The sequence below is a fragment of the Ptychodera flava genome, chromosome 14, assembly GCF_041260155.1.
Source record: "Ptychodera flava strain L36383 chromosome 14, AS_Pfla_20210202, whole genome shotgun sequence".
In the NCBI taxonomy this organism is placed as follows: Eukaryota; Metazoa; Hemichordata; class Enteropneusta; family Ptychoderidae; genus Ptychodera; species Ptychodera flava.
Genome location: NC_091941.1, coordinates 22,577,941 through 22,808,246, shown reverse-complemented (window position 1 = coordinate 22,808,246; position 230,306 = coordinate 22,577,941). Strand labels below are relative to the sequence as shown.

Sequence of the window (230,306 nt, the reverse complement as noted above, 5' to 3'; positions counted from 1 at the left end):
TCGAGCTTACTTTACAATCGTGGAAGAACTTTGTGTTTACATAAGTGTAGCGGTTTCGAGCCACGATTTCCAAGTACTTGAATATTCGAGTGTAAAATTATGTGAGAATGGCACAGATAATGAGTTTTGGCACAGACAAGGAGACTTTTGGCTGTGGTTTTGGTCATGATCACTCAAATTCCCTTGAGGCCAACAATTTTCCCTGCCGAGCTGTACCCTCTCCTCGGCTTGTCCACATGGACGAGTCCTATCCTGCTGAATCCTATCAGACAAACATGTCAGAAAGCGAAGCAAAAGTGTGCTCGGACTGTTTGACTAGGGTTTCACCATTTGATGATGGGGTGGGGACTTGAAGTATTTTACACAAAATTTAGTCAAGCTATGCAAGAAAAACTATGATACCCGCAATCATCAAAAGGGAAAAAATGTATGCCAATATGTCATTTAATAAAAATAATTGTGAAAAAAGTATAACTTTGTGCGTTTTCGACGCATCCTTCAGATGTTAGTGACATCCAATTTCATTTGCCTAAGAACACGATTGGAACTAATTGGGGATAATTGGATGGTGAAGTAATGTCTTTAAAATCTGCAAATTTAAGCTCATCTACTTTTCTTTTTACGTTACACACTTGTTTTATGAGTACTTTGTAATATTTGTAATATTGAGACATTCAGCTATAGGGCACCTTACATTTTTGAGAAATTTGAAAAATATGAAGATACAATTATCCCAAATTAGTTTCAATCGTGTTTAAGTGTGATGCGAGCAATGTCAACTAATAAAGTAATACTCTCGTTGTGTACCTCTTGTTTGACTGCCACTAGTATATCTTTGGCACACAAAAACGGAAGACGGCGTTACATGGTAGGCAATCATATGTTTTCATGCGAAACAGATAGTGCGATATTGTTCTGTATACGACTGTCATGTCCTTTGAAGCTGGAGAGCAAGCATAACCGACCGCCTTCGCAAATTTGCGCGGGTACGTTTACATAGCACTGTTTTGAAAATATGGAAATATCATGTATACAAATTTAATTTCAGGAACGAATTTGTGCGTATATTGTCAAAAGTTAGCCTCTTTCCGATCACTTTAAGCTATACATGGCATTAAAATCCCATTCCAATATATGTGTGATGTAATTAAGCAATAAAGGACACCCAGCGACGGTATACCACGAGATTTTGGCCAGTTCACGACACATCTGCACGAGCGAAAGCGAGTGCATATATGAAGTGAAATGGTCAAAATCGAGTGGTATACCGTCGCTGTGTGTGATTTATTGCTATTATATCATAACAGTATATTGAAATTCTGGCGTGGAACGTTAAAAAGGGATTTTTGCTCAAGCTGAGAGCTCGCGCGTATGCCAGCCGTGGTATATCGCCAATATACCACGGGTCTTTTCGCGTCCCGACCAATCAGATCGCTGTATTTGCGCCATCAATATACTGGTATGGAATAATTGTAGATTATATCATACCAGATTATTGATGGCGCAAATACAGCGACCTGATTGATCGAGATGCGAAAAGAACAGTGGTATATTGGCGATATACCACGGCTGGCATGCATCTGTTTTTGACGTTCCACGCCAGAATTTCAATATACTGTTATGATATAATAACAATAAATCACAACCAGCGACGGTATACCACTCGATTTTGACCAGTTCACTTCATATATGCGCTCGCGATCGCTCGTGCATATATATGTCGTGAACTTGTCAAAATCGAGTGGTATTCGGCGTCGCTGGGTGTGCTTTATTGCTTAGGTATAAAATGAAGGTTACAAAAGCTATGCTTTTCGTCGGCTAACCCTTTTTCATTTCGGTACGTGTGAACTTTACCGAATCATTTGGAGTGAAAAAAACATTCATCTTTCCACCTTCAAAACCCAATGCCAGACAAAGATGATGCTCAAAGAACAACGATATGTTCAAATTGAATTGACATTCGCCAACTACAAAAAATCGATAAGACTCTGTGCAGATCAGCCTTTTCCCATTAGCCAGTTTTTGTCATTACTCTGGATCAATGCAGCCCTGGATGAGAAACTAACTCATACCATTATCTGAATAAGGCATTTTGCCTTTGGTCCACTTTTGTTTTGACAGAGGTCATTCAAAGTCAGAAATGCTGACCATTATGCACGGGTTTCGTACCAAAATTACAGTATTTACATGTGGCCATTGATTACATACGACAGGTAGCTGTGCTGCTGAGGGTCTTTTCAATGAAAAGTTCGTCTGGCTGCCGCAAAGTGACCCCTATTAAGAGGTGTGTGTTCTGCCGGGGTCACCACTCAGAAAGGTTTGGGTAAATGTGCTTGACTAATTCACAGTATATGGTGAAATCCCGCTTTCAGATAGCTTTACGTTATCAAAATGATGTTATTTTTTACCTAAACATACTGGTAAATTGTCAAAACGTTGATTAAGTACCAAAAGTTGATAACATTATTTTTTCGATGACGACACATTGATAATGTCAATGAAAAGTTTTTGAAACTTGTTCTTGTTTACGGAGCTACTCAATGCTGACACACTTGTCATTGATTTTGCTGAAAAGCTAGATTTATTTTGAAAATTCCTTTGGTACAGATTTAGAGATAATGTGGCTAAACTTAACTCTAGTGTCACTCACAAGGTGAGGGATAGCATACCTAACTTTGACGTGATTAAGTGAATTATTAGCAACTGTATTACTCACAAGTCCTGACACGTGTGGTATGTACCCTTGTCCATTCTTGTCACCTTGTAACATCACTGACTATATCATGAAAGATTCAGGATGCTTCTACTTCGAATTGTAGATGATAAATCTCTCACCTGGTATATTTTACATTCAATGGAAATGATCATTGTACCCGTTTAAATGTACTTTAAGAAGATCGCAAGCTCAAAACAACCTAAACGTTTAACCGTACTATCACTGAGAAAAAGCTGCAAAGTAGAGCATAAATATCCCCTTCAAAATCAGAAGTTTCTCTTATTTTAAGTACCATCGTCCGTTTGCCCCGATCGTTAGTTCGACTACAGTTTCCCACTAACTAACCAATGATTTCGGGGAGCATCGACAAGAGACCATGGCAAGCGAAGATCTTTTAGTGACCTGCAATTATATTGTTGTTGGATTGGAATCTGACTTTGGCGTACATGCGAAAAATGCAGCTGAAGCATAATAATTATTTATTTTGCAATTGCATGAAAATATGATGCAAACTCAAAGTATTAGTTCTGATTAGAACTAGGAACAAATGTGAAGTGACGAAATCTCTTGACATTGTATATATGCTGCTACTCCACTATATGAACATAAAGTCAATCAATTTGTTGTTAAATTCAATGCAGGCCCTGATAAACTTATGAGATATTTTTTCTGATTAATTGCAATAGAGATAATTTCGCCAACGAGGATTGCTTGACTCAATTATGCGTGAAAACTATTTTGAGAAGAATCCTCTTCAATCCCAAGAATTATGAATATCGCTCTCTTGTAGATATTGATTTTTGTTTTGGTGACCCTCCTTTCTCTCCCCACCACAAAATAATGAAAGCTTAGGGACCGTCTCAGATTGTCGCATAAGTTCAAAAAACGAAATTCCTTCGTTTAGATCAAAACCCCCTCCACCAAACAAAAGTTCAAAAGTGCGAAATGTTGATGTGTGCCCGAGAGAACAATGTACTGAGAATTATGCGTCTCGTGAAGACTGCAGTATTCAGTGCTGTTTCGTTAACAAAGTGAGAGTGAAATGACCAGGTGTAGTTAGAGCAGGCAAACGCTTACAGCACATTGAAAAAATAATACTTTTATCTTTATTTTCAATGAATGAATGTTTAGGATACAATATTACTGTCAGTAAATTGTATTTGGGACACGAACGAGCTAGAAACGGTTACTTTAAAATTGTTGGCACGAGTGTGCATTTTTTTTTTTCATTTTTACACACAAAGAACTTGTGATCACAAAATAAAGTGCGAAAGTGCACTTCACCAATTAAATGGAGGTCAAAACCCCTCCCTCTGTAAACGAATTAATTTCGCTTTTTGAACTTATGCGACAATCTCAGACGGGTCCCTTACTGAAGTTCGTGAATTTCTAAGGTATGCCTTGTTCACCTCTCCGTTGCTATGTACTTTTGCCAGCGAATCAAACAAAACGTTCGATCCTTAAGATGTAGATATTTTTAGTTGTTTGACCTACTATGGATTGAAGGTTGTTTGACGTCAACTTTCCTATTATTACGTAATACCACAGTCCCTCTATCCATGGATAGAGGGACTGTGGTAGTACCTACACTTGTTAACTTTCGCCTAATGACCAATAAGTAAAGAAATCATTTTAAAAAAACATCAAATGATAATGATATTGACGTAGCAGCGTGATAGGGGTTTAATATCGCGTTATACCCACGGGTATACAGAAGATGATACGACGAGTTTACATTTCAATTGTATGCGAATAACCACTGCACAGATTGTATATAGGAGCTATAGGTGTCTTAATGAACGCAAGCACAGAAGGCAGGGGAGGGTACGTAGAATGAAGAAAGGACAACACCTGGCAATATGTAACACCCATGTTTAAGAAATAAACTGTGTTTTCTTTGAACACTTTGAGCCAGTGCTCTGTTTCTGTATGCCGACGTCCTCTCACTTATAGCTATCCCCCGAATAGACGGCGAACAGTAATAGGGCATGTTTTCATGTCATACTTTAGTATTTCACTGATTATTACTGTGATGTTTGTTAAACTTTGTACTCTCTTGCAATGTTAGGCGAGATGCAGATTGTTCACTTGTCTTAGCATAAGTGAGTAAACTTAAGAAACGTTCTTGTCGGCGTGTCTGTATTGAATATTTCATTGTAAATAAATTGGGTTATGCTGTACGACTTACTACTCTAGAATCCTTGAAAGCATGCGCCGCAAACTTGCGCCGTCGCGCATTGCCCGCCTACATTTTGCTCAATACTATCTTATTTTTGGGAAAACAAGTCAAGGTATATTTATTTCAGTTATTTCCATACTTGAATTTTGAGGTGCAATGGACTGGTTAAGTTTCAGAAACAATCGTTTTTCTTTTCTTTTTTCATCATAACAGCCGTAAGACAGGAGGGCAATGAATGTCATACTTTGATCTCATCTGCAAGTTGCTGCTTGATGGCGCTGTTGACCACCAAGTAATAATAAACAAACGAAATACGCATCCGTAAATCGAACATTCGTCGAATAGGCCTGTCATTTGCTCGGGTAAGTACCACTAACATATTTCATCGTGGCGATGGGGCACCTTTAAGGTCTCCATATGTGTGCAATTTGAAGCATAACGGTAGTTCTATTATGGACAAATATAATTACTGTCTTGCTGTCAAAACTTTTCACTACATGTACAGAAATTCTAAAAATCGGCAGAAAAATAGCGATGACAACAAAGCAAAACAAAAAAAACAAACGAGCGAATTTTGTATCGACGCAATCATCGTTGTGGCTCAATCAGTCAGAACTGTGTAGGCTACCATGTTTCCGACTGTGAGACTGTGCTGATAACAACCCAACACCGATTCGTGGACTTCATAAACTATGCAATAAGATCTGCCATTCATCGATATGCGCCTATTTCTTAACCATTTCTTGACATTTTACTAGGTTTGGAAGCCATCCCAGTCTTACCAGGTTTGGAAGCCATCCTAGTCTTGAAGGTAATGGATGCACCTTGAACGCATTCCTGCAATGATACTAATTTTATTGTTATTTCTTTTCTCATCTTTCAAGTTAAATAGCCACTTTTCTGACCTGTCCTTTGTGCTCCCATTTATTTCTTTAACATACAGTTATGTAAATTTAACTTTCTTTGTAATAAATGTCGGAATAAATTATTATCTGGAGAAAAAAAGCAAGTTGTGGATTGACTCAGACGGACTGACAGATCCAAAAAAGGCAGTTTATGCATTTGCAATGACAGTAAAATAGATGAAAGCTCAGCAGAAAAAAATATCAATTTAAGAACTTGCCTGAGTATTTACGGCTCTCCGACATCTTAAATTTATATCCAATGCAGAATGTTACATACGCGTCTGAAAACGTCAATCATTTTCTGGGCGTTCATAGTAATAATGATAATAGATCAACTTTAGAAGAGCTAATGCCTCCCGAGCAGAAAAAATGCTCAACAGCGTCCCTGGACCCCATTTTCTATACTATTACTCAAGTTCAGAGAGAACGCCTCGCTTGAAGGGTTTGTCGAGTGTATATCAGATATCACTACAAATCTTGGGACGTGAGAATACAGAGTTACCCTCTGACAGCGTGAGGGAGCTCTAGCACGGCCATGAGCCGAAGTAATTCATTTTTAGCTCACGTCACGCGTTAACACACGTGAGTTAATGTCGCAGCAATTTCTGTCGTATGTCTGTCTGTCTATCTGTTGTCTGTTGGCGCGATATCTCAAGAACGGCTTTTCGGATCAAAAACAAATATGGTACATAGATTCGGATTACAAATTGCAAGAACTGAATAGTTTTAGGTGGGCGTGACTTGCATATTTTAAGCTAATTTGCATAATTAATGATTGTAGAAAATGATATATTGACAAACGATGCATATAAGGTGATGAGCATTGCCACAAATGTTCATTACACTTTATATCGGTGAAAGATACTAGGGGATGACATGTAAGTTAATTACTAATTTGCATATGAAATTAATTTAAAGTTTACGAAGCTTGCTATGTAATTGAAGATACTATGATATAACATTTTTGAAAGTCATTTAGCATTTTTACTTCAACTAATTATTAATTTGCATATTTAACGAACTTTCCTAATTAGGGATAATTTAGGAATATGTCTGAATTGACTTGATCAAAGTTGACGAAACTTGCAATGTACATTGAGGATACTGTGATATAACATTATTGAAAGTCATTTAGCACCAGCTAATTACTAATTTTCATATTTAACGAACTTTCCTAATTAGAGATATATATATGGATTGACTCCATAAATGTTGATGAAAATTCTTACGTACATTGGAGATAATATAATATAGCATTATTGAAAGTCAGTTAGCATTTTTACTTCAGTTAATCACTAATTTTCATATTTAACGAACTTTTCTAATTAAGGATATATATCTGAATGTCATTCATCAAAGTTGATGAAACTTGGAATATACAATGAAGATACTATGATATAACAATAATAAGTTGTTCAGCATTTTGAGATCAGCTAATTACTAATTTGCGAATTTAACAACGAACTTTCCTGATTAAGAATATATATCTAAATTGACTTGAACAAAGTTGATGAAACTTGCTATGTACATTGAAGATACTATGATGTAACACTCTTGAAAGTCATTTATCATTTTTACTACAGCTAATTACTAATTTCAGCTATTACTAATTTGCATATTGAATGAATTTTTCTGATTAGAAAAATATCTGGATTGACTTGATCAAAAGTGACGAAACTTGCTGTGTATATTGGAGATACTATGATATAACATTCATGACCGTTGTATTAGTATGTTCAGATAGACTAATAATTAGGGATAAATATCTGAATAGACTTGACCAAAGTTGACAAAACATGCTATGTTCATCGAAGATACTATGATAAAATATTACTGAAAGTCGCTTAGCATTTTTACATTAGCTAGTTACTAATTTGCATATTGAACTAACTTTCGAAATTAGGGACATAAGACTGGAAGGACACCACGAAAGTTTATGAAACTTGCTATGTATATTGATGAGACAATTATATTGTATTAGTGAAAGACATTTTGCATTTTCATGTCGGCTAATTTATAATTTACATATCCAATGAACTTTTACAGTTTAGCATGTAAAGCTTGAACGACTTGAGCAAAGGCAATTACTCTTGCTATATAAAGTGGTGATACAATGATAGCAGTCAAAGAAATCTAGTATTTTTATTTCGGCTAATTACATATTTGTATACTAAAATGACCTTTGAAATTATCTGTTGTGAATATTGTTCATGATGTTGACCATAGCAATTTCAATGAAGTTGCAAACCTGTACTGTTGCTAAAGTTTCAATCTACAGACAACTGCAATATATACTTAAACACGTGCGCATTTAACAAGTTAATGGACAAGAAAATGTACACATGTAAAGTTTAATGTGAATATTCTACCCTCTTTCCCGTAAGAATTTTGGGCAAATGTGCAGTACCTCGAAACCTGTTATCCAGTTGGATGGCTGAATTTTAAGCTTACCATTATAATGGAACAATAAAAATAGACTCCCTAAGTTGCTGTGAACAGTGACAATCGACCAATCAGATATAACCTTCCGAGGGTAGAGAATTTCGAGTGGACGCATAACGTTGCATTTTTGTTGGTAGCGGCTCCATGTAACTTGTAACAAGATGGCGTATTCATTAATATTAATAAGTAGTACAAATATTCATAAGCTCATTAATATTAATCATTTGTTTATTACTGTTTTTATCAGTGATAATATGTTACATGGAGCCATTACCTTTATGTTACATTAGCTAGCAGCCATAATCCCCATCCACTGTGCTCTAGCCTTATGTAATATTATATAGTCCCTTGATGGACTGTGGACTTTGATTACGCCAACGACCGGAAGTGAACGGTAACCTTGTTGTAAGTGCACTTGCGTTCACAACTGGACGAAATGGCGTCAAACACGGAGTTTATTGCACCTGTCGACATCACCGCAGAGAAAGTGACTAGGTCGATATTTACGCTGTTCAGGAAGCACGGTTGTTCGTCTTACATAGGGGAAGCCGTGACACAACAGGAGCATGCCATACAGTGTGCTATGTTGGCCCGAAAACAGGGTTATTCGGAAGAGGTAGGTACTGCTGTACCGGCTGTAATAACTGCAGTCCCAAGTCGGGTGTCGGGGTCTATGGGGTGCAATTACGCCTACAAATAGTACGGTTATTCCAGCTATCAAGGGTAGTACGGTAGGTATAGAATGTAAGCCGCCGAGGGGGGGAGGGTGAAAGGGTATCACCCATGTACTGCGGTTTTGACCCCGCCCCTTTTCGCGTCATGCACATTTAATGTTGATAAAATTTAGACTTTTGACCCCTGCATTTGGCTCAATCACAATCTGACCCATCTTTCTGTAGACAATGTAGGGTTTTGACTGCAACATTTTGGACAAAAATGTATACTTTTTATCCCGGTTCAAGGAAAATTGTAGAGTTTTGATAGGGAAAAATCTTACGAAATATCCAGATTTTGCAGTTCCCCGGAAATGCCGGAATCCCAAGTAATTCCATGAGATCTTTTAACTCCGGAATCGACCCGTAGCATGGCGTTAAAGATCGGTTGATACTTTATAGTTGGTCAAATGGCACCATCACGTCATAATTAACCGTAACTTACAGAAACATCAACATTCGACCTAGTGACCAAGACCGGGTTAATGCTTTTCAATTTGAAAAAGTTCGGATCGCGAATTTTATCTGCGTGCACTAAATGATCGGTGTTTTTTACTGTTGGTTGATCATTTACAAACACTTGGAAAGTGTTAATCTTTTAATTTTGGTGCTAGCTCATTCCGGAGTTGTCATTTACCACAGAATTACGTGGAATTGTGCATTTCCTGTATTTCCAGGGGTATTTATGCACATTGGCTTTGCGCGATCAGAACATATTTGCAATATTTCCTACCTTATGTTTTGAAGCCGACACATATCTTTATTACTGTGAATTTTATATGCCTTTGTTATGTTATAATTAAGAAGTGAACGTAGTAAACTTCATTATCGGGATGTGAAACACCTGCAGTATTGAACGGAATTATTATTTTTTGGTTTTTTTGGACCAAACAAGCGTGCGATGAGAGAATAACACTTGAAACTTCCCACTCTGTGTGGATCACAGACGAACTGAAAGTAAATAGTCTAAGAAATACGACATTAATATCATAATTATGAAATATTTATATTATCAATAAAACAGTTTTGGTATTGCATCAGGGTACGGCTTCTTTTCTGTCTAGCAATACTTGATAAAATCTCTGAACGTGTATGAATTATATTTGATATCGTAATCTGAGGCCAGTCTACGGCGCATCATAATAGACTTTTGGCGAGAGATCTTTCTCTTACATTGGCCCTGCATTATGGAACAAACTTCCTTCTGACCTTCGCCACTCCAACTCTACCCTTTCCTTCCGCCGTTCCCTCAAGACTTTTCTCTTTAAACAGTAGTTTAACCTTTTTCGTTTACGTAGTCTCCAGTCCCGGTGGTTCAACATTTCCTCTGTTATATTGTATTGTCACTATTGCGCCTAGAGCTCTGTTCAGAGATTAGGCGCACTACAAATGTACTTTATTATTATTATTATTATTATTATTATTATTATTATAACTATATAACAAGGGAAGACAGCTATCTTCCATGGCTAGTCGTACATGACCGTGAAAACCTTCCGTTTCTACGAACTTATTCGCCGTATCTAACGAGGGACAGTAAGACTCAAAGTTAACAATTTTACAGCAAGAGTATCTTCAGCAAATTGCAGTCTTGCTACTAGATTTGCATTTTTACGAGTCATTAATTTGCCATTTGGTTGCTCGTTAAATTTTTGCATTTTGCCTAATATTTAAACTGGTTGAGAGGGGCACAATTCAATATTCTTTTAAGTTTACAAGTTGTCAATTTTCCTGACATGCTAGCACTTGTTAATTTTCCAGGTCATTCTCGGAGCCTTCCTGCATGACATTGGACATATGGTAGGTATTGACCAAGGTTTTGAGCGGATGGTGACCGGTGATATTGTCCTAGGATCCGCGGACCATGAAAAAGTGGGAGAACAGTTCTTAAAGGAGCTTGGATTCCCAGAGAGTGTCACGTCAATTGTACGAGGACACGTCACGGCAAAGCGATATTTGGTCTTCAAATACCAAGACTACTATAATCGTAAGTGTCACACTTGACTCGTTACTTTTTTGTTCTCATCAAAAAGTGGTTGTCCTGTGTTTTCACTACAGCTGTTATACATAGTCTGCATGACATGGGGTAAGACAGTCATACTGTCTTCTATCATGAATATGGATGTGTGAAATGATAACTCCCAGATAAATCTTGGCAAAATAACGAGGAAGGCTCCTCAGGTGCCCATTCCATGGGGTTTTTTTATAAACTGAATGTGAATTTTGTCGTTTTGGAAACACACAGTGTTATTTCCCCTGACAACAAAAAACAACTGTCTCGTATTTACAGCTGTCCTGTCATGTCATATACGACAGCCTCCTATCCTACCCGCTATACTTACTTTACCCGCTTACTATAGTAAAGCAATGTTATGGTGATCTGCATTAGGAACAGGATGGAGAGAAAGTGTACTGTTAATTGCAAGAGTATGACAATAATCACATACCGAGGTAGGATTTTCATCAGAATTTTATGCTGTCATGCAGCAGATTACATTTTGCAAATCCGACAAAAAATTACACTACAGTTTACTTTGTGCATACAGGTCTGAGTGAGGCAAGTAAAATGACCTTGGTTCATCAAGGTGGACCAATGTCAAAGTCAGAGGCTGAGGAATTTGAGAAACAGCCCCAGTTTAAAGCTATCCTCAAAATGCGAGAGTGGGATGAAGCTGCCAAAGATACCTCTATGAAGATGGATTCCTTACCTTTCTATGAGGAAATGTGCCAAAGGGTTTTGGAAAAGCACATTCAGCTATGACTTTTATATGGTTATCGCTTGGCTAGAGTTACTCGTTTTCTAAGGCAATCTATTAAACCGTACACAATGATATATTCAACACGACTGGAACGTATTTGGGATAATTGGATCTTCATATTTTTTAAGTTTCTCAAGAGTGTAAGATGCCCTATCGTTGAATGTTGCAATATTACAAATTACTCATAAAAACAAGACTTGTGTATAACTTAAAAAGAAAAGCTGACGAGCTTACATTTGCAGATTAAAACGACGTTACCTCACCATCCAATCATCCCAAATTATTTCCAATCGTGTTAAATTTTCTATTGCTCACAATTTGGCACAACAATCCACATGGACATTTTTCAAGTGCATAATATCAGAGAGCTGATGAATTTGTTCAGAGGTTGAAATTGTCAATTGTCCTCTAGATCGAGTTAATGCTTAATGATAAGGGTTACAGTGTATTTTAACTGGAGTGCGCAAATATGTCTATTCTTCTGATATGCAAGGCATTATCTGTGATAAATTCCCTACTGATTCATTTTAATGTGAAGAAACTGAATAACAGTAAAGTCCATCAAATGCGTAACGGAATGAAAATACTGACATAAAATTATAAATGTACGAGTTGCATAAAAAATAAGGCTCATACAATTAAAGGACAACAAATGCAAAGCCTAACACGGGCAACCAGAAAAAATGTTGAAAGACAATTTAGTTTGAACGAAGCTTTTGTATCATGACATTTACAAATAAATTATGTACATTTACACCCATTTAAAACTTGACATATATGAATTTTACAAAATGGGTCAGATGTTATATCTTAATCAAAGTGTGTTCCTGGCGATTAATTCTTCATTAAATGCTTCATATCTACATACCTGGTTCATCCTTCTTCAAAAGAACCCGTAATTTGAGATTTCTTTGTTATTTCATAAGTGAATTTGGTATGTTCTGAACCGCCATGAAGTAAATTCCAGTGTTCAGCAATAAATCTACTTGGAGAGCAAAACGACCATCAAGGCCACCGAGAAAAAGTCTGAACGACTTGGAAATTGCTAGGATGCCGTCCGTACTTCGACGTTGCTGATAAAGACATACTGATATGAACTATAGCACACACACACACACACACACACACACACACACACACACACACATACATACACACACGTACAGTTTTGAAATGCCGATTTTTTCCCGAATCTATAGCTCATTTTTATGTCATTTATCACAAGACGAAATGAACTTAAAGGGGTACATAGATTTGCAAAAAAGTACAAAAATATTTTGTATTTCAAATGTAGAGCGTAAATGTGCCACAATACAAATCTTAACTGTAATTGAGAGGTCTAGAAGTTTTTTGAGTAAAGTATTGAACATCCAGCAAAGTATTGAACATCCAGTATATAGTATTCAAATGACAGTACTTAAGGATATGCTTTTGGATGTATAGGTATTTGATAGACCGTCTCTGGTAAAAAGACAAGCACACATTTACGATGTAACAGGCTACAGCTGTCTGTTGTTGGTGGCGTAGCCGAAGACTAAAAAATAAGTAGTGTAATTGTGTACCCCAGAAATTACCTGAATGGTGTGGGTGACAGGCCAGTACAGGCAAGAAATGTGACACTAGTCCAACAATTTTTGGTAAATTCAGAAATACAGTCATCTAGTCAGCCATCAATTAAATACGGCCCGAGCTAAAGAATGCAAAAGGCAAGGAGGGAAACAATTTTTCCTTAATACAAGAGAAAGACGACTGAAGTTCATGACACTGTCACATGACGTGCCGGCATGCTACTGCAGCTCTACGTTTGATGAAGTCCTTTTCTAAAATTGTTGCATCTTTGCTATACAATGACTGTTCTGTATGCTTAACCAGTGTCTTCGCATGTAGCAATTTGATGACATGAAGAAGGAATGTTGCTTGAATCATGGATGTAAAAATCGAGACACCCTTGCTTGACTAATCGTTTAACGGATAAAGGTAACAAACAGGACACAATCACAGGCAGAGTTGACTTTTCAGATCCTGAGACTCATATCTGGGGTAGCGTGTATTGGATTCAGCGATCACTACCCTGCATATATTATTAGACAAACTTCAAGCGAAGCTATTGGTAAAGGCAAACACAATCAAATACAAATGTACAAGAAATTTGAGTCGGAAACCTTTTGGAGAGATCTTGCAGAAGTTCCATTGTCAACAGTTCTGATAATATCACTGATATGTTAGACACATGGAATAAGTTATTTCTAGATGTTGTGAACAAACATGCACCAATCAAAGAAAAACGTGTAAAATATCCAAAAATTCCAGAACGGTGGAATATGGATACTGGACCTATCAATCAAGATTAGAGATAAGCACAAACAAAATATATCATTTGAATAATACAAGAAATAGAGAAATAAAGTCAGGTTTAATCAGGGCGGGTAAACGTTATTTTTACAATGGTATGTTGAACAAATGCTGAAACGATTTTTGGAAATTTTTAAACATCTCATTCCACGCTCAAAATCACAGAATCCTACATTTCTTATCATGGAAGGTAATGAAATTTCTGATTATAAAGAAATGGCTGACACTTTTAACAATTTTTTCACAAATGTAGCTTCAGAATACATAAAACAAGCAAACGACAACGATGACCTTCTCAACAAATTTTATAACAAAAACCTTCCGGATGATGCAAAATTCAATATACCATTGCTAAAAGATTCAAACATTTTGAAATATCTTATGAATTTAAATTGTATCAAATCCACTGGTTTAGACCGCATCAGTTCAAGATTTTTTTAAGTTGGCACAGGTCAAATCACACCGAGTCTCACGGCTCTTTTTAATGTAATTATGTAATCACAACAAGTACTTTTCCAAGCCAATGGAAGTCCACTAAAGTAACTCCTCTATCCAAAAAGGGTATCAAAGATAACATCTCAAACTACAGACCTATTTCAGTCCTTCTTTATCTGTCAAAATTGTTAGAAAGACATGTACATGGTCATTTTTATAACTTTCTTTCATTTCACAATTTATTGTCAGATAATCAATCCGGTTTTCGTACGTTTCACTCTTGTCAAACAGCTTAACTAACATTACAAATTCATGGTACCAGGCGATCGATAGCGGAAATATGATAGGTGTTTTACTATGGCGTGCCGATTGTTTCAAAATTATTTGTAATATTTGTGAGGATCCAGAAAAAAAGTCGCTGGGGTTAAAAAAACGAGGGGGGGGGGTCAGCCAAGAAAAAAAAATCGCTAGGGGTGAATAAAAACGAAGGGGTACTGTGGTAGAGAGAGAAAAAATCGCCGGGGTTGATAAAAAAGGAGGGGTACATCCAGAAAAAAATCTGGGGGTAATGAAAAAACGTGGGGGTGGGGTAACATCCAGAAAAAAACCCTGCTGTGGTCAGAGTCTCCCTGCTATGTGTTTCATCCCTCTGTAAATACCAATTTCATATTTCCATGACTCAAAGTTTGAATCACCTTTACTCTTTTGGTCATCATAAAAGGTTGAAATTCTTGCTGGTTGAAACAAAGCAGCTGGTAGCATGACTGAACATGACACCGCTGGGCTACCAGACTTTGGTTTGTCGACTGACACAGTATGGTGAGGAAATGTTTTATTGTTTTTAGAAAGTTTAACTAGAGGTTAAGAAACCTAAATTAGAATTGCCTAAATCTAAATCTAAACTTAGAAAGTTAAGCTGGAAATTTAGAAAGCTAATTAAAACTGCATTTGTCTAAATGTACCCGAGCTGAACTCCAGCTAAACTTTCTAGTTTAACTGGAGTTTAGTTAGGCTCTGAGGAGTCAATTTTTTTTTTCAGCGATATATCCGATAACTACGATATTTCGCTCGATTTAGCATTCTAAACTTTCTAATTTAGCTGGAGTTTAGATCGGCTCTGAGGAGTCCGAAATTTGTTACCATCGATATAATTACGATATTTAATTTTTTTTACTTTTTTATTCAGTCCATCATCCAACAGGCGTTAGCCCAATTACAGGATGAGGTAATAACCCACTAACTCCCCCAATGGAGCACTGAGGAGTAAAGTACCTTGCTCAAGGGCACAACACCGTGCTTGAGTCTCGAACTCACCATCCTCCGACAGTGAGTCCGTTACTTTGGACCTACCGCGTCTTGAACCGGGTCTCGAACTCACCACCCTCTGATAGTGAATCCGTTACCCCCTTCCGTCGGTTCGATTGTGTTCGTCGATGTTGTCTAGCATTGCGTTGTGTAGTTTTAATCCAAACCCTCTAGGGTGTCACTTTCATACACTGACTTACTCGCAGACATGGTTAAACACTGTAACTGTAATGCCTTTATTGCTATTCAGTCAGCGGCTCCATCTGTCCATGGCAATACCTACTCAAGGCAGCCATGTTAGCAAAGAGAGAATTACAATACTTATTTACACATGTCGACAAAATATCTGTATCAAAAATATCATTCTAACTTTAACCAAAACTTGCAATCTCTGTTCAAAAACGCATATCACGGCAAACAGAATCATATTGCGGCATGTTTCACAGTAACTGTACTGACGCTAACAAAATGAACTGTTTCCAAACTCGTCAAAACTGTTTACAGAAATTCTGGGAAAGCAGAGGATATTACTTAGGTTACTGAGCATCAATGTGTTCAAGGCTTAAAGCTGAGAAAGTTCAAATGCTAGACAACATCGACGAACACAATCGAACCGACGGAAGGGGTCACATTAGATAGAAAAACACATTTCCATTAGTTTGTGCAAATTCAGTGTGGTAAAAATGAGGGTCTTTGGTGTATCCTCCCATTTTGACTTACAGGTATAGTAACCTTCTTTCCCACGACCTTGGCTTACAGAAACTATGTCAGTTGATAAGAACAATTGACACGTTTTTATCTGACGATTGTCAAATTATTAGATCACTTGGCACACCCACACAACTATGTACGACCACACTACTCGTCAAGTATTGAAGATGCAAACATTAAAAGGTCTATGGAGAAATGCACGAATTCAGTACTTGTTTGACGTGACAAAGCAGTACATCACTGATTAAACTTTAAACGTGTCGGGTTTTCTATCTCCGTTCAACAAATTCTTCGTATTGTAGACGCCGCCCGTCACCTCCCTGAGTGAGCGCCAAAGAGGTGGGAACTGATCAGCGATGTAAGCGAGCGTGGTGTAGGGGACAATTCACCGAGAGTTCCAATAGGAAACAAACCAACAACTGCTATTTTTACCGCATCACACATCAACTGTCGAGCAGCTTACAAGTTAATTTGGTTGCCCTCCTAGTATTTTATATAATTTTCTGGGTTCTACAACATGTCGTCTTCGTACTAATCATTTTATGAAACATACGTTACCAATATATCACATCAAAGCACAAGTCGGCACTGAGAATTACCTGTTTTCAGAGGCCGTCTCAGAAATTGGTCGCATTTTGTAATTTTTAAATTTCAGTCAAGAATTTGGTTGCCCTTCTAGTATTTTATATAATTCTCTTGGTTCTACAATATGTCGTCTTCGAAACTATCGATCTTCAAGTTCGAAACACGCGTTACCAATATCTCACATCAGAGAACAAGTCGGCAAGGAGAATTACCTGATGTGTGTAATTATTCGGATATATCGCTGGAAAAAATTTGTTCCTCATAACCGATCTAAAGTCCAGCTGAATAAGAAAGTTTAGAACGCTATTTAGATTGGACTAAATATTGTAATTATCGGACATATCGCTGGAAAGAGTTTTGGACTTCTAGGAACCGATCTTAACTCCAGCTAAATTAGAAAGTTTAGAATGCTATCTAGATCAGGCTAAATATCGTAATTATCGGCTTTGTCACTTGGAAAAATTTTGGACTCTTCAAAGCCGATCTAAATTCCAGATAAATTTGAAAGTTTAGAACGCTCTCTAGATCGGGCTACATATCGTATTTATTGGATATATCGCTGGAAGAGTTTGGACTCCTCAGAGCTGATCTACACTCCAGCTAAATAAGAAAGTTAAGAACGCTATTTGGATCGGGCTAAATATCGAAATTATTGGATATATCGCTGGAAAAAATTGACTCCTCATAGCTGATATGAAATACAGCTAAATTAAAAAGTTAAGAACGCTTTTTAGACCAAGCTGAATGTAGTAATTGATGGATGTATCGCTTAAAAAAATGACTCAACAGAGCCAATCTAAACTCCAGCAAAATTAGAAAGTTAGGAACACTGTTTAGATCGGGCTTAATATCATAATTTAGCTGTGTTTAGCTGTGTTTTATTGTGTTTAGCTTATTTAGCTCCCTTTGACAATACACAGAGTTTAGAACAGGAACACGGCGATAGACACAATTCCGCACCTAACTGAACACAAATATGTCAACCATATATTGAGCGGGTATTTATCGTAAAAAAAACCCCAAAAAATGTACAGTTGTCTGACTTGCACTTTCTCCTCGCACAGCAACCGTTCAGTTCAAAACTCTGTATTTCTTTTACATCAGCAATATATGACTTTATCTTAATAGTCAACTGGAGTCACCATGGAGATAAACTGTTAATTGCTCAACACATCACCAGCTATACACTGTAGCATAAACTTCATAGGGCACCATCTGCTTGTGTACTGCAACACTTTTGCATAGGGGCTCTCGTTGGGCTCCAAATTATGTAGCCAGTGTAAGGGAAACCCTGTTAAAATAAAGGAGAGTATACATGTACAGTTTACTCGATCACAACGTTCACTTCTGTCAAGAGCTTGAAAGAAATATCAACGAGGCAGATACAGAAAATCTGCAGTTGTCTGCACGTCAAACTTTTAAATAGATCTCGCCAGATATCGCGAGATTCTCAGCAGTGAAATGCTGACACTGGTGGCGCTGTACAGACTCTCTCGATAACAGGTTATTATTTGGTTTTTACAGACAAGTTGCATTGTAATTTTAATGCATTCACAGTTATGTAGATTTGTTTTGTTTGCGACTATGTTGAAATAAATTTATCTTTTTCAAAACAAGGGTTACTCACTTGCATTAGGTAGGTACATATAGTACCTGTATATTACGATCACAAAAGAATAAACAATTTTTCTATGGTTACACTTACATACATACATACATAAATACATACATACATACATACATACATACATACATACATACATACATACATACATACATACATACATACATACATACATACATACATACATGTCATACATACATACTTTTTGCCAACCTATAACTCCCCATTGTCATACATTTATGTGGACAAATGGGAGTTAAAAGTGAGTAGCCCCTGTCTTCCTCTCCACATTTGGGAAAATCCCCTTTATAGCTTAACAATTGTTTGAGTCACCCCAGTGTCTCTGACCCAAAGACCGTAAATAATGACGCCTCCGCATAAACGGCTTGACGAAATGGCGTCTAACACAGGGAGTGTGGTACCTGTCGAGGACACTGCAGAAAAAGTGGCGAAGGAGGTATTTTTGTTGATAAGAAAGTACGGCAACGTGCCGTATATCGGTAGCAGGCTCACTCAAGAGGATCACGCCATACAGTGTGCGATGTTGGCTCGACAACAAGGATATTCGGAAGAGGTAGGGATAGTTTATAACTGGTTTTGACACAACACGATTGGAACTAAGGCTCAGTGCACACAAAAAATAGACGTATAATAGGGCAGTTCTACTCGCAGATGTTCAACACTACCAGTTATTAGCAGTTTGTAGAGCCGTATTCCTATAAGGCCGAACAAAAAATGTTGTGCTGTTCCGATAACCCGACCTATCCTACTTTTTACCTGCCGAGTCGGACCCTTAACTTTTTAGAGCTACGTATTAAAACACGGAAGTAAAAAAGAAAAAGAAAAAACCCGTAAAATGACGCGTTCGTTACTTGGCATTTGATTTTAGCTTGAACGAGGATCTTTTATGTTTTTTTTCCTTTAATATGTATGATAAATTTTTCTTGAAATGTTGTGGCCAGTGTTTGACCGCCCTGAACCCCTGAAAAATTGCATATTTAAAAACAGAAATATTTTGGAAAAAAATTTCTGCCGACCTACCTACCCTATTTTTGAAAACCATGTTATCGGAAGAGTACACATAATTTTTTGGCCTAAGGCAAGTTTTTAAATTGATTCATTTTTAAACGCATCGGTGGTCTTTTTTGATTTATCAGTCTAAACCGAGTTGTGTTAAACCAACTTTGGCCAGGTCAATGGAACCTGCTGAATAGCCACACACGATGACGATCATTAGAGAGTATGCAAATTGTGAATTCCTGGCTATATTTTGTTAAATTGTGAAAAAGTGAGCACGGTGACCTACCAAAAATATTTTTTTCAAAAGTACGAGATATATATGACTTTAGATGCTGCTCAAAATTGACAATACTGGAAAATTAAAATATTCTATAAAAAAAAGTTTTAATCTTTAACTTTTGGGTGTAATGATGGCAAATTTGGTAGAACATAAATAATTCCATTCGGTCACACATTTTTTCATTAAATTACTGTCTTGAGGCTACCGTTCAAAGTTTTACTTTTATGTGATTTTACGGTGAGAATGTGAAAATTTAGAAAATCAAGCATGGTGACCATCTTTTTCTTAAATATTTAATTATTCTCATATGCCAAAATTCAAAAAAAAAAAAAAAAAAAAAAAACCTGAAAACTTTCAAGTTTCCTGGTCTTCCATATCATGTGTTGCTCTGGTCTGATCTTATGTACAAGTATATGTCACTGTCATGAGCGTCATTTGACCCAAACTCTTCAACTACATCACCGTCAGTCAGACCTGTCTCTGTTACTGCCTGTATGCAGTTACACAATCTGATTAAAATCAGATGTAGAGTACGGCGACGTCTACTTAGCGTACGCGGTATTCTCTTGCTGTCGCCTCTCGCTACGAGGCGACAGCAAGAGAATACCGCGTACGCGTAAGTAGACGTCGCGGTATTCTCAGGCGACAGCAAGAGAATACCGCGTACGTCATACGCGTATTTTAAAGTAGACGTCGCCGTACTCTACATCTGATTTTCATCTGATTGGCAGTTACAGTGACACTGCAGTGGCAAGTCAGTATTAACTTTGAGAATTTTGGCAATATTTTTGTTCAGTTTTTACAACCGTGTTCTTGTTCTACTCCCTACAGCATGTTGCCCAGTATTCAGCTTGCCAACACAGTCTCTGTATTTGTATCATTGACATTGACAAATGACTTTCACTCTTGACTCTAATTTAATAATCATCCAATACATATTTATATATAAAGGGTTTGTCGACAAACTGAATATTGTGTGTTTCAGCATACTGTAGGGAGACAGCAAGAAACTGTATTTGATATAAAACTAGAAAAATAAAAATATGTACTTCCTGGAAACCGTTGTAGTAACCAGTCATTCAGGATGTTTTGCACCTTGTTCGACCCCGCCCGATGTGAAGACAAAGAGATTCCATGTTCACTAAGAAACATGAAGTCATTCAATTTGGTAGTTTTATTTTGCACTGCACGCTTGGTGTTCAGTGTTTCCGCCTTTCGTAGTAATATTTTAATGTGGCCAGAAGCGCAAAATAAGCATATTTTTGTGTAAATTTGGAAATATTTGACTCAGTGATGACGTATTCTGCCATGTGGAAAGGAAAGAAGTCTGTACGAAGCGATTGCGCAATACTAACAATGCTTTACAGTGTTCAGAAACCTGAAGCGCGTGATTCTAACAATCATAACTGCAGCATAGCGAAGAAACCGTGAAATTTTCAATACCGCTACCTTTACGACTTGTGTCACCATAAAAATTGGGACGTTAAATAGCAATGCTGCAAATATTATTATTTTTGACGGAGAGGTGTTGATGTTGTGGATTTACTGATATTTCGATTTCCTTTTGAGAAAATATTAATGGCATTCATAACAAGGAAAAACGGGTAAATTAAACAGGTAAACTGTTTTGAGTCAGTTGGCGATGATGTCGTACAAATTTTAAGTTAAGTACATGACGGTGTCATAAAAATGGACTGAAATATCGCAATGAGAATATGAATAATGACAACTTGTACTATATTGCTAATTTACACTAATTGTTGCTCTTACAACCGAAAGTGAACTAGTGAAAAGGCTCTGCGCCCAATACTTCAGCAATGCTAACTGGCAGCGTACCATCTGTGATGTTCCAGCCATACAACGAATAATACAACGGGTCTTTGTCGTATCTGAACCAATCAGAGCGCTGGATTTGCAAGTATAATTTTGGGTCTGATGTCAGCATGCTCGGAAATTGCTACAGATCCGCAGCAAGCTCGGAAATTGAAACGGTCAACAAATGTACAATAGAAGAGATATTTGTTCACACCAGCGACTGTCAAATATCACCCGACAACTGATTCGTTACAAGCTAGTATTCGGAGCCAAATAGACACGCATCTTTTGAACAAGTGAATGTTTGTCGGGCGAACTCGGTCTTCTGTCTTTGTCTTTGTCTTTTATGTAGTGATCTAACCGCGTACTAGGTGCAGACTGGTTACCACAACTGTATCCAGGAAGTAGGCCTACATGGGACACTCCATTACGAGGCAGCGAACACTGCTGAATCATGGATGTAATGAAGCTTACACGATGGCACAAGACAATCAATCACAGTGCCATGGGATGAACATTACATTGATAATGAGACCGAGGAGAAAGAGGTCCAGCCAATCAGTGAGCAGTAAGCGGACTTCATAGGACCGCAAACACCAATCAGTCGTGTTGTTGTTGTTGTTGTTGTTGACAACAATAAAATTCAACTAAAATGACTAGTTTATCGTTGTTGTTTGAAACGTAATATATTGTCATAAGAAACCAGAGAATGGCGAGAGTTGCATTGGGTCAGATAATGATAGTGTGTAAGTAACATAGAAAGAAGCAGGAACTGACGATGAGTGATGTTGTAGAACTTGTACTTGTTTATTGAATACACAACCAAGGTTATCCCTCACGGCCCAGCCACTGACACATCAGTCTGTGAGTCTGTCTGAGTGTGGCTGCATGAGTCAATGCCCTTGCCTGACTTAGTCCTGTCTCCCCTCTGTCTTTTTTTGAGTGTCCTTTTTTCAGACAGTATCGTGGCTGTCGGATACTGACGCCATAAAGAACAAAAAGATGATATACAATACTTTGATTTCTACCGGCAATAGAAAAGATACAAAAGTACAAATTACTTGCCAGTGCGTGGCATGCTACAATTCTTTTGTTTCAAACCCACGCCATGAATTAATCAAAATGATAATAACAGCTCAATATTACAAGTGGTCGAAATACAATAGAACACGGGGGTAGTACGCAGAGTAGCTGCGCCTTTGTGGCGATGACCCTTGGCTTGAGCGCGATCGATATACGCCACAGCAACGCTGCGATATCACTGCTACGCGCAGAGTACCTCCATGAGGAATGAGTTAGTTATTATTCTGGGGAATCTTTTAATGTGTAAACAAACAAGGAAACAAGGAGCCAGAGTTCTTTGTGCTCTATCCTGCAGCAGGCTGTACAACTTATATTTTTCCGAAAACCATTGTCGTCATTGTAGGTTACCGTCGTCAAATCGAAAGTTCGGGAACATCGGTTAACAGAAATATCGAAAAAAATCGACCTGAATAAGGTCCAAAGGTTAACGATAACAATGGCAAATACTGGTACATGTACTCTTTGTACTAAAAAATATTGACAAAAAGTTTGATGTAAAGGGCTTTTCTCAAAGACCCTTCTAGTCTTCCGAATTCATTTTACACAGTATACTGTGCCTTGGCAGCTTCACTTTTCTTCATACATTGGTGATAAATTCTGTAAATATCATTGATTACGACATCATCATGTTTATATCCTGAAGCTCTCTAATATGTAAGCATCATTGTTCTGTACAGTTTCCACATGAAATAAATCTTTCTGGCTGCTTCCCTGCTTTTCTATTCTTTCCTGAGTACACAGTGCGTGATTACCCAAACAGATTTGGTCAATAGATTTGAACAATTTTCGCTTAATTCATGGCTGAATTGCCACCCGGGCTCACTTTTAAGCAAGCCTGTGTGGAGAGGAAGATGGGGTCTCTCAATTTTTGGTGAGAAATATCTTGAAATACCTCTCAGATTGCACCATTGCACACATTAATTTCTTAAAATTTTCGATGCGAGAGGGGGACACCCCCTGTAGAGCAGTAATTTGTAATACTGAAGTAAATTGTAATAAAATTTTGCGGTAATTTGTAATACTGCAGTAAATTGTAATCAACTTTGGAGTAATTTGTAATAATAGAACTAGCGCAATTTGTAATAAAATTTGGAAAATATGTGATAACAATCACTGCAGTGATTCGTTATAAAGTTTGGAGTAAATTGTAATTAAGTTTTTTTTATGAACCAATCTCTAATTTGAATGGTTGTACTAGTCAGTGAGCAGACGCTGATTACATATCCTTTTATTTCGAGCAAACATATGTATAAAGGAATTTAATGAGGGCAACTTCACACATCGGCTCTAACAAGTTTGTTTAGTATTACGATATGGTGAATAAAAAGATCATTTGAGTTATTTTGTGCGGAATACATGGCGTGACACCGATGAATCGATAGTGCTTTGACCCTAGTCATGTGATCTGAGTCCCCGGTAAACCGTTTTGTTGATTGAGTGATTTGTCTTAACGGTGTTTCGGAACCAAAATGGGGTTCCTTCATCAGTCGCTCTCTTGTTTTTTGTATCCCCTTCGCTTGGTTGTGTGATAAAGTCATCTTCGTCCTCGAAGAGGAGAAGCCAGATTCGTTATTGAGAGAGTTAGCCACTATTGACTGACTCTATAGTGAGCGATCCGGTGTGTGGTTTCATATTATAATTCACATGACCCAGCATAGACCTGAGTTTCTGGACAGACATAGGTTTACTTGGCGGTGTTTCAAGTGGAAAATATCCTATACCTTTACCATTTCCAATGATTTTTCTACAAAATTTCGATACATTGCAGAACTTTTGAAAATGTTCCAATCATTATTGCTCTTAAAGAAATGCAAGAATCATAAGCCTGGAAAGGAGTCACTACTATCGCTCCAGGTATAAAACATAACCAATGAACTCCTTGATTGTTTCGAACGAAACTTTAGTGAAGTTTCGGTTCTCAGGAAGGATGGCAGGGCGCCCCCTACCGTGGATAGATAGATAGAAGGCAGTCTGTTACCTGAAAATCCATCTATGCCTTTTACATGTTAAAACTTTCCTAAAACATGATTAAAAGAAAACATGTTTGCTCGAAATAAAAGGATATGTAATCAGCGTCTGCTCACTGACTAGTACCACCATTCAAATTAGAGATTGGTTCATCAAAAAAGCTCATTACAATTTACTCCAAATTTTATTACAAATTGCGCTAGTTCAATTATTACAAATTACTCAAAATTTTATTACAAATTGCGCTAGTTCAATTATTACAAATTACTCCAAAGTTTATTAAAATTTACTGCAGTATTACATATTACCGCAAAATCTTTTTACAATTTACTGCAGTATTACAAATTACGAAAGTATTATAAATTCCTGCTCTACACCCCCTCTCGTGTTCTCTTACCTTGAGGTGTTTTAACAGTTGTACTAGTAAAAAACAAATGTTATTGAAAACACCTCTAACACTGCATCAGACTGCACCATTGCACCCATCAATTTCTCAAAATTTCCCACGCAAGATAGGGCACACCCCTTCTGACACTCACGTGTTCTCCCCCATGTACTTTCGAATTCTGCCCAGTCAGATATCCTAGTGAAAACCCTGTCATGATACCTATCGAAATTAAACAAAACTATATTGTTGGATACTGGTTAAAGCGTGAGATTTTATATCTGCATTTTGTTGTCACTTTAAATTTCATTTTGCTGGTTTCATCGTTTTCAACCGTCATGAGATAACCGATGATAATCAAGCAGGGTACGTCAAGATTTGAAAGGTCTTTACTATTGATGTATTATTGTAAATTTTACAAATGCATGTACTGATATTTAGCTTTTCTAATGTGGGGGGGGGGTTCAGTCAAATTTTCTGAATTAGAGAGGGGGTTACTCAAATTCATCATGGTTGGCGGGGGAGGGGTTACTCGAAATTTCGGAGTTTCCCCATGAAATTCCTCCGACCCCCAGGTCGTAAATAATGACGGCTCCCTTATATCGGTCTTCTGTTCCCCTACCTTTGTGCATAGTTCCGACTACCCCTTTAATTATGAGCTGTTGAGCTCATGAGTACATTTGACCGAAATGTTTTATGTTTATAAACCCTCAATTTACTACACAGCTGCTGAAATATTCTGTAGCAGTCACTATTTACAGCTGGGGGTACAGTTTGCGGCCATTCAGTTGTTAGAAAATGAAACCGTGCAAGTCTTCCGCATCTCTGCTATCATGTCATCTGCTTTGATCGACGCGACACGATGTCGTTCCATCGGGACGGTGCTACTTTCACGAGCAAGGACGATTGCAAAATGGTCAATATACGCTCAGAGGTGGGGGAGAGAAAAGGGGGCCATACGCGTGGCATCCACGGTATTATATGGTTGACACTTAAAAATAGCTTCAAGTAAAGCCATTCACAAAGAAACTGCAAATGAGGACCAAACGAACGCAGATGCCGTCATCAAAATTAAGGTTCTGCAGTATAAGGTTGTACAAATCCTTAACACTTTGACGTTGTAAATTCTAAAAAGTTAGTTTGATGAAGTGTGGTTTTGCAAAAAAAGAAGCACGTGACGATCAAAAATGTCCGGTATGTCGATCGTCATACGGGATATCGATACATCGGTATGTATGGGAATGAACCGAAAATGTAAGAGTGAAAATCAAACAGGAAAGTAGGTTATTGCAGAAATACCGATATGTCGATGTACTGATTTCTACTAGATTAATCGTTTGGTCGCGAAATGCTACGGATTATTCTCCTTATGATTATCAGATTAATCAAACCGGTAGCAGGTGATTTAGTTGCATAAGAATTTACATGTGTGTGATTACACAGTAGTATAATGTCTAACACAATGGTGCTGTATGATAATTTTTCCAATCCATCTACAACATGATCCAAAAACATTCAAAAAAGTAGTAAGTAGAAAGGAAATTACTCTCCTAACTCTCTTTAACTTGGTCAACTTGCTTGTGCACCTCCCTCTATCTTCATGTTAGTCATACCGGGCTGGATTCAGTGAACAAATTAGTATATCTAACATCTAGAAAAATATATTTAATGAATATAAATCGTGTATTTACTACTCATGTGAAGTGATTATGAGTGGCGTAAGGTTGTAGTTTTAGTGTAGTGTTGTGATCGTGGCAAGATTGCAACATCTTCATATATCCAATGTGTAGTACCCGGCATTTGAGAAGTCTCACAGAAATCAGAGACACAAAAATCAGTCACACGCAGACAAACATACAGACTAACACACGCAAACCGCTGACATTCGGGCCACTTGGGGGCTGCGCTCCGATATGTCCCAATCATATGCAGAAAATATGCTTCGGGTTCAAACCATGTCCCTCGGCCATCAACATGTTCATATATGAGTCTCAAACTTGTGTAAAACACCTGTTTCAAAAGGTTGTCCTCGAACAAACCATATCAGCATGTGGGAAAAATTAACAGTGTCTTTCTGTTGATCACAAAGGTCTACAATTTGTTTACGATAAAATAGACAGATGAGTCCTCTATCAAAAAAGTTTTCTCTTCGGGGGTTTAGAATGTTATCCTAGAATTGACGTTTTCCATTTATGACACCAGACACTTACTTTCCACTAGGGTCTACCCTCTTTTTATGTGACAGCAACAATGAGTATTCTTTGTCTGAAATAAATTGCGACCATGTATAATTCTAGGTTTCATTTTTTCTGACATTTTTGCGCTATCAAATTACCAGGTTATCATAGGAGCTTTATTACATGACATTGACCACATGGTGGGTGTTGACCAAGATTTGGAGCCGATGGTAACACATGAATTGGTTCTAGGATCTCAAGACCATGAAATTGTCGGAGAGCAGTTCCTGAAGGAGCTTGGATTCCCAGATAGCGTAACGTCGATTGTCAGAGGACATGTAACAGTAAAGAGGTATTTGGTCTTCAAATACCCTGCCTACTTTTACGGTAAGTGTCACAATTGACCTACAGTCTGTCCTTATCAAATGATGTGGTAAAGTGCTTTTGCTGGGAACACGATTGAAACTAATTTAAGATCATTGGATTTTGAAGTAATGTCGATTTAATCTACAAATGTAATCTCATCTGCTTTTCTTTTCACATTACACACTTGTTTTTATGAGTAATTTGCTATTTTGCAACATTCAGCTATACAGCACCTAACACTTTTAAGAAATTTGAAAAATATGAAAATCCAATTATCCCCAATTAGTTCCAATCGTGTTTGGGGCTGGGGAACATTGAGCAACGGGAAAGGGGGAGATGATGTAGGTGGTTGAATTGATGACCTTCGTGTACTGTAAACTCACCAAAGGTTATAGTGCTACTGAGTACTTTTGTCACAGCAAAAATCAAATTCATGTAGACTGACCACATCTCTTTTTACGTAAAAAAGTGGAGTGATTATTGTTGCAACCTGGGGAAAATGCTGTGCCTGCAACATGCGTCTAATATATGGGTTTATACAACAATTTTTGTGTAACCCTACATATGTCGTTTGACGGAAATTCCGAGGCTTCTTCGACTAAATGCATGTAGAAGGATACAACTCAAACTAAGTGGCAAAGAACTGTCTACAAACATCTAGGAAAACAATGTAACATTTACAAGCTAAGGGACTGGACATAAATTACAGGGGGGGGGGTGGGCCGGTGTTTTTCGAAAAACCGCTGCGTAAAAAATAGTGACCCTTCAAAAGTTCATGCACAAAAATTAGTGACCCTCCCCCTTATCCGTGCATGAAAATAAGTGACCCTCCCCTGTTACTCAATACCCCCCCAAAAAACCCGCAATGTGTTAAAGACCCCTTCTGACTTGCTATACTTTTTAAGTCGCCCTCCCGAAAGGAAGGCAAAATGTGGCCGATATAACGCGTTGTCCAAGAAATATCAAATCATATGTGTGTGATAATTCATGTAAATGTACTTTGCTTGAAGTGGCAGGTAAAAAGTGCATGCCTGTACAAAAAATGTAATTTTTAGATTTTATCGATAATGTTGATTCACTATACATGTAGTCGACTATAAGAAAACTACGAACGTGTATTTTCCAGTATAAAACGAGCTATATCTGTTCATATACAGATGTTTAATAACTGATATAGATATACTTGATTAGCATGGGTTGTTTACAAGTGCACATGTGAACAAGATATTTGATTTTGGAATTTCTGTCAAAATGTTGATCCACTATACATGGGAGTCTATGACAAAACTATACATGGGAGTCTATGACAACACTGTCAAAAAATTTTCAGAATTAAAAATATGCACTATTTGTGTATATATGAACCCTGAATAATTGACATAATTGTGCTTGATTAGAAGAGGGTGGTAACACGTGCATCTGTGTACAATAACTTTGTTTTTGGAATTTCGCATGAAATGTGGATCCATTATACATTGTAGTCTATGAAGAAACTATGAATAATTTTTTTAAATACAAAACTTGGCAAATCTGTGTATTTATGTATGCTTGATTATTGATATTTATGTTCTTGATTAGACTAGAGTGGTTACAAGTCCATGTGTGTGTAAGAAATTTGATTTTGGAATTTCACCGAAATGTTGATTCACTATACATGGCAGTCTATGGTGAAACCCTATGAATAATTTTTTTCCAATACAAAAATAGGTAAATCTGTGCATTTATGTACACTGAATTATTGGTACTAATGTTCATGATAGACTAGAGTGGTTTCAAGTCAATGGTTGTGCAAGAAATTTGATTTTGGCATATCACTTAAATGTCGATTCACTATACATGGCAGTCTATGGTGAAACTATGAATAATTTTTTTCCAATAAAAAAATAGGTAAATCTGTGCATTTATGTACACTTGATTATTGGTATTAATGTTCATGATTAGACTAGAGTAGTTTCAAGTCAATGGGTGTGCAAGAAATTTGATTTTGGAATTTCACTGAAATGTCCATTCACTATACATGGCAGTCTATGATGAAACTATGATTAATTTTTTTCCAATACAAAACTTGGTAAACCTGTGCATTTATGTACACCTAATTATTAGTATTAATATTCATGATTAGACTAGAGTGGTTTCAAGTCAATGGTTGTGCAAGAAATTTGATTTTGGCATATCACTTAAATGTCGATTCACTATACATGGCAGTCTATGATGAAACTATGAATAATTTTTTTCCAATAAAAAAATAGGTAAATCTGTGCATTTATGTACACTTGATTATTGGTATTAATGTTCATGATTAGACTAGAGTAGTTTCAAGTCAATGGGTGTGCAAGAAATTTGATTTTGGAATTTCACTGAAATGTTGATTCACTATACATGGCAGTCTATATGAAACTATGATTAATTTTTTTCCAATACAAAACTTGGTAAACCTGTGCATTTATGTACACCTAATTATTAGTATTAATATTCATGATTAGACTAGAGTGGTTTCAAGTCAATGGTTGTGCAAGAAATTTGATTTTGGAATTTCACCAAAATGTTGATTCACTATACATTGTAGGCTATGAGGAAACTACAAATAACTCATAGGTTATCTGATCCTAAATTGTTATTCAAAAGTTGTTCGACCTGAAGCTTCCAGTTGTTATTGATGACACTATGCACTATTCTGAACAGTTTGTATTCTGTCACTGTCCTCAAAAAATTAAAATATGTACATACAGCGACATGAACGTTTCACACCGACCTATACCCAATGTATTGTCAATGGGAGAATGATGTCAAATAAGTAATCTCCCAAATTGTTATTGAAAGAGTTATTATAGGGGACAGTTATGCACAATAGTGTTGAATAAGTAGAAATCATGACAACTTAAATCAATGTGGCTGCTTGGATCATCAATACATTGTTTATTATACCTGAAATTTGCGCCCGAAGGGCGCGCCGAAAATGGTAATGGCAGAAAATGAAAGTACCAGGAGGTATTTTTTCTTTTTTCAGTATTCCATAACGTGCACATGCAAAATAATCGCAATCATACCAATCCATAATCCAATAACACTAGGTCAAAATTTGTAAGACAATAGTTGTAAACATAGACACAAAACAGCACAGAACAGACAGTAAATAGACGGTACACAAACAAAGTCAAATTCATGAAAGAAAGATATATGGACCTCTGGCCAAAAGACCAAGAAGTGATGTCAGGTGTTTCGAAAATAGTAAGCGCATCCTGCCCCACATGTGGCACCCGCCATATATCAATCTATAAGTCAGATAGGTAGTGGTCGCTAATTTCAGCAATTTCGCAATTTCAGCTTTGATGCATGAAAAAAGGTGACCCTCCCCATTAGGCTTGCACAAAATTTTATGACCCTTCAAAAATGCTTGCGCGAAAAATGGCGACCCACCCCCAAAAAACACAGGCCCACCCCCCCCTGTAATTTGTGTCCAGTCCCTAAATGTAAATTATCATATATGTCAGTCTCACAGAAATTCACCCTTTAGCTATTGATAATCTCTGCATTTTAATCAAATTAATCATGTTGACTTATGACAGGAAGTTGCTATGGCTAGCTGTCGTTTTCAATGCAACTAGTACATGATCGTTTTCCATGAATACGGAAAGGAGTAATTCAGTGTGGTTGAACTGTCCTCGCTTGTCCTATTTCTTTCGCAGAATGTACAAAAGAGGTCAGAATTTTCAACACGATTTTACACTTTTTAGACAAGCAGATTTTCATAAAAAGTCAAGAGAAAACAAAGCATTTTACAAGAACTACAGTTTCAACGTTTACACTTAAATCACACAGGTCTCTCTGAATCGAGTCACATGCATTTTGACGGGCAAGGTGGTCCCATGTCCAAATCGGAGGCTGAAGACTTCGAGAGACATCCACTGTTTGAAATCTTCCTCAAAATGCGAGAGTGGGACGTAACTGCTGAAGTACGTTTCATCAAAGACATGGATGATCTGCATGTCTACGAGGAAATGTGCCGGAGGGTTTTGGTGAAGCACATGAGGAACGACAAAACTAAAGAAGTTGACTTTCAGAAATAGTAACCAGAGATATGTTTGCATGGAAATGAGCACTTTTTTGCAAAAGTTTGTCGGGTGCTAGATTCAAAGGTACATGACAGGGATTCTTAAATTTTAGAGATTTATGTAACCCTACAGGCTATACTTATGCAAGTACTGTGATAGTTAAACTTTACTACTGGGTAATTTACTAAATCATTTAGAATATATAAATAGAGGAATTATTGTAATTTATATATTCAAAGATCATTGTAATGGGCCAGTGTTATCTATTCGGGTAATCCTTTCATTCAAATATGAATTATTTACTATTTTATCAACTTAAAATGCCTAAAATACCTTGGTGTCGATCTCTCAAGTCTTGCCGTATTTTGATTACTGCAATATACGACAAACTTTAACTGTACTACAAGTACACTAATTTTTCAAATAATTCTTCTGACATGGCATGTTCCCTACACGTTTATTTTTACTGGTAAAAACTTTTCTTTACAAGTGAATGCATAAAATGCACAATGAATTGACACAGCTGACGCTGACATTCACAAACCCACGAATCTGTTGATTGCAACAGACCACACAGAGATGGTTTGAGTATGACCATAAAAGGAAACAGAAAAATAGTGTCAATGTCACTGTGCTCCCATTATACTAAGTACAGTAAAACACGTAACATTGCATTCGTTCAGAACAATTACTGAGAAAGTTCCACTGCAAATCAATCTTATACCCCAGCAGATATGAAATGCTTCACATCATAATGATATGGGCACCTAATTTGAAAGTGATGGGATAAACAATTTCTGAGAAGATTTATTAACCAAAAATGGCAAAAATTACTCCCAAAATACAAATTTCACAATAATTTCAATGAATCCTATTTTGATCATCCCGACGAACCTGTAGACCACATCTTAATGCAATTAGACGATTGGCTTCAGAGAAATTTTTTTGACATAAATGGCAAAAATAGAGAAAAAATTCATTAAAAAGAGAAAACAGCCAATATTGGCATCAAATTAATATGACTAAACGTGCGTGGCTTAAAGGGACAATGTCTGCCATTTTTCATGAATTTTGTTTGATACAAGATACTACTTATTAACACGATTGGAACTAATTTGGGATAATTGGGTGGTGAAGTAAGGTCGTTTTAACCTGCAAATGTAAGCTCATCTGTTTTTCTTTTAAGTAACTCACTTGTTTTTGTGAGTAATTTGTAATATTGCAACGTTCAGCTATATGGCATCGAACATTTTTGAGAAATTTGAAAAATATGAAGATCCAATTATCCCAAATTAGTTCCAATCGTGTTTATTTTGTTTGACATTTTGAAAGACACTGAATGAATGGGTGACCATGCACATATTCGACCCCGGTTTTAGACAGGATACATGAAACCATCACGAAAATGAATTAATGGACATGACAATTAATTCATTTTCGTGATGGTTTCATTTAATTTGTCTAAAACCGGGGTTAAATATATGTATGGTCACCCATTTATTCATCATCTTTCAGCGTGTCAAACAATATAAGAAGTGTCTTGCATCAAACCAAATTCATGAAAAATGGCCGACTTTGTCCCTTTAAGGTACCAAAAAAACCAAGTATGAAAATGATGAGATGAGTAGTTCCTGAGTTCTTGAATTTTGACTATTTACACTTTTTTCTACCTCATTTGAATTTTTAAGATGCTGACATTTTCATTTAACAAATGGCCTACCTCATACATTGCATCACTACACCAAAAAATACCGCAATTATATGGTGTCGCTCAAATTTGATCAGAATTGGTACATACCAAAGATCAACAATAAGTGTTGTTTCTATCTGTTCAGTGCAGGAAAATTATACGTTTCTGCACAGTACAACCAGAAAAACAACAACAAATATTTAAACCAGAAAAACAAGAATGACAAAAGTCAAAAAGGTCTGAAACTTTAGGTACTGAAGGTCAACTTTAGCAACATGCATAGCAGAGAATCTTTCAACCATGGATGTACAAAAATAGACATCCATGGTTTCAGCAGGTCTGTTAATATGTCACAGTTCATAAACAATGACAGGAAATGACCAATTAGCTGTTTCAGTTACATGTACTGCTACCACTCCCAAACATAATAGGTACCCTGCATACAAATAGGTTAAAGGTCAAAATCCTCTTATTCAGATGTGTGGGCTGATTCAGATACTGCCACCACTCCTGCACATTTGCAGGATTTCCCTTTTTCTTACCTCATTTGCACATTTTTGACACTGACGTGTTCATTTGAACAAATTCACATCTCAACCCCTGCATCTACCTGTACACAAAATACTGAGATGGTAGCTTTAGCGGTATGGGAGCCTTTGTGTGTGACGGACATACATCCGCACATACATACCCATATACATACATACAGACGCCAGCGACTCATCATATACGCTCTTTTTGGTATTTATATATAAAACCAAATATGAGCTAAAAATCAGCTTGACCTGTGCAGCTTTTCTTAAGTTTTTGATCTGGACGGACATACATACTGACATGCAGACAGACATACATAATGACATACATATATACATACACAGTGTTCGCGGTGACTTTTTTCTCCTAGCGTACGGCATACGCATTAGTCTGCTAAGATTGCGTAATGGCTGGATTTGAGTGCGTAATTTCACTTCCGCACTCGATTGATGAAAAAACTGACAGCAAAATACAATGTGCCGTTGAATAAACCTACACTACATATTCGGATTGTACGATGTAACATTATTTTAATGAAAACAGTTTAACGAACAACTTGAACAATGTTGAAACGTAACAGCGTCAAAATACATTGGGCAACCCAAAAGTTAGAGTTATGGCAGCTTATCCAGACGGTTTCTGGACGTTTCGTCACCAAGTCGTTTCTGCACAAGACGTTTCAGCCTTTGAATTTCAGGCCCCAAGTCCGACGTTTCGGCACCGCAACCCAAGACGTTTCGGCACCGCTGAAGGCTACCTGTGGGAACTAGTGCTGGAGCATAATGTTACAAATCAAAGTACTAAAAAGTATAGAGTCAACTAACATTCACGTACATGCTTTAATCCTTGTGAGAACATGGGAAGAGACCGTACGAAAAAACTTCGTATCATTTTGAAATCTGTGACACAAGTTTATCGATATCAATAGCCGCCGACACGGCAAAAGTTTGAAAGCGGTGACGAAACAGCACGGCAAAATTCACACAAAATGCACATTAAGTACTGGTCAGAACGCAAAGGTCACGCTTAGGAATATGACCGATCAGTCAATTACTGAATAGTTTGAAAAAAAAATCGAAACACAGATGCCGAAACGTCTTGGGTTGCACTGCCGAAGTGACTTGGGCCGGAAATTGAGAGGCCGAAACGACTTGGGCCGAAACAACTTGGTGCCTGAACGGCCAGTTACCATCCAGACACTTCTGCAGTGTTCAAAATTTATTTGGATTCCGACGAGCTCTACCGATGAATCATTTTTTTCACGGACTCGTAGAGCAAAGTTGAAAGAAAACAGATTTGTCTGCTTCGACGCCATGCTGCATGTATGCTTGATCAAAATTTGGGAACAGCGAGACGCGATGATCGTGCACGGTCGGCATTTATATAATTTGTCGCAACATTTCTGTCAATCACTCACTTTCAGAAACTATCGCTCGCCTGAAAATTAGCAACGTAATTCATAGGCACAGCTGACATGATAACGTGCCTAACGTGATAACGTGTGGAATAAGATGCCGATTTTTCAGACAACGCCAAGAGAATCCGAAACTTTCCACACAAAATGAGTGATTGACAGAAATGTGTTGCAACAAATTTCGTCTGGTTGTCGCCTAAGGTCAGTCGTGGGGAGTGCTTTCGGTGTTATCCTTTGCGTATAGAAAACGCAAAACGATGAAAAAAATGCGTAGAGAGTCAATTTCAATGCGTAAATACGCATGATTTTTGCGTAAACGCGAACTCTGCATACATACATACTACAGATTACATACAGACATTTTACACCACATACCCTCCCATAGCAGGCCAACCTGTAAATATCAGCTTGCTCAACTTGCTTGATACAGCTAGCTGCTTATAATATAAACAGGAGTTACTGGTAATTACATTCTAATTAAAGTAAACATACCATGCTTATCAAGATCACATCGTAAGTATAACAGCATGTCTGTCAGATTATACTGAAAATTCAGCTATCACTGACAATTTTTGTTACCAGTTTTTTTCATTCTATTAACCCATAGACAGTCAAGAAAGCCCTAGCACATTACTCTCGAATGACCATTGCTATTCTTCACAAACTTATTAAGTCCTGATGAATGAGTGAGTTGAGACTGCATGTTCAAGGGTACTCTGAGAAAGCACACAGAAGAGACAAATGTTTGGAACTAAAGAAGTCCCATGTTATCAAAGGCATTACAGAGAATCAAGTACCACTTTCAATGCACAGTTTTCACAGATTTTAAGTCAAATTCAGTTAAAATACCATTTTCCTCATGAAGTTTCTAGAATTGCATCATTCCTATAAATAACACATCAGCCAGAAACATCACAATCATGATCTTCTCATAACAAAACCATTCACATAGGCAGTACTTGAATTTGGATAAACAATCTACATTTCACCAGTGTAGCAAATTTAAAGCAATTGGAAGGTTTCAGAGATTTTTTGACCAAAAATAGCAAAATTGCCATAAAAATACAAATATGCAAATTTCACCAATGACCCCTCGGACACCCCTAGGAACCTGCACACCAAATTTAAAGGCAATAGGATGAAAGGTTTCAGAGAATAACCAAATATGGTAAAAATTGCCCAAAAATTAATAATATAAAAATTTCACCGTGCCTTCTTAAGGTCGCCTGTACAAATCTGCACACAGAATTGAAAAATAATGTTATTATTGGCTCAACAGTAATAGATTTTTGATGAAAAATGGCAAAAAATGCCCCAAAGTGCAAAATATGCAAATTTCGCTGTAAGTTCTTCAGCTTCCAATCACCCCTAGGAACCTGTGCACCTAATTTGAAAGTAATGGGATAAACACTTTCAGTTAAGAAGATTTTTTGACCAAAAATAGCATAAATTGCCCCCAAAATACAGATATTAAATTTTACCATAATTTTAATGAATCCTCTTAGTCATCACTAGGAATCTGCCAACCAAATTTTAAAGTAATCAGACTATTGGTTTTAGAGAAGATATTTTGACAAAAATGGTAAAAATAGAGGAAAAAATTCATTTAAAATAGAAAAAAACAGCCAATAATGGCATCATATAAGTAAGGCGAAGGTACCTAAAAACCAAACATGACAGTGATCAGATGAGTAGTTCCTAAGTTCTTGATTTTTGAACATTTTCACCTTGTTTCTATCTCATATGTATACTTATGAGGCTGACAGGTTTATTTGAACAACAGCACATCTACACCACATATGGCATCACTGCACCAAAAATCAGCTTAACATGTGCAGCACTTCTCAAATTTTTGATCTGGACAGACAGGCATACATACATACAGATAGACAAACAGATATATTACATACAAAATTGTTTACACATGTAAACATCCCAGTTGCCATATATATGGCAAATGGGAGCTAAAAACAGAACCACTCACCAAAATGATCATTTGACACATCCAATTTTAGTTTGAATGTAATATTTTAATAATTTCTTGTCAATGTAAAGATACTCGAAAATTAGCATTATTTTATTTTTACACACTGGGTAAAAATTTTGTCTGTATTTTTTCACTAAAATAAAGATTGCAAATAACAGAAATGGTCAAACTTTGTATAGCATACATATCAAAGTCCAGTTCACAAGACACATTTTTGAGTACCTGTAACAAAAGCCAAGAAAATCTGGCTGGTTGTGTCTGAATTTGCTGTACTGTGAGCTACGAACTATGACTTTTCCCACTTGTCCTGAATATGATGTATTGACCAAGCCAGCATGGCAAAAGATTGTTAACGACCATCATGGCCACTGGGCATAGTTGGTATGATTTGAGACTTGCAAGGAGGGCAGAATGCTGTCTATACCTTCACAAGGTACACAAAACTCAGAAATTTCCTAATATAGCTCAAAAATACACATTTTCCCCTTCAAATATATAGAATAACATTTTACATGCGCCTTTATGTGAAAATCAGTGGTACTCAAAAAGGGAATTAAGAACACTGATACTAATGTTGGGGTTGAGACAAGAAGGAAAGTATATCCCTTTTCCTGCCAAGTCCATATTTCACCACCAGGTCAAGATGGTTAAAATTAATGAAACACAACGTATTCCATATGATGTATTTTAACATAATACTGTACATTTGAAGGCTGTTGAAAACATAATACTGTAAAGTTGATTTTTTTGGGACAAAAGATGCTATAACATACCAAGCCAAGTGGGTGATAATACGTCATTTTTTGGCTCAATACCGCTTTTTACTGACTTGGCTGATGGGGAAGTGATACAGTTATTACTGTCTGGCAGGAAAAGGGATATACTTGATATGTGTATAGAGACTAGCCAGTGGTCATTGAGGCAGTATAAAACTTTGCATCCAAGGCAGATGGAAAACTGTTCAAATTATGGTTTGAAAACAAACTTTTTAAATAAAACTCAGTGTCAAAGGTCCTGCAAACTTAGCAAATCATGAGTGTAAATTGAACTTTAATTTACTATTTTCAAAGGGTTTATTACCATTTTTATGTCTACGCAATCACTGAAGATTTGCGTACGTGGCTGACTCATAAACCGATCAATGCACACAAGACAAATTGCAATGGAAGACACCAGTGAAATTCATAACCTGCCAAAACGAACATCAACCTGACAGTATTTATTTGCTAGTTGACGCCACTGACAATGGAATTTTTGAAAACTAATTCACAAACTGCTTTGAAAAACATTACACACAAGACATTAACAGAACCGTTTGGAATATGTACATTTACTGTGCCTGCATCACTACGAAGACTGTTCCTTTGTGTTCTCTTTATCACTGTCACTGTCACTTGAATCAGAACTTGAATCACTCTTCTCTTCCTGCTTCAATTCCAACACTGATGAGTCTTTCCTCTGCTGTCTTGCCATATTCCTATAATATTCCATTGTTTCCTGAAACATGAAAAAAATAATTAAAATGTTGCAGAGTTTATATAGTGGGAAATATAGCATGCCTAAATACATGTACACTGTGATTTAGTTGGAGCACGATTCCAATGGTGTCTCTAAGGCACATCACTTGGCAATCGGAGGGACAGGGTTTGTACGTTTTTCCCTGTAGAAATGTCTTTTATTGACTGAAGTACATGACTGAATTTAAATTTGCCCTTCTAGCTGAGGGGAAATACAAATTCAAATGCACAAACTTCAGAATGAAGAACAGATATGTATTTCGTTAAACTGTACAAGCTCGTAACTTTCAAGTGTTTCTGACAACATATTGCTGAATCATTTTAAACATAGGGCCAAAGTCCCTGAAGCTACTATAGACATGGATACAAAATTAAGTATTTCCTGACTGTATGAAATTATCTCACTAAGGTCATCCTAGGGACATGTAAACCAAATATTAAAGCTGTCTGACCTGCGGTTTTGAAAAAACAAGCGACTCAACAGTTGACAGAGCTCTGCTGTGTTATGTAGAGAATAACCTTTTGTGACACATGTATTGATGAAAAAGGTGGATATCTTTGATAGCTCATTTCAGGATGGCCTGACCAAAAACGGAAAAAATTCCATAAAAATACAGATTTGCATATTTCATCAGACTATATTAGTCTATAATAGCAAATAAACGAGAGTTAATTACATTCAAATTAAAGTAAACAAGACTTGCTCAAATCAAGATTTACGTCATAAAAAAACAGCATATCTGTCAGGTTATAAAGAATCTTGAGCTGGTTATCTTTTAATTATATATCAGTATTTTCATCCTATTAACCAAGCACATTTTAACTTTCAAATTAACATTGTAAGTAAGTTCTGTTGAATCAGTTGAGACTGTATGTACTCAGAGAAAGCACACTGAAGAGACAAATGTTTGAAACTTAAGAAGTTCAAGGTCATCAAAAGCATTACAAGGAATCATGTTACACTTTCATTGCACTGTTTACACAGATTGCATAATTGCTATAAATAGCACATGAGGAATCTTACAGCCCAGCTTTACCATAAAAACCCTATCACTTTGACCACTCTTTTAATGACCACTCTATTTTTTTCCTCAAAAAGTAATCTTATTTTATCCTTACCAAGTCAACCATAAATGGAAATTAGAACTTTTCTATCTCTATTTATTTGACCACCTATCATGACAAACTATTATGAGCAATTTCTTTTAAGATAACATAAATGGTGGTTCAGAATATATCAAAGTTGGGATCAGGAAAGTTGCCTTTACATGTTTTAATCCTCAATTCACTATGAACTGTCGAAAAAAGTTGAACTTTCTGATAATTCCCACTAAAATTATTTTGGCTTTGATGATTTCCTAATTAATTCAATTATTTAAAATCATATTAATTATTTTTTCCTGGGTGAATTGATAGGGTTTATACAGTACAAGAATTACATACAATGTAAGTCAAACTTTGACCAAAAATGACAAAAAAATTCCTTAAAAATACACATTTGCATATTTCATCACAATTTGAACAAATCTACGTTGGGTTATCCCTAGGGACCTGTATACCAAATAACAAAGCTGTCTGACCAGCGGTTATGAAGAAGAAGATTTTTTACCAAAAACACCTTTTTTTGCATTAATTTGCCTATTTTCAACAATATCAAAAAATTAAAAGAAAACAGTTTCTCAAAATCATATTTTTCATCTACACAACAAATATCAAATCAGTAAGTACTGCGGTTCTCGAGATATTTGAGTGGACGGACGCCTCACAAACGGACATACATACATACATACATACATACAGACTGACGACGGCAACGGACGGATACCCATCCCAATAGCTTCTATAGACTATAGTCTATAGTAGCTAAAAATCTGCTGAGCTCATTTGCATTTCTATGACATCGCATGGTCTATGGTGAGAAACAGTATATCTGCACATCTTCAGTTTTCATGTCTTTGCTTTCAAATAGTGTTAAAAAGTTAACGTTCTTATGGATGTTACACATTCTTCAGGAAATGATATTTAGCAATTTAAATCCTACAAGTATCACCAAATAAATGAAAATCACTTACTGGAGGCTCTTCAAAAGGCAGGGCTTGGTTGTTCCTCTTCAGCATCATGGCTAATCTCTTCAGTGTTAACTCTGAAACCAGAACGCCTTCATCCAAACATTTCTGCCTCAACTCTAAAGCAGACTGCCAGTCTGAATTATTCTCTGTGAATGAACAATACAGGACTTGAGATTGAAACAATCTTTCAGCAGAAAACATATGTGATTATCAGAGTACTGATATGTTAGCATGGCCGTTTCGATACCAAAATACATATAATATCTTTACAGAACAACTACACAGACTGGTGGTTTACCTATCCCTTGTGGTATGATATGAAGTGTGTTCAATTTGATGTTCTGCAACAGCAGTAATAATGTTTTCATGGGACAAGGAAGTCATGAAATCAGCAAGGTTTAAACTATGACTCTTCTTGGATTCTACGGAATAATCCATATTGTATGTCAAAAGTACTTGTTTTGCTGACACTGAGGATTGAAGGTAAAATGCGCCTCAGAGACAGATATCAGAACTCTCAAATCTTTACAATTCTTTATTAATCTACCACTTGTGGGGGCTCATTTTAAAGCTTTTGGAGTATGAAAACATTTCATTGCCGTGTTTTTTTCAAATATCGAAAATTTTATTTTTCCTTTTTTATTTTTAGTACATTATGGGTCTACTATGTCTAGGACTCTGTTCATTTTAATCCATGGCAACCATATTAATTGTTGTACATGTAGCACTAAATGATGTGTGTCACTGGAAACCCTTGATCCTCTGATACATGATTTGCATGGAGGTTTACACAATCCAGTGTTTTCTATATGCACCATGAAACCACCCATCACCAAGGCAACCAATGATGATAAGCCGGCTTAGTAAGTGCAAAAGGGGCCACAGTGTTTTGCATTTGAAATGGGTGAGAGAAAAATTCCCCATACCGGAATGCATACAGGAGTGCTGTTTCAGTTTTCAGTTGGCAATGACTCTAATGTTAGACTATCATTTTGTGATTTGTAACTTTGCACTCCAATAAAAACCCTAAACCACCCACAGACTGTGTTAGATAAATCCAGCGATCTTGACCTGAAAATGTATGACGAACAAGACATCTGCTGGATAACCAGACAGTGAAATAGGCTGCAAATCACTGCATTTTACATTTATACTGGTCCTAAGACTATAAAATACAAAATTCACTTATTTGAGTCACTTGAACATGAAATCAAACACTTTTGATTCTTGGTATGATCTGAAAGTGGCATTTGTACTTACCATAAAGCTTCATCAAGTAGAAATAGATCTTTTCCTTGATTTCGGGATCAGTAATTATGCTGGCAAGATTGATCAGTCTTTGAGGATCTTGCTGTTTACAAAAAGATAAAACATGAGAGATAACGGCTGATTTGTAGTGACATGATATTTGATCATAATTATGCTTCCATGAATGGTGCTATCAATTCTTTTTTACTGTCAATGTTATGCTTGAAATTCAACAAATCACCTAAAGGGATCTAATCACAAGCTGCAGCAAAAGAGACAGAGTTTGTACCAATCTCTGGTTGAAAAGGTCCCACTTTGCATGCATGTGGCAATATGAAGTGACCAACTCACTACCGGTTCATTATGATCAACGCATTTACAGAGGTTAAAAAGAAATGCTTTGCTCAGTGATTATTTTCAACTAAATATCAACATTTCTCAATTGATCTTACATCAACATTTCTGTCTATAAAACATAGGAGTGAAAACGCAGATTATGTAGAAGCTGATTTTTCAGATCCAGGGAAACTTATCAGGTTTACAGGCTAGTCAAAATTTGATTTGACTTACTTCTGACCCTGCTTTGCTTTCTTGTATTGCATACCGAACTATATTGCCTGGGTTCTCTGAAAGACTTGGGTATTTCTGTTGAGGTAATTTCATTCAGGGGTGTAAGAAACAAACAAACAAATAAAAAATACCGCAATTATACGGTGTCGCTCACATTTGATCAAAATTGGTATATACCAGTATGGGTACCAAAGATCAACAATAAATGTTGTTTCTATCTGTTCAGTGCAGGAAAATTCTACGTCGATGTTATGACAATGATTTCTGCACAGTACAACCGCACAGTACAACCAGAAAAAAAATACCGCAATTGTAACGGTGTTGCTCAAATTTGATCAGAATTGGTACATACCAGTGTGGGTTAACAAAGATCAACAATAAATGTTGTTTCTATTTGTTCAGCACAGGAAAATTCTACGTTGATGTTATGACAATGATTTCTGCACAGTACAACCAGAAAAACAACAAGAAATATTTAAACCAGAAAAACAAGAATGACAAAAGTAATTAAGGTCCGAAATTTTAGGTACTGGAGGTCAACTTTAGCAACATGCATAGCTGAAAGGCAGCTAGCCCCTCTTAGTTTGACCATAGACGCTCTTCCTCCCCTCTACTGACGGTCTTCCTCCCTTCTACTGTCTATGGTTTGGGCAGTTCTGTTAATATGTAACAATTCATAAACAACTCCCCTCTACTGAAGGTCTTCCTCCCCTCTACTGTCTATGGTTTGGGCGGTTCTGTTAATATGTAACAGTTCATAAACAATGACAGGAAATGACTCAAGATAAGTGGAGTTTGCCTGTCACTCCTGCACACATGCAGAAATTCCCTTTTTCTTACCTCATTTGCACATTTTTGACACTGGTGTGTTCATTTGAACAAATTCACATCTCAACCCCTACATCTACCTGTACACCAAATACTGAGACGGTAGCTTTGGCAGTATGGGAGCCTTTGTGTGTGATGGACATACATCCGCACATACCCACAAATATACAGACATGCAAATCAATTCAGCTTATACGATAACCTCACATTGGTATACCAAATGTGAGTAACAAAAACAATATGCATCTTTCTTTCGAGAGCATTACTTCCATACTGAAACACTTAAACTTTTGTTCAATAAAGCAAACTGTGGTACTTGAGAAAATAATTACCTTAAATTTACAATCTAAAATTTTAAATTTTAAATGACAGTTAACACTGTGTTATCTCTATGAAGTACAATTAAATTTACAATTTTCATAAGACTGTAAAAACTTTATTTACTCCACAAGCACCAAAATTAGTTCACATGAGCAGTCAATCAGAAAAGCATAGTAAAAATACCACGCTGTGACCGAACCTGTTGCTGATATATTAAACAAAACACCACTAACAGCTTCTTATCATCTAATCAAGCATAGACTGAAGATTTAAGTCCTAAAAGACAATAGTGAAATATTTGACAAACTTCTTTGGAAATGCCTATTTACTTGATTGACATACAAATTTTTCAGACTTGGAAGCGTTTGACCTTTGACCTTGAAATCCTGCTGATATTCACCTGGTATAATTCTTTAGCTTTCTGTGTATTACCAACATCTATCAGAGCATGCAATAAGTCAACACCTTGTCTGGTAATGCCCTCTGATATCGATTTATCGACTATGGAGTAAACTAAAACAAAAAGAAAGAGAGAACAGAGAGAGATCATTAGAAACACACTGCACATATTAGTCTGAGAAATCAGACCAGTGAACTTAGACAAACATGACAGCATACCGGTAACTCCTATCAGGACATGTGAATCAAGTATACATGAATGCATCTGACTGTGTTGTCCTTTTGCAATATGTCAGTGGTAAGTATGTTTAGAAATGGAAATACTGCTGTAAGTGGGCATTGCTTGGAAAGTATTATTGTCCGATATAATTATAACCTCAGTGCCTTTTACAGGTTGTCATGTCGTTTTTCTTTTCATCCAATGTTGTAACTCTTTGGATAATGGTTTTTATGTTTCAGGAGAAAATCAACATAGGTAACATATTCTGTTCTAGATTTTTCAACATTTTCCAATACGTTAATATAATTAGAGTGAAACACGCAAGACAAAGAGTACACTCTGTACATAATAATATGAATAATATAATTTTTGAACACTAGAGTATGACTCTGCTCATCAGCCAAAACAATTCAAGACTCAGGATATTTGTGTTTTCACAAGAAGGCATAGTATTCAAGATTACTTATCAACATTGGATAACTTCACAATTTTTAGCAAAAGAAATATACCACGGTATGCATTCAAGAATTGTGTTAAGAAGGATCCCAAAATGCACACTTTTAAGGTGGTTGGAAAGGCTAGAGCGTCAGTTATAAATTTCAACAAAACTATTAAAATATAAAAATAGTCAACATTCTCTGTGGAATAAAAAAAACTAGACATTTGGGCACAAAGGCATTGCAGATTTATAGCCTGTTAAAACTTCTGAAAAACTGACCAAATAAGAAGAAGTTGGAGAGTCCTTAGTGTATTAACTATGGTAGAGCTCCCCTAGCTTTTAATAAAATGTTTGAAAAGGGAAAGTCATTATTTGCTGTTTTTCAGGAAAGTTTGACAAGGTGGTGCTGGCATTCAGAGTGAGTGACTGCTATTGTAAATGCATTTTTAGATTCTTTGAGTGTCAAGGAGGTGTCAAAAGTGAGATTAACCAAAAAAACTGCTCTATGACTTCAAAAAAGGGGTGCAAATATGGCTTGTTTTCAACATTTTTGACAGAATAACAGTTTTCCTACATAATTGTATACCAATTTAATCCAACTCTGAAATGAGATATGGACATGGAATTTTAACAGACTATTAACAAGGTTACAGATAAGATTTGTACGGCACAATTTTCCTGTATTTGAAGTACTTTTTGAAAAATCATTTTGAAATTTGAAAGAATTTTTAATAATTTTTTGATATATAAACCCATGTAAAATCATAAAAACAAATTTTATTTACAAATCCTGCCGTACAAATCTTACAATAAATGGTGTCAACATATTTATAACTAATTTGGTAATATCAATACTATCCAAATATTATTAAATTCAAATATGTAAAAAAAATATGAAAAATTAAATTTTAATATTTACTGGTGTCATCTTTCAAAATTATGGCTGCAAATATACAATTTTTATATTCTCTGGAGAAAATATTAACTAAGGGAGTTATCCTGAAAATTTGAACTAAATATCTTGATTCTAACACTTGAAATTTGACATTAACTCTGAGAAAAGAATTGGTGCAATAATAGCCTTTCCAACCACCTTAAAGGGTTCTTTTCACCATTTCAAAATTTCTCTTCGTAGAAATTTGCGTTACCTCTATCTAGCGGAAGATTCTTTTCCATCATTTTGTGAAAAAATGACCTGGTACCAACTGCAGTTGCAGATTCATTGGCTGATCTGAGTTTTTCTTCTATCAGATCCAATGCAGCATCTGGTTCATTTCTATCAGCAAAGACAAAATTCAGAAATCAACACTTGAGATTATATTTGTTATTAGAGAAAAGTGTGATGCTTATCAGCAGATTCTCATTGTTGTATCTGAAAATACTTTTTATTGGTATATGAGTGTTATCTTGTCCAAAGTGTAGTTCACTCTCACACTTGTGCAACTTGACCTGACGGATACTTTGCCCTCTTTATTGCAAATGAAAAGAAGAACACATCCCAAAGAAACTCATTAATGTAGGAGAAAGGAATACAACCAATCGTGAGAGACAATTAAGCACAGAAGAAATGAGAACTGAATGAAATAAGGGGCATATATCAAAAACAATATCTACGAAATTCAGATATACTGATAACACAGCTGGAAAGTGTGTGCTAAAAGATTTGCATTGGGAAAATGGTATTGAAGCACAAGGAATAACAAAAAAATTTGTGTTTATACTTATTTGTGTATGCTACACACAAACTTGACGCTTTTTATCATACTCATGTTTGAGGAAAACAGGTCACTCATCAATATTGTACTGTTCAAATTCAGACTATTCAGCTTTGATATTTGGCCAACATGCAGTGAACAGATTATGATATGTCATATTCATTAAACTTTGAGTATGAGTAAATCTAAATATTGCCAATGCACCTCAAAAGTCCAATTAAATGCAGTTCATTCAGTCTTGATATATGAGCTAATTTTAGAATTTCATTAAATTTGCAAAGGAGCTATTAATTAGAATGTCATGCTCATCAAACTTAAAACATAAGTAGACCTAAGTATGATCAAGAACAATAGGACGCCATTTGGGCCTCCTGCCCACAGTGTACAAAAGTCACCTATAAGCATTCTGTTTTATATGAAACCTGGTCTTACTAATTTTTAACATTTCTTTCTATACAACCTACAGTTTACTCTTTTTTATGAACAATGCCACATAATTTTAATTTTGGAAAAAACACAACCAATATCACAGTCATTATTGACCATTATCAAAGTCATTGTAAACAACATGCAAACAAACCTTGTAAGGTATGCTCCAAGTATGTGCTTGTAAAATGGGAAAACTTCGCTTGCCAGGGCTTGATATTTTTCCATGATGTTCAATATTGTTTCAGGTTCTCCTTGTTCTTCATAGTAGGTTACTAATTTCCTTACAGCCATTTTGTTTGGTACTCTGCCGTCCTCAATCACTTTGTTGAACACCGCTTCAGATTCTGTGGAAAAATTGGGAACCGACAATTTTTAGATGAACAGATCAGTCTCGAGGGGTGTGATGTTCAATCTGTTTACACTTGCCATGTATTTCTCAGAACCATCTTGTTGGTTTTTACCATATATATATTATTTCCCACTATGTTCTGGCTACATCTTTCTTTCTACCATGATTTTGCTGTCACAGTCTCTGACATCATATAGCACTTAAAATTAAACATGGTCACATGGCGACAATAGATGGACATAGAAAACTCTGATTTTTCTCCAGCCTACTTTGATAAACACTGGTCAATTTTGTGTATGTTTACATGACAGAATGTAATCTGTAATTCACATGACTTCATCTACCATGAAAAAACAGTTAATGCTACTTTGGAAATGACAAAAAACTAACCGGGTTTCTGAATCAAAGTTGATGACGAAATATTGGAGTGACAAGTTCCACTTTGGTCACTTTTGGTGCTATTTTATCAAAATGAATGTAAATGTTTTCAAAATTAAAATCAGTGACTGCAGCACACATGTACAGACAATAGAGAATTCACTAACCATGTATATTGCCAGTTCTGATTCCAGTGAAAATAAATCCAGCTTCAATTCCAGCATCAATGGCAATGCTTTTCTGTTCACATCTGAAATACAAAACATATCAGTTTAAAAATAAGACAGCCTTAAGGAAAGCAAATAGAGATACAGAAACATTTTTAAAAGACTGATGTTGAAATTCCACTTCATGTCAATAGTTTCTCCATTGTTAAGCTTTCTTACTACCGAGTTACGGTTCAGGTGTTATGAACAGAATGTCCTTGAAAATTGTTTGGTGTGTAATAAACTTTCAGCTGTGGTTACCCACCTACAAAGTTCCCCATGTATGGTTGTGTGTCCATGTCCCTTACAATAGCTTTTGGATGTTAAATTTCCACACTTATTTAATCAAAATTCAATTACTATGGGTTTGAATTGTTAAAGTTCAAAGGGTTTTCTTGGGCACAGACAGGTGTTCAATTATGTTCAGCTGGGCAGGATAGGATGAAGACTAAATATCTGACTTAAGCTGCCTATCTGTCTTTCTGTGCCAAACTTCCATGTTGTAGACTTTGCAAATTTCCAAGAAAGACTCACACACATTTCAGGAAGACCATCTAGACCCACAAAACATACTAAGACCTGCATGCACACAGTGTCCCAATCAAAATTTTGATAGTTATCTACAACATGTTCTTCTGAAGATATGTAAATGAACTCACAATTCTTTCAGTGAAAGGGCATCTGACAAATTGTCAGCTTGCAGTGCAGTTCTTAGTAGCACAGTGTGGCATTCTGAGGAAAGTTCACAACCTTTACTCAAAGCTTCATCGAACAATCTCCTGGCTTCTGTATAATTCTGTTTGAGGAAATAAATGTGGTGTTATTTATACAGTAATTACATTAAGAAACTAAGAAGTCAATAAATTCAACTCTTCTCTTCCATCCAAATAATTTTATTCATTTAATTTATTTAATTTCGATTTCCCCTGACTAAAAATTTCCCCAGTTCCCTGTGTGCAAGGTAGGATTCGGGTGACTACAAACAGACAATCGTCCTGATTGTACTCATATAGCCAGGACTAGTCTACAATAGAATGTGCCTGGAAAACAGGTTTTCAGGATCTGGGGGTTTCCCGAAAATCTCGCCTTCCTGCGTAATACTGCAGATTGTGAGAACTCATTTTGAAAGCTGAAGAGAAAATTATATTTTCAAAATGTCATTTGTGTAGATTGAACGACTTCATATTTTTAAACAGTGAATGGCACATATTTTCAAATATAGATAAGGCTGTTTGGTTCTCTTATTCCAAAAATGTATGATGACCCAAATATTTCTCGCATGATTTGGTATGAGATGCATCACACTTTTCTTGAGCAAAGCATGAGCAAAGGTTTAACAGTTTTAGAGTCGTGGGCACATACTTTTGTCAAGCATATAGAATAACAAGATCGACTGTTAAAATTACATTTAAATGAGTCTCTTAATGTTTTGTAATACTGACTCTATGTTAGGTGTGTGACTGGAAACCCTTGATCCTCAAACACATGATCAGCATGGAGGTTTACACAATCCAGTATTTTTTTATGCACCATGAAACCACTCATCACCAAGGCAACCAATGATGATAAGCCGGCTTAGTCACTCTGAACATTCAGACTGACCTGAAGTTAAAATTTTAGACAAGAAGTTCTACTCTTGTTTGATAATTTGCCAGAACAAGAACTAATGGAATGGGCTCCGTCAATGCGTGCATGCAAGTGTCTGTCCATCCAGAGCCATTTCTCAGATAGGACTGAACCGATTTGTCTCAAACTCAGTACATTACGGCATACATACGCCCATTGATTTATTCTGTCATCTGATCCAATTTGGTTGCCTTTGTGGCCATGTTGCATGACGAACTACAATTTGCATATGCCTTGATTTATTTCAAATTACGCACACAGGCAGTACGCTATAACTCACTTGTGCTATTTCATTTTTTGTGACATCAAGCATGGGTGAACGGTTGCCATTTTATTTTCATTTTTGTTGGTCTGGAACCAATATTCTAACATGTCTGTTTAATGGCTTAAGAAATAAATATCAGAATCAAATGACCACCTGACAGCCATATTGATCATAACATGAAATAATACTATGATGTAAGTCATAGTGTAGTGTCTATGTGCCAAGTCTCATAAATCAGTCAAAGCACGTATGAGTAATGGCTTTAGACATGAAAAAATCGAAACAAAACGGCCACAGGGCAGCCATATTGGATCATATTGAAGAACACTGGAGCTAAATTTGAAAGTATTTGACCAGGGCATGTCTGAGATATCTTAGTGGATAGACTGACGAATGCATGGACAGACAGCGCCCAATCTTTAAGCGCCCAAAAAATCGTCTACAGCCGACAAACAATTGACAGTATTAGAGCACAAGGGTAGGCACATGGTCTTGTGTTGTGCCTCACATCAATTTACGAAAATGGATTGAGATTTGTGCGCAGATTCAAAAAGATTCATCATCTAATTTTGAGAAATTCTCCTGCACATTGGATCATGTCATGAAATAAGTTCACATGCATATATAAATCAGATGTGTTGTCCTTGTGCCAAGCTCAAAAGAAATAGGTCAAGAAATGTCAGAGTATTTGGGCTGTGGACATTGACAAGATGGCCAAGAAGTGGCCATATGGGATTGATTAACAAAATTTTTGGGTGTGCATGTGTAAGTCATAGTGTGTTGTCCTTGTGCAAAGTTTGAATGACATATTGGTATGCAGTGTAAATGAATATTGGTTGTGTACATAAAAAAATGGAATGCAGGTACTAAAAAGATACTCAGTATGGCTTTATATTGCTAAGAGAGTATTGGGCAGATTCAAGAACTGGAAAGTATGTCGGTTTTTATGAAGAAGATGAGGGCATTGTTGTTGATACATACCCCTGCTCTACCAACATTCATGATTAATCTTTGATACTTGATTGTTGTGTCTTCGACATTATCTGTTTCCTGAAAATGAAATTGCAAAGAATCAAAATGATATAAGGATATGACATCACCAAAATAAACAACTTGTTTACATATTTTGTCAAATCTGCCAGACTAGAGACAATGGGTGTGTCTGATACGGTTTAACAGTTGAATGCCCATCGGGGCCAGGTAATGCCCCATTGTGGCCAGATATTCAGACTCAATTTTCCACAATACTTTTCTAGTCTACTGTTTGTGCGAACTCCTTGTGAAGCTGGTGGAGGATGTTTTCAACACCTTTATCAGTACGGGAAAGCTCAATTAACGTAGGAATACCCTACTTCCCTACTTGGTTATCAGAGGATCAATTTCACAGACCTGTCTTTCCTACAATGGCACTACAATGGCACAAGCTGGATAAGATAAACATTACAATGGAACATTCACACCTTGGGGGATTAAAAGTTTCTGTTTGTCACCTGAGTTGGTCAGGCAAGGACCCGGGTTTCAGGTACCATGCAAGTTAATGCAGTCTTTCCCTAATGTTTGTTCAAATCAAAAATTAGACTGAATTAATACAGGGTTAGCACCCATTTGAAAGTTCATTAAATTTTAGGTAATTCGATTCTTTAATACCAAAATTTGTAGAGTGACTCCTGATTTCTATTTTTGATTTTGAAAGACAATGCTTAAAAGTTTCCGTCAGGAAAGTTTGAGCAACAGTTTAAGTCTTTCAGTTTTGAGATGCATGCTACCTTAATCATCTCTTCCTTATTAAACAGTGACCAGAGTTTGTAGCTTATAAATTCAGGAAGAATGCACCTTGGGGACAGATATTCAAACTCTCAAATATTTACTATTATTATACACCTACTGCCGTAACCTATGGGAGTTTGACCGTCCAATAACTTTCTGTATTTTGTATAGTATGCGGAGTCCCGAATACGGGAGACGCGCCTGTTTGTAGTTTGTAGCAATTTTATTTCAACAATCGCGTGCGTTCCACTCATATCGCGCATGCCACATTCCTCAAAATTTACCATAGAATTAGTTTATACGGATGATTAATGGAGGGAGGTGTATAATAATAGGGTTATACACAAAATACGGCCCTGTATGGACTCGGGCTCGGCCTTCGGCTCGTCCAATACGTCACTCACTTAGCCGGAGTCCATACAGGGCCGTATTTTGTGAATAACCCTATATTATTTTTTGATCTACCACTTGTAGAGGCTCATTTTAAAGCTCTTGGAGTATGAAAATATTCCCACTCCCTTAGTTTTTTGAATATCGAAATCATTCTTGGAACAAAGAATATAACATCTTTCCCATTTTGAACAGTCACAGAATCATTCATACACTATCCAGCAAAAGATTTATTGTCTACCTGGTTGACTGTTCTTTCAGGAACTTTGAATGGCACTTCTTGTCCGTGTGTCTTCAACACATCAGCCAGGTACCTCAGTGTTCGATCTCTTGGCACAAGTTGTTCCTCCTGCATTCTTGCATAAGCATCTAAACATTTCTGCCAATTATCGTTCTTTGCTGGAATCGTCAAAAAATATTGGATAAAAATGACCATATTTCTTCCAAATGGCAGACAACAGGGATTTCTCATGCTGCATCACCAAAAGTGCACAAATAGAACTCTACCGTCAATTGTCACTAGGGCCTATGATACATCCTCTTTGTCTGGTATCAATGCTATCAACTCGAGGTATGAGAGTTTGAAGCAAATTAGAGTGGTTTTACAAACTGAGACATCGATAACTGAATGAACAACTTCTTGGAAAATTCAATGTTATCTCTCTTCTTCTTTCTGGAACATATTCTCATTTTCAAATGAAAACATAAGCATTTCTTCTAATAATAAGTACAGCTCACTAAACTCTTTCTAATCACCACCATTATCCTTTTCAGAGGTCCAACTATGCTATAGAAAACAATAAGCCTGTACTAGAGATTTTCTGACTGAGTGGTTTACAACGCATCAGGGTTCCTCAACACATAATGTAAAAGTTCAATGGAGTATTGAAAATACCACAATGAACAAAGCTTTCTCACATGCCACATCATACTGAAAAGTTGCAGGTTTCTCTGATCAGTCATGTTTTCATCATTGATCAAACCCTCCTGAGGAAATTTCACTCCACACTGCAGTCTTCTCCTAAAGTTGAGGCCTAATGCAACAACTTTGACACTTACCATACAATCTTAAAAGGAACATGTACATCTGGTCTCTATCACATCCAAAAAGATCTTGTGTGATATCCACTAAAGTTTCTAAGCGCTCCGTCTGACCTTCATCAAGGCATTTCTTGCTATACCAGTTCAATCTCTGCGTCCTTCCACGGAAACCAGGTGTCTGAGGAAGATAGCACGTGTGACTGTGACCATCACAAATCTACAAACTGATATTTGGCACTGGTAGGCATCAGTGATCAAAAAGCGTGTGTTCCTGTGATTGCTATGAAAATGAACTACACAAGTTTCAAATGAATTTGTCTACGGTTTTGAGAAAACACATTGTGATAGGAACTTGCGTGATACATAGATACAGCAACTGATGTTGTTAATGAGACAAATCCACGAGGAGGAAGAATTCAAAATAGTTTTTCATTGATTCATGAGAGACGTAATGTGCCTGTAAATCTTGTCACTGAGTAGAAAAATTTGCTTTGATTATAGGCATTCTTTGCAACTGAAAGTGTGTATTGGTTGTTGCAGATGGTACAGGGATGGTAATAAACCACAACATTGCAAGAATTTGACCTTGGAATTTCTGGATCTTTCTGAGACACACGCACAGACACACAGACACACACTCAAGTATATTCTTCCAGTAAGATTTCTATGTGAAGTGAAGATGGATTCTTACTTCCACTATTTTCTTCGCTTGCTTGTACTTGCCAGCAGACAGGAAGGCAAATACTAAATCATAAAGTATGTTCATCTCACCAACAGCTTGACTTCCAAAGTCCATTGCTGAAAATGTAGATAATGAAATACTTGAAAAAGAAAATGGGGAAAAATTGACAAACAAGAAAATAGCCATGCAGTAATTATGGTAAGCTTCGAAACTTTAATACATTTGATGAACATTTCTAAAAGAACCTTTCTTTTTCATTAAACCATGAATAAAAACTCAAGGGGGTAACAGTGCAGAGTTTGGTACCAGAATAAAAATTACCAAAACTTTACCAACATTTGATTCTCAAAATGGCAATTATCCCTATGTTAACTAAATGGCGAAAAATTAAAGTTTTTAAGTTTTTTTCATTTTCAAATGCAAAAAAGCTGTGAAAATGCAATTTGTTCCAAATGCTTCAAAATGAGTATACACAGGCTGTAGACCAAAAAAGTTTGTAAAAATCTGACGGTAAAAATGTTTATCTCTCGAGAGCATTCTACCTAAATGACGTTACTAATACTGTGTAAAATTGACACTATATGATGGTGACAGAAACACTGAACACATTCAAATTTATTCCACTGTCTTTCAATCATTTACTTATAATCTACATTCCGAGACAGCTATGTACCAAAGTGGTGAGAACTTCCAGCGAAATTGGGGGTGGTGGGAACTTCCAGAGAAATTGGGGTATCTCTAAGTTGTAAATGGCTATACTTGAGATACTTTCAGTTAATAGTATTTATAAGTGTTTATCATCATGCAGACAAAAGTAAGTGGGTCAAAACTCTTGGCAATCTCCAAATACATCTTCATGTTGAAACAGCATTGTTCTGCTAGACCCACTGACTGGTAGACACCCACCTCTTAAAGCCCCCACTCAATTATCAGATTTATCTAATGTAAATATTATTTACTTGATAAAATATTCAATGGAAAACAAAAGAATGACAAACTGTTAATGGGCTGTTGACACATTTGCTAATGCGAGAACCTGGGATTGAGAAAACTCTCAGACATGCTTCTCCCATGTTTAGTTTAAAATTTCATACTCTTTGTTCCCAGCTATTGTACTGTGACATGGGAATCTGGTGTTTGTTTGTTAAACGCCTACATTGTTTTTTGTTCTCAACAACTGTACTGTGACATTGTCAAGGTGTTATCATCTAATTCACGTCAGCCTTTGTTGACCTGATGTGTGGGTGCCTACATATAAAGTGGGTCAGGCTGCCCTTTTAAAGGCACTTTTGGCAATCCCTGGGATCGCCTTTGTCCTAGTCTGAAAGAGGATTGTGGAGGTGTGTTAGCCTTTTGTTTTCCATTGAAATTGTAATCTGGTGGGTAAATTTTCTGATGAGACAATTTGGCGCCAACGCAGCCCTTTAAGTCTACAATGCTGCATGAAAAGCTCAGAGTTCAATACAATGAATCACCCGTGACTGAATACATCCCTTCAAGGTCCAACAATGGATGCTGTCACAGTAGGGTTTATGACATGAGCAGCCCATCCTTGACCTCCTTCTGGCTAAATCGTAAACAGATCAAAGTAACCACACTGTATGTGCACTGCATCACAGCTTTTCACCTCCTCACCTCTCTGTAGCTCTTCTTTGTTGCCAGCCTCCACCAGTTTGACCAGCAAGTCATGAAATCTTGGCAGTAGTTTGTACTTGTCATGGCACTCTATTACACAGTCTAAAGCTCCTTTCAAATCTCCCCTGATTGAAAGATAATACCACGTTGACAGATTTTAAGGTTGAACAGTATTGAACAATATACAAACACTTACAAGACAAAGCTCGTAAGGTACTATGCATGAAAGACCTAAACTTTTGCTAAGACTTTCCTCTTCAACCATTCTCTTTCAAAATCAAGAATAAAAATCGGGAGAGGTCGCCATGCAAATTTTGGTACTAAAGAAACAAGTAACCCAAGATTTACCAATATTTGAAAATGGCTGCCATCCCCATGTTAACTCCATGGAGTTTGATTTTCGAAAGACTAAGAGGATGAAAAGTTTTCTTACACCAATAGCTTTAAAATGAATCCTTACGAGTGGTAGATCAGAAAAGACTTGTTAAAGTTTAAGAGTCTGAATATTTGTCCCCAAGGTGCATTTGACCTTAATCAATCAAGAAGTGCTGATTCACGATTGCACTTTACATCCCCTTGTATTTCAAAGCTCATGAAAAAAGAACCAGATATATCTAAGTCAACTAGAATAGTTCAGAAATAAATGGTTTGGAAGGCATGCCCAAAGGACAGTGTGATGATTAAAACACATTTGAAGCAGAGATAGAAAATATCTGTCAATATTTCTACCAATCCTACAGTCATCTGTGATGTTTCTTTCATAAATGGAAGAGCTATTCTGTCGGACATGGTTGATGTCCAGTGAAGCAGACAACAAAAAGTGACAATGCAAGTATGGCACATTGCCAACAGTACAGTGAAACATTTCTAAAACAAGTCATCGTTGATGACACAGTCCCCGCTTGTCCATTTTGTTATAATCATTGGTGTCTAGGTAGCTGTGGTCTAGGTCGCTGTGGAATGACATTGATGCAATGGGTGCATCAGGCCTGTGACTTGCATAATAAAGTAATCTGAGGAACGTGTAATAAATGACTCATCTCTGCCGGTAGTGACCACTGAAGGAACTTTTGATTACATCACACATAACAATGCCCTCACTGCCTCTAGTGTCATGACGGCACATACTATACACATGGTTTGGTGGAATTTTCGAAATGCTATGGGATTGGGTATGTTGTTGTAATCAGCCATTTCGGATCATATAATGAAACAATTTAATGTGCACAAGAATGCAGCCATAGTATTTTATCTTCGTATCACGTTTGAACAAAATCAGTCCATCGAGGGACAGTGACCTATGTTTATGTTTCAAAGACATAAAAAAATCACACCAAAATTGAAATCAAATGGCTGTCTCTTGACCATATGGATCATAGCACAAAATTAGTAGACATGCATATGTATGCCATAGTACTTTATCTTTGTACCAAGTCTCAACAACATTGGTTAAGGAATATTTGCATATGATTAAGAGATATTGGAAAAAATTTACAATCTGGCAGCCATATTGGAACATGTCACGAAGTAAATTGACATGTATGCCATAGTGCTTGATCTTTGTGCCAAGTTTGGACAAAATGGGTGTAATGACCTTTGAATTATGCTTCAAAGACATGCAAAATTCCACAAAATGGCAGTTCTGCAGCCATATTGGATCCTATCGCAAGGTTAATTGATACATGCATATGCATGCCATAGTACGTGCTTTGCCTTTGTGCCAAGTTTGAACAAAATCGGTTCAAGGATGTTTGAGTTACGGTTCAAAGACATGAAAAAATCGCAAAAAAAATGGCCACCTGTCAGCCATATTGGATCATTTCACAAAATAAATTGGTGTTCATATGAAGGGCATACTGTTTTGCTTTTGTGCCAAATTTGAACAGAATCGGTTCAAGAATGTCTGAGTTATGGTCCATAGACATGAAAAATCGCAACAAAATGGCCGCCTCACGCCCATATTGGATCGTATCGCAATATAATTTGACATGCATGTGTAGGCCATAGTGTTATGCCTTTGTGCCAAGTTTGAACAGAATCAGTTCGAGGATGTTTGAGTTATGGTTCAAAGACATGAAAAATCGCAAACAAAATGGCCGCCTCGCGGCCATATTGGATCGTATCGCAAACTAATTTGACATGCACATGTAGGCCATAGTGTTATGCCTTTGTGCCAAGTTTGAACAGAATCTGTTCAAGGATGTCTGAGTTATGGTCCAAAGACATGAAAAATTGCAACAAAATGGCCGCCTCGCGCCCATATTGGATTATATCGCAAAATTATTTGACATGGATATGAAAGCCATAGTGTTATGCCTTTGTGCCAAGTTTGAACATAATCTGCTCAAGGATGTCTGAGTTATGGTCCAAAGACATGAAAAATCGCAACAAAATGGCCGCCTCGCGGCCAAATTCGATCGTATCACAAAATAAATCGACGTGCATCTGTAGGTGATAGTGCTATGCCTTTGTGCCAAGTTTGAACGAAATTGGTTCAGCAGTGTCTGAGAAACTGTTGATGACGGACGGACGGACGGACGGACGGACGGACGCACAGACGGGACCCAATCTATAAGTCCCCGCCGGACTTCGTCCGCGGGGACTAACAAGGATGAAAAAGTCCACACCTGTGTTTGAAAAATACTAATTATTAAATTAACCTTGTAGACAAATACTTCGTACTGCACCAAAGAATTATTTCTCTATCCAGAGCTTTCGATAACTATTCAGCTGTGTTTATCAATGGTGTTGATTAGCTAGATAGATGGCTGGAGAGTTGTTGAAAGCTCTATATAGAGAAATACTTCTTCGGTGCAGTACAAAGTATTTTTCTACATCTAAAAGAATATAGTATATCTTCACAGATGAGTCGGCATCATTGTATTAAATTGACCATTTATTTGCTTTATCTATTTATTACCCTCAAAATTTATTTGTGGCTAAATACTCTCTGTTTCATTGGTTTCCACATTCACCCTAGATGCTGGTTTAGGGGCTTGTTTTAGCACTGCTGAAACAGTATTTTAGCATTGAGCTCTCTCTCCAATCAGAATAGCACATGGTAGCACAACATAATATAATTCTCTTTTCATATTTTCAAATGTGCCCTCAACCGCATTGAAGGCACTGACTCATTTACGCCTATGAAAACGAGCATTTTATCAATTTATTTATTGTATCCAATGTCAAACAGGCGGAAACCTACTTCGTTCCTCATCATTCATAAATAAGACAGAAGCCAAGTATTAAAAGAGCCTAGCCTTGCTGAGGGTAGAACGACTTGAGAAATACTTGTCTCTCAAAATAATTGACTTCATTTTGTGAGTGTTATAAGCAAGCCACTGAACTAGGGATACTGCCTCTCAGTAGATTCCCTACTCTACAATGTAAAATCTTGTAAAACATGAGTTGCCACATGTAATATCAACAAAGATAACGGGTCGTCAACCAGACAAAGTACAAAACTCATACACACATTTTTTCTACCTGGTGAGAGAAAGATCTTTACTACATGGTCAAAGTGTATGAGTGTTTCTTAATTCCTTCATCTTCTTTGCCTACTCAAATAAAATACATGCCGACAAAACAAAGAAAATACAATAATTACAAAGACAGGAAGTATCTACAAGTACGATCTTTACCTTTGGAAGTATCCAGTTACCAATGGACTTGTCACATTTGGCGTTGGCTGTATGATCTCAAGGTCAATGCACTTTTGAAACAAGCTGCGGGATTCTTCAACTTGACCAGCTAATGCCACATTGTTCAACATGTGGAAAACGTTGGTGTCTGTCAGCTCCGACAGTGGTACACTTCTATCCTTCATGTCCTGCAGCATATCCAAGGCATCTAAAAAAAAATTCAGTCAAATACAGTGGTTTTGTAAGCAGGTTAACCTTAACAGGGTTCCCAAGTCAATTTACTAGGGTTCCCCACAGTATATCAATGCAATCAAATTGGGGACAGCAGAAATGTGACTTGGCATCCCAAATTAATTACCAATTTTCCTACCCTTCGCAAAAACACGGAAATACATGGATTTCCTAACCATGAACTCTTCCAGCATTACAAATCATCATCACAAAAACACATTTTTTCAAAACTATACAATGTTGCAGATGGAATAACACAAATGACAATGCATTATTCACGATGTTACAAGTAAACTTTCATGGCTATTCACCGTAGCAATCATGCAGATCAGTTTGAGCAGTTTTCCGTTATAATAGTTATTACGAATCCAACAGCTGGAGCCAGATACATAAATACATGACACTGGCTCATTGTAGCAATGTCTAGTTGATTAACACTATCTAGCATTTGGCTAACTCACTAAAACATTCTCAAATTTGTGCATGTCGTTATCACATTAACTGATGCAGTTCAGTAATTTTTCTAACAGCAATGGCAGAGTTCTAGTCAATACAGTCTCAGCAAAACTGGTTATTGTTGATGAATCAATAACTACTGACATTAAAATTACCTTGAAGCCTTCCATGCAGTGTCAAAGCTTGTGCCAGCTTGATGTACTTTGCAGAGTCCAGAGGAAAGTCTGGGGAGAAACTTTCCCTGTGCCAAAAATGGGAAAAACAGAGAAAATTGCATAAACAGTGGATGTTAACCCAGTAAACACCATGGTTTGGCCCAAACCCATTGTTATTACAGTAATGGGGAATGAAACAGCCTGTTTACAGGCTATTGCAGTTAAGTTGAACAGTTTTGTGCTAGTGTCTACATCCTGGTACCCTCAGTAAGTATATCTACACCAACTCAAAAGTAAAATCATGAAAATTGTACGATGAATTGTAGCTCTTTGACAAGGAAGGTTCTTGTTGTCAGTGATAGTGATAGGCAACTACACAGGAAAATCTCAACATCCGCAGCCATGCAAGCTAAAATGTACTCATTATATAATATAGTATCACCCACATTATATAATTAAAGTACAAATAGAGAGGAATTTCAGAGTGACCTGATTTACTTACAGTTCTTGTTTGAGTTGCATGGCTTCCTCAACTCTGTTCAGCCGGGCAGTCATATCTATGAGCATTGCATAAATTGCACCTGTGGCTTCGTGGCCTGAGCTGAGCAGCTCATCCTTGAACTTCATTGCTTTGTCATATTGCTGGGAGACAAAGTAACATACTATGTTAAACAAGTCATCGTTGATGACACAGTCCCCACTTGTTAATGGGTATTTTGATTACAAGTCCTTGGATGGGATAGAGTCCTGTTCATTAATGGGATCTGTGATTAAGAATGAGTTCCATGGTGGTGAAAACCTAAAACCAATTTGGGCTGCTACCCTAATTACAAAAGGTCATTAAATGAGTCAATAAGTAACTAATCAACAGGATGTAGCAGAGCAATTTTGCATTCTATTATACACTTCACTTATAGATTATCACCTGTGCCACATTTCAAAAACAATACCACTAAGTGTCAATGAATTGTATTACAGCACTATGAGATCAACATCTGTACCGAATTTCATCAAATTTGATGAATCATTTCTAGACATATCACTCTAATTAGGAATGATCATTAAAAATATAAATTAAAAATTAATTAACATGACACAGATAAACATCTTTATTCAATGTTAAAGCAACGTGAGTTCAACATCTGTACTAATATTCATGAAATCTGATGAACCATATCTTGACGTATCAGTCTGAGTACAAAAATTCATTAAATATGCAAATCAGCAGTTAATTGACATGATACTACTACATATCTTTGCATGCCACACTACAGCATTTCATCAAATTTGATGCAGTATTTCTGGACATATCACACTAATTATGGAACTTCATCAAATATGCAAATTAGCAATTACTTGACATGATACTGCTTAATGTGTTCCACATAGTATTACAGTGCTGAAAGATCAACATCTATACCGTGTTTCATCAAATTTGACCCAGTATTTCAGGAGATAGCCCACTAATTAGGACAGTTCATTAAATATGCTAATTTGCAATTAATTTGCATGACACTGTTAAGTGTTTTTGTACACTTTTATGAAACTGTGAGTTTAATGAAATTTGCTGCAGAATTTCTAAACATATCACCCTAATTACAAAAATTCATAAAATATGCAAATTAGCAATTAATTGAAGCAATACTGACATATGTAAATGTGTGCTATTAGAACTCTGTGTGACAAATATCTTTACAAAGTTTCATCAAATTCAGTGCAGTCACTCTAGAAACTGAGCTCATTTTCAATAGTCATTGTCAATGACATAGTCTCTGCTTCATTAATAAAATGGCTGTCACATAGCCATATTGGATCGGACCACAAACAAATCTACAAGCATATGAATAACATACGGAGTAATCCTTGAACCAAGTTGGAATGAAATCGCACCGAGCATCTCTGAGAAATTTTCCTGAGCAGAGAGATGCATGTACACATGCAGACGCACGGACGCAACCAACCCTTTAAGTCCCCCAGATGATGTCCTTTGGGACTAACAAACATACAGGTAATAGACACAAACTGATCCTAAAGGCTTCCTTTTTATAAAGAAATACACCAAACGGCAGCCAAAAATTACCAGCGTAGTGAAAATGTATTTTTATTTTGTATACACTGACACTGCAGCTGGTAGCTATAAAATGTGGAGAGTAGCATTTTTATGATGTCATTCATGAACGATGCATGCGAAAAAACATGAATGTAGGTCATTGGTAACTAACGTATTGAAAATGCATGTGGCTTTTATGTGTTTGTGCATTGACAGAGCACAACAGATTGTGGTTTTTGGCAACAGGTATGCATTCCTGTTGCTTAAAGACTGGCACATGGCTTTGTCACGGTTTTTGCCCCTTTGCCCATTAAAGCTGCACTGGCATTGTGCCCAATTGTCTGCCAGAGGGCATGTTACTCAAACATGAAATTTTATTTTTTTCTCACAAAGAAATTGAGAACAAGGTTGATGCTTGTTTACCAAAACTGCAATGAAAAGGTCAGAAAATAGGTCAAACAAAAACTTAGCTTTTTCAAAAAAAGATCTGAAGTGTAATACTTTAACTATACTTTTGCAACATCATTCTAGAGGTGTATGGAAATTGTACAAAGCAAACTGTTGGACAAAGCAAACTGTTGTACAAAGCAAACTGAAGCTCAACATCTATTATGACAGAATGCAAAAGACTGTAAAGGCGTGTGAGCACGATGGGAAAAATTGCTGGAAAGAGAATTGCTTCAGTTCTATATGGATGCTTTGAGTTAAGGATATTTAACAAATACAAAGTACCGTAATTCCATAGCGACCTACTTTTAAGTGAAATGAGAGCAGTGCTGTTCAACCTGAAAGCTTGTTGCTCAGAAGTAAGTTAATCCTTGTCCATAAAAGGCACATTGTTGGCGTTGGCCAAAATGACTGTATAATTAACTGTAAAAAGGTGATACTTAAAAGACCTGCAGTTTGTATGGTATGTCTGAGAAACTGCTACCAAGGGTGATGATGTTGTATGGATTAACTGTTCAAATAAGATTGGTGACGGAGTATAACTGTGTACTTCATTAAAGACTATTACACAAAATCGTCTTTTATGAAGTGAATTTCAACTTTAACACTATGACTTCACTCAGGGCACATAGGACCTAATGTACCTGTGTGACACAGCCGACTTCAGAGCTAATAACCTCACTAGACCATACACAGGGAGAACAGGTCAGCTGAGGCGCCCAATGCTCTACTTCAAAACTAAAGCTACTTTTGTGGCAAAATATTCCCATTTTTTCAACAAATGTTCTACGACACATCACTTTTTCACTCTGAGTCAATATATATGGAATGTATTTCCATGAGCAACTTTCTTATGTGATCAGTATATTTGTGTACTTTCTCTATTCAAAAATTTACATACACAGGTATGCATTCAAAAATAAATAATATAATGATAATAATAATAATAATAATAATAATAATCACATGCATTTTCTGATCTCAATTCCTTTAGGACTGTTGACAACGTTTTCAGTGAAAACTATTACAACTATACATTCTGTTTGCTGCTTCAAAGATTGCTGCTTCAAGGATTGTTGTAAATCAAGCACCACATGACAGTGTTTTGGACACGGTAACAACCACTCCCTATTCTTCAAATAAGTTTGGTAAACAAAAGCTTTCCAAACACGTCTGTTGATTTTGCTTTTAATATTAATACTGTTTTCAATAGCCTTTGTGGTCTCTACATATTCACAGAGAGCTTATGCTCTTTGTGAGCCTTTTATACCTGTGCTCGCCTTTTTTGGGATCATTCAGAACACTGAACAGCGCCCTCACAAGATAACATGACAATGCTAGGCCACTTCTATCTACCTATTTGAACAGATTACTTACACCTTTAAAGGCATGCACCATTATCAGTCTTCGCAGTGCACCACGCGTGTTCATGTTCTTCTTTTTCAACTCTTCGTAATGACTTTCCAACTTGTCAGGATCTACAGACTGAGAAGAGTTCTTGAAGGTCAATGAGAGTCTTTTCAAGGTTACTGTCCTCCTCAGCAGGGCATCATGAAGGAATTGTAGATCCTGATGTGCCTTATTCTGTAGACACTACAACGTTTGCATATTTGTGTGTGTGTGTGTGTGTGTGTGTGTGTGTGTGTGTGTGTATATATATATAACTCAAGGTTTATAGATGTCATTGAGGGAAATTAGTGCTCAATGCTAAAAGCAGAGCATCTTCATATTAAATATATGTGCGTGTGTGTGTGTGTGTGAATTGTAGACTTCTTGTGCCGTAATTTGTAAAAATAAAATTGTTAACATATTTGTGCTTTGATCAATGTACATGTATGTAGTGTAAACATATGTATGTGTGCGGGGAGAGGGAAGGGCAAAGGATGAGAGAAAGGGAAAGACAATGAAAGGGGAGGGGTGAAAAGGGGAAAGGAGAAGGGAAAGAGAGAAAGAGAGATACTGTTGATGATAATAATTAAACAGACTATCTCACCTGTATTGGTAGTAGATCAATATTGGCATCCATTTGATCATTGAGTTCACTTAGATTGATCAATTTTCTAAGAGGTCCCTTTAAATGACCAAGCCCCCTTTGATCCAACATTGATCGGATTTGTCGGAAATGACTGGCTGTTATCTTGATACCCTGATGAACAAGAAGTGAGCAAACAAAATCTGTGATAGAAATTTGGGATTGTACAATGATTAATGACCTCAAAATATCTACACTGACTACTATCAGATCTAAACTTGTCTTTCTGTATTGAAAAGTTTACTGCCATATCATGAATCACGCAGTTCTTTTATCAAAAGCTTTGTAAATTGTAACTATAGAAAACAAAACTATTTATGTATTCCATTGTTGACATCTGTTTACAACAATTTTCCATAACTTGGCATTTCACTAAAAAATGTCCACAAGATTTTTTCATAAATGATAGATACTTCTCCAAAGATGACATTACCATACAGACAATTATGACCTGTCTGATTTTGGAAAGGACTATCACACATAAATTTGCATGTAATATAACAGTCATCTGGAAGTTGTCAAAACTCAACAATCAAAATACTTGGTCTACCAAACATTTGAACAAACCTGCCGATGGACTTTTTCAAACAGCTCTTGAAATTTTGGTCCCACATTTCTCCCACTGGCTGTTCTTACTTCATCTACCATTTGCAGCATTGTTATACCTGTGCTGTCTGTAAAAATCATCAGATATGCATGACTGCCACATATTAAACAATTACAAAGGCATAACAATTTTCCTACTCCGAACAAGACCTTACATCTTAATGTTTTCAGTGGTATGTAGTATTCAAAATTGAAACATTAAAAAATAAATTTTTGAATGATGACAAGTTACAACGGCATGACTCTGTGCATAATTCAGTAAATAAGTTGGTCTTTACTGAGAGTTCAGTAATAATTAGTTAATTAATGCTAATAAAAATACTAGGATTGTACAGTTGGTAATGTCAGGGTTGCAAACATGACAGTTTTGTTGAAGCATATGGTATGGCACCTTCTTTCTGCATGGTAAGGGTGATATCTTTAAAACAAAGACCATTGCACAGTACTCTGATTAAGGAAAATCTCCATTTTAAGATGCAACAGTAGAAGATTTTCAAAAATAAATTGTCTTACAATAACTTGTTCTAGAGCAGTTTCCACAGCCATTTTGAATGCAAAAAAAAAGGACACAAATGTAATCCCATCTTGTTTTAAAAAAGAAAATCAACTTCTTTTTTTCATGAGAAGTGGACCATGCATTGAAAGAGCAAACTTACATACTTTGGGTTATCTGATACAAACTTGAAATCATGAATCTAGGAATAAAATCTCAAAAATTGTGCCCTGAAATATATCATTGTAAGACTGCTATAATTATGCACTTGATAAGAATTTATTTCATATGGATGTAGACAAAAGATGATCTGAAGATCTGACAAGGTTTGGCGTGTCATCTTTATCTGCAGGTTGTGTCTGTGACAATTGAGATCACGGTCTAAAAGGCAAGATAAGTGATGAAGAGTCTTTGAAGTATGACTTACTGGTGCCCACAGAAATGGTACCATTATCAATCAATTTGAGGACATTCACAACTGGGTCAACCGGAGTATCCCTGAAAACAAGATACAATCCAAGTAAGACTTTCATGGCCCTGTGTGACTATTAATTGCACAGTAAAAAAAAGTTAAGCACAACTGTTTACTTCATATGTGAAAATCAAGGAAAGGCTTCAGTGGCTAAAACTTCATGACTAAACAATCACCTTGAATACAGAGCAGTCAGAGGCAGTCAAAGTTTGATATTTTGCATAATTTCAAAAACTCAATTAATATGCACATGAGCTGATAATCAGAATGCCCCACCCATGAAACTTTGAGCATAATACAATGTCTGTATTTCAGAAGTTTGATCAAATGAAGTAAATTCAGTTTTGATATATGGCTTAATTACAAAAATTCATTGAATCTGAATATAAGACAATAAGTATGTGATACCACACACTTTAAATATTCATCATTTATAAACCTGAGCATGACTAATGTGCCTCAGAAGTCAAATCTGACTGATATATGGTACAATTACATAAATTCATTGAATATGCAAATGAACTAATCATCAATATGCCATGCTCATCAAACTGTTGGCATAATCGATGACCGATGTAAATGTACCTCTGAGTTCTGATCAATTTGATACAAAGCATAATTACAGAAAAGTCATAAAATATGCAAACATGCAAATCTGATTAAATTCAGTGCCAGAAGTTTTGATACACAGCCTTATCAATGCTTTAAATCATTAGATAGGCAATGTGCGCATATTAATGGTATGCCATGCCTACCGAACCTTACTCATGATATTAATATGTCATTAATATAACTGCAGAATCACATCAAATTTAGTGCACTAATTCTTTAGATATTGCATGTGTGCCCAAATTATTAATAATGCAAATTTATCAAATTATGCAAGCTATGTACACCAGATTCACCTCTGGAGAATCATCAAATCATTCTACATGCTTATCTGATCGCATTTATCTAACAATATTCAAGTCAACAGTGCCACAAATTTGTCTACGGATGGACAGACTGACACACAGACAAACAAATAGAGTGATAACATTGGCTCCCTGGTGAGCCTTTAGCACATGGGGGCCAAAACCAGGTGAAAATCTCTCAATATTATTTGAGTGAAGCATCCTTATTGAAGGTTTTAATGGGCTTCTTCACTGTTACACTCGTTTCCATGAAATGCATTTGTTTTTAAGAAGATCATACATAGTCAGTTATTTCCATGAGAGTTTGTTCATGGATGCAGGCAAACATTATACTCTGAAATGGATTGAGGGCACATCTATTGTAATACAACCAGAAAGTAGTTATGATACATACCTGAAAAATGCCTGTATCAGACTCACTCTAAATTGAGAGAAGTCTGTCTTCTCTGTACCAAAGTGTTTCACTGTCATGAAGTAAAATCAAAATGCATAATGATAATGAAAGTAGTCCACTGGTTTTCCTTAAATGTATGAATTTCACAATTGATTACATCAAATGTCACAGGATCTTTCTTATTATACTTCAAAACTGTAACAGCCATTTGTTTGTGTGAACGACAGTAGAAGTTAAGAGAACGTCCGCAGAAAGTGCGAGAATACACTGAGGAAGTATTTCGAGAGTAGCTTAAATATAATGAAACTACATGATTTTTTGTATGTGTTTGCTACCACTTGCAACCACCAGTATCTGTATCTCTGAACAAAAACTGTCACAGTGGTAAATGTGTTTGAGTCAAGAATTTTTGCACATGTTGACGTAATCACTTTGAACCAGTATATGATAAATAACTGTAACTTTAAAAGCAAATTTCAAGGCAAAAGTTCATATATACAAACATATGCTGTTAAGGTAGCGGTAAAGGCTATTTTTGCACCAATTCTTTTCTCAGAGTTAATGTCAAGTTTCAAGTGTTAGAATCAAGATATTTAGTTCAAATTTTCTGGATAACTCCCTTAGTTAATACTTTCTCCAAAGAATATAAAAATTGTATGTTTGTAGCCATAATTTTGAAATATGACACCAATCAATATTAAAATTTATTTTTTCATATTTTTTTTTACATATTTGAATTTAATAATAATTGGATAGTATTAATATTACCAAATTAGTTATAAATATGTTGACACTATTAATTGTAAGATTTTTACTGCAGGATTTGTAGATAAAATTTGTTTTTATGATTTTACATGGGTTTACATATCAAAAAAACTATTAAAAAATCTTTCAAATTTCAAAATGTGATTTTTCAAAAAGTACTTCAAATATAGGAAAATTGTGCCATACAAATCTTATCTGTAACCTTGTTAATAGGCTGTAAAAATTCCATATCCATATCTCATTTCAAAGGTTGGATTAAATTGGTACAAAATTATGTACGAAAACTGTTATTCTGTCAAAAATGTTGAAAACAAGCCATATTTGCACCCCTCTTTTGAAGTCACAGAGCAGTCTTTTTGGTTAATCTCACTTTTGACACCTCTTTGACACTCAAAGAATCTAAAAATGCATTTACAATAGCAGTCATGCATTCTGAATGCAAGCACTGCCTTGTCTAACTTTCCTGAAAAACAGTAAACAAGTCATCGTTGATGACACAGTCCCCACTTGTTAATGGGTTCTTTGATTACAGGTCCTCAGAGAGGATAGAGTCCTCTTCATTAGGTCTGTGATAAAAATACTTTTTAATAAATTCGCTTGATACATGTCTGAGCTGTAGTTCAGGACATGAAAAAATCGTAATAAAATGGCCACATGGCTGCCTTATTGGATCGTATCACAGAACAAATCTCTGTGCATATGTATGACAGACATCCAGCTCTATGGGTTTACTCAGAATTAGATATATGCATAATTAATGAGGTACAGTATGAAGCATCATAAGGTGTCCCATCATACCATATATGAAGGGTGTACCTCTTGTGGTTCCTGAGTTATGGACAAATATGTATATTTGAGGTCAAAGGTCATCGAGGTCATGTGACATTTTGTCAAAATAATTGTATTGCTAAGTTATCCCTATATACCAAAAATCAGACCTCTAGCTCTATTGGCTCGCTCAAAATTAGATATGCACATAATTAATGATGTACAATATGTGGCATCATAAAGTGTCCCATCATACCATACATGAAGGTAGTAGCACTTGTGGTTACTGAGTTATGGACAAATATGTATATTTGAGGTCAAAGGTCACCGAGGTCACGTGACATTTTGTCAAAAAAAAATGTATTGCTAAGTTATCCCTATATACCAAAAATCAGACCTCTAGCTCTATTGGCTCGCTCAAAATTAGATATGCGCATAATTAATGAGGTACAATATGTGGCGTCATAAGCTGTTCCATCATACCATATATGAAGGGTGTAACACTTGTGGTTACCGAGTTATGGACATATATATATATTTGAGGTCAAAGGTCACCAAGGTCACGTGACATTTTGTCAAAATATCTGAGATATCTGCGTGAAAGGATGGACTCACGGATGGACTCATGGACGGACATGACCCAATCTATAAGCCCCCTGGACTTCATCCGTTGGGACTAAAAACTGTGTCACTGCATCCTTTTTGCAATATGAATATGATGAGAAACTAAATTTTTATTTTTCGCGGCCTTATACATGGGAGTCTATGGACTGCCTTATACATGGGAGTCTACGGACTGCCTTATACATGGGAATCTATGGAGACTGCCTTATACATGGAAGTCTATGGAGGTGAAAACTAAAAAGTCCTCTAACACGGCCAAATTTGATCGCATTGTGAAACAAATCGACGTGCATCTGTATGGGGTAGGGTACTATCCTTGTGCAAAGTTTGAAAGAAATTGACCTGGGCATCTCTGAGATATCTGCGTGAACGGACGGACGCACGGACGGACAGACGCACGCACGCACGCACGGACATGACCAAACCTATAAGTCCCCCCGGACGGTGTCCGTGGGGACTAAAAATGACTTTCCCTTTTCAAACATTTTTTTAAAAGCTAGGGGACCTCTACCATAGTTAATACACTAAGGATTCCCCAACTTCCTCTTATTTGGTCAGTTTTTCAGAAGTTTCAACGGGCTATATCTCTGCAATGCCTATGACCGCAAATGTCTAGTTTTTTTTATTCCACAGAGAATGTTGACTACTTTTATGTTTTAATAGTTTTATTGAAGTTTATAACTGACTCTCTAGCCTTTACCGCCACCTTAATATAAAGATGATTTACTGTGGTTATATGTGGTGTTCATGCTTACCAAGTTTTGGAATTTTCTCCAATCGGTTGTGGGCAACTTCCCACCTGAACAAGCTTCCGATAAGGGAATTGCTCTCAGGCACTCCAATTTCCTAAAGGGAATTACCACAGGATATGCAAATAAATATTACCACTAATTTGCCAGCAATAAACAATGTTGTTTCTCAGATTTCAAGGGCATAATAATATAGTTGACTGGATTCAAACCCTTGTTTAGTCTAAGGATCTACTCTATAACAAACTTGGAAAATCACAGTGAAACATTAGTAATATGAAAGTTCTCAGAAAGGCTCTACTACTGATACTCCTAATTACTCCTGCGATATACCAACTATCTGTACATCCAAAGGCAAATCTAGCTTTTCTGTTTGGCTACACGAAAAACATGAGTATACGATGATGTAAAACAGAGAAAAATTCAATGGGATCCTATGAAAGCAAAGTGTTCTCATATAAACACCAGCAAACAAAGACCAGTGCATAGTTGAGAGGAAATGTGAATGAGATTGATAATAATCACTAAGTATGGACAGGTTCCATGCCTGAAATTCAAAATTACCACTTTACCATTTTCATCTGTACAACTACATAAAAGGAGGATTTTTGATATTTTTCAGGTTTCATTTGTCACTGGAAACCCTTGATCCTCCAGTAAATGATTTGCATGGAGGTTTACACAATCCAGTGTTTTCTATATGCACCATGAAACCACCCATCACCAAGGCAACCAATGATGATAAGCCGGCTTAGTAAGTGCAACAGAAAAGGAATATCTATGTTTTGATTTACACAAAGAAGTTGCAAGATATTTTGATTGAAAGCGTTACATGATATTAACAGACACACTGCTAACTCGCAATACTATAAGTGAACATAAAATGTGGAACAACCAACAACTTGGAGCAACCAAGTATCTAGTAGTGAACCATTTATTCAAACTGACACACAGAGCTGTCAATCAGTACCTGTAGCTGTTCCAACAATGACTCTGCCTCCCCACCAATGGTTGGGAAGATATACATCATAAATGTATCGATATCAATCTCAACATCGTGATCCAAAACTGCTCGAATGATCTCCTTCATGCCTATAAATGACACATAACACTTTTGAGTAAAACAACAGTTTGCAGTGCTGTGTAAGTCAAGAAATAAAAGTGCCTTCTCTACTGTTTCCTTTAATTTCATTGGTCCAGGACGAATGTACACTTATTACAAAACCAATATACTCAGATAAAAGATATTTGCGCCTTAAAAAGTTAATTCAAACTATACTCCTGGTATAAAAGTTGCAAAGGCTTTTACATTTACAATGCTTGGACAGTGGCTGCATGGATTGCAACCTTAATTCAATCTAAGATACAGAGTAGACATTCATATGTAAACAATTGCCGCCACCCCCCCCCCCCCCCCCCCCAAAAAAAAAATCAACCCAAGAGAAATATTTTGTGTGACAAGTCTTGGATGGTTCAATATTCATTAAAATTTTCACTCATCATTTCAAAATTACCCAATGGTACTAATCAGTCATAATACCAATAAGCATGAAATATCAATTACTATATCAAACCAGTATATTGATGGTGTAAACACTGCGATCTGAATGATTGAGACTTGAAAAAAACTGTGCTATATTAGAAATATAGCACGGTAGAAACAGGCATAAGCTCTCAGTTAGAGAAAAATTACCATTTTGATGTTTCACACCAGGATTTCAATTTAGTATTATGATATTATAGCATTAAACCACATCAACAACGGGTATACCACTCGATTTTTGACCAGTTCCCTCCATATGTACATTTGCTATCACCAGTGCACATATGCCATTAACTGGTCAAAATCAAGTGGTATACTGTTGCTGGTGTAGTTCCTTGCTTAAACATAAGTTTTTAATTTCTAAGATGTCATTTTACCTTCAGCATTTCCATTTTGCCAGTGTTGCACCATTAATGGCCAAAAGTAATGCGGGCGCAATGGTCGACCTTGTTCTTTTATAATTTTCATGAACTCGTATGCATATTCTGAAAAACAATAACATTATATTTGAAAATCATCTTTTTAACACTGAAAAGTATCAATTACAAACTATACTAAAACAAGTACAGGTGATGGAAGCTGGACAATCGTAAGTCCTTTAGAACACGCCCACAATCAATCAATGGTAGCTTATGACATCCAAGTTTCAGTCATGTGATGAAGGTCCAGCCAATGACAACGCTAGTTTAAAGCATGAGGTCATTTTCTGTAATTAAGCAAGAAGACATCATGGTAAACTGACCTTGATTGTTATCTTCAAGAGCTGACTGTAAAGCCACAAAATATGGAAAGCTGTGGATGTTTAATGACTGCATCTCCTGAAGGTAGTTCTTGATGTTGTCCGTTGGCTGCAGGGACACATACACACACACACATATACACACATTAGTACCCACAAATATTCAAACGCAATTGTACATCACTACCAGTGTTCCCTCTAAGGTTTCGAGAGGGTGCGCAATTTGAGGTACGCCTGATTGCCTCACAGCTGGGTCCGTTCGTGTATATGCCAATTTGAGCAGTTGGAGACACTGCGCAATTAGCGCGCAAATACGCCTTAGCGGGAACACTGATCACTAAACTTTTATTGTGCTGGAAATAAATTATCATATATGTACCAGTCAAATTAGATTCATATCATCTTCACAAATTGAAATGATTCAAATTTTCAGAGTCAATAAAGTTCCTTTAAGTTACAAAATCACTATATGAGCCTTTCTGAACGCTTTTAAGACTATAGTAACTATGTTTGTGATAGTTGCAAACGTATACTGAATATGAATGGCTGCTTGAATTTAAAAAATGTAAAGAAAGGAGACACGATTTACAAATATGCCACATGTGAGCAATGTTACTAAAATCTTATGAGTAAGGAAATACCGAATATTGTACACCTGTTGTCCATGGTTCATTGAAACGTATTCAACTGTGTGTCTGGAAGGTAAATTTAAGTGCCACTGATTCATAGAAGTTTTTTCTTATGTGAGAAAATTTTACTTATATAACAGACACAAGGGCTGACACAAAGGCATTTCCGAAATTGTTAAACTGATTCAAAGAATTTTGTGAGTTGGCAGGCGCACTGATGCTCAAGGCATGACAACATCAAAACACCAATATCTTGGCAGGCACAATGACAGAGTTGCAACATTATTGTACTCCAGTGCTTTTTAGAGGCAAAAAGTGAATGCACTGGTATCAACATTTGAAGACAGTCAAGCGTTTTCTCACCCTATTGAGTTTGACTATGTGATCGACAAAGAAACTTCCCTGGTTGAACTCCTCCCCAACGGCCAAAACAGGCTCCACTTGCTCTCTCATCTTTTGGAACGTTTTCAGAAGTTCAAAGGCGGTGTCATCGTGACCTTGTGTCACCAAGGTCAAGCATAAATTGATAGCATCTGAAGTGTTGGAGGGAAAAGTGGCAGATATTATATCTCAGACAGACATTTGTGAAATATCAAGTACTTTTGAAATTGAGACAACTGATTTCTAATATTGTAGAATATTAAATGAGCACCAACGTTGTGAGATATTTTATCATACCAGTATACAGTGATCTGATTGGTTGAGACATGAAAATGACAGTGCTATATTCACAGTAAAACAAAGTTGGAACACAGGAGGGCTTTCGGCTAGAAAGATGTCCTTTTTTGAAGTTTCTCACCGGAATATCAATACCAGTATGATATAGTAGCAAGAAACCACCTTGGTCATAAGTATACCACTGGGCTTTGGCCAATTCACTCCATGTATACACTCGCTACCTGTATATCTGGACCAAAACTCCTAGCATTCCTGTCAATGGGCGCCATTTATGATTTAAAACATGCAGATTAACATCTCTAAATTCACTGTATAGCAAAAGCTATTATTCAAATTAAAACGTTTTTCCTACCTGGTATATATCTTGGTCCTACCCTCAGCTGACCAATAATCTAATATGATACAAAAATAACATAATGTAGCTATGTACACAGAGTTCTCAATCACCAGCATCTTTAGCAATGACAAAACATTTTGTGAATACAAGATATGGCATTGAGGAACTGCAGAAGCTTAAAGGCCAGGGCCGGGTATAAATAGCTAGCTGCTCCCGTTGGAGTTAGTTTATGCAATGCGTGGTTTGGGTGGCGTCTCGCTCAATTGCTCCGTAAAAACCATACCAAAATGGTCACAGGCGAAGAAATTTAGGCGTCCATGCACCTATACCTAACTATGAATGTCCAGTGATTGAATGTATCGATAAAATTTTATGATTTGAGCATAAATAAAGCTGATTATGATCGATGAAGGTATTTCTCTTTGTCTTCAACTAGCGTGGCAAGCGGCCATAACAAAGGTCTGCAAGCTGTCACTCAAAAAAGGACGCGATACAGGTGTAAATCGGTAAACGTTTGCGATGTCAACATGTTAGATACGGCACAGCATTGTAATTAGATGGAGCGACCGCAGTGCAGACCCGCAAGCACAGACGCTTTGTAGCTTGGGAGTCTGCTAATACATCGATTTTCGGCTCGATCTATCGATCCCGTAGTCGATATGCCCATGACTGCAACCTAAACACCCATACTGTGCCCGCTAGTATGTTACTCTAGCCATAGCGCGTTCTTGCGTAGACGCCGTACCACGACACGCCGTTATTTCCAATCGTTTCTTCCACAGAACTGTCATGTAAAGTTCAGATTTAAGTTCTTTTAGATTTTGCTGTCGTGAAAAGTAGTATTATTATCGTCTTGCCGTTTTCAAAGATTTTTGAGGACCTAAACGACTTCGTGTGTTGCTCCATTCAGGGTTCTCCTTAGGATTTTTTTATAGAGTAGCGGCTAATTTGCATAATATTTGCATAATTAGTTTTTTCAAATATTTGCATAAAATTTGCATATAGTTTGTGTTCACCAAAAATTGACAAAACAGGGTACCTATGGAGTGGAGCCCCTCGACTGACTTTTTTTCAAAATTTAGTACATCCTTACTAAGTTGCCTAAGCTCCTACCCTTGTTTAAATCCCATCTGCTACCTCCATGCTCCATTAAAGAAAGGGTAGCAGAGTAAAATATATCGTAACAGATGGTAAAACTGCTCAGATCAAAGAAACTATTAAAAGATGTAAAACAATGAGGCATAGAAGTTCCCGTGACAGCATCGCCAGGAAAATACTACGTTTTTTCAGTACGTTTATCAGGGTTCTCTGATCCGGCGCACCCCCGGTACCAAAATAGAAGAGTCCCACTCTGATGTCACATCCGCCATTGTTTACAGTATTTTCACTCACGCACGCGATGTGGGTTTTCATTCTCTTCATATGCATTTTCATTTGGTTAAAGCAATTAACACTCCATCTGTTAAGAGTTTTTACCACTGACTATAACAATTTTCATTGCTATGTTGCTGTTTTCACAAGATACTGACCGTTTGATCTTGGAAAGTTGAGTTGCTGTAGCCAACCCATGCGGTGCGGTGACAGACAGTTCACTATGCTAGGCTATGCTGTTGAACGGCAGCATACATGATCAGATGATGTCTTCGTTCCACTTTACTTTTTATTTCAAGATGTGAGACAAACAGAAATTTCACCAAATCGCCACTTATGTAGCTAGGGATTGTGTAATCAGTTTGATTTTGATTTGAAAATATTTCGTCAATTAAGAGCGGAAATCGTCGCTGACTTTTGCTGTCAATTTTTTCTGTCCTTTTAATAGCTTTACAATTTCTTTGGATGGGTCGGTGCCGGTACCGTCAAGGGCCCACCACAAGGGACGTGTGAACTTGTTCTGTTGTTAACACTATTCATACAAATTGTAAGGAGTAAATAACTAGTGACATTGTAAAACAAAGAAGCTACGAATAATCTGTCTTCCTTTTGTGTGATCGTACGGACGTCGACCAGTAGGTGCCATTGTGAACATTTTGCCGCTGAACCTCATAGCGTTGCGGGTAACAATGATAGGGTCGCGGTGAGATCGAAAGCGTCGCGGGCTTGAACGATAGCGTCGCGGGCCACGACGCAGTTTTGGGCTGGGGAGAACCCTGCCATTGCCATGGAATCCGATGTCAAGGAAAAGCGGTGACGCTTTTCAAGTTGAATGTAATTTCCTTTCCGTTTGCACTAGTCAATTTATCGAAATAATTTTGTTCACAATTGAGTAAACTATAGACAGTGGACAGTCTCGATTCTCCCGTCTATGATTTGATATTCACTGACTCATTCTTTCTCTAATTTCATCTTCAATACTCTGTCCTAATTTGACAGATGTAATATCCAAACCTATATTGTCATTTATTTTTGACCAACGTGCAAAAACTTGGTCCGTTCGCCAAATCACATATCTGACGAGATGTTTTGCGAAACAGTGAATAAATATATTGGATGAACAGCCGTACTCTATGCATTAGGGGATATTCATGTTGCAGTCTCTCCGAAAAAAACCGGAGATGTTTAGGCGATAACAAAGGTGATGACTCAGTATATAGTTGAATAAAGAAAATCCGGACATTATATTTTTATGTAAGCGTACACTTGTTGGTTTGATGTGCGACTGTACGCAGATCGCCCATATTCTCCTTAAACTAGTCAAAACAATTCTGCGACAATGATGGTTTCTCTTCGTGAACGTCCTTGAACCCGTACCCGCGACCATTGTTTTTTTATGTGTTTCGTGGTTGATGATTGGTAGAATTCATGTATCAAAATTTGAAGACACACGTGATTGAATCCTGTAAATGTTAGGCAATTGATGGTGTGTACGGACGGCAACAGTCCACGCACCATGGGAGTATCAGCAGTACGCAGTACATTGCATGCTTTCTAAGAATGAACAGCGTGTTTCCATAGCTACCATGCAAAATCCGGCTTTGACCAATGTTCCTGTCGTGTCATAGGATAAGTTTCGAGCTGCGTAGCTACTGTTGAGGTTCAGATATCCGAATCTTTCGTGTTCCAAAGGCTTATCGAAAATACTAAACGTTTGTTATTAGTTTACATATACATAACCAAGCACACGGGGCAAAGCTAAATACCTACCAGATTGGAAAATTTCTGCGAGTCGCTCTCAACAGCGACCGCGAAGAAAAAATACGTCGATATCATTGATCCGCCATGTTTATTGTTGTTTGTACATGTACGACTAATTTGAAAGTCGATGGTGAAATTCATATTGCCATTCAATATATTACGCACTAAGTCACCTGTGCATTTAAATACGTCCATTCGGGAGCAGAAACGTTTATAGACTTTTGATGGTGATAACTATCTCCATGTCGTGACATGTCTCCAGTTATGAAGTTAATCCGGTAAACTTCGTAAATCGAAATCCACATTAACATTGAGCGATGATCGTGAAGCGTTCAATAAATGTCGGCAAAATAAAACATCAAATGGCTAGACGAGGAGAGAGAGAGAGAGAGAGAGAGAGAGAGAGAGAGAGAGAGAGAGAGAGAAGTGGTTTATGCACTCGCGAACGGATCATGGTCTATAGGATGGATGGATACGGTGTCGGCTTCCACATTTGCGCTGCACAGATATCGAAAATGTACAGATACTTTCCCGAAATTTGACTTATTTTATAACAAGAGTAGAACAAAACCAAAAGTGTTGAAGATACTCTTCAGATGCTTGATTCTTAAGTTTGCTAAAGTTATATTATACTTACAGAAAATATTCGCTGTAGTCTTCTGTTCAAAGAAATATGTTCTTCAACACCACGTTTCTTATGATCGGTGATGTTACATTTTATTATTTCTGTTAATAATCTTTTATAGATTAATGCACCACAGTGTTAATTTCTGATTAATTCAACGATTTGAAACCGTAATTATTTTTTTAGTGAGAGGGCTTTTCTGTAGACGATACGATCGGTAATAGCAGAGTATCTTGGCAATGGCACGACGTCTGCACTATCGTTTTATTTAGCTGCAGCGATTGAACAGTTGCCTGCAGCCCACGCCCAGGCCCCGGGTAGGCCTAATTCGGAACCTAATAAAGCCGTCAGTTGCAGCGGCGTCGTGCTGTACCTTTGTCATTACTGTTGAAGTACACCTGTCATTGCTACAAGCATCGCGGGCCGCTTCATGAAACGTTTCTCAGTCTGCTCAGTTGTACTGGTCTCGCCGTTATATTCAGTTACGTATAATCTGTTGTTTGCATGTCAACACATTGGCCTGTTTACAACCTCCTGTGCACACTAATGGTGACCGTAATTTACAAAGACATAAACACTCGATCCGGCCCGTGAATGTCAAAGGTGAACGGGATTAACTTGATCCCGGGTATCAAGTCCCTGGCCTATAAGCACACAAATGAGGTGAATTTGTTTGATATCTAATGGATTTCATAAGGCAATTTCTTGTGTAGGGAGACCCCTTGAACATCACCATTTGGTACTCTGTATTTTCTGCTAGGGGTGAGGCCTATGCAAACGGAGATGGAGGTGGGGCAAGTCTTGAACTTGTGGAGAAATGAACATATCAAGTATCCCGCTCAAGTCATTATTCTTATCTTTTATATGTTACAGCGGTATGATATCTGAAAACAAGATGATTATAAAGCGACAAAAAGATGTGTGAGCGGGTCTTCAGTGAAATTCTACAGCCTGAAAGGCTGTTCAAAAGAGTGCAAGACAGATTCGGATGGCTTGAAAGTCTAAACTCACCTCTTCCGTGAATTCTTTCTGTCCACTCTTTGCTAAACTTTGAATCAGAATCATTAGATTTTTGTCTGGAATATCCTTACCATCTTGTCTAAGGTTGTGTAAAACCTGGAAAAAAGGAAAAGGACAGGCGGAATAGATTGTGGAAAGTAATTGGAAAATTGAACTTTTTGTGACCATCATTTTTATATATTCATAGTTATGATCAAATGCACTCTGCTCAATTCATGACTGTTGTTTATGCTGTGGACATTCTGTACAAATTACAAACAGTAAGACAGAAAACAAGTACCATGTAAAAGATGCTGAATTTAACAACTTACCTCTCTCACACTGTCAATATCCCCCGTTTCTGCATGTGCACCCATTAATGATGTGTAAGTGTCAATGGTTGGCTGCAGACCAACATTCCTATTCAAAAAGGAACAATTATCAACCAATCACAGCTGCATTTACTATTGATCTTTCATTCCTTCATCACTACATTAGATTACGGTCATTGGCACTGAAACTACAGTGGGTAAATTGGAGGTTATACTGACTCAAAAGTTCGTAAGATTGTAACAGTTGTTTTTATTAAAGTTGGATTGTAAACAAGTATAACTTTACCAAAATATCAACACAACGATTCTGTTTGTCTGATAGAGTCAAATTTTGCATTCAGTGGAACATAACTTTCTTTGATATGTGAAGATGCAATCAGCTAGATTTGAGGTACAGTGGCTTACATAAAGGGCAAAATAGTGAGGTGGTTACTATTATGAACCTACTTCATAATTGTCAGCATTTTTGTTGCATTCTCCATGTCTCTGCAATGAGAAAAGAAAAACTTAATCTGCATAATTACTTCAATGATAACCAGGCAAACTGCAAAAGCTACGTTCCAATAGCCTGTTTCATAATGACAAAACACACGAACACGATCAATCATAAAAATATAGTGATTAAACAGCTTAAAAATTTATCTGATCAGCTCTTCATTAAAAACACAACATTAAACAGAACTGTAATATTATGTTTTGATTTTTCTCTGTTTGGCAATAACTTGGCATAGTGAAGTAAACAGTACAAATTTATTCCAGATAATACAATCAGTTTGAAATCATACTTGAAAATAAAATAAAGTGAAATCAAGTGCAGACTGGTTTACAAAGCTTTGCTTCCTGGTATTTGAAGTTAAAATAGTAATTAAGAGAACCCAAAATATTCTATTGCAAATTTTTATATATGCGGTTCCTCAGATCAGCCATATTGAACAACTTAACAACCAGGGCTCTAGCTGGGGCTTAGTTTACAATGACCTGGACTGAGTTCAGTCAAAATCTTCTGGATTTTAAATCACATATTATATGATACTATAGTTTGCAATAATATTCGAAAATGAAATCAAGTGAAAACCAATTGCCAAGTGAGAGAACCAAATCAGTCTACCCTGAAGGAAATTTTTTGAACTTGGTTTTCTTATATTATTGGTGATGCCATGAGCATAAAAAGACTTTTAACAAAGTTCAATCCATTAAAATAGACAAATATCCTGCCATGTAACTGTGTCTGACAGTCTATTTTACATATAATCAAAGCAAAAAAAGGATTTGTCAAATAGTTTTCGGGAAAATTCTCATGGTGACTGGCTTTCATTTCTAGGTCTGAGAATGAGATCCTGTGATATCAAAAGAACACAATGGTCCCACTGGGAATGAATACTACATGTAATTACCCGGCTCTTGCATGCCCTGTTATCAAGGAATTGAATACACTGTCTGTGATTGGCATCTCTTTGTTCTTCATAAATTCCAAGACTTTGCCAGCTCCTTGGATATCTCCTTGAAGACAGTATGCAGCTATCAGTCTTTGGTGGGTTACCTGGAAGGGATATCATATGGAAATGCTGTAAATTCACCTGGAATAGTTATACGGACGCTGTGAAAATTGTAAAATCTGTACTGTAAGCAAATTCACCTAACAGTAGCATCTAACTTCATTCACTTTTTGTGTTTAGCGTTATGTGCACCTTTGTATATGAATGAAAAACTTTCAAAAATCTAAGTGCCCACCTTTTTCTACAATAAACAAACATTTTTCATCAAAGTTCCAATGATCAAGGGAGAATAAATAATGAAATGATATGATGAAGTATTGCACATAACAAATTTTTTTAAATATAATTTTTTTTATTGAATTGTGTGTGAAAAATAAAAAATCTACACTGACAGTTTTGTAGATCTTATAATTCTACATTTAAAGGCTAGATTATTTTAATTTACTTCATGGTTTGGCGTGTCAAGATAATTATTTGTCAAGATAATATGAATGCGAATGGAATTCCATGCGCAATGTTGATCAGACATGAGAATGGTCAGGATTAACATTGTCATCGACCTTAAAATATAAAATATAACACAATTTGAAAAAATTTGATTTATTCTGCAGCTTAACTTTGTCAAAGTCTTTCAATATTAAACATGGTCTTTTCCCTTGAGCTTATTTTCTTCTCTAAATGCATACAAGGTGTCAGGTATTTGATTCAGGATTTTTTGCTGACAGGTGATTAAAGACGACGCTTGTAGCCACATTACACTATTGTTTTTCGTCTGTATCACATGCGCTGTATATTTTCTTTCAACGAAAAAATTGTGACCATGAAGTTTTGAAGAAGTGGTCATTTCATCAAAGTCACCACTGAAACAGCATCAGTGTTCAAAAGGATGGTTCATTTGATGTCTGTACAGTAGTTTCAAACCATCATACTGTACATTTATGCATTGATACACATGGACCACAATGGCAGATTCTGACTGAAAGTTATCTGACATAATTTTCTCAAACAACTGAAGGGTGTGAAACACAAAATCATCCTGTATGGAATTTGCCGATGTCTAACTGTAATACCATACCTTTTTTGGATTTTGATTGTTACTAGTTCTTACCCTGTTTGGAGTAACTCCCTTGCTTTCCATATTGGCAATGAACTCAGTTGGGGCAAACTGGTGTTCATTTTCAATGTAAATCTTCAGCAATGCATTGTAATGACTTGAATCAAATTCAATTCCTGCAACGAAAAGATTTCCACTTTTCAATGTTTTCTCTCCAAACTGTTATGACAAGAAGCATTTGATGTGTCCTCCCATGACAAACTGATTTGTTGGGAGAAAGTCAAAATGGTTTTGTTTAGATTTTCTTAATCTCTTTCCTGAGTGTTGAGGAAGTGTACACTAAAATATGAGTGTCCCCTAGTTATCTAATGAAATTAATTAAACTCACGAAATGAGATGGATTAATGAAAAAAGCTTGTAATTTTCAACCTTTCCACCATCATGGTTTAGCTGGACTGATTGTCATCAATGGTACAGTGATTGTAGACTTCACTGGAAATTGAAATGAACAGGTTAAACAATGGTTTTTAATAGGTTGAAAACATTTCATTCAGTTTATCTCAAAATCAGTAATGAAATATTACGAGATTATTATTGAATTAAACTTCTTTTGATCAACCTACACACGTAGTGCCATGAAAACAGATGAGAAATTCTTTTTCACAATGCTCAGTCTAAATCTATAGAAGGAACACACATAATGGTCTTCAGGTGCACACTTTGGACTTTGAGTCACTTCCCATTCCTCGGTGAAAACAACCTTGCTGAAAAATGATATGAGGAGTGAATATTGCTTAGGCAGATAGCACAATACGGACCCTTAGGTCTTAGATATCCTTTCAAGAACAAACACAATTTCTACAGCTGCTTGGCTGGTACTACTATAAGTACTAGTACTTCTTTATGTTGTGATTTATTCAGATACCGAGAACATTCATCTGCCTGTCGTCAATATCAATGGTATCTTTTCATAAAACAAGTCATCACTGATGACACAGTCCCCACTCGCACCATTAATTAACATGCACATGCACACTACAATACAATACCTGTGTGCAAAGTTTGAACGAAATCTGTTTAGGGATAGTTGAGTTATGGTTCAAAAACCTGAAAAAATTGCAACAAAATGGCCGCTGTGGTGGCCATATTGGATCGTATCGCGAAATAAACTGATGTGCATATACAGCGTTGGAAACTACGCCCGTCCTCCCGTCCGAGACGGGTAACTTTTCAGTCGGACGGGAGGAAAATTGTACTTCCACGTCCGTGTGTCGGGCTCTCGATAGTATCCCGTACGGCATACCCAGTAATCTCATCGATCATGATCAGCTGCTTCTAGATGTTGTTTTAAACGAAATGTAGTATACCAATATGTCGGACTTAGACGCGCTTATGCTACTGAAACTGTGCAACTGTGTGACGCCGGAACGCAATGCAAGCAAGACATGTAGGCTAAACACGAGTAAACAGGAAGTCGCTCATACTAGTAAATCTCACACTAAGCGAGATTTGCGCGATATCAGCCAGTGCTATAAATATAAAGATATAAAGGAAAGATTAAAAGATATAAAGGATATAAAGGAAAATGAGGGCAACTCCTCACATCGGCTCTACCAAGATTGTTTAGTATTACGATATGGTGAATAAAAGGATCATTGCATTTATTTTGTGTGGAATACATGGCAAGACACCGGTGAATCGATAGTGCCTTGACCCTTGTCATGTGATTTGGGTCCCCGGTAAACCGGTTTGTTGATTGTGTGATTCGTCTTAACGGTGTTTCGGAACCAAAAATTGGGGTTCCTTCATCAGTCGCTCTCTTGTTTTGTATCCCATCCGTTTGGTTGTGTGATGAAGTCATCTTCGTCCTCCAGGAGGAGAAGCCAGATTCGTTATTGAGAGAGTTAGCCACTATTGACTGACTCTATAGTGAGCGATCCGGTGTGTGGTGTCATATTATATTCATGACCCAGCATCGACCGGAGTTTCTGGACGCTTATAAGGATTTTTGTTTTAGGGCATATTTTGAGCGTTGCTAGTGCTCGTTATGTTAACAGTAAATGTTGTACTAATCTGTCAACGATTAGTTTGTTTTAGGCATTTAAATCGATTATCCGAACTTTTAGTTTTGTGTCAATTTTTCGTGGACTTTGTAATAGATGTCGGGTCCATATTGGTGCCTGCTTTCCGGTGTTTGAAAAGCATGTTGTGAAGGGCTGCTTCGAGAAATAAATCTTGTTTCTCTGTGTTTAGCCATTCCCAGGTTTCATGGTTTCGTTAACTATATTTGCTGTAAACGCCCTTTGAAATCGGTTTTGTCTGAGGAGAGTATTGGTTTATTTAATTCATGCCGCCAACTTTGATTACTTATATGGCAGCTCTCTCAGTTCATGATTTTCTTTGCCAGATGATGTTTTCTGTATTGCTCAGGAATCTTTTCAGTTTGGTTGATTGTAGAACAAATTCGATGACAGATTGCATCTTTGTTTTATACGATAAAGTGGCATAAAATGGAGACAAATTAAAAAAAAAACGTTTCCCCGTTGTTAAAACCGCTATCGTGAAACCTTTTAACTGTTTGAGCGATATGGGCAAAGTGTGTTTGAATTAACTAATTAATTAATCAGAGTGTTATCAGCATTGTTATTGTAGACATTTTGTATTCAAGTCCGGATTAGGATTCATTTCAAACAGTGGAATTAAGAACAGTTTGTTTGTAAGATCATACTTAATACTCATGTTGAAAATAAAGTTGTTTACAGTTTGAAGTACATAATGGTTTTGTGTTTTTTTAATGAATGGATTTGTCAAAAATTCAGGACAGGCAACTTTCTGGCAGGACAGGCAAGTTTTGAAAGTTACCAGTCCTGATGTCTGGCAAATATTTTGGCCAGTTTCCAACACTGGCATATATATGTAGTACTTTATTTGTGTACCAGCATTGAACAAAATCAGTTCAGGGATATTTGAGTTCTGGTTCAAAAACATGAAAAAATCGTAACAAAATGGCCGCACAGTGGCCATTATGGATTGTATCGCAAAAATAAATTGACGGGCATATGTATGGCACAGTTCTTTAACCTTGCACACAGTTTGAAGAAAATTGGCTCAGGGGTGACAGAGACACGGCTGCTGATGGACGGACGGATGGGACCCAATCTGTATGTCCCCGCCGGACTACATCCGCAGGAACTAAAAAAAATATTTTGCACTCTTTTCATACTGTACTTTGGTAAGACTCAATGAGTCGGTTTTGAGTTGTGAGAAAGTGCAAGGATTTACGCTTTTGCTACAGTTTGATACTATGCAGTTTATAACTTTGTATGTCTCTGGCTCTTCCAAAACAGCCTGAATCATATCCATTAGCAAAATTTTCATACAAAATTTTCATGTATTGACTCTTATGGTGTCACAACAAAGTATTTTAAGTGTGTCTGCAAATTTTAGTTTACTCTGGTTTTGCTGAAAGTTGTTGAAGTATGAAAAATCCGCTGATGATTTTTTGTTTGACTAGTATTTCTAATATTTTGAGGGCATATTCCACTAAACATTTTTCATCCGGCTCATTCAGCTCTTGCTGAAACATATTGATCTCATTCTAAGCATAGAAAAAGCCATCCACTGTCCATGTTCTCCACACAGCCGCATACAGCAACTGGTCACACCATCTTTCCGTGCATATTTTTCAAGTTTTATAAGATTTTGAGGCTGTATCACACCTGAGTACATTTCATTATAAGTTTGAGTCAATCAAATCTATAATGTAGTATCTGCTAACTTATCATTTGGTAAGACGACGTAAATTGGCCCTCTACTTGATCCAAGTCAGAACAAGATGCCCGAGCAGCGCCCCCGGTGGCAAAAGTTGAAAACCCATTGTTTTGAAAAGATGTGTATGGACTGGAGAAGAGGCAGAGCTTTACAAATTACCGACATGGCAGAAAGAACTGCCACACTTACCTAAATGAGGTAATTTTTCCCAAATTTTATGCACTATCTCCGTTCTTTCTTCAGCAGGCACCTCTGCCATTAAAGTTCCACAACATCTTATAAGTAACAAAGCTAAGTTGGACGTCACTGCACCTGAGGAGTAAAGAGTTCATGAAATTACATGTTAATCCGCTTTCTCCCAAGTTGTATTTATTTCTATGGTTTGTCTGTGGAGCCTGGTAGAAAGAGGATTAATTTCACAAGGCATTTCACATTTTTCTTTGAAATACACGCACATGTGCTTTCCATACACAAGGATTGTTATCCTAATTTTTGGTGAGCTGGAAAATATTGATGAAAGATACTGGAACAAGGCCTGTTTTTTCTTGCCTTGTAAAGAAAAAGTATAAAAAAACATTAGTAGTATCATCATAATCATGATGATCATGACACGTCCGACGTGTTGTAAAGATAAGTGGGATGTAGGATTCTACCAACATTTGAAAGACTGCATTGCTACCAGCCCTGTGTCAATAGTCAAACATCTCACTTTCTGAGAAGTTACTTTGTGATGGAGTATTTTAATATACATGTATGTCTGTATACTACCAATTGTCACCAGTAGCACTTGTTTTTTTCAAAGACATATCACCACAGCATAGGTCAAGACTGACTGCAATAATTGTGAGAAGTGTTTCCTTTATGAGAACTGATGACTACTGGTATCGACTGTACCACTGTAATCCTAATTCCTTGTAGTCAACTTGAAAGTACACAACAGATAAGAAATGCCTACGGCTTGTATAGACCTGCCTTCAATGCTTGAACACTGACTCAAATCCTGGGCTAGGAACAGGAGGTGAAAAAAAATTTTGTTGAGTCAAATTGAAGAAAACTTTTTATTTGCTGTGAGTCACCGACATGCATGGAGTAAAACAATACAAGCAACTCAGCAGTTGTAAATATAGCTCCCCATATTGTCATATACCTTTCTCCATTCCTCATAACTCAAGCATGAACCAGCAAGAAGACAATGAAAACAACAAACCCTTCCCTATCGATTGAGTGGCAAGACAAGTAATTATCAGCACATACTATCACTGTGGAGACGTGTGAAATAGAAATGATGAATTGAGAGATATTTTTTCCGACCTAAAACTACAGGGAAACATGTTACCTGTGTAAATTAATATGTAACAGGTCTGACCTGAGAGCGAGCGTAGTGTAAGTAATTGTAAGGTGGCTCACCACCACACAATTTTTAATTCCCGCTTGAGTTGGCCATTTGCTCTCTCTCGAGTTGGCTGTTTCAAAATGGAGGTGCACAGCGATAATGGAATCTGGCTTTCAAAAGTGATCAAAAATAATCATTTTGAATTAAATCTCTCACTTTCTTTGGAACAGAGAGATTCTTTTGTCCGAAAAACACATCGTTGAGTAGGATTTGTGGTAGATGACATCTTTAATTTCACGTAATCCGTGATAAAGTAGTCAAAATGGCTGCCTCCATGTAAACAACAGGAATTGCACCCTATTCTAACTCGTAGGAATATAGAGATTCCATTCTAAAAACATTCATGTACATGCATTACTCTGAATGCTTGCTTTGCAAGCAGCCTTTAGTCGCTCTCGCTGCACTTGCTATGAATCTAATGTGCATTTCTTACCATTGGCAGGCTTTTTACAGCTTGATTAGTGACGCATCAAATAACTTGTAATTTCAGTGTGTTGGGTGGGTTTGCCCTGCATCATGACGCGTCAAATAAGCGAAGTGCGCACACTGGCTAGGAAGCAAGTTTGATGACCCATGCCAAGCTGTTGTGTGAGAGAATATGTTTCCTTGTTTACTCACCTGAATTACACAGATCTTCAAACGTCTTTGTAACTTTTGTTTTGGTGATCCTCCCCATTCTTTTCACGGTTTCATCAAGTTCATTGAGAGTTTTCTCGTAAGTCTGTCTCTGTTGTGATTTAGTTTGCTGTACTGGTTGTCTTCTACTGACATCTTCAGATGCAAGGTCCGTCTCTGTACTTAAGTATCGACAACTGTAATGGCATACATAAATATCAATGGTTGTAAAATATGAACCAGACATAAATACGTGTCAAGATTTTCTGACTTTGTTGTATCAAAAGACTATATTCAAGTTACATTAACTTTTTAGGCTATAATATGATGCAGTTCTTTCTTGATGTAAATCCTTACATTTTATTGATGTAAAGGATTTTTCTGTGTGCCTTCAATGATTTCTAATTTAATAAGAACTTTTGGCCACTAGCCTATCAGTGCAGAGACTATGTTACAGGTCAAAGATTCACAATTCAAGCAGAAACACTGGATGGCTCATGGAAAAATGGTTGAAAATACATAATGCAACAGTCTAGGTAGGTAGCAGGAGTGGGAGATCAGTCATAGATAGAGATAAAGTGGGTACAGGTTGAATTTTTCAAAAATTAACATTTTGCGAACTAAATCAGTGACATTGATCAGTGTTGTAATGAACTACCAAGAAAGCCTACAGGTTGGCTTACGGTTCTTTGGTGATGACCCTAGACCTGAACGCGATCGATACACCACAGCATCACTGCATTTACACAGCTTGTTTATCATGTGTGATTGCGATGAATTTTTTTCCTTATTTTCAGATTAATGAATCAGAATACTGTTATTGTTCATAGATCAAATGGTTCAGGCAGTTAATTCTGACATGAAAGACAATTAAAAAAAACACAGATGACACAGTCAGAAGTTCATGATTCTCTGAGGCCTGGGGGATGGTGTTGATAGCAATAGACCAATGTAATGTATGTGGACATTTGTGTGCATGTTGTGCATACTATATTTTATTGCCTGAATACATGGGTTTATGTGCCCGGGAGCAGGAGGGCAAATTGTCTCCTGCCGCGAAGGCACATAAACCCATGTATTAAAGCAATGATATTTTTTATTACATGCCTCTTCACAGGTAATGCTACATGACATTAAGTTACATGCAGAGCATTTTCAAACAATTTTACCTTTATCGACCAGCATCGAACAAATTTTAATGGAAGTCAAAATAGCAGTGTGCGCATGGATATTTTACATCTAGCGTTAAGCGTCTACTTTGACGTCAAAAAACATCGAAGGGTTTCACTGGACCGGGTAACCATGGAAACCGGTCCGTACATCGTTCACCGGCCCACTACCTCCCCGGATGTTCCTATTCCAATCAATGCACTGATTTGCACCTACATCAAGGCAGGTAATAAAGCATACACTCAACAACCATTATATATATATATATATATATATATATATATATATATATATATATATATATATATATATATATATATATATATATATATATATATTATATATATATATATATATATATATATATATATATATATATATATATATATATATATATACAGAGCATACACTTAACCATTATATATAAAATATAATACTGTAAACTACTGAGATAAAAACTGAAAATGTGAGACAATCGACAGTGTTAATTAAAAAATGAAAAAAGTACTAGGTGCAGAATATTAGCACTTAATTGTCATTAGTCTGACACGTTATACCTTTGGATACAATGTGAACTGATATCCGTTACATGTTATAGCCCTACCGTGCACAGAACCTCGAAACGTATATCGGCACCGGTGCAAGGTACCATGATCATAGAAGGTCGCAATGTGATGTGAGCGGCCAGGATCATTCTTGGGAACAAGTGATGTCAATGAAGCGAGCCTGTGTGATTGACTGACCTGCAAGCAGCTGTCGGTCTAGCGGCATCCAGACTAAGTCTACAGTTTCTCCTGACATTTGTGACAACTCTTCCACTTCGGCCAGATCTTTGGATGGGCACGGCCAAAAATCGCAAGAGTCTAGCATTTCGAGCAGACCTCAATAGCGTCGCCATCTTGGTTGAGTAACATGTGCATTTGAAGCGTCTGCGTCTGCGCATAAGATATTTAACATCGCCAGCGTCTATATTACTTTTATCTTTTGTTTTCACTAGCTGGCGGCTACATTACCCACTTGTGATTTAGAATTATAATTATTTTTTCAATCTCATGCTTGTCAAATTACAGTTATTTAATCGCAGTGTTTGGTTCTTTCAACTCAAATAAGCCAAAATATACATGTAAACTGGCCTCCTAATGTAAGTTTCATATACAATGGAGAATTAGATTGTGCCACATTTTATGATTTTCTCCCATTTTCGAACCTTTTGCATTCAAATACGAGTGATACTTCGTCTACATTTTGTTGTTGTGTTTTCATCTAACTTTCGGGCTGAGAAAGGTTAAATGCAAAAAGAAGACCAGACACCAATTAATTTTGCAAGCAGCTCTTTGTGTGTGCGCGTCTTGATCGGCAATAAACTAATTTGTTCGTCAACAAATTTGTTATTTATTTATATTTATTATTTATTTAGCTCAGGAATCTATACATCCCATATAAAAAACATATCTTACTATTGAATAAAAATAATAATTAAAAGAACACAGGCAAGTAAGAATAATTGCACATTACAAACAACAAACAAAGCAGCCAGACTGGAAAAAGCAGCGTGACGAAAAGAACGATAAAAACCACGAAACAGGACTCTTTTAAAAGTTAAAAAGAATTAGTTAAAAAGGGCCAAGCGGGTACTCCCGATTACACAGTATACATCGACTTTCTATACGATTCATTATACTTTGAGATGACGAATGCATGAGAACTCACAATTTTGTTCAGAACACAATTCTTACTATTGTGCAGTCTGATGAAGAAATTATACGACAGTTTTCGTCTGAGAGCATCAAAAGATGGAATGTTGAATGCGAAAAGCATTATTATATGCCACTCTGAGGTTATCAATGTTTTTCTGAGTGTGTAGCCACCATAAATGGGAGCAATACATTTTAGTGCAATAAGAACGAAACAGAGAAACTTTCACATGGTTATTGCAATTTGAGAATTTACGAATCACTGAATTAGCCTGACCATAGCCTGACCATAGAACCTGACCATAGAAATAACACATTTTACATTGTATATTTGATTCAGCAGATGCACAGTGCAGTGGCGGCGAAATTCATATACTTGCAATGCAAGCAAACGGGCCGCACTGCAAGAGAGAAAGTGAAAGTTAACTAAAGCTAATTACACGGGAAAGCAGCCAAAGATGAAAAGCTAAACATGGCAAAAATCATAACAGGTGCATAGGTCGTTCATAATAAATTTACACACAAATAATTTGAATCAGCTGTTCTCATTAACTGTTAGCAGTTTAAATTTGGGAAAATTCAACGTATGATTCAGCCGAGGATGCGGGGGAAGACCGAAAGCAAAAATGAAATTCGTCGTCGCGATTTCCACTTGTGTCTGAGTGGCGAAATGAAACCTTAAACACTTGCAATGTGCAAATGAAACGATAAATTTCCTGATACAAACATTTCTGGTTCCATTAGAGTTTTGAATAAATTTTGTGTAGGATAATTATTCAGTTTGAGATTTCGTGCCTCATAAACTGTAGATCATACTTATAAGCCTGGTTTCTGAACAACCCACGCAAAACCAACATGTATACCCATAACCACGCAAACGGATAGACCATAAAGGGGAGAACACCTAAACCACTGATATCGTTACAACACATTTACTGATAAGTGAACATATTGTCAAGATGACCGTTCCAGGTTAAGTCAGTCCGTGGGAGTAAGTCTTTCTTCAGTCGTATTAGCATGATTAGTCATGTCTGTGATCTTCCTTCAATCTAGTCCATGGTAAGGGTGAATTGTAAACTGAAAGCATGTCGACACAGCGCCACAATCGATTTTATATAAACGACGACGTTTATGTATAAACAGACATTATAATAGTTGGCATAACAAAACCACTTATTTTCAATATAAGAAACTCTGCCAGTCGCAGTGGAAAATAGCAGACGAAACTCGTCGTGAGGGTAAGTAGTGGAAAATAAAACGTGTATGTGTTTGAAAAGTGGAAATTTATGTTTTATAACATCCAATTTTCGAAACTTCGCAATTATACAATACCGGTACTACCCTATGTCGTCCGACTAGTGGTTGATTGATCGGGTGCGTCTTTGATAAAGATTTCATCAGTGATTAGATGAAAATTTGATGATGTATTTTAGTAGAAAAAACTTCGTAGAACACGCAACTTTGGCTGCAGAATGACATCTGGAAGACAGACCGAAATATTGAATTGCAAAACAACGCAAAGATTGAGCGGGAGGAAGTTATAGGTAGGTTTAAGAACAGTCACTGAGGTAAGGCCAGACTTGAACAGCGGTCAAAACGAAAATGTCTATTCCTTTATAAGCTGGTGAGCGAACAAAACGAACGCCTACGTTGGAGCTTTCTGCGTACTGCACTATGGCTTCGCGAACAATCAGAGTTACCTTCAAAAACGAGTGACCTATGCGACATGGTTGTCAGGAACGCCCCCTCCCCCCCCCCCCCCGAAACACGTCCCCGTGAAAGAGAAATTGTGAAATTTCAATTGTCGGGAACACATTGTCAGTTGTTATTGATCATATCAATTGTCTTTTCAGAAAATCAGAGTGGGGGTCTAAAATTATTAAAATGACTACAATTTTGATATCAGTAAATCTTCGGACATACTAAACATAACTTTGGTCCGATTTCTCCTAGTTTTTCAAGCAAAAAATCCACTTAAAATAGCTGCGGAAGCAAAGAGAAACTGAAGAGGATACATCACACCAGACTCACAAAACGTACGCACCACTAGAGGTTTTTTTGGGACAGACACACGATGTCATGGAAAGACTTAAGCTTGCACATAAACAAGAACGGACAGGATAAGAGCACTTTGGTAAACGAGATGTGTATTAGCTGGAAGACACGTGTTCTCTGTTGGAAGGATATATGAAAGGGGAGAGTTCACTGAACAACTCTGACTCTCAGAAGCGCCGCTGAACACTACTGCGTCTTAGAGTTAGGCGCTACAGAAATCCATGGATTGATTGATTGATTGATTGATTGATTGATTGATTGATTGATTGATAATAGGGGAATTTTTGGTTAAGGTGATCGAGTGACAGCCCCTACAGGTTGCAATGAAACATGGTCCCTCCACGAAGTTAGAATACTTAGAAATTCCCGCAACCTTAAAGTCAAGCAATTCGACGAACGCCCACACAGTAGCATTCTCTGTAAATAGGCGCATCATGAGTCACGAAATAAGTGTCATATACAGGTCGCCATCACATATATAACAGGCGGAGGCCTGATTGCGGTGAACAGGTGAAAAGAAATCTCGGAACTGATATTCACAAAAAACCACATGAAGATCATAAAAATACACTCGAAGACAAAAAAAATGTTTATCGGTGTTTTCATAATTATCTAATTACTAGAATTGAGACAGAATGTGACTGCGTATTGATATATAACATAACACAAAGTTCAGAGAGATAAATTTACGATTAGAGCGAAATACTGGTCTAAGAGTTATAATTCCCAAAACTTGTAGAAGGGTAAGACTCCGACTTCCGAACGGATTGAGTTGAGCAATGGTTTGACGTGTCTGGTCTTTTTGTTGTTTTAATAAACCAAATCAAACCCACATGAAGACATGTCTGGGTCAGTACGCGTATATATCATTGGAATTTGACAACAGAGTGTTTGATTTAGATTAAACATTATCGCCGGCAAGTGTTGATTCAAAAAATAAAATCCGATACAAAATATGGCTATTTTACCTGTGTTGTACGTATCCGGAGAACAAGTCCCCCGACAACCTTACATCGATCACTCACGCGTAAGTCGAGTCTTTATCATTGAAATATTCGTGTATTATATTATATTGTTTGGTTGGGAGAGGGCGTGTCCCATTCACTATCATTGACATAGTTAATTTAAAAGTATGCCTTTATTCACCCCTATTATGATCTATGTCATAAAATACGATGCCAACTGAGACCTAATGAATAATATAAAATAATAAACGATACAGCATAAAAGTATGTAACAAATGTATCGATGTTAAAGTTAAATACAATAAAATATCAGGTGTTTATTATGTTTATGTCTCTTTGAAGCATATGTAGATATATTTCCTATTTTACTGATGATTCGACTGCTGCTGACAGAAATTTGCAAGATGTGTGTATCCCGGTGTGATGAAGAAATTGTTCATCTTATGTACACTTTGCAATGAAGGGAAGAACGATAGTGTAAGCTTATTGTACTTCAGCCCTGTAGTTTTATTATCCTGGCAAATGGACAAGCTCCTATGTAGGCCTACTACACTTGTGCACAACTTGTACAGTAAGTCGTTGGAGGAACTCTAGTTCCCTGTTTGTTTTTTGTTTGTTTATGCGTTTTTGTTTACTCTTTACGATTGATATTTCCATATACAACAACGAACCAACAAAGAGTTGTATTTGTGTTCATATTTTTCAATAAAGAATGGTGTTTGTTTGTTGTTTGTTTGTTTGTTTATTAACAAGTATAGTTATAGTGCCACATATGAAATAAAGCACACTCCTCCTGTGACATGAGTGTGTCCACCACTCTCTCTAAATACTTACCCTTATTAGAAACGGTGATTATTCATTGACCTTAGGCCTAATTGTTAATAAACAATCAAACAAAAAAAACAAACATCCTTCTTTATTAACAAACATAGACACAGGCCCTACAGCTCTTTATTGGTTCTTATGGAAATATCACACGTAATAACAAACACGCATAAACAAACAAACAAACAAACAAACAAACAAACAAACGAACAAAGACCCAGAGTTCCCCTTAGTTGAGCAACAAAATGCAGATCTTCAACGCTTCGCAAGAAAATCAAGAGTTCCTCGTGTTCTCCTTTTTTGCGTTTTAAGTCAGTTTCTTAACCTGTGACCGCGAAAGAAATATCGGTCTTGGTATTCCGAGAATCGATCATCTTTTCTTCTTAAATGTAGAAAATTTGCTGACCTTTCACGAACGCAACGGCCTCTGGTCACGCTTGGCTTGCTGTCATGACAATGCAAAGGGGGTCCAGACACTTCGCACCAAAACCAGTTCGCCCCACACAACTTCGTCCCAAAACCATTTCGCACCAAAACCACCTCGTCCCAAGTACTACCTCGTCCAAAGCCACTTCGCCCCAAGTTACCACCTCGTACTAAAACCACTTCGCTTACCGTATAGTTCCGTCAACTCGTCCTAAAACATCGATGTCACGATGTATCATAAACGTTGTTTTTACCTGCAACTTGGCTACCATGAACCATTTATTATTCCATGAAACCATACCATATATTAGAAAGAAGAAACACACAAACTACTAAATGGTACATTTTAGGTGCCGTGCGCGGTATTGCACGATGCGATGTCATTTTCTCGAAATGTGTACAATTTCAAGATTTCAGTCCTGGGATGGTAGAAAGGTGATTAAAACTTCACTGGCAGTGGTTGGTTATTTTCAGCTTTTAACGGTTACCGATATATTGGGGAGTTAAGTCGTGTTTTTTTTCGGGTTGTAATGCTTTTGGGCGACGTGATTTTGGGGGCGAAGAGGTTTTGGTACGAGGTTGTTTTGGTGCGAAGTGGTCTTGGTGCGAAATGGTATGGGGCGAGATGGTATGGTGCGAAGTGGTTTTGGTGCGAAGTGTCTGGGAACCATGCAAAGTATAGCGCGTCAACGTAAATTCCCTCACATTGCTTGAAGCGACTATAATGCGACAAGCGGTGAGCTGCGCTACTCAACAACGCCAGATTTCCCTTTTCCAGTCTGATACATCAACAAGCTTACGTACAATAGATCCACAGATCAGTATCCAGACACTGCAAACATATTCATATACCGTTTTAATACCGTTTTAATACGGTGTGAAAATTGCTACCTTTACGTTTTCAGCATGCCTGGTTTATGGGGCCCCCGGGTCAGGGATGGAGAGGCCCAAACTCTGACGTCACAGAAAGTACGGGGGTTTATTCACACACGCGTTACACGCAGCTGATCAGATGCATATCGCATCCCTAACCATCCACGCCGTGACTTCGTTTAATGGTTATTGCTTACAAGCAGAATCTACAGATCAACCACCTATTCTTCAATCAGTAAGGTCAAGAAAATACACTGATCTAGCTCTACATCACTGGGAATTTGAGACGCGGTGGCAGTTGATTGATTGGTAAGCGTATACTATATCCCTCGGCCGACCTATAAATCAGAGCGGAAAAGTTTTACCCTATCAAGTACAAGAGCAGTTCGTAGCCTCAGCCTCATTTTGATCAAACCAAGCACAATTTTATCAAACGTCAAAGTTAAGTAGAGCGCCCATTGTCGGCCCAGGCACAGTCTGTGATGGTTCGATACACAGCCGCGTTTTGTATATCGAACCACAAGCGATTGCGTTGGCCCAGCCACAGGCGCTTAAACCGTCGCTACGCGAAGCCAGCTTGTATACCGGAGGAGAATTTTCCTCCGCTATACAAGCCGGCTTCGCGTAGCGACGGTTTAAGCGCCTGTGCGCCCAGCTGCCCCGCCCCGGCACCTATCGAGGTTATATTGCAATAATACACTGCATGCAGGCGGGACGCCAACCTCAACGAAGTAAAAGCATGGAATGAGGTATAATCTTGTACCTCCATGCTTTCGCTATGTCTGAAATCCACATCCGTTCCATGACGGAGAAAATCAGAAATATTTTCTCATCTCGCCATTCACTTTCACTCTGCAGTGTGCGTTTGGTTGAGACTCCCAGGCGTAGGTGTAAAAAATCTCTATAGACTATATTCCAGCACTGTGTACGATTCCTCGAAATTCTTCACCACCCCAAATCGCCGGGCGGGGAAAGTTTTCAGCTACGCAACTGCAGCAACATGTACGATTGCATATTTCACAAAAGATAAACATTCATTCCATATCATTACTTTCACTTTCACTTTGTTATGACATTGATACATTGCAACATATGGAGAGCTTTGACTCAAAGTTTTGTCAACTGAAGAGAAAATATTTCGTAAATTTTTTTTTCACGGCCACATTCCTCCTCCCCCCTTAAAAAACAAGTCATTGACAATGACATAGTCCCCACTTGTAATAGGAGCATTAGTCTTGATGGGGCAGGGAAATGTGGTCATTAAGAAGTATCACTGGAGTGTGTATGTTGAGATCTATTGGCACATAGGTCTATGTCGTTGTTCCCAATTTGAAACACATGAGGCATGTCTAAGTTACGGTTCTAAATCGGGAAAAAAGATCAGACCTCTAACTGTATTGGCCAGCCAAGAAATACATATGCGCATAATAATGAGGTACAAGATGTGACATCTTAAGGTCTAATATCCTATCAGAATTGGAGGGTATAGATATAAAGGACATAGCACTTGTGGTTACGTATTTATCGACATCAACGTATATTTCAGGTCAAAGGTCATGGAGGTCACATGACATTTGGTCAAATAATTTCTATCCTATAGTTATCCCTATATACCAAAAATCAGACATCCAGCTCTATGGGCTTGCTCAGAATTAGATATATGCATAATTAATGAGGTACAGTATGAAGCATCATAAGGTCTCCCATCATACCATATATGAAGGGTGTAACACTTGTGGTTACTGAGTTATGGACAAATATGTATATTTGAGGTCAAAGGTCACCGAGGTCACGTGACTTTTTGTCAAAAAAATTGTATTGCTAAGTTATCCCTATATACCAAAAATCAGACCTCTAGCTCTACTGACTCGCTCAAAATTAGATATGCACATAATTAATGAGGTACAATATGTGGCGTCATAAGCTGTCCCATCATACCATATATGAAGGGTGTAGCACTTGTGCTTACGGAGTTATGGGCAAATATGTATATTTGAGGTCAAAGGTCACCGAGGTCACGTGACATTTGGTCAAAAAAATTGTATTGCTAAGTTATCCCTATATACCAAAAATCAGACCTCTAGCTCTATTGACTCGCTCAAAATTAGATATGCACATAATTAATGAGGTACAATATGTGGCGTCATAAGCTGTCCCATCATACCATATATGAAGGGTGTAGCACTTGTGCTTACGGAGTTATGGGCAAATATGTATATTTGAGGTCAAAGGTCACCAAGGTCACATGACATTTTGTCAAAATAATTGTAGTGCTAAGTTATCCCCATATACCAAAAATCAGACCTCTAGCTCTATTAGCTCGCTCAAAATTAGATATGCACATAATTAATGAGGTACAATATGTGGCGTCTTAAGCTGTCCGCTCATACCATATATGAAGGGTGTAGCACTTGTGGTTACTGAGTTATGGACAAATATATATATTTGAGGTCAAAGGTCACCAAGGTCACATGACATTTTGTCAAAATATCTGAGATATCTGCGTGAACGGATGGACTCACTGATGGACTCACGGACGGACATCACCCAATCTATAAGACCGCTGGACTTCATCCGTGGGGACTAAAAACTGTGTCACTGCATCCTTTTTGCGATATGAATACGATGAGAAACTAAATTTTTATTTTTCTTGGCTGTATACATGGGAGTCTATGGACTGCCTTATACATGGGAGTCTATGGACTGCCTTACACATGGGAGTCTATGGAGACTGCCTTATACATGGGAGTCTGTGGAGGTGAAAACTAAAAAGTCCTCTAACACGGCCAAATTTGATCGCATTGTGAAACAAATCAACGTGCATCTGTATGGGGTATGGTACTATCCTTGTGCAAAGTTTGAAAGAAATTGACTTGGGCATGTCTGAGATATCTGCGTGAACGGACGGACGGACGCACGCACGGACATGACCAAACCTATAAGTCCCCCCGGACGGTGTCCGTGGGGACTAAAAAAAATTCTCAGTTCCCCTCTGCTTTCGTTGTTCGTCAACTTTTCATATTCTATGCATCTTCTCCTGAAGAGCTGGTCCGATTGTTTTTAAATTTAAAGGGCCAGTAATGCTAACTTTTGATGATCTTTTCAATACTTTTTTGATGTCAACGACAATTGCTTGTTCTATTCCCCAAAGCATGTTGAGATACACAGTATTCAGCTTGTTGACTCAGCCTACACATGTATGAACTTTATTATTATTGTTGACAAGTGAATTCTGGTCCGGACAAGAATTCAAATGTAAACAATAACAGTGAATTTTACATATATGATGCCTTGTTGAACAAAAAATCTACTCTGAAACTGTTTGTCCATTTGCTTTGAAATTTGGTATTTTAAATTGTAGTGGAATTTGTATGGTTGTATTTTAAGGCTATTTTTCCGGTTTTTAGTCAAAAATCTTTTCCGAAACTGTTTGCCTGATTGGTTTGAAACTTTATATGAATTGTCAGGTTTGTTCAAATTGTGGTAAAAATTGCATATTTGTAAAGTTTTGGGTAATTTTTTTACATTTTTTTGTTTAAAACATCTTTTTCTCTGAAACTTCATCAGATTGCTTTTAAATTTGTTATGGAGATCCCTGGGGATGATGTATATCCGTTTTATATAAATCACGACAAAGCCTGTAATATTGTATTTTTGGGACAATATTTCCTACTTTTGGTCAAAAAATTGCAAACTCTTCATCTTAGAATCCCCCTCTACAATTGCTTCTGAATGCAGATTCCTAGGGGTCACCTGACTCAGATATGTTGAAATTTGATAAAACTTGCATACTTATATTTTTGGGGCAATATTTGCCGCTTTTCGTCCAGCAAAACATTTGTCTGGACAGTTGAGATATGGTTTTAGTGTTAGTACTCGGGCAAAGTGCGCCACCAACAATGTACGCTGCCAGCAGTCGCAGCCAGCACTGATGTATGCAAATGATCATTGGTTTGACTCTTTCCCATCAAAAAATAATAATCTACAGGTAACAGCATATTCTGAACTTTGCTGCTGATTTTCAAATATTTCCCATGTTTATAAGTATCCGACAAACCAGCCCACACCTATCATCTGAATTATCACAGTGGAGCTATATCAGCCGCCAAGTCGCTTGTATTCTTTCAGGTCCATGATATTAAAGTCGGCCAAGTTTGTCAGGCCACTTTTTATCATGACTATTAATTCTTTATAATATGTATTTTCATGAATTTTCAGGGAACAAGACACGAAAACTAAAAGGTTGTTTCTCAGTTTCCGAATTCCCTGCCATGCCAAGAGGTGGTTCTGGTCGCAGGGGGAAGTCCTGCACGAAGACAAGTAGTGATCCTGAAAATAGAGAGGAATATCCATCGGGTAGATTATTGAGCTGCGAAAATGAAGACACAGAATATAGTTTTAAACGTGGTCATGGAAGTGATCGTGGTCGTGGTCGTGGACGTGGTCGTGGCCAAGGCAGAACCAGAAGTGGACGAGGATATAGAGGAAGTAGCAACGGGGATGATTGTGCATACACTTTGGGGAGCACCAGTGATGATTTAGATAGTTCTTCAGATGCACCAAGTGTAAGCTCTCAGAGACGAGGCCGAAATGGGAAGAGCACAGATAGGCCAGAGACTGCACCGCCGAGGACTACAACGCCAACAAGGGGAAGAGGGAGGCCAAGGAAATATCCACCATACAGTAAAGGTCTAGAACAGACAAATGAGCTCTGCTCTGATTCATCTGCATCACGTAGAGAACTCATGAAGATAAACAATGATATCATGAAACAAGATAGCATCGGTTCAAGTTCGCTGGACTTGGTACAAGATCTGACAATAAGTGAGAGAGCTGTGTACACTTTGGGGAGCACCAGTGATTATTTAGATTGTTCTTCAGATGCACCAAGTGTAAGCTCGCCAAGACATGGTCGAAGGGGGAAGAGCATGGATAGGCCAGAGACTGCACCGCCGAGGACTACAACGCCAAAAAGGGGAAGAGGAAGGCCAAGGAAGTATTCATCACATGGTAAAGGCCAAGAACAGACGGATGAGCCCTGCTCTGATTCATCTGCACCAAGTAAAGAACTAAAGAAGATATGCGATGACAAAGTAAAAATATCCAAATCTGAATCAGGAGACACGACAAAACTGGTTGAGCCATTGGTAACAATGGTGTTAAATCATGCCAAGAAGCATGATAATTTCTGCAAAATGAAGAATTTGAATTCAGGCAGCCATTTCGAAAAATTAAAGGTAATCCAATTTTTACATTTCTGAATGGGATGCTAAGACATGACTTCATGAAGTTTTTTGAATGATATCTTTACAATTGCAGACTTGCGGCCACTAAGTCATTTGTTGTGCTTGTATCTTTGGGAATGTGAATTAATATATCAGTCTGGATCGTAATGCTTTCAGTAATTGTTTATGTGATATGGTGCTATGACCATATATATATATATATATATATATATATATATATATATATATATATATATATATATATATATATATATATATATATATATATATATATATATATATATATATATATATATATATATATATATATATATATACACCTTTGCACACCAGTCACACACACTTATTGGTGCAGTATTTTGACCGTAGTTCAGTTACACCTAATCAAATCACCTAAATAACAAGCAGGGACTATGTCATTTGCAATGACTTCCTATTTATGTACCTCGAAGCATGTGTCAATAATAATTTACTATTTCATATGCAATTGGTGTTCTCTTAAAAGGATTCACTGGTGCTGATTAATGTAGATATTTTGTGTTTGCAGGTGGGCAGAGCCGATGAAATAGATATCATGTTTTGTCTGGGTGGCATACCTGGCAAATACGAGAAGGTGACAGACCCACCATCATGTCGCTGTTTCATGAGTGTACGGATTGAAGACAGGTCCAGTCGCTGGGCACAGTACTGTACTGATGATGGCTACCTCTCACCTAGACTCCTGCGAAACGACTTTGAAAAGATTGTGGAAAAAGCAGTCAAGGAATACAGACCAACAGGTCAGTTTCTTTTCTGTTTTTGTTTGTCCTGGGTGACATACATTCTGGTGAGACAGAAAGTTTAGATTGGTCAGAACTCATGGTTATGGTAGCATTCACAAATAGTCAAGAGGGCAACCAGTGGAATTGGAGGGAAATGTAAAGTAATGAATATTTCTTGGATGGTAAAAGTGGTAGAATTACTTTGAGTGTTTTTCTGAAAATATTTCAGTTTTTTTTACACAAAAAACAGTAATTTCAAGATATCCTTTTTGAAAGATCATTTAAAAGTGGCTTGATAAGCTTATCCATTTGTACTCATGTGTCAGCTTGGCATTTTGAATTTCTGACTTCTTTGCTTTAAATAGATACTCTAGGTTTTGAGTTCAAGTCTGATCAATAAATTACTGAATTTTCATTGTAAATTGACTACTACAAGGTATAACATGCTTTTAAATTTCCATAAGGTTACAACAGCCAACAATAAGTGATGGCTACAAAACAGTTACTTCTAACACCTAGTTAACACACCTTGAAATGCATGGACGCATTTTTACTACTGGGATTTGAGTGTTTAAGGTCATTTGAAATCTCTTGTAGATAGTAGGAATGCTTGTAACACATGTACAGGCCATGCTCAAAAGTTAAGTATGGGTCCTTGCAGTTGATAAACTGCAACAGATGCACAGACCAAAATTACTGGAAAAATATCAAAGATTACAGCTACATTTCCCATGTATAAACATCTTTGGCATAAGCTTTTACCGTAAATGTGTGGGCCTTGGAAAATTTGCGACTGTTCAGGGGAGGAATCTGGAACTTTTTGGGAGTATAGAGAGGACTTAAAGCTACAGTAATGATGGTAACTTTTAACAATTTCTTCAGTATTTTTGTACCATGTATCAGCAACAGGTTCTTAGTCTAATTTCTACTGTATTTTGAAATACCAATTATTTGTTTTGTCAATGCAACATATCTGAGTATCGTGTGTCATTCATTGATATTATTGCCTATTGAATACAAGTCTGGATCGTAATTTTTAGTTTTGCCAATCTCGGCACTAAAGTTTAAAGTCAACACAGGCTAAAAGCTCACCAATGTCTTTGACATTCAATATGAGGAAATCCAGCAGGCATCACAGCAGTCATGTACTTCGTGGTTTGTTACCCGAGAAGCTAGTTCTGGAGAAATACTTGACTTTGATACCTGCATTATGCTTTTTGCTTGCATGGATTTGAAAAATTTTGACAAAACCATTGTGCGCTTGAATCAATATGCAGATGTTTGAAAGATTGCTGTAGCATGTTCTATGGTAATATAGGGAGTTATCAGGCCAACTATAAAATCATAAAGCATTAAATAGTAATGAGCATTAATTTGTGTAAAAACACCACTGGGAGTACCATTTTTTATCACTGCTTCAAAATTTCAATGGGCTTGCCCACATGAAATTTTAATCAGTACTCAAGCTGGCATTCATCTAACACTTGTCAACAGGCTTTGTGCTCCCAAATTAAAACCAGATATGAACTGAAAATGCTCACGTGTTTCATTATATATTGTGGTTATGTGTAAATTTTAACCATGGCCACATGTTTGCAACTTCATTGAAAGTATTATGATCAACGTAATGAACAATAATCACCGCCGATTAGGACATGAAGTATACAAATGTGTAATTAGCTGAAATAAAAATATTAAAGTTCTTTTACTGCTGTCATTGATCACCACTTTATATAGCAAGTGTAATTACCGTTGGCCAAGTCCTTCAAGCCATATATGCCGAGCTGTGAAAGCTCATTAGACATGCAAATTATAAATTGGCTGACATGAAAATGTGAAATGACTTTTGATATCGTTTTAACCTGGTATAATCACCAATGTACATAGCACGTTTTGCCAACTTTGATCAAGTAAATCCCAGTATATAACCCTAATAAGCAAAGTTCATTAAATATGTAAATTAGGAATTGGCTTAAGTAAAAATGCTTAATGATTTTCAATAATGTTGTATCATGGTATCTGCAATATATGTAGAAAGTTTTGTCAACTTTGGTCGAGTTGATTCAGATATATATCTCTAATTAGGAAAGTTCATTTAATATGCAAATTAGGAATTGGCTGAAGTAAAAATGTTTTTTGATTTTCAATAATATTATATCACAGTATCTTTGATGTATATAGCAAGTTTCAACAACTACAATCAAGTTAATTCAGATATATATCCCTAATTTGGAAAGTTTATTAAATATGCAAATTGGGAACTGGCTGAAGTAAAAATGTTTAATGACTTTCAACAATGTTGTATCAGAGTAGCTTCAATACATGTAGCAAGTTTCATCAACTTTGGTATAGTCAATTTAAATATATATCTCTAGTTAGCAAAGTTCATTAAAAATGTAAATTAGGAATTGACAGCAGTTAAAACGCATAATGACATTCAATAATGTTAAATCATAGTATCTTTAATATACATACCAAGTTTGGTCGATTTTGATCGAGTCAAATCAGATATATATCCCTAATTAGGAAAGTTCATTAAATATGCAAATTAGCAACTCTCTTTCATGTCACCCCTTAATGGTTCCCACTACTGATATATCCTGGCGTGATCAACATTTGTAAAAAATCTCATCAAATTGTGTGTAATCGTTTTTAATGAATATGCGTTTTTTCTAAAATCATTAATTATGCAAATGAGCAAAAAGTATGCAAGCCACACCCACTAAAAACTAATCAGTTCTTGCCATTTGCAAACTGAATCTATGTACCAGATTTGATTCTGATCTGACCAGCTGTTTTTGAGATATCGGACCAACAGACAGATAGACAGACAGACAGACAGACAGACAGACACACACACACACAGACGGACAGACAGACAGACAGACATCACTGTGACATATGCTCAAGTGTGTGAACACGTGAGCAAATAAGAAAATTTAGCTTAATGCCACTGTGGTGGCCTATGGGAAATTATTTACAGGTCTTGAACCAACACGTATTGAGACTGAGCCAACAGTACTCACTCCTCATATTGTACTTGACAAGCATAGCCTTTATACTGAGATTAATTATTACAACAGTTTTAGTCCTTTTCACCTCAGTGGTTCAATTTGCCCAAACACTAGCTATTGTGATTGAGGACTGGTTTGCAGAGAATTTAAGGTGAACATGTGATACAAATAACATGTTTACCCTAAATTAACATTTGTTTATGGGCGCGAGAGGAAAGCCAAAAATTAACGGGCGAGGCTTGCTTGGCTTTCCTCTCACCCGCGCCCGTAAATAAACCCTAATGGCGATGATGGAGTCTGTTATTGCCATTATATTATCAAAGAACCCATGAAAACTCTCAAATTTAGGAAAATTTCCCGCGCAAAAGACAACAGGGCCACATAAATTGTATTACACAAAAGTTTTGAACAGTGATGTGCAAGTGCTGCGCTGTATGTGAGTTCAGTGTACAAAAAGTAAACGCGACACACTGTCACATGCACTGTAAAACTTTGCAAATCTGGAGATTTTTTGGAAAAAAGTGTCTAAGCTTGGCCCACAAGTATTCCATTTTATTTTGTGATTGATTATGATCTTTGTATGACTCATGATTTTTGTTTTAGCTGTAAAATTAAGATGTTCATGATACTGTGAGTTGTTAATATTATTATTCATATTCACGGGCATGTAAACAAACCATTACTCTGTGTTTGTAGTCAGTCACATGGTTCGGGCTCAACCAATTAAAATGTGACGGACAGGGCACAATGTGTCTCAGGTACATACACTCTGATTTTCCTATTTGGTACAATTTGGTATGCTGCTTGTGTGGACTCATTGTTAAGCTTGAAGAATAAATTTAATTTTAACCCTTTGAGCTCCAAAGTCAATTTTTGTCACCTTTATAAAATCTATCCCTGTCAATTTTTTTGAGATTTGTGCTAAAATTTTGATAGGCAAGTGTAGCTGATGAAATGTAATATATACATTTGGTTAAAAATTATCCGACAAATTTCAGAAAAATTCATAAAAATTAGTAAAATGTTGCACTAAAATCTTGGTGGGAAAAATTACAGCGCTCAAAGGGTTAACTGTCATGTTTTTGCCAATGGCATGAGAGACTCCTAACAGTTTGTTGATCAACTGACTTCATTGCCAATCAGGTATTAATATCACCATCGAAGATTCAGGATCAGATGCCTGCCCAGCAACCAAGCTAACATTTACCAAAAAGAGATCCAATGAGTTGATTCTGGATGTGGATTTTGTCATAGCCATCGAAGTCGATAGACACAACTGGCGAGAAGGGTACAGCCAGTGGAATCTGTCCCTATGGTTCAGCCGGGAGGAAGAGGAGGAATTGAAGAGACAGCCATTTCACCTGGTTGCTAAGGCACCACCAGAAGGTCAGGAATACTAACAGCAAAGTTTTTTCATCAATAACCTTTCATGTTAATTGCATGATCTAGCCACATTTAATGAGAACTGAATCACACACAGAAATAGCAGTTGGTCAGATTTTGGGATGGCGGATCATGTATACAGGGCAGCTAGCTGTGTTCAGTAACAAACCTATGATGGCCATTTGCACAATTGAAATTGACATTGTTGTGAATATTACGTAACAATTCTGTTTTTTGTCAATTGTTTCAACAATAACAAAGAGTGTAATTTTATGATTATCATGATCTTGAACCATCAGTCTGAATGTCATTGTGTCCAGTGACCAGACTCCTGTTTTACTCATATCTGGTTGACTTTTTAAAGGTATACAGTGACCTGCAATCTAAATATGCCCATATATGGTCAAGGGGGCATTCCTTGGTATTCAAAATGCCCATGTGAGGGCGCAGTTTTTAAAAAGTGGTCACCCGCTTAAAATCTGTGATTGGTCAGATTTGCTCTTTACATGGTAACTATGGCAAAATTGGAACAGGTGACAGTATACCTTTAAACATTTTCTGTGCAAGAGGCTTTATGAAACTGGATGTGCCTGCTGTGAAATGTTTTCCCTGGTGTGTAATTGCTGTTGTTTGGAATCTTCAATGAGCAACTTTGGGAATCCAGACTGTTTCTAGTTTTCAGTTTATTTTCTTTCAAAATAGGAATCGGACTTGATGTTGATGCTAAGAACATGTGGAGAATATCCTACTCTTTGCTGGAAAAGAAAATCTTATACACAGCAGACTCACGAGGACGTCAATTGCAGGATGCTGCTGAAGACGTCAGCAATAAAACATGCAGGAAACTCTGCCTCCGGCTGTTGAAGCTTCTGCGACAAAACCTGAAGATTAAATCACGTATGGCTCAAAGGTATTATGAAAGTTTCCCATCGTATTTTCTGAAGACAGCTCTGTTGAACATCTGCCTTGCTAAGTACCGATCTGAGGACTGGACAAAAGACCTCCTTTATGATAGGTTGGTGGAGTTGCTGGAGTATGTGGTAGACTGCATCAAGAGACGAGATCTCCGTCATTTCTTTCTGCGGGATCTCAATCTCATGGATGGGTTACATCAAGTGACCTGTAATGCCCTAGAACAGCACTATACCCGTGCCCTTAAGTTACTTCAGGAGAAGAAATTCAGTGAGATCTTTTAGGGGTGGAATAAGAAATCATTAAACGAGATATAGCATGAGTGCCCAACTGATCAATCTGAAACCGAAATGTTTAAGAATTGTAAAGCAATATATACCAGTAAAACAGCAAAGCCTTATAGAAACTAGGTACTAAAAATGACACATTTTGAAATGTACATGGAAATGAATATAGAATCTGCAAAGTTTTCATCCAAACCTTACAATGTAACATACAATAATGTACAAGCAGGATTAACTTTATCATACACATCTAATCATTATTTTAGATCTAGACTTGATCCCAATGCCGTAGTGTTCAACAAACGTTTTTGAAATCCATATGATAGTGAATATCAAAGATGTCTGTACATATGTATATGTACATGATAACCACAGTTCCTACATACACCATTGTGGTTAATATTTTGCCAATAACATTGCTGGCATCTCTCCCCCACCCCCCTCCACCCCCCTACAGCAAATGTTGCTTTGATACAGGAGTGTTTTCAAGAAGCATGACATGACAGTATATTAGAGTGTACAATCAGAGAAACGTTTATTCTTTGTGGCTTTCCAATGTCTGTCACAGCTGTGAAGTAGTCAATGCAATAGCACATCAATGGATAAGTAGTGTTTCTCATGAATGTATCACACAAGCAGATGTCACATCATCATGAAATGTAACGTTAGCCACAAACACATTAAAAACATCTAAAAATCTTATTTGATTCACAGCAGCAATCCAAACGATTTGCATAATATTTAAAACATTGCATTTACCCAAAGGCAAAAAGTCAACAATTCTAAAAGAGTCATTGTAAATGTTGAATATTTAGGAAGTTTTGCATGTTAAAAATAGTACTCAGTTGCAGTTTGCGAAAAACAATTATTCTCGCCTATTCACATTGGAGCTATTCAATGGACAAGCTTCCATGCAAGAGTGATACAATTACGTCTCAGTCCAATACGGACATAAATCATTGTTAAATTTTACATAGTAAATATTTAGGAATTTAACCACATCCAGTGATCGTATACCACAGCTCAAAACATATATGCACAAGCAATAGCGAGTGCATATGAACTGGTCAAAATGGAATGGTATACCAGCTACTGAGGTGGTTTATTGCCATTATATCATAAGAGTATATTAAGATTCAGGCATGAAACGTCGAAAGAGGAATTTTTCTCTGGCTGGAGCTCATGCCAGTTCCAATTGTACTACATCACAAATATAACACAGTTATTGTCAAATACTGACCAATCAGATCATTGTATTTGCGCCATCAATATATACTAGTATGATATAATGTTTTTCATATCATTATTCAATTTACACATAAGTAAGTAAGTATGTATATTGTATATATATATATACACTGTGTGTTTAAGTCTCATTTCTGAGGTAGTGGTAACGGTATATCCATATCATCACAAACATTTCTAATGCACTGCAGTAGACACTCCATGTCTTCTGTGAACAAGTGTCCGATGTTCCCGATCCGGAAACAGTTAGCATCAGTCACTTTTCCAGGATAGATCACCTGATCTAGAACCAAAGCAAGAACGAAAGATAGAAACTGTCGATTGAGAGAGAGAGAGAGAGATAGACAATATGGCTTAGGGACTGTTGTCCTGTGACAATGTTGATACAGTATTGAAGGATATAAAACATGTATTGCTTAAATTTGTTTGTTTCTGTACTTAGGTAGAATGCACCTCCGGGACAGATTTCCAAACTCTCGAACTTTTACAGTACTAATTTGGTCTTCCACTTGTTGGCCTCATTTTGAAGCTAATGGAATAACTAAAGTTTTGCCTGGCTTATTTTGTTTTGAAAATCGAAAATTTAATTTTCCTCCGTAGGAATGGTAGCCATTTGAATTTAAAGAGTCAGTAAATATTGGGTAATTTGTTTGTCTGGGACAAAATTTTGCATAGTGGTGACCCGACTCTTATTCTTGATTTCAAAAGGGAATGATTTTAAATTTATTTCGGAAAATCTGAGAGAAAATTGAAGCCTTTCAGTTTTGAGGTGGATACTCCCTGAATCCAAAACTTCACACTCAATAACCATAAAGTTTGTTGTTTTTTAATTTTGATTTTATAAAGTTCTTCGGATTGTTAAAGATTTCACATTCTCAATCTTTTGTATTTGTTTTGTACTGTTTACTATTTCAGCCGAGTTTTTATGGATATTTTCCTCACAAGAAAAAATGTGGTGTTACATAGTATCAAGATGTGCACCATCTGTTATATATCAGAAAGAAATTTAGGGTAATAGGTATCAAGTATGGTATTTGTGTTTTTAGTCCCCGTGGACGAAGTCTGGCGGGGACATATAGATTGGGTCCTGTCTGTCCGTGCGTCCGTCCGTGCGTCCGGAGCCGTTTTTCAGACACTGCTGAACCAATTTTGTTCAAACTTGGCACAAAGGCATAGCACTATGACATACAGATGCACATCGATTTATTTTGCGATACCATTCAATATGGCCGCAAGGTGGCCATATTTTTGCGATTTTTCATGTCTTTGAACCATAACTCAAACATCCTTGAACCGATTCTGTTCAAACTTGGCACAAAGGCATAACACTATATTCTACATATGCATGTAGAATTACATTGCGATACAATCCAATATGGGCGTGAGGCGGCCATTTTGTTTGCCATTTTTCATGTCTTTGAACCATAACTCAAATATCCTTAAACCGATTCTGTTCAAACTTGGCACAAAGGCATAGCACTATGACCTACAGATGCAAATTGATTTATTTGCGATACGATCCAATATGGCCGCAAGGTGGCCATATGTTTGCGATTTTTCATGTCTTTGAACCATAACTCAAACATCCTTGAACCAATTTTGTTCAAACTTGGCACAAAGGCATAACACTATGGCCTACATATGCATGTCGAATTGTATTGCGGTACAATCCAAAATGGGCGTGAGACGGCCATTTTGTTTGCGATTTTTTGTGTCTTTGAACCATTAGCTTAAAGATCCTTGAACCGATTCTGTTCAAACTTGGCACAAAGGCATAACACTATGGCCTACATATGCATGTCGCATTATATTGCAATAAGATCCAATATGGGCGTGAGGCGGCCATTTTTTTGCGATTTTTTCATGTCTTTGAACCATAACTCAAACATCCTTGAACCGATTTTGTTCAAACATGGCACAAAGGCAAAGCACTATGGCATACATATGCATGTATCAATTAACCTTGCGATAGGAGCCAATATGGCTGCAGAACTGCCATTTTGTTGGAATTTTGCATGTCTTTGAAGCTTAATTCAAAGGTCATTACACCGATTTTGTCCAAACTTGGCACAAAGGTCATGCACTATGGCATACATAAACATGTCAATGTACTTCGTGACATGTTCCAATATCGCTGCCAGATGGTCATTTTTGGATTTCTTCATGTCTTTGAGGCTTAATCATATGCAAAATTTCCTTAACCAATGTTGTTGAGACTTGGTACAAAGATAAAGTACTTATAATAAAGGGCTGGTGAAGAGTAAAACTGAAAATTTTATTGCTTGTTCATTTTGACGACTTAAATGGTCAAAAAAACATCAGCATTGGAATTTTTCAAAACTGCCCTCCCAATTCCGAATAAAGGCCCTAGCGATGCCCTTGGATACGAATATACAAATCTTCGGTAATCTTCGGCAAATGTCGGGTATGACGTCATCCGAGGACATCGATCCCCGATGCTAGCTATTCACGCCAGTGCTTTTGCACGCATTCTGCAAATCCATTGTGAATAGACGTCAAATCAGGTCCAATAATCGTTATCATTCAAGGTAAACTATGAAATTTACCAGGTCCAAAGAACATATGGATGATGACAAAGGCAATCGGGCCATCTTGAACCACGAAATAGTGGTGGTACCAGGTGTCCGGAATGGGTAAGCGTACCCTGCCAGCTAGCCGCACTTGTCAAGATTGACCAAAAGCGACGCTAGCTATTCACGCCAGTGCTTTTGCACGCATTCTGCAAATCCATTGTGAAAAGTTGTAAGGCAGGGCTAGGGACAGAGAACTGCTAAGGGTTGTGTCTCTATGCATCGTTCTCATTCAGAATCAAAATTGTTTCAATTGCCGAAGGATGAAAATCTGGCCAGAAAATGGACCAAGTTTGTGGAAGCAAAGCGGATTAATTTTACCCCTGTAGCCTCGAGCGTACTTTATTACAAACACTTGCCGATTGTTTAGCCAATCGCACGGAATACGATCACGGATTTTCCAGAAGGCAAGCCCTACTTTATAAGATCAGAAAACTAGTGATTGGCTAGGTTATTTTGGTGGTGTAGTTCTACCTCACGAGTTCTCGATAACCAAAGACAACGACAACTACTGTGCTTGCTTTCCAAGCATTTCTTTGTGGCCAAACCATGTGTTGTGCAACATCGTATATTTACTGCACGGCAAACGATCTCATACGCCCGGGATCATGCCATTCACACTCGACGACAAATTCAGTGTACAAGTTACAACTACAACACACCTAAGCTCAAATTATCGAAGAAATTCATCTGTGAAAAATATCAGAAAGTCATATTTAAAAACGTGAGCGGTAGAATGTTTGACTGTGCGTGGCAGGGCGTGACCTTGGACACAGTACAGTCGGTCAATCTACATTTACAGATTGCTGGGAATATAAATGTACAGTGAAATACTGAGACAGGATTATGGAGAACAATTTTCCATGTTTAATACGGGCATAAATTTGAGGGTTTTGAATCTCATGCCAAAGCTATGTCAATGATTTAAAGTTTTCGGCTGTATACATGATTGGATTCGGAAAACAACACACTAGAACACTAGCAACAGATCATACACATTTTCCACGGGTTTCTCGAGGTTTCAGCACGTAGTTGGTTTCGGCCGGAAATTTTATACAACCCCGATTTATTTGGCCCTGACAGCCTAGCCGTTTCAACCTTTATCAGCGTAGCCTATAGTCTATATCGTCTTGTCAGGACTGACATGAGACGACAGTACGATAATACGGGCAGTGCGAGCGAGCGTTCTCCCTGAAGCCAGTGAAGGACTAGCATAAACAGTACCATCATGGAGGTAGTACCATAGAGCGTAATATGGACAGTACGACTACGAGCGAGCGTATTGTCAGTACGACTGACACAATTTGCTAGAGACTTAACAGCTACCGCGTACAGTCCAAAATCTAGCTAACATTTGTTCATCCTCAGAGGACGAATAGACACTGTTTTGGTCGTGGTAATCGACTAGTCTAGTCGCCATTGTATTACACGCAACCACAGATCATGCAGATAGGCTGTTCCCCCTATTGACGTCACACATCCGGGTTTGATTTTTCGCGGCAAAATGTGACTTAGCTTCGGAAAATGCACTTTTTTCCAGTAAATACGCTCTTAAACCATTTTTCTCCTGGAAATTTTTTGCTTTTGCCTTTCCAAGCATTATTTAACGAGTGAAAACAACCTTTTCAGCGATTTTATTTTTACTCTTCACCAGCCCTTTAATGGCATATGTATGCATGTCTACTAATTTTGTGCTATGATCCATATGGTCAATAGACAGCCATTTGATTTCAATTTTGGTGTGATTTTTTTATGTCTTTGAAACATAAATATAGGTCACTGTCCTTCAATGGACTGATTTTGTTTAAACGTGATATGGCTGCATTCTTTTGCACATTAATTTATTTCACTATATGATCCGAAATGGCTGATTACAACAACATACCCGATCCCATACCATTTCTAAAATTCCACCAAACCATGTGTATTGTATGTGCCATCATGACACTAGAGGCAGTGAGGGCATCGTTATGTGTGATGTAATCAAAAGTTCCTTCAATGGTCATTACCGGCAGACATGGGTCAATTTTATTGAACGTTCCTCACATTACTTTATTATGCAAGTCACAAGACTGATGCACCCGTTGCATCAATGTCATTCCACAGCTACCTAGACCACAGCTACCTGGACACCAAAGATTATAACAAAATGGACAAGTGGGGACTGTGTCATCATCGATGACTTGTCTTTAGACAATCAAGGCATTTACATTGCCGTAGAAATTGCAAGTTTTGTAAATAATGTTGCAATTATTTTTCCTTTTACTACTCAGCCTTTTATACAAGCATAGACAGTAGAAGTGGTGTCTATGACAAAACCCTTGAAAATTCTGGTGTATTGAGAGAATTGTAGCTTTAGCAGGTCTGAGTTTCATATAGGTAGGATGTGCCTCAAAGAACAGTCATTTGGACACTCAGATGTTTTGAAAGTTGTCTCATCTGCTGCCTGTATGGACCACGGTTTTTGCGAAAACTGAAATTACTTTTCCCCCACGGATTTAATACAGGGTATAGCCATTTTGAATTTGAAATATTGGTAAATTTCAGGAAACATGCATTCTCTGCTAGTCATAAAACTTTGCAAGTTGACCCTAATTCTTAATCTTGATTATAAAAGAAAACAGTATAAAGTTTCCTTCAGGTAAGTCAGAGCAAAAGTTTCAAAACAATGTTTTTGGGCACATACTATCTACAGAAGCTCGCACAAAAAGTCATGAAAATTGGTGGTAGTAATGCAACAATTTAGAGATTTTTGTAGTAATTGGAGTTACCTTTGTCATTCAGCCTCTGATAGAATTCCTGAAAGTTGAAATTAGGATGGTTTGGATAATGATAGGAGGTGATGATGTAGCCCTGATCTGAAGGGTCCAAGAGTTGTCTGAAACCCATCTTCTTCATGCCATCTTGCAAAACTGCACTGTTTGTTTTGTATCTGACAAGAATTCCAAAACATCAGAATCAATATATATTTGAATTGATGGGTTTTATGAGAGCATTGAGGGAGTCAAAACAACTCAATAGCCATTCTGTACAGCCATGCAAAAAAATACAGGCTTATAACATTCATTGTATAAATTGTGGAAAATACAGTTATACAGAAAAATCAGTTATCTGTAGCTATTCGTGATGAAATATTTCTAAGTGCCTCTTTCAGAAGTTACAACTTAATTGTGTTCTAGCTGCTTGACAATTTTATTTGCTTTTTATCTGGAAATTAGACATGTTTTGCTATTAAAAACAACTTCATTCGTTTGTTATGTTTTGTTGTTATTGGTACCTGTTTGCTCTACCCTGTACACCTCCTTCAGCCTCGAGTTCAATAAGCGCTTGCTTGAAGGCCAATAATACATGTGTTGGAGGCGTGAATCGAAACTGCCCATTTTTTTCCAGACCTTCATATTGAGCAACAAGATCTAAGCTGAGGCTCCTGGCTTCACCTAGATGCAGTTACACACAAAATGAAAAAAAATGTTAGCCAAGACAGGTTATACCGGTGCTAAACTCCTGAGAGCTATTTTCAGAATAATATATAATCTTTGTTTCATATGTTTCAGAATTGAAAATTTAATTTTTCATTTGCCTGTTATGAACTGACTCAGTAAGCTTTTACATAGGGCTAATTTCAAAGTTCATCACTGTTTTGTCATGAGTCTGAAATTTTGACCAGACTTCAGGACATTACATAGACAAGCTATGGAGGAAATGGCACATTTTTTCTACCAATACTCTGATAACAGAAATTCAGGTGAAGTTTTGCGACCACAGGCTGTAGTGATAAACAACTGCATACAACAGACAAAATCTGTCCAAATTTCTATCAGCAGTGGCCAACACTATATACACATTGCTACATTCAGTAACGCATCCCAAATTACTGTTAAGGCAAAGTTTTATGATTTCACAGAACATGGGTGTTTCTATTTTTTTCTGACTTTAGTTGCATTTCATGCTTTTTGAGAAAAATAATCTCTTTCTTTCTGGTGTGTGTGCATGCTATTACAACACAGTGAGAGCAACATCTGTACTAAGTTTCATCAAATTTGCTGAAGTATTTCTAGATATATCACACTAATGAAAGTTTGTTCAATATACCGGTACAAATTAGCAACTCAAAGACATGATACTGCTCAATTTCTTTGCATGCTATTACAGAGATCAACATCTAAGAGATCAACATCTGTACCGCTTTCATCAAAGTTGATAAAGTATCTCTTGAAATATCACCTTAATTATAAAATTCATTAAATATGCAAATTAGCAATTAATTTGCACAATACTACCATATGTCTGTGCACTTTTAGAGAACTGTGTGACCAACATCTGTACAAAGTTTCATCAAATATGGCAGAGTCTGTCCGGAAACAGAACTCTTTTTCAAAAATCACACATCATGCAAATTAGTTCTAATTATGCATGCCACATCCAAAACAATTGATGTGCATAATTATGCCACAGTGTTTTATCCTTAAACCAAGTTTGAAAGGAATTGGCTTGTCAGAAATATCTGCCTAGATGAATGGACAGAACCCAATCCATGAGTCCCCAGACTTTGTCCGCGGGGACTAAAAACAATCACAAAAGTCATCAATTCAGCATGACACCTACCTTGTATCTCAGTTGTGTGAACTTGATAAAAGTAAACAGAACAGCCATAGCTCACCTTTACACTGAAGCAGCTTGTCTGTTTGAGCAATCACATATGCAAAGCCCGGTACACCTTCAATGCATTTATTGGCTGAACTGACCAAATAATGTACATTGCTCTTGAGCAGATCCAATGGTACGGCACCAAAACTGCTCATAGCATCAACAAAATAGGATGCATCTGATAAGAGAGCGTAACAGATAGCAGTCTGTATTAGGGTGAAAATGGCATTTTATGACACCATCTAAAATCAAAGTGCATGATGATACTTCTTTTGGTCATGGTGTTTACTCAAGAAAAACTGAAACACACTCAAGTTTGTATTACTATAAAAGATCACTAATATGCATTTTTTTTTATCAGACAATTGCATCAAATCATTGTCATTATTTGAAATAAAAAATTGCAAACATTTGAACACAAGATACTCTGACCAAAGATATTCTGACCGGTTGGAGTCAATCCAGGAATGCGAGGAATTTCTCTGGCTCAGGTCAATAGAGAAAGGAGATGCAACTTATTAACCTAGTAACCAATACAGCTCTGCTGTTAAAATGTGAGATGGGGATAATAAATTATTTTCTGTTTGCCATGTTTACATGTGAAAGTGTATCGACTATCTATGTCACTCCAATTTGTTTACATAACAGAATGACATACCAGTGTGTCTTCATTGGAGGAAAGGGAAATATAAATGATGGAATCAGTCAATATATACCACAAGGCCAGAGGACCACTACACTTGTTAGAATTGTTTAATGTTCATTCTTGATCAAAAGTGAATAGTACTTAAAACAAGCAAAATTGCAAAATTCAAAGTTTCAACATGTCTGAGTATGAACACCTCCACAAACCTGTATTACTAAATATCAAAGCTGTTTCAACAATAGTTTTGAAAAAAGTACTGTAATATTTCCAATGTTTTGACTGAAAAAGGCACTGAAAACTAGCCAAATGATACAAACAAATTTATATGAAATCTTCCCTAGTGACCTGGCAAACATAAAATGAATTAGACCGGTGTTTTTTTTAAAAGTAGAACACTTGCAGATCTCACCATTATTTGAACAAAAATAAGATCATATCTAGTGATCTGTAGGCCAAACATCAACAGAATTAGACCTAGAGACAATGAGAGAGAAATATCCCATAAATGCAATAGTGCAGATTTCATCATAATTGAACAAATCTCAGTGAGGTCATGTGCACCCAAACTATCTTTTTCCCCGAATATCAAGCAATCAGATCAGCTGTTTTGGAGACTTTCTTTACCAAAAAGGAGACAAATGTTCTAAAAAAATACAACGCAGATTTCACTATACTGTGAACAAATTTACAATAGATTTCTCTTGAACCTATATGCCAGATAATTAACGAAGTGGTTTTGAAGATTTTTAACCAAAAAAGAGAGAAACATCCCTGAAAATTATATAAACAAATCTGAATGAAATCCTCTCATGGTATCTCCTTAAAGAAATCAAACCAATAGTTTCTAAACAACAACTTGGAATATAAAATGTTGATGGACAAAGATGGATGACAACAGACTAAGATGGAAAGCCACCTGTTTGATAGGTTCACTGTTGCTGACATTGGAGCCCGGGGTGGGGGGGTCACTTCCATTACTTGTCAATATGTATACGTGCCGCCCAATGGGGTGGGTATTTCAGCAACTTGGTCTAAAATGGGGGTATCAATTCCACTGTAAACTGAGGTCTAAAATGGGATCGATTTTTGAGTGCCACACAAGAACAAATTCCAACTGTCAGTTCCCATCTCACTAGCGGGGTTCTGAGCTGCATTGATATCTTTTTCTGTGGCAGGGGAACCATTACAGAGACCCCCTGGCTTTAGCCAAAGTAAATAATGACTTTCATCGTCACTAATTGGTCAGAACTCCATATATTGAAGAATTTTGCCTTATAGAAAATATCGAAACAGAGTGGTACTATCATAACAGGTCAACCACGGCCACACGAACTAGCAATGCCATATGGACGAACGGCAAGGCTTCTTGTAGTTTTGACTTTTAAAAATCACCAGTAAGATTGTAACTTCAGATAACTGATAATTTCAGAAGCTAGACCAAACTTTGATGAGGGTGAAAGACAGTTTTTTGACCTAAATTTTGTAGTATTTCCAGAAACTTTTTTCGGAAATCATGGCTTGGCCAGCAACAACATAGCCGTAAATGCGGTATAGTGGTAGGCTTTTCCGGTAACTCGGTCATGCAAATGCTTGCTCTTTACCCGATTACATTTTTGCAAATTTTGACACTATGACTTTTGACCTGGGTCAAAGGTCATAAAGGTCTAAAATGGGATCTAAAATAACGATATTTTAGGTCTAAAATGGGCCCCAGGTTTTTTATGTGCGGCCGCACACCCCTACCACTTCAAATTAAACCAATATCCTACCTGGGTTGTATTTTTGGACAAGGGCTCCAACTTCAGTAACAGGATTGAACGTCCCAGAGCTAGTCTCACAATGTACTATGGCAACGTTGGTGAACACATTAGACTGTAGACATTTGGCAACTTTTTGAACATCTACTTTCTTGTCCTCTGGAAAACTGAGATGCATCAGATCAACACCAAGGACCTTCACTGCCTGGCAAATTCGTTTCCCATATGCACCATTTTCTATAACAAGAATCTTCACAAAAGTTAAGAAAATTGCATATAGTTACTAAGTGGTAATTATTCCAATTTGTGAGACCGATTTCAAAAAAATGTGAGAATACTGTTTACTAATCTAATAGACTATATTGCAATATTTCATTAGTGCTTATCAAAATATTCATCATAAAATTGTATTCTTTATGATTGTAGCATATCAAACTCTAATTTGCCAATCTTTCTCACAAATTCATTCAAGAAATAGCTAAACACCCTTTTGGTGTGTGTACCATCTGTTTTACCTTCTCAGGTTCTTTTTCATTATTTCAATTGAGAATTCACATCTAAATAATATACGGTGGTCTGATTTGGGTTGCCACTCAAAAAGTATTTACTTGTTAAAATCTAAGCTGTGTGTTCATCACCAGTCACCAACGTTTGAAAACTATTCTGTGGTCAAACTTCAGTCAGAAATAATTTTACATAAGTTGCATTCGATTTCCAGCCACCTTATTACAAAAAAAGCAAAATGATAAGATGAAACACTATTGTGACAGTTTTTCAAGACCTGGTCACCAATCAATCAATCGTACTTCGTGAATATTTAATATCAATAGGATTCATAATCATTAGACAAGCCTGTGTTATTTTGCGCAAGGCAAGCTGACTTAGACTTGGTTCAAGTCTGTGATTTGTAAACGTGTGAGTGGGGGGAAATGCAATGATTTGTGTTCTGTTTTCATATGAAACATGTGAGTTGGATGACCTCGATGAGTGGAGTGAATGCGCTACAAGGGAGTTTCACCTGCAATCACGGCAGAAACTAACACACTACTGCGCATACTCAAAGATAGTGCGTCCAATCGGTAGGAAAACCTGACCTGGGCTGCCATTGAAGTAGAAGAGACACAAGAGAAACTTTTGCAAATTATTTTTTTTTTCTTGTAGCTAAATACTTTGTAATGATTATTTTTCCCCACCAACTTGAACCAAGTCTAATAACGCTGACTTGCCTTGAAGCAAATACACAGCTGGGCCACTGTAAAGTACAACATTGATCATGAGGAATTATCATAAGAATTGCAGAAACTGATACTATTACATGTATGAGGTACTTCATTACAAATATGAAGCTAATTCCCAAGTTGCACAGGTTTGTTTTCTGCTGAATGTTAAATTTATTGAAAATGTTTTTCTCTGTTCAATCTCACCAGGAATTCATGCCTCTTTAATTAAGAGAAATCACACAGTAGCTGATATTCAAGAATCTCTTTTCTATTCCGTGTAAGCACAAAGAATCACAGCAAATCACGAGCACTATACCGTACTTTGCCACCTTTCCTTGGGATTGTTGTAGAAAGAACAGCTTCCACAGAAAACGTGCCACTTCCTTGAACTAATACACATGTGTATGTTTCGGCAGATACCTCTATAAAATGTAAACAGAATGTGTAGGTTCAATGGTATTAATAAATCACTAAAACAGCTGACATTGAATGATAATTTATTTATTTATTGTCGAAAAGGTATCGGTTCCTCTACACGACACACTCAGGGTAGTAGCATTACTAGTTTCAGCAGCAAACTTTAAGTTTTGCCAGAACTATATTCATTTGCACATAACATAATCTTGTCAACTGTCACACAAAAAAAATTATAATCCACAGTTTAAGGATTAAACAACGGCATCACCTGATGAATGTTTTCATGTAGTTCAATATCAAAGACCGTAAAAAAATGGTAATTTTTGTTGGATATCAGTCATTAGAAATCACCGACAAATACACAAACCTGCAAGCTCCAGTAATTTATTTCTGATGAACTTGACAGTATCGATAAATTCGCCATCTCTTGAGCCAAGATCCCTCAGCATAGCTTGTCTGGTTGTTAAGCTGACGCCCAGGGGTCCTGGTGTAAATAGTTTCTTCTCGACTGAACAACCAACAGAGAATATATGGCATTCAAATTTCCAATATTTGTAATATATTGGATTTTACATGTGAATAAATTGTCCAAGGAATTTATAAATCTCAATGTGTTGTAAATTTCCTGAATTTGGTATCATTTAAAACAGAAATTTATACATGCAGTTCACATTAACAAATGATGAAAATGACAAAATGAAGCATATTGGGCATTGTACAATTTACTTGAATGGTTTCATCTATTTGGTGGTGTTGTACATTTGACACAGCTGCTGTATCTGATCTGGAAAGTATCCGTACTGCCCTCTGTTTGGGTTGTGTAGTGAAGACTGATATATTGATATCATCATAAGATAAGGGACTGGTCAGCTTCTTCGGCCTGGGGGGGCCGGTGGATTATTTTTTGCCGATGTCAAAAAGTGACTGACCCGCCCTATTCCAAATTTTGAAAACAGGGTGACCCCCCCCCCCCCCCGCACGCGACAACTGTAATATGTAATAATATAATACTGTAATGTATATATATATATATTATATTTTATATATTATATTTTACATACATTTATATTTTAACTGTGTTTTAATGAAATTGTTGGCATGTCAGTTGTAAGATAGGAATTTCAAAGTGTCAATCTTAAAGTTTGAATACAGTACATTTGAATGAGCTGTGAATGTATTTCACACTTTCTATGCTTAACCAGATGTCCTGAACTGTTGTACAGAAATGGATGTCAATCATTTATATCAAACAGGAAAAAGCAGTAAAAACTTTGATGGGTGTTAAGACTTGCCAGCCATCCAATTAAATCTCCTGAGGAACCATAGAGAGGCATTTTAGCCAAATCTGATGTGTGCAGAGTCTGAGATGACCTTTTCTTGTAACATTAATATTTGTGCATGTTGCTTTCTCATACTGAATTCCCAAAGAGAGAACAGAAAAGTATCAGGAATTTGTTATGCTTTTCATATGAAATGCAGATTTCATAATAGTACACTTTCACTTAGCAAACATCAAGATATCTCTGGCATATATCTCTGATTTATTAAAGTATGGCGCCCGAAGGGCGCGGAGAAAAATATGAAACATCCTGATATCTCTGATATATATGTCTTGTATATTAAAGTAATGCACAGGAATTGTGCTGAAAAATGTCTGATATATTAAAGTAATGCGCTTGAAGAGCATGCTGAAAAATATTGAACATACATATATCTCTGATATATGTATGCCTGATATGTTAAAGTTGGGCATTCTGAAAGATATGTCTGATTATTAAAGCTACGCGCCCAAAGGGCGCGCCGAAAAATGCAACTGGATGAAATTTGTGGCTGACACGATGCATTTTAGGCAATGATGAGCCTGTGTTGAAATTCAAAAACACACTGACCCCCCCTATTGGGCATTTCAAAAACATGGTGACCCCCCTATCACCAAAGTCAAAAACAGGGTGACCCCCCCCCATGAATCCACCGCCCCCCCTCCCCCAGGCTGAAGAAACTGACCAGTCCCTAAGTCTTGTGTAATTCTACTGTACCTGCATTTGTGAATACCGTGGGAACTAATACTACATGTAACGTCAAACTCAACACTGTTCCGTCTGTGAGGGATTGGTACGATACGTTTATCATAGTCAATAGTCAACATAACCCCCTGACAGTTTCGACTCCATCAGCCCGGAGGTGACCACGGGTGAATTACAGGGGTCAGGGTGACCTAGCAACTGCTCCCCAACGAGATGGTATATACATACATGTAACCTCACTAGGACGTGCTATGACGAAAGTCGATGGTATGAACATCGAATAAAACTGACAGCGTGCTTTCGAGATAATAATATAGCTTGTCTCCTTAAATACCGTAAAAAGGTATAAAAAGAGTTCGAGGTGACCTGGGCTGCTGGAGTCGAAAAGGTTAGGGCACCGGGTCAAAGTACTACAAGAAACCGCGCTATTCATAATCACGAGACCGTGTCGCTAAGTGAAAGAGCTATAGCATGCGGAGGTTATAAACCTGCGACAGCGAGATCTCGCTGCTCTACCTCTATGCACGAACCGATGACCATACCTTTCGGCATTACCCTCTCAATTAATGGCCAGAACTCGGACGGTTGTAAATTTGTTCAAAGTCGAACTCCTTCAGCCTACCAATTCAAATCGCCATCTTCACATTCGACGAAACGGCGCGTTGCACAGTGTGTAACAGTGCATCAAGTGTATGCTGTATCGATATCGACGCAGCTCACGTGATGCGGGTTAAGATTTCACATGGCCCACTGATGATGGCTCACTGCACTGCTGCGAATACAGGCATTCGCCTGCTCAGTGCTCTGGCCTTGAACGCGACTGGGTATTTTTAATATACATAAAATACCCAGTCGCGTTCAAGGGCTGAGCACTGAGGAGGCGATCGATTGATCGAGCTGGCAGAACACCAAGGTTGAAGTCAGATTTGTCTAATTATATACAAAGCATAGCATGCGGAGGTTATATTATTTGAACTCTTACAGTGAGGGTGATATATGCAGTCAGCTGTTTGCTATATCAATTCCACAGTGTGGCTGGGCACATTTAGAAGCAGGTTCTATATTGTGTAATGAGAAAGTTACGGTGCAGAGAGTGAGAACGACACTGTCTCTCCTTTGATGTGTAACAACGAACCAACTTTGTGAAAAGAGGCGCGAAAGTCACCTAAACTTGTCAATCAACCTAAACAACTTGCAACATTGTCTCAACTTAGTATGAGGTATATTTGCGTCCCAACACACAGTTAATAATGTATATGATAGTTTATGTGAAATTTATGAACAAACATGGCTGAGAAATATAATGATACAAGGACGTGTGGAATGCAGAGGAATATCCAAACTTACACTGACTTTTAAGACAAAATTTGAATTTGAAAGTTACGTTGTAAGATATAAGATCTTTTACCTATAGGAAGTGGCCGCGAAAACTAAGAATTTTGGATCACAACCTTCAAATAGAACTGGGTAGAAGCTCAATTCTAGAAGTTCCTGCAATTGAAAGATATTGTAAGTCGTATTGATATTGTAAGATATTGTAAGTTGAGGATGAATTTCACTTTGTAATAGAATGTCCAATTTTCATCCACAAGTTTGTATAATCCTGGCTTTCTTGATTTGAATGACAGAGAAAGGTTGATGTATATCTTTACGCACAAAGATAAACTACCTCTTGCCAAATTTATTTCTTGTACTTTAGTTCCTCCCCCAGCAGCAGCTTTGTTCAGTGTTTGTTGAAGTCTGCATCTTTGAGTTTTGTAATTTTTGCCATACCACACTCCTTGAGTGTGTTGATGAGCAATAAAGTATTGTATCATGATCATCTGAGGATATCCTTTATTTGACGCCTCACTGCACAATAAAACACAGAGGGAAGCTTTGAAAAGCAGACAAACATAAAATACTAAAGACAGGCAACTCAAACAGAGATATATGTATGGCTTTTATTAGGGATGTGGTACTTGAGTGAATTTTTTGAAGATTGACTACAGAAATTACAGCTGTCCGTTCAGACGACTTGGTCATTTAGGGAGTCGTCATTATTTACGGCCTGGAGGGGTCAAAGGAATTTCGTCGGAAACTCCAAAATTTCAAGTAAATTTACCGACATTTGAGATTCAAAATGGTCACCATCCCTGTGTTAACTCTATGGAGTGAAATAAAATTTTGAATTTCTGAAAAACTAAGACTGTGAAAAGTTTTCTTACATCAAGAGCTTTAAAATGAACCCCCACAAGTGCCATTGTTAAATGGTTCTCACTCACTTTCTCCGGTATGTAACATAATATGTTGCACAGGCTATTCATGCTAAACAATAACCACACACATTATACTCCAAAACAACAATGATAACTGCCCTATTCTGGTTAAGCTTTATTGGGCCATTTTCTAAATATCAATTTTGAGCTTTGACAGTGTTATTTTGATGTTATAACACATAATATGCATAAAAGTACTGCTCTTACAAAATTTTATCATATGATTGACACAAATTTTAGATTCAAGATGACAAATAAAGTGACGCACATATATGACTAGACAAATCATCTTCATGATTTTTAAGTAGGTATCTGAATTCTTGAAATTTGTGCACCTGATTTCCAAAGGCAGCTAAATTGTGATGCCTACAGTAGGGTGTACAAATACCTGGCACATTTACCGAACATCATATATTGCGCATTTTGGATAGGTAAATAAATAAAACATAGGGCCAAAGTCCCTGAAGCTACTATAGACATGGATACAAAATTAAGTATTTCCTGTCTGTATGAAATTATCTCACTAAGGTCATCCTAGAGACCTGTAAACCAAATATTAAAGCTGTCTGACCAGCGGTTTTGAAAAAACAAGCGACCCAACAGTTGACAGAGCTCTGCTGTGTAATGTAGAGAATAACCTTTTGTGACACATGTATTAATGAAGAAGGTGGACATCTTTGATAGCTCATTTCAAGATGGCCTCACCAAAAATGGAAAAAAAAATTCCTTAATACAGATTTGCATATTTCATCACAATTTTAACAAATCTAAGTTGGGTTATCCCTAGGGACCTGTATACCAAATAACAAAGCTGTCTGACCACTGGTTATGAAGAAGAAGATTTTTTACCAAAAACGCCTTTTATGGTGCTAATTTGCCTATTTTCAACAATATCAAAAAATTAAAAAAAATAGTTTCTCAAAATCATATATTTTATCTACACAACAAATATCAAATCAGTAAGTACTGCAGTTCTCAAGATATTTGAGTGGACGTACGCCTCACAAACGGACATACATACAGACTGACGGTGGACGCCGGACGGATACCCATCCCAATAGCTTATATAGACTATATTAGTCTATAGTAGCTAATAAATGAGAGTTAAGTAAACAAGACTTGCTTATCAAGATTTACGTCATAAAAAAACAGCATATCTGTTAGGTTATAAGGAATCTTCAGTTGGTTTAATCTTTATCAGTATTTTCATCCTATTAACCAAGCACATTTTAACTTTCAAATTAACATTGCAAATAAGTTCTGTGAATAAGTTGAGCCTGTAGGTAATCAAAGAAAGCACACAGAAGAGCTAAATGTTTGAAACTTAAGAAGTTCAAGGTCATCAAAAGCATTATAAGGAATCATGTAACACTTTCATTGCACTGTTTACACAGATTGCATAATTGCTATAAATAGCACATGAGGAATCTTACAGCGCAGCTTTACCATAAAAACCCCATCACTTTGACCACTCTTATAATTGACCACTCTATTTTTTTCCTCAAAAAGTAATTTTATTTTATCCTTACCAAGTCAACCATAAATGGAAATTAGAACTTTCTCTATCTCTATTTTTGACCACCCAATCATGACAAACTATTATGAGCAATTTCTTTTAGATAACATACAGAGCACAATATATGACGGTTCAGAATATGTCAAAGTTGGGATTCAGGAAAGTTGCCTTTACATGTTTTAATCCTCCAAGATGGTAAGCATTTCACTATGAACTGTCAAAAAAGTTGAACTTTCTAATAATTCTACACTAAAATTATTTTGGCTTTGATGATTTCCTAATTAATTCAATTATTTAAAATCTTATTTATTATTTTTCTGGGTGAATTGATAGGGTTTATACAGTACAAGAATCACATACAATGTAAGTCAAATTTTGACCAAAAATGACCAAAAAATTCCTTAAAAATACAGATTTGCATATTTCATCACAATTTTAACAAATCTAAATTGGGTTATCCCCAGGGACCTGTATATCAAATAACAAAGCTGTCTGACCACCGGTTATGAAGAAGAAGATTTTTTACCAAAAACGCCTTTTTTGGCATTATTTTGCCTATTTTCAACAATATCAAAAAATTAAAAAAAACAGTTTCTCAAAATCATATTTTTCATCTACACGACAAATATCAAATCAGTAAGTACTGCGGTTCTCAAGATATTTGAGTGGACGGACGCCTCACAAACGGACATACATACATACATACATACATACAGACTGACGCCAGACGCCGGACGGATACCCATCCCAATAGCTTCTATAGACTATAGTCTATAGTAGCTAACAAAATCATTGCGTGATTTTGCACCATGCAGTATATAGAAATTTATACTTCCAACCGATTGTGCAGGATTAAACTAAGCTTGATACATTCACTTGAATGAAGAAATACAAGAAAATACAATTGTAATGATATTGTTATTTTCAAGCCACTTTCAGGAAAGTACTTAAACTAAGCCAATGCCTAATTATGATAAAATGGCTAAAAGCAGTTTCGTACCAAAAAACTTACGTCAGAAAGAAATGTGGACTTTGCATTTTTGTGTTTTTTGTACTCCGGCCAGTAATCAATTGGTGTCTTTCACTTCATAAATTTGACATTCATTCGCTGTCTGGAATATTTCCAGTAATTCATCTGTACTAAAAGGAAACAATACTTGTAAAACGAGTCATTGTCACTGACATAGTCCCCCTTGTAATTGGGACTTTGTCACGATGATGATGATGGCACATGAAATGTTACAGAGTTATACATCTACCACAGAGAAAAACAGAGAGTCATTCGGAATGCTGATTGTTTTGAAAGTTTTGAAACAGTACTGTTCCCAGGTGTCTCCATATGAATATGATATGCATGATATGCAGTGTGCGTATTCTGTGGCTGCCTCTGTATGTTCACAGTTGCATGGTTTCAAAGGACCCATTGGACAATTGACAAAATATGTCTCGCGCTCTGAACATGTAGTGCACAGGTTATCCAGAAGTGTGTACAAGATAGGGGGTCCAGACACTTCGCACCAAAACCAGTTCGCCCCACACAACTTCGCCCCAAAACCATTTCGCACCAAAACCACCTCGTCCCAAGTACTACCTCGTCCAAAGCCACTTCGCCCCAAGTACCACCTCGTACTAAAACCACTTTGCCCAAAGTATTATATCATCAACTCGTCCTAAAACAACGATGCCACGATGTATCATGACGTTGACTTACATGCAACTTATTTTGGCTACCACGGAAACATTTATTGATGCATGAAACCATAAACAGTGGACTAAGAAAGAAGAAACACGCAAAACTACTCAATGCTACAACTCGGGTGCCGTGCGCGGAATCGCACGATGTCATTTTCTCGAAATGTGTACAATTTCAAGATTTCACTGTGTCCTGGGATGATAGAAAGGTGATGGAAACTTCGATAGCAGTTGTTGGTTATTTTCAGCTTTACCGGGTGGCGATAAGTTTGGGGCAAAGTGGCATTGTTTTGGGGACGAAATGGTTTGGGACGACGTGACTTTTGGGACGAAGTGGTTTTGGTACGAGGTTGTTTTGGTGCGAAGTGGTTTTGGTGCGAAATGGTATGGGACGAGATGGTATGGTGCGAAGTGGTTTTGGTGCGAAGTGTCTGGGAACCACAAGATAGCATTCCATACTTACACTATAAATTGGAAGAAAAAAGCTGTTGATTGCGTGAAACGGTCAATACTTGACCCATTTTACACCAAAGTGATTAATGTAAGATGTGTAATAATAAGTTACTGCAAAAATACCACAAAGGATGCACTTGGACATTGGTGCTGTACATTGCCCGACACCCGTGTTGTGCATAATGTCCTTGAGTATCCTTTGTGGTATTTTTGTCATGGCCTCATAGAATACATCCCCTGAGACCTGTAACAAAGGTAGAGACTGTCACGACTGTCATGCATGTTGAGCCAAATCACCATCCTGATTAATTCTTGAAACTTGATACATCTGATTTCTAGTGGTAGCCAATTACAATAACCTGCACACATATCAAATCACATTGTACAGTTTGAATAGGTAGAAAGGAAAACCAAACTCTATTAAGTTACAGTGATAAGCTTTCATTTATTGTTAAAATTAACTGTGAGTTATACAAATTCATGACTTCATTTCACAGTGATGTATAATACAAAATCATACTACTCATTCCCAGTGTAGGGTAGGCATGGTTCATTTCAGTGGATGTAGAAATGCATGAAAACAATTGAAATATATATAGTCATTTCACAACAGTAAATGTGACCATTAAATTTGTTGCACTATTTTCTGGTACAAAAATTGGCACTACTCCTCAATCTGATTGAAATCTGATGTAGAAATGGGTCAGTCTTTACGTCATCGTATAACGGTCTTTTTATGCAAATTTTAATCAGATTGTGTAATTCCTTATTTTGAAAGAGCATTTTCTTACTGTGATAGAGTAAAATGTCTCATTGAATAAACCAAAGGCAAAAGTTAAAACTAATTTTTCCAGGTGTTTAATGCCAAAAGTCCATTATAGGTCAATGTCATGATCCAGTTTGATTTGTAAATAAAATTTTTTTCCAAATATATGCTTTCATAAAGATTGTTTTGCTTTTTCTACTAGTCACTGAGAGGCAAAGGTATACCCATATCATTGCAAACATCTTCGATACATTTAAGCAAGTATTCAATATCATCTTGGAATATATGACCCATGGTGCCAATACTGAAACTAGAAGCCACTTTACCCGAGTATATAACCTGATCTGAAATAACAAAAAGACAAAAAAAAAGAATGTTAGAAAAGGGTTGAAATTAAGGGAAGATGGGTTTCACACCCATGCAAGCTCCATGATTGTAAAGGCATTGAATTCCTTGACTTTAAACAGGAATTTCCACGATAAAAGCTGGATTATCGTAAATCTATGCAAATGTTAAAAGGCCATGCTACTGATCGGGCGTGCCGTGTTCGGTCCCAGAATCCCACAATTTTGCCAAGTTTCAGATGTTCATTGTCACTGAATCTTGCATATGATGTCTGTGAATATATAGGGACTAAACAAGTAGAAAATAAACTAAAAAAATGTTTTATGTAAATGTGGGAAACGGCCGGGGCCACAATACTGGATAATCGGACACCTAATCTGGTGGGGATAATGACACGAAATTCAAAGGTGTTGACAACACTGTAATATAACATGGAATAATTGTAATTGCAAACCTTTATCATTCAGTCTTCCGTAGAATTCTTGAAAATTGAAATTAGGATGTTTGGGATGGAGATATGGCGTTATGATGAATCTATTGTCAGCATCATTGACTAGTTCCTTGAAACCCATTTTCCTCATGCCGGCTCTCAAGACTTCACAGTTTGTTTTATACCTTCAAGAAACAAATTAATTGGTATATTTTAGAAACCATGAGCAATTCAAACACACTATATGGCAAATTACACTCATTGTTTGATCTCAGACTGCCTCTTCTAAACAAAATAGTTCAAAAGTGCAAAAATAAATAATAAATTATCATGTGAACCCGTGATAAATTGCTCATATGCATTGTTAAAAGTTAAAACTGTTGACAAGCTTTTGAAAAACAAACATTTCAAAAACAAATCTGAAGTGTGATTGAGTATAAACAAAGTTGAAATTGTGTTACCATGGCATACAGTTTATGAAAATTTGCACACGATAATTGAAAAACATAACCCATCCCTGTAAACACTAAGAGCTTTATTTATCATATGTGTGTGATTGAAATCTGTCCACTGACCATTTTCTGAGACAAATCAAAATTGTAGTTTTTTGTCAAGAAAAAAACACTACATTTTCTTGAAACTAACCTTGAATTAAAATTCAAACAGTGCTAATTTCAAATTCAAATAGTGCTAATGTATTTCAAATTCAAATAGTGCTAATGTATTTCAAATTCAATAGTGCTAATGTATTTCAAATTCAATAGTGCTAATGTATTTCAAATTCAAATAGTTCTAACGTATTTCAAATTCGAATAGTGCTAATGTATTTCAAATTCAAAGTCATGGCATCACATCACTTCTCAGAACAACCTAATTTATCATTTCCATTTGCTTACAAGCATTTCTGTTAGTTCATTATCATTTTTTTGTTTCTTCATTGGCAGGTCTTTCCAGTAGATACCACAGGAATTGCTTCATTGTCATTTACGCTTGCTTGTTACTCAATATAGTTACCGCATAAGCATGGCGTTTTTATGAAAATTTTATAGAAGTGAACTACAGTTATACAGTTCTGATATAATAATGAAATTGTTAATGTTCAACTCACACTGAATATCTGTCACACCTTCCACATACTTCATCATAAAAATAATTTTACTTTGTTATCAAGTTTAGAACTTTCTTGTTTTATCTTCAGCAGTAAAACACAGTTCTCTGGTCTGTTGGAAGAATCATCAGACTCATCTAACCCTTGTGACGGTAGAACTACCAAACATGGATTCAAAGCTAAAAATGAACTTTTAAATTTTAGTGTTGTTTTTTATTGCACAAATACAAATCAGAGTGTTATGCACCCTGCTGACAAGCTTCTCTTAAATTCAAACTTTGCTGACCTCTGACCCCGTGCTGCGACACCTCCTTCAGTTTCATGCTCAATTAAGGCTTGCTTGAATGCCAATATAGAATGGGTGGGAGGGGTGAAACGAAATTGATTACTCTTTTCCAGTTTTTCATATTCTGCCACCAGGTCGAGACAAGAGCTCCTTGCAATACCTGAATTTGATATGAAAAATAGACACACATGACAGTTAACACAACAAATCATCTACAGAATTGGAACATGTTGTCAAAGAAAGAGTTTCAATTTGTGTCCAGTTTGGTACCTTAAACCTTGCCACTGTGGGATTCATGTTAAAACAGTTGATAGATCATACTATGAAATAAACATTTGAGGTGCCTGTTTTGGATTTCATCATTATGAAAGACATTCACTGTTCTGAGATGTTCTGCATAAAACAAGTTTTTTTCGGCCACGTTTTCCTCTGACTAGAGTGCTTGCATAGTGTACATCAAATTCATGTACCTGTAAGTTGTGATGTGAAAACAAAGAAATAAAAGCACCACCTTTGCAATTCAGTAATCTGTCTTTTTGGGCAATGACATATGCAAACCCTGGAACACTTTCAATGCATTTATTGGTCGGTCCAACCATGAAATGTACGTTGCTTTCCTGGAGATCCATTGGTACAGCACCAAATGTACATATAGCATCAACGAAAAAGGAAGCATCTGTCGGAATGGAAATAAAGGGACTTTTCTGAATAAGGAAGTTATTACTAAATTATCATATAACACTTTGTAAACTTGCTCAAATTGTGGTAATCATCAATTACCTTAGGTAGAACAGTCCATTTAAATGGTAAGTTGATCCACACACTTGTGGAGGGACTGTGAAATTTCAATTAAACTTTGAGGAATTTAGTTGATGTTTGTGTCAATGCCATGAGAGTTGTGTCTCTCTTTTATTTCATTTTACGTAAAAAAATGTGAAAAAAAATTGTCTCTTGTAACAACAATTATTTTTCTTTTGCACAAACATGTGCATAAAATGAATTGGTATATCTAGCGATAGTTTCTCACTCACTCTTTCAATGACTATGGGCCTTGTATAAGCAATAGTTTCAAAGTCAGCATAGTTCTGATTTTCATCAAGAAAGCTAGCTCTTACTAGAATATGCGAACCACCAAAATATATGAGCAATATTTTCCAATCAAGTATGTTGGTAACAGGGCAAAAAGATGTACATGTTTCTGTGGAATTTACGATTGACACTTCACTATCACTGAACATGCATCAGATTAAATAATGCAGGCCGTGTCACATTTGAATTAAAAATTAATGTAGTAACTCATTCAGTCCCTGATGTTTCATCATCTCCCTCCATTGCTGTCCCACAATGCTGGAACATGCTGGAACCAGTACAAGTACTAAATCAATGTAAATCATCAGCCTGTGTGTACTGTGTGTACCTATCCTACTGGTAATAAGTTAAATTTAAAATTATGAATTACGATATTGGTGCCATAGACTTGTTGTAAATCAGAATGGCATGAAAAAAGCAGAAATCTCAATCATCATTCATAAAATGCAATCTAAGAAAAGAAAAGAACAAAGGAGAATGTGGTACACATTGAGATATCTGTTCACAGTTGATGAAATCATGCAACTGAAAAGTACAGAAGAGCTAAACAGTGGCTTGATTACTCTGTTACTATGAAATACATTCCCTGGTCAAAAATGTACACTTGTTACCATGAAATATATTCCTCAGTAAAAAATGTACACTTGTTCCCTGAGGACATGTACGTTCAATCATGAACAACAGATAACCTCACTTCTGTAGTTTAATTTATGGCAGGTGAGTTGACTTTGCACCATGTTAGCACTTGTGTTGTCGTACCATGCATTCTTCAAATACATCTGTATATTGCGATATGTTGATATTTATCAGTTGTTTTTGCTCTTTCATGAGAAATGCTTTATTTTACTATTCTGACAAAAAATTTACAGATGTGTTATAACCTGCTAACCTTTGAAAATTTGGCAAAAATGCAATTTCTTACATGTAACAGATTCTCATCATGGTATTTCATTTTAGGTCTGTGGGAGGACTTTAAATAATTATTGGGAACTCCAAGTATCCTGCCCATTACAATTTACACACGCAGTTACTTGGACCATTACAGAAAAAGTATGGAAGATGGTCACTTTGTTGACTTTAAGCAGAATAATACACTGTTTTTTGCCATACTCAGTTATTTTCATGCAATATGAAATGCTGGTTTAAGGTAGAATGCCACCTCCGGGACAGGTAGTCAGACACTCTAACTTTTACAATATTCTTTTGGCCTACCTGTTGTGAGGGCTTGTTTTGAAGCTTATGGAGTATAAAAAGTTTTCACTAGCTTAGTTTTGTGAAAATCAGAAATTTTATTTTTTCCCATAGAGACTGGTAAATATTGGGTAATTAGTTTCTTTTAATACCAAAATTTGCATGGGTGACCCCCTATTTTTATTCATTATTTTGAAAAAGAATGGTTTAAAGTTTTCCTGATGAAAGTTTGAGCCGCAGTCTTTCATTTTTAAGGCACAAACTACCTTACTTCATATAACTGGTAGCAAAATTTGTGTATACAAGTTTACTTTTTTAATCTTCATAGTTTATTATGATAGTATTACTTGATTATTTTCTTTCAAAATGAAATGTTTCATGCGCTGGTTTCTTGCTGGAACATTTTAGAGTATCAATTGACACAGCCTTGGTCCAACCTTGCATGCTTGAAGAACATATTTATTTCTGTTATGTGCACCATCTATTTGTATAAATAGATTTTCCATTTAAGGTGATCCAGCATGGCTCAGTGAACTGGTGACATTTAACCTTTACCGAAAGTACTGTCAAAAAAAAATACTTTTGTTTATCAGATGATAATGTAGAACCAATATTGAGTTGTATGAAAACAAAATTCAGATCTTTTGAAAAATTGATTTCTCTATGAACATTTAAATATCAAACTCAGTTGCTCCCATATGTGTACCTTTGAATTTTTACCATTAAGCTTTCACCACTAAGGTTTGGCCCTTTCAAACAATTGTTTCCAATGGTGATTGTGGACCTGATTTTACGGGAATTACAGTAAGCAGACTAAAGATAATTGTAGCCAATGTATGGGAAAAGCTGTCCAACGCTACCTGGGTTATATTTTTTGATGAGTGCTCCAACTTCACTGATGGAATTGAAAACACCAGAACCAGGTTCACAATGTACCATGTATACATTGGTGAAGACATCGTTCTTAAGACACTCTTCGACTCTGTTGACGTCAATTGGTCTGTCGTTCGGAAACTCTATCAGTGTGTGATCCACAGCCAAAATCCTAATCATATCAGTCAATCTTCCATAGGAGCCATTCTCAAGAACAAGAATCTGTCAAAAGGATGAAAAGTTGGTATTCTTCTATGACAAAAAAGATTAATATCTCTAATTTCTTACCTTTTTGCAAAGCACATTTTGAAAACTATACCCCATTATCTTTAGGGAAATCTAGTCTTTACATACACTTTGAAAAAATGAGTTGACTAATTCTAGGAGGTGGAATGTTGACTTTCTATCAGTACCCTCATCTATTTACTTTGATTGCCCACATAGAGATATATCAGCTATGCTATGGCAAAAACTGACCAAATATTGTCAGTAGAGAATGTTATGGAATTAAAATGTCTGTGAGTTAGGTGTAAAAATTGTGAATTTTTATGGTGTTCTATTGTTGCAAAAATGCTTTTGAAGGCACCACACCTTGAGTGAGAAATTGAAACTATAAATAAGTGTAAAGATTGCAGAAAGAGGTGGACATGCTCAGTGTAACAAAGGCGAAGTGCATAAAATTAATGAGACAAGATGGGAAAAAAAGTTTGAACATACAACAGAAAAGGGAAGAAAAAAGGCATTATTGGTTGGTGTTGCAGTTATGAAAAGGATGAAAATCAAGTCAGGCAGCCTGAAGCATGTATACTTTGCCAGCTTTTCTTGGGATTGTTGTGGAAAGCACAGCTTCTATAGCAAATGTGCCACTTCCTTGCATTAGAACTGACGTGTATTTGTCTGGCGATGCACCTGTGAATGAAGTCAGTCATCAAAAAATAGTCATTATAAGAAAATGTAGGAATGTCTACTAGAGATTTTCAACATGTAATCAACAACATACTGCTCTTCTCAACAAAAATTTCAAATCAGTTTTCTTCAACAATACAAACAAGGTCTTGACATACAATTATCAAAATGTCATGTGAAAAGGTATTTCAAATTTGAGAACTTTTTCATAAATGTTATTAGCATATCAACATATCTGATATACCTATGCATTGTCATTTCAGTTGTCATGCTTTAAATATTGTACTTTCATCCAAGATTATTAAGTTCTTAAGTTGAAGGAAAAATTGTTTGACTTTCCATTATGTAGTGAATACAATTGCGCTTCTTCTAAGTAAGGTATGACGAAACTCTTTCATCACCAAGTTTCTTTCATATACTTTGAAATGCATTGGCATAGTTGAATGACTACTCTTTGCAAAAAGTGATGCTAGACTACCGGAAAATTACCTTGGGCATAAAACATAATTTCTGCCATTGGTGTTTCGATTTTCGAGCTCTGAACAAATTTCCTTTAAAGTTTCTTTTTGGGCATTGTCAACATTTGGGTAAAACACAACTGATTTTGTAAAAATATATGGAAATGTTAAAAATGAAATCAGTATATATCTTTAAAATTTATTATTAGTGTTGTGGAAAACAAAAGCTGGGAAGGCAAAAAAGTGAGTTAGTGTACGATTTTCTGTGTTTTGCCACTGAGGGCGTACTTTATGGAATGGTCAAAGATGTGATTCAAAGTGAAAACTGAGTATGTAGGCAGTGGCAACAACATGAATATCAGATGCATACCTGTACTGTTTCACTTTTATACTAAGTAATTGAGAGATGAGTTAACTGTTAATGGAATGAATGTGTTTAACTTTGTTCAAGAAATATTTTGAGTAGGAAACCGGAAATCATGAAGGGAGACTTCGAACCTGCAATATCAAGTAATTTTCTTCGTATGAATTTGATGGCATCGGTAAATTCCTCATCTCTGGTGTTGATATCTCGCAGCATTGCTTGTTTTGTTGTCAAGCTGATACCTGGACTCAGTGTGAACAACTTCTTTCCACCTTTGTTTCAAAGACAGAAGAGGAAAATGTGATTTAGGACAATAAAATGCACATTGACTTGCTCTTTCTCTTATTCTCAAAAAATGCCTGATACAAGTTGTTATAATGATTTTTATGCTTTCTGTTAACATAATAATTGTACAATGAATTGCAGTCCTGTCTTTCTCATGTTAAACACTTTGTGTGTAATATATAGACCATTATTAGTTTCTAAAGCTTAATGAAAATTTTAAAAAAATTCAAGATTTGTCCCAAACTGGTATTGGTACTTCGATGTTTACCCAATAAAAACTAAAATAATAGAAATTACATGTGTACATGCTTGTAATATACTACAGAATGGACGATTTGGCAGGGCTTGGAAAATTTGGGAAAAAAGATTCAGAGTTGATAGCTTTGAAAAAATAATCAAGCCACAGAGAACAGGTTAAAGTTAAAGTTAAGTTGAACTTGATAAAAAATAAAGTACGAACAGTTTCCTTAGTCATTACTGTCAATGGCAATGACATGTTCTTGCATTTCTACATGCAAATCAATTACATTTGCTTACACTGTACTAAAACTGTACCAACACTCCACTTCGGTTGCCACTTTTCATAACATCATTGCATTTATTTTCCAGAACACCCTATGGCCAAAATATGAGGAATGTTATAACTCACTCCTAATCTTGTAACTTTCTTATGAAGAAAAGTAAAATAGTTGCAACAATTGGCAAATTTGGAAAAAGTAATTCTACATTGTGCAGGGAGAGAAAATAATACTCCTTCATCTTTCAAGACCCCCCCCCCCCGGTCCGATTATTAAATCATAAATGGTCCACTCATTAGATGCGGCATAAAAAAAAATCAGGCAGACTGTAAACTTGAAATGGAAAGACATACATTTGGTTTCTGCTATAAAGTACAAGCTTAATTAATTTAGTAATGTGTTCCCTCACGGCCGTGGTCCCCGTCACAGGTTATCGTAACGTTGCTTGGATAGTCGTTCGAGGCGGGCGGCCGCAGGTCGGGCGCCGCCCGCCTCGAACGACTATCCAGGCAACGTTACGATAACCTGTGGTCCCCGTGACGGGAACGGTAGACATGACAAGCTATTATGAAGCGAGTACGTTACCTTTAACTGTCGACATATTTCTTTGGTGGTGTGTGAAGAACCTGTGAAAATTTTTCGAGGTGCTATAAGTGACAAACTTTTGGATTGCAGCAAACATCTACACAGATGGAAAGTGTTGATCTCCACAGACGACTTTGTTGATTTTAACGTACAACAGCTAACAGTGTATTATCACTGGTTGTGTGTTGGTGTACAGTTCATGCATGCTCGTTTCGTAAAGCAACCTTTCACCTTTGAACCACAACACGCATGCTCAGTTACGTTTCCGCCATTTTTAGATGCCGTGCACATGAATCCTTGAAATTGTGAACATTCAGAAAATACAGAATGAGTTCAATCGGTACCGGGGTAAGTTTGTCCATATTTTGATATAATATTACTGTACAGAATTTGAGCAAATCAGTGGAAGTGTGAGTTTTCGCTAAAACTGTCATACATCGGGTGCATATATTTGGCAAGACAGTGATGAGTTGACAAAACTGGCATGACTTGGCTGATCAATTGGATGTCTCAACCTTAAATCTGTCCCGAGTCCTTTAACCGTCAATGCTCTGTTACTCAGTATACAATCACAAGCGCGCATGGAAATGATTCAAATTTGCCTTGTTCTTTTTCTTGATATTTCCGACATCTCAAGCAAAAACCGTAACTATTGTAATGCAACGGCTTGTAACAATACATTGATGTATACAAAACATCTATGCATGTGTCATGTGGTAATAGCTAAAGCTATTCATGCTGCCACGATATTAAGTGGCGTATACATGAACATGATTAAGGTGATATTAACCGTCATCCCTACCGACATTGTCTGGTAGAGATTATAAAAAGATTGGTCCATGCATCAAAATAGATCATGGATTTGTGGTGTAGCTCTATTAGCATTCACTTAAATCAATAATAACTGCTAATGATACAAATTAAGAAAATAATTAATAAAACAAATGTTATGGAAAAGTAAGTTGCAAGTTAACTATTACAAGATTACATTCCCAATTAAGACAATGAGGGGAACAGTTGATGAAGACTGTAATTTTCATGTGGAAAGAGCTGAATTTACTTGTTTGTCAAAATCCTTGTTTTATTCCCTCCCACAGTATGACCTTTCAGCTTCTCAATTTTCACCAGATGGGAGGGTATTTCAAGTTGAGTATGCACTCAAAGCTGTAGAAAACAGTGGGTAAGTAAAAGCTAGTTTTTCAAATGTTTCTGAAGAATTTGAGAAGAATCATTTTATCTGATGAGTGAGTTTGGCACTCAGTATTGCAATACTGGCCTCTATTCAACTTGAACTATTGTAATGAAACTTCTGTTTGGTCATTTCAGTACTGCCATTGGTATACGGGGCAAAGATGGAGTAGTGTTTGGAGTAGAAAAATTAGTATTGTCAAAACTTTATGAAGCCGGAGCCAACAAGAGGATATTCCACATTGATAGACATATTGGCATGGTAAGTGTCTTGAGTGCAAGCTGTCTTTGTAGCTTTCTGAAATCAAGCCATTGAAGTGGACAAACGAAGGTCGCCAGATGGCGTAGATTTTCATGTCACTCACTGGAAGACTTTAATAGCAATCGTCTTCAAATGATGACTATGACATTTAGCTCAAATAAGTATCAGAAACAAAAAAAGTGATTGAAAAATTATCTTGTGTGTATCATGTATTGTATCATCGTTTCTTTCTATTGCAGGCTGTAGCAGGTCTCCTAGCAGATGCAAGACAGGTAAAAATTTTATCATTCGGATATAAGAATCAAATCAACTGGTTTTATACTGTACTCCATATCAACTCAAGGCTAATTTTACCCAGCAGAATGATTTTGTGTAAGCATAAATAACATCTAGGCCTCTGTAGAATGATTAGACAACTGTGAATTCTTCCAAGCCAATACTGTGTACTCTTCTTCATTTCAGATTGTTGAAACTGCAAGGGAAGAAGCTGCAAATTACAGATCTGTTTACGGTGCCCCAATTCCTCTTAAGGTATGCTGTCAACAATTCTTCTTTGACTTTCATGGAGGTGAAAGTGTGTCCAGTAAATGTCATATGGATGTAATTTTTATCTCGTATATTAGATATTATGTATTCTTTTTCCTGTTTCTTGGAAAAACTTCGTGATATTTATCAAGATGATGTACTGATCAACAAATGTATCTTTTGCAGCAGGTAAGTTATACTACTATTAGACATGAACACTCACACTTATATCCTTAATAATTGCCAACTGTCACATCTCTGTATGGTTTCATCGATTGCCAACCTATGGCTTAAACAAAAATGCATTTTTAATATAAAACAAGATAGCTTACAAGTTTTTGTCTTGAATATCAGTATCTTACAGATAGGGTTGCTATGTACATTCATCAGTATACACTCTATAGCTCCATAAGACCGTTTGGTTGCAGGTGAGTTTCTCCATTGTTACACATCAACAGTAATGGTTTCAGTCCTGTACATACTCTAGCTTGCTGTAATATTCTTATGTTGAATGGCATAGAATGCAGAGTTGAATGATGAAGGCTATTCTAATGATGTGAGATACTGTAGATTTAGTGGCTTCTTGTCATACTTTGTTCATTTGACCTATAATCTTTGGTCATTTATCAAAATCTGGTATTAAGAGAGGAATTAAAACACTCATTAAGGCTAAACATGCTTAAGTTACCAATGATTGATGCTTTTCTTTCCGTAGTTTCATATTAAGTTCATTTGAAGAGGATGGTCCGCACATGTATTCTATAGATCCCTCAGGAGTAGCCTTGGTAAGTAACTGTTTTATTGAGGTCCAAAAGTCAGGAATTGATTACTTGAATGTTAAACCTTGCCTCAAGCATTTGCTATGATGTATTATTGGCAGCTTACGTCTTGAGCTGCCTTTTCCTCAACTATAAGTGCATCCTACGTGTTAGATGTACATTTTTCAATGATATCCTTGTTGTGTCACTCTGTCTGGTCTTCAGGGCCACAGCGATTTTCCCTGCTTGATTATGGAAGTGCATATTAACTTGAGAAACACATCGTCATCTGGAATTCACACTTTTTGTTTTATTTCTCTCTCTGATAAAGGGTTACCACGGTTGTGCAACAGGTAAAGCAAAGCAAGCAGCAAAAACAGAAATAGAAAAACTGAAAATGCAAGACATGACAATGAAAGACTTAGTCAAAGAAGTCGCTAAAATGTAAGCTGTGACAGTACTTTAAACCTTGAATGCTTAATTTGTGATAATTTGAAAATTGTTTGTGGTATATCACAGAAATATCAAATATTGCATTTCTTTCCCTGACCATTTTCATATTTCTTCCCAAGAGATCCAACTTCACAATTAAAATAATGGAATATGTGAAAATGCTGCCAAGAAAGGGTCAATCAAATATTGATTTTTCCAACTTTCTAATCATGCAGACTGCCAATTTAACAGACATCTGCATAATTTAGAAGGATTCAGGCCAGTGACTTTTCTCCATTGACAAGTCATCATCAGTTCATTTGCATAATAAAGGATTATTAATTCACATTGCATAAATGAATACATTTACTCAGGAAGTCAGAATTTTTTCAACATCCCTGACCTTGACAAAGTCATTGTTCATCACTTATTGTCTTTCCTAGTTTAGTGCTTCAATAGTTGCCACAGTTCCTTAGTTTCTTCAACTTTTCTTTGAAAGTTCTGCAGGTGTGTAATGTCTGTTGTTTTGCTAACATCCAAACAGAATTTATATAGTTCATGATGAAGTCAAGGATAAAGCCTTTGAATTGGAATTGAGCTGGGTTGGTGAAGCTACCAATGGAAAACATCAATTAGTACCAAAGGACATTGCAGAGGAGGCTGAGAAATATGCAAAGGTAATGCCGTATTGCTAAAGTGTGTCAGTTGAGCTTTTTTAGCTGAGTGTCAATCGAAAATTTTTGTTGCTAACAAGGAAGACATATTTGCTTTTAAACTTTCCATGTCTTTACATATGTCAGGTAATCTGATCTACAACAGTGGTGTGTGAAACAAGTCACCCTTAACGACATCTGAACTTTTACTAGAGGACTATCAGCAAAATTAGTGTTTTGCTCGTAATCATAGTGGAATTTCTTAGAGAATTTCAAGCCAATCATAACTGGTTCAAACATTTCTTGCAACAAAATGACTTTTATCTTCTTGATGTCAGACTTGTACATGAATGAATTCCACAAAGTCGCATACAGCATTTTAGTATGATTTTGTAGGTATTGTCTTTTGACATGATCACAAAGTCAAGAAAGCTGAATTGTTTCATCTTGAACAAAAACATCTCAAGTATTTTTTGTCAGGGAAACCCTGATGTGATGGTTTAATGACTATAAATTGGTTGTACTTCATGATATTTGTTTGAGGTAAGTTGTATTTTGAAATTGATATTCATCTTTTCTTTGACAGGAATCATTGGAAGAGGATAGTGACTCTGATGATGAAGACCTTTAAGTTCAGTTGTACCTTAAATAGTTTCACCGAGTACGTCTTTTGCAGTCCTTTGCTCTTGGGATTCCTGGCTTTTATGTGTGGTCAGAACACACAGTTAAGAGTGATATCTATAGGTCTCACATATAAATCCAGTTGAATGCAATGACAGCAAACCAAATCCCATTCAGGAATAACCAAAATATGTTGTGCATTGAGTTTAGAATACTTCAGGGAAACTGTAGAAAAAGATACAAACTTGTATTCTCTAATTCTCCAAGGCATTAATGTATAGTTCAATGTATCTCTTAGCTGATAGTTTTGTTAAGAAATTGAAAACAATACAACAATCTCAAGATTCTGTGTTCAATTATTCCTGTTCACCCTCTTTGCATAGCACAGTGCCTGGGCTATCAATCAATATCTAAAATGGATGGAATGGTTGCTGAACATGTTGAGTATGGTTTGAAGGGGCAAAATTGCCATCTTTTGAACCTCTTCAACAAATTAGAAAGAGAGCAGCAACTTTGTATCTTTTGCATGTAGATTCCATAACTTATCATCCATGATGCGAACTCAGATGTGCCAGTTTCTACAGTTCATCCTCTGGTCACATATATTGTTAGTTTTTGATCACTGTATCACTTTCTTTAATGGTAGTGCAAATGATGTACATATTGAGCAAATGACAAAGATGCCCGGATGTTCACCATTACTTGGTAGTCGTAGATTCTACAGCCACCAGAGTATCATTTTGGATCCCAAGTTCCAGTATATTTAAGGAAGCACATTTAAATGCGATGTCTTGTATTTAAGATTGGAATGAGTATTATGACTGCATTAACTTTTTCTCCTGCATTTGACTATGTGTGAGTCCTACCAGTTCAGCAAAAAAGAGACCAAAGTCTAGTGTCGTGAAATGGGTAGTTGAATACTACACTGAGGTTTATCAACAGTCTTTCCGTTTCTACTTTTTATTTTGCAACGTGCTACAGCTCCTACAGAGTAGGAAAAAGACTCCCAGAATTATTTGCAAGATTCAAAATTGTGATCATGTATTGTTACTTATCCATACTTTTGTAGAGCAAAGCAATTGTACTTTTCAAATAAATTGAGAAACTTTGAAATTATATCTTAATTTAACTGTTTTCTGTTTTGCTGATATTGCCGTACATCTCATTAGGTTACAGCTATCATCGACCATAAAGGTGTTCCCTTCTCAGTTACCTTGCTACCACATGCATAAATAGTTCTTCTGTAGTGTGAATATATGGTACAGTACATTTTTATTGGAATCAACATGATATCAATGAGATTTTAATCATACAAATAATACGCTCCGACAGACAGGATGACATTGCACGAAGGAATTAAAACATGGAAACAAAGGCACGCATGTTAATGAGGTGGTACAGGTACCTCGATTTCTAACACATTCAGGTCTTCTTTTCGACTTTGTAGAGCGCCCTCACATACCTTGCCATTTCAGGTACTTTTACTCCCTTTACACATTTACAGCAAAATCAATAGGTATTCCTAACCTCTCATCGTACATCACATCTAATCATCAGTTCTCAGTTCGTCGTATATTTAAGGACACACAGTCGTCGGAACTGCGCTCAAATGTATAGGACCCATACGACCGATGTAAACACTTTGTCAAAGATACGATGGTGATTGATGAAAGTTAAAATGTTTCTCATAATCAACATCCTATAATTAAGGTGTTGTAGCTATGATGATGAGGTGCATCTAATTTTCGTGCACGAAATACATTGTAAACAAGAAACTGGCACAGGCGCAGTTCCGACGACCGTTTCCCTTAAACTTTCAAGTAAGTTTTATCTGAAACGTCTAATCATCTCAGATATGACAATAACCATACAACGGTAGGCCTATCGTACATACAAGTCACGAAAAGAACCGTCAGAGCTGGCCTTTTTTTTCGAGCTTCTAGATGAGTTTGCTGAACTTCGCTCTTTTCAAGCATGAAAGAAACGTTCACAAGAAGAGACAAAATCATCATACACGTAAAAAGAAATGTTTGCAAGCGGTTTCGTAATAGGCGTGCAAGCTTTACTGTATCAGGCGGGTCAGGGTGAGCAATATTTATTACCATCAACAGGCGAAGAAGTTTGTTTCTGTCTTTTCTGAGAGCAGGGAGCAGGGTTCGGTTCACAGTCGCCCGTGAATCGATACATGACGGCGACTGTGTGGTATGCATTAGGCCAAACCAAAAACTTGTGCTGTTCCGATAACCCGACCTACTAGTACCCTATTTTTTAACCGGCCGACCCTAAAACTTTTTAGAGCTACGTAAACATGGAAGTAAAAAAAAAGAAAGAAAGAATCCCGTAAAATCACGCGTTCGTTACCTGGCATCTGATTTTTGCTTGAACGAGGATGTTTTATGTTTTTTTCATTTATATGTATGATACATTTTTTCTGGAAATGTGGCCAGTGTTTGACCACCCTGAACCCCTAAACAATGCATATTTAAAAATAAGAAGATTTTGGAAAACAAAGTTGCCGACCTACCCTACTCTAGTCTTGAAAATGTACCGTGTTATCGGAACAGCACAATTTATTTTTATTTTTTTGGCCTTAGAGAAGTAGGACACAGCGACTGTCATGGATCGATTCACAAGCGACAGTGATTCGGTTGTTTTCTGTTGTTTGCAGACGAGGAAGGCAAAAATATGGCGGGGAGAGGGCAGCCAGTTTGGAGAGGGAAAGTGGTGGTTCTGTCACAAATTCCCGATATTGGCAGATTATGATCAGTGCCATTACGTGTACTGCCGCTCCATGCTTCTGATACACTTTAGCCTATAGGTCGGTTTTGCCAGACCAATTCGTGTTGAGTACTCAATATACAGCATATGTCACTTTTAAAAGCTTTTTATTTTCACATTTCCCTCCAAAAATGAGGGTTTTTCACAAAATGCATAGAATTTACAGTCTACAGAAGTATTAAGCTTATGGACAAGTTAACATTAATACAAATTTGATGAAAGTATATTGTCCTATACGTACCAAAACAGTACAGACTCCAATAATACGTGTAAATGGGCTTTGATGGTAGACCGGACTCCCGACCTAACTCAGGACAGACGATGGAAATGACCATGCCTTCCATGTGTAACTCTTCATTATTCAATGTGAACTGCATGAAACGTCTCATTATTCATGACAATTTTAAAACAAAGCAAAAAAAACCCAAAAAACAAACAAAAAAGTTAACAAAGCCCGAGCAATGCAATTTCTACGCGAAGGCAACCAAGTGTTTGAAGCTGCAGCGAAAAGTTCCAATGCTGTGTCCCAACATGTCACATTAGGTTATTTGTAAGTGATCTTTTCGTCCCCCAGCTGTTCTAAATAGCAATTTTCGCTCCGAAACATTTATACTGTGAAAACGATGCATGGTGCTCAGCTTATTAATTAAGTGGTGACAGGTACGGCGTTAGTCCACTCACGTAGCCGACTCACAGTCCGTGACAGGCATTCAATGTCGCGAGGAATGTCCGCTTGCAGGTTTATGCTTATCACTCGGATGTCATGTGGCCACTGGGTCTTCACCTTGCACCAGACCTATGTATTGGAACAGCATCCAGATCCGTGAAGGCAGGAAGACGTACGCCGAGTAACAGGTCATTCCCACGGTGATGAAGATTATCGCATCTGATTTCACAACTGTCAAGGCTGAACAATTCTGTATAAGTGCGGATCTCCGAGTACAATAAAGTGAATTTAAAAACGAACTAAAGGTAGTGCCTATCATCGAGCTCTGACTCACAGAGTGACCTTCACCTGTAAATTACTGATGGTACTATAAAGTATATTTGAAGCGTAAGCCTTCGACAAGTATTTTTAATCAAATACATGGCAACATTTAGCGGGAATCGCTCCCGTAATTGTAGGTCTAGCCACGGTCTCTCCACAAAACTGTGACCCACTGTTACGAAAACGGAGCGTTTGACTCTTAGGCCAAAGAAAAAAATGTGCTGTTCCGATAGCCCGAGCTACCCTATTTTTTGCCTGCTGACCCTAAACTTTTTACAGCTACGTAAACATGGAAGTAAAAAAAAAGAAAGAAAGCAACCCCGTAAAATGACGTGTTCGTTACCTGGCATTTGATTTTTGCTTGAACGAGGACGTCTTTTATGTTTTTATTCCTTTTTCTTTTTCTTTTTTTTTTTTACTTACGTTTTTCTGGAAATGGCCATGCCTTCCATGTGTAACGTTTTTCTGAAAAGTGCATATTTAAAAATAAAAATATTTTGGAAAAAAAATCTCTGCCGACCTACCTACACTATTTTTGAAAACCATGTTATCGGAACAGCACAATTTATTTTTTTTTTTGGCTTTACGTCCGCAAAGAAATTGAAACTGCAGTGACACTCCACATTGCACGATGGAAGCAACGATGCCCTGGTAATACTTTGCGATTCCATGAAAGCGACACAAACTGAAATATTGGCACAAAAAGTCTGTGCGCAGGATTACATACCATTCCAATAAATGATTAACGCGATTTCTGCATGACTCACTACACCATTAGTGATATTGATGGTCTGTAATATTAGGCCAGGCTGAGGCCATCGAGTCATTATAGGTCTGAATATTAGCGGTTTGGATCTTCTCTAGCATCATCGAAAGTTTCAGAAAATGTTTCGATCTGGAAAGAAAATATTCATGCTTGTGCTTTTGTTTATAATATTTTACAATTTTTCGCAATCATACGTCACCAGATTACACCGCAGAATTTATTCACACCTCACTCCAACGATCATTGGAATTCAATCTGTCAGAATTTAGCTGATAAGATTGAGCACTGTGTTCGCGGACAAGATGACTTATCAGTTGGCGAGGCAGGCCTTTGACAGATATTCTCTAGTATACCCGTCAAGTTGAGTTGGGATCCCGGCTTTCTCAGTACAAACATTATTCCTTTTTATTTGAAAATTCGTCCACGTTTTCTGTACAATGAGAACAATTATTTGACAACCATGATCATTTTTGTAAATATAATGCATAATACTATGGCCAAACAATGTGTTAGAATTCAAGTCACTCGTACCAACTCAGGGATTTTCACTCTGTAAAATTGTAAAAAATGTCCATGACGACTATTTTTTAATCCATCAGTCCCATCGTTCATTTGTACGTCGACGGCGATTTTATGACGTGCTTTGAATAAACAGGTATGTTGCGAACAAGTCACGCCAGCCACATCGAAGTAGTGCGAATTAATGAGTATTAATTGTATGTGAATAGGGAGCTACATATTAATCAACTCAGTTCGCTTTAGATATGATATTTTGGTAAATCAACGACATCATTCCCCGTCGTACTATAAAATTATTACAGCAATAATCGCATACCATGTTACATGTGAAGCTGGTCGCGTACCGACGTTTACATAGGCTAATATACAGATATATGAGCTTATGATCTCAGCTAATATGGTGTAGAGTTCGAGACTCGCCCAACCAGCAACATGTGTACGCACTCGTACCATCATGGTACTAGAAATAATGATTGCGATCTCCCAAGTTATACATTAACTTTGATGGAGCAACACACCTTTCCAAATGCATCCAGTCAAAACACTCATGCAACAATTTGAATGCAAAATTCAATGAAAAGAATTTTGAATTTCCAAAACGCTGAACGCTATGATATGAACTTCAGCTCGCATACTTTCGAAACCGATCGAAGTACCCCTGACTGTGTAGCGCTTGACGCCTTAGCATACAAAGGATACAGACCGCAAAATACTCAATCGGCTCTAGGCCGTACAGAGTAGTCGCTATAAGCCATTGGAAATACCAGTAATAAATCGTTTTCTTCGTCTTGTCATAAAGTTCCCAGAGAGTTGACATCGCACACCAGCGGGTAACCAACGTTAAAATTAAAGTCGAACTTGTTTTTTAACGAATGGGAGCGACTATGTATACGTGATCCCAAGTAATGCAACAGCCGCCAGGTGGCTCAATTTGTTTATCTACTCAGGATGCGTAGGCAATGTGTATTTTAGTCACAAAGTTCACCGGCAACTAGGCAACTCCTAACTAATACGATTAAGAAACATAAGCGCTCTTATATAGTCAGTTTTTAAGAATCATTGCTGTTTCAGACGGAGCGAAATTTCATCTTTCACTAGGATTAGTGGTAAGACAAACTATTGGAGAAAAGCGACGGTTCTCGAACGCTGATCACCATGACAACTGAATGTTCAAATGAATGATAATTTCTGAGTAAAAAGCGTCGACCGAAAAGCATTACCCTGAACGAAGCCCATGAGCTTTCTCAAGTAAGTTGGTCCCGCTCTCACCTTACAAGATCTTCGCCCGTTAGGCAACAGATTGTCTGAAATGTGGACTTCATTGTTCGCTGATTGTTTTTGGTTTTAGGCCTGTAGTATTTTTGTGTTATTTGTGAAAATAGCTACAGATTCTTGTTCTATTCCTTAAGTCATGTTTGAATGTTCAGCTTGTCAATACAGCCTTTATGTGTGTAATGCCACGTGCTATGTTGTTGTTGTTGATGTTGACGAATTAATTTTACTCCGGACTATAATTCGCATGCCAACAATGACATCGAACTCAGGACGTAGAGGATGATACAATATTTATACATGCTATGGGGCATGAAAGAGATGTAAGGTCCACTTTTTATAAAACAACCTTTAATAAAAATATGTTCAACAGCCACAGCTATCGTGTCTCGGTCTTTGTCGACTTCATCTCAATAAAAAATTTTGATTGCGTAGATTGAACTTTCAAAGGAAAACAAAAGACTAGCACCATGTTAATAGACAATGTCAAAAATATCTAATGCGAGAACTAGGGATTGGAGGATTGCGGCTTTTATGAAATGTGGAGCAGATAAGTATTTCCAGGAAAAGTATTCGTAAGATATTTGAGGCCCCAAATCAATCAATCTTTCTGTACCCTGCAAAGAGGAACTTCAGTTCAGTGTCGCTTATATTTGTAGAAAAATTGAAGGGCGCCCTCAACCTAAGAACAACAGTGTATGGAAGGAGGATCTGGAGAATCTCGAGTAACGAACTTGTTCACAGATATACATAGGCTTACATGTGCCATTGTACGACCCGCTAGGCCTAGCTCCGTGTTTTTAAATAAATTTTTAAACAAAATTTGCTAGATGGTAATTTACCGACGAGCGGTTTAGACGTATTAAAACATGTAACACTCTTGATATAACGATCTGATAGATCAGAATGAATTAATAGGCCTAAATATATTTGAAAATTTAGTTCTCATCAGAAACTGGCCAACTTTAGTCTTTGACATTTCTTGTCATTGAATGATAATGTGTCTATGGTATAGGACAAATTGTTTAGCTTCAAGACGTCGATGTAAGTTGAACATTAAACACTTATATTCACAGACAACTGGAAAATTTATCATACAGAAAGATTCTAGACTTCATGATCGAAAACCCGATGAAAGCTTATATTAATGCAGTTAGGCTGCATTATCAAATACGGGCCCGGGGGGGGGGGGGGGGGGGGTGGAGGAATCGTTATTTAAACCTATGGGAGCTTTCATTTATTATTAGGGGGTTGGCCTGTGTAAATCGGAGCATGTCCATACTTTGCCGGAAATGTTGTCCTCCCCTTCTTATAGATTATAGGTTTATTGATTTCTCTTCTTCAAAGACATTTTGGCGCAAATATAAACAGAGCTATTGTTTTTCTCAAGCATCACCAAAATTTGCCATAGAACATCTCATAGTAGAAAGCTTTTTCTAGATAGGCAACAGAGTGCTTTTACAAACCATAGGCATTCCTATGGATATTGACCCAGCGCCATTATGGGCAAATTTATACTTACACAGGCATGAGTATAGATTCATGTCAAAACTCATCCATACCGATATAGCTCGTGCTCGGAAATTTCATTGATGCGCAAGATTCATCGATGACATATGTCTCCTAAATAATGGTGGAAAGTTTTGTAGATCGTATGAGCAAATTTATCCTGCAGAGCTCAAGTTGAAATGTGAGCATCATGGGCAACATGCTACATTTCTTGAATTGGACATATCAATAGTGGATGGAATATTTGTCTATAAACTCTTTGACAAGCGCAAAGATTTCAAGTTTTTCATAGTGAGAATGCCAGATCGCGAAAATAACATCCCTTCATACATCTTTTATGGCACTGTATTGTCAGAATATCTCCGCATTGCTCGGGCGGGAAAACGACGTAAAATCATCAGACAGTTTCGTAAAGTTATGTCAAGAAATCCTCTTCTTTTTGAAAAATTCAATACAACACCTAAAGACATCATACATAACATCAGACTCCGAATAACTTAAGTTGTGGTGGTACCTGATCAGTCCTGCTTGGGGAGCCAAGGCAGTTGACTATATTATTTTCAAATACCCGAAACAGTCACCTTGGTAAATAACTGATGGACACTGATGGAGCTTTTGATAATGTTCATTCTTTGCTACATGATAATTGTTATACATCCTGCTGATGTCATATCTTCATTTTTCATCTGACACCATCTTGGAGAACACATAATGATCCACTCTTTGCATTAGCATGACGTTACTATTTGCTGTACTTAGGCTGCGTTCACAAATAACGATTAGGGGGGGGGGGCTGGAGGAATCTCGATTGAAATCTTATTTTTTTTCAGATCCCCCCCTAAGTACCCTAAAAAATTTTCAAATGCCCCCCCTCTATATGGTCAAAATTTTTCAAGTCCCCCCCCCCAACTATCACAGGCCCGCATATTTGTAAAGGATGTGAGCGCAGAAAAAATAAACATGTATTGCGCCGTACTGCTAACAGGTGTTCAACACTACCTGTATTAGCACTTTGTATAGTCATATTCCAAAGGCAAGTTCTTTAAATGCATCAGTGAAGTTTTTAGATTTATTGGTCTAAAAGCCAACTTGCTCCTGTTGAAGAGCACACAAAATGCAATCATGAGAGAGTAGGAAAATTGTGAATTCTGGCTAATTGCCGTATTGCACAGTGACCTACCAAACAATTGTTTCAAAACTACAAGACCTATATGAATTAGATGCTACTCAAAATTGACAATACCGGAAGGTTAAAATATTCCATCAAATAAATGTTGTAATCTCTGAAATTTTGGGTGTGATAATTGCAAATTTGGTTAAAAAATAAATAATTCCATTTGGTCACATATTTTTTCTTTTAGTCTTTACTATTCAAAGTTTTACTTCTGTATCATTTTATAATAAGAGTGTGAAAATTTAGAAAATCAAGCAAGGTGACCCCATCTTTTTTCTTTAATGTTTGATTATTCTCATATGCCAGAATTCAACATTTCTATGTTTTCTTCCATGTGTTGCTCTCTGGCCTGATCTTGTGTACAAGTGAGTTTCACTGTCATGAGTGTCATTTGACCAAAACTCTTCTTCAACTACCATGTACATCAGAGTCAGAGCTGTCTCTGTCACTGTTCAGGTATGCAGTGACAGTGACACTGCAGTAGCAGGGTAGTATCTGATAGTGACACTACCCGTAGGCAGTAGCTGTATTAACTTTGATAATTTTAGCAATATTTTTGTTCAGTTTTACAACTGCGTTCTTGTTCTACTCCCTACAGCATGCTGAATTGTCCAGTATTCAGCTTGCTATCACAGCCTACATGTATGTATGTGTACCATGCATTTGTATCACTTACAACCGACTGTCAGTCTGGACTCCAATTAAATTATCACCAAATACATATTTATATTTATATATACAAGCTTTGTCGACAAACTAAATATTGTGTGTTTGAGCATGCTGTAGGGAGATAGCAAGAAACTGTAGTTGTTATATTGCATAGAAATATTGCAGAAATCATTAACAGTTGCAGCTTCTGCCCTGTTACGAGGCTCAAGTTTGTTTTTACGACAAATCACACGTTTAGATTTTTTCGAGATAAAAGTCATGAAATGTGACAAAATGGTTCTAGATGTTGTTAAATCATTACTAACATTACAACATTTAGATGACATAAAAAATGGTATTCATTTTTCATTGAATTACCTACAAAAACTTGGAATTGTAAAATGTAAAACTCAAAAGGGACCCAAAAATTTTCAAGTCCCCCCCCTACAGGAAGAGCAAAATTTTCAAGTCCCCCCCCCTCAACTACCCCCACAATTTTCGAATCCCCCCCCTGAATTCCTCCAGCCCCCCCCCCCCAACCGTTTTTTGTGAACGCAGCCTTATTTCCGTCCGAGTGACAAGAAATCGACCTTTTTAATCTAACAATTCTCTGGTGGTTAATAAGCTAAGAACCTCCGTAAATTATACATTTTCTAAAAGCCTAGATATAGGGAAACATTTTGATAACCATAGTGTCACCATTGTTTACATAACTATCACGTGACAGGTAATTTGCATAACCTTTCAAAAACCGCTTCATACCATTCATTTTCAAAAAGCAGAGAATGTCAAGTTAGTATACTCGAAAGATGAAGGGGTACATATTTGGGTAGCAAATTATTAATTTTGGCATAATCGATGAAAAATTTAAGTCAAAAACTTCACACTATGAAATGTCAAATCTCATTTGAAATTAGAAGTGAAGGTAAAACAATTTTGCTTTGCAGGGGTTGGAGGACTGATATCCAAAAATTGATTAAAATCATGATCAGCAAAATTGAAATGATTTATTCCAAATGTAAGTACATTATCGTCAAACAAAATTATGTTATATATATATTTAAAGAACATAATGCGAAATTTCACACAATTTGACCCAGCCAGAATGGAGTTAAATGTTTTTGAAATGTTGCAAACTGGAGAAAGAGAAGCCAGCAATTTGGGTGATTTGCATAAACTTACGCTTTTTTCTCACCCAATTTATGACTTTTTGTCATGCTAAAGGTAAACCAACCAATATTTTAATTTTGGATTAGAAATTGATGAAAATTGAATTAGTCTTTCCAAAAAAGTGATATTGAACAAAATATGCGGTGTTATGTTCCATGCCATCTTAATCTAATTAGTAAAGAATGGAAAAAAGATATTTACAAAACATTCATTCCAGTTTCCGAACTGAATTATGTTAACATTTAAAGGACAAGTTTAAGATTTCTGATCGTGTGTGTAAAGTTGTTTTTCTAGAAATAGCATAAATGGATGCCTTTCAACTTGACCATCAATAGATGTTTTTAGTTTGTGTGTAGCATAAAAGACAATGTGCTGAGACAACTAAAATTATTTTTATTGACAGTTAAAGCCTCGCATTTTTAAAATACAAATAACAAATAAAGAAAATTGTACAAAGTTTAAAAAATATAAGATAATGAATAAAATACAAGGAAAGTGATATGAAAAATAAAAGCACACTTGCAAGTCAACATGGCTCTTAAAGAGGTGTTACACACTTGCTTTGTTTTCATGTGATGCAAAATAAAACACTCAACTTATGCGGATACTTTGCTGACAAAATAGATCCCAAACAGCCATTTAATAAGGCACTTTAAATAAAATTCTTTGTTTGCCGTCCGTGTGCTGGTTGGTTTTCAGAGAAAATTCAGAAAACATACACAATGTTAACACTATTACAAATAAAAATATCATTTTTCCTAAGGAAACCAAATAAAAATACCGTCAAGTACAGTGTGCTCATATTTGGTTTGAATTGGTCCATCAAGAAATATTTAAACAAGAAAAACAAGAATGACAAAAGTAAATATGGTCTGAAACATTAGGTACAGGAGGTCAACTTAAGGAACAGGTTTAGCAGAGGAATGTTTCAATGCAGTCCTTCATGGTTTCAGCAGGTCTGTAAGTATGTACAAGTTCATGAACAATGACAGGAAATGACTCAAGGTCAGTGGAGTAGCCTGTTTCTGTCACTGCCACCACCCCTACCTACTCATTATAGGTACACTGCATACAAATAGGTTAGAGATTACAGAATCTCCAACTCAGATGTGTGGGCTGTTTCAGTTAATGCCACCACTCTCCACATTTGTAGGATTTCCCCTTTTTCTTACCTCATTTGCATATTTTTGACACTGACATGTTCATTTGAACAACCTCACATCTCAACCCCTGGGTCTAACTGTACACCAAATCCTGTGATGGTAAGTGCAGCGGTTTTGGGAGCTTTTGCGTGTGACCAACATACATCCGCACATACATACATACATAAATACAGACGCCACCAACTCATCATACAAGCTCTTTTTGGTATTTATATACATACCAAATATGAGCTAAAAATTGAGCTTATGTTAATTAACTTGTGTTTTTTGTCTGTGTTTGTTTTTTTCCCTAGCTGGCAGGTAGGTTTATCAAAAATCCAAGGACGGCAAACAAAGAATTTTCTTTAAATGGCCTAAACTGAAAAACAGATCCTCGATACCAAGTAAAATTTACAAATATTGCATTGTGAATAAAACAAAAAACATGAATTACAACTTATTTCTCATCTAATATGTGCAATAGGCATGAATGAAAGGTGACATTAAATTTGCTTCAACTTTCATGCAAAAACATTTTTTTTCCAAAGTTCATTCACATAAAAGAGTTCACGAAAATTACAAAATGAAAACAAAGTGACCATTTCTTGGCTTTAAATTCAAAACAACTGATTCCCTCAAAAGTACATTTTGACAACCCTGTCATTGAATACCCTGGACTTATGAACAGAAAAAAAGGTGGTGGCTTTGACCAGTAACAGTTGTTGATTTTTATAAACACCATTCTATTGGCTTTATTTAGGGTAAAATTTTTTGCTTTTATTTATTAATTTTTGTCTCATTTTTTTATGTATAGAAACATGACCTTGATGTACACTACAAAATGACCCACGCGGAAAAAGGTCTCATGAGAAATCTTTCACAAAATCTAAAACATCTGATTAAGTAAAATATCTTGTTTGGTGAATGATTGAATTGTAAAAAGGAGTAAAAAAGTTATCACTATCCAAACAAAGCCTCAATCAGAAAAGAGAAACAAAGCCTCAATCAGAAAAGAGAAACAAAGCCTCAATCAGAAAAGAGAAAACAAATACGCAGGAAAGTATCATAGACTAAAAATCACAGATGAAAACAATTTTTAAAAGGTGCAGCAATTCATAATAGGGGATAAACGAGTACAAAAGGTACAAAAATGAGTAATGGGATACACATTTGGCAAAATGATGCAGGAAACCGAGTCATCATGTGACACTGCTGTGCAGTAAGTCTACTTACTTCACAATTTGGTCACATTCATCAACGCAGTATTTTCCATGACACCACACTCCAAAGTGACCATTTTGATGAAAGAAAAGGAAATGTACATTGCAGCCTTTCTTCAGGAATTTTTAAAGAAAATTCAGGAATAAATTCTGGAATATCTTGGAAACGAATGCATGCAAATTCCTCAAAATTATGAGTAGCAGTCTGAATGTGAAGACTCCATCAATAGTATTCTATCGTCAACATTCATGTCTCTCTTGCTTCACACACACGGCTACTGATAGACGAAAGCTGCAGCATTAGTTCTGTAGAAGTAAATTCATTGTCCAACATCAGATGAACTCTGCAATAGCAACCTCTAAGCTGAAAATGCACACTATTGAATTCCATACCACTTTGACTTGGTTGATGTTCATGTACTCAGCTGGTATGTTTCTCTCTCTCTCTCTCTTCTTTATGCAGTTGATGCTATGACCATCCCATATACTGGATGCACATCTGGGTATATTGCGGCATGAACAGGTATGTTGTGTAAAATGACATTGCGATCAGCATACAGAATGCGGTATCTGATAAGGGTATGGTGTTAAGGATACAAACAGATTTGGCATGGGTTCACATGATGCCCGTTGCCTGGGTGAAGTTTCGGTATGCATACGTGTCATTTGTTATGGCAACTGGGTGATACATGGTTCCTGTTTTTATGTTTGATCAACGCTGTGATTTCAGTACTGAACAGGATATGAAACTATAGACAACCTGTAAAAGCTGGAAGGTGTTTTGATATTCAATAGTCAGAGTTCTTGCATTGCTTAAATAGTCACTTGTATAAAAGTGAACAAATATGCTGCATCTGCTTTTAATTTTACAATTGTGTGGTTTTCATTGTGCCAACATTGTAAATTTGTTTTCATTGAATACATGTGTTAGGAAACTACAGAATGCTGGGTTTGTCCACTTCTGCATATCATGGAGAAACAAACAGCTTCATGGAAAACATAGCTGTAAATACATGCAAGTTTTCATTATGATGTATTACACTCTACTATAGTAATGTATGAATTAGATCATGCCACAAAGACCTGTCTCTTCATTTCTCCTTACCACATCAGATGTTCCAACATCCCATACATAGTATACCGTCATCAAAGAGAGCTGAATTGATATACACTATGTCTGGTCTGTTGTTTGGAAAATTGTGTCCTGTGTTCGGCAACATGTGTGTCAATAGACTTTGATGATATCAGAGACTTTGTTCCTGGTCTATTACATGTAACAATGACATCACTGCTGTTTGACATCAATACAACTATCTCAAGCATGACAAAAACTTTGCCAAAGTCTTACAGAATATAACTCTACCAGGCTGAATTTATAACTGATGGTATGTAATCTGTTACCTAGAAGAAACGCAGTTTCAATTGATTTTTAAAATAATAGAACCATGGTTGTATCTACACAACCTGATTAATATGGATAGGAACTTCAGATAGATTGACTAAATGACAGAAAGTTTTAGAGCCACAGTATTTTTAACAAAGAATGTACTGAAATACCCTTAAGACCGACCCAAAAATGGCAGACTACATCATATCTGCAAAATTAGAGAAAAATGTCAGTGCTTCAGCATTTTGGCATTAAAATTTTAATTTTTAATTGTTTTTAAAATATAGATATGCACATGAAAACTGATGAGGTGTTGAAAAGTTCAAGTGTTAAATAGAGAAAAATCAAATATCTTTGTGTAATAACTAATACAGTATAAAAATTGTTTGGTTGCCATTTACAGCAGCACAGACTACATTGTGTAAAACTGTATGCAACTTCCCAGTTGACAGAAGGACACAATCAATCCAGCATATGACCTTGATATGATAATACAAACAAAAATCTTCTCTACCACAAGGATACTCACAAGTACACATTCAGACGGCTCCATTATGTACAGTCCAGTTATGACCAAATAGTGAAAATATACAGACAGCAATTTCAGCTTCAGTACGTCTACAAAACCCATTCTGTGACCAACTGACACATCAAGACAATTCAGGAGGTAAATTATTAAACTAGGCGTCATTCGCAGATATAGGTATTTGCTTCAAAGGTTATCTATATGTTTATTTTTTTTGACCTTCTGATTGTTAGAAAAGATGTTCCTTTGATTGACTGGCAAATATATGTACAAAATGCAAGAAATGATGCCTCCAAATAATAATGTTGTGAGAACAGAAAACTGGATAGTTGAGGTATTAAGGGATGAAAATTTCCTAGATTATACGAAAACATATGATGAAAATACTATATGAAAATAGAAAATGAAGAAAATGTCTAAAGTTGTAACTATCTTGAAAGTTTAACCAAAAAAAAAAAAAAATGAAAATAACACTGAGCAGTAGCATTGAAGCATAGCTGAGCTACTGTTGTCACAATTTCTTTGAAGATTTCAAGGATGAATTGCAACATTGGGATCATGTTATTTATTTCGGTCTGTGAACTATGCAGTGATCTTTTCACAACCAATCCTCTCCACAAATATGTTCCCTTCTCGAGATACAACATGAAGATCTCCCCTCGACCAAGGATCTACTGCTTGTAATAATACATGTCACAATGCCTCTATTGTGCTCTGTGAAAATAAGTTGTGTGCTTAATATTCCAGTGTTTACTCCAGATTTTTCTCACAAGGGGGTATGTCATCCCCTACTTTAAATTTTGGGGGGATTTAGTTCTGATTCAGGCGGACCATAATAAATTATGCAAATTTGTTATGCAAATTAACACATTTCATGGTATCAGCAAATTAAGGTTAAAGCATAAGTCATATATCAAATAAAAGACACCCCTGTTTCTTTTTTTCCATCCAGTAAATATTGAATAAGTTAAAAGCCTACACAAATCATTAACACTTCATTTCAGTACAAACACAATCTTGCAACCTGAAGGCAAACTCTAGTTGAAGAACTCCGCACCCAAGTTATTGGACACCAAGTTCTTTGATACCGTAAAATGGCATACACTTGCCACAAGTCTGCAAGCTTATCAGGACTTTAAATTAACAAGTGAAAATTATGGTTTCTTGAATTAAATCAGCAGCAGTTACTGATTTTGTACTGGGCACCACTGACACTTTTTGAAACCTTCACATTTGTACTGACACAGCCATTGTATAATAAAAATAAATAATACTGTAAAAAACTTTATCAATTCAACCACTCTATTAATTTGACCACGGTATTTTTTTCTCGAAAAGTAATTTTATTTAACCCTTATCAGTTCAACCACGGATGGAAATTGGGACTTTCTCAATCTTTAACAATCTGACCAACCAATCAAGACAAGCTGTTTTTAACATTTTATTTATGATAAAATAAATAGAACAATACAATGTACAATACAGCATGTGAAAGTCTGGACTTAAGGAAAGTCACCTTTATATATTTCAGTCATCAAGGATGGTAAGCATATCACTTGTGAACTGTCAAAAAAGTTGAAATCCATAATAACTTGGCCACAAAATTTATTTTGGCTGTGTTAATTTTCTGACTCAACAATTTAAAATCGTACATATTTTTTCTGGTTGAATTGATAGGGTTTTTATGGTACTTACACTGAGTCTAAATTAGAACTTTATTACAATGAAGTGTAAGCAGGTCGCTTTTTGGTGGGATCACACTGAAGCATGAACACACAATTATCCTATGGATTGACTATCAAGTCATCGAGTGATGTTCCATGCTTCTCTAACGATATTGAGATCTTATTGACAGTGTTCATTGTAAAAATGCAAAGGTCTGAACTCTCACTCTGCTTATAAACTATCACTCTTCTGACAATTTGAAAACCACACTTCTTCTGTGGAGTGAAATTCAGTAAATATAGAACTGCCACAATTCTCCAGGCTTATCAATGGCTTAAATTAATAGAGCAAATTGAACTGACAGACTTCAGCAAACTTTGTTTTGTTGGTGGTGAGATTGCAAAACCTATATCCGGTAACTCATATCTATGCCTGATTATAGAGATAAAACAGACGTATATGGACCGAGAAAGATCAATGACAAAATAAAAGCTGTGAGTCAGAGCGTGGAAACTTGGTTACACAAAACCTTAGTCACCAAAGCCAAATTAAGTGCAGAAGTAGTCACACACCAAACTGGACAGCTTATCTTATACAAATTGCTGAAGAAGCATGAACTTGGTGACAACAGTACCTATTTATAGCAGGCTGGACATCCCAGTGTAACCCCTATAAATAGGGGTAGTTCTTGTACTTTACCAAAAAGTCAGGCCTGAAAGGATTTGGGTAAGTAATATACTGTAATGTAATGTATTATAATGCAATGTCATCCTTTGATGAAGACATCCTCTCCGGGATCTGGATGCAAATTACACTAAAGGTCTTACAGAAATACTGTACATTAAAAGTCTGAAAAATACTACAAAATATAAACATAACATATGAGACACTGAAATGAATAAATACATGTATTTGATGTATATCAAAGTTTCAACTGTATTAGTACAAGACAAAAATTTAAGCTCCCAGGCAGCTTGATATTGTTTTTTAGTGTCTTCTCTCATTTTTAGCAAAGGGTGTGAATACATTTTCCTGATTCATTTAATGATGTTTGTTTATCAGTTGTTGTTAATATTTTCACTAAAGTCTAATTGTCTGTGGAAGAGTCAGATTGCAAATGTGAAATCTACTGAAAAGCTCATTCCTATACCATTATTGACTAAGTAAGGTGATCATCACCTGAGGCATGGCAAAACTACACTGTACAAGTTTTTCTTTTGTTCTAACACATAGTAAACTGTCAAACTCATAGATGGAAAAAAATAATGTTTCTCATTGTTTTATTATTTTCATGGCCTACATGTATAATAGGCAAATCTAACGCAGACACCATTGCTGGAATATCAACACGTAATACACACTCTAACTTTCACACCACTTTGCAACGAGATCTTTTGGTGAACAACGTTGATTGCCAAATCAGATTTGTAGAAAATATAAGCAAAACTTTGGTACTGTTTAAACTCTGCCTTTAGATTGTCAACAATAGCTTATATTTTGTTATCGTAGAATAAACATTTCGTAGTCATCCTTGGATATTAGCTGCCCTCCCACTGTCGATTACTAGGTTTACGTCAGACAACGGCCTAACTTACCTCAAGGGTCACATGGTAGGGACTGTCTGGTCTAATCGAATACAAAAGTAGTCAACTACTTTACGGGCTCAACTGGAAGGGGTTTCCATGGATGTGCCACAGGAGTACTACCTAAATGGAGTATCCAACCAATCAGAAAATATAAAATACTATTTTCTTTCTTAGTTCCTAACAACGTTATCATGCCAATGTGATTTAAATGTCATGCATTTTGCTTGATAATTTCCACCTACCTTATAGTTTACACCCATACAACCCAAGGTGGCTTGTGGTTCGCTACACTGCTACACAGCAAAGGCTGCTGTATGCATAGTATCTTAACAAGCGACTGTGATTTGATACCACCTAACTACAAGACAACAATGGCTGATCTATAGATATGGTCACGGTCCCTCAACAAATGGTGGACCGCAGCGCGCTGTTCTCTGAATATTACCTTTACTAGAAAAATGTAGAAAAATAGCCGGCAGCCGGCAAAAACAAATGGCTGTCAGCTACAATTTACCAGCTGTGAAAATTTAGATTAAGTAAGAAATCAGGAAATTTTGCACAAACTTTATGTACACATACAGCATACACTACTTGTAACAGCCTAAACTTTTATTTTTGCCACCTGTAACCAAAATTTTCTACATCCAAGCTACTACGGAACAAAAACAAAATCTTTAACTAGTATGTGTATAAAGCATATATTGATAAAAGAGTTTGTATTTCACGAGAAGTGAATGCAATCATACCCTGGCCGACCTCCCCCCTGGGCCCTAGCTCGCCTGTGGGTGGCCGTTAGCTACAACTGTACTATGCTGGGGGCCGAGGACATCTCATGGATACCGCATGCCTACGAATACTCGGCTACTTTACCATCTCTTTTTGTGCTTATTTATACGCCAGAAACAGCCACTATGACACAGAAAAAAAAACGACGTGTCATAGGGGCTGCCCGGCGTATACCTAGTCACAAGCGACACGGTTACTCTACCCCACGCCACCTAACCGTGCATGCGAACACAATGTACAACAATGTCTGTCATGGCAATGTCATCACGGTGGTCAAAACATGTCTGTTCGAACATTAACCCTAATCATTGATTAGTAAAAAATTAACCAAAGATAACTCAAACGATTGTAAGAAAAGGATACTGAGAACCACTCGCTCCCACGGTTCCAACATATATAGAGACGTAACCAAGTTGTACTGCAATAACCAATACGCGAAAAATCCACTCTCTCCTTTCTCCAACGCCATTTTGAGAAATATGGGCGAACTGATATATCAGGGCGGGGCCAACTGCCAGGGTCAAATGATAGGAAGCTCCCGTGTCGATTTACCGGCAGTAAACCGGCATACGAAGGTCACCAGTGCAGAGCTGGGTTTTGGAGGCGGTTTTCAACTTTTAAAAGTAGCTGTTTAACAGTAAATGAAAATTTCTGGTGACAACAGCAGCAGCAGCAGCAGCAACAACAACAACAACAACAACAATAGCAGCAACAGCAGCAACAACAACAACAACAATAATGATGATAACAACAACAACAATAACAATAATAATATAATAATAATAATAATAATAATAATAGCGAGAGCGGCCAAAGGCCGCTTGCGAAGCGAGCATTAAGACTAACGCATGTACACGAAAATTAGAATGGAATCTTTATATACCTACGAGTTTGAAAAGAGAGCACTTCCATGGAGGCGGCCATTTTGAATACTTTTACATGGATTGCGTGCAATTAAAGATATCATCTACCACAATCCTACTCGAAAATGTGTATTTGCGACAAAAGAATCTATCTTTGCTAAAGAAAGTATGAAATTTGGTTCAAAATGACTATTTTCGATCACTTTTGAAAGCCTGGTTCGGTCATCACTAGGCGCCGCCATTTTGAAACAAGCTAACTCTCGCGAGAACAAACGGTCAACTCACACAAGAATTAAAAATCGTGTGCTTGAGAGCTACCGACGGGAATATCAAGTACATGTTTTACATTAGACTGCCTCTGTTCCCACCCCTGTGACAATAAACTGACCGGAATCATGTAATTTACCAGTTTTAAATAATTTTCGTTAGTGAACTTGGCATTTCCGAGTTAAATTGCTATAATAATCTATAAATGTTATTCTAGAAAACAATTAACAGCAATTCAACCTCAATGGCCAAAATATGCATCATGCATCAAACAATGAAATTAGCATGCTATTGCCTGAAAACATCAATGATGATATACCCTACGCTACGCTCGCTCTCAGGTCAGACCTGTTACATATTAATAATAATAATAATTGAATTTGAAGATAAAAGTACAATCCTACTGTGATTGTAGTACTGAACACAGAGAAAGTGAACCATAGAAAATTGCTGGGTATGAATGCACCTTGTAGAACATGAGTTCTTCGATGAAGGTTTCATTTTATGCCAATTTGTTTATTCTGCCCAATAAAATTGAATAATTTTTAATTCTTTCAGATGTAAGTAAATTTTATGGAAACTGTATAATGTATAGGATAATATGTATATTTTTGTACCATTGAAGGGTTTCTTTATTAGCTATACACCCTGAAAAAATACACTCGGAAGAAAAATATATGAAATAGGCAAAAGGGCGAAAATAGGCAAATGGTCACGGTGGTCCTGTAGATATAGAAGAGAATCCTGTTGACCTGTCAAACACGCAGGGTCTTTGTCACTGTCAGAGACACGCACACGGGAGCTCAAGTAGTTCCTCCCTGCCGAACACCAAGGTCTGGATCTCTGGAGGATCTCTATGACGCGACATATCGAATCGGGAAGTTTAGAGCACCATTTCGGGCAAGATATAAATTTTTGTCTGATCGAGAATGATTTAAGTGACTAATATTTTTTTTGTCATGCGAATTTGACGAATGGGGAGTTGTAAATTCGGCAATAGCTGTTTTCTGCTTTAGACTAGAGATCACAAACAACGAACAACTATATACAAGTGATTTCCTGTGTGAGAGCGGAACGGATAGGAAAGCTAGAGAAAGACGTCAAGAGGCACTTTCATGAACTTAGAATCTCACATGTTCCCAGAGACAGCCGAAGAATTGCGACAGATGTGTGTCTTACACTAGAGTCAACAAACAAGCGCACTGCCCCCTCAAGTATCTACGCAAGATGATGAATGCCGGCGGTGGGAACTTGCCGGGCTCAGGGCAGCATGCAATACCTCAGTATGTTTCACACGGTCTACAGCCCACTGTTACTCATCATCAGCAGCAACAACCGACTTACATGCAAACAACGCAAATGCAAACAACACATACACAGGTATTGTATGTAGTTCGTATGTTGCGTGCTGTTGAGTGTGATATTGTGCATGCCATGCCATAAATAGGCACTAGGAAACAAAAACCAAGAAATCTCCATTCTCAAAATCTGCCCAAGGAAATAGCAGCTAGTGTGCTACAATGCCATGGAGATGAAGAAGAGACCTCCATGGTACAGGTACAACCGGAGTTGATAGTGCTCCTAGTGTAGTTTCTACTACACTAAAAGCGCTATCAACTGCGGTGGTGCCCGTGCATGGTACAACCTTCATTTTCTGATCATGAGATTGCCAGACAATTTGCAGCAAAACCATGTCGCCCCAAGGATCACATCATCCTAAACCATTTCTCATCCCCAAAACAACCAACATTTCACCCCAAACTATCGCCAACCATAAAGCTGAAAATGACCAACCACTGCCCTCGAAGTTTTCATCACCTATCTATCATCCCGTGACTAAAGTATTGAAAGTGTACACATTTTGAAAAAATGGCAGCAATTTCTCTCAACGCACTGTTGTGGCTTATAGTAGTTTTCGTTTTTCTTTTTTCTAATTATACCTTGTATGGTTTTGTGCAAGAATAAAGACCCAAGTCATGGGATGATAGATAGGTGATGAAAACTTTGGTGGTTGGTTATTTTCAGCTAGCTTTGCCAGTTGGGGATAGTTTCGGGCAAAGTGGCTTTGATTGGGGCAAAACGATTTTGGGATGACATGACTCCTGGGGCGAAGAGGTTTTGGTACATAGTTGTTTTGGTGCAATGGTATGGGATGAGATGGCATGGTGCGAGGTGTCTGAGAACTGTCTAATATATGAAGTTAGAATTTGGCTTAGGAAATGAAAGCTTGGTCACATCTGTAAGATGTTGAAATCTCCAATATATCTTGGATCGTTTATATCATTTAGTATCGAAGTTAGAATCAGACTGAGGAAGTCGGTCTAGACCGACGCTGTAATGTGTTCAGATATATTGGAAATTTACCTTCGATATCACAAGCCTAGTATCGAAGATAGAATCAGACTGTAGAAGTCAGGCAGGAAAAGCTCTGTAAGTGGTGACGATCTTTGAATTATATTTGATATTTACCTGCAATTCCTTGAGTCTAGTACTTTGTACTATCAATATTTCAATATTATTTAATATTATATTCTGATATGTATCAGGGAAATATCAGCGATTTCAGGGATCTAGCATGCTGAAATATAAGCACATCATTGTAGTATCATGTAATATAGATGTTGGAGTCCCAATGTCTTTTATATATATATATATATATATATATATATATATATATATATATATATATATATATATATATATATATATATATATGTCATCTAGCATCGTTATCAGGGGCCAGAAATCAATTATATACAACAGTGATTTCTCAGCTTCAACATTTCATCTGGTATCAATATCTGGGAAGTCAAACTTAGATTCCAGACAGTAAATATACAATATTAAAAAAATGTGCAATGTCGTGACTTCATGAAGTGTCATATATCCATGATTTGCTGGGTGTTGGATAACAGAATGTATGAATCACAAAACAGGTCAAAATTCCATCTCTAGGTACAGGTGCTGTGTACACAAATTAGATTGAGAGAAATTAAGCAAATATGCAAGTTGATTTGTGATATGTTACTCTGCAGTAATCAGAAATTATGGAGAAACTGGAATTACTGTTGGGTTATCCATTTGATTAGACCTCCTCATCAAAGGGGCTACATGGATGTGCTAATGTGAACAGAAACAGCGCTGTACCGGATATTGTTTGGCAAGATTTTGAGTATTGGACTCAAACGTCAATTTACATAAATTTATCACTACAAACCATAGGAGTCTCTAGGTACAAGTTTTGGATATTCTGGTAACAGAGGGAGAGGCTCTTCAGAAAAGCCCTGTTTTGCTTTTAAGGGTGTGTCCCCTCTTATCTTAACTGCATTTCGATTGTTTTATCAACTAAATGTATATGGAAAACCATTTTACCAACAGGGTACAACAGATGAATCTCAACAAAGACAACAGAATGTCCAACCGAGTACATCATATGGTGGGAGCACGCCTATGTCAGTTACTCAGGGTTTGCCAGGGGCTCCCGGCATGTATCCACCAACGCCTGCACCTCCGATGACACCCATGACACCAGCTACTCCAGCCAGTGAAGGTGCAGGAATTGTTCCACAGCTACAGTAAGTTGAAGTCATAAGAAAGCCTATCTTGAACCTTGAGAGCTGCTAAACAAAAGCATGCCATAGTGAATGTTCTTCTAAATTTTCATTGTTTTCTAAATTTGTAAAACCATGGCTCATATCATTTCACTATGGTTTCTCAGATATAGGTATAACAGTTGCAATCATGACTTTTTGCCCACATTGCATAAAGGAGTGTAAGTGTGTAGAATGCAGGAGAAATGGTCTTCTCAATTATTTATGTTTAACAGGAGGGAAGTTGTTGTTTTTGTCTTAATGTGTGTGCTGTTGTTACTGTTGCAGAAATATCGTATCAACAGTCAATCTTGGCTGCAAGTTAGACTTGAAGAAAATAGCATTGCATGCAAGAAATGCTGAGTATAATCCAAAGGTAAGATATGTCATTGTCAATTAGCAGTCACCATGGTATCATACATGTATTTATGCAGGTAAATGCCCCAGCTGCTAAGTTCAAACATGATACTCACAATGGGGGTGTTGGGGAGGGGGTTGCCCAATCACCCCAACCTCAAGATTTATGAAAATTAGTTGGTATATGCTGCAGACCTTTGCACCAGTAATGTACCAAAAAGATTTGAAACAAGGTTGGTGGGTGGGTGGGGTGGGATGTTTGCTAGAATGTGACCTTGCTGTGAAAGGACCACATGATGTAGGGTGGAGGCATTTACCCGAGTTTGGGTGCTTACCCAAATAAATAAAGTTATACAATAAGTTCTGCGTTTTTAAGATAATAAGTGTTAAAGTTCATGATGATATGATGATATTTAGCGTATTTTTTAGTTAAATTTTCCAAAAGACAAAATTTTGTTGTGGTGCATAAAGATTTAGGAAGACAGAAGATGTCTGAGAAATGTTAGAAGACAAGACATCGATTGGTGACTGTCATATTGTAATAACACCAATCAAGCTTTAGGGCATGATTGCTGTGATTGTCAATCATAATTATTTTGTGGCATATTGGAATAAAAATTATAATTGTGTTTGGCCGAACATTATTATCGTCACAATCATTGATTGTGTTCCTTTTAAGGTTAAGGTTGCAGTAGTAATCCAGAAATGGACCCAAAGTTAATGACAATGAACAACTTGATGTACTTGGTCCACTTTTTCAGTGTTATCTGTAGTGTATCCTTATATAACTGTTCGGTTGAAATTACAGTAATATATGCTTCTACATGTACGTGGTGAGAAAGCGAAGAGGAGAAAGCCTAGTTGACTTTGTGACTCACATTTCTGTGTTGTAGAGATTTGCTGCGGTGATCATGAGAATACGAGACCCTCGAACCACGGCTTTGATATTCAGCTCAGGTAAAATGGTGTGTACAGGTGCCAAAAGTGAAGACCAGTCAAGATTAGCTGCCAGGAAATATGCACGAGTCATACAGAAATTAGGCTTTCAGGTCAGTAGGTCGACTTTCATGTAGTTGAATTAAAATAATAGATCACACTGCTTTGTTTGTCATGTTCTTATCGTTTGAATTTCCAATAGTTGTACCTTCTTTATTGGGTTTTCAAAAGTTTTGGTCATTGATTATTTAATGTTAGTATTTGACTTTCTGTGTAGTGTGATTTACATGATAAAGGGGCATAGATACCATTCTCTTCACTTGACCTCCCTGTTTTGTGTAAAAATTCTGGATTCTGGTTTTCTGTAAATTGTTTGCATTTGCTGTACTTATACAAGTATTACCCCCCCTGGTTGGGAAACACAAAACTGCAGTTTTACCAGTGGAGGGTCTTATAGTCACACAACCCCATGTAATATGCCATACATGCCTAATTTATGCTAATTTATGTACAATTATTGAACACCATTAGAATTTTCTCTCACTTTCAAAAATCTACTTACATCTAAAGAAATTGTAAAAGCCAAAAAATGTACTGAAGATTTGATAATCTCATGAATTGGTATGCTATGATCACATTGATATCAATGGACAACTATAACCAAAAGATAACAATTTCCTAGCTCAACCGACACAGTATTTTGTATCGCTATGTGGATAAAAAGAAGTGACAATTTGGTGAAATTTCCACGTGAATCATATACTAAAATAACAGTAAACTGAGAACAAAGATGTCATGTATGCTGCTGAACAACAGCATAGTGTGAACTGTGAACGTGCACTCGCTGTTGTTAAGGCAACGTAACTTTCCAAGATCAAATGGTCAGTATCTTGTGAAAACAGCAACATTGCAGTGATAATTGTACTAGTAAGTGGAGTAAACTCTGCACAGATGGAGGATAATTGCTCCAAACAAATGAAATTGTATGTTTAAAGGATGAAAACCAACATTGTGGACGTAAATGAAAATAAATAAATACTGGCGGATATGTGACTTGGAGTAGGACTATTCTATTTAGGTAATGGGGGATGGAAGGTCATAGAATCATAAAGGTACTGGAATGACGTACAGCCATTTTCCTTATGGTGTTGTCATGGGAACTTCAAATTCCCATTGTTTTAATATTGTTTAATAGGTTCTTTGATCTTAAAGGTAATTTTACTGACTGTAACAGCCCATTATATACTCCTAACTAACCTTCTGTATTTGAGTTAACTAGGGTAGGGGCTTATACACGAATGTACAATATTTTAAAAAATCCTCTGAAAGTAGTGGAGGGGCTTACACTCAGACGAGAACTGTATACATGGACTCAGGTTATTGTCCTTCTTATAGTAAGTTGTTAGTGACTTAGCTGCATTAGTTGCTGGCTTACTATTTATTTTGCGAAATCTTTTTTACATAAACACTTAACAAATGATAAAGATACATCAGCTTATACTGTGGCTATGAGAAACATGGCGTCATCATGGTGTACGTTTATTAGTGTTTGCAGAATCATTGACAGCTGCTCAGGGAATAGTCAGTCTTGGTTTGCTCCGTAAAAGGTTGTCTCTGACTTGAAATTGCTTCCATATTCATTCCACAGGCAAAGTTTTTAGATTTCAAAATCCAGAATATGGTAGGTAGCTGTGATGTCAAATTTCCAATCAGATTAGAAGGCTTGGTGCTAACACATGGACAGTTCTCCAGGTAAGTTAACAAGTGTGAGTTTCGTTTTCCTTTCTGTGTCTAGGAAGTCAAATGGGAGTAATTATTAACATTGCAGCACGAGCATGACTGCTCTATATTGATCCAATCATATAAGTTCTCTTAATGTTTGTATGATTAAGCATAACCAGTAGAAGCTCGGCTGTCTATGGTTTGAGATAAGAGGCATTGCATCTTGTTCGTACAATCTTTAAGATAAGTATAATGAAATCCAGAGGTGCTGATTCACTTATGACTTGAATAAGGGACTATACAATGTGTGTGTGTGTGTGATGTTTGTGACAGATAGAAAACCACAATGATGTCTCTAATTTTTGTCAATCTTATCTTTCATACCATTAAAAAAGCTACAGACATTTCTTTTATTTCTACAAGGTAGTCAAAGCCATTGTATTTTAAGTTTATAACATGATGGCAGTAATTCATTTGTAGATAGACATTAAATAAACTGATCATTTATTTACTAAATTCGGTGGGCTATTTTCACATAATATAATATTTGTTGGAAAGGAGGATATACCTTCATTGCACTCCACAACTTTTGTGTCTGCTTATCAATGACAATATGCCACTGGTATCAACAAATCTCTAAACATCCTGCTAATCACACTTATATATGTGTTTGCTGACAGTTATGAGCCTGAGTTGTTCCCTGGTCTTATATATAGAATGGTGAAACCTAGAATTGTCTTGTTGATATTTGTGTCAGGCAAAGTGGTACTTACAGGTAAGGAAATATCCTTTTATGTTTCCTACTTCCATCCCCTTGCTGCACCCATCTTTTCAAAATCACTCCTGCTGCATAAATGTAACCCCCCAGTTTTTACATATTTTCGGTTAATTTGCTTCAGAATCTGTTTGTGCAAGATGCCAGTCAGTGTATGTCTTTTTTCTGCGTGGTTCAGATGTTTAAAATACAGCGGTCTGAAACAACAAAGTTTGTGTTTCTATCATATTTGTTTTGAAATTTATGTCAGGAAATATCTTTGATATCAATTTCATTTATGGTTTCAACATTTTTTTGTCATGTTTTCACACGTCCTTAGCAGTGTAGGTTTATTATGTTACAACAACAAAGATTATTTTTCTTGCAATGTTAATTTTGGTGGGAATGATGGTGAATTTTTATGACAAATTGTCATTGTACCTCTTACACCAAGTTCTCTCCTTTCATCCATACAGGTGCCAAGGTGCGGACAGAGATATATGAAGCATTCAATAATATCTACCCCATCTTGAAAGCCTTCAAGAAGTTGTCATAGGGTTCACCCGGCCACAATACTGTTCATATTTACGTTTACTGTCCATCTGCACTTTAGGAGGAAGTATGCCTAAACTAGCAGTGGACCGTTTTTTTACTTCTTCCATGTATACATGTGAAGAAATACCTTCTATTCAACTTGTGAAAAGTAAAATGTTTCGTGAATTATGGTGTGTATCATGAAAGTATGGGAGTCCGGAAGGAAGTGGTTAAGGAAAGGTACAACACATATGTCAGAATTGAACACGCTAATGATTCAAGTGAAATAATGTCTGTTGACAGGAAATCAGATTGAATTATGCTTGTTCATGTTTTGATTGCACCTGTTGAAGGCTTGATGCTGTCGATGGTAATAGGACTGATTCCTGGCGATGTCGGTGTCACATCCAGAGTCTTACCAGTAATTTGCAAAGCTATATTTTCATTTCAAATTTTTGAAGACTTTTGTGGAAATACTGCTCATGGGAATGGTGAAATTGAGTGTTCATGACCACTAATGTTATGCAGTCAGAGTGGGAAGTTAGTTTTAAAGGTGATGAAAAAATAGAATTGGATTCTCCATCTATACTGAAACAAGAAGTGGTCTAAGCAATAAGAGATGAAAATTGTTTACTGGTTTGAAGAAACAAATTCATTGTGCAGTGAAAAGTGGCTAAGTTGACATGAAAATAGAGTGGATGTTTGTCAATTATGTGGATATTTAAATAGTAGAACAGGTTGAAGCGATGATTGTGAGGAGCTGGCTGATTGAAGTATACAAGCCGTGTATCAATGGATCCAAACACAAGCTAGGGCTATACACAGACACAAAACATCGGAACTAAGTCCAAATTTCTGTTTGCAGTAGCCACTGCTGAATTAACAGTGCTGTATTTAGTAAATAACTTCTGTAACCAGGGTTGAGCAAATCCTTTTCAGAACCACTAGTGCCCTAGCTAGTAGCTCAGAGCAAAGACTAGCCAACTGTCAAAATCCACCAGCGCCAACCACCAACACAGTTATAAATTCTGTTCAAGTTATACATCTTCAAACTAATTAAACATCATCAGAAAGTGTTGTACGTTGGAAATATTTCACTTATATGCCACAGATTACCTTGAAATGACAATGCATTTTGTAGATGAACAGGCTGTAGTAGTTCTTTCTACTCATTTATTTTCCGAAATTCACTAGTCTGTCAGCGGGCTAGTAGATGCAAAAAAGGCCAGTCTGACAGGAAAACTGCTAGCCCATGAGGTTGTGCTGGTGGGTTTGCTCACCCCTGATGACGATCAGATTTGTATATAACTTGTCTTCTATCTCTGTAGAGCTATCAAAGGAATGTACACAGAAAAAAAAAGGTATCTGCAGATGTAAAATGCTGATTAGTTCTGATTTTTCAAGCTGCCTATTTCGATGTTTTGCATTGTCCTTAAGAAGGCATACAGGTTTGTTTATCATATAGGAAGGTTTTATTACGAACATTTTTGTTCAAAAATCACTGGTACCGGTAAATGTTATCACAAAAGGTTTCACTATCCAGGATTGACCAGCTGTATCAGGAGTATGTCATACCTAAAGTTACTAAGATGCAGTTATTTTATTTCTTAAACCTTCAGTAGAATAGAAGACGTTTAAAAGATGATCAACGTCATTTGTGTTTCAACAGAGACTTCACTGCAGAATGGTACTTTCTTCAGACAATGTTTTTGCCAAAAGGATATTTTCCAAATTTTGTTGTTCTGCTTGTTGAGTCTCAACAACTATATTATCTCATATTTATGTTTTTTTTCTTAGCATGGAATAGTTGTCTGTCTTTAATATACAAAAGAACATTTTTTGATCCTTGATTTTTTAAGGTTTTCACACATGAGAAGTCAATTGTAAATGTTAATTTTGTTAATTGTTCATTGTTTCCGAGATATGTCTGTTTAGATGACAATTGTGCTACTCTAGGAGACACAAGTAAAAGGAAAGAAAGAAGATATGAAAAGTCCGAACATTACTTTGTGAAGATATCTTTTTATAGAGTAATATTTGGACATAAAATTTAGAACCAATAAACAGATTTTTTCCATCACATTAATAGGTGTATGTTTGTTCCTTCCATACTCATGCCTTTCATTGTGTACAGAGCAGTAATATGAAGTTATTACAAAAATACTGCAAAGGATGCACTCTGACATCGCCCCCGCAAGCACCGTATATATATCATACATAGAATAAAATTTCATCTGGTAATGAAGAAACAAAAATTAAGACAGGGCACACAGTTCTTATACTTGATAATGAACATTGGTACGTTTGGTGACTTCTAAACATGACCTGCAGACAAGAGAGGGCTTCAGTTAGAACAGCTTGAGAACCAACAGTAAAGCATACTATACCCCTGGAACCAGGATGGAGATCATAATACAATTTAGGCTTGGGCCGCTCTAGTACACCTTCATCAAATTTATATAGGTGATTTTACAGTTTGCAAAACATCTTTTCTTAGCACTGAACAATGGTTATGGACGGAATTGATTGGCAAGCTAATGAGAACAATAGCTAGTGAGAACAGCATTATAAGACTTCTAAACTGTCTGAAAGGGAAAACGTGCAAGAAACTACATTTTTGGCCATAGGCTGATTCAGGATATAGACATTTATATCACTGCCTTGTTTATGTCCATCGTAAAGGCAATATGATATTGAAGTAATCAGCTAAAGGCAACACGCTGGTACTGTGTTCGTACTTGACATTGCCCTAATATGACCCCAAAGAAGGTATTCCCATGATGCACCAGTTCATAACAAATCATGACGTCATTAAATAATATGGCGACTTGCTGGGAGGACGGAGTCGAATCAGCTGAAAAGTCCTCCGACATTGTCAGAAGTTCAACGGCCATTGGTATCGCGATTGAAAAGTGTCCGTTGTGCAGTAACTCGAAGAGAAGCTTCTTTTGTAAATTGTGTATAGAACAGGGTGATTTTACGCATTCCAGTGGTAGAAATCCGCACAGGTAAGTGTGGACAGTTGTGTATGCCTTTCGATTTCCGCCTGTTTATCCACGGTGCACCCTCACCCTCCCTGATTTTATCGATCGTCTGTACATGCAAATTGAATGAAAACCGATGGTAAATTGACCAAACTCCTCACTGAAATCTGTCTTCGCTTTTGAAGGTACGCTGAAAAATTGCAAAAATTAAACAGACTGAAGAAGGAACGGGTGAAACTGCTGGAGAAGTAAGTATTCCGATCTTGGTTATAATTGTATTGCTAGGGTAGGGGAACAAAAGGGTTTGGAAGTTGTGTTGACTGTTGATACGGAGGGCAACAAGTCAGCAGTGAGTGATGCAATGCTTTTCAGTTTCTGTGCAACCATCAGACGCAGGGATACGGTCGACTTACAATTTACTTCAGACTTTGTCCTTTATTGTTCTGACTCACTGTAATTTCGTTTTGTAAACATCTTGACTGCCTTGTTGGTAGCGCCAATACTCGGACTTGACGTGTCCATTTTCGGTATTATTTCGGTTTTATGTTCAATCTCAAATCAGTCTTAGACTCATGCAAATACAAACGAACATCTAGGCCTCCATAAAAGGGGATTTAAAATGGAGGGTACAATTACAGTAAAACTTATTGTAAAACGCGTAAAAGGATGCTACTACCACACAATCTACCTGTCGTAAATGAGTCATCACTATATTTAGATATGTTTGTCATATCATTATACAGAATAATACGTGCAAAACCGACAAGGAGATCGATAATTCAATTTCCAAAGTTGAACAATAAACGTTAAAAAATAAAAGATGAACATCAGAGTTAAAATATTACTTTATACATAATTATCGCTCAGTACCAACATGCACAAATTAGGACCCACCCCTTTTCAAACAGACAGGAAAAGCTGGTCATCAAAACTGTGATGAAGTGACAGGAAAGCAGATATTAGGGAGGCCAGCAGGTCGCCCAGGACGTGCTGAATTGACACTCAATCACCAGTGACTTAGTCATGTTCAAAATTGAAAAACATCGATAACGGGAAAGAAAATTGTGGAAAAAAATACATGAGGCTAAAATTAAAAATGCAGCTATTCTCTCATATGTTTTTTATTTCTTTATATGAACTACTTACTTTTTGAATAAACTGCAAAATTGAGCTAGAAACGGTACCGGGAACGGCGATCTGAAACATGGCAGCACCTAATATTTACATCACTGATTTTGAAACGCATTTTTGAAGGTGAGCCAATCAAAACATCCCTTACATCGAATACTCATTTGAAAGCCCAGATCTCGCTCTTTCTCGCGATATAAGGTTCTTCACCAACATAGGGCAGTGTATATGACCAAATCCGAGACAAAAAATTGAGAGCGATTTTTCCGAGACCTAACCCGACCAACTCTCAGTGAAACGTCCTCTAGTACGCAGTTTATCATTATTTCTTTTGAATTTTTGCTAGAAAAATGAGAAATTTTGAACAGCTCACGTATTTATTGACGAAGATATTGACCACGCTTCACAGTAAGTGAGGCTACCCACAATTCTCCATGATCCGTACACACGGAGATCACTCATTGAACTGGAGCAAATTTCTTCTGTACACAGAACAGCTCGGTCCATATATCAAAATTCTGGGACCATAGTTTTGATAATCATAATTCTCTAATTTCTCACGGTGAATAATGAGAAGATCAATCCCTTTTGCGCAGAGGAGATAGCAATTTTGTGATTTTGTCGACATAGATTTTTGACAGCCATACACAATATTTTCAAGGAAACTAAGGGAATAAGTTGCATCTGTGTTGGCAAAAGAAAGGGTATTGATTTTTTTAAATGTTTGTAACAAAGGAAATTTGCATGTCTGACAGGTGGTATGATGAGACCATCTTAGTTGCTGATAACTTTACCATGACAAGTATGCAATTTTTAGCACCTCCAAACATCGACTTCTCATTCAATTTACTCCTGAATTTTAAAGATGATCATTAATTTTGGAACATAGTTTTAACCAATAATCCTTAAATTAAATTCTAAGTTTCAAATTGTTCAGAAACTGATAAAATTGAAGAAGCCTTTACCAAATAATGTCAAAACTCCATATGGCCCCAGTGGTGATGTTTTGAAAGCCTTTATTTGGATAAAAATACTTTTTGTAGGTAGTTTTAATGCAGTAGAGCTATTCAAAAGTGTCATCAGCTCAAAAAGGCCTTCAATTTGATATATCACTTATGCCATTTGAGTTTAATATTTCATTTTGTCATTTCTCGTTAAGTGGCGTTCATCCGTTGCCATGGATAAATCCAATATGGCCACCATCGTAATCGCGTAATTTTATGATACATTTGTGTGTGCCATTGAAATCTATCTCCATGCCAAATTTGGTACAAAAAGATGTTTTATTAACAAAGTTACAGCAAATTTACTGTAAATTTCAGCTAAAACTCCTTCATTTTGTCTCATTGTTCCCATTGTTATTATATGTATGGTCTTTCTACAGAAAGAGTAAAAGTGAATGTTTTAAAAAGCTATAAAATTGTAACCGTTCATCCAATTTCGAAAATTAAAAAAATGTTTAGCTTCTCTCATTGAAATCTAAAAAACTACATTAATTAAAATGCAGATTGAACATTTCAAAATTTCAGTTGGCCTCCCTACAGATATACTTTAGTAGACAGATGCACTTTTTAGACATTCCGTAAATATTATTGTTTGTCCACAAGCACAGCAAATTGCAATCCTTATCAATTAGGTCATCAGAATTCTGCCTAGGAGAGAGAAAGATGACAGCTGTACATGTACTACTGACATGATGTACTGAATTTTCACTGAGATGCATTTCTGTATTTTGGTCATTTTCAGAGTGAATGAGGCCGTAACAGGACGGGTGCAATATGACAAACAGGTACTTACAAATGCAAATTACTCTATTCCGCGAGAAAGTTTCAACTTACTGTTACACATGTCTTGGATCAGAATGATATTGAAAGAGTCAGTTGTTTTTTTCAATGAATTATGCATGTATTGGAGGAATGTGGTATTAAATGGCAAGAAAATCAAGATTGTTTCCTCGCATAAATTGAATGATAGTAGCTCATTATCGGTGGTGAATACCAATCTATTCTAGAGTGCATACTCTACAAATTCAACAGAAGTAAAGCTTGCAATGGCAAATCTACTACTGTAGTAAAGTTCTTATCGTATCCTGCTATATGTTTACAGAACATAAAAAGCAGAAGTGTGGAAATGACTAAACAACAATTTTATATATTATAGCCCAAACATGGGACTATGTGCTCGAGGGTAGGTGACCATTTGCCCGACGTAAGGAGGGCAAATGGTCTCCTGCCCCGAGGGTACATAGTCCCTTGTTTGGGCTATAATGTTTTTATTACATGCCTCTCTTACACAGTTTTCACTCAAAATATTTAGATTTATTGGCAAATGATAATCAAATGCTTTATTTCCATCTTAGATGAAAATCCGTTAAAAATGGAACGACTTTTATCATCGAATGGTGCATTGATATAGTTAAACTACTGTTATGTGGTTTATCATTTTTTTCCCGCAAAATTTTCCTAAACTCGGATTTCCTATGCAAAACCTGAAATTTCCTCATTTTTACATCAAAATGTTGTCAAGCTGAAAAGAGTTCCGGTTCACTTTCAGTCCAGTGATGACTATGCAGCCCGCGACGTCATCGACGAGTTACCATTGAATCCTATGGAGCATGCGACGTTCGATATACGAGGCATGTAATAAATCCCTTTGGCATCCATACAAGACCTGTGCTCATCAATGAAAAACGAAAGTAGCAACACTTGTGTAATTCATGACTTGACTGTGTATGGAGGAAAATTTGACGGAACACTCTTAAGAGTATTGAATTTTGGGATATCTTTTTTTCAGGAATCAGAAGTTATAGCTCTTAGAGAAAACATTTCCATGTTACAGAAAGCATTAGAAGATTCACGACGAAGGGCTGAATGTGGTGTGTACAAATTCTTCTTTGTAATAATGTAAATGCAGATATGGATAAAATTCAGCGACATTTATGAAATGCGGTCTCATTAGAGTGCACCTAATTTGGTTCAAAGGTTATGGTCAAGTACCATGACTTTTACCGGAACCATTAATTTTGCAGAAGACAAGTGTAAGATTGTGGAATTGTATGATTCAAAATGTATGAAAAAATACCAAAGTAGGCTGCAGTACCATTAGTTGGATTAATCTGCTTAAAATTGGGATAAAATATATAAAATTGGGATATATAAAATCTTTATATATCAAGGTGGTGACATTTCCACTTTTCATTGTTCTTTACTATTCTTGCTAGTTGTCAGTCACCTCTCTACATTTGACCAGCTGCCATAGAAGAGCCTGTTCAAATCTTGCCCTTTGCAGGAGCCACACCCACCCTAAGAAAATTTTTAAAGATGCAGCACTACAATTATCTGCTTAAACACTATAGTGCTTGGTGTTGTACATTTATGTGCAGCAGACACATTCAGAGAGTTGATCAGTTCATTTAGATGGAGAGAGGGCAACAACCAGCCAGTCAGCACCAATAACATCGACATTGCCAAAGATAATCAAGATTACCGGGAGTCAGACCTCAGAGGAAATTTTACAAAGAAAGGCCAAGACTAAGAATACATTCTGGCAAAAGTACCAAACTACTTTGCAAGTATTTGGTCACGCACATACACACAGGAAGAACACCATACCAAGATGTTCAAGACTCAATGAAATCAATTCATGACAAATAGCTTCATAAAAGTCATCAATGATAGGCAAAGAGACAGTATTAAGCCTTCTTCAAAGACAAAACTGAGAGGCGCTTGAAATGTGAAAGGGATGAGATCACTGTTATACAAGAAAACCGCCAAAATGGAGCAGCACACACTCTATACCACTTGTAACCCATACCTGGTAGAGGTTCTAAAGTGCTTTCTGATTGGTTGGCTGTTTGGGCTGATATGTGAGACTTGAGTGAGACCTTCTATAGTAGTTGGTTAGATGTAGTGAGGCAAATGCCATCTCTACATCCAATTTTGATCAGATTTGGATTTGATTCACCCTAGAAGCAGTCCTTTGGGTCACAGTTTATGGATTTCCTTAGGGTTTACCTTTTTTGGTCATTGATTGTAATGAAAGAGATTTCTTGCTTTTTGGTCATTGATTGTAATGAAAGAGATTTCTTGCTTTTTGGTCATTGATTGTAATGAAAGAGATTTCTTGCTTTTTGGTCATTGATTGTAATGAAAGAGATTTCTTGCTTTTTGGTCATTGATTGTAATGAAAGAGATTTCTTGCTTTTTGGTCATTGATTGTAATGAAAGAGATTTCTTGCACTCGATATAGTATATATTGCATCATAAAGTTTAACAACTACAGAAAGAATCTAGATCATAAGAACTTCATGAGAAGTACCAAAATTGTTTGTTGATGTACTCTTTAGTGGCATAATATTCATTCGAAGGCATACCATCAATGTAAATTGTCTGCAACATTGCTGACCAATGTTGTGCCAGACCCAGAGATTCAGGAGAAATGAGGCAATGCTTTCAGATAATTACATCTCAAGAACAGGAAGTGATCTGACTCTGACTTCCAGTGTCGGTATGCAAACATACAAAAAACTTCATGTATTTTGTTTCACAGAAAAACAAAATGTTGTGACTGAACAGTCTAAGAAGAACAGAATCAGCATGAAGGTCAAGAGTCTTCTTGAAAAGAAAGATAAAGTGCTCAGATACCTTGGTAAGATCTGATTCAATGACAAAATCAAGTGTACATGTTATCTCTCCTTTATACCTGAATTTGCTGTAATTTCAACTCTTTTGCAAGATTTTCCTTTAGTTGTGTTCAGGATTTGATCTCTTTTTATAGCAACCTAATAGAAAGATAGTAGTTTTATTGGTTATATTTGTATTACAAGCAGCATGATTTGTGTGAGTGTTTATGTGGTAATAATTTTGAAAAATTTCTGTGGGTGTAGTTATTCATACAGGCAATCTGAAAGCATTGTACAGGTGTTATAGACAGCATAGAAAACTTGTGTCAAACTGAACAGACAGCAGGTGCTTGTGACTCATACAATCATGTAAATGCCTAGAGGGCAATCACTCATTAAAAATGATTGGTTTGCTGTATGTGCTTCATCATGTACATGTGAAATTTCGCTGTGTTGATGAACATCAGTGCAACACATTGAAATAGGTTGATAAGTTCACAAACACAGGTATGCTGTTGCAACATCATGTCTTGTCTTTACATTCTGAACAGTCATGCAATTATGTGTATTCTGACCGTGGATGGGTAATGTGCAGTGCAGTGCTGCATAGTATTCTAATTGGATTCATTAAAGATTTATCAATGTTTGTTTGTTTGTTCTCGTTTGCAGATCAGTCCCGGCAACAATACAGTAGAAGTGTAGAAGCTGAGATGTGCTTTGAAGAAGAACTACAATCAATACGTAGGGCTAGGGTTGAAGAACTGGTTACTTCAATATTTCCAATCACGGAGGTTGAGGTGAAAGATCCTCATGAATCCAGGTTAGCTTAGCTTTTAACCTGTTCACCTCAAATTGCCTGTAAACATGTCCACAATCAAAATTGATAATAATGGATTTAGACCAAACTATGGTGGTGGAAGGGTTAAGCATTGCGTATACTATCCCAAATCTTTATTTTCTGACCTCTTGGACCAGTTGTTTTGTTGTGCTTTTACACTTCCTGATAAACATCTGAGCCGATTTGGTTTTGTCCTTCTATATGAAGGAGCTACCTTGGCATGATTTACAAGTGTAGCATTTATACATGATGACCATGTTGATCAGGCTTTCCCTGAGTGCAATCGTAGCCAGGCAACTGCTTTGACCTCTTTTGACCTCTATGTAGTAGATGTAATCAATTGACCTCATTTGCCCTTTTGAAGTCAAGGCACTCAAATTAATCAAATCCAATTGGATGAGCAAGAAAAGAAAGGAAATTTTATGCTGAAGATGATTCATATATCTGATATTGTTGATAGCTTTTATGGTGCTTATTAATATGTTAATTTATATGATTTTTGAAATTCAGAGAGGATGCTGATGATGACAATACCGGTGAGGAAAACAAACTGTCACTGAGTGCTGTCGGGGAGTTGACAGAAGCCCAGCATATGTCTTATGTACATGGTAGATGGGTATACACTGGCAATCCAAGTAAAACACAGTTGTGTGTTGTGTCTCAGGAAGCTCACCTTCCAGGCGATGGAGACTATTCTGCTTACTCAGCATGGTGTAAGTGATTGCTTCAATGGCTCAACCTTGCTATCTTCATTCCATGTGAACAGGGCCATACTCATCGTTGACAACAATGGGTTTTAGTCAAACCATGATACTGTTGGGAAATATTTGAAGTACCACTCATCTTACGGGGTTTTACTCTGATCTACAGCTTGTGCAAAGTCATTTTAAAGCTTGCTTAGGAAATTGAATATCATGATCTTGCGTTCATGAAAATCAAAAAGTAAATTTTCTGTCTTAGAGTTAACATAGAAAGTACTGTCCATTTTGAATTTAAAACATATGGAAATTTTGGGTACTCTGGGGTGTCAAATCTTGAAATTTCAACAGTGACTCCTCTATGTCACCAATGGTTATGGAAGAGTATAGTTTAATGATACCAGGACACCATGTGACCGAAGTTTGAAACGATCATTTTAAAGAGGCATAATTCTATTTGTGTGAGTCAGGGCCTTTTCCAAGTTCCTACAGTGTGTATGTACCACAGGAGCTTTCAGTAAATTTTATAAGAGAACACTAATTGAATTCAGCGTAATAGTTATGTGAAAGTGGCAGCTAGGTATGGCTTGTTTTTCCTTATTTTGCATTTTAAAGTTCTCCTGTGATGATCTCCCCAACTTTACAAACATGGGGTATGTAGCTTTGTCCCTGTATATTAATGTTTTGAGGTTGAAAAAGTAATGAATTTAAGAAAAGAGAAATCAAGCATGCTTTGAATAAGGAACAGTTCATCAGATTCTAATTTATGGTGTTTCTGTGTCACGCAGACGAGACAGCTCAGCATGTAACACCAGGGCCTGGCGGCGGTACTGACGTGGTTCTACGCAATCCAGCAAACTCCATGTGTTCTGCCCTGGCATATACCACACAACTGTCATCAGTACTAGCATTTTATCTAGGAGTGAATTTGCCAGAAAAGTTGTGTTACAGGTAAGTCTGCACTGAACATTTCCTGATGTTGCCTTCCTTTTTCACTTTTATTGCTTAGAGCAGGGACTAATCTGAAGTATACAAGGTTCTGGCTAAGCTCCAGACAATCTATCTATCAATCTATCTATCTCTCTGTCTATCTGTCTGTCTGTCTATTTATTATTTACTTATTTACACTTTTATAAAGTGGCTGAATCGTGGTAAAGTAATTTTCATGGGGCGTCATAAATACATCAAGACAAGAAAAGATTACATACAAAAAAAAATAAATCACAAAGGCACGTTACTTTTGACATATTTTTTTCATTTACATTTGAATGTGCTTAGGCTGGATAATTGTTTGATTTCAGTATTTAATCAATTCCAAGCTTTGGTGGCATGGAAATGAAAACTACGTTGTCCACATTTAAAACACATCTAAGTACATAACAATCCTAACGTGAAGTAGAGTGTGTATAGTAATGAACATTACCTTAAGGAGTGAATAAATGACATAAATACTGTGGTCCAGAACCATTCACATATTAGAAACTTGAGATTTCCATGAAATAAAAAATTCTGTGTCTAATTGACAAGTGAGCCAGATAGTGAAAAACATTTCATATTTTCAGTCATCTCAGACAAATGCAAAATTGGAAATTATATGGTAAATGAACAAGTCCATATTAAAAGTTCATTGCAAAAGTAAAGGTTATAGGTAATGATGTATAAAACATGTCCCACTCTGGCCAGCTTGCATCAAGCTGCTAAAGAAACAGCAAGAGCATTAGCTAGTTTGGAAACTGTAGACATCCATGAAGTGGGGGGAAAAGCTGCACTCTGTAACATACTGTATGACACACCACCTGCATATTTCAACGCAGCTTTTTGAATCTTCATCAGTCCATGTCGGCTGTTAACAATTGAATTCCACTCAGCTATAAACTAGATAAACTTGAACAAAGAGGAACAGTATATTGGTCAGGGAATGGTTTATGGCACTATTTATTCATAGCATAAACTGCCATTTTTCTCATCAACAGCAAGTTTTGTGGCAAGAAACTCACACCAAAGGCATTTTCAAGGGCTGTGGCAAAGCTCAACACCAACATATTGTACATTTGTTTTACACAGGTAAGTAGGCAAGCTGTTATTGTTCAGAAAACCAGTAAATTATGGGCATGTTCCCACTTTATGCATCTCAGCAGTACCGAGAGACAGCAGTAATGTTTTAGTTTTTCACAAGTCATGAACATTATGTTTTCCGGTCATAGCAAAAACACTTATGGAGCGAAGCAGTGGAGGTAATTAAAGGATGTGCATGGTTAATGAAACTCTTGACCTTTGACCTCAGACACACTCCCAGCTCCCCTAATGATGGTTTCGAAGTCTGGTTACCTGAAGAACTAATTTAACAAATGATTTGAACTTCACAGAAAGATGATATATTGCTGTAACAGGTTGTTTGAAGTTCAAATTGCTGTTTGATTTTGAACAACGTTTTCAAAACAAAATGTTAACGTTGACTGAGTACCATGCAGAAAAATGCTCTCCGCAGCACCCGCAACATCTGTGGCATGGATGTGTAAAGTGTGTTTTAATTATCCACTTAAGGTAGTATGCGCCTCCAAAGTGAAAGACTTAAACTGTTTCTCAAACTTTCTTTAATGAAACTTTCAACCATTCTTTGACCAAATCAACAATAAAAATCTCGCGGGTCACCGTGCAAAGTTTGGAACTAGCGAAACAAATTACCAAACATTTTGCGATATTTGAAATTCAAAATGGCTGCCATCCCTGTGTTAACTCTATTTTGGGGGGAGGGAAATTAAATTTTGGATTTTCGAAAAACTAAGAAAAATTTTCTTTCTCCAAGAGCTTTAAATGAGCCCCCACAAATGGTAGATCAGAAAAAAATTGTGGAAATTTGAGAGTCTGAATATCTGTCCCCGAGGCGTGTTCTACCTTAACACTCGAGTTCATTGGAGTACCGGTAATTGCTATGCCACAGCATCAGTAGACTTGGGCAACCAATTTGAAAATGTACTGTAAGAGGATAGCTACTGCATTGACAATCATAAACAAAGAGCAAACAGTCATACAGATAAAACTTACATGTAATGTTTCTTTGAATAGAATGTAGATCCAGAATACTTGAATGCATCGCACACTGTGAGGAACCTGATGGCGTGTTTCAACCAACAGACTGGTCAACTCGGAAGGTATGGCACTGCTTGCACATTCACACAAAATAAGATCTGTTTGACATTCATGTACATTTTGTTTTTAAACTTTCGACATAGCTAGCACAGAAACCTTAGATTTTCTACAAGAGTGTCAGCCTTCAGACAGCTGAGAAGATACCTGATAATTGTCAGTCTTGAGTGAAATTAGATGTGGAGATATAGATGATGACTTTGAGGGCAAATTGTTTGATATTGAAAAGTTGATAAGTCGCAATTGCAGTGTTCCTATCTCCCTAGGAAAACAGCGAGGAACTAAGACTGGTGGTTTACGGTGTGTCATTCTGCTTGCTGAGTGTGTTATCTTCCCTTGATCTCCCTGCTCTTCCCTTGTTCTGTGGACGAAACCATTCTCATAATAGTCAACCAAAGCACACACATGCATTTTGCTTTTTAGCTCCCATGCATATGTATATATGCAAATGGGAGGTATTCGTATAAGGTGGAAAAATGTCGTCTGTATGTATGTATGTATGTATGTATGTCCGTCCACATCAAAAACTCCTAAACCGTAGCACCTACTGTCTTAGTATTTGGTGTACAGGTGCACCTAGGGGTGGAGATGTGAATTTGTTCAAATGAACATGTCAGTGCCAAAAATATGCAAATGAGGGGAAAAAAGGAAAAATCCTGCAAATGGCTAAAACTCAGTAAGCATTTGTCAGATTTGGTTGAAACTTGGTATGCAGATTTCTTTAGGTATTCTAAATTATGTGTGCAAAAATTGGGATGAAATTTGCATGTTTGTATTTTTAGGGTATTTTTTCCGTTTTTAGTCAAAAAATCTTGTTCTCTGAAATCGCTCATCTGATTGCTATGAAACTTAATATTCATGTTCCTCAGGATGACCTCAGTCATGCTTGTACAAATTGTATTGATATTGTCATATTTGTAATTTTGGGGCAATTTGCATTTCCCATTTTTGATAAAAATTTTTTTTATCCAAAAACTACTGATTTGATAGCTTTGATATTTGGTATACAGGTATTCTAAGATTAATCTCAATATAATGTATTGAAGGTATGTTGAAACTGGCAATTTTTTTTATTTTTGGGGCAATTTTTGCCTTTTTGGTCAAAAAATTTTTCTCCTAAAACTTCTGATCTGGTAGCTTTGATATCTAGTGTACAGGTTCCTAGGGTTTATGTTAATTAGATATATTCAAAATTAGGATGAAATCTGCAATTTTGTATTTTGGGGGGCAATTTTTCTCATTTTTGGTCCAAAAATTTGTTTCTCAAAATTTACCAGTCTGATTGCTTTGATATTTAGTAAACCGGTTCTTAGGGTTTTTGTTAATAAGATACCGGTATATTGAAATTAAGTTGAAATCCGGAATTTTGAATTTTTGGGGCAACTTTGCGAAACTGTCAGTTTTACTGGGATATCTTTCATTTTGTATTTTTAAGATTTTTTTTGGTAATTTTATACCTACTGGAACTAAGAGTATATAATGTGGTGATTTAGTTTAGCATTTGATATGGTAAACTGTATTTGGTGTTGAAATGCGGTAAAAAAATCCTGGCAGATTTTGACAAAATTCCAAACAAATGCCAATAAAAAATTCAGCCAGAGAAGGTTTGACAAAAAGAAAAGTGGGAGAGTGGGGAAAAAAGAATGTACAATGGATCGGATAAAAAAGATAATGTACCTCATCGATCTTCCAGACACCGTCCCTTATCAAATGGTCCACCCCGATGTATTTTTGTGCGCAATTAACCATGCAGTGTATTTTAGTTTAAGATGTCAAGTTAGGTAAGGATTTGAAAGGAATAGTCAAGTTCACCACAGTTTAACTTTATCTCTTGTGTCATCATCCTTGTGTAAGTGGTTAAGTTTGTAAGTTGTTCCAGATGTGGATGCACCAGCTGTTCTGGAAGAAAACAATGCTTACTTTTCCCTGTAGAGTTGATGATTGTATGTTGAAATTTCTCCATGTATCTGGTGTATGGGCAAAGTGTAAACATTGGTTGTATGTTATGTATTTCAGTCTAATATGTCAAATATTGTAAATGAAAAATCAAGAACAGTTTACTGTGTGCTTGTAAAAGATAACATATTTGTCAATACATATACTGCCTTGCAGATTGATTGTCTTAAAGATTATCACAGAAGTAGAAAAGGAAAAGAAACTAATCAAATTGCTGTAACATATTCACTCTTAGTGCCTGTATAGGCCTACACTTAACTATTTTATCATTACATACAGCTGTTTGTTATATCTTTATCACTCTCCATGGGCCAAGGCACACTTGGGGTCAATGTCATCACTCTGTGCCAGTCTGTGTATGTCAGTCTGTCTGTATATGTATGTCCATGTTTCATACAATTGTTGACTTGTTTTGATAACTATATGGAGCGAACAGTGATGTTGTCACTATTTTTAAACAATAGCAATAATGATCCTGTATGTTATTTATATTCTACACAGCGATTATAGATGTATTAGTTGTTACATTTGTGTGAACATACATATAACTGCAGATTATTCTCCCAAGTTGAATAGCTAACTTGGAAGGGCTGGGAGACCAAGGGAGATACGAACGTTGCAAGGGATATTAACGTGACTTATCTACCTCAAACAGTTTGTCGTCTGCTGTAAACGCCCAGTGATGTCACCCTAGACCTGACTGATTATATTTTGGGACCCTCTTCAAATTCTTGTACCGGTACAATTGATTCCCAATCTGAAGCTTCTTAGCCATTATTGTTGAAATTTAAGCATCCCAGCATTGGAAGATTTTCGAATTTGTGAACAAATTGAACTGTGAGCTTTCCAGATTAGTTAAACCTTTGCATAATTTATGTAATCCTAGAAATGGACCCTTTGAGGTGAATGCAGAGATGATGCAGTCTGTGGAAGAGTCACTCCTGCCCTACTACTGCTTTTCCGATGACAGTGATCAGAACAGTTCCAGTGAAGATGACATCGACTTCGGACAGGAATGGGAGGCAGTGCCACGTCAGCTGCCGGATACACCCACCAGGATGAGCGAAACCTGTCAGTCGACAACCCAGTCGCAGGCCATACCTCATCACACCTTGGTTACAACGCCCTCGCCAAGCTCTGCAGGGGGTCTTATGTCATCAGCAGCAGCGTCAGTAGCATCCCTGTGGCGTGCAGCTACAAGCACCACCGGATTGGCCAGTCAGTCACCAGAGAAAAAATCATGACAAGTTCTAAAGATACTTTCGCGTTGTTCTTTTCGTGTTTTATTTTATTGCTGTTTCAGTCAGAGACCGGTCTTCCAATTTGGAGTCTACATTATCAAGTGAAGACAATCAAACTTTGCATCTTAATGTCTTGTTTAGGCATGTCAGGATAAGCATCAAGAAGAATTTGATATTTTATGAGAATTTGACATGTGTCATAAAAATGAGAAGAGCCACCTAGAGGTAGTCAAATGACATCATATCAATTTTTACGTTCTTTCATGAGATTACGTTGAAGCATGAAACACTCATTTATCACATACAGGTGTTCACTTTTGAATTTACAGACTGCCTTGACAGTCTAAAGCTTTAGATCATAATTTTTTTTTCATGTCACTTGATGGTGTCCCACAAGTTGTTTATCTGATATTTCTGAATCACACAGTTCACAATTCACCGGCGTATGGAATCACATTCAATAACCGCATTTTAAAGGTTTTGGGCATTTTCTTTGTAAATCTTGACTCGTGTAGTGTACCCCACCCTAACCTGCCAACATATGTATTTACATTTTGTATATAAATTTCACACTACTGTATGTGGTGCTTAATATTTTTTTTAACAGTGCATGGTGAATGTAAATTTTTCAGTTTGGTTTGTAATGTATTGTTGCAGAATGCAAGGGAATATTGGTGTTATTAATTGAAACTAGAAAATTGTATTTGTCTAAAATTTTATATTCTTCACCTCGATGGAAACTGTACATTGTTTAGTACAGGAACACCTTCACAAAATTTTACACAACCAGTTGGACTTTGCCACATTGATGCTAGCCTTAGGCAATAGCTAATTGCCCTTTAGAATGAAATGCCATGGGGCTCAGCAAGCATTAAAATGATTCATTAAATATAATAAAGATTAGAAATATGAACTAATTTGATACGTACATACTTGTACTGTGTGCATATCTAACCCCCATCTAGTTCTGTGTAGAATTGCAAAGAAAAGTCGATTTCTTTATAATCACCCAATCTCTTCCATTGCTTTGTCACTGGTGAAGGGGCTAGATAGATGCTCAGTGTTGGCTTGTGTTTATCAGGTTTTAATATTTACCTGTCATGAAGCTGTGAAGTGCTTGCTGGACCCTGTGGAAACACTAAATATGGGTATACATTTTGAACTCTGTCACATTTAGGTTTTAGTACTGGTATAGATGTAGTTGCTACAGCAAGCAGACAGTGGCATTGAAACTGGTCCGAGTTCACCGACATTGACTTTGAGCCAGGCCTAACATTGACACAAGAGTAGATAGTAGTTTTTCTTTGTGACACAGTTCATATTCTTCCATTCAGAGAATGAACTAGGAAAAAAAATCCAAAATGAACATCTCTCTAGGATCCCAAAAAGTAATTGTGAAATCTACATGTTTCATGTCACTTTGAGTACAGTACTTACATTCTGTGTAATTCCAACTTTCACTATTACTATGTGTCATACGATGAAAACTTATGAATTTATTCCAAAAGTTGAAATGAACTGAATGAAAACAACATCACAATATCACAGACTCTAGTTGTGTATTTTGTGTTGGTGAGTGTCCATGATTGTCATTTGTGATGTAACATAGAGAACAGCATAAAAACTGCAAACATGGCCCCATAACTGTGTGAAGTTCCAACTCAAACTGCACCTCCTTGCCCTAAGATTATGTACGATACATGCCCTACAGTACACGCATGCGAGCTCAGGAAACACATCAAAGATGCACTGTGAATGGTTCTACTCCGGAATAAAAAGGACTTGATGCGTTCCAGACTTAGTACATCCAAGAGATCTCGTGATGGTGTTACAAACAAGCCCACGTGTTTACCAATGCGTATGGAAATACACATACTTCTATGCTCGTTTGCACATGTGTGTTGGTTTGTACCGTGGTCCATTCGAATTCCAGGTTTAACCAGTATTGTACAGCATTTTATTGTGTTTCCATGCCAGTTGTCTTCCACTCACACACTCCTCTAAAAAAAGGCACCTACACAGTAAATTTAGTGCTGATAATTTATTAATCTTGTTAATGTGTACAAAAAACATGCCTGCTCCTCAAATACAACAAAGCAAAAAATAATACAGGAACTGCAGTCTTCAAAATACAAAAAACTTAACCACTGTCTTTCTAGCCTCTTTGCAACAGGTCGATGTCGGCATGGCTCAACGATTTTGTTTCTAGAATTAAAACTTTTTGCAAGAAAAGATGTTTGATATTGCAAAAAATATAAAAAGGAACAGAACAGATGTTGAACTAGTAACATATGCCAAAAGCAAAACTTGTAATTACTTGCAATGCAGAGTTTGAAATCTGGCTAAAGCTACGCACATTTTTGTAAGAAAAAAACCCCGATTTCACAATGCAGCAACATTCCCCATACCTTCTACTAACCCAAATTTCAATCACTTTCTTATCATAATATGAAAACATGTCTATGAAAAGTCACTCCTAGTTAGTTCGCACTTATAAAGCAAATTGCAAAGTTGAGTGTGACAAAAAAGAATTTGAAATTTTTTGTTATTGGTTTTTCACCAAAAGTTCAACACAAAAACATGTGACAGAGAAGTCAAAGGTCTTCCAACCCCCATACCTTAACCATTTCATTTAGGAGGGGTGGTAACTGGCAGAGACAGACTTTTTGTATTTTCAAATCATTGGCTATTGTCCCCTCCCCCAAAGTTCTTTTACAGAATGGTCCCTTAAATGAGCAAAACATGGTCAATGTCTCGTGCAAGATCTCTTTTGTAACTGCATTTGAACAGAAAAAGTAGGCAAGCAGTCACAATATAGAAGTACACGGCAAGTGAATAGAAGCCCCATTAGCAAATCCAGGATGTTTGAAGTTGGTGGGGTTTTTTTTGCTGTATCATGCAGCCTAACGAACCACTCTTCCTCCCCCGAATTAATGTTGTTGTAAAACATTATACATGTCAATCACAAACGCACACGCAAACATTGGCAGTTGTACTGTATTACAGTTCTCTATTGCATAGATTACTCCCATGTCTTTACTGGAATACTGACAATCACAAAATTCGCAGACGATCAAATATTTATTCTTTCTTTTTTTTCCCAATAATATGTACCTGAGATCAGCTGCAAAATTCAAAGTCACTTTCTCAGAGTGATATAATTCCTCGTTTGATTCATAGATCTGTTTTTGGTAATTTATTTTATAACAGTGAGGATTTTAAAACTCTGCCTTTCTAAATATGAATGATTGCAAATTTCCTATCTTGTCATTTAATAGCCTTGTCTTTTGATAATGCTTTTGTAGAAAAGTATCATACTGGTATTTACATACATGTCAATTCTGGCCACCATCAAAACTTTTTTGTTTTTTGGAAACACAGTCGTGCATTAAAATGTCTTTCGTTTGCTTTTTCTCTCCTCAATGGCCGATTTGTTTGTCACTTTAATATTGATTGCGAGTTCTTTCATCTTCTTTTCAAGGAATGTAGAGAGACGAGAGCCGGCCTTGTATTCTTGGGAGGACGGCTGATTGTACTGTTCGCAGTTTGTGAAGAGAAGTCTGGCATCGGCGATGATCTCGGCCGGGTTGTTATAGTCCAACTGGTTCATTTTCATTTTCATGGTCCCGAGGTCCATTGGTCTTTTGATTAATTTGTGGTAGTCTGGTGCCTACAGGATGTACATACAAATGGAGAAAAAAAATTAGTGATACATGCAGAGCACCTACTGTTGCACTGGCGACAAGTACAAACATTTCTGGCAACTTCACAGCAGCAAATACCCAAGGACTTGGGTAATAATGACATATAAGGGATTATAGTTTCACTACATTCAGCTAATCTAAGATACTTTACTGCGATGTCTTGTTCTAAGAATCAATGTTGTTCATAAGGTTGTTCTGTGAAATGAATGGAACTGCATCTTTTGGTAGAAACTGTTGAATGGATATATATGAAAAAACAATACATGCTGCAGAATATTTGCAAGACATTGATATTCAGCTCACCATCTTTTTACTGACGGGTTGCAAGAATGGCCAAGCATCCTTGTGCTTGATCAGTTCCCCTATCAGCTGTTCGCAGAGTTTCATCTGGCGAGCCCACTCACTGCCCCGTGATGAACTGGCTGTTTTGGGTCGAGCAGGTCCTGATGTGCCGGAGTCTGTGAGGAGATAATAGCCGTCATCATTTTCTTTGCATTAGAATGAATCTTGAAATGCTTTCAAGTCTGGTCAAAACATGAAGTGTATGATGTGTAGGGTATAACCAAAACCAGGGTCGTCATGATATTGATGTATGATCCATGTGTAATGTGTAAACAGCACCAGTAACACAAATGAATATTTTTCCATTGGTAATGGGGCATTACCATATGATTTGCATGTTGAAACAATTTTCACTGATACACTTTTCACAAAATAGTACACAAGAAAACTAAGCATTGGATGGATCTGTCATATAAGCAATGAATATTACGCATATCAAAAGCTCAAATAATTCTATGACAGTGATGATATCCATGGCTGAAAATAGGGAGGCCAGCAGGTCGCCCAGGACGTGCTGAATTGACACTCAATCACCAGTGACTTAGTCATGTTCAAAATTGAAAAACATCGATAACGGGAAAGAAAATTGTGGAAAAAAATACATGAGGCTAAAAATTAAAATGCAGCTATTCTCTCATATGTTTTTTATTTCTTTATATGAACTACTTACTTTTTGAATAAACTGCAAAATTGAGCTAGAAACGGTACCGGGAACGGCGATCTGACACATGGCAGCACCTAATATTTACATCGCTGATTTTGAAACGCATTTTTGAAGGTGAGCCAATCAAAACATCCCTTACATCGAATACTCATTTGAAAGCCCAGATCACGCTCTTTCTCGCGATATAAGGTTCTTCACCAACATAGGGCAGTGTATATGACCAAATCCGAGACAAAAAATTGAGAGCGATTTTTCCGAGACCTAACCCGACCAACTCTCAGTGAAACATCCTCTAGTACACAGTTTATCATTATTTCTTTTGAATTTTTGCTAGAAAAATGAGAAATTTTGAACAGCTCACGTATTTATTGACGGAGATATTGACCACGCTTCACAGTAAGTGAGGCTACCCACAATTCTCCATGATCCATACACACGGAGATCACTCATTGAACTGGAGCAAATTTCTTCTGTACACAGAACAGCTTGGTCCATATATCAAAATTCTGGGACCATAGTTTTGATAATCATAATTCTCTAATTTCTCACGGTGAATAATGAGAAGATCAATCCCTTTTGCGCAGAGGAGATAGCAATTTTGTGATTTTGTCGACATAGATTTTTGACAGCCATACACAATATTTTCAAGGAAACTAAGGGAATAAGTTGCATCTGTGTTGGCAAAAGAAAGGGTATTGATTTTTTTAAATGTTTGTAACAAAGGCAATTTGCATGTCTGACAGGTGGTATGATGAGACCATCTTAGTTGCTGATAACTTTACCATGACAAGTGTGCAATTTTTAGCACCTCCAAACATCGACTTCTCATTCAATTTACTCCTGAATTTTAAAGATGATCAATAATTTTGGAACATAGTTTTAACCAATAATCCTTAAATTAAATTCTAAGTTTCAAATTGTTCAGAAACTGATAAAATTGAAGAAGCCTTTACCAAATAATCTCAAAACTCCACATGGCCCCAGAGGTGATGTTTTGAAAGCCTTTATTTGGATAAAATACTTTTTGTACGTAGTTTTAATGCAGTAGAGCTATTCAAAAGTGTCATCAGCTCAAAAAGACCTTCAATTTGATATATCACTTATGCCATTTGAGCTTAATATTTTCATTTTGTCATTTCTCGTTAAGTGTCGTTCATCTGTTGCCATGGATAAATCCAATATGGCCACCATCGTAATCGCGTAATTTTAGGATACATTTGTGTGTGCCATTGAAATCTATCTCCATGCCAAATTTGGTACAAAAAGATGTTTTATTAACAAAGTTACAGCAAATTTACTGTAAATTTCAGCTAAAACTCCTTCATTTTTGTCCCATTGTTCCCATTGTTATTATATGTATTGTCTTTCTACAGAAAGAGTAAAAGTGAATGTTTTAAAAAGCTATAAAATTGAAACCGTTCATCCAATTTCGAAAATTAAAAAAATGTTTAGCTTCTCTCATTGAAATCTAAAAAACTACATTAATTAAAATGCAGATTGAACATTTCAAAATTTCAGTTGGCCTCCCTACTGAAAATTCAAAACTGTGTGGTACATACCTTCTGATGAGTCTCTTCTCCTGGCTTTCTTGGCATCACTTCTAGACCTGGGAGGAGATGGAGAACCATCTGATGCTGTCTGGCTTTTACTCCTTTTGCTAGACCTGCTGGGTCTCTCACAGCTTCGGCTGGGTCTCTCATTGCTTTTAGTGGCTTTGTCACCGCCTCTAGTTGGCTTGTCACTGCTCCTGCTCTGTCTGTCATTGCTCTGACTGTTTGGTTTCTCTGCAGATTTTGGCTTTGAGATATTTCTGCCGGACCGAGTACTTCCACGGGGAGAGGCTTTTGTTTCTTCAAAGGAGTTATCCGAATCTGCTGCCTGCCTTGACGTCTTTGATTTGGATGTTGAAGGTTTTTCCAGGCTCTGCCTTTTCTGTTTGCTTGTGCTGCTGACGGAACTTGGAGTGGATCTTCCTGATTTGGATTTGGATGGACCTGAAATTCAAGAACAAATTTCAGTTTAATAGTAACTCCTATAGAGACTTTGAAAGCCACTGTATGCTCAAATTACCTTCATCAATGAGTGTCAGATGTTAAATTGACTTTAATCCATTCTAGTCATCAATGTTTGTTTCATTCAATGCTCTGATATATGAATGTTTGGCTAAACAGTACTATGATTACCACTACAAAATTAATCCTCTTTCTCCCAAGTGGTATTTATTTCTATGGTTTGTCTATGGGGCCTGGTAGAAAGAGGACAAAGTTTCTGATCACATCAACTATCTTTAAGTGTGTACTTCGATGTATGCCACCAATGTACAACACAATTCAGTCAAGTGTATGGATCGGACAATTTCAATTTTACAATCACCTTTAACCTTGATTCCGGGTTTTTTCTTGGCTTGCTCCGTGCACACTTCACACACCCATTTTCCGGAGGGAATTTTCTTCAGTGGTGGGTCCGTACATCTCAGATGATACGCCAGTGGGCAGTTATCGCACAATATCAGCTGACCGGCTTTGCCACACTTGGCGCACTCATCACTGTGGCTGTCTTCACTGTCACTATCACTCTCTTCCTCACTTGACAGCAAACTGAAATTGAGACATGAGATATTATGACTGAAAGGCTATCAGGTCACACTGATTTAGAGTGGATGCAGTAATCCTTCATGTTAACAGTCATTCAGCTTGGGATGCTTGATACATTATAAGACTGTTATAAGAACACCTGAGGATCTTCTCTGGATCAACGCTCTTGACAAAAAAAATTCTTTCTTTGCTGTCACTCACTCTCAAAATTGACAACCATGGTAACAGTTGGCATCTTTTAATACTCATGTTCTTTGTTGTTGGTAATATATTTTGTGCATGGGATAATGATAATAACAAATCACATGCAAGGGTGAGAGTGTTGGAACAGCAGAAGGGTTTCAATCACTGTATTATTGAGCTAAAAACTAGCTGTACCTTGCTCCAGAATCACTTTCATCTTCTTCATCTTCTACATCACTGTCATCTTCCTGCTCGCTCTCCTCAGACTCGGACTCGGACTCCTCATCGGACTCGGACTCTTCCTCAGATTCCTCGGATTCACTTTCTTCCAGGACAGACTTCCTCCGCCTTCTTTGACTCTGTCTGGCTTGTTTTGGTCGGCAGTCGTAGCAGAACCAGTCTCCAGGTGGTATCACCTGAGCACAGGGGAAAATATGAATACTTTTTGAACATGATACCTACAAATCAAACCTGCCTATCAGCTGACCAATTCCTGTGAATTCAACTTCAATGCAGGCATCAAGTAGCGTATACAACAGGATAGTTCAGAGACATGAACATTTATTGCATCATATATGATGCATTATACAAGGCTCTTCTCACAAAACAGAAACAAATTATACGGTGTTGCTCACATTTGATCAGAATTGGTACATACCAGTATGGGTACCAAAGATCAACAATAAATGTTGTTTCTATCTGTTCAGTGCAGGAAAATTCTACGTTCAATGTTATGACAATGGATTCTGCACAGTACAACCAGAAAAACAACAAGAAATATTTAAACCAGAAAAACAAGTTGACAAAAGTTGGACACGCTGCTGCAGAGAAATAGATGTTTTGATCAAAAAAGGGCAAAAATTGTCCTAAAAACACAAATAATATTGAAATTTCACCACATTTTTTGCAAACAGCTTCTCAGCTTGTCAAAAGATGATCTGCAACATTTCGCGAAATCTATCAGCAATATAAATCACTGGGCCATATGTATGTTGTAGTTACAGCACGCAATCTTATTTGCGCTAGTGATATGGATGTACATTGTAATCTCAGACAGCATCGAACTATTAAAATAAACTATAAATCTGAAAATTTACTCAGAAAAAAAAATTAGCACAGCTTTTCTCATTTGGAAAAAATTTTATTTAGAAATTTACAATTGTAAAAAAATGTTCACAATTTCATTGTGACCACCCCCTCCCAAGATCTAATGGTCCGTCCCTTAGTTTGAGCAGGTCTGTTAATATGTAACAGTTCATAAACAATGACAGGAAATGACTCAAGCTCAGTGGAGTAGCATGCTGGCATGTCACCACTCCTACATTTGCAGAATTTCCCTTTTTCTTACCTCATTTGCACATTTTTGACACTGATGTGTTCATCTCAACCCCTACATCTACCTGTACACCAAATACTGAGACGGTAGCTTTGGCGGTATGGGAGCCTTTGTGTGTGACGGACATACATCCGCACATACCCACAAATATGACACAGACGCCACTCAGAGTCATCATATAAGCTCTTTTTGGTATTTATATATAAAACCAAATGTGAGCTAAAAACGAATGATGCTGTGTTCATGAGCTATCTGTGGGAGTCTACTCCAAATATTGATGTCATGAAATCAGAGCTTTGAACAATCAGATCGCAAACTGATTGATAGGAGTTTGAGTTGTGTGAAAATCTTTTTGTGAGCTGTTTCAATGTCTAATAAGAAGTAAAACTTAAAGCACACATCACAACATGAATTTCAAAGTAACTGGATTACTCTAAGGATCAAGTTTACTTCACCATAATAATAAGACATTGTTTTGATTCTCTGATTGGTTGAAAGACATCAACCTTCAAAGGCAAATGAGACTGTCACATGGTTTTATCCTACAGAAGGTGTACACCAGATGTTGACAATTCTCACCTTGACTTGAGGTTTCAGACAGTACATGTGATGTCCTCTATCACATCCATCACACAGCAGCATGTGTTCAGCATCCCCCTTCCTGCGACAGATCCGGCAGCGCGCATTCAGGATAGACTTGGACCACATTATGGATGCTTCCAATGTTGCCATGTGCAGGAACAATTGAGGCAGGCTGGTTGAGGACATGAGGGACTCTTCCCAGCGTTCATATACGGTCTTCTCTGGCTTGGAGGGCTCTGTTTCTTCATCTGAAAAAGTGATTTAGAAACTAAAGACTTGCTTCAACCATCAAGGAAACACAATCGGAGAGAAACTGTAACTTTTTGCAGGGCTACTGTGCAGCATCTCAGAAGCTACATCAGCAGACTTTTTGCAGTGGAATTTTACAACTCAGTCAAGGGAAAGGGGGTTATAACACAAATATCATTTCTAACAGACTCAGGTATATTACTGTTTGCTTTTCAAACTTAAAACTTTACATGGACAGATTTTGATTAAATTTGGCCACATCTTTAAGGGCTATTGCTCAAGGCTGAAGAGTTGGAAGTCACAACGGCAAATCAGAAATTTGTCACTGAATAAATTCACTGACCTGAAGATGACTCATCATCACTACTCTCTCCATCACTGTCATCTTTCCTCTTTTTCTCATTCTTCTTTTTCTTCTTGCTGGCAGCCATCATTGCTTGGAACTCTTTCATTGCAGCTTCCTGTGAGGCTTTCTGCTTGGCTTTCTTGGCCGCTTCATCCTCACCTGTTACATGGATGAATACATGACAAGGCTTTTAGAAGAGAATACCCTGGCTTTAAAACGTCTTTCAGCATATTTTGACATGCTGAGAGCTATAATGAATGATATGGTTCAATTACTTGATGAGCCCTGTATGACACAAGAACATTGGTTCTACAAGTCATCCTTATCACAGGGTACGTTTCCAGTTACATATCATTAAGCAGATTTACTACCATAACGAGGATTTGCCTAAGTTGGACAAAATTGGCAAGTATTTCGTTGGTACATAAACAGTGTCCCTTTGATTTGAATACTTGGTCTATGAAGCTACTCTGGACAAATGAGAAGTTGTACATAATACAAAGAGTGTAATTATTGCAACTGCATATGTTGAGGTAGAATGTGCCTTGGAAACAGGTTTTGGACACTCTTTTCTTTCTCTACTACTCCTAAACTTTGAAAGGTTACCCCTCACTTTTGTTCTTGATAAGGAAAGAGATCAATTTCATGTTTCCTTGGGTAAAGTTTCAGCAAAAGTTTCAACTTTCTGTTCTGAGTCATAAATTACCTGAACAGGGGATGCCGGCAATATCAAGATCAACATACTGCGACCAAAATCTCTGTTCTAATATTGTGATACTTTAGAGCTACCCTTGTTTGTTAGAAGACATCTATGACTTGTCACTCACAAGCCAGTCAAAATACAAACATGATGCACCAGAAAGCCAATGGTAAAACTTTTTACTCTGATAACTTACCAAGAGGTGGTTTTAAATACTTTGGCTCGATTCCCTGAGCAATTTGCAAGAGAGCACATGCCAGGTCTCGTACAACCTGGTCTACTGGGTTTGGTGTACTGCATCTTGTTGAACCGCTGCTTGATCCTAGCGGTGTTTCTGATCTCTTCAATTCAGAAACTCTGTATTATAAAAAAATATGACATTTCAATACTAGCAAAATTTATACTTTCTCCTTGGTCACTCTCCTGGTACACTGAACCAAATGTTGCATGAGTAGATGATAATGTCAGACAACCTGCATGGTTCTTGTCTCATTTCCTACAATTTTATTCAGTTGGTATGAGTATGCACTGTAACTTCAAATATTTCAAAACTGTTTAATGTGAGTCAATTTAGGAATTTCTGTAAATTTCCAAGAATTAGTCCGCATACTAACATATTTCATGATGTTTTTGAGTATTAAAGCCAACATACCAACACATTTCATAATTTTATAATATTTTCTTGAGTGAAAGACCAACATTGAAATCAGTGGCCTGTTTAATTAGCATATACGGTAAACTACCTAGTATCCAATTTGAGAAATTAGTTACTGAAAAAGATAAGTTGACAGTGCCCATTAAATGTTTTACTAATATAATAATCAGGGCCACTAAATGGTTCAAAGACAGTACTCGCATCAAAGTTTGTTGAGTTTTTTCAGTCAATGGTGACATTATGATAGTATGTTGTGTATAATACAAAATAATGCAAAAGTAACAACAGACCTTTGTCAAAAAACTCTCTAGAATTCAAAGTTGTTTTCTTTGTTAGTGCAGGACGTACCTGTCTTTGTGTTTGATTGGCAGTGTTTGTTGTTCTTCTCCCATGGAGACATCATTGATGCTCATCTCCATCGCTTCATTGGTAAAGTCTTTATCGTCCAGTTTATGTCTTTGCCACCATGGTCCCCAGGTGAGCTCTTTGCATTGCATGTCATAGCTTCCATTCTCAATTGCCTTAATCCACAAGATCCTGTCTTCCGCCTGTGCATTTGAGATGTATATTTTCCAGGAAATTAGACTCAAATAAGGATCCTGCCTATATCTAACTATGTAATTATTCCTGTTTTGATCAAGGCATACCACAAAATACTAGAATTCACCTACCAACCAATTTACAATGCTTGAGCATAACTTCAATACTTTTGAAAATAAGAATCCACACTGAGATTGAAAATTGGGTTTGAGTGGAGGATGATTGTCTAAAACTTGAACTTGTGGAAAATACATGTAGTAGATGGAACTGCACGTCAAGTACAGGACTTCAAATTTGACCTGGCAATTGCATACTGTTACAAGCTGGACAAGAATGAGAAGTAACCGTTGTTGTATACTTGAGTGCACACATTTAGCACAAGTTACCAAGGTCTTACACATAGGAGAACAAGCCCTCAACATTTTGTATGGGTGATTCTAATTTTCTTGAAAGTATAGAAATTTTCTTGCATATGCTGACAGTGTTGCAATTATTGTATGAGAAATTGTCATCACCGTTTGATGGACACTGGCCTTAGCAATGAAAGACATATGACAGCAGATATGAATGTACCTTCAAATATCCTAGGGAACCTGTGTAAATTCTCTCTTCCATATCTAACAGCTGTTCCCGTAAAGTCAGTTCCAAACTTTCTGACCCAGGTGACGAGTCTTCGTGTCCTTCAGAAACCAGCCCGGTCTTTTTACCCCCCAGCTTGACCATCACTTGCTTTGGCTTGTCTGGTTTACTATCCGCAGACTCTGCTTCTGATTTCATTTGATACAGCAAATCCACGGGGCACTCTTCAATAGAGTAACAGAGTCCTTGTTTGTCTTGTAAAAGTGCCTCCTTCAATGCACTCTCTCTGTAACCCCTGGGATTCAGTGTGTTAGTGAGCCTATCGATTTCTTCCTTTGTTTTATAGAATGCCCAAGTGCAGTGATCCCTTTTCAGCATGCACGGATCATAGTTTTCAAAGTCTATTTTGGTGTCTGTTTGCTCAGCAGACTCTGTTTTGACTGACTGGCTTGCGCCATTTTTCTCATTGAGAATCGTCTTGGTCTCGCGGCTGTTGGAAGTGTCTGCTTGCTCACCCTCGTCATTGTCTACATTCTCCTTGTTGCTGGCAGTGGATGTATCGCAGTCGATGCTCTCGTCGGCCTTGCTGCCATCCGCGCCAGACTTTTTGCCCTGAGTGGAGTTATAAGGTAGAAATGGATTGGATGCAAAGTTCTGAGGTACTGGCTCCAGGTCGGATTTATCTAAATATTCCATGTCGTATTCCACGAACAATCCAGGAATGCTGCGAAATCTCCAAAATCGTCGATAAATTCTATCAACTCCTAAGGGAGTCAGACTGTACTTGCTACACATTTCAACCATTTGTTCATACAATTCTCTGTCTTTTTTATGAAATTCTTCCTTCTTCTTGGCCTCTTCTTCCCTTTGTTTTCTTTTCAATTCCATCTTTTCTTCCTGACTTGCTCCTTCCTTATCACCAGTTTCCTGACTTTCTTCTGTTTCCATCCTCTCGTCTTCTTGTTCATTTTCCTTCTCCGTCCTTCTAGACTTTCTCCTTGGTTTTCCCTCCTCCTCCTCATCACTGTCTTCCTTTTCATTTTTCCTCTTTGGAGAATCTTCCTTGGCCTTGCTGGCTTCATCTGTACTCCTGTAAAGACGGAAAATTCTCCAATGAATCCCAAATCTCACCACCATGTCCACAATCCAGAGCACACACAGCATTGGAGACTAGAAATCCATGTGATCAATCTGCATTGAATTTGAACTTTACATGCAAATTTGAATTTTACTTGAAGTGGAAAGTTAATCATGCTCTAGGCCAGTCATCATGTTTACAAGGACTTACCCTTTCAACATCATGTTTACATCATCTGATCATTTTCACAACTGTAATGTAGCCAAAACATATGTTTACAACCATGGGCCTATCATTGTTTAAATTGGTGTACTCATTGTTTACATTTTTACACCGATACAAATCATGTTTACAACTGAAAGCCTATTTCACTTACTTTTCTCCAACCTTTGACCCCTTCTCTTGTTCCTCCTTTCGTAATCTCTCCTCTTTTTCTTTTTGTTTCTGAAGTTTCCTCTCTTTTTCTTTCTCTTTCTCCCTTGCCCGTTCTTCTTGCCTTTGCTTGTACCTATTATGTCAGGGTTGGAAAATGGAAAAGCTGAAAGATGATGACACCTCATTCTTCATGAAAGATAATCATCCCCCCATTTCATTCAAAGACTATTTTATTTTCTATCTGGGTATTGAAGTCCTGATGGATGTTGGATTAAAGTTAAAACTGAAACAGGCAATTGTAAAATGTTCATCAATAATACTAATATCAACATATCAATAATTGACAATCTCCTGACTAAAATGAAAATATTGTGCTCTCATTAATTTTCCACAGGATTTAACATATTGAAAGTATAAATTTTTGCAAAATCTTGTCTTAACTTTCTCAGGGATTAGAATCCATGGTTTGGTGAATGAAACAAAAGATTGTTGAGAATGTGACATTTTCATCTCCGTTTAATTTAGTAGATTTATCATTTGGCAAATATAGTTAAACAACTTCCCAGTGTAAATTTGCATGTTTGACAGCAAGTTTAAAAATGCAACCTTTTTCTAACTTCAGCTCAACTCAGAATCTACTATGCACAGAACTACCATACATGTCAGAAAGAATTATGAATCACAAAGGTTCCAGTTTGACCAAAAATGCCCTCTCACTTATTTTGCCTCACCTGGCTGATGCTTCCTCCCTCTCTCTCTTCTGCTCTGAGGCTTGGTTTTCTTTCCATTCTTTACGGCAGGCTCTCCATTTATCAAAGTTGTCTTCAATGAAATCCCTGCAAGTCACATATGTCATCAACTGACCACAGAGGGCAGTCACAATCTTCAACTTCTCAGCTGAGTGTCAGAAAAGAAAAACACAATCAGACATTGCTGCAAATAAGTTCAGATTGGATTTTAAGTTAACAGGATGGAGAAATTTGGAATTGCATGATATCAATGAGAAAATATTAACAATCTTCCATTATCGTAAAATATGCTACAATATTATTAATTGAATATTGTTGTTTGGCTTGTGAGCAAACAGAGACTATCTTGAAAGCCGAACTGGATTGTAGCAGTACTTTAAAAACAAAACAAATTTCAACATGGAAGTTCTGAAAATGAGAAAGTACTACACTGACCTGTGGTTAGATCATAAATATTTCCTGTGGTCAGTGATCTCAGAATCCCTGCTTCATGCATACGGAATTCTAATCCAGCATCATCGAGGGGAGTGTAGCCACCTCTCTGTTGATATCTGTACTTGGCATCAGCCGTGCTGGTCTTAGCACCAGATGCTAGAAAATGTAATCTCAATACTTCAGAGATTGTGTAGGCATCTATAGGCAGCTGTCTCATGGTAGTGCCTGAGGGAGGAAGGAAGGACTCAAATTAGAATCTGAAAGGTCCTATGTGAATGGTTCTGGGTAAAAAACCTGTGTACACAAATTCTGTAAATGATGGTAATTCTCCTAGGCTACATACTTTACCTGCTAAACTTAAGGGCCTCGGGTACAGATATTTGGGTTTTCAAATTCAATCAATACTTTTCTGTTCTATAAATTGTGGGGGTTCATTTTAAAGCTCTTGGTGTGAGAAAAAATTTTACCATCTTACTTTTCTGAAAATTGAAAATTTTAATCTTCACCACAGATTTAACACAGGGATGGCGGCCATATTGAATTTCAAATATTGAGAAATATTAGGCAATATGTCTCTTTAGTAATAAAGTTTGTACGGTTACCCCTGATTTTTATTCTTGATTTGGTAAGAGAATGGTTGATAGTTTATTGAGGAAAGTTTGAGCAAAAGTTCAAGTCTTTCACTTTTGAAGCAGATGCTACCTTAATCAAAGATTTGGCATCTTACCTTGGTGCAACTGTGGCCATGCTGCAGCTACTGTTGCTGCGGCTGTCACTGCATTGTATGTTGGATCCATGTCTTCATCAAGTGTTTCTATCAGGTCAGTTGCTGTTGAAAAAGAAAGAAAGTATTTGTTTTTCTGTCGACATTTCCAATAATTATACTAACTACTATGACAGACTGAATACATTCAAAAGATGTCTACATCTCTGGCTCACAGATGGTGTACTTTGCATGAGTTTCATGCTGTGAGAAATGGCATTTTAACACTGACAGACAACATTTAAACGTTTGTTTGATGGAATTGAAAGCTTTCTAAATTTTGATTGAGCAGACTTCATAACTGATGTTTTCAATGATCCAGACTCAATGTTTTGTTTGCATATATATTCATTATTGTTGATGTCTACTGTCAATTAGTTTGTCATTTTACTTTGTTTAGTTTTGGCTTTCATTAGTTTTTTTTTAGCAATTTATAGCAATTTAAGTTGTCATCAGTAAGTTGTCACCCTGAGGTGCTGTTGATGTGAATATAAATAAAATAGATGATTCATGAATAAACTAGCTGAAAATTGCATTTTCAGAGGAGAAACAGATGAATATTCTCACTTGTAGCAAGGTCAACTCCTTGTTCTTTCAAATCTATCTTTTCATCTTCTTCCTCCTCTTGCTGCATGGTGAAGATGGCTGAGAGAAGGAACTTGTACAATTCAAACAAGGGTCCATCAATCTCAACATCTGAGAGTGCCCTCTCAATATACTCTGCAAGATGAACAGAAAATGAAAGTATAATGTTAACACCTGGGTAAAAAGTGATTTACATCTATGCCTATGTTTCAATTACGGTTGTATGCGTCTCCAGGACAGATTTTCAGACAAAAATTTTACAGACGACTTGACATACTGGCTTTTCTTTGAGATTTTATTGTTTTCATAACATAATGCTATATTAGGACGGTCTTTTCAGGAAGGCTATTTGTGATGTAGTAAACATTTACTTCTATGCGTGTACGTATCTAATTCACACTTTGTACCTCTCTCTCTCAGTGCTTCCCAGTGATGGCATGGGGTTTCCCAATGACATGTCACTGCAATCCTACTACTACTAGGCACCATTCCAGACAGAACCTGGGTTCCCAAGTCATATACCAATGTTACAAATGGGGAAAACTTCGCAAAAATTCTGGGTTTTTTTCAATATAATCCCCAACAGTTGGAACAACTTGCCTTCTGTCAATCGGAATGTGTCTCTCTAATGCATAGACTTCAATATCAGAATTGTGACTTGTTACAAATGCAGCTATTGAATTCAGGGCAAGGGCAGTGACAGGCCTGCACTTTGGATTCATGATCGCAAAACAAGAAATGATGGGGTGATTATAGCAGTGTTGTAAATCTTACCTAAACCTATCCCCTCTGGGAATTCATCTTTTGTTCCCAGTAAGTCAGCGAAGACATGTAGAAATTCCAAGGCCATCATCACATCTCCAAATAATTCATTTGGCAGTTTGGTCTGCACTGGTGTTGGGGTTGGTAATTCCTACAAGTAAACAAACAATTTGCATTAAATTATTCACAATTTACTGAGTATCGTTCCAGTATGCAAATAAATTTATTGAGAGTCAGTATCAATGAAGTACATTAATTGGCCTCAATCTTGCACTGCATATTCTGACAAAACCATACAGACTTTAAGGGACTCCGAGACATTTTGAAATAGCTTGTTACCAAATACATGCCTCTATGGTACACAGTCTTACAGCGAACGTCAAAATGAACCGGAGACCAACTTTGATAAGCCCCTATCAATTTCCCTGTAATCTTCCAATATCCCTTGAAAAACACTGAGGTACCTTGGTCAGTGTTGCCCATAAACAGGCCAATAAACATACAAGGCGCCTGCTGTGTTACCGCCATTCGATCTCCCTTCTATTCTGGCTCCCTTTCCGGAAGAAACCATTTTGAAGCCCAAAGTGGTTGACAAGAAATGACATAAAGCATGAGATTTTAAGACCTTTAATTGTAATAATAATTTCAAACTCGATTTTTGACAGAACTTGTTTTGCATTGTTACGTGCGTCGATCCTGTTATCGTGAAGTATTTCCCGTATGCAGTCATGTCTCACGACATACTTTACCCAAATTGAATAGTAAATTCCATGAGCTTGCAAAGTAAACAACTGTCAGTGTGAGAGCCCATAAAATTAGAAACATTCACATGGAACGACTGAGATACAGCCAGTTAGGTTATCTAGTGACAATGTTGTTGTACTGAGTGAGGCCCTGATTGACTCTCGGCGGCTGGTGAACTTCTACGCGTGGAGATGCCCAGTTCTACGGTATTTCATTATGACATCGTTCACAGTGCTGAGCGATGCATTTCTGTTTCGATACTGGTTTGGGAAACGCCTGTCAACCAATTTTCTATGATGCTCTTTCTTGCCTAAAATTCCATTGCAAGGCAAATCGATGTCGACAGAAAAAAAAATATGCTCACGATTTTATGGACTGTCATACCTTGATTACATCAGGGTCTCTCTATACAGGCCCTAATGCAGTGCACATACTGATTGACAACCATAGATAAGACAGCAAAACTCAGCCGAAATTTCCAAGATTAACTGACACAGTGTTTTATATCGCTGTTTTAAATCAAACTGATTACACAATCTCTGGATACAGAAATGGTATTTTGGTGAAATTTCAGCATCAAAAATTCCCAAAACTTGACATGAGGACGTCATGTGCCGATCAACAGCATAGTGCATGCCGTGAACTGGCATTTATTGACTCATGGACTGTAGAGTGTAGAGAAACTGTCTATGATTGACTGCACGGAAAAGCAGTCTGCATCTTGTGAAAACAACAACATAGCAGTGAAAATTGTAATAGTCACCAGTAAAACTCTTCACAGATGAAAGGATAATTGCTTCAAACTAATAAACTTCATGTTCAGAGGATGAAAATTAACATCGCTGTGGTCCGTGAGTGAAAATAAACAATGGCGGACGTAACTGTGTAATGAACTATACTATTAAGGTGACGGGGGTGGGCAGGGTCAAAGATCAAGAAAGTACTGGGAAAACGTGTCATTTTCCTAACGATACTGTCTCGGGATCTCCAGCGTCCCATTGTTTTGTAATATATAACAAGTATGCCATGAGCTTCGTTGAATACACTGATATCAAACAGCCATAGCTGTAAACTGGCGCAAAATGGTTTGATCCATGCAGAAGCTTGCATAGGGAGATCGAATGGAGATAGCACAGCAGGCGCAGTGTATGTTTACTGACCAAAGTACCTCGGTGTTTTCAAAGGGGTATTGGAAGATTGCAGGGAAATTGATAGGGGCTTATCAAAGTTGATCTCCGGTTCATTTTGACGTTCGCTGTAATTCACAAGTTTTACAAAAAGCCTATGTTCCCATAAAACTAATTGATATATTCTATATGAGATAACAAAAACTAAAAGTGTTTGCTATGGCCACGATCTACTCATAACTGATAGATATTCTTAAAATACAAATGTCCTTCTTGTCATGTAACAAACAATGCTTTTAAAACTAATTATCATGTATGTGGTTGGAGACCTTAAAATGCAAATAAATTATTAGACCAAAATGTGGCTGGTCATATTTACCTTGAGGTCATCGCATTCAAGGTCATCCCTGATCTTGCTCCATTCTTTAAGATGTTCCTCCCTGGCACGTCTCTCTTCCTTCCTCTTTTCTTTTTCCTTTGATTGAAGAAATCAAAACAAAAGTATTTACATTTATGGGTGTACTCACACTGGGGATCCCTCTGTGTAATGGTTTGGAGATAATGCTATGATGAACTGCAGGACATGTCTATCTTACAATATATGTCCAAACAGAGAAAACAGGCTGTAAAAGTATTGGATATCTCCCCTGGCAATACTGACATCTTTCCACAGATTTGGTAGATCTGTATCAAATATTTGATATATAGCTCAAATTTTAGCTTTTTGCACTACTGAAGCACTCGATGAAAGCAAACAAAAATGCAGTTACTGCAAAAACCGTACAATCGGTCTTCTTGTTGGGACAACTGTACACACCCTTGAGTCAACCAAGAGCTTTTCTCTATGGCTTCATATTTCAACATTTGTGATAGCCATCAGAACATTTGCAGTACATGTCTGAACATGACTGATATCCATTGTAACTTCTGAATACAGGTGATAAGACACATTGTTTTGTAATGTCTTACCACTTCTCGCTCTAACTTCTTTTTAATCTTTTCCTCTTCCTTCTCTTTTCTGAGTTTTTCTCTCATTTCCGCTTTTTCCACGGCTAGTTTCTCTCGGATAGCACTTCTTTCCTTAGCCTTTTCCTCTTTCTCCGCAGCTTTCATCGCCGCTCTTTCCATTATCAACTTTTCCCTCAATGCAGCCCTTTCCTCGGGAGTAAGTTTAACTTTCTCTACATTTTCTTTGCCTGTTGAATAAAAGCCAATTTTTGAAGGAGATTTACAAACTAAAGCCATAGAGACATGAAGTGACGTTACACCTCGGTAACAGAACAGCACAGTGAGTCATGACCAAGTTAGCTGAGAAAGTCAACAGGGTGGAAGTTGAAGGTGTTACCGACTATGAAGAGGCTGAAAGTTGGTCTTTTCATTCCTGAGTTGATTGCACTCTCTGACCAATTACTTGCATGTTTAAATGACACCATTTTCATTAAAAAAAATTGGCATGTAGGCAGCATGGACTGCCACTTCTACAACTTTCAAACACTGCAACTATTTTCACTGTGAATTTCACCAAATTTTTTTTAATAATATCCTGGAATTATTCACACCTTCTTTCTTCTTCTTTTTCTTTTTTTCTTCGCCTTCTTCTTTCTGTTTTTTCTTCTTTTTCTTTTCCACTTTCTCCTGGCTGATAAGTTTGTTTTTTTTGATCTTCTTGGTTGGAGAATTTGCAAAATTGGGTAATGGTCCGGCAAAGAAGTCGCTCAAATTCCGGTTGTCCAATTGGTACCTCCTGACAAATTTTGGCTGTGAGGGTTTTATGGAAACATGAAATAATTAACATAAAATTTCTACTTTGTAAAAAAGTTAATAACTTCTTAACAACATCAAAGCACTGGTAAGTGTTTTAAAATGTGAAAATTACCCTATCACTGAAAACTATCTGCTATGCTACATCAGGGTTTTCCTTTTTGCAAATTTCAAATGTTTATGAACATGGCAGCAACATAAACACATTTAAGCTTTTACACTTTACACAGATACTGAATACTAAATCATTGAAGGAAAAGTTCAAGCACACAAATTATTCAACAACACCTACCTTGACTCTCCAGAATTCCTTCACGATTTCAGAGTGCTGTTTCACAAAGAGTTTATTTTTTTCTCTGGTGTACAGCCCTTTCTTGCGACTGTGAAATCAACACAATAAAGTAAATCAGTATCACTAAAGATGAATCATTATACAGCATTTGGGCATGAACCTTGTACTGGCAGTACTATTATGACAAATATTAACTGTCAAACGTACAAAGGATAGTGCTTCTGATTTGCAAATTGAAAAGTGAATGTTGTACATTACAAAAATGATAGCTAGCATGTACGATATCTGGGTCAAATTTGCTGAGCTTTAGCAGCGTTTTTGGTTTTTGATGCACAGATAATCAGTGTTTCATCTAGGATGCTACACCGGGGGGGGACTGGTCCCCTCTGAAGGAATTTTTGAGGGGGATTTTAAAATTTTAGGGGGGATTTAACTAAAACATATAATCACGGCTTTACACATAAGTTTTAATGTTGCAGTGATGTCACTTGTAATACACATACTACAAACCATAAATCACTTGCTTACACAATCCAAGCTGCTGGCTGGAAAAACTATCCTCTAGAAGATTTTTTCAAAAGTCAACAAATTTGAGTATCTCTGTTGTGAATGTATGTAGAGCTTAGAAGATTGGCGGATGGCTCATTAATATTCGTAAGCATTAATATTCCTGGAAAAAATGTAGCGTAATTGGTATGCTACAATATTCTGTATGTTTGTTAACAGCTAGCCATTTCCACTGTACATGAACCTTCAAGGGATTTTTTTCATTTTTAACTGAACTGTGTGTACTTACACAAAGCAAGAAAAAATCTTTAGTAGTTATAAAGGAATGCTTTCCTATCTTCTGAAAAAATAATATATATTTGTTTGTCACGTTTTTACTGTGCTTATATCATCCCTAACCACAGCAGAGTTTGGATCAAGATTGCCCTATACAAACCAGTTAGCTGTATTTTTCTAGTGACCTAGCTGGTCTTGTAGTCTTGTGCGCAGACTCAGTAGAGTTAAAACGAACAACTTAGGAGGTCTCTGTCTGCCGTGTTTTGAATGTGGAGTTTCTCGATGTCAGATTCGCTCCAATTGCTTTTTGTCAGTCATTTTACAGTGGGAAAATAACAAACAAAAATGTTGGTTGTCATCAACAGTTAATTTTAGGGTGTATTTGCCCGAAAAATAAGTCAATGTTTGTTCACTGAATTCAAAAACCGGGCCCATTGACACTACAGCTTGCTTGTGACTCTCATTGCATGCAATCCCGTCACAGTGCCAATGCCATTCACTGAACTGAAAACGTTTTTGTAACAGTAAAGTCAAATTTCCGAGTCAATTTTTGCTACCAGAATTATTTTCATAGTGTTACTGACATTCATACTATGCACAAAAACTTCAGTTTGTCTCCTGTTCTCGATCGTACAGAGATAATGAGACAAGGGCAATGAACTTTTGCGAACGTAACTCTCAATGGGCTGACATGCTTTCATATGCAAAATCAGCATACGGAAAGTACAAAAAGTATCAAAATCGTACTAAAAATTAGTTCCTTTCATGTAAATGTTCTTGCTACACTATACAATGCCTGTTGCCAAAGTATTAACAGGTGCCGATAATGGGTCAAAAGCATCGAAGTGTGACACCCATGATATTTGATATGCCATTCCAGCCAGCTCAGTGCAGTGCGCGATGGGTCGCCCCTTCTACGTACACTTGGCGGCGCGCAGCACATCAAAGAGGGGGAATCGCGCAATCGCGCAGCCTAGATGAAACACTGGATAATATCTCAATTATTCATCGTGAAAATAATCTATATGTGCAAATGCCACAAACTGATTGCTTTAACGCTACAGCCTGGCTTTTCAGATGATCAACAACAAAATCTAGTTTTTGAGACACGCAGTAGCAATATGTCTAAAACGTGAAAATCAAAGCAGTTAAATATGGTGATAGCTACATGTATTATGTTTTGTTGTATTTACAAAATATTGCACATAAGCATGACAAAATTAGTAATATTAACACTTGTTCTCCATGTTTGTCCCCTATTTGAAAAATTCATTTGATATCCAGGTGACATAATTTATTCATACAATCACTTGGTTTCAATGCATAGGAAAAATGTACTTGATGGATCTAAGATTAAACTCACCAAATGCAGTATTAGATGTGTAGGAAGCAGAAAGGTGTAAGGTTATGAGATAAAATTTTGATTATGAATCTCACCTGACATCAGAGGCAGAAACCAGCAATGGTTTACCAACACCCTCAATTGGAATAACTTGATAGCGGTAAGCGTCCGGATCAACCGTGGCGGTACAGTTGTTGGATGACTTGGTAGGTTTGCTGTAACACACAAAACCACACTAAGAATTAATATAATCCTCACTGTAACTGATGATGTGGCCAAGAATACATGAAACAACAGGCCAGACTATGATTCACTGTTGAAATCTATCACCACAGAACTGTAAGACAAGTTACCACCAGTGACTCCTCGAGGCTATAATGACACACCACTGACCCACGGAAAGTCTCTAAGATGCACATAAAATTGTACATATTACATGTATATGTGCTGTTATGTAGAGGTGGCCCAAAGAATTTCTAGAATTCCCAAATTACATTGTAAGTAAAGGAGTTCAGAAAAGTTTTAAGTTCAGGGCACACAGTTTACCAGGCTGCTGAAAATAATGAATTTTGCCCCAAGGAGTAGATGAGTACGCTAGCAATCTGTAATAAAAAGTCCACTGGACCATGCATAACAACCACTGTATACAACTTTTAATACAACAAGTCATCGTTGATGACACAGTCCCCACTTGTTAATGGGTACTTTGATTACATGTCCTAAGAGGATAGAGTCCTCTTCATTAATTGAGACATGCCCAAGTTTTGGCTAAGGACACGAAAAAATTGTAACAAAATGGCTGCCATGCAGCCATATTGGATCATATCAAGAAACAAATTGACATACATATGTATGACATAGTTTAATGTCCTTGTACCAACTTTGAATAAAATCGGTTAAGATATGCCTTAGAGTATTATGGCCCCCGACAGGAAAAAATCGTAATAAAATGGCCGCAAGGCAGCCATATTGGATCGTATCACATAACAAATTGACATGCATATGTATGACATTAGTCAATCTCCTTGTACCAACTTTGAATAAAATCCGTTGAAACATGTCTGAGTTATTGCTCTGTACATGAAAATATCGTAATAAAATGGCTGCCTAGCGGCCATATTGGATCGTATCACATAACAAATTGACATACATATGTAAGACATAGGTCAATGTCCTTGTACCAACTTTGAATAAAATCGGTTGAGATTTGCCTGAGTTATGCCTCTGCATATGAAAAAATCGTAATAAAATGGCCACACAGCAGCCATATTGGATTGTATCACAAAACAAATTGACATGCATATCTATGACATTGGTCAATGTCCTTGTACCAACTTTGAATAAAATCGGTTAAAACATGTCTGAGTTATGGCACTGTATATGAAAATATTGTAATAAAATGGCCGCCTGGCGGCCATATTGGATCGTATCACAAAACAAATCGACATGCATATCTATGACATTGGTCAATGTCCTTGTACCAACTTGGAATAAAATCGGTTGAAACATGTCTGAGTTATGGCTCTGTACATGAAAAAATCGTAATAAAATGGCCGCCTGGCGGCCATATTGGATCGTATCACAAAACAAAATGACGTGCATATCTATGACATTGGTCAATGTCCTTGTACCAACTTGGAATAAAATCGGTTGCAACATGTCTGAGATCTGGCTCTGTACATGAAAAAATCGTAATAAAATGGCCGCCTGGCGGCCATATTGGATCGTATCACAAAACAAAATGACGTGCATATCTATGACATTGGTCAATGTCCTTGTACCAACTTGGAATAAAATCGGTTGAAACATGTCTGAGTTATGGCTGTGTACATGAAAAAATCGTAATAAAATGGCCGCCTGGCGGCCATATTGGATCGTATCACAAAACAAAATGATGTGCATATCTATGACATTGGTCAATGTCATTGTACCAACTTTGAATAAAATCGGTTGAAACATGTCTGAGTTATGGCTCTGTACATGAAAAAATCGTAATAAAATGGCCGCCTGGCGGCCATATTGGATCGTATCACAAAACAAATCGACGTGCATATGTATGACATATGAAGTAATCCTTGTACCAAGTTTGAATGAAATCGCTTCTTGCATCTCTGAGATATCTGCGTGAACGGACGGACGGACGCACGCACGCACGCACGCACACACGCACGGACATGACCAAACCTATAAGTCCCCCCGGACGGTGTCCGTGGGGACTAAAAACACTTGATACTTCTACTATCAGTTTTCCACAATTTATATAAACCTATCAAGAACTGCACAATGTCTATAGAAAATATCTGGACCAAAAAAGTTCTCTATCTATTGTGTTATCAGTAGCAGCTTGCTGTGCAAAAATATTATGAAAACTTTATGATTGTGGTATTTTTTTTCATATTACATTTATAATTTCAATGTCTGACCATTGTTACCTAAGGATGTGAGGATATGTGGCAAACAATCATCTTGGAACATACTAGTAACACTAGCAGCCAATGTAACTCCGCACTGTTTGCTAAAATAATTACCTACCGGTATGCAAATATATGCTAATCTGAACACACTACTAAGGTCTCCGCAAAAAGCAACATATTAAATTTACAGGTTGTAAGATTGATGGTATCAGAGAAATGTTTTGACAAAACATGAGAAAATCATCCTCAAGAAGTTGCATATGCAGATTTCATCATCATTTAAATAAAACTCAATGTGGTCATCCCTTGAACCTTACAAGACAAATTGCGAATTTTTTAAAAGTAAATTGAATGACATGTAAAGAAAAGATTCTCAAAAATTTACATATACACACTTCAATTTTCACAAAACTTGATTGGAACAACCCAAAGACGCTACAGATCAAATTTGAAAGCTGTCTGATCTGTAGTTTCAGAGATGTGTGACAATAAATAAGAAAGTCAGCCAAAAAAATTACATAATGGAAACCTCTCATTATTTACACTTGCGCACGAGTTATCGGAACACCAAATTAGGTAATTACCCAGCAACTTGGCTGAGTACTTTGCTATTTGACCTGACATTTACCTAAACAAGAGTCTGTTTTATGGTCTGAAGACTGATAAGATATCCACCAAACTCAGCAGGCAGCTCCTCCACTGAGTAAACTGATATGCCTACACTGGAAAAAACATTTTTGACCGGCAGCTGCATGTAGTTGATGGGAGAGTTTTGAAGGGCTGGAATAAAATGTTGTAAAGTGTAAAACATGATTTGCCGCTGTCATTTTGTGTCCTGTTTTTGTATTTATGCATGTTATTACCACTTTTTCAATCACAATTACATACATTGAAGAAAGAAAGACTGACTGTCAGAGCAACCATCCAATCATATGATAAAAATGGACTGTTCCATCAACGTCAGTGGTGGCTCATGGAAGGTGGTAAATTTGACAAGTTTTGTAACTCTAGATTTACAAGGGATGCTGCGATTTTTCAATTCCAAAGAACATACAGAGGCAAAACCTGTCAGGTTCAGCCCAGGACACAAAATTAGTACAATAGATTGTGTTACATCATTATATTTATTCTCCCTTTTCACAATTTTCCCATGAACTAGATGCCAGTTGAAAATGGGTTGTTCCTGTGTAGGCATATCAGTTTACTCAGTGGGAGCTGCCTGCTGAGTTTGGTGGATATCTTATCAGTCTTCAGACAATAAAACAGACTCTTGTTTAGGTAAATGCCAGGTCAAATTGCAAAGTGCTCAGCTAAGTTGCTGGGTAATTACCTAATTTGGTGTTCCGATAAGTCGTGCCCTCGCTGTAAACGAAACCAAAAAGGATCATACTGAGTGACTTGTAAAATCAAATACTAGTGTGACACTTTTTGAGAAATCAAGCATGGTTAAAGCATGTTTGTTATTTGCATAATGCAAATTAATGCAAGACATCAAATGATGAACTGTGCATTCTTTTAAAGTCCTAGTTAGTGAAATAGGTTTGATTTTTTTTTACATTATTCCCTGCAATTTACGGAAAGAACATCCAAAATAATAATGTACAGTAAAAGTGAAATATCAAAATTGCGATATTTTAATGGCATTAATACAATGCCATGGTTACTGCATATTGTTGAATGAACGCCTCCCTGCAAAATCCTCTTTGTACAGGTTAAACCATATCAGTAACAGTGATGGAATACAGGTCAAAGCAGGATAGCGAAGAGGAAAGAGGTATTTAGAGGACAAAGACAGGTGCCTGGATGGAAGATTACGATGGAGATTGACAAATTATGGAGTTCAAAATCATGGATAAATCAGAGAAATTGAAACATTCAGTTACTTAAATGCCAATAACTTTTAGTGACAAATTCATGGCATCACTGCTTCTGGTGTACAAGCAACAGAAATAAAGGTAGTTAACAGGTGCATTGTATTCCTGAAAGCACACTTACATACAAAGCAAGAACAAAGAGTTATTTCACCTTAAGGCTATTGTCTGGGCTATTTAAAACACTAACCGTGTAGTACCTTGTTTTCAGAGTTTGTCATCTTTTTGTTGCAGTAGATGGTAAAATGCAGTGCAGGGGGAAAACCGGATATTCGATTGCCATGGCGACAATTTCAGGGTTAAAAATATGAGGAAATTGTGGCAAAGATATCTATTGAACGAAAAGTCATACAACAACCAAATTTTTTCTGTAGCATTCAGATGTATATGTATTACAATATAAACCTCAATCTATGACTGTATAAGATGTCAATATAAATTAAATCATAGTCATCTCGGTAAGATTGAAAAATTAATAAATTTCACAACTTTCCGTCAAGTTTCTACTATGACATGATTGGATGACCTTGTTTTTTGAAGTTTATTTTGTAAAGTATTTAATTTCACATATGTTGGCTGATTTTCATTGCATTCCAACCATTCTTTCAAGAGTTATTACTGCCACAAGAAACGAATGCAGTACAAAACACAATTGTTAGGAGTATTGGATTGAAATGTTTACAACATAAAGGTGATACTCATACTTCATGCAAAGTTTACGACCTCAAAATAGGGTATTGGACAAGTTTAAATTGTCAGTTAGAATTCTATTTACAAAAGCCTGGTTGTAATTGCTTTCTAAGTGAAAAATGAACTGTTAATTATCAAGAAAACATTGATTTTATAATCAGCATGATAATGAAATTCATGTGAGATTCTTTACTTGTTATGTATATGGACACCATAACGTCTAATATGGTTTGTTTTCTGATTTAATTGCTATACCTGAATGAAAATCTTCATATGCCTTACAGTAATATCCACACAAATATAAAACAGAATCATTTGTTGCAAATTTCTTCCCGATTACTCATTGATCTGGCTTTTTAGACTGCAATTAGTCTCAAACTCACAATTTCCACAACGCCATATTTTTACCTCTGAAAAAGCTGCTTCAATAAGCAAGCAAATGGTCACTACTTCATACATGATGCCATAACTCAACAAAGTTTTTAGGCAACCAAAAATAGCAATTTACCTGTTTTGAATATATAATTAGACTAAATAAAATTTGACCAGGGGTCAGTGGGAAAAAAACGCGATTTTTCTCGATTTTAGTTAATATTTTTTGAAGAATGATATAGCTTATCTGAAAGTATACATGTCGAGGGTGACAATGAAGGAAAAAATAAAATTAGATTTTTTGAGCATTTTGACCGACATTAGCCCAGACGATGGCCTTAACACCACAGTTTGAAGTGAGCCTCTACCAAAGTGCCCTATGGGACAGAAGATATCTAGCTGTTCAAAATCAATCAAAATTTTTCTAGAATTTTCTTGCTAAAATTACATATCCATGGGTGTAATATGAAGATTTTTTGAAATGTGAAAAAACTTGAGTGTATCATTGGCATATTGTAGATGTTCATTGGTCTTTGTAAAGTTCCTATTCTGGCAAGGTTTTTGCTATTATTGTATTACCTGTTGTGATTTGACCAAAATTACTACAGCTTGAAATCAACTTGTTACCTACCTTGAACTTGGACTGTTTTTGATTTTATCATTGACATTCACATAATTGATGATAACGACATCATCATCGCTGTCCGTTTTGTCCTCTCCTGTCAAATCAATTGGTTCATCTACTCCGTTTGAAAGATGGGAGTCTGGTGGGATGACTTTCAGCACTCGACATGTTTCACTGTTCAGAGGAAATTGAAAAGGTAAAACAAGAAAATTAATGAAAAAAACCCTTGACTTTCATTACTTGCAAATGTTTTTTCTGTAGCATGATATTCTTTCTCCCCAACTACTGACTAGAGGGGAGGGAGAGGAGAACCAGTGAGAGGGTAGGCTTTGACAATCATCACTTGTGACCCATATCTATCTCATTTAGATAGAATGGGGCAATTTATCAATGTCTTCTGCCAATGTTTATGTGTGGGTTTTAGTAACAAGTGAGCAAATTCAGTATTGCTACAATATTACAGCTGATAGACCTGCAACAACCACAGGAATTAAAACAGCTTCTTAGGGGTGAAAAGGTCAATTAAACCAGTCTGCAGTGGTTACCATAACAGACAGTTGTATTGAAAATATGGCAGAACACTCCAGATGTTTGTTTCAAAGTTTTGAGTAGAGATTCCTCTGACGGATGAGTAGTTGTGTGCGCACAATGATCCAACATCCTGCCTAAAAAGAAGGTATTGTTCTTGAAAGGAATGCTTTCATTCTGGACGCTATTGTTAAATGTCTCTGCAGATCTGCCTCATCGAGCAGATGCTGGCTAGCACATCTTTGTATGAAAATACATGTGAATGACAAAGTTTGTGATTTTCACATGTAACTTTCCTACTAGGCTCAACTTTACCACTCTGCAGCCAAAGTGAGGGCTAAGATTTGCATATCATTTGGTACACTGTGATGTCACCGGGCACTTAATATACATAATTTAGCATATCTTTATCATAGTAAGCCAACAGAAACCCACTTTCACTCCAAGTACTTTGGCAAGATGCAGCCAAGATGTGAAAGATTAGCTATTCAAAGAATATGACTTTTACAACTTTGAAAAGGCGGAAAAAGACTACGTGGTCAGGTGTGAGGTCATACCAAGTATAAATTTTACTAGGTAATTAATCATTAATGGTGAATGATATTTTCAACATCTTGCAGTTAGGGCTTTCCATTTGTATCGTATATGCTGAATAAAATTAAGGAAGTCTTCATATAAAACACGACGTATCATAGACACTTTCCCAATGTTATTGACGGCAAAACTGAGCTTTTAAAGTCATTGAAATGTTTGCATGATGGAAAAGTCTCCACTGCAGTTCAGCAGCATGCACACTGTTATGCAGACTAACACCTGGGTGCTTCAGGTCAAAGTGAAGAGCTTCTAGAAATTTCTATACCATATCCATAGATCCATTACACGATTTAATGTGAAAAATTTTGTGTCATGGAGAAATCTTCATAATGATGCACCATACAGTGGGATGGGGTGTTGATGAACTCTATGCTATAGAGAAACTCCAAGGAATTTTTGTACTTTACTTCCTAGTTTTGACAAATTCTAATCTATGTCATGTCAGAGCCAGAGGCTGAAAATTTACAGTGTGAAGAGGAAACACTTTATAAACCAGTCTGTATTGGGTCACTTCTTGTATTTGATTTTTTTCATACACCTGGTCTTGATATGTGAACTTGAAGTTATTCACAATTTTTTTCATTGTATTTTCATTTTATAACATTTTTCTTCACTCGCACTGAAGCAAGTATGGTAAAAATTTGATTTTGTCAAAATGAAAAATGTTTTACATGCTTAATATTCACAAGATATAAACAAAGTAGGCAGTAACTGAATATACTTGATTGGTTCAACGTTTCCATGTGTTAAAATGTACACATCCCTTATTTGCTATGTGTGAATGATCACAAAAATGAAAATACTTGGGGCAAGACTTATATAAAAGTGTACACAAAGAGATTGGTGGCTTTGGTAATTTTGCAAACATATCAAAACTATACAGGGATTATATGATTGTCTTTGGTAAGACAATGCATAAATAACACATGTATATATGAGTGACTAAAAACTAATGCATTGTCCACTATACAATAAGTTCTGACATTTATGGGACTGAAGTTTGTGGCGTGAAACAGGTACTGCCATAAGGAGCACCTTGGTACATTTCCTGTGTTTCTGCAGAGTATCCACAACCTCTGTGTGAACTATGTGATGCAGTCCCACGGTAATAAACTTAAAGATAAAAATCATGTGACAGGACATACATTAATGTGAAGAAACATACTCCTTCAAGAAATTTTAAGTAAAAATCAACTGGTAAGGTTTTGGAGCTCCTGCACCTGCAGCCCCTTTGGAAGGTTGTTATGTGATTGATCCATTTCATTGTTCCATCTTTAGATCAATTTGTGAATTTGCTGTACAGGTGCAATATAATCCTTAAGTCCATGGTATCTAATTCTTATATTCCAACAAGCCATGTGTCAGCCCAAATTTGAACACTGCCTTTATTTATTTATATGAATGGAATCATATTGTTCTGGTACGAACAGAAAATAAAACTATCTTGGATTAGTTTGCATTCCATTACAGGTAGGTTGAACAACATCACCTGTTATATTTAGTTGCAGTCCATTTGGTTACCAGAGCCTTTGTTGCCATGGAAACATGGTTATTCAGAAGCAAATGTTGGCAAGCAGCCTGAATTATCGCAATGGATTATTTTTCCTACCTGGTACCTATGTGGGCCTTGAGGCAAATTGTTCTGGGAAAAATATTTTAAGAAGATACCCCAAAATAGGATGTCACTTGTTGTACATACGCACTGTTAGATGAGGCGGAGCAACACGCCGCACGATTCAATGCGGATATGAGAGCAGATTTGTCGAGGCTCCGACTTCATATGTCACACGTATTCAACAGGATTTGATTACAGAGCGAGTCCGAGAACAATGGCCTCGTCATTATGAAAGCATTATATCAAACCCCTACACAGGCAGCAACATTGCCATCGTTCGTGTTTTGCCGTCGATATCATCACCACTCTCGCCCTCTATACGCCTATAATCACACACAGAGCAAACGAAAGATACTCGGGTATAGGATGAAGTTGGCCAGGGTAAGATTCTTACCGCGATCCGTCGATGAGAACTTCAACAACCTCGCCGATGAAATACCTATCTCTAGCAAATGCGAAGACATCGTCGCACACATCAGCCAATCTCCCACGACGGGTCAATGTGGCGAGGTACAACACCGGCACTTCCAGGTAGTCGGGGAATGTCGCTAGCTGTCTACGGGCCCTCTCCTCGGACTGTATGGCTTCCTCGTACGTCAGTCCCGAACGTCCCGTTATCGAACAACTCCATACTAGACTACTGCAGAGGATTGTGCGTTCAAAGAATGCACTAGAACGGGAAAACACAGGAAAGTAAGTCGAGGTCATCGAGCAAGATAAAAATGGCGCAATTTTTCATACTGGACTCACATTGGTCGATAACATCATGGGAATGAATGAACTTGTGGTAATTTTACTACGTCGTGTCTCTTAGATATTGGTATATCATACTCACTCATAGTCTCGGAAGATTTCATCGGTGAGTTTAGAGTGGAAAAATTCTTCGTCCGATCGCAGATCCGGCGGCGGTTTGAGGGGTACAAACTCCTTCCGGTGTAGCAGAGGCATATCGCGAACTCCAAAATTTTTAGGAGGGAAACAATGAAAGAAAACACACGATCTGTAAATAGGTCTAAAACGCCGCGAACGGGAAACAATTGCCACTAGACGTGCATTACAGGGTGGTAGAGAACTTTAGATACAAATTTTATGCGAATTTGACGATGAATATGCGGAATTTCCGCGCGAAATTTCAAGTCAACTCCGGCTTGTGTCCGTGTTTCACAAAAGAGAGCGAAAACGAAGTGTGCCGGTGATTATGCACAACGGTATGGCCGCACTGTGGAACATCCAGAGCAAGACGTAGGGGTAATTTCAACCGCTGTATCTCCTGTGAACAAAAACGCACACGCAAGAAAATTCTCAAAGTTGTGTGGCTGAAGTCTTTCTACAGTTTTCCGAAATTTCAATGAAAACTTCTCAAAACTTTGCAAGTTTTCAAGGAAAAAGTGAGCGATTTTGGCTGGGGTTGAAAGAAATGTGAGCGAAGGGGTGGAGCATTGCGTAAAACCCAGACAGTTGATTGGTTGAGAGAGGCTTTGATTGACATAAAAGATCGGAAGTAGTCGCTCCGATCTGGTGCATGGTATAACGTGCTCTATATATCTGAACACTATACTTCTCTTCTCTTTTTCAATCTGACCCAAAAATAGGAAAAAGTATGTATGTTAAAAGGTATATCTTACATAAAAGATATAATTTCAAAACAAAAAGTTCAGAACACTACTTATCCCCTTTTAAAATATTATTGTTGGTTATTTGTCTCTTGTAAACAGTGGTTAGAGAGTAGCCCCAACCCCTCCAAAAAACACACAAAAAAACACTAGTGATCATTTTATTACTGTATTTTCTAAAGTTCAAAGGTTTATCATCAAATGGAATTATAAATTTTCTAAGGTACTGCAGTTTTATGTGATTTTCAATGCTGTGTTTCAAACAAATATTGTTATTGTTGACTTTTCTTGAAAGAATATTAGTACAGAGTACGAGATTACAGGTAAATATTAACGATTGAATTTTGTCTTGTTTGTAAAAAGATTGTCTCACATTTCACATGAAGATATTAAAACAACAATTACAGCAACAACAAGGGAACAACAACAACAACAATAAAAAAAACAACAACAGCAACAACAAAAACTTTGTTTTCTGACTGTATGAAGAATTACCGGCAATAATAAGGAGAATTCAATATGGATATGTTTGATATGAAAATACCTTGGGAAAATCTTGAAAAGGGCAGATCCTAACTATTAAATTTAAAGAATAACAATGAGCAGAAATCACCAAATATTAAATTTCAAATGGAAAGAGTTCAAAACTGTATTAAAAATAAATTATGCAAACTATTATAAATAAATAGTACACTGGAATTTTTTAATCATATATTGCATTTAATTTTTAAGTTCAGTTTTACGTGCAAAGGTTGCACACTGACAATAACACATGATACCATGAAAAGAAGCTATTGTTACATTTTCCAAACTTGTACCCTAATTTATCACTAACCAGATATGTAACGGTATAACAATATCAAGTGATCTTATCCTGGTTGGTTGGTCAGTTGGTGTGCAATTTTACTGCTCTGTGCACCTGTACAAAAGGAAGATAGGTTGTTTATAGTACAGGACCTGTAGACCTGAGAAATTTAGGGAGTCAGAACAGATGAGATGTAGGGGTTTACTGAAAATGGTAACTGATAAAGACTCAGCGGGGTCCTAAAATTATAGAATAAAAGATAAGAATAGTGACCGATGGATCAAAAATATTTCCCTATAACTGTTTCTCCTAAACTATATCACCAATACACTTTCACCAATATGTATTTATGCAATGATTGTGCTCTAGAATATAAAGGATGCAATGTGACTTACAGACTCAGTGAATGCCAAAGAGATCATGTGATGGCAATACGAAATAAACCTACACGTTTTGATTGTACCGTGGTGAATTTGAATTCTGGGTTTTAACCTATTGCCAGTTCACATTTTACTGATGTGGTAAACAAGTATTCCATTTGCAAGATGTCCAGAACAAATGTATACAATAATTACTGAGTGATTACGGTGATGCTAGTAGAATCTTTACCATGAATTAACTGATGTGGATTAGGAAAGAATCACTAATGGAAAGTTGGTTTATCTTCAATGTGTAAATGGAGAGGAGGCCTTTGAGAAAGGGGGAGGGGTGTCAATCATATCAGCATGAATCCAATCATATCACCATCAATTCAATCATATATATCACCATGAATTCAATCAATTCACCATGAATTTGATCATATCACCATGAATTCAATCATAACATCATGAATTCAATCATATCACCATGAATTCAATCGTATATATCACCATGGATTCAATCATATCATCATAAATTCAATCATATCACCATGAATTAAATCCTATATATCACCATATATTAAATCACATTATGAATTCAATCATGTCACCATGAATTCAATCCTATATATCACCATATATTAAATCACACTATGAATTCAATCATGTCACCATGAATTCAATCCTATATATCACCATATATTAAATCACACTATGAATTCAATCATGTCACCATGAATTCAATAATGTCACCATGAATTCAATGCATACCATAAAGTTATTTTAATTACATATAATATTCTCCTGAGCTACAAATAAACATACTTGATGGCAACAATATTGGTGCGTTCTGGGAAGTATGAAACATGTGCAAGGCATGATGGGAGGTTAAGGTTTGGCAATACAATGGAAACATGTTCAGTTTTGTACTTTGTCCAATTTTGGAATGTATTATACCACACTCTCTGCTAGTATGAGTTGAGTCTAATAAAGATTGATTGATTGATTGATGTCGATTGATGATGGAAACTTCACACAATCACCTGGCCCTCTACTGTTGAAGTTTGGTATCAAAATGACACTTGATTTATGAAATTGTGAATGACATATTATTCTCTGGAAAAGAAGTACCAGATATGACGGTTCATGATTGCTTACTAGTAATTTTGTGATCAAATTGTGGTGGATTTAAACCAGGTAACCAAGTTTCACATCTATCATTCATTACTGATGTTCATAATATGGCATAATTATTAGTAATTATTAGTATATTTATAAGATGTATGAATGGGTAATCTTTCAATAGAAGTAATTGGAGATTACGAATGGTACAATGCTTCTGTTTGCTGTTTGTAAAGTAAACAAATAAAAAAATTAATAAACAAGTACAGGTAAGCCTTGAGAAATGAAAATTAAAATGAAATTAATTAAAGATTGTAAATGGGACTTGCTTATGTTTAAAGGGGAAGTTCACCAAGGATGATTTTTACATATGTGCTAGCTTTGTGGTCACCCCGGAAAAGCTATTTTCGCCATTTATAACTTGCAAGATTTTTTACAAAAAACGATAGAAATAGTACAGGAAGTTGCCCATGTAATTTGAATCATGGGAAAAAGCGCCAAGCTTGGAGCTTGCATAATGTGATATGGAAGGGACCATTTTCCCATGGGTATGGCATTGTCCACTCACCCATGCTTAAACCAGGCTGTGCGTATTTACATAATTTTTGTTTATACTGAGTATCCTTGCATAAACAATGAATCACTTATAATAAACTTTCCACTGTCAGATTTTGTGTTGCTGTTTACTACTGTGTTACTGTGAGTGGACAATGTGGGCGTCATACCCGTCCGAAGATGGTCCCTTCCATATCACATTATGCAAGCTCCAAGTTTGGAGCTTTTTTCCCATGATTCAAATTACATGGACAACTTCCTGTACTATTTTATCGTTTTTTGTAAAAAATCCTGCGAGTTATAAATTGTGAAAATAGTTTTTCCTGGGTAAATGACCACAGAGCTACCACATATGTAAAAATCATCCTTGGTGAACTTCCCCTTTAATGTATATATAAGACATATAAAAAGATAATTAATGGATAAATAAATAAATAAATAAATAAATATATAGCTCAAGGTATACCTTTGAAAATGAGAGGCAAGTGTTCAAAGATTGTAAATGGGATTTGCCTCTGTATGTTTTTCATGAATTAAATAATTAAATAAAGCATATACCGTAGTTTTGAAATTTTTCAACAAAAGTAATTCAAAGGTGTAAACAGAGCTTAGTTCTGCTTCTGTCCATGAGACAATTGAAGTTGCATGGATCTCTTACCAAAATTTCCATGAAAAGAGATATAGGTATTATTATTATTTGTCCTGGAAAATGGAATCCTGCACTCTGTTTCTTTGCACATATTCACCAATCAACCACAGATGATTATCTCAATTGGACACCTTGTTTCCTTTTCTCTGTTTGTGGTTTGTTATTTATATACATAGTAGGTATTCTGTTGTATTCTGCATACCAGTTCTGCCTGATGGACTTTCCATAGCTGGTATCAAATCCACTTACCATCATGCTATCAAGTATAGACTGATCAGTTTCTTCAGCCTAGAGGGGGTGGATAATTTTTGGGGGACATCAAAAAGGGGCTTACGCCCCTATTCCAACTTTCGAAAACAGGGTAACCCCCCACCCATGATCCTCTGGGAGACAATTTAGGAACATCAAAGATTAAATATAAATGTAATATATATATATTATATATATATATATATATATATATATATATATATATATATATAATATATATATGTATGTAATATGTATAGGATAAAGCCCAAGTACGAGGGCTCTTCTGGTATATAAAGTCCAACCCAACTTTATATACCAGAAGAGCCCGAGTACAAGGGTTTTATCCGACTTAAAAACTATCGCCCCTAACTGATATAATTTCGTTTTCAATGTGTTTACGTCAATCGTCCCTTTGTCAATGTAACATGTTTAGGATAGGAATTAAAACTTTTATTTGTGAAATAGCCTTCCAATGTAATGGAACATCCTATACATGCCCTAGGGCACATTATGTAAATGCCCTAGGGCACAGCAGATTTTGTGTTGCAGCTGGTTTCCGCTGTGTTACCAAATTTAAATATTAAAACGTACCAGATGTCCACAGAATATGACATGTTCACTTTTGATTGAATAGTACTTTACTACAGCGCTGTCATTCGTTTCTGGAATTTGGTGACCATGCAAGGCTTTACGAGTAAATAAAACACCCTGAATTGAGCACTCTGATTGGTCAATCAACAGCAGATAGTTTTTAATATATATATATATATATATATATATATATATATATATATATATATATATATATAAACAGATTACTTCAAGTACAAAGTAATGAAATCTATTACTTAAGTTTCATGCATCTTGCAATCCTCAGATAGAGTGAAAGGATTACTAGCTCGACACTCTTACATATATGATCGGGACGAACCATTCTATTTGTAGGTAGTGTTAAAATTTGATAAATAATATTTGTTTTGGTGGCGACATTTTGAAACCAACTCATATCACAATTTACTTAAAGTACAGAGTAATAATGTCTGTTTCTTAAGTTTCATGCATCCTTCATCTTCAGACAGAAGTGAAAGGATTCTCATTTATATGTTTGGGATGTACCGTTCTATTTGTATAGGTCAAGGGTGTTAAACTTTGATAAATAATATTTCTTTTGGTGGCGACATTTTGAACCAGCTCAGAGCGTTTGTTTAACAGTGTAGATTTGTCAACATTGATAATGTGCAGCTTTATATATATATATATATATATATATATATATATATATATATATATATATATATATATATATATATATATAATAATTTTTTTTAAAGTTACATTTTACATTTTCAACATTAAGTCATTCTGTTTTGGTGAAATTGTTGACATATCAGTTGCAGGATAGGAATTTTAAATTTTTAATTTCAAAAGCATGAATACAGTATTTTGAATGAGTTGTGAATATATTTCACATTTTCAATGCATGTCCAGAACTGTTGTACATAAATTGATGCCAATCACTAATATCGTCCAATGGATAACATCCCTTTGAATCTGTATATCAAATATCAAAGCTACCCAGCAAGACGAAGGTTTTGAGGAAAAATTTTTGACCAAAAATGGCAAAAATTGCCTTAAAAATACACATTTGCATATTTCTTCACAAGTTAAACAAATCACAAATAGGTTATCCCTAGGGACCTATATCCAAATCATTAAAGCTGTCTGACCAGTAGTATTTAAGATTTTTGACCAAAAATGACAAAGTGCCTTAAAAATACAAATTTGCATATTTTCATCACAACTTGAACAACTCTGACTGAAAACATCCCTAGCAACCTGCATATCAAATTTTAGGGCAATTGGATAAGTGATTTCAGAGAAAAAATTTTCACAAAACACGGGAAAGGTTGTCTCAAAAATACAAATCTGCAAATTTCATTACCATTTGAACAAACCAAAGCAAGGTCACCCAAAGCAATCAGACCTTCAGTTTCAGGCAAGAAATGTTGACAGATGGATGATGGACAGCGACGGACAATCAACCTGATGGACAATCAGCCTATCTGATGAGCTCCGCATTGCTGACAGTGGAGCTAAAACACTCTAAATAATGGACAACACAGTCAGTTCTGAAACCTTGTCTGACAATATTCAGCTTACTTATTCAGCTTTTATTTGTTTTATTTGCTAAATATTCCAGAATTCTCTTTCAATGTTCAATGTGTACTTTGTATTTCCAACTTGTTTGCGCAATGTTCTTAAATCTAGAAGTGTGTGCTTTTGCTGATGCAAATCTAAACGACAAATTTTTTGCTCACGTGTTCACACACGTGAGCATATGTCGCAGCGATGTGTCTGTCTGTCTGTCTGTTGGTCCGATATCTCAAAAACGGCTGATCAGATCAGAATCAAATCTGGTAAATAGATTTAGTTAGCAAATGGCAAGAACTGATTAGTTTTTGGTGGGTGTGGCTTGCATACTTTTTGCTCATTTGCATAATTAATGATTTTAGAAAAAAGCGGATATACGTTAACCAGATATGAACTGAAAATGCTCACGTGTTTCATTATTATTGCAGTTATGTGTAAATTTGAACCTTTGGCACATGTTTGCAAGTTCATTGAAAGTATTATAATCAACACAATGAACAATATTCACCGCCGATTAACTCTAAAAGATCATGAAGTATACAAATACGTAATTAGCTAGAATAAAAATACCTTCTTTGACTGCTGTCATTGTACCACCACTTTATATAGTAAGTGTAATTACCTTTAGCCAAGTCCTTCAAGCCATATATGCCAAACTGTGAAAGCTCATTAGATATGCAAATTATAAATTAGCTGACATGAAAATGTGAAATGACTTTCAATATTGTTTTAACATGGTATAATCATCAATGTACATAGCATGTTTTGCCAACTTTGATCAAGTAAATCCCAGTATATATCTCTAATTAGAAAAGATCATTGAAAGTGCAAATTAGGAATTTGCTGAAGGAAAAATGCTTAATGACTTTCAATAATGTTGTATCATAGTATCTTTAATGTATATAGCAAGTTTCATCAACTTTGGTCCAGTCAATTCAGATATATATCCCTAATTAGCAAAGTTCATTAAATATGTAAATTAGGAATTGGCTGAAGTAAAAATGCTTAATGATTTTCAATAATGTTGTATCATAGTATCTCCAATACATGTAGCAAGTTTTGTCAACTTTGGTCAAGTCAATTCAGATATATATCCCTAATTAGGAAAGTTCATTAAATATGCAAATTAGGAATTGGCTGAAGAGAAAATGCTTAATGTTTTTCAATAATATTGTATTATAGTGTCTTTAATGTACATAGCAAGTTTCATCAATTTTGATCAAGTCAATTCAGATATATATCCCTAATTATGAAAATTCATTTAATATGCAAATTAGGAATTGGCCGAAGTAAAAATGTCTTTTGACTTTCAATAATGTTATATCACAGTATCTTTGATGTATACAGCAAGTTTCAACCACTACAATCAAGTTAATTCAGATATATATCCCTAATTAGGAAAGTTCATTAAATATGCAAATTAGGAATTGGCTGAAGAGAAAATGCTAAATGACTTTCAATAATATTGTATCATAGTATCTTCAATACATGTAGCAAGTTTGGTCAATTTTGATCGTGTCAAATCAGATATATATCCCTAATTAGGAAAGTTCATTAAATATGCAAATTAGCAACTATCTTTTATGTCACCCCTTAATGGTTCCCACTGCTGATATATCTTGGTGTGATCAACATTTGTAGCAAATCTCATCAAATTGTGTGCAGTTCTTTTAATGTATATCTGTTTTTTCTAAAATCATTAATTATGCAAATGAGCAAAAAGTATGCAAGCCACACCCACCAAAAACTAATCAGTTCTTGCCATTTGCTAACTGAATCTATGTACCAGATTTGATTTTGATCTGATCAGCCGTTTTTGAGATATCGGACCAACAGACAGACAGACAGACAGACAGACAGACGGACACACAGACAGACAGACATCGCTGCGACATATGCTCACGTGTGTTAACACGTGAGCAAAAAACGACTGCACACAATTTGACGAGATTTGCTACAAATGTTGATCACACCAAAATATATCAGTAGTGGGAACCATTAAGGGGTGACATGAAAGATAGTTGCTAGTTTGCATATTTAATGAACTTTCCTAATTAGGGATATATATCTGATTTGACTTGATCAAAATTGACCAAACTTGGTATGTATATTGAAGATACTATAATTTAACATTCTTGAAAGTCATCAAGCATTTTAACTTCACCCAATTCCTAATTTGCATATTTAATGAACTTTGCTAATAAGGGATATATATTTGAATTGACTGGACTAAAGTTGATGAAACTTGCTACATGTATTGAAGCTACTATGATACAACATTCTTGAAAGTCATTAAGCATTTTTACTGCAGCCAATTCCGAATTTGCATATTTAATGAACTTTCCTAATTAGGGATATATATCTGAATTAACTTGATTGTAGTTGTTGAAACTTGCTATATACATCAAAGATACTTTCATATAACATTATTGAAAGTCAAAAGACATTTTTACTTCAGCCAATTCCTGATTTGCATATTAAATGAATTTTCATAATTAGGGATATATATCTGAACTGACTTGATCAAAATTGATGAAACTTGCTATGTACATTAATGACACTATAATACAATATTATTGAAAGTCATTAAGCATTTTCCCTTCAGCCAATTCGTAATTTGCATATTTAATGAACTTTCCTAATTATAGGGATATATATCTTAATTGACTTGACCAAAGTTGACAAAACTTGCTACATATATTGAAGATACTATGATACAACATTATTGAAAGTATTTAAGCATTTTTACTTCAGCCAATTCCTAATTTACATATTTAATGAACTTTGCTAATTAGGGATATATATCTGAATTGACTGGACCAAAATTGATGAACCTTGCTATATACATTAAAGATACTATGATACAACATTATTGAAAGTCATTGAGCATTTTTTCTTCAGCCAATTCCTAATTTGCATATTCAATGATCTTTTCTAATTACGGATATATACTGGGATTTACTTGATCAAAGTTGGCAAAACATGCTATGTACACTGATGATTATACCAGGTTAAAACAATATCGAAAGTCATTTCACATTTTCATGTCAGCTAATTTATAATTTGCATATCTAATGAGCTTTCACAGTTCGGCATATATGGCTTGAAGGACTTGGCCATAGGAAATTACACTTGCTATATAAAGTGGTGATACAATGACAGAAGTCAAAGAACTTTAATATTTTTATTTCAGCTAATTACATATTTGTATTCTTCATGACCTTTTAGAATTAATCGGCGGTGAATATTGTTCATTATACTGATCATATTATTTTCAATGAAAATGCAAACATGTGGCAAAGGTTCAAATTTACATATAATGCAATATATAATGAAACACGTGAGCATTTTCAGTTCATATCTGGTTGAAAGAGTATGTAAGTATTCCATGCAGACCTTTGCTAAATTCCACCTAACAAATACTCCACACACTGTATTTCGAATGACTGACTAAAGACAAATCCATTCTGAAATGTAAACGAGACTGTTTCACACGTACACGCACAATCATTGATACGGCACTGAACAGAGTAGATAATCTAGGAATTGCCAGATTTGATGCCAAAAGAGAGTTGGTATAGTCTTGTCACAGTTATTTAGAGAACTGTTACTTAATTTGAAGTGTCACATTTAAATTTATAGATAGTATTGTAAAAACAAGTCACCGTCGATGACACAGTCCCCACTTGTTAATGGGTACTTTGATTACAAGTCCTCAGAGAGGATAGAGTCCTCTTCATTAATTAGGTCTGTGATAAAAATACTTTGATACAGATGGTGCTCAATGGCCAAGAATGAGTTCTATGGTGATGAAAACATAAAACCAATGTACCTGGCCACAATCCTAAGAGCTATGGCCAGTAGATGGTAAAAATGCACGTTTCACATTGTTGAAGCTATCGTGCTATGGGGAGTTGTATGCCATTGTACATTATAGAACCCAAACGTGTAAGGCAAACGTGCATGACTAAACACTGTAAAAGTCTGCACGTTAGACATTTTAGACACGTTAGGTCCGTACACGTTGGGTTTGCACCATACACGATAGGTTTGCACGATTGGCATGATAGAAATTCTCATGTGGAGAACCTAAAATGACGTACACGTTAGACATTTTAGACACGTTAGGTCCGTACACGTTAGGTTTGCACGATACACGATAGGTTTGCACGATTGGCATGATAGATTTTGACTCATGTGGAGAACCTAAAATGACATGCACGTTAGACATTTTAGACACGTTAGGTCCGTACACGTTAGGTTTGCACGATACACGATAGGTTTGCACGATTGGCATGATAGATTTTGACCCATGTTGAGAACCTAAAATGGCATGCACGTTAGACATTTTAGACACGTTAGGTCCGTACACGTTAGGTTTGCACGATACACGATAGGTTTGCACGATTGGCATGATAGATTTTGACTCATGATGAAAACCTAAAATGACATGCACGTTAGACATTTTAGACACGTTAGGTCCGTACACGTTAGGTTTGCACGATACACGATAGGTTTGCACGATTGGCATGATAGATTTTGACTCATGATGAAAACCTAAAATGACATGCACGTTAGACATTTTAGACACGTTAGGT

The 230,306-nt window shown here is 36.7% G+C and overlaps 10 protein-coding genes and 1 long non-coding RNA gene across 14 annotated transcripts; 6 read left to right on the top strand and 5 right to left on the bottom strand.

Annotated features, from left to right (window-relative positions):
• Nucleotides 1-8,580: 8,580 nt before the first annotated feature.
• LOC139149801 (2-amino-1-hydroxyethylphosphonate dioxygenase (glycine-forming)-like) lies at nucleotides 8,581-12,579 on the top strand. The gene is made up of 3 exons (XM_070721782.1): nucleotides 8,581-8,858; nucleotides 10,717-10,942; nucleotides 11,502-12,579. Exons 1-3 carry the CDS (start codon nucleotides 8,679-8,681, stop codon nucleotides 11,714-11,716), a joined length of 621 nt encoding a protein of 206 aa, XP_070577883.1. The 5' UTR covers nucleotides 8,581-8,678; the 3' UTR covers nucleotides 11,717-12,579.
• Nucleotides 12,580-19,035: 6,456 nt separating this feature from the next.
• Nucleotides 19,036-32,831, top strand: LOC139149800 (2-amino-1-hydroxyethylphosphonate dioxygenase (glycine-forming)-like). The gene is made up of 3 exons (XM_070721781.1): nucleotides 19,036-19,300; nucleotides 27,616-27,841; nucleotides 31,640-32,831. The coding sequence occupies exons 1-3, from the start codon at nucleotides 19,091-19,093 to the stop codon at nucleotides 31,885-31,887; spliced, it is 684 nt and encodes a 227-aa protein (XP_070577882.1). The 5' UTR covers nucleotides 19,036-19,090; the 3' UTR covers nucleotides 31,888-32,831.
• A 3,432-nt stretch (nucleotides 32,832-36,263) lies between these two features.
• LOC139149799 (leucine-rich PPR motif-containing protein, mitochondrial-like) lies at nucleotides 36,264-89,829 on the bottom strand. Of its 2 annotated transcripts, XR_011556149.1 has the most exons (37): nucleotides 89,645-89,829; nucleotides 87,735-87,928; nucleotides 85,913-86,035; nucleotides 82,007-82,128; nucleotides 80,797-80,942; nucleotides 79,850-79,888; nucleotides 79,403-79,490; nucleotides 79,083-79,187; nucleotides 74,330-74,369; nucleotides 73,663-73,832; nucleotides 72,674-72,779; nucleotides 72,309-72,416; nucleotides 71,359-71,480; nucleotides 70,395-70,485; nucleotides 67,483-67,552; nucleotides 66,130-66,200; nucleotides 65,171-65,277; nucleotides 64,565-64,717; nucleotides 63,949-64,056; nucleotides 60,577-60,716; nucleotides 60,075-60,160; nucleotides 59,233-59,440; nucleotides 55,592-55,716; nucleotides 53,966-54,072; nucleotides 53,293-53,452; nucleotides 52,475-52,632; nucleotides 51,058-51,126; nucleotides 48,845-48,981; nucleotides 48,147-48,229; nucleotides 47,404-47,596; nucleotides 46,257-46,384; nucleotides 44,451-44,563; nucleotides 42,902-42,976; nucleotides 42,344-42,434; nucleotides 41,087-41,229; nucleotides 38,382-38,994; nucleotides 37,526-38,102 (listed from the first exon to the last, which is right to left on the bottom strand). XR_011556149.1 is itself a non-coding variant. In XM_070721780.1 (36 exons), the coding sequence occupies exons 1-36, from the start codon at nucleotides 89,797-89,799 to the stop codon at nucleotides 38,845-38,847; spliced, it is 4,284 nt and encodes a 1,427-aa protein (XP_070577881.1). In that variant the 5' UTR covers nucleotides 89,800-89,829; the 3' UTR covers nucleotides 36,264-38,844. The 2 variants fall into 2 exon arrangements, 1 of the variants encoding a protein (XP_070577881.1); XM_070721780.1 differs by having other exon boundaries at nucleotides 36,264-38,994.
• A 6,017-nt stretch (nucleotides 89,830-95,846) lies between these two features.
• On the top strand, nucleotides 95,847-114,432 carry LOC139149797 (cyclic GMP-AMP synthase-like receptor 1). The gene is made up of 5 exons (XM_070721776.1): nucleotides 95,847-96,048; nucleotides 99,958-100,976; nucleotides 101,533-101,764; nucleotides 105,904-106,146; nucleotides 106,846-114,432. Exons 2-5 carry the CDS (start codon nucleotides 100,011-100,013, stop codon nucleotides 107,337-107,339), a joined length of 1,935 nt encoding a protein of 644 aa, XP_070577877.1. The 5' UTR covers nucleotides 95,847-96,048; nucleotides 99,958-100,010; the 3' UTR covers nucleotides 107,340-114,432.
• LOC139149798 (2-aminoethylphosphonate--pyruvate transaminase-like) lies at nucleotides 107,850-122,769 on the bottom strand. Of its 2 annotated transcripts, none has more exons than XM_070721778.1 (8): nucleotides 122,429-122,769; nucleotides 120,230-120,370; nucleotides 119,767-119,867; nucleotides 118,238-118,475; nucleotides 115,836-116,000; nucleotides 114,453-114,612; nucleotides 113,947-114,107; nucleotides 107,850-108,867 (listed from the first exon to the last, which is right to left on the bottom strand). In XM_070721778.1, exons 1-8 carry the CDS (start codon nucleotides 122,436-122,438, stop codon nucleotides 108,713-108,715), a joined length of 1,131 nt encoding a protein of 376 aa, XP_070577879.1. In that variant the 5' UTR covers nucleotides 122,439-122,769; the 3' UTR covers nucleotides 107,850-108,712. The 2 variants fall into 2 exon arrangements, with proteins under 2 accessions (XP_070577879.1, XP_070577878.1); XM_070721777.1 differs by lacking the exon at nucleotides 122,429-122,769 and adding an exon at nucleotides 121,899-122,384.
• A 5,461-nt stretch (nucleotides 122,770-128,230) lies between these two features.
• LOC139149793 (2-aminoethylphosphonate--pyruvate transaminase-like) lies at nucleotides 128,231-137,237 on the bottom strand. The gene is made up of 8 exons (XM_070721774.1): nucleotides 137,010-137,237; nucleotides 135,756-135,893; nucleotides 134,702-134,802; nucleotides 133,881-134,115; nucleotides 131,252-131,416; nucleotides 130,741-130,900; nucleotides 129,371-129,531; nucleotides 128,231-128,915 (listed from the first exon to the last, which is right to left on the bottom strand). The coding sequence occupies exons 1-8, from the start codon at nucleotides 137,104-137,106 to the stop codon at nucleotides 128,770-128,772; spliced, it is 1,203 nt and encodes a 400-aa protein (XP_070577875.1). The 5' UTR covers nucleotides 137,107-137,237; the 3' UTR covers nucleotides 128,231-128,769.
• Nucleotides 137,200-142,564, top strand: LOC139149794 (proteasome subunit alpha type-3-like). The gene is made up of 10 exons (XM_070721775.1): nucleotides 137,200-137,357; nucleotides 138,107-138,189; nucleotides 138,336-138,459; nucleotides 138,699-138,731; nucleotides 138,922-138,990; nucleotides 139,339-139,412; nucleotides 139,700-139,769; nucleotides 140,074-140,186; nucleotides 140,719-140,851; nucleotides 141,414-142,564. The coding sequence occupies exons 1-10, from the start codon at nucleotides 137,337-137,339 to the stop codon at nucleotides 141,456-141,458; spliced, it is 765 nt and encodes a 254-aa protein (XP_070577876.1). The 5' UTR covers nucleotides 137,200-137,336; the 3' UTR covers nucleotides 141,459-142,564.
• A 1,752-nt stretch (nucleotides 142,565-144,316) lies between these two features.
• Nucleotides 144,317-147,475, bottom strand: LOC139149796 (uncharacterized). Its single transcript, XR_011556148.1, has 2 exons — nucleotides 147,199-147,475; nucleotides 144,317-145,112 (listed from the first exon to the last, which is right to left on the bottom strand). It is a non-coding gene; the product is annotated as an uncharacterized lncRNA (long non-coding RNA).
• A 15,258-nt stretch (nucleotides 147,476-162,733) lies between these two features.
• Nucleotides 162,734-171,689, top strand: LOC139149792 (TATA-box-binding protein-like). The gene is made up of 7 exons (XM_070721773.1): nucleotides 162,734-163,094; nucleotides 165,093-165,289; nucleotides 165,593-165,680; nucleotides 166,555-166,710; nucleotides 168,246-168,349; nucleotides 169,000-169,094; nucleotides 169,550-171,689. Exons 1-7 carry the CDS (start codon nucleotides 162,942-162,944, stop codon nucleotides 169,627-169,629), a joined length of 873 nt encoding a protein of 290 aa, XP_070577874.1. The 5' UTR covers nucleotides 162,734-162,941; the 3' UTR covers nucleotides 169,630-171,689.
• Nucleotides 171,690-172,408: 719 nt separating this feature from the next.
• Nucleotides 172,409-187,762, top strand: LOC139149791 (beclin 1-associated autophagy-related key regulator-like). Its single transcript, XM_070721772.1, has 11 exons — nucleotides 172,409-172,615; nucleotides 172,777-172,839; nucleotides 175,466-175,508; nucleotides 176,513-176,594; nucleotides 178,268-178,366; nucleotides 179,010-179,160; nucleotides 179,689-179,891; nucleotides 180,665-180,827; nucleotides 181,850-181,940; nucleotides 182,943-183,028; nucleotides 185,866-187,762. Exons 1-11 carry the CDS (start codon nucleotides 172,410-172,412, stop codon nucleotides 186,221-186,223), a joined length of 1,545 nt encoding a protein of 514 aa, XP_070577873.1. The 5' UTR covers nucleotide 172,409; the 3' UTR covers nucleotides 186,224-187,762.
• Nucleotides 187,763-188,246: 484 nt separating this feature from the next.
• On the bottom strand, nucleotides 188,247-219,649 carry LOC139149790 (bromodomain adjacent to zinc finger domain protein 1A-like). Of its 2 annotated transcripts, XM_070721770.1 has the most exons (24): nucleotides 219,035-219,649; nucleotides 218,594-218,869; nucleotides 215,469-215,636; nucleotides 209,586-209,705; nucleotides 207,366-207,453; nucleotides 206,872-207,070; nucleotides 206,282-206,508; nucleotides 205,692-205,787; nucleotides 203,454-203,592; nucleotides 202,662-202,814; nucleotides 202,059-202,160; nucleotides 201,332-201,556; nucleotides 200,879-201,044; nucleotides 200,149-200,280; nucleotides 198,689-199,784; nucleotides 197,924-198,123; nucleotides 197,117-197,277; nucleotides 196,218-196,379; nucleotides 195,623-195,873; nucleotides 193,903-194,123; nucleotides 193,304-193,527; nucleotides 192,490-192,924; nucleotides 190,228-190,382; nucleotides 188,247-189,890 (listed from the first exon to the last, which is right to left on the bottom strand). In XM_070721770.1, exons 1-24 carry the CDS (start codon nucleotides 219,145-219,147, stop codon nucleotides 189,609-189,611), a joined length of 5,391 nt encoding a protein of 1,796 aa, XP_070577871.1. In that variant the 5' UTR covers nucleotides 219,148-219,649; the 3' UTR covers nucleotides 188,247-189,608. The 2 variants fall into 2 exon arrangements, with proteins under 2 accessions (XP_070577871.1, XP_070577872.1); XM_070721771.1 differs by lacking the exons at nucleotides 218,594-218,869; nucleotides 219,035-219,649 and adding an exon at nucleotides 218,454-218,518.
• Between the last annotated feature and the right edge of the window lie 10,657 nt (nucleotides 219,650-230,306).

Excerpts from the sequence above, each read along its gene's own strand:
- LOC139149791 (XM_070721772.1), top strand. The coding sequence starts at position 172,410 with ATGACGTCATTAAATAATATGGCGACTTGCTGGGAGGACGGAGTCGAA. Across the intron at positions 172,616-172,776 it reads AGTGGTAGAAATCCGCACAG|GTACGCTGAAAAATTGCAAA; the intron begins GTAAGTGTGGAC and ends TCGCTTTTGAAG. Across the intron at positions 180,828-181,849 it reads CCAGAAAAGTTGTGTTACAG|CAAGTTTTGTGGCAAGAAAC; the intron begins GTAAGTCTGCAC and ends TCTCATCAACAG.
- LOC139149790 (XM_070721770.1), bottom strand. The coding sequence starts at position 219,147 with ATGCCTCTGCTACACCGGAAGGAGTTTGTACCCCTCAAACCGCCGCCG. Across the intron at positions 201,557-202,058 it reads ATGGCCACAGTTGCACCAAG|GCACTACCATGAGACAGCTG; the intron begins GTAAGATGCCAA and ends TTCCTCCCTCAG. Across the intron at positions 200,281-200,878 it reads AGGGAGGAAGCATCAGCCAG|GTACAAGCAAAGGCAAGAAG; the intron begins GTGAGGCAAAAT and ends CTGACATAATAG.
- LOC139149799 (XM_070721780.1), bottom strand. The coding sequence starts at position 89,799 with ATGGCGACGCTATTGAGGTCTGCTCGAAATGCTAGACTCTTGCGATTT. Across the intron at positions 72,780-73,662 it reads ACATAGTCAAACTCAATAGG|CCAACGGACAACATCAAGAA; the intron begins GTGAGAAAACGC and ends GTGTCCCTGCAG. Across the intron at positions 70,486-71,358 it reads CATTGTTGGAACAGCTACAG|GAAATTGGAGTGCCTGAGAG; the intron begins GTACTGATTGAC and ends AATTCCCTTTAG.
- LOC139149798 (XM_070721777.1), bottom strand. The coding sequence starts at position 121,992 with ATGATAAACGTATCGTACCAATCCCTCACAGACGGAACAGTGTTGAGT. Across the intron at positions 119,868-120,229 it reads TAAATTACTGGAGCTTGCAG|AGGTATCTGCCGAAACATAC; the intron begins GTTTGTGTATTT and ends TACATTTTATAG. Across the intron at positions 108,868-113,946 it reads TCAGAGGCTGAATGACAAAG|ATCAGGTGATCTATCCTGGA; the intron begins GTAACTCCAATT and ends CTTTGGTTCTAG.
- LOC139149800 (XM_070721781.1), top strand. The coding sequence starts at position 19,091 with ATGACGCCTCCGCATAAACGGCTTGACGAAATGGCGTCTAACACAGGG. Across the intron at positions 19,301-27,615 it reads AACAAGGATATTCGGAAGAG|GTTATCATAGGAGCTTTATT; the intron begins GTAGGGATAGTT and ends TCAAATTACCAG. Across the intron at positions 27,842-31,639 it reads ATACCCTGCCTACTTTTACG|GTCTCTCTGAATCGAGTCAC; the intron begins GTAAGTGTCACA and ends TAAATCACACAG.
- LOC139149793 (XM_070721774.1), bottom strand. The coding sequence starts at position 137,106 with ATGTTTGCTGCAATCCAAAAGTTTGTCACTTATAGCACCTCGAAAAAT. Across the intron at positions 135,894-137,009 it reads AAATATGTCGACAGTTAAAG|GTGGAAAGAAGTTGTTCACA; the intron begins GTAACGTACTCG and ends TTTGAAACAAAG. Across the intron at positions 134,116-134,701 it reads TCCCAAGAAAAGCTGGCAAA|ATTCTTGTTCTTGAGAATGG; the intron begins GTATACATGCTT and ends TCCTTTTGACAG.
- LOC139149801 (XM_070721782.1), top strand. The coding sequence starts at position 8,679 with ATGGCGTCAAACACGGAGTTTATTGCACCTGTCGACATCACCGCAGAG. Across the intron at positions 8,859-10,716 it reads AACAGGGTTATTCGGAAGAG|GTCATTCTCGGAGCCTTCCT; the intron begins GTAGGTACTGCT and ends TTAATTTTCCAG. Across the intron at positions 10,943-11,501 it reads ATACCAAGACTACTATAATC|GTCTGAGTGAGGCAAGTAAA; the intron begins GTAAGTGTCACA and ends TTGTGCATACAG.
- LOC139149797 (XM_070721776.1), top strand. The coding sequence starts at position 100,011 with ATGCCAAGAGGTGGTTCTGGTCGCAGGGGGAAGTCCTGCACGAAGACA. Across the intron at positions 100,977-101,532 it reads GCCATTTCGAAAAATTAAAG|GTGGGCAGAGCCGATGAAAT; the intron begins GTAATCCAATTT and ends TTGTGTTTGCAG. Across the intron at positions 106,147-106,845 it reads TGCTAAGGCACCACCAGAAG|GAATCGGACTTGATGTTGAT; the intron begins GTCAGGAATACT and ends CTTTCAAAATAG.
- LOC139149794 (XM_070721775.1), top strand. The coding sequence starts at position 137,337 with ATGAGTTCAATCGGTACCGGG. Across the intron at positions 138,460-138,698 it reads TTGATAGACATATTGGCATG|GCTGTAGCAGGTCTCCTAGC; the intron begins GTAAGTGTCTTG and ends TTTCTATTGCAG. Across the intron at positions 139,770-140,073 it reads ATCCCTCAGGAGTAGCCTTG|GGTTACCACGGTTGTGCAAC; the intron begins GTAAGTAACTGT and ends TCTCTGATAAAG.
- LOC139149792 (XM_070721773.1), top strand. The coding sequence starts at position 162,942 with ATGATGAATGCCGGCGGTGGGAACTTGCCGGGCTCAGGGCAGCATGCA. Across the intron at positions 168,350-168,999 it reads ACACATGGACAGTTCTCCAG|TTATGAGCCTGAGTTGTTCC; the intron begins GTAAGTTAACAA and ends GTTTGCTGACAG. Across the intron at positions 169,095-169,549 it reads AGGCAAAGTGGTACTTACAG|GTGCCAAGGTGCGGACAGAG; the intron begins GTAAGGAAATAT and ends TCATCCATACAG.